Source organism: Rhinolophus sinicus, chromosome 3 (assembly GCF_057876585.1).
Source record: "Rhinolophus sinicus isolate RSI-liver-muscle chromosome 3, RSI-T2T, whole genome shotgun sequence".
Taxonomy (NCBI): Eukaryota; Metazoa; Chordata; class Mammalia; order Chiroptera; family Rhinolophidae; genus Rhinolophus; species Rhinolophus sinicus.
In genome coordinates this window covers 102,191,564-102,467,340 of record NC_142503.1, presented here as the reverse complement: position 1 = coordinate 102,467,340, position 275,777 = coordinate 102,191,564, and the positions used below count along the sequence as shown (strand labels likewise).

Below are 275,777 nucleotides of genomic sequence, written 5' to 3'. Positions count from 1 at the left end.
CTGGAAGGAGAGAGACGAGGAAGAGGATTGTGATGGGGAAAAACAGAAAGCTGCAAGAGTGGACTCAGGACCTGCACATCCTGGTAGAAAACTTCAGGCCAGCGGGGCTGCTGTCCCGAGCGGGACTAGCTCTGCTGTCTGCCTGCGGGACTGACTCAGACATCCAGGGCCAGGAAGGATCAGGCACCTGCTCAGGTCAGGAGTCACAGGACTCAGAGCAGGTGAAGGGACCGAAATGGAGACCAATGTTGGGCAGTTCAAATAATGGACCAAAAACGCTGCCTTCCGCCCAGAACTTGGACAAGTTGGCATGTCCCCCTACAGGAAGTTGAGGCCCAGGGAAGCCCAGAGAAGGGTCAGGTGAGGTAGAAGAAGCATACTGGCCTTTCGTCCCCAGGGTCAGTCACCTCACAACAGCCCCTCACCCACAGGCCTCAACCCTGGCCATGCTAAGACTCTGGCTGGACCTTGGCAGGAAGTCATGACCCCACTGGGAACTCCCACCCAGGGTTCAGCTAAGCAGAACCCTGCACGAGCCTCATTCCTGAGAGGGGGGCATGTGCCGGAAGCCATAATTGACCCACACCTCTCAGGCTGCCCTGTTCTCTCAGCAGAGCTCCACCAGGCTCTCTGCCCCTCTGTCTGCTGTCTCCAGCACAGCAGCAATAGTCCTCCATCAGCTCTACCTCACCCCCAACCCCAGGCAGCAGAGGGCTTTGATCCTGCTGGCTCCTGAGCTGCTGTAGGTGTATGGATCTCAGCAGAAATGGCTTCAGGCGTGGCTGCTTCAGGTCCCCCATTCATGCTCAGATCCAGCTGTTGACCCAGTCAGGGAGCATCTCCACAGGAGCGATGGATACCTTAGGGGCCAGGTGGAAATGAAACACTTCACATAGTTCAGCCCTTTATTGCCTTTATGGGGTAGGCGAAGAGGGGGAAGAGTTAGGTGAAAGAGGAGAGCTTCCGCTGAGCTGGGGCAGAAAGGACAGGAGTAGGGAACCAAGGGCTGAGGACGCAGGGACCTCCATGGGCCACACCCCTCAGGCCATCCTCCCACACCACCCTCTCTGATCACACTGGGGGCTGGTCCTGGGTGAAGGGCCGGAAGGTGAAGAAGATGGGCTTGTTGGGCATCAGAATGAGGTTGAATGCTGTGCCCACGTCACTGAGATGTTGGATTTCAACTCTGAAATTCTCCAGAATCTGCAAAAGAGGGGTGGTGGGCTTAGGGGAGAGGTGGGGAGGGTCCGTCTCCTCGGGCCAGGCTCATTCACCTATAGGCAGTGCCTGTTGAATGTGATTTGAGAAACTCCAAGTGTCCACGCCAGCTCCCAGTTAACCCCTCACAGTGGCTGGAAGCACCACTACCGCTGCCTCCTTGATTCAGGCTTTCACTTTACCTTCCACAAAACCTTATCCCACCCCACCCCCATCTCATCACCACTGTGGGGGAACAGATGGCGGGGCACCAATGGGTTACAAGTGGACTAGCCTAAAATGGGAAGCAGCAGGGAATTGTGGGAGAGGGCTCTGGACAGAGATGGGAGTAGGAGGACTGGTCCTTTATTAAGACCAGGGCCAGACTCACATGGATGAGGAAGAGGGTCATCTCGAGCTCAGCGATCCGGCGGCCCACGCACTGCCTAACACCCCAGCCAAAGCCCAGGTTCCGGAAGTGGATGAGGTCCTTGTTTTTACCCAGCCATCGGGTAGGGTCAAATTTACCCGGATTGAGGAAGAAGGTGGGGTCCTGGCCCATGGCGTAGACAGACACCTGCACCAATGTCTGGAGACAAGGTGAACAGAGAGTTGAGGAGGCCTCACCTCCTCAGAGCCGGGAACACAACCCAGCTTCTCCACTTCTGCTCCCCAGCCTGCCTGCCCAGCTGTCCAGCACGGACGCTGCCCACTGTGTGACTTTGAACAAGACCCCACCCCTCCCTGAGCATCCCCTTCCAACTGGCAGGACGGAAGCTACTAGGCCAAGGAGGGTCCAAGGGATTGTCCTACCCTTCCCTCAGCACCCGAGAGTCCCCGAGACCCAAGCAGCCTGGGGGATGTCCCTCCTAGCCCTGGGCTCGAGCAGCAGTCCAGAGATAATCACCCACTGTGCTACCACTCTGCCCTTCATTCAAACTTTGCGGCTGCCAGGGGCCCACCCACCAGCTCCAGGAAGAGGCAGGACGAAGCCCGTATTGCCACCGTCCGGAGGCCTCTGCGTGCAGTTGCAGGCCTGCCCACGCCTCTGTCTGACTGACAGGAACTGCAGCCCTCTTGCTGTACCTACCTTGGCGGGAATCATGTAATCTCGAAGAATCAAATTGTTTGCCACATATCTCTGCAGGGTCACGGAGATAGGGTGGAGTCTGCCAGAGGAAGGCATTCAGAATCTAATGCCCACAGAGTCGGGGACAAAGCCCCCACCCAGCATGGCATATCAGCCCCCCCCCCTGCAGCACAGGTGGGCGTGGGGGTGGGGGTGGGGGAGGTGGATGGGATAGGATGGGGATATCTGGAGGGAGGACCTGGGCTCTATTTCTTCCTCCCCACTCCCACCTGTCTCCCTCAGACTTCTCACTTCCTGCAGCTAGTCTCCTCCACCAGCCCAGGTACCACACGGGCCCTGCCCAGGATTTGGGGGGTGGGTGGGGGTGGGCTTGCCTCAGTGTCTCCTTGATGCTAGCTTTCAGTAGTGGTACCAGCTGCAGCATCGTGCCCATGTCTTCCCCAGCCTGGCGCCGGGCAGCCAGGACCTCCTCCCGCAGCATCTCCTGCACCCTCAGGCTGCGTGCCATCTCGTACAAGTGCCACTGCAGGGTCATGGATGTCTGGCAGGGAGTGTGGGGGTACAGAAGACCAGGAGGGCCTGTCACTCCTGGGGCACCCAGACCAATGCTAAATTTTCATTTCCAAGAACCTCTCCCCACCCTGTCCCAGTGTCCAGAGACCATCATCCGCAAAAGCAAAGCCCAGCTCAAAAGGCAAATGTCCACGAAGTCTTCCTCCCGCCCAGGCAGGAATGTTTGGGGCAGCGCTTTTCTCTGTACTTGGCCCTCCTGTCGCCAGATCCCACCATGGCCCCAGCCAGTAGAGGGCGCCCACACAGCCAATGCCTTCCTCCAGAGGACTACAGGGCCTGCACAGGCCAAAGCCCAGGTCTAACAGCTGTCCCGACTGACTGCCGTTCCTTTTGAAATACCAGTTGACCAGGCAGGCCTCGCCCCAACAGAACTTGCCCAAACCTTCACATTTACCTATTGCAGCAAAGCGGAAGGAAAGCTCACAGATACTGAAACCAGGACAACCAGACCTGGCTCCTGTCCCTGTAACACTTAGCTTGTGGTATAGACTGCGATGAACCGGTCAATCCCAGTGTTAGCTGGAGGTTGTGACCGTTAGCGCTTCCCTGGGGTATAAGTGACCCCATCAAGCCCACAGTCCCAGGTCCCCCCAGGGCGGGACCCCCAGCTGGCACAGCCCCCTCTCCCAGGGCTAGGACGCAGGTTGAGCGTTATCTTACCCGGGATCATATTTCTGTCCAAGAGGTTTGGACACCCTCCTTCCTCCTCCCAGAAGGAGCAATCATGGAAAAAGTGCCACCCAGTCATTTCCTAGTTTGAAATCCTTGCCTGTCTCCCTGGACCCCCCAGATCAAGTCCAGCGGCTCTGGCCTGACCAATTCCTGCTTGCCGCTCAGAGCCCCTCCCCCAGCCTCTCTCCATGCACCTAATACGTTAGGTGCACTGAGCTACCAGCTCCTGAAGCCCGGAAATCTTTCTCATGCTGTTTCTTCTTCCTAGAACTCCCTTCCCAACCTAAGAAGCCAGTCTATACTACTTCTCCAAGCCCCACAGAGTGGCTACTCAGGAAATACTTGTGTGCAAAGGTAGTCAACGAAGTTTCTAGCTGTGTGACCTTAACTAAGTTATGTAACCACTATGTGCCCCAGTTTTCTCGTCTGAAAAAGGGGGATCATAGCAACATGCCTCAGAGTTTTGTTTGTGAATACTAAATGAGTTAATACATGTCCAAAGCTTAGGACTCTGCCTGCCGTATGAGTAATACAGGCTGAATAAATATTACCTAACAATAATAGCTGTTTTGGTGTGGGTGAGGGTTTTCTTTTGCTTTTGTTCTTTTTTTTTGAGATCTCGTCTTAAAATACTCTCAAAGGCTCCACCTGCCGCCTGTCACAGGGACTGAAAGTCCTCCATTACAGCACCCCAACACTAAGGTACCTAGGAAATAGTTGTCCGCCCCAGGTACTGACGCAGGCTTCTCCCTAGTCCTGAAATGCTCTTCCTCCTCTCGCCTCCTGGTCACAGCCTTCAAGACATGAGCTGAATTTGAGCTCTTCCATGGAGCACTTTCCCTGACCTCCCAGGCCATGGGGGTCGCGCCCCTCTTGCCAGCATTATCAGTACCCGCTACATGGGTTATAGGCCTGCCCATCCAGCCCATCACGTGGTGTGGTGTCGTCTGTGCACTACTGTCTCCTTGTCAGGGCTGGCCTGTGTCCCCACCCCCAAATTCATATGTGGAAGTCCTAACAATGTGACTTTATTTGGAGACAGCGTGTTTAAAGAGGTAAGAAGGTAAAATGAGGTGGCCCTAATCTAATAGGACTGGTGTCCTTATAAGAAGAGGAAACTAGGACGCACACATACTTGGAGGAAGGACCACGTGAAGACACAGGGAGAAGATGGCATCTACATGCCAAGGAGAGGGGCCTCAGAAGAAACCAACCCTGCTGACACCTTGATCTTGGACTTCTAGCTCCAGAACAGTGAGAAAATAAATGCCTGTTGTTTAAGCCTCCTCATGTGCGGTGCTTTGTTCTGGCAGCCTCAGCAAACTAATATACTCCACCTCCCCGAGCCATTGGAAACATTTGGAGTCTATTGTGTTCATCTTTATGGTCTCAGTGCCTGAATCATAACTAATCATCAATAAACACTAAATAATTAATGCTCCCTACCACATTAGCCGAGAAAGTTTAAGATATTGGAGAAGGGGATGGTACACAGGAAGACAGGTTTTGATGTTCAAGGAAAGAATTCTCTGTGGTATCGTGCTGCCTGTGGAGAGGCAGAAAAGACCGTGCAAGGCAGAGCCCAGGGCGATTCCACCGGCTCCCAGCTTTTCTGAGGTTTTGCCTGCCCTCCTGAATCCAGTGAGCTGTGTCCCCCACCTGTGACTGGAGAACTTGTCCTCTACAGACTGCATGGGCTTGCCACCTATGCCTCATCACTCCCTTCTTGTAGGCAAAGAAAAAATGATGGGTCAACCGCAAGCATGCTCCACGGGCGACTGACTTGACCCTACCTGCCTAGGAGATGAGTATTTAGGAAATGGGGTCAAGAAAGGGAGCTCTACCCCACATGGGCAGGGCTTCCAATGAGCCTGGCTGGTGCGGCAGGGGCCCGGGCCACGGGAAGGGACGGGGTGCCACCTCACCCTGAGGCCACCTCACCGTGTCCACGCCCCCTGCCAACATCTCTGTAACATTGGCCTTGACGTCCTCGAAGAGCAGCTTGTTATTTCCCAGGAGGCGGTAGAGGATGCCCGGGTATGTGTCGAAGTCTCTTTTCTGCCTCAGGTCCAAGTAGAAGTTCTGGGTATATTTTTCAGCTGTGGGGCAGGCAGGAGGAAAGAAAAAAATTAGTGAAGGACCGGAGACTTGGTAAGAGGTAGTACCAAGAGCTTGGGGATTCTGAAGCCCTACACTTTCTAGGCTGCCATTTTACTGAGCATGTATTACCTGCTAAGCCTTTCCTATCTGTTTCTTCATTTAATTCTTGACCACGACTCTGTGGGGTGAGCGATAGCATCTCCATTTTACAGGTAAGGAAACAAAAGCCCACAGAGGGTAGTGACCTGCCTAAGGCCAGGGGGCGTCAGGGGCAGAGGCAGGATCTGACCCCGGGGCTGGCATCACTGCCACACTGCAGTCAGTCTTCTCTCCCTCACTTGCTTAATGTCTCTCACCCAAATCCCAACCTGTCACCAGAGCCGGATCTGAAACACTAGTCCTTAACCCATGATGGGGTCATGGGCTCCTTGGAAGAAAATGGTGACATCTTCAATCTTCTTCTCCATAAAAATCTAATCATCCCCAACAGCTGGCCTCAAGCCACCATTTCCAGGGCTTCCAGGGCCTTCCTGATGCCCATCCTTGCCCACCATAGGGTGGGTTTCTTATAAGACAACTCACTGCCCATTGACATAATGTGGAGACAAAGGCAGGCCGAGGCCTGGGGCTTCCAGCTCTCTGTCTCTCCCCCTTCGCCCCCCGCCTGGGTTTCCCACCCCCTGAGGTAGACAGGGCTTTCCCGGCCCCCAGACTGGGCTGCCCAAGGAACAGCCAGAGGAATCCTCACCTTTATTGAAAATCACATCCCATGCAGCCGCATGTTCCCGCCATATCTTGGTCCTGAACAGACGGAACAGGTCTGGGGGCAGCATGAGCATGGGGACGCTCGTATGGAACATCTGGTAGACAGCGTCGATGAACCGCTGGGCCTCAGGGTCCACTACCTCCTCCAGCATCCCTAAGCGCTCCCCAAATATGACGTTCGTGATGGCTGCAGGGATAAGCAGTGTGAGGAGCCCTTTCCAAGCCTGCCGTCTGCAGCCGCAGGTCCCAGGAGCCCCAGCACCGCCCTTGCCAGGACGTGGGAGCTCCAGCACCCGGCCTCAGCCTCCTTCAGGGAAGAAACTGCGGCCTGAGGCCCATGGGGCTGCAACTACAGGGCAGAGAAAAAGTGCCTTTCTGATAACCACTCAGGTCCTTCAGAGGGGCAAGTGGAAGGCCCTGGAAAGGCATCACTTAGGTGGGAAGCAGTCTATAGCAGAGCTGGAAGAGGCCCAGGCTGGGATGAAATTTCCCCACCCACCCTTCCAACAACACCCCAAGCAGCCTCTGGGAAGAGAGATTTCTCATCTATAATTGAGCGAATTGGCCAAATACTCCCTGAAACAGGCCAGATGGGAGAATGGGAGACATAAAGCCCCGTCAATTGGCCATAAGGGACCCACTCTGGCGGACCTAAGAAGTTATAACAACCCCAAGTTATTTCTGCCTCTGGGCTCAGGAATTTGAACGTTGATTTCATACTGAGCTCTGAGCATCCCAAACCTCCTGCAGATGTCATGTGATCCCCACGCAGACATAGGTCCTTTGCATGTGCTGTTCCCTCTGCCTGGACCGCCCAACCTCCATATCCCATCGAATGACTCCTTTGCACCCTTGAACACCGAATTCAGATCAATGACCCAATCCTCCCTTCCCCTCCCAGACCTCCAAGGTCTATGTCCCAGGAGCAATTTGCAGAATGGAGGGCTGAGCCACGGTCTGGCTTTGGAAGGTAGTGGCAACGGGGACCTACACTGTGGAGACCCTTGCCCCCATAGCGTGAATGCCAGATAAGAGTGTGCAGCTCCCCTGCTTAGCTGTGACAGAGGGTGTGTTCAGCAGCGCATCCCAAAGCCAATCCCAACACATCCTCAGAGTCCATGCCGGGTCTCAAAGTGGACACTGTGTTTTCCCACCCCAAAGACTGCTGCCAGGGAGGTGCAAGCCCCTTACACTCGAAGGCAAAGCGAAACAGGTCATCACTGATGTCCCCTGAGAACTTTCCAGAGCCCTGCTGCTGGATGCGCCTGCGCAGGAGGCTGACAAAGTCCTGGGACACCACGTTCAGCAGGGGAATGAAGTTCTTCATGGCTTCTGGAGCCATCACCTCCTGGTTCAGGGCCAGTCGGTCTTTCTTCCAGGCTTCCGACTTCCTGAGGAAACACAGGCCCTTGGGCCCTCACGGTCACAAACCCCAGGCTTCACAAACACAGAGGGGGCTGATGGGCTTCTCCCAGAGGCTGAGCCACAGCTCAGAGTCCAGCACCCACATCCAGCACCTGCCCTCACCTCCTCCCAACACCCTCTGCCTCGCACCAGCGCCCTGCTTCTGCGGGGCCTGAGGGAGGAGACAGGAAGAAAGCGGGTGAAGGAGAACAAAACCTGGCCACCATCACCCCCCACCGCTGCGAGCCCAGAACTCAGTCTTAGAGACTTTAAGACTCTTTCAAGCCCTCTAGTCTTCACCTCAGCTGCAGGCATGCCGTCCCTGCCACTTCTCCTTCCTCCTGCAGGACACAAACCTTCTGCCATTCAAGGGCCCCAGTATGTCACTTCCTCTGACACAATTGACCAATCTCTCCATTGCACCCCTAGAATGTCCCATTATTCACAGTGGTGAGGAATCTCAGGTGCCCAGGATTGGAGTCATGATAAACTTCAGCGTATGGCCCACTCTGGAAACATCTGACAGCTAGATCCCTGCAAAACCCTCTGTGCTTTGGGGGCTTTGTTTGCTTATAAGAATGACATTATAAACTCACCGCCCAACAGGAAACCCAGGACCTTGACAGTCACTTACGTGTGCCCAAGTGGGCCTCCCCAGCTAGGGTTGCCAGGCGGGAATTTCCTGCCCATTCTCAGGAATTTTTTTTGCTTTCCTATACCCGAATCCTGAAAAAAGTTGTTCGAGAAATCAGGAAAATCGGCTCCTTGAACCCAGGTGGCTGGTAGTATCGGCCATCACTTTGTGGAAACAATTCATTGTGGAGAACAGAAAACAGTTTATATCTCGGGATTCGGGAACAAGAAAGTGAAAAACATTCCTGAGAACGGGCAGGAATTCCTGCCTGGAATCCCTATCCCCGGCTGAAAGGACCACCAGCCTGACTCTCTTGCTTGCTTTTGTGTACAGTTTCATCTGATTGACATATTATTTCTAAAATGCACTTTCTTAAAATGTGTGCTTATTTTCAACTTCATACAAAAAAGCTGTCATGACTTGGGGGGTTTGCTTTTTTCACTCAATTTTATCTACGTATCATCTGTATTGTTGGGGGTCACTGCATTTGTTCATTCTGAGTGACATATGCCACCACTCACGCATTCACGCCCCTGTTGGGCATTTAGGTGTTTTCCTGGGGTTTGCGCTTATGAATGGCACTGCTGCCAACATTCTAGTAACTTCCTCCTCAGGGGAATGTTCTCTGGAGTATATCCCTGAGAGCAGAACTGCTGTATCATAGGTATGTGAGTATCCAATTGCAGGAGGTCACATCCCACCATTTTACGAAGTGGTGGCCCCAGTTTTCACTCCCACTAACAACCTATGAGAGTTCTAGTTGCTCCACATCCTAACCAACATTTGATATGGTCACATTTTAAATTTGTGATGAGTAATTTGGTGGAAAACAATATCCACTACACTTAAATATACCGATTTGTCATGTGTTTCACTGCCCCTTCAGACTATGAGGGACTCAGAGTAGCGAGGCCCTACCCTACTTGTCACTGAACCCCCAGAGCCTGGCAGAAGGCCTGGCACATAGTAGGTGCTCAATAAGACGGGACTTAATGAATGAACCAATGAAAACTTTTCAAGGTCTTTAATTACTCATTGAGCTTTCAGCCTGATCATTTCCCTGATGGTTGCCATAATAGTTAACCATCACCATTCTCTCTTTTATAGAGGCAGGAAGATGACAGGGATTTGCCTAGAGCCCCAGCCAGAAAGGGCAGAGCAAGCATGCCCCAGCCGCTCACCCAGCCTCTGCCCTTGCCACAGCTGCCCATCATCTCCCTCCAGCCCCTGGGAAATGACCGAGGACTCACTTGAACAGGACCCCAATCGGTTTCTGGTAATGCTGGTGATAGGCGACCCAGGGTGGGATGCAATATCGTTCTGGTGTGGAACCCTCGAACTTAAAGAGAAGGGCCACATCTTCAGGGTCAATGATAAAAACTGATTCCATGTTGCCAAGCTTCTCCCTGGAGGGGAGGAGGAAAAGGGTTATGACATAAGGATTCAAGGAGAGCAGTACAGATCTTGTGCTATCAGGACAGGGGTCTCCGCTTCTTTGTAAATCACCTCAGGGCTGAGAATGCAGAGCCGACTGCCCTGGAAGTGGATCGTTTCCATAACCTTCTCGCTGGTTCTCACCCCTCTGAGTCTCAGTTTCCTCTTTTATAAAATGGAGAAAAATACAGTGCCTGTCTCACAGGGTTGCCAGAGGATAGGATGATATGGCGTCTATGTCTATGGCTCCTGTTAAGCATTCTATACATGACAGCTATATGCCCCTCATATTATCGTTGGCTGCCGCTGTCCCCCAGCACGTCCCCCAGGACCTGGCCTGCTCCCAGCCCGGCCTCGCTGGCCATCAAGGCCTCCATCCCATGCTCGTCCTATACACATTCTTCCTGTGCGTTCACACCCTCAGCACTCTCTCACCCACCGTATGGCTCAGAAACATGGCTCCTTCATGTTGTTGTTGGAGTGACCCTGGACTGCTTGCTCGGCAGGTCATACACCGGGCCAGTCAATCCCGTCCAGGCTCTAGAATTCAAATTCTGGGCACGGCCAACCTGCCTCCAAGAGTCATAGGCCTAACAAAGCACTTTGTCTCTATTAGAACAACATTGCCCCAGGTACAGATTGTCAATGTAAGAAACATCCAAACCTATAGAGAATTTTTTTCCCCTTCTTCCAACCCCCCTCCCCCCCCCGGTTCAAGCCGTTGTTCTCAGCCTAGTTGTGTAGGACACAGCTCCCCTAGCCCATGCTGGTATTATGAGCCTTGCGCTCCCCCTGCTGAGGTAGTCGGTCGGTTAGCAGCTCACGGCACCTCTCGCCGGCTGCCGGCCACTCACACTGGCTGCCGATCACTCACACTGGCCACTCACCACTCATGACAGCACAGGGTAGCCCATGGCAGCACACAGCATCCCGCACACGGTAGCCCACAGCAGCACACAGCAGCTCATGGCAGCTCATGCCAACTTCCAGCTGCTCACGGCAGACCAGCTCTAGGGAGAGCTGTTGTTCACAATCTTAGCTGTAGAAGGCGCAGCTCACCGGCCCATATGGGAATCGAACCGGCGACCTAGGCATAAGGAGCACGGTACTCCATCTGAGCCACCAGGCTGGCCCAAAGTTTTTTTCAATCTTTTTTTTCTTTCCTTTTTTGTTTTGTGGAAAATTTTTATAAGAGTTTATTTTAGCTAAAACTGAGGACAATCACCAGGAATCAAGATCTAAAATGATTCCAGAGGATGACAGTTTTGCAGTTTCTTTTATGCATCTGAAATTAAGGAGGGAATGAAAGAAAGATTACATGGTGAGGGTTGTATTAAAGATTGTTAAGATTGTGCTCCCTTGAGGGTGGTCACACATTAGAAGGTGGGCTCTGAAAGAGGCATTTCAAGGTATGCTGCCCTACACGCACAGAAACACTGGGCAGGGTTTGCCCAAAAACCTTTCACTCAGGGCAGCCGGTCAGCTCAGTTGGTTAGAGCGTGGTGCTAATAACACCAAGCTTGACGGTTTGATCCCCGCATGGGCCACTGTGAGCTGCGCCCTCCTTTAAAAAACAAAACAAAACGAAAACCTTTCATTCGAGAAGTTATATGCCTGCAGCAGGGCTATCCGCCATGACCTGCCCAGTTAGGAATTTATAATCAGATCACCCTGCGAGGTTACTTTCCATAGACTCTTTTTCAGTCCAAAGATAAACCTCACAAAACACTTTGCAAACAGCCTCTTTTAAAATACAAATGTTGGATAGCCATGGGGATGTAAAGTACAGCATAGGGAATATAGTCAATAATGTGGTAATAACTATGATACTAGACTAGTCAGGGGGATCACTTCTTGCATTATATAATGTCTAACCATATGCTGTACACCTAAAGTTAATATAAAATCATATTGAATGTTAACTGTAATTGAAAAATTAAAAAGGGGGGGAAGGTGAAGGGCAATAGTGGTCCAAATTTCCAGGTATAAAACAAATAAGTCATGGGGATGTAAAGTACAGCATAGAATATAGTCAATAATACTGTGATAGCTGGTACGGTGTCAGATGGTGGCTGGGCTTGTCTTGGTGATCACTTCTTTAGGTGTGTAAATGTTGAATAACTATGGTGCACATCTGACACTAATATAATATTGTATGTTTGCTATATTTTTAATAAAAATCTTAAAAAATAATAATAATAAAATACAATAATTGGGAAACCACAGAAATCCCACTTCTCACTTATGTATGTATGTCTTTTGCATAAGAAAGTTAATTCAATATACACTTTAAGGCAAAATATTAGAAATACATACAAGTACGAGCTGAGTTCTCTCTCCCTCCCTCCTTCCCTCCCTCTTCCTCCTCCTTCCCCCTTCCCCTTTCCTCCCTCCCCTGCTTCCCTCTCTGAGGAAAGAACTGGGAGGAGGGCGGGGAGACGGGGGAGACGGGGGAGAAAGAGAGCACCGCTTTAACCGCTGATCTATGAACCCTGAGCCTGCCTTCCCAAGTCTCAGAAAATCCCCTCAGTGTTTTTCCAGCTACCACATGTCCTCACAGCACTAGCTCCATACCCCCACCCTGGTTCAGCAAAGTCCTTGAACTGCTGTTATTATCAATTCCACTTCTGGGAATCGAGCCCAGACAATGGCCTGATGTGGGGCAATGATGCCTGATGGATGAGGAGGTTTATTTATCATGTCATCATGTCTAGTAGCAGAAAAACCCAGAGTGGGCTAAGTGCCCACTTTAAAAACTGGCTAATATGGCTTATTCATACGATGCCTATGATGCTGCCTTTTAAAATCATATTAAAGAGGAAAAGAGTCCTCGATATATTCTATGGGACAACACCAAACAGCATATATAATATTTCCTAATGGTACATAAAAATTATCAAAATTGAGATTCTGATTTCAATTATTTGTGTTTGTCAATATTTTCCAAATTCTTCAATAAATATGAACAGGAACAGCCTTTGTATTAAGAAAAACCTATGAAAGTTATAGTCTAAATTCCTCATGTTTATTCAGAAGTTTATCATTTCCAGGCTGTACGTTAAAATATAATGGCGCCTTGCTGAACTGGAAGTCAGACAATTGGAGTTCCAGTCCTGGCTTTGCCCCGATGAGCTGTGAGACCTTTGGCAAGACTGTTGTCCTCCCTGGGCCTCAGTTTTCTCATCTGTAAAATGGGGATTATAACACCAACTTCAAGGGCATGCTGCAAGGCTCAGGTGAAAGTGATTCAGAAACCAGAAAGGGGTTTGATAAAATAAAGAGCTCCTGCTGGAGGATAGGAAGTAGGGAACAGCGGGAGATCACCGTGAAGTGAGGATGGGGAGAGACACTGGCAGGCCTACGGGACAGAAGAGAGAAGAGAGTCTCAGGAGCTACCTTCTTCTAAGCCTGACACAGACTGGGGCCTCCCTGCCTCCAAACCAGCTGGGGAAAGGGCCCTTTAGACTTCCAAAGGAGTGGTGGGAGAGGGAGGACATGACCCTATTAAATGAGCAACTGGACCCCTGACCCTTACACAACCAAACCTGCCCTCCTGCCCGCCCCCAACCCAGCCAGCCAGCCCCAACATGTCCTATGATGCCCTTTCCCCATCTTACCATTTTACTCAAAGGAAAATGCACTGTCCATCCTGATGTGCAACTACCACCTCCACCACCTCCCATCACCCTCCGCTGACCTCTCAGAAAAGAACCCAGGTGTGGCCTGAAGGCGACCTTCCTTGGAAACTGCTAAACCAGAACACACAAAGCCTGCCACCAGGGGCAGCCCTCAGATACTTGTACCCGTGCCCCGCCACCAACACCCCCACCCCAGGAGTGGCAGAGCTCAGAGGCCTAAAGACCAAAGTCCCTTTCTCCTGGCAGGAACGCAAGGCAGATGCTTGGAGAAGAGGGGCTCCAGCCAGGCCAAGTGGAAGGGACAAACTCAGCTGCTCCAGAGCCGCACAAGGCTGAGGGACGAGGCCAGCATCCCAGCAGGACAAGGATCTAGCTGGGTGACCAGGGCAAGAATCCTAACCTCTCTGAGCTTCAGTCCCTTTTGACAATGGGGATGATAAAATTTACCTCCCGAGGGGTCCTAAGGGTAATGGATATAGGGAGACAGTTAACAGGGCTTGTTCTTTACCATCCCCCCGTTGCTCCCCCCCCCCCCCATAAAGTTTCAAAGGGTGTAGGACCTGGGAAGGGTTGAGGCCTTGGAGCTGGGGACTGAACCCGCTGTCTGGGAAGCCTCATCCTTCTCCTGCCACCATCCCCAGGCATGGAAGAAATAAAGTCAAAAGGCAGACAAGAGCCTGCGATGGGCAAGCAGACCATTTGGGGAGGGGAGAGCACAGCAAGGCTGCCTAGGCCCCTCAACCTCCCTATCCTACCAACCCCCACCCTCCGCCAGGCTTACCTGTAAATAGGGCCATATTTCTGGAAGTTCTGGACTTGGTGATAGTGGAAATTCTGTGAGCCCTTCTCCCTCCAGAAATGGTACAGATTTAGCCAGCCATTGTCACCAGGGGAGGGGATCTCACTGATAGGGCGAGGCACACGAGTGGAGATGCGGGCTCCCTTTCCAGTGGGCACCCTGGAATGCCCCGGGCTGTCCTGTGGGGCACTCAAGAGGGGTTGGCAGCCTTTGACCAGGACTGAGCGCAGAGGAAGTGGCCTGGCCAGCATGTTGTCCCCACAACTCCCACTGCAGCGGGACCTGCTGGGACTCTGGCCCTGGTCCCCTGGGGCCCAGCTTATAACCTCCAGCTCAAGGTTAAGGGAGAAGCTGACAACGCAGTCATCTGCCCTCCTCTTCCTGTTGGCTCCTGCTTGCACGCAGCCCCTCCCAGAAGGGGGTACCAAGGCTCAGTCTGCAACACAAGGCTCGCAGAAACACAAGGAGATCCCTCTGTCTCTGTCCTCAGGGCCAGCCCCAACAGGCCCTTGAAATGGTACAGAAATCATACAGGTTTGTGCCTTTCCTCGGCTGGGGGCCCCTGCTGACGTCTACCAGGGTGTTCCAACAGCCTGGAGTTGGGGGTAATAATGGGGGAGCCTGAGAGAAGGTTAGAGACAACTCAGCTTTGGGGCAGCAAACATCTTCATTGCAACTCCATTATATACGTATATATATCATATATATACAGATATATGCTTTCCCAGCATCCCTGGTGAGGAAGCAGGCACCATATTATATATATTTGTAATATAGGATATAATATATTATATATAAATGATTTCTGCTTGTCAAAAAAATACCATTTTCTGAAAATGTTGTAATTGGCAGGTATTGCTATTACTATTTTTAAAGATACTACTAATTATAAAAATAAACTAATTTTACTCATTGTAGAGCGCTGAGGAAAAGGACAAATAAGAAAAATTATAATCTCCTGAATCTTTAATGCCGAGTGAAAGAAGCCAGATACAAAATTGTGGCAGAAAAGGGGTTCTACAGACAGTCACCTGGAGGGTGATCTGATTGTACTTCCTAGCTGGGCAGGTCGTGCAGGTAGTCACGGCCCAGGCATATAACTTCTTTAGTAAAAGGTTTATCTTTGCCTTAAGCAAGCCCTGTGCATTGTTTCTGTGCATCTCATAGGTTAACATACCTTTGAAATGCCTCTTCAGAAGAGAGCACGTAATGTTGTTAATTATCCTGTAATCCAATCCCACCTTCCTTTCTCCCACCTCCATGTAATCCTGGGTTTCCCTGAAAATAGGACCAAGCCGGACCATCAGCTCTAATGCGTCTTTTGGAGCAAAAATTAATATAAGATCCAGTGTTATTTTACTATAATATAAGACCAGGTATAATATAATATAATATAATATAATATAATATAATATAATATAATATAATATAATATAATGTAATATATATATTACCGGGTATAATATAATATAATACCCGGTCTTTATAATATAATAATATAATATAATACAATACCGAGTCTTATATTAATTTTTGCTCCAAAAGATGCATTGAGCTGATTGTCCGGCTAGGTTTTATTTTCGGGAAAACACGGTCTTCCTTATTTCCTTCCTTAATTCCAAATGCATAAAAGAAGCTGCAAGATGCCACTCTAAGAAGCGTTTTTCTCAGTCTGTTGAGATCTTGCTTCTAGGTGTATTCTCTGGCTCAAATAAGTTATCCCAGTAACAATTCAAAAAAAAATTTTTTTAATCATCTTTTTCTAAAAGAGAATTTTCAAATGCTCTTTCCCAGTATCCCTGGTGAGGAAGCAGGCACCATGTGATGATGTGACGGAGAGACCTCCAGCCTGGGCCTGCTGCAGGATGGGAGCCCTGTGGGGCTCAGTGAGTGGCCCCCGAGGCAGCCCTGGGTTGTGATGTGGGTGATGTTCCTGACACCTTGGCAGGCATCCAAGCCTGATCATCCACCCGCCTGCAGATTTTGTGGGACTGATAAATCCCTTCCTTGCAAAATAGCTGGAGTGACTTCTGTTCTTGACAACTGAAAACTCTAAATAATATTACAGTCATGTGAATCTAAAACTAAAAGGCCTTTCAAAGTGAGAGGCAACCAGGACTTACTGGGGTCAATAAGAATAGCTGTTCTGAACCCACTGATTTAGGCAGAAGCCCACATAGGGTTGCGATTAGGAAACAAAGGCAGTGGGTATTTTTGAGAAAGGGAAGGGGAACAATGACATCAATAGAAGGAAGGCATTTCTATTGGTGCAGGTAATAAAACATAGTGATATTAAGTCTGAACAGTATTGTTCCTTTTCAGTCCAGTTGTCATCAGTCTGGTAGTCAACTGCTTTCTTATCTTTGCAAATAGTTCTTTGGGACACAGTGTCGACTTAGGTCCAGACCAAAGGTTGTTTTGCCCTGTTTTTAACATTCCAAGGTTCGAGGTGTAAGATGTGCAAGGCAGTGCCTCTGGGTTGGTAGCAACGGCTCCATTTTAAAGTGGCTCTGTTTCTAATATTGTTTACAGCAAACAACTAATTATATGGATAAAAGTCCACCATACTCCTACACTTCAAACATTGTTTGCATCTAAATTAATACAGCTAAGTCATTTTGTTTCATTCTATTTTTAATTTATGCCTCATAAGCTTTAACTCATTAAGGGGACATTCTAAGAATCAGAGAGAAAACCTCATGATAGGAGGTATTTGATGAAAAGGGCGGCAGAAAGGTTTGTTATGGGGACAGCCATTGTAATACCTGTGGTTCCACCACCCTGCTAAACAACATTTTGATATATTTCCTTCCAGTCCTTTTCTAATTAATTATTTTGTTTTCTTCTTCTGAGTGGTTGAATTTTTTTTTTTACTACAATGAATAGTTTTATCCAAATAATTTATGTAGATACTTTAAAAATCTGAAACGTGTCAGTCCAGTTTCAACCAGAGAAGTAGAACTAGTAGGAGATATGTATTAATAGTTTTGTTGCAAGGAATTAGTTTACACAATTGTGAGACTGGCTTTGCAAGTCTGAAATCCATAGGTCAGGGGCTCAGGAAGGGTAAGCTGGAACTTTCCAGCACAAACTGAAGCTGCAGTCCACAGGCGGAATTTCTTCTCCTTCAGGGAAATCTCAGTTCTGCTCTTAAGGCCTTTCAGCTGATTGGAATCAGACCCACCCAGGTTGTCTGAGATGTCTCCTTTACTTAAGGTCAGCTGATTACGGCCTTGAATCATATCTACAAACTGCCTGCACAGCAACACCTAGATTAGTGTTTGATGGAATAACTGGGGATGATAGCCTAGCCAAACTGACATGCAAAACCGACCATCACAGCACTACCAAACTTATAAGGAAAAACAGCAGTCTGTCTGCTCCAAACCTCCACACTCTTGATGCCCCTTGCCAGAGGGGAATGGAAATCTCTCTTCAACACAATCAAGCATATCAGGTTCATTGGAACTCTGTTTCTGGAACCTTCCATCCATTCAAGTTCCCCATTCCATGCTGCTAATTTCTGAGCTTATGAACAGCTGTCATCCGGGGACCTCCCTTCACTGTCACCTTGGAAATTTCCCTTTTCTCGATCCGGTTTCCTGGATCCCATGTCTCCTATTTTCAGTATTTTCCTTAGAAAGAGTACGTGACAGGTAAAATGTTGAGACCTTACTTATCTGGCAATATCTTTATTCTGCCCTCATGCTTGATTGAGAGGTTATAGAATTCTAGATTGGAAATAATTTTCCATTTTTTAAAATAATGTTTGAAAGCATAGTTCCATTGTCTTCCATTTCCTGGAACTGCTGTTGAGAAGTCCAAAGCCGTTCTGATTCCCGAACCCCTGCGTTGTCCCCTCTCGTCACTCAGGACCTCCTACTGATTTTGTCTGCTTCAGATTTCACAATGCATCTTGCCACATCTGTCCTTGGGCTGGGTACTTGGTAAACTCTTTCAGTCTAGAGACTCATGTCCTCAGAATCCTGGACATTTACTTGTACAATTTATTTAATAATTTCTCCTGTCCATTTATCTTTTCTCTGTTTCTGAAACTCCTATTATTCATTTGTGAATTTCCTGGCTTTCTCTTTTATTTACTTTTTCTTCTCTTTCCCATGTTACGTTTGTCTTCTCATTCCACCTAATGAGAGATTCCCTACTTCAGCTTGTAATCCCTCTGTTGTAATTTTTATTTCCACTATCTGTTTTTCAATTTCCTAGGAACTTTCCCTATAGCTGCATGTAGACATAATATGGACATGGTAGCTTCTCTGAAGATACAAGTCATAGAGTTGTTTTCTAGTTGTTGTTGGTTTATTTTATTTATTTGTTTATTATTATTATTATTATTATTATTATTATTACTATTATTGCTTTCTTTTGCTCTCTGTATTGTCCCTGTTTCCTCTGAGTTCCTTTTTCTTTTGTTTTCGTCCCTGCCTTTCATGTTAGAAGTTTCCTCAAATGTCTACTAATTTGGGGCAGTCCATTAGGAGTCGTTCCTGGACTCCAAATTTAAGTCAGGACCCAAACATCTGGCCAGTTTGGAGCATGTAAGTGGAGCTTGTCCAGCTGTGGATCTGGGCCAGGGCCATCAGGGAGGAGTCTGACAGGTCCCGAGTGTCAGTGGCTATATGACTTCCAGTTAGACCGATCGTCTTCCCTAAGGAAGCATCTTCTACATTTTCAGTACAGGACCGCTCACTGCCTCACTGTGGCTTACGTTCCTGGGTCCAGAGCCTTCTTGGTGCCATGAATCCAGAGAGGAAAACTCACCACATTGATCCAGAAGCCCTCTGCGGGTTCTGTGCACACAGCTATGGTCATTGCGTTCACACAGTTTTGTGTGCTGCTGTGTTTTCACCCAAATTGTTGTAAGCATTTCCCATTTATTATTAAAAGCTCCTGAACTATCTCTTGGAAAACCTGTATCACATTCTGTGAGTGAGGTTATCTGTGCCTTAGTATTTTAAGTTCAAAACTCTGAGGTTCAGAGGTCAGCTTGGGTGGGTAGGTAGGGCTAGACCATGTAGGGTAGCAACCCTGGGGGGCAGGTGCATGTGTTTATTCCCACACCTGCGGCCTTGCACACCTGTGTTCCAGGCACTGGGCCAGGTGAAGGCAGAGAGAAGAGGTCCAAGACACATAGGCCTTGCCCTCAGGAAGGGCACCATGTGGGGGCAGGTGGTGAAAAGCCATGAGTCAGCGAGGCTAGAAGGATTCCAGCCTCCATGGAGAGGGAGGAAGTGGGTTTCTGGGCTGAGGCTTGCTGCTCCCCATGGTGGGAGTGGGAGAAGATGAGAATCCCCCCCAGAGGACAAAGGAAAAGCAGTTGGAGAAGGCAGGAGAGAACCAGGAGAGAGCCCAGAGGCCCGAGTTTCAGGGGAGAGGGCATGAGTTTGTCAAACCTAACTGAGGCATGTGGACATTTTTCATTCCTGTGCGTTTGTGTCCTGAATACCAAGCTGCTATTTGAAGGGCTAGATCAGGGCAGGCTTTGCCTCAGTTAAAAATTACTATGCACAGCCTGCTGGTTTCCCCTCGCCAAGGCAACAGGTGAAGGATCAACTCCATAGAACAAGTGAGAAGGGAATGGGAGGCAGTGAAATGGAGGCGTTTAGTCATAACTTGTATTCAAACCAACCAGTTATGGCTATGGCTCTGCCTCTTACCAGGTGGTAACCTTGAAAAATGTTCCCATTCTTCCCTGAAAGTGAATGTCCACCTCCGTCAAATGAGTTACCGACAGGGCTACCGGGAGTCAGAGAACACTGTCCTCCAAACCACCCCCCCCACCCCCACCCCCACACGCATGCACACACGCACGCGCACGCACACACACGCACACACAGGCCTTGTACTTGAAGTCATGGTGTGGACCTTCCCTTGGAGGGGCGCATGATGGGGGAAGGAACCTGGAGTGCCTGGACGGGGCAGACAGGTTGAGTCAGATGCCTTTTCCTTTCATTCTTATGGGAAAAATAAGGGAAGCTACGCAGGTAGAGGGCAGCAGAGGGGAAAGGGAGAGGCCAGGTAGGAAGAAAGCCTGAGCCCAGGTGCAAGAGAACACAACGGGTGGGGGCAAAGCCAGTGGGGACAGAAAGACAATCAGCTCCAGAGAAAGTCACTTCTGGGTGACACCATGTCAGGTAGTGATGAGCAGGGCTCGGGATGAGGGGGGGGACAAACAGACTGCAAGACAGAAAGTGAACCCCTAGGGCCCTGCCCTCCCCTCACTGCACCCCTCCAAGAGTGAATAATTCAGCCCCCAGGGAGCAGGACATGGCCTTGTCCAGCTGCCGGAAGCTCACCCCACAGGCCACCCTTACCCGTGTATCACCCTGGACTCCTGGCCCAAGGCTCCAGAATCATCCACAGCCTCTTGACAGCAAAGCAGACCAGCGTTTGGTGGAAAGAGGGATGTGTGCTCCCAGGCTGAGGTGTGCTTGTGGGAGGCCCAGTTTGGGGAGCCTGGGCCCACCTCCCGAGCACCTGGATTTGGGAACATAAGGAGATCCTGCTTCTCCACTGCTACACCTGGAGGAAGGGGCACAGTAAGGGAGGAAGAGCATACTGTGACACACCCTACAAATTGTAAAGTGATGACTGGACTAAGTGTCACAGGCTGGGAGAACTGGAAAGGCCCTTAGATAGCATTTCTTTGGTCTTCCATTAAATAGATAGGAAGACTGAGGTCCAGAAAGGAGTAGCAGCTGGCTCTGTGTGAGGCCACTGCAGACTTGCACAGAGTAGATGCTTCGCTGATGACAGAGGGGAAGGCCAGAGGAGGAAGTGGGGGTAATGAGAAGGCCTTCAGCCCCTAGCCCTTGAAGAACTTGAAGAAACAAAAGAATTTCACCTTGAACCCCAATCTTCGTCATCCCTCCCCAGCTGGCTCTGATCTGGGGCCATGATTCAGTATGGCTGACTCAGAAGGAGCCCTGGGTCCCTTGAACTGAGGTCTGCAGTCGGACCACTCTGAACTCACTCCAAGATCTTGACAAAATGGGTTCCCACGCATCCCAGGATGTGAACTCTTCCTTGCCAACACACTGGCTGTCTGATCTGCCTGCACAACCCCCCCCCCACACCACACCCAGACCCAACCCAGCTGTGCTCACTGCCCATACCCAACCCTCCCTGCACCCAGCACCTTTCCAGAAAACAGAATCCATCATAATAGTTTCAACAAACTACAGCCCACTTGGTAAAAATGTGTATATCAGAAAGCACACACATGCCATGTAAAACATGTCATGACAACAATCTACACTATACCTTATGTTTTAAGGTATATGACTCCATTTTTTTTTCCAAAATCTTACCTGCTGGCAAATAAAAGATGTATTTAAAACACACAAAGGCAAAAAAAAAAGTAGAAAGTAGAGTGACAGTTGCTTTAGGCTGAAGGGATGATATTTAAAGGGTATGGAGTTTCTTTTTGGGGGGCGATGAACGTGAAAATGTTCAAAAATTGATTGTAGTGCTCATTATACAACTCTGGGAATATACTGAAAACCATTGAATTGTACACTGCAAATGGGTAAATAGTGTGGTATGTGAATTATATCTCAATAAAGCTGCCCCACACACACACACATGCATGCACAAGCTAATGTCCTGTCGACCCTTCTGTTGTTTTTCTCAGCCAGTAGGTTACTCATGACAATGAAAGTTGTCCCTACACAGCCACTTGACCCAGGATTCCAATACAAATGTAGAGCAGCAGATTTTTAGAAAAAACAAAATAAAATAAATACTTGCACTTATCAAGAGTGGTTGCTATTCTCCTTAGGACAGTGGCTGCTGCCCGCCCCCAGGCGTGGACTTTCTGATAAAGAGAGTTTGGAGGGAGGACGTTTTGCCTCACCGATGACCTCGAGCCCGGAATGACATCAGCCAGGGAAGGCCATGTCTCACAGGCAGCACTGAGTCAAGGAGCTTCTACAAGGAAAAGCAGTGAACTTGTTTTCCTTCACAGAATCTCAGAACCAAGGTGACATTTATAAATTCCCGATTTAAAGCCAATCCCGTCGTTTTAAGTGGTCCACATTCCTCCCTGGAAGGAGCTCTGATTGGTGTGGCCTGGAAGACCTGTGGTCCTCTTTTTGGCAGCACTCCAGCTTTAGTCAGGCCTCCACACCTCCCGATCAGCCCATGTGTCTGGGGCATGGACCACCAGCTGTGGCCCAGGCAGGCGGTTATCGGCCCCATCCTACCCACTGGCCAGTCATTGGTTGAAGGATAGGTCTATGATTAGTCTGGGCCAACGAGAAGTGAGGAAGGGTTTGCTGAAGACTTCTGGGAGAGAAGCTTCTTCACTTTTCTGAAAGAACTTCTAGAAGCACATAGTTCTCCTTGGATGAGGCTGAATACGTTAGTTATCTATTGCTGCTTCACAAATTACCCCAAAACTTAGTGGCTTAAAACAGCAAATGTTGTTGCCTCACAGTTTCTGCAGGCCAGGAATCTAGGAGCAGCTTTGCATGGTGGCTGTAGCTCAGGATTTCTCATGAGGGGCAGCTGTCACCTGAGGTTTGGCCAAGACTGAAGATCAGCTTCCCAAGTCACCAGATTAAACCAGCCCTACTCCCAAACCTGCAGCCGCTGTTGTCAGGGGCCTCAGTCCTCAGGGGCCTCAGTCCTCCCTGGCTGTCGACTGGAGGCCTCATTCTCCCATCTCATGGGCCTCTCCCAGAACCGCTTGAATGTCCTTACAACATGGCAGCTGGCTTTCCCCCACACCAGTGAGCTGAGCGAGAGCAAGCAGAAAGCTGCATTCTGTTCTGTGCCCCTGGTCTCTGAAGTTACACACCGCCACTTCTGCTTTTTTCTATTTGTTAGTAGCTAGGCACTAAGTCCAGCCCACACTCAAGGAGAAGAAAATTTGGCTTCACTTTGTAAAGGCTCAAGGAATTCATTCATGGACATTTTAATCTGCACTGATGAAGCCTGCAGCCCCAGAGATTTCTGGCAGCCATCTTGTAATTACAAAGGGAAACCAGTTTTTATTATAGAAAGATGTAAAGAAACTCGGCCACTGGAAAGATGCTGGATTAAACCAGCCCGAAATCAGTTCTTCTGTGAGACTTTCCAGTAACATGAGCCAACGAATCCTCTTTAGAATTTCAGCCAGTTTAAGTCGGGATTTCTACTGCTTGGAATCAAATGTCTTCGGATCCCCTTGTAGGAATGAAGAAAACAGCAGTCACGTGGTCCAACATCATGGCACGTTTCAAGGACAACCCCACCTGTTCTGTGCACAGGGGATGGTGGGCTCTTACCTAAGGGACAATCAGCTGAGAAGTACCCTCGTTCTGAGGAAGAAACTCAGTTTAGAAGAAAGTCCGGGACACTCACACATCTGGCATTTTCTCATTTTTTTTCCCAGACAGAATGCTCATATGCTACATTTTTCAGATCAAAACCAAACCCCAGGAGACCCATTAGTGGGGGTCCCAGTAGTGAGACCAGGTCTGTGCACTTGGTCTTGATGGGTCCTACACCCTCTAAACTCCATAAGGTCGTTCCGGAGATGCCTCTCTTTGCCTTTGACCTCCAACTCAGACAGTTAAACACCTGTGTGAGGTGGGAAAACTAGACAATTTTAAGAGTGTGGCAAATACGTGATTGAGTTTTATATCCACTCCTCACCAGGTGGGGCCCCTGGCAGAGGTTTGGTTTCCTCATCTGCTCACAGAGAATTAGTACCCACCTCACCAGACTATTGCAGGAAGTAATAAAATCATACATGCATTTCTTATAAATATATATACATGCACAAATATATATCATGTAATTTTTTTCTCCCTTTCCCTATGTTCCTGTCAATGCCCAAACTGGAACTTTCACCTTCTTAAAAGTGATCAGAAGTTAGGGTCTGCTGTCACAAAGCCCTTTGCAATGGGACAGTGAATTCTCTGATGGGTGTGGCTGGACAAGTGAGCAGGCATGCTGAGCCGCTGAGCCCTTCTTGGGTCTCTTGGGAAGGCTGGCCAGTGCTGCAAAGCCCGTGCGCGCTCTCCCTTGCCGGCCTCCTGTGCTCTGTAACTACCCTGCAGTTCTCAAGGTGAAGGTCATACATATCGGGATCTATCTAAAATGTGGCCTGTGATCGAGAAGGTGATACACTGACTGGGATCAGATTTGGATGGATAAACAAAAGATCCAAATCACCAGCCTACACATTCTCACTAAGGGAACCAGAACTGGGCAGGCCAGGGCTGGTGAGTCAGTTCCACAGAAAACCCAGGCTCCATCTTATATGTATTTCTTATTCATATTATACCGTGTTTCCCTGAAAATAAGACCGAGCCGGATAATCAGCTCTAATGCGTCTTTGGGAGCAAAAATTAATATAAGACCCGGTATTATATTATATTAGATTATATTTATTATATTATAAAGACCCAGTCTTATATTATAGTAAAATAAGACCGGGTCTTATACTGATTTTTGCTCCAAAAGACACATTACTGATGATTGTCTGGCTAGGTCTTATTTTCGGAGCAACACGGTATATACATATGTATATCAAGCATGCTAGCACTTGGCTTGCACACCCCCAACCATGTCCCCAAAATGCTGCTAAAGCCATAGCTGTGCTGCTGGCTGGAAGAAGGAAGAAGAGTTAAAGAAGATGAAAGGGGCCTCCCTGCTGACCCCGTTGAAGCAGCCTTACGCTAGGTCCCACACAACATAGAAGCATGATTGCACCTAGCTACATGGAGGCTGGGAAATGTAGTTTTTATTTGGTGGCAACATGCCCAACTAGCAGTCTTGGCCACAGTAAGTTAGGACAAGTAAGGAGAGAATGGGAAGGAAGCCTGGTTCTTCCATCGAAGAGTAAAGCTGAGAATCTCACGCTGTCCGACATCTGGGTCTATTGCTCAAATCACTGCAGAATTTGCAGCGGGTAGGGATTTGCCTGGAACCGAAGAAGCCCCCCAGCATCTGGCTCAGTGCCTGGCACAGAACAGATGACCACAGCTTCCATTTGGGGTCATTCTCTGTCTCAAATAAACCCCTCTTCTTTGAGAAAGACCCCAAAACACAGAGGTGGGTCCCGAGTAACTCTTCCCTCTGGCCACAGATGACACACAGTTCTATTTGAGTGTCAACTGACCCAGACTGGGACAAGTGCACTCCCGTCCAGAACTTTCTAAAGTTCACGTGAGGAAGAAGCAACAGTACTTCTCTGGTGGTCAGGCGGTGAGGGCAAGGCTGTGTCCTGTCTGCCCGGAAGGAGGAAGCCAATGGAGAGCCGGAAGCCGAAGGGGCTCAGAGACGAGCTCAGCACAGGTCACGGCTACGACCTTGTTTTTATTCCCAGAGCCCCAGAGGCCCAGCTACAACTCTGCTTTCTGGTAAACCCCGGTCTGCATCAGCCAATTCCAGCTGGGTTTCTGTCTCTTGCCATCAAGAACTGTGATTATTCCAGTTACCTGTCCCTCCCCAAAAGGGAAGAGCTTTCATTAGAGAATAGAATTCATCAGAATTCTTTCAGTAGCAAGTGGCAGAAATTCAGCTCAAATTAGCTTAAACAAAAATAAACACATAAATAAATAAAATTCATTGACATAAATTTGAAAAAAGTCAGGGCAGAAGCTGGTGAACTAATGGTGTTTCGAGGCCCGCGTGTTCTCTCTGCAACTCTTTCCCTGTCTCTTGATTCTTGTTTCTCCCACGTTGGCTGTGTCTTCCTGCAGCCACCTGCACATGGCAAGAAAGAAGCCAGGGCAGCTCCAGACTCAGTGGTGGCCTGCCACCACTCAGCCCTGCAGCCAAGGACTAGCAGCCCCTGTGATGGATGGGGCCTCCATCACAGGATGGGGGAAAGGCAGTCTCCAAATGCAGGGAGGTACTATGCAGACCACAGTCATAATAATACAGTCTTGCCTTGTGAAACAAGCAAAGGCTTTGGAGCCAGATGGACGTGGATTCAAGTTCTGGGTCATGCAATGCATCGTCATTGGCCTTGGGTGAGCTACTTGAGGCTTAATTTTTTCATCTTTAAAATGAGGGTATAATCATACCTGTTTTTCAGGATTGTGGCAAAGATTAAGTAAGATAATAAAGTACTTAGAAAATTCCTAACTTCACTTCATTTAATACCACTCTACCACCCTCTTGTGTATATACCACATATGAAAATTATGTGTTTCTTTTCCTGTTTCTTTTCATAGGCACAGCTAACTCCAGGCTGTGTTATACTGTCATTAAGTCTAACTGCAACGCCGTTCCTACCCTATTCCTTCCTCAGAGTGGGTTTCTTCTGTGTTCTCATCTCATCTGACTCTTAAGAGTTTAAAGAATCTGGGTTGGGGGTTGGGAAGGACCCAGGGATGTTTGGAGAGAAACCAGCTCTGGAGACAAGCCTCAAGGTTGTGACATTTCTAATCGTAAGTAACAGAGTGTGATTCTTAAAACATTTTTATTATTATTAAATTAACACTAAGTTCCTTTTGCTATTCATTGTTCTTTTCTTTTCTTTCTTTTGGGAGGCGGTGGGAGGGCTGAGAGGGGTCATGTGGCCATTTAAAGGTCGGGAGACTTTCCTCCCTACCTATATCCAAGGTTTATAAAGACTGAGTGTTTGTATCCTGGAGGAAAGGGGACCCCGCTTTGGAAACTGTTTCTTGTAATGGATCCTGGGCTATTCCTTCTGGCCAGAGAGTGAAATGAAGGGAAATATGGGACAGAGTTGACAGAACTTTTGGGGAGGAAGTAAAACAGGGTGGGGGAGGGGAAAAGGTGGGACCTGGAAGCCAAGGGCCCCAAGCCTTCAGCAGAGGAGCGTTCCCAGTTTGGTGGCCCCTGCAAAAGGCAGCTCTGAGCGCTGGCTCCAGGCCCCAGCCATGAAGCCCTCCTATGAGAACTTACTTCACTGGGGCCAGACTTTCCCATGGGGTAAGAACAAGCCCCAGACCTCATCTTCACTCAGTTACCACGTGGGCCCCTTCCACCTTTGTCGAAGTAAGAAACACAGAGAAATTTTATAAGAGTTTGAGCCAAACTGATGACATATGCCAGGGAACATCTCAAATGCTCCAGAGAATGAGTTTTGCTGTTTCTTTTATGCATTTGGAATTAAGGAGGGAATGTAAGGACGATTACACGGAGGTGGGGAAAAGCAAAGTGGGGATTGGATTACAGGATGGTTATGTGTCCTATTGAGGGTGGTTTGATTCCGAGGGGTCTAAAAAGAGGTATTTCAAAGGTGTGTTAACCTAAATGCACAGAAACAGTGGACAGGACTTGTTTAAGGCAAAGATAAGCCTTTCACTGAAGAAGTTATATGCTTGGGGCGTGTCTACCCACCATGACCTGCCGAGTGAGGAATTTATGATCAGACCACCCTGGAGGTTACTTTCCATAGCCCCCTTTTCTTTGTCCTCAGTTTCCACCTTTCGGTCATAAATCAGTCTGAAGGATGCATTGATGACCAACCTTTTGGTTGGACAGAGTGGTCTTATAAGGCTCATTTTCAGGAAGTCTCAGTATTGACATCGTCTTGCTGAAACAGAGGGCCACTGGGGACGTGGCAATACTGTAACCATGGGGTCTGAGTTCAGTCCGAATTTTCCCAGAAAGGGAAGGGCAGGTAAATGGAAAGCAGTCAGGTCTTATGGCCTTCATTGCAAAAAAAAAAAAACCACTCTGGATCATTTCTATCCTGTGAACTATCATGACCTAAGTTTTGTCGTCTGTCTCATTTTTCTGTATTTGGCATGTAGAACATTTACATAATCCACAGAAAGCGTATTAATAGCTATCTTATACATCTTTAGTAACCATAAACAGTTAGACTATATAGAAAAACCCAAAGAATAACTATTTTTATGACCAATGTCATTAGCAGAGAGGTAAAGACAATCACACAATTGGTTTCTGAGCTAAACATTAATTCACAGGTATACAGGCCATGATGAGGCCTTGGGACAGCAGCTTCTTGTCCTTGAGGAGTCTTTGATGTCCATTGTAGACAGAAGCGAGTGTCAGAAACAGGGGTAGATGTCCATTTGTGATTAGGCGCCTGATAAAGTCTCTTCCAATGAGGTTGGAAAGGCTTTTATTTGATGTCCTTTCCAGTAAACAAAACTGAAGTCTTTGTCTCCTGGGAGTTCGCTGTGAAAGCAGTTACTTATTTGACATTTTCTCGAAGTGACTTTATCCAACCTTGGCCATAGTCTAAGACGTCTCCTGTCAATTACGTCAGCTCATAATTTCCTTCATCTAAGTTCAACTTAAATGCGCTGTGATGATGCCACGGAGCCGGGAAAACCAAGCGGCCACCCTGGTTTTCCCATAACCCCAACTGCTCGTTTAATTTACAACCATTGTTTACACACACATATCCCCCAGAAGTTTTTCATCACTAATTTTACAACGCTTCCCACGCAATTTAACATAAAAGACAGTCTTTTGAGGTGTTCTAGAGGCCCTTCTAGAATACCACCAAGTTATTCCTACATATATTGAGATTTTTAACCCCTAAAACTGCAATTTCTAGTGAAAGCTAAGAAGTAAGCCATTAGCATTCTTCAGCGTGGCAAATTTATGAAGACATTTATAACCTCTGGAAACATACTTCATCTACATCAAGGTCAATTATTAACATGGACTTATTTTTGTAAAAGCTAGGTAACCTAGAAACATGTCTGTTTTATTTAAACCAACAAAGTTGAGCTAGCTTTTATTTACTAAGGATTAAGCTTAGATCACGTGAACTTGAAAAGCATTTGAGTTCGTTTTTATATCTCTGAGAATTTTAGAATGCCCAAGACTTACAAGTGCTTTCCTTTAAATTAATGTTAATAATACCATCAAGAGGTAGAAAATTATCTTGCAATTACAACATATAGACATACAGAGACAAATAGAGCACAGGTGGATCCAATTTTTGTTTAGAAGGAATTTACAATTTATATCTGTCCTTGACAAGTCAAGTTCCAAATGACCTTCCTCTTGTAATATAAGGACAGCCATTTTTAATACCTCAAAGAATTGGGTTGACACCTAAACTCGTAAGTTGATCCACTTATCTAAACACTTTATCTCTCTTTTTTTTCCTTGTAAATCCTTTTACGTAGTTTCATTTTAGCTTAGGAGAGATGGCCTTTTTAAGTTCTGAAACAGTCTCTAATAATTTTCTTTACATTCATTCTGCCTAATTTCATAGCCAGCTTTCTTAACTTTGAGGGCAAAAGATTAATTTAGAAGTATCAAAAGAACTTTATCTCAGCCATCTTCTTGCCTGAGTATTAATAGGAGGCTGTCACTACATGGGTCTTGTCAGCCTGGGAGACATGGTGTTCCATGATAATTTTGAGATCTGTGGAGTCTGAAAAAACTTCTAGAGAAAACCAGCCTTTACCTGCATGTCTGTAGATGAACCAAATGCCGTGGATGTCCCTATAGGACTGCTTCACGTCCTATAGGAAATTTTTCCTCAGTAATCCCACATTCTTAGTCACCTAAGAATATCTGAGCAAAGGCCAGCGAGAGCTTACCGGATACTGTTGGAACCTGGACACTTCTCAAGGCATGGGCCCCTCTCTCAAGCACCTTTCTCGGGGTAAACCCATTTCTGCCCTCCCTGGGGCTCCCACTGATTTCTCGGGGACTGGCTGCACTACCACTCTGGATGCCTCTCAATGCCCATCTCTGCTGCTGCACTTTGGGGGATCCGCCCAACTGTAGTCATCCCATTGATGATTCAGGTCGCGGAAGCAAGTGTCCTTTCTCTTTTGGAACTAAAGAGAGTTCAGTCTCTCATTTAACCAGCAAACATTTTGTTCAGACTCTCCGTAAACAATCCAATTAAAAGCAGCAATGCAACCCCTTTTTGTTTTCCTTTTCCTGGGTTATCTGAACCCTAATCCACTTCAAGAATTTTCTAAGAACAGCTCGAATGGCCTGCTACATAAAGTGAGGAGGCCCAGAATTCTGAAAGAAAACTAATCCAAGTTCACCGATGTGAAGCAGGAAGCCAGTGGTGCACAATGGGCCCTTGTGTGTACCTAGCACGGGGTCTGAATCCACAGTGTGGTCCTGGGTGGGCCTCTTCAGAATCCTGCCAACTACACCAAGTAAATGGCAACGTAAGAAACAGAATTTTTATGAGTTTATTTCAGCCAAACTGATGACATATGCCATCTCAAATGTTCCGGAGGATAACAGGTTTGCAGCTTCTTTTGCGCATTTGAAATTAAGGAGGGAGCATAAGGACGATCACATGGAGGTGGGAGGAAGCAGGGCAGCGACTGGATTACAGGGTGGTTAAGATGATGTGCTCTCTTGAGGGTGGTTTCTCTTCTGAGGGGTCTAAAAAGAGGCATTTCAAAGGTATGTTAACATGTGAGATGCACAGAAACAATGGGCAGGGCTTGCTTAAGGCAAAAGATAAACCTAAAGAAATTATATGCCTCAGGCATGACTACCCAACATGACCTGCCCAGTTAGGAATTTATGTTCAGATCACCCTGTGAGGTTACTTTCCGTAGACCCCTTTTATCTTCCATACCCAAGTCCAGAAAAGCCCCTGAACCCCAACTTGAGGGGTGACTGAGTAGCCCAGAGCACTCCCCATCACCACCACTGTCCCCACCTGTCCCTTGAGACCCATCTGTGTCCCATCTCCCACCCCATCCCAGCAGCCTCAGTGACTCCTGCTTCCTGCCTCACCCTGAGACAACGGGCTGCTTTAGGACCTCTGTAAGCCCTGGCAATTATATTTTTGACAGCTTTACCCCACATCAGTGCAAACATACTAAAATATTAAAAATCTGCTGTAAAATTTTTGAAAGGATATTTATAATTTTGCTCTTGAAACCATTGGGCTAGGGGTACTGATTTAACTTACAATGAGGAATTCTTGTAAAATGAGAAAAACCTAGCCCACACATTCTTTCAAATGTAATGAAATTTTTATGAATACTAAATTTAACAATTAATGAGGTTGATATAATGTTACAGTTGACATTTTATTAAGAATTTATTGATTCGGTTCTGCAGTATTCTTATTTTAGAGCCAGTAATTCTTTTTTCAGTTGTCAAATGTTGATATGGGTCCCTATGGAGGCCCTCCAGCCACGGGCTTCTCCAGTGGGCAGCACATAAGTAACCTGGGCCAACAGGTCTTCCCTACCCTCCTCACAAAACATACAAGTCTGACAATTAAGTTCATGAACTTGTAGCAACAATGTTGCTAACCTTTTTTTAATATCAGAGGGATTATTCATTATGAATTTGCACCAACTGGACACACAGTTAACCAAGTTTACTATTTGGAAGTGCTGAAAAGGCTGCGTGAAAAAGTTAGACGACCTGAACTTTTTGCCAACAATTCATGGCTCTTGCATCACGACAATGCACCAGCTCACACACCTCACTCTGTGAGGGAGTTTTTAGCCAGTAAACAAATAACTGTATTGGAACACCCTCCCTACTCACCTGATCTGGCCGCCAATGACTTCTTTCTTTACCTGAAGATAAAGGAAATATTGAAAGGAAGACATTTTGATGACATTCAGGACATCAAGGGTAATAAGATGACATCTCTGATGGCCATTCCAGAAAGAGTTCCAAAATTGCTTTGAAGGGTGGACTAGGCGCTGGCATCGGTGCATAGTTTCCCAAGGGGAGTACTTGGAAGGTGACCGTAGTGATATTCAGCAATGAGGTACATAGCACTTTTTCTAGGTTGAGTTCGCAAAGTTAATTGTCTGACCTTGTATACCTCTGTACAGACACAAACACAGCAAAAACATCACTGTGGCTGGACTGTGGAGGCAGAGTCTAACTCCAGATGAGGAAGACGGTGGGGCCACTTAAAAGCAGGGATGGAAGCAATGTCATATGTCATCTCATCTCATGTCGTGTCCGAAAGGGCTTCCTTACTACAAGCAGTGGCTGGAGCTGCTAGGGGCACAGAGGCTGATACAAGCCAGCTTCCGAGGTTGGCATGGGCACTTCTTTCCTCTTGGGCAAGGTGGGTACTGGGGGCAGTAGGGGAAAAGACCACTTGCCCTGCTTTTCACAGTCAGCCACAGAGCATCTTCCTGAACCTATGGGGGGGGGGGGGTACAACCTCTATCTTCCAGGCAGGTGGACCTCAGGGCTAGAGGGCTGTGAGAGGCTTCTCTGTGGCACCAGGGCATGAGGAGGAGAGGAGGACGTGGAATGGGTGACACAGAGACACAGACAGACATACCGTCAGACAGAAGAGTGGGGTGGTGGTGCTAAGAGAAGAGGAAGGGGGTAGGGAAAGCAAGTCGCTGAAAAGCAGCTGGAGTGAGGGCAGGAGAAAGGCGGGGAGAGAGCCAGTTTGTGTTCCAGTACATAGGGGAAGGGAAACTAGATTTCCCAGGGTTGTGGTGGCCCTTGGACAGCAGCAGCAGCTGGGTGTCAGGCCAGCCTGGGGTGGGGGTGGCGGGGACTAGCAGGGGCACTAGTTCCTCTGAGAGTCCTTGTGGTGGCACTTCAGCCTTCTGGAGGCAGCGGCAGGGGGTCTGGAGGGGCATCTGTGCTTGGCAGCAACCCCCACTCCCACCCGCATTACCCCAGCCTCCCTTGGAATCAGAGGGAGCGAGCGGGCTAGGCAGAGAACCGCCACTTCGTCCTTGCTCCGATCTGTCTGAGGTACCAGGTATCCACTGCATCCAGCTGTCTGCCTAGCCCAGAGCCTCAGCCAGAGCATGTGCCACTAGATGGAGCCAAAGCCCACGGCAACAGCGTCAGGCTGGGTCTCCCCCGCTGCCTGGGGTTTAAGAGAATGGGAGGCAGCGTACGGGGTGAAGAGGGGCCCAGTCTGGCCCTACCGAGACGCCCGGGAAGGGGATGGGACAGTCAGCCTCAGCCCAGTGTGGACTTACTTGGCCTACAAGGTCTATTCTGTCTGCCCTAGCGGAAAGGCTAAATGGCCCCAGAGCGGACCCCAGCAGCCGAAAACCCCCATTTATCAGATGAGGAGCCTGAGGCCCTGCGAGGGGGTGAAGGGGAGCCAGGACAGGGCTGAGGCCAGAGCCCGCACCACGGCTCCTTCTCCTCACCACTCAAGGAACCCAGGCCTTGCCCAAGAGGGCACATGTGAAGAAGAAGGTGCCGCCTCTAGAAAGGGTGATCCCCGGAGCGGACACTGCCGGGGTACACGCTTGGCCCCCGGTCCTACGACCCGCACAGCGACGGGGCTGACGTCCCCTCCTGCACCAGCAGAAGGGGCGCAGGGCGGGGTGGAGGTCGGAACTTGGGCAGAACAGCGCAGATGACCGCAATCCTAAAGCGTCCTCACGCCGCGGCTGCAGGTGGAGGTGGGCCCAGAAGCTCGGCATTGGACGTGAGGGTTGCTGGGGTTCTCGGATTGGCTAAGGCAGAGAGGGCGGGACCAAGAGCGGGGCTGAGAGCCGTGAAAACCTGGAAAAAGGAAGTATGGGGAGGAGGCGCAGACTTCGCGCGTCCCTTGGAAGCCAGGGCCTGAGCTAGAGGACCGGACATCTGGGGTAAGTATCAGCCCTTTTGTCCTAGGCACAGGTGAGCGGCGACAGATGAAGCCCCAAGCTCCCTCAGGTAGCCTTATCACTGCCAGAACTCAGTTTCCCCAGTCCGAGGGCCCGGTACAATGTGAATCCAGGACCCTGGCCTGCCCCGCCCGCTGTTCTCTTTGACCTCCCAGCAGAGGAACCAGGTAGGCGTCCAGACTTTCTCCAGTCCTGCCCACCCCTTCTCACCAATAGCCATACCCCTCTCTACCTTGATCTTTCCCTTGTCAAAACTCTCTTGCAGAGTCCACGTTGCATCACACTTAGCTTTGCACAGCCAGTGTTCAGCACAAAGCCCCCACCCAGTACTGCCTCAGTAGACCCCCCCTCACCCTTCTGTGTGGTTGTCCTTTCACTTCTCATTGTCTGTAAAGGGGAAGGCAGGGCCACATGGCCACCTGGATGCTACCAGTGCAGCACTCATTCCACAGCCATGTATGGAGCACCTAACCTACTAGGTGCCTGTCATTCAGGGTGTCAGGTGGGGTCTCTGGTCCCGCCCCCCACATAAGAACGCAAGACACAGTGAGGCCAAAAAGGAACACCCATGGAGCCATAGGTAGGGGAATCACACCACTATAGTCTCACTGGCGGCTGGGGTGGAGACACAGGAAGCAGGAGCCACACTGTCCGCAACCCTCCGTCCTAACTGCAATCTGCGCTTGCCAGCCACCATCTTCTTGCTAGAGTAGCCACAGCAGTTATACTAATGGCCAATGTCTCACTGGTTACAGCTGACAGGCAACTAGCCACAGCTGATGGCCATCCAATCACAGTTGATGGCCATTTACTACCTGAGCCAGCACCTTTCCACGTGAGGCCGAGAGCCTGGAAACTGCTCTCCTGGCTCTGTCCCCACACTCCACCCTTACTGGGTCTCGCCTCACAATCTACGCGACAAGCGCCTTCTGCGAGGAGCCGTGTTCGAGGAGCCTGGAAGTGAATGCAGTATCCTGGACACAGCCAGTCTCTCTGAGCACAGCCAGGGTTTCTCTGGGTACAGCCAGACTTCTTGGGCTTCTTAGGGTACCACCGGTTTCCCCGGGCACAGCCAGGGCCTCTCAGGGCACTGCCACTCTCTCTGGGCACAGCCACTCTCTCTGGGCACAGCCACTCTCTCTGGGCACAGCCAGACTTCCTGGACTCAGCCAGGGCTCTCAGGGCACTGCCACTCTCTCTGGGCACAGCCAGACTTCCTGGGTACAACCAGGGCTCTCAGGGCACTGCCCCTCTCTCTGGGCCTCTCAGGGTACCGTGCTGGAACAACAGCAGCTCACAGTCGAGGTGTTTACATATTCTCGATGGCGGCCGGTCAAGGCACAAAAGTAAACGTCCCCCAGTTCCACTACATGGTGGTATGTTCCCAAGCAAACAGTCAAGCGGTCCATTAAATTAGGGGTGGAAGGCAATGCCCCATAGTCCATAGTCGTTCGCCAGGGCTCTCCTGGGGGTGAGGGACAACTTTGACCTCACCCTCATCTCCCATGGAGGACTCAGCAAGCCGTTCCTCCTGGGACTACAAGTCCTGCATCCGGGCTGCCTCAGCAAGCACTTCCCAGCCCACAGGGCCGTAAGGACCTTCGCTTTCTCTGGCCTCTGCTGGTTGGGGAACTGTCCACGTCTTCCCACCCCTCCACAGGGTCCAGCTCTCCGGCAGCTGCTCCTCCTGGTCTTCCTGAGACTGTGTTCATACACACAAACTACTCTACTGCCCTTCGGAGAGCTTTGGCCGGCACCGTACCCTGCTCGCTGCGCCATGTGTCAGGCAGGGTGTCAGGCAGGGTCTCAGCTCCCGCTCCCCACATAAGAACATAGGACATGGTGAGGCCAAAAAGGAACACCCACGGAGCCATAGATAGGGGAGTCATACCACTATAGTCTCGCTGGCGGCTGGGTTGGAGACACAGGAGGCAGGAACCTCATGATCCGCAATCCACACTCCACCGCTTGCAGGCTCAGCCACCATCTTCTTGCTAGCCCCCATTTTCTGTTAGCGTAGCCACTGCAGTTATATTTAGTGGCCAATGGCTCACTGGTTACAGCTGACGGCCAACTAGCCACAACTGATGGCCATCCAATCACAGTTGATGGCCCTTTACTACCTGAGCCAGCACCTTTCTATGTGAGGCCGAGAGCCTGGAAACTGCACTCCTGGCTCTGTCCCCACAGTGCCAGACCCAATAATGGGCATCAGCGACAGAGCTGGAAGCAAAACAGGCAACAGTCTCTGCTGTTACCAGTTTTAACACTAAATGGTAGGACAAAGGGAGAAAGACAGAAGTTGAGGAAACTGGCAAGTTATCCCCACGCTGGGAATGTGGATGGGCAATGTTTGGCTTAAACAGTAGGGTAAAGAGGTTTGCAGAAATTTGTTGGGGTTAAAGGTCATTACACCTGTAAAAACTGAAAATGGTCAATTATCATGAATGTCAAGAAAAATTGCCCCCTTGTTGCCTTTCCACTACAGCAGGGTGTTGCTTCAAGAAAACCAATATGCAAATGCCAACCCACAAGTGAGTTGTTTGGGCAGAAGGGAGCAAAATTAGTTGTTTGGCTCTATCCAAAAATCAACCCTAAGTTTTCCTTAAATGGCAAACTTCCTTTGAAACCTGAAGAAAGAAATTACCTTTGTGGACACAAGGTAACTGTGTGTCCTCAGGACACTGCAGCCAGGGTCCACTAGAGGGAAGCAGAGAGATGCTAGAAGAGCCTTGGTTAGTTCCCACTCGCCCCAGAGGGTGTGAGGAGCCCAGTAAAAACAATAGCAATAATAGTTCATATTTATTGAGTGATTACTCTAGGCCAGGAATCCTTCTAAGTGCTTTATTAAAAATTACCTAATTTGATCCTCCCACCAACCCTATGAGGTGGATACAATTGTGTATCCCCATTCCACAGGTGAGGAAACAGAGAGGTTGAGTAACTTGCCTAAGGTCACACAGCTAGTATAAAATAAATCCCGGATATGAATCCTGGAGTAGAGCTGTAGAGTCTGCATGGCTCACTGTATGCAATTCTGCTTCCTGTGAAGAAGGCAAGAAGGACAGAGAATGGAGGAGGCAGCTGAGGTCCCCACAGACATAACCCTGGTGGGCTCTCCAAGGCCAGTTCTGAAAGCAGGTAATCAAGGACCTTGGGTCATCTGTCAGGTAAGGTCAGAAAATCTGAGCTTCCTGCACATACACCCCACATACCTAGTAGGGATATGGCCATGGGCGAGTGGCACCCCATCACCACCTGCAACTGGACCCAGCCCTCTGGTGCCCCTGGGTGCCCACTGCCATGGTGTATCCTTCCAACCATTGTGGCCTTTCTGGCTTAAAAGTGTGGATTGGCTTCAACCACCCTCTCCCTTGACCACTAGGCAGCCCCCCAGCATCCGCCTCCTCACTGGGGCTAGTCAGGAGCAGCTACTGCTGCTGAGAGGTTGGGGTCCAATGAGGACCAAGAGGACATTGGTGGGGAATGTCCAGGGAAACTTTGAAAGGAGGTTCCGATCAGAGCCCAGTCTTGTCTTGGTTTTCTCTGGCACTCTGCAGGCACTCTGCCGATGGCACTGGGGACGAGGAGGACTTGCTGGGTGACTCTGAACAAGCGAGGGCCTCCCCTGCCCACAGTGCGTCTTCTGTAGATTAAGAGGTTGGAAACCAGGCGTTCTTAACTCGGCACTGAAATTGTGTGCATGTGTGTGTTTCACTGTATGCAGTGTATGTGCGTGTCACTGTATGCAGTGAGTGTGTGTCACTGTATGCAGTGCATGTGTCCCACTGTGTGCAGAGTATGTCTCACTGTATGCAGCGCGTCTCACTGTATGCAGTGCGTGTGTCTCACTGCGCACAGTGCGTGTATGTCTCACTGTATGCAGTGTGCCTCTCACTGTGTGCAGTGTGTCTCTGTGTGCAGTGTGTCTCACTGTATGCAGTGTGCCGCTCACTGCATGCAGTGAGTGTGTCCCACTGTGTGCATTGTGTCTGCATACAGTGAGACACACTGTATACAATGAGACACACTGTGTGCAGCGACAGGCACACTGCATACAGTGAGACACACACACATACACTGCATACCCACTAGCACCTCTCTTCTAGTTGTGACAATAAAAACCTGTCTCAGGACTTTGCCAGTTTTACCCCTGGTTGTGAACCATTGTAAACGAGCTGCAGGAACCCCCTGCACTAGGGGAACTGAAAGTTCACCAGTGTGCCCCTCTGTAGAATGAAGGGAGAGCAAGGTTGCCTTCTGCATGGTGACTGTCCTCCCTCTCCTTCCTTAGCCCTGAACTTCTGGGATTGTGTAGGATCTGCTACCCACGAGAGGGAAGAACTTGAAAGGGCCATTTTTCACCCAAAGATCTATGAGGGGGGCCTTTAGGCACCCTTTCTGAAGCCAGCCAAGGCCAATGGCCTTTCTTCCCACCCACCTACTGTGGCCAGGCTGTGGAAGGTGCATGAAGGTAGCACACTGCCATGGGAGAGGAAATGGCAGGGCCTCCTGGGCCCAGCTCCCTGTGCTCCCTGCCAAGGCCGCCTACATCTGCCGACTCTCTGGGGCCCCTCAGCTCTGGCCTAGGAAAGATGGCTCCCCTCCACCCCAGTGCCCGCAGACAGGCCCCAGCCATCGGCCTTACCTATGCCCCACTGAGAACTGGGAAGAGCGGGCAGGGACCTGACCAGCACTGAAGGCAGATAACCCCACTCCCCAAGGCAATGCCTACATTTAGTGGTATGCTGAAAAGTGTTTAGCAACCAGCTCTCCGGGATGCAGTAAGGAGCCCTGATTTGTGGCATTTGCCCATTTCTGTGGTGTCAGTATTCCTACCATGGCAAGTTTAAGCCACCAGTGTGATGTCCATGAACGCTGAGTTGGTTCACACCATTATACGAGGGCATGACAATTAAGATCGCGAACTCATTCTAGAAAAAGTGCTACATACCTCATTGCTGAATATCACTATGGTCACCTTTGAAGTACTCCCCTTGGGAAGCTGTGCACCCATGCCAGCACCTAGTCCACCCCTCAAAGCAATTTTGGAACTCTTTTTCTGGAATGGCCATCAGAGCTGTCGTATTACCCTTGATGTCCTGAATGTCATCAAAATATCTTCCTTTCAGTATTTCCTTTAGCTTTGGGTAAAGAAAGAAGCCATTGGGGGCCAGACCAGGTGAGTAGGGAGGGTGTTCCAATACAGTTATTTGTTTACTGGCTAAAAACTCCCTCACAGACGGTGCCCTGTGAGCTGGTGCATTGTCGTGATGCAAGAGCCATGAATTGTTGGCGAAAAGTTCAGCTCATCTAACTTTCTCACGCAGCCTTTTCAGCACTTCCAAATAGTAAACTTGGTTAACTTGTTTGTCCAGTTGGTACAAATTCATAATGAATAATCCCTCTGATATCAAAAGAGGTTAGCAACATTGTTGCAACAAGTTCTTGAACTTCATTGTCAGACCAGTTCCCATAAATATAAATAACCTTATGAACATAGGTAACAGTAAAATAATTAGGAAGTGATGAGTTTTTAGTGTGCATTTCCTTTTTTAACAAAATGTAGTTAATTGTAAATTTATGTAATTTAATTGTTAACGATGGCTGCACTTAACACGAAGTTCACAGAATTCCTGCACATTTAACCACCTGTCCTGCATGTCCGTACAAGCCAGCTCCGGCCCCCCCTGGGAATTTAATGTGGTCCAGGACCTCAGGACTACACTCTCTGAGGCCCATGCAGAGTGGGGTCATCTGTAGGGGACAGAAGGACAACACTGGGGCCATGGAGACCCTGAGGAGACCCTGACCTACCCAGAGGTTCCAGGAAGGCTTCCTGGAGGAGGTGGTATTACACAGACTGAGGGAAGAATAAAAGTATCCCAGAGAGCAGGTAGGGAGTGTGCAAGGCTGAAGGGAGTGCTGGGGAAAGACCATGAGAGGAGAAAGCACGTGGCGTGGACCAAAAACCAGACTGAGTCGCTCAGACTCTGTGGCTGAGGGGAAGGCTGGGTTCCAGTGCAGGTTACGCTGTCGATGCCTCTGTCTCTTGGGACAAGTGCTCTCCCTTCTGCAGGTATCTCCCTTCTGTCACATCGGGGCCTTGAACCAAACGGTCTCCAGGCCTGTTGGAGTTCCCGCCACCAGGTGTCTGTGGAGGGTCTTATGAGTCTAGTAGAGCCCACAGCAGACCTCCACATCTTCACCTCTCTTCCCCTCCGCCTTTCACCCAGTTCCCCCAGGTGATCCCTGAAACTCCTGGTTTGGCAGTAGAAAGTAGCTGTAATTACAGTCATTTATAGAACAGTGTGCTATCTCTCCTAATTACCAAGCCATGCAATTCCAATTACATGTCTAAGGAAACATCTTAGGAACCCCTCCCCAGAGCCAGCCTGTCAACTGCAGCCCCCAGGCCAAGCAGAATGTTGTGTGTTGGGGGAGGGGGAGCTGGCTGGGGCTGCTGGGCCTCCCAGCTCGCAGGAGAACAGCCAGGCAGGAGACCCTTGTTCTGAGACCTGCCCTGGAGTGGGCACAGGGTGAAGGGAGGCAGGGGAAGTGCCCCAAGAAGAGAGGCTTGCGCCCTGGGGAGGGGCTCTCTCTGGGGAGGCCGTGGGCCTCTATTTACATAGCAGGTGTGCTGGGCAGCCAAGGAAGGGGGCTGTTTAATGTTTAGGAAGTAATGCTGCCCCCCCCACCTGACCCACACTAGATGCAGGTTCTCTGGCCTATCACCACTCACTGCAAAAATCCCCTCAGCCACAGCGCCTCCCCCACAGAGGGGCCACCCAGCCTGTCTCACACCTCCTGGGACATGAGCTTAGGACCCCAAGAAAAAGCCTATATTACCTTTGGAGGCTCCATTTATGACAAAGTTCTTCTTCAACCCAAGAGAATCCTCCCTCTATGTAATCCCTACCCACAGGTCTCATCTCACCCTTCTGGGGCTACTGTTCCCTCTGTCCTGGGGGCGCCAGTGGGGGGACCCTGCTGCTCACTGCTTGTCATGCGGGAGACCCTGCTCGCTGCGCCATTTGTCGTGCGGGGCGTCCGGCGGGGTCTCTGCTCCTCCTGCTCCCCATTGTGGGGCAGCCTGTGGGGTCTCTGCTCCCGCTCCCCATACAAGAACGCAGGATATGGTGAGGCCAAAAAGGAACACCCACGGAGCCATAGGCAGGGGAGTCATACCACTATGGTCTCACTGGAGGCTGGGTTCACTGGACGTGCGACCTGCTGTCCCTTTTGTCTGCAACCCACCGACGACTCTCTGTCACTCTCCTCCCCTCTCCTCCGTAGCGGCAGCAGTTATATTAGCGGCTAATTGGCTAACTGGCTACAGCTGACGGCCAATCAGCCACAGCTGACGGCCATCTACTACCCGAGCCAGCACTCCTCCACGAGAGGCCGAGAGCCTGTAAACTACTTTCCGGGGCTCTGTCCCCACACTGCTCCTCTCCCGGGCAGGCGTCAGGCCCCCGTACCGTGTCTGTTTCCTCAGCCCCCACAGTGTCTGAGAGGCCCCTGAGTGGCAGCTCCCAAGGCCTCTCCCTGCACAGGGGAGCCTGGCTCCAGCCCCCACATCCATTCTAGTCCCAGTAGGTAAAGGAGCTGTCCTCTTATCTCACAAGACTGCAGGCCTGTCACCACAGGGGACCAGGACTGAGCAAGCAAGGTCCGACCTGAATTCCAGGTCAGATGGGCTTGGCCAGGCACTGGTTTGGCCCACGAGTGCCACTTGTGTTGGCATGGCCCTGCAGGCAGGGGTCTGGGTGGCCTCAGGGACCAGCAGCTGAGGCCTCCCCAAGTTCCCACCCCTCCTCTGACACAGACCCACCACCTGCAAAGCTCTTTCGCAAATATGTTATTAGCTTGTTTAATCCTCCTAACAGCTGTGAGAGTTGGGTATCATTATCTATTTCACTACGGGCAAACTGAATGTTATGGTCCCATTACATAGCCATCAGGAGCCTGCTCAGAAGGGTTAGTGCCTGGGTGGGAAGAAGGATGAGGGCTGCTCCTTAAACCAGCTGGGCCAACCAGGACCAGAGCAGAATGGGGACCAAGTGTGGAGCTCCTGAAAGTGGGAGGAAGGTCAAAGAGAGGAAGAGGGAGTGTGGGCGTGCTTTTAGTGAGGACTTCCAGAGCTGGGGCTGCCAAACACCCAGGAGAGAGAGGTTACGAGGGGCCAGGAGAACAGGGATGGGCCGAGAGTTAGACGGAGAGAGGACTGCAAAGCTGAAGTCTGGGGGCGCCTCCCTGAGTCACCCTGCTCACTGTGCAGACGGGGAAACAGACCCATGCAGGGATAGAAACTTTCCCAAAGTCACTCCGCCCACCAGAGGCCAAGCTGGAACATGTTCTAGGGCTCGATGTCCACTGTCAGTATGTCCTGATGGGCAAGGAGGCCAGGCTGAGGCTGGGTCCCAGGGCACACTGGACTGACCAGTGGAGACCAGATGAAACTTCTAGCCCCTCTGGGTGGCCATCAGGGAGCAGTGCTGCCAAGGAGGGTAAGTTCCCCACTTTACGACTCCCTGAGCGTGCATCCCAAGGTCCAGGGATAGGTGCCAGGTGCGTGTGTGTGTGTGTGGGGGGGGGGTTACTGAAGGTGTGGGGAAGGGAGGGAAGAGGGTTTCCAGGGGCGGAAGGAGCACACAGGACTCCTGGGCCCTGTCCTGATGCCAGTTCCCTCTTCCTTCAGGGTCCAGTTTCCCCACCTGAGCACTGGAGGAAATAAGCCCTTACCCCATCCTTACATGCCCACCAGCTTAGAGGACATTTTGGAAATGTCCATCCAACCTCTGCTGGCTAGAAAAGAGATTGCATCCTAGGCTACAGCCCTGCACAGAAACTCCCTGGATGTCTTCACACTGAGTGTCCCTGATGGATTGGGATGGTCCTTTTGCCTAAGAGGATGGTCAGGCTGCGTGGGTGAGAGGGGCTGGATGTCTCCTGTTACCTTGCACCTCCCTTAGGTGAGAGGGGAGAGAATTTTCCCCAGGACTGCCAAGGGAGGGGCGTGGGGACATGAGCCCCTCCAAGCCCCAGGAAACATCCCAGTACAAGGAAGCTGGCCTCCGGAGGTGGGGGCTCCATGTCACCCCCAGAGCCCTAAGAGCCTGCCCACTGGTGAGGTTTCCTGCAACCAGTCTTCTAGAATCTGGTCCCAGTGGGTGTCCTTGCTCTGACTGGGAACTCACTGTCTCCACAGGCCTCCCTTCAAAGTCCCAGAAGGCCAACTTCTAGAGGCAGAAGTCCCAGGGCAAGATGCAGTGCAAGATCTGGGGCATTGAGGATATTGGGGGCCCCAGGCCAGAAAGACCCCCCAGCCCTGTCTCTCCCAATATTGGAAATGCCCAGTAGAGCAGGGCCCTCATGCAGGTGTGCTGTGTTCTGCTGTGGTAAGTCCTATCCTCCCTAGTCCTTAGCACGCGGCCTGAATGTACCCCCTGGGGGCCGAACCAGATGGTCTCCCAGGGGCCCCTTTCTTCACGCTCCTTGGGTTCCCATCGATGTCAGCATAAACCAAAGTCCAGGCACCGTCTTTGGGACAGTCTCCTGTAAGGGCCAGTTGTCCCAATTAACCCTTCAGTTCTCACAACTGCCTGGCTCCTTGTGCCGGAGAGCAGATGGGGGCAGAGGGCTGGGGAGTCAGAGCAGGCCCCCTGGGGACAAAGGGACAAGGAGATGGAGACACACGGTAGAACGGTAGAACGGCATCCTGAAGGGTTTGGGGCTTGTGCTGATGACTCACAGGAACCAACAGAGGGGGCATTTCCTCCCAGAAGTGAAACTAGACAGGGAAGCGAGGGAGGGAGGAATATTCCATCCTGTGCGTCCGTCCTCCCAGGTGTGTTTCCAGGTCAGCATTTCTGAGTCAGCATGGCCCCTCTCACTGCCTCCCTCTGACGTCTGAGTGTGGCTGTGTTCCAGTGCTCTCGGTCTTACAGTCTGAGTCCCCACCCTGTCCCATCCCCAGCACCACGCTGGTAAGGCTTCTTCTAGTGGCGTGTCTCCTCCCCCTGCTGGGGCTTTCATCCTGTGAAGGTAAAGCAGGCCTCCTGGGGCCGTCTCTGCTCCAGCCACCCCAGCCCTTCCTCAGTGCTGCCTCAGCCCCTTCTACCCGCCTGCTCACCACCGTTGCTGCGCCTCTGTTCCCTCTGCCTGGAATTCCCCTCTCACCTCCTTCTTGGCCTAGGCCTACTCATCAAGGTTCCAACCCACATCACCTCCTCCAGGAGGCCTTCCCTGACCTCCCAATTAAGTCAAATCCCCCATTACATGTGCCCCTGGCACCATGCATGCCCTTGTCAGAGTTGTATGCATTTTGTGGGTTTATTTGCATGCTTAGTCAAGAGTGCCTGCCTCCCCCACTAGACTGGAACAGGATCTAATTTGCCCGCCATTGTCTCCAAAGCATATGGCATAGTACCTGGCACATAGTTAAGTGCACAATACACATGCACTGAAGGAAAGGATTCCCCAGCCAACTGGATGTCCCACTGTGAGTCTGCAGCCCCGCTCCTCCTGGCCCTGAACCCCGCCCCACCAGGCCCCGCTCCTCTCAGTGAGCCTCCTCCCTGTGAGTCGTCTTCTCTGCAGTCTCTGGAGCCTGCTAATGGCTGGGCTCTGCTGGGAAGTGCGCAGCCTGCCCCCACACTGCAAGGTCAAGGTCAGACTCAAGACGGCTATAAATGCCCTAGCAGGTGCCAGGGATTGCCTCAGTGGTACCAAGTGCTCTGACCTAGTGACTCAGAGGAAGCCAGGCCCCCAGAAACCAGTGCCAGACAGGAGGTGCCCTCCCTGAGTTGGTATCTGACTACTGTTTCACTCGGAGCTGGTGGTCCTCAGGGGCTGTCCAGGCTCCATCTGGAACCAGAGGCCCAGAGAGGATCAGGGCCCAGCCCACATTCACACAGCAAGATTGCCAGAGAGCCACCCCAAGAATCCAGGGAACGGGCTTCAGTTTAGGGTTCTCCCTGCGCTATAATAAGCGTGGCTATTTTTAGGAAGCTGATTAGCAAGTCAAATATGATTCCTGCTAATAATACCACCTTTATGCTTTTTAGTCTCTTCATCACCTTATTTGATCCTGCAACAGCCAGGTGGCCAAGCCGTGATGTAGGAGGTGCTGTCACTCAAGGGTGTGATCCAGAGAGAGGAAGTGACTCGTCTCCAGCACACCCCAGCTCAGCAACGCTCCAGAGGGACAATGTCCCAGAGGCTCCCCTCCCCGGGGCCTGGCTCCCAGCCCGTCACTCAGGTGGTGTGCTTTCCTCAAAGGCCCCCCACCCCACCAAGCTGAAGTCAGCCTCTGGCCCCTCATGCCCCCGACAGCCCCAAGCCTGCCGCTTGCAGCCCCTGAGCCCCAGGCGGCCTTGAGGCCTGGTATCTGCCGGTGTTTTCCCCTGCAAGTCTCCAGCACGTGCCAGGGCAGTTCTGGACACGGAGGCCTGGCCGCTTAGCTGTGTAGCCTGGGCGGCCCCTCCACTCGGGACCCAAGTTAGAATGGAAGGTAGCTTCATCCCAGGAGAGGCTTGGGCCAGGTCCAGCCTCCACCCTGCAGCCCCATCTCCTGCCCCCTGCCCCCTCCCTGGAGAAGCTTCTGGGATATCTGGTGGCACCAACAGAGCCAGACAGACACAAACATGAGGTCAGATCCTCGATTGCTTCCTGAGCTCTTCCCAGAGGAGGGAGTTACTTCCCATTAGGAAGCAGCTGGGCTGTTGTGTCAGGGACAGGGGCAGGGCGGGGCAGGGTATGACAGAGCTCCTGGTGCTCAGTGGGCGACTGAGGCACAGGCCTGAGTGCTGGGGCAGCATGAGCCCTTCACTTCTCAAAAGGACCTGCACCAAGCCCCACAGGCCCAGCGCCTGCCAAGGAGGGTGGTAGGGTAAGACCAGGGGGTACCTGGGCCACTTCCCAGGAGTCTGAACTCACAAAGACCTGTGCTGGGTCCTCCCCTCAGACCCTGGCTGGGGAGCTGGGAGGGCTTCTCAGAAAGGGGCCTGGGGGTGGTGCTCAAGGGCAGTGAGGAGGGAGAACAGCATTGCGTAGGCACAGCACGTGCAAGGGTGTTGGGGGAGGAGCTCCGCAGCTCCCTGCAGATCAGGGCCCTGGCCTGTCCCACCTCAGCTGGGTAGGCTGATCCACAGGGAGGAGCCGGGGCTGGTGGCCTGAATGGGCCTCCACATGTGCTAAGTGCCCTGGGCACTGCCTCCCATTCCAGCGCCTCTTCACTGACAGCCAGGTCAGGCGACTGCTCCCTGTTGGGCCATGGGGGGTGGGGGCAGCTTGCCAGGATGGAGGCAAGGGCTGTCCAATGAGGAAGGAGTAGGAGAGGCCACCCAGGGGGGTCCGCTTCCCAGAGGGTGACAGGTGCTCTGCCTCCTTTTACCTGGCAGGACGAGGTGGGCACCCCCTCACTGTGTCCCAGACCTGGTCCCCACCAACAGGGAGCCCCCACCCCAGACAAATCTGTGATGGCTGAAGGACAGTGGCCACACCTGGCAGAAGCAGCAGTGTTGCTGACACAGCAAGAAGGAGGCCATTGGTGAACAGAGAGGAGGTAGAAGCATCGCAGGAGCCGGTCCTGAGGGGGCGCCTGCACCACGGCTTGTGGCTGAGGGAGGAAGCCGGTCCTCTTGTCTTGGGTGTTCAGTCCGGCGCGTTCCTGATCACATAGTGGTACAGGCCCCATCAGCCTTCCCTGGAAACCCCTGTCAGCCCCCACCCCAGGGCCCAGGGCCCTCCTGTCTCGATGGAAACGGTCTCTGAATTTCCTCTCAAACCTGACAGCAGAGTCTGCTAACCATCCCCACCTCCCTTGGCCCTCCCCACCCCCAGGGTGGTAACAAGGGCACCCAGAAATGAGGAGGGCTTGTAGACGCCGATGGCCTTGCGGCAGATGTTCTGCCCCCACGAGGGAGGCACCCAGTAGCAGGGCAGGTGCAGGAACCGTGCCGTTGGCCTGTCACACAGCATCAGCACCCCGTGAGGGTTGGGAGCCTGAGGGTTAGGAAGCTGTAGCTTTTCAACCGAGTGAACGAGAAACATTGGCTAAACTAGAGTTGGTGCCCCACTTTCCTGGCACAAGCTCGGGCGGGCTGGCCACGGCCCATCCACAGAGTCAGACTAGGCAGTGTAATATCAGGGTCCCAGAGAGGGGTGGGCAGGTGGCAGCAGGCTCCCCTCCCCCATCCTGCATGAGGAAAGTGGGGTGCTGGGTAGGAAGGGAGGGGCTGGTGCTGTAGAGGAGGAGAGGGAGAGCTAACTAACTCCTCAGACTGTGAGCTCAGCAAGGCATGTCGCCTGTGTCACCAGCACCCAGTAGGGCTCAAGTGCCAGGATAGCAGGGTGGGGACATTCACCCTGGAACCAGGTCTTGGCAGTACCCCAAGGGCAGCATGGAACTTAGACCCAGGGAAGAAGGGCCCCTGCCCTGGGCCCCGCACTCTGGGGCAACCCTCTCTGGCCTCATCCCCTCCCACAGAGGGGCTAAAAGTTCATGAGCCAAGGCGACATGCCCACCCAGGCCCGTGCTTCTCCTCCAAATGCAGAACCCCAGAATTCCCTGCCCATAGGCCCAGAACCCAGTTCCTCAGTCGGCCTGGGCCTGTGGCTGGTGTGCACACCCCAGGCTACGGGGTGGCCAAGGGCAGCTGTTGCAAGGATGTGGATGAACCACGGACGATGGCCTAGGATGGCCACATACATTTCCCAAGGTTGGGGCTGGGGAAGGGGACACGTTCCAGCACCAGAATCCAGGAGGCCAAGAGTTCTAAATGCAACTGGCCTTCCAGGTTTTGTGAATGTGTATTTGTCAAAGTAAGAGGCTAGAACATATTCTATTTAGCAGTTTACTAGCTTGATCTATAACTTAAATATTTAGACATGTGCTACAAGGATCGGACAATTAAGATCGTGAACTCATCCTAGAGAAAGTGCTACATACCTCATTGGTGAATATCACTACGGTCACCTTCGAAGTACTCCCCTTGGGAAGCTATGCACCGACGCCAGCACCTCGTCCACCCTTCATAGCAATTTTGGAACCCTTTTTCTGGAATGGCCATCAGAGCTGTCATCATATTACCCTTGGTGTCCTGAATGTCATCAATGCCTTCCTTTCAATATTTCCTTGATCTTCGGGTAAAGAAAGTCATTGGGGGCCAGATCAGGTGAGTAGGGAGGGTGTTGCAATACAGTTATTTGTTTACTGGTTAAAAACTTCCTCACAGACAGTGTCCTGTGAGCTGGTACATTGCTGTGATGCAAGAGCCATGAATTGGCGAAACGTTCAGGTTGTTTATGTCTAACTTTTTCACGCAGCCTTTTCAGCACTTCCAAATAGTAAACTTGGTTAACTGTTTGTCCAGTTGGTACAAATTCATAATGAATAATCCCTCTGATATCAAGAAAGGTTAGCAACATCGTTGCAACAAGTTCGGGAACTGAATTGTCACACCTCGCATGTGGGCCTCCATTTGTACTTCTACTGAGCCTCACAAATGTTAGGGGTGAGCCTCTCAGAAGCACCTGATACAGGGCCCCAACCCACAAGTGCTTTCTCATCTTTGCTCTGAAGTTTGTGGCTTCCTCCATGAGGCCCTGGAAGGGACATGAACCCCAAAACACCCAGACTGGACCATCAACTCCCTGAATCAGGGGACAAGTCCTAAAACTTCAGTCCCAAATTCCTTTCGGAGCTGGCAGTCCTGACACCAAACAGCTGATAGTGGGGGTGGTCCCGAGAGGTTGGGGACCTGAGGGAAAAGAAGTAATATTTTCTGAGCACCTCCTGTGAGCCAGGCTCTAAAAGTCTCCCCTGGTCCTCAGGAACCCTCTGGGGACAGTGTTATTGCTAGCACCCCTGATTTGCAGGTGAATTTATAGGACCTGCCCGAGATCACACAGGTGGCTTTGAAGCCTCATCTCTGAGCCCAGAGCCTGTGCTCTTTGCACTTGAGCAGTCAGAAAGAAGTGTGGGGCATTTGCGGCGGGTTGGGGACGAGCAGGGAGCAGGACTCGGCGGGTCACAGCTGGGGTGCCAGGTCCAGCCACCATGCGTGGACCCCATGCTCCGGCTGCCAGCCTTCTCGGTGGGGTGCCCTAGGGGCTGGGAAGCGACTGCGGACGAGTGTCCCCTGGGAGCCTCTCAGGCCCTGAGTGCCTGTCCCCACAGATGGAGGAGCTGTCACATCTGTGAGCGCTGAGACGTGCAGGAGAGGAAGAGCGCAGCGAGCCCCGTGGGGCGTTGGCAGCCCTGTGCCCCAGCCGATGCTGTCACTGAGCCGCCCCACAGCCAACTCACATCAGAGGTCTCACCGGACTCGCCACACAGGCTCGTGCTGCGTGAGTCACTGCGCTCCCTACAGCCACCGCTTTCCTACTTGTTCAGTGGGGACAACAGTGTCCTCTCCGTGAGGCTTTGTGAGGGTCACACCAGGTGCGGAATGACCAGTCTGGGCCTGGCACTTGCTCACACCTTGTGTGGGGGTCAGGGGAGAGGGAGAGCTATCAACACAAGTTAGTTCCTGAATTTAACAAAGGCAGTTTCTATTCAGGAAAGAAGAAGTTAGGTGGATTCCTGAGAAACTAGACCAGAGGGGAAGGTCCACCCCCACGCGAGTATCTAGCTCGAATGATTCAGTAGGTGAGGTCCACATATACCCAGAAAGGGAAGGAGTGACCAGACTCGAGCTATCAAAGCCAGCACCTGTCCCCTGAATTCTGGTCCCCGCCCCGGCCCCACCTCTGCCTCCACTCCAGACATCCGTTCCCCCGTGGACCTTGGCCCAGGCCCTGGAGAGGGCACTGAGCAGCTGGAGGCCCCAAGCAGGGCCATCGTGGGTCGGCTCAGGCACAGCCAGCTGAGCAGCGCCGAGAGCTCCTGCGTGGTCAGCTGGTCCCAGATAACACAGGCTTCCTGCCGCCCTTCTGCCCTGCCCACCCTCCTCCCACCTCTGTGTCTGCAGGGCTGCCCCTCCTGGAAGCCATTCTGTTTGGGGGCTTTCCGAGGGCACTGGGGTTTAGGCCTGAAGTCAGGGCCAGGGTGGGAGAGGGGCCCGCACCCTCATGTTTGGGAAATTTTTTCAAAAGACACCCCTGCCCTCGTGGATTTTCTTTATGGTCTTACCACAGTGGAAACAACCGTTATGTTATCTGTAAAAGATAACTTCTGTCCACTTCTGCCTTCGCCCCTCCCTTCACTCTGGCCTTGTTCCCCTCCAGTAGCCCCCTTTCCCTCCTCAGGACTCGAGCCAGAGTGGGGCAGGCGGAGGTCACCTCAGCCTGGTCCCAGAGAGGTTCCGGGGAACTTGGTGACGTTCATCCTGTCTCACCTGCGTCCCAACCTCCTGCTGCTGCCTCATAGCGTCAGAGCCACTGCTGCTGTCACCCTTCCCATCCTAAAGGAAGCCTCCCAGCAGCCCCTCACCCCCACCTCCAGCCTCTGCCCAGCAGCTCTTGAAAGCATCGCCTCCACTCACTGCCTCCATCACCGCCCACCTCCCCCTAACTTCTGAGATCTGACTACCGCCCAACACTCCACCAAGCTCTCTGTTGTTACTTCTCCTTTGGGGCACATGTGACGCAGCTCCTCAGCATTGTGCCGTAGTGACCACTCACGCTCTCTTCCTAAAACGTGCCCTCTAGGCTCCCAATGCTCAGACCCAGGCTTCCACCCTCCTCCCTGACTGCCCCTCCCACTGGCCCTTCTTGGTTCTCGCTCCTCCTCCCGATGCCACCTTCAAATGAACCCCCACCCAGAGCTCTGTCCTGGGTCTTTTCCTCTGGCTGCCATCTTCCCAAGGAGACACACCTCTCCCACCGCCAGCTTTCCCTCGCCCTGCGTCCTCACGGCTCCAGCCCTCTGGTTCCTCTCCTGAGCTGCAGACCAGAGAGTCTTTGTGCCTTCTGGACACCACCTCCAAGGTGACCCTTGGGCACTTAGCTTGTCACCTTCCAAAAAACTGCCCTCCCTTTTCTTTCCCTCATCGTGGGCCCAGATGCTGAAACTAAGCACCACCTTTCACTCCCTCCCTCCTGATCTCACCAGTCTCAAGGAATTAAATGCCTTCTATGCTGTCAACACCCAAACATGCACCTTGCCACCCCTCTCTTCAGCTGGCTGCTCTTCCCTTAACATCTCACAAACACCTCAGATGCTCCAGCTCCTGCTCTTCGGCCTGAATGCCCTTCCCAAGTACCTGCAAGGGTCACCCCTCACCTTCCGGTCTTCACTCAGTCACCTTCCTGCTGAAGCTTACCCTGACCACCCCATTAGAAACTTCAGAGGCTCCATGACCAGGACCCCCAGTCATTCTTACCTTTAGTTTGTTTCTACAGTTCTAACAGGCTAGGTAATTTACATATCTATTGTGTTTATTATTTATTGTCTGTCTCCACCAGCTAGAATAGAAGCTCCTGAAGAGCAGAGATTTTTATCTGTCTTGGTGACTGAGGTGAGCCCAGTTCCTGGAACAGTGTGTGGCATCCAGCAGGCACTCAGTGATTTTGCTACCTGAGTGAATGAATGAATGAATGAATGAATGGATCTTGGGCTCCTCTCCTGTATAGCAGCCACTCCCCACTCCCCACCAGGGCTTGTTTCCACCTCCTTAAGAGCTGTCACTTCCACACCGGAGTCCTTCCTCAACCTTGGAAGCCACTGCTTTCCCTTCGGGCCCACATTACTTCTTGTCTGGGTTGTTGTAACAGCCCCCTGTTATCCCCTTGCCTCCAGCTGGCCTCTCTAGGATACCCGCCTCCAGCCACCACTCTGAGAGGCAGGAGAGCAAAAGTGATTGAGGTGTGGGTTCAGATGCATTTTCTCTGGCTCCTCCATTTACCAGCTGTGTGACTGTACTGGTTCCCTAACCTCTCTGTTTTCCATTCCCTCATTTGTAAATTCGGGATGATGAAAGCACCTCCCTCACGGGGTTTGGAGTTGTTGAGAGCTTTAATGAGACAACACACATAAAGCGTAGTATACATGTGGCTATGGCTTTACAGTTGCCAGATCCTGTGACGACACAAAGTGGATCAACGCCTGCTAAACACTGTCATTTGGTCCCAGTAGTTTTCAGTTTCTTCTTTGAGCCCAGGGCCCCTCCCGAGCTGGTCTCTATCTTACTCACCTGGCCTGTTCCTTCATTCCAGTCACTTAACTCCCCCGGGTACTGAGCACGGCACGCTGCTCTGACCTGGCCTGGGCATGAGCCACACTCTGCTTTTTGTGACTTGTTGTCAAGCTTTTTGACTTGACAAAAACCCCAGAGCTTTTTTGCACATTCATACATAGAAAGCTTCCACATTCTTTTTTACTGCTGTGGTGTAGCATTCCATACGGGGATATACCATAGACTAAGCCAGTCCCGTGTGGATGAGTACAGAGGGTGTTTCCAGTCTTGCTGTCACAGCAGTGTCACTGTAGGGCAGACACCCAGCAGTGGGGTGACCGGGTCAATGGTGTGTGCTGCTTCCCTCGGCCTAGCCAACCAGGTGTGCACCCCAGCAGTCAGGATCTGGACGCAGGGCTGGGTGACTCCAAATCCACGCCCCACCTGCCTCCCTCAGAAGTGGGGCCCGCGCCTGTGGAGGGGCCAGGGGAAGCCCTAAGGAGCCAGCCCAGGTTCCACCACTGCACAACGTCTCATGAGGGCTGCCTCCCACCAGCCCTTACAGAGGCAGAGCTGGGTCAGCTGCCATCAGCCACTGGCGGGGGTGGGGAGATGCCTATGCCAGCTTGTGCAGGAGGCACAGATGTTCGGGGCTCAGGGGAGTCCCAGCTCCCCACCCCACGGCAGGCTTCAGGGAAGTTCTTGCTCCTTGCCTGAGCCCTCAGAGTGCTTTGTGAGCCGCTCTGCCTTCCCTGCCCTCCTTTGCCCACACATCCTCTGCTCTCCAGTCAGGCATACGGAAACACTCACAGTTCCCCTACCTCTGTGCCTCTGACCATGCAGTTTCCCTTGCCACCTTCTTCGCTCAGCTAACTCCTACAAAGACAGAATGCAAGAACCACTTTGGCCAGCTAAGGCAGTACCTGCTGTACCAACAGTACCTCATTGGTTTTAATGCCACCCTCCCTGGCTTCATCCCAAAGGTATGAACGATGTCCTGATGTCTGTCCTCACAGTGGCACAGGCCTGGCTGGCTGGGACAGCACAGTGGCTTATACTTGGGCAACTAAGCTGTCCCGGGGAGTTTCAGCCATACTGAGCCCCTGGTGTTGCCAAAATCCCCCACCCTCCACTGCCACAACACCAGGGCAGCCCCAAGGAAAAGCCAGTCCCTCAGACGCCCTTTGCTAAAGATCTAAAACTTGCGCCCCAAAGCCCCACGGGAGCTCCGTGATGGGGAAGTGAGGACTGTGGGAGACCATGGTGGCAGGAGGCATTCTGAGGACTCCGTCCTGGGCTTCCCCCATGAAACACCCTCTGTACCTATCCACACTCCAGTTTGACTCGCATTTCTTCCCAGCAGCTGCTGGGACAGGCCTGGGGGCTGCGAGGGAACAAGATCAGAAATAACGTCAGCCTGAGTGAGCTGAGCCCTGAGATGAGGAGATGAGGAGATGGGATGGGAGACGTGGGAGACAGGAGGGCAGGGGTGGGCTTGAGAGATGTGTGGCTCCCAGGGCCATCGACCTGCCAGGGCCCCTAGAAGGAGCCTCCTGGGCAAGGGTGGGCAAGGGGAGAGACCAGGGCAGGCCTGAGGTCTCTCTGCCAGTGTCCAGAGCCCCTGAAGGATATACCCCAATCCTGGTGAGAACCAAAGACATGGAAGCAGCCCCAGACACCTCCCCCACAGGGCCACAAAAGCCCCTGAGGAGCCCAAAGGTGGTCCAAGGCCTTGAATTGGGACCATCTTTGGTAAATCTCTGGGCTCACGCCCCATGGTGAGATAAGTATCCCTCCAGGCTCAGCAGGGCCTGGGGCTGCCAGCCACGCCCCTGAGCACCCAGGTCAGTTTGCTCTGTCCTCTCTGCACCTCCACTGGTGCCAGCACCACTGTCTTTTCCAGTGCCCTGAGCACACTGGTCACAGGTAGACCAGGGCCCCTCTACTGTCCAGGAGGCCATGGCTGCATCGCATCCTGTCCCCACACACCAAAGCACCTGATATGGCCGGGGACTTACCCTGGGGCCCTGTGAATCACTGAGAGTGTGAGTAAGGGGGTGAGCACAAGTGGGATAAACTATGAGTACATTGAACAAACATTCCCCAAGCCTCCTTTTGTGGCCAGTCACCATTCGCTGGAAGCTCCAAGCTCTGAGAAATGAAAACAGGAAAGGCCATCGACATCGCTGGCCAGCCAGGCTCTTAGCTCACCCCCATCCACTGAGGATGGGCCCTGCCTCTTCCCTCGGACTGTGGGACCTGGCGGGAACAGCAGTGCAGGCTGAGGGAGTGGCTCATTGACTGGTATTGGGCTCATCTCCCCACACCCACCCCCTAAAGATCAAGATGGGTTTGACTATGAGTCGTCCCACCTTCACCAAACCGACTCCTAACCCCGGGTCTCAGGGGGCAAGTGAGGCAGAACTGAAACTGGAAGAAGAGAAATTGGTCAGCAGCCCCAGTTACCGCTACTGCTCACCCCTCCCCCACATATACCCTGCCCAGAGCCCCTTCCCCTCAGCATGGGAAGATCTTTGACGCTTGTCTTCCTGTTACCTGGACCCCCCTTTTAGCCTCCTGCTACCTCCCATTCATACTACCCCAGCCTCATGCGACCCCAGGCCTCACCCCATCACAATTAAAAGGACCCCAGGCTGGGGTCTGGAAATCAGGGCTCCAGCCTCCTAGAGTGACCTTTGGCAAAGCATTCCCCCTCTGAGCCTCAGTTTCCTCATCTGGCCTGGCTGCTGGCATGTGATCTGGAGATGAGGACGCAACACAAAGGAACAGGCTCTAATGGGTGGATTTCAGGCAAGGATGGGACTTTTCAGACGGCAACATTTAGCACCTTGACGCCCCCTCCCAGGGACATAGGTGCTGAGAAGGGGCAAGGGCAGGGACTGGGACCACAGCATAAATGGTGCCTCCTCTGAAAGCTGCCTTGCATTCCTGTCGGGTAGAACCCCCATCAGCCATCCTTCCCTCCACTCATCACCAGCTGCCACTGTTGCCTGTCTGCGTCCCCTGACCCTGCCAGAGCAGCCTGAGTTTTAGTCTTAGCCCCAAGCACAGGCCTTGAACCAAGTAGGTACTCAACACAATGTGTGGTGAAAGAATAAAGGCTCAGAAAATAACAAGTGTTGGTGAAGAGGTGGAGGAATTGGAACCACATGCTCACTGGTGGAAATGTCAAACAATATGACCACTGTGGAAAGCAGTGTGGTAGTTCCTCCAGAATTAAATGTAAAATTTATTTGATTCCACAATTCCACTCCCAGGTAGGTAGATACCCAAAAGAATTGAAAAAACATGTCCACACAAAAATATGTGCACCATGTTTATACAGCATTATTCACAGGAGCCAAAACGTGAAAATAGCCCCAGTGTCCATGAACAGTGAGTGGGGAAACAAAATATGGCGTGTCCACATAATGGAGTATTATTCTGCAATAAACCTGGAAGAACTGACAGGCTCCAACATGGATGAACCTTGGAAACATTACGGTAAGTGAAAGAAAAGCAGACACAAAAGCCACTCATATTCAACGTTCAGAATGGGCAAATCCGTGGAGAAGAAAGTAAATTTGTGGGGGCAGAGGGAAGACAGCGTGACCACGAACAGGTACGGAGTTTCTTCTGGGGATAGAATGTTCTGTAATTAGATAGCGGTGACTGTACATATACTGAATAGCACTGGACTGTATACTTTAAAATGGTGATTTTTATCTCAATAAAGAAAGAAAAACTACCTCCCTCCTGGGAAGAGTTGGAAGGCCAAACCCGTCTTGCTGGTTGGTTTGCTTATTTTTCTGTTTTTCTGAAAACACCACCCTACACGGGCCATACTTTGTCCTGGGGAGGCCCCAGCCCTGCCTCCAGAGTCAGCCTGTAAGGAATATGTGGGAGGGGAGGGGCCCCCAAGGAAACCCAGTGGGCCTTGGAGAGGGGTGAAGCCTCCCTTTATATCCCCAGCTTCAGGGCAGGTGCCCCCATGACCAGGGGACTATCCCCTCCTTCAGTTTCTCCATCAGCAGTGTGTCTCACAGAGCCTGGGAACTGGGGTGCTCTCCCAAGCATTCTAGCAGTATATGGACCAACAGTTGGGAAACTCTTCCTTTGTTCCGACTCCAGTATCTGGCCTGGAGACAGTAGTGGGCTGAAGTTTCCACTGAATCAGCCTGATTCAGCCTTACTCAGCTTCAGGCCCCCATGGGGGTCCTCACCCCTAGGTGCTCGCTTCGTGGTGATGGGGCAGGATGTGGGCTCCCTCCAGCCCACAAAGCAGCTGCTCCCTGAGACAGTTCTGCAGGCGGCCCTCCCCAGGCTGGGCCTCTTGGAATGGGTGATCCCATCATCTTCCTCTGAGGTCTGAGCATGAGGCCCAAGTGGATGGTGTGTGAGGAGCCCCAGGCCCAACCGTTTTCATTTTGCCAGAGTCACCCTGCCATCTGCTCACCTCTGCTATGTACATATATCCCCCCCGCTGTAAACCATGAACCCAGCAAAGAAGAGGAGCTAACAGAGAAGCGCAAAATGAGTGAGTGTGATCAGATGCAACAGCCCCACACGCCCGTTTCTTGAGGACAGAGATTAGATGTATTTTTTTTACTGCAACATTTTGGTAAACTGATTCGGCCCACTGGGCTTCAGTTTTTTTAACTATAAAAGGAAAAGTAACAACCCCATAGGGCTGGTGAGGAAATTAACCAAAATAATCCATGTCAAACGCCTAGAACAGTCCCGCCTGCAGGGGAAACACGCAGTACAGGCTCCCTGTCACTGCTCAGGGCCTGGTCCGCACGGTCCTGCCCACTGAAGCAGAGCCAGGCTGATCAATGCCCCCTCCTCTGGCAAAGAAGGTGGAGATAAGTGACACCTTCCAGACAGAGCTCGGCTCCTGCTGGGTCAGCCTCAGTCCCTGGAGGGGCTTTAGCTTCTGCCCCAGCCGTGAGAGGTGCCCCTTTCCCAGGTGCCCAGCCCTGGCTCCTTTTGCCCATCTCAAGCCTCCTCCATGCAGAACCTACACTTAATAGGTGCTCAGTGAACGGCCTGATCTGGACAGAGAGCTAAGGGTGGGCTCTGGGACCACCGAGCCCAGATGTCAGGGCAGGGCAGATCCTTGGTGACTTGACTCCAGGGCTTCCCGCCTGCACAACCCCACCCCCCTGCCCCAGTGGGAATTACTGACCCTGGGAAACCAGGAAGGTTGGGCATTCCAGGAAATCCAAGCACCTGATGGGGCCTCATCCGGCCCATTGTCCTGAAAGGACAGAAACAGGCCTCTGTCACCATGACCTCCCCCAGGGACATAGAGCCCCCAGCTCTCTGTGGGTGGGGTACATGTTCAGTCAGACTTCCTCCCTGCAGCCACCTCACCCTGGGGCTTCCTGTGGTCTAGTTGTCCTCTGTCCCAGCTCCCAGGTGAGTCATAGGGCATTTCAGCAGGACCACAGGGAAGGGGCAGCAGATGGGACAGGGCTGGAGACCCTCGGCCAGTGCGTTACTAACTCCACGTCCTTCCACATGCTCATTTCTCTGCTCACCTCCAGGGAGTTTTTTCTCTCTCTCTGTAGGTCATGTTGGCCCAGTGACCTCACTGGATTTCCCAGAGATCAGGGTGGGTCCCAGCTAGGTCTTCAAGTTCCCAGTGCCCGAGAGGCAGGGACAGCCTAGACATCAGCTGTGGGTTTGCCCTGAGTCTGTGCACGCAGGACAAGAGAGTTTCGTGGCCCCTCTTCTCTGAGTATGTGGACAGGACTCGAGGATGGGTGCACGTGTCTACAGATATGCATGTCTGCATGTGTGTACGTGTGAGAAGGTCATGTGTGTGGTCCCATGTGCCTGCATGCCATGTGTACACATGCTTATTCTATGGAAATGAACGCAAGAGAACAATTCACCAACAGAATCAAGAGGGACATGGACAGACAGGGAGACCAACAGAGAAGGAATGAGACTGCGACACAGAGAGAACCCCGCAATTCCATCTTCCCTGGTGCGGGCTGCCAGGGCGTAGGGCTGTCCCGTCATTCCACATGTTTCTACTCATGCTTGTGGTGAGTCTCTAGAGGAGGTGAGTAAGCAGCAGGTGCAGCTCAGAAGACGAAAGTGTGACTTCCGCTGCCCCCACTTCTGCAGCTGGGACCCTGCTCAGCTCAGAGTAGGAAAACCATCACGGAGCAACAGTGTCACCTGCACACTCACTCTTGCCACCAGGAAGGCCCTCCACAGCCTGGGCCCCTAAACCTCATTCTTTGCTCCGACCAGGATGTGCCCCCAACAGTGATCGCCCAACCTCTGGGTGAGGGGATGGGTCCCAGCTGGGCTGGGATTTAGAGGTTCTGGACCCACCTCTGCCAGAAGCTCTGTGTTGCCTTGAGGACTTTCTCTCTCTGGGCCTCAGTGGGGAGCCCTGCCTGCCTGCCTGCCCTGCCCCTCCACCCCCACACAACTCTGATGAGCAGACAGGAAGCCCCGAAGTTCAGATGTGCAAGCAGGGCTTCCCACAGGCCAGAGCTATGGGAGGCCAAACCGGGACCCCTGGCCCTGAGAGCTCCCCCTGGGCTCTACACATGGTGTGGATAGAATGGCCACAGCCTGACAGTTGGGGCAGATCTGAGTGGGGCAGCCCCTCCCTGTGAGGCAGCACAGGGACGTGTGGAGGGCCCCTGTGTGGGGTGGGAGCCAGCAGACCGGCTGCCTTCAGCCTGTGCCTGGCCCTACCACTCCATCTTGTTCAACCAGCCTTCCAAACTGCTCACCCTCTCCCACGTGCTGTGGTCTGTCACAACCCGTGGTTTGGCATGTGCTGGCTCCACTGCCTGGAACTCCTTCACCCTCCCTCCCTGTCTGGCTAGCATCACGCCAAGAATGGGGTAGTGGAAAGAAAATGGAGTTTGCGGGTCCAGGGGATCCGGGCCCAGTCTGCTTGGGAAAGCAGGGCAGTAAGCTGACCCTCAGCAGGCCTGACAGCAGGAGAGCTGAGCTCAGGGTCCCCAGGGACCAGGAGGGGACAGAGGGCTTGGAGTCGGCGGTCAGTGGCGGGGGCGGACCATGCAGACAGTCTGGGCTGCGGAGGAGCTGGCGGCACAGGGCCCGGCTTGGCGAGGGCAGCTGTGGAGGAGGCTGGCGCTGCAGACTATTTTAGGCTCCTGCTGGATGGGAGAGACAGGAATGCTGTGGGCTACAGCCCTTGCGCACTGAGGAAAAACGAAGGTGGCCTTGGTTCCCTCTGGAGCTCAAGGTGTCCAGAGCCTCCTCGTTTGTCACTAGGCACCAGGGGCTGGGGCGAGGATGTGAACGGGAAGCAGCCCCAGTTCCGTCAGTTATGCAAAGGCCCATGAGGGCATTTCCATCTCATTTGCACACTGCCCTGCTTCCTCAACAGGAGGAACAGAAAGTTCCCTTTCAGAGGACCCTCAGGGAAGCAGTGCGTTCACCTGAGTCCACCTGCAGCTGCCCTTCCTGGGTATCGGGAGAGCCCCAAGAGGGTGACACCACCTCGAAAACCAGCAAGCACCGTGGGGGAATCTTAGCACCGTGCAGGGGCTACCGCTTAGGCTCAGGGTAGCAAATACGGTCCAGTTGACCCGTTGGTGGGGACTCCCTGGAGAGCAGTGTTGATGAGGATTTATCCATTCATTCCACAAATAATTACTGAGTCCCGACTCTGTGCCAGGCACTATTTAGGTTCATTTTGCTCAGCCTGAAAAAGCTGTCTGTCTGACTTCTGAGACTTTAACCAGGTAAGGTCCAGTGTTCCGGCCTTGGCCCCCCTTCCAGAAAGTCTCCTCACCAACAGGGCGAGTGCCTCCTGGGTGTGGTCCTGTGTTCTTTCCTTCCCCCCCTGGGAATGTGGGCTTTGTTTTTGTTTTTCTCCCAAGGCCTCTTCCTCCCAAAGTTAACCAATAACAACATGAAAGTGTTTCCTGAGCCTCAAGTTAGCCTTCCCAGCCCCATTCCACCAGACCACATCCGCAGACCTCCTGGCTGGGATGACCCAGCCCAGATTCTCCACTTGTTTTTCCAGACAATGAGGCTGAAAGCGGGTTCTGCAGGCAGCCGGAAGTGTCTGGGGATGGCGGGAGGGGTGAGTTTGGAGTGAGGCCGGCAGGGATGGGGTGTGAGATGAACTGGATTTCAGACGCCATCATTCTTATTGTCATCATCGCTGCCATCACCCACCTGCTGCTCAAAACTCTTCAATGGCTCCCTAGAACCTACAGGATAAAAAGATGTAGGGCCTCAGTTCCCAGGAGCTGGCACAGACAGACGTGTTCAAATTGCACTTCCAGATACTCTCCCCTCTTTCATCGTATTCATTCATTCAACGAGAATGTGTTGCAGGCACTGTTCTCTGTGCTGGACCTGCAGCTGTGACCAAACTGAAGAGCATCTCTGCCGTTCTCCAGCTCACACTGCCCCAGCCGGCCGAGCCCCAGCACCCCTCCCGGCCTTGGCACTGCTGTTCCCTCTGCTATGCTCAGTGAATTCCCCACCTGGGGATTTCTACCCACCCTGCAAAGCCCACCAAAGCTTTCCCTGACTTACCCTGAGGTACCCTCGCACCTAGGATCCCCACACAGATGGTCGCCATCCAGCCCCACACCTGCCCCCCACCAGGCTGTGAGGGTCTTGAGGGCAAGGGCCATGCTTGCCCTTGCCGGAACCCCAGGGCCTGAATCCAAGTGCCTCAGCCCTAAAGCTCCATCTGCCTCCAGCTCAGGACTGAGCCAGAGAGACATAGGGGGTGGGTGGCAGCGTCCAGGACCCCTTTGAAGACTCGAGGTCATCTGGAACCTTCCGTGGGATCATCCTACTCCTGGCATTCCAGGGGAAAGACTCACAGGAGCAATGGCGCAGTGTTTCCAGCAAAGGTGGGTGGAGGAGTGAGGGGGACAAGACAGAGAAGTTGGGGTGTGCAGCGCTGTCATTGCTGGGTCAGGACATCAGGTCTACATGTGGAGGGAGCTGTTGGAAGGTTTCACACAGTAGGGGAGAGAGAGAAGGCAGTGGCTTTCCCCAGGGAAGCTAGGATGGCAGGACATGGGCCTAGCCGAGGTAAACCTCACCGGCCGTTTCGATTTGTGAGGGGCAGGGAGACCTAAAGGAGGCCCCCAGTCCCTGACGACTTGCCCAGGAGAGCTGAGCTTTAGTTTTTCACAGTCTTGCTCCTTTTCCACACTCACTCCTCCCTGGGGAGGATGCATAAGCCAGAGGGCAGAAGGCTGGGCCTGGCCCCTGGCCCCAGCCTGGCCTCCAAGAAACCGGTGTTGGTGCCGTATTGTCTAGATCTCCATGTCCCCAGGGCCCAGCCTAAAGGTCCTGCACCCAACACTGCCCAAAGCCTGCTGTGCTGCTTGTCCATCAGGGGAAAGCCAGAGGGAGAGACGCTTGTGCCTGGCCTGCTCTCCTCACCAGCTCATGTACATGGATTTACATGGGCTCATTTCATGCCTCCACGCACACGGCTTCTTGCCCATCTGCCCCTCTCGTGCCTCCATAGAGACAAAGGAGTGTGTACCATCCCTCAAGTCCTCTGCTGTAGGGCCATGGGGCACCAAGAGCATCCTCTCAGGAAAGAGGGGGCCTGCTGGGGTCCAGAGAAGGCAGGGACCTCATAGGAGGTAGCCCAGCAATCTATGTGGGCCAAGGGCTTGAGCCCACATTTTCTCCACTAACTGCTCTTAGAACTCACTTCTTCTGCCCCTTCTCTTTTGAGGGGCTGGCTGCAGAGGGTGGGGGGAGCCCGGGAAGCCCTGTGCTGCTGCTCTGCTACTTGGCTATGAGCTGGGAAAACAGACAAGTGTGGCCAAGACATGGACTCTGAGCTCCTTCCAAGACAAAGCCAGTTGGTCTTAGAACCCAGAACAGTGTGCAAGTGGGGCCCACCCAGAAGCCCTGGTCTAGCGCCTTCCTCTTTCACATACATGAGGAGAACAAGGCTTAGCAAAGGTGAGGTCTGCCCAGGATGATGAAAGGTGGTGGTGGCCCAGAGGCTCTGCCCCCAGCCCAGAGCTCTGTCCCCAAAACTCCCAGAGTCCTGGCCTGGCACCTGCTGCCACCGTAGTCACCCTAGGAAGGCTGGATGTGGGAAAGAACCAGGCAGAATCTTCAGCATGGGGCTGGCCCAGGGGAATGCAGTGGGTGGGGGCTGCTCCCGCATTCTGGGATCTGCCAGAGCTGCTCAGGAGCTGGGCTCAGACTCAGAGAGGGGGGCTGTCCCAAGTTCCACTCTCCAGCAGTCACTGCTGAGGAAAATCTCCCAGCAAACCTCAAAAGGCATGGGTCCCTGCTGCGAGAAGGGGAGAAGGGCAGGCAAGAAGGGAAGGGGAAGGGGAGAAGATGGGGGGAGGTTTCTGGGGACATCTGGGTTCCTCTCCACATCTCCCCACTGGCCCCACCCTTTATCTCTAGTCCTGCCCACCCATCTCCCCGGAACAGCCTCTAACTGCCCTCCCCACCTCCCACCCCAGCTTCAGGGGTCCCTTTTCACACATCCTTCTGGGTTCTAAAATCTATTTGCTTTATATTTGAGAGAATGCAAGAGTTTCTAAGGCACACATCCCACCCCAGACCTGTCACAGCCTTGGGGTTGAAAGGCCAAGCTCCAGGCTAGCACACAAACCCTGCCGCTGTCCTCTGTCCTGCCTGCTGGGACCCGCCTGGGGTACGGCACCCCCTCCCACGGCCCTCTAGACTCCTGTACACACTTCTATCACCACAGGTCTATCCCATGGGGTCTTATTTGATTAGCTCTCCCCACAGAATGGGCCCCTTGAAGGCAGGGAGGCATAAGGCTGTTCCTAGCATGGCCACACCAGGCCAAGCCTCCAGGGAAGTATGGGAGGTGGAGGCTGGGAAGGGGAAGGCCAGCCGGAGGTGAGGAGAGGAGGTGAGGAGAGGAGGTGGAGTGCAAGAGCTGTCTGGGCTCCCGGGTCAATGTCTGGGCAGGCAGCTATGGGTTCAGACCCCACTCCTGCCTCACGAGCAGGGAGCCCAGCTGAGCATGTCTTCCTCTCTAAGGCTCTAAGGACAGGGCCAGTGAGAGGATGTGTGATACTCACACGGGCAGGAAGTAGAATCATAAAGAGGAGCCCGCACCCTCATCCCCTGATCAGAATGGCTTTGAAGGGAAGGAACAGGCACAGGTAAATAAATAGCTTGTTTATTAGTAATATATTACATCATTAAAGTGCATTGAGAAGAGATGCAGGGGCCAAAGCTGGAAGGCCGTTGGCTCCAGGCCCTGCCCTGGGCTGGCCAGACATGCCAGAGAAGGCCCAGCTTTCTGCTGAAATCCATGGACAGGGTTGGGGCAGAGCCACCCACCTGGAGAGCTTGGCCCAGGCAGTCCCCACTGGAATTCACAGTTTAGCATAAGTTATAACATGTCCTGAGCTGAAGGTGGGAGGCTAGGAGCATGGAAGCACAGCCCCTGGGGAAGGGGGCTGGAGGAGGGGAGAGCACCCCCATCCCCCAACCCTCAATGCCAAGGGCAGAGTCCTGGAACCTCCCCCTGAGGACCCAACTCCTTCTAAATGAATGTGTGAAACTAGGGCTCAGTTTTCTCCTTCATTTTCCCCTGTCTCCCTCACCCCACCCCCTCCCATTACCACCCCCCCACACACACAGGGGGCTTGGACAATGTCCCCCTCAGCCTGAGCTCCCGGGGCAGAGCCAGCTCATGCCATCTCCTTGAACTCATGCCACCATGTCCCTGGACTCTTATCCCATCCCCGGGAGCCTCAGACTGGGACCCCCTACAACCCATGTCTTCCCAGCGCCTCCCACCCCACCCCACCCCACCCCACCCCCAGCATGTAGTTTTGGTATTTTCATACAGATGCAGTCGGAAATAGCTATACATGAAATAAGCCTAACATAAAAATAGAGCTTTTTCCGTCCTCCCGTCCGGAAAGCAAACATCCTTCAATAAACATGCAAGGGGGCTGCCTTAGTGGGTCCCAGGGCTGGTGAGGGGCCCGCAGACGGCAGCCCTGGGCCTCCAGGAACACCAGCCAGCCCCAGCCATGGCAGGAGGGAGGGTGAGGGGCAATCTGGATACAGAGAACCCAGAAAAGACTCAGACCTGAGCCTGAAGGTCCGGAAACGGTGCCAGCTCTCCTTTCCCACCCCACTTGGGCCCACAGGCTCTTGGCCTGCATTTAGTCAAGTTTGAGGAGGCATTTTTTAAAAATAAGTCTACAGACGATAGTCTTGGGTCATTGATGCCCGTTTCACAGTCGATGCCTTCATTCTCCAGCCTCCGCTGCCCTCGCCCCACCCGGGCCCAACAGCTGCCTGCTCCTGGCCACCTCCGGGCCTCGTGTCCCCCATGGGGCTGTGCAGTCCCGCTGGGGGCAGCAGCGGGCACAGAACTCCCGGGCCGGCGGCTCTGAGGGGGACTTTCCCAGTGGCCTGGGGCTGCAGAGCCCGCAGCATGCCCAGCCCCAGGGGCCCTAATGGACCAGCAGGCCCAGAGTGAGTGTGGGCAGGACCCCCAGCCAGAGGGAGGCCGCGTGGGCGTGGCCGTGGCTGTGGCCCAGCAGGTGCTCGGCCTTGGCCTCGTCCTCGGACAGCAGCTGCCAGTGCTGAGCCTTGCGGAGGTAGGAGCCCTCCTGGGCCTCGCAGTAGTAGTGGCCGTAGTGGCCGTCTGTGAGGTTCTCGATGAACAGGATGCAGTTGGGGCTCTGGTGGCCGGGCTCACACCTCTGCTCCACCTTCTGCCCGTGGCGCCACCAGTAGGTGGCGTGGCGGGACTCCATGGGGCAGCTCAGGTAGTAGCGAGAGTTCCGGGCCAGGGAGACCTTCTGCACAGGGGCCTCCTCTGGTGGGGATGGAAAGGCAACCGTGAGGGGGGCCTCGGGCTCCCAGGCAGGCTGTGTCCGCCCCCACTCACCAGGCCTCCAAGGCCAGGGCTTCCAGTGAACATGGGGAAATGAGAGCCCAGCCTCCTTACTCTCTCCTGCCTCCCCCACCCTACCCCCCTCACAACCACCCGCACACCAAGGGGCTCCCTCCACAGGACCGTCCTGCCCCATCGGCCTGGGGCCCTAGGACCAGACCATATTTCCCCCAGATAGGGCGATGGGGGCATGGCTGTACAACCCTCATCGAACTAGGGCCTCGGGCAGGGCCAGACCCCGTACCTGGCTTTGGGCTGGGACACTGTTTGTGTGGATCGGTTAGGTTAATGGACTGCAGCACTTGCCTAGAGTTGGGAGGACAGAAGCTAAGTACACCAGATGAAAGACCCAGCCCTTCCCTGCCCTCATCCCCCTCCCAGCATCCACCAGAGCGGCCCAGCACCCAGCACCCAGCACCGATGCCTCCTGCAGCCCGTCCACACCACCCCAATTCCTGTGTCCACCTTCTCCCAGGGACAAGGGACCCTGGCAACAACATACCTTGGGGAGCTGTAGATGGAAACACAGTGGCCCTGGTCCCAGCCACAGTAGGGATCTCGGGCCATAAGGCAGCCGTGGCAGCCCCCAACATAGACGTCACACAGATCCAGGGGCACCTGGCTCAACTCCCACTGGGAGCTCACATACAGTTTCCGCTGGACGGAGAGAAGAACTAGGTCAGGCAGGGCCCCCACCCCCAACACTACGTTCTAGCCCCCAGGCCCTGGCCACTGCCTAGAGGCTCTAAAAAGGACAGGCAAATCACATGCAAAGGAGGCCTGTCCTCAGCTGGCCATCACTGGGTAGCGCCATAGGGCAGGGGTGGGGTGGGGAGGCTCACCCGCTCAGTGTCCAGTGACAGGGCTTGGATGGTGGCCGCACGGCGGAAGGGTTGGATCTCTATGATGTTGAAAATGAGGCTGCGTTCCACGTCCCTTGACTCTACCACCTTGTGGATGGTGCCCCTGTCTGTGGATGGTAGGCAGAGGGTTAGCGGGCAGGATCCCACCTTGGAGCCAGGCAGCCTCCCTTGAGGCTGGACCAACCAGGGAGGACATGGGTCGGGGAGGGCTGGGAAGTCCTGGTTCAGGCGAGGGACACAGGACTGGGAGAGGTGGGGCAAGGAGAGGGTGCCTGGGAGGGACGTGGGCACCGGAGGGCAGCCAGGAAGTTTCCAGACTGGCCCAGGGATCCACGCGGCTCCGCGGAAGCTGGATTGTGAAGCACGGAAGGAGCAGGGCCCAAATGCTGCACCAAACCCACTCCTCCTTCAGTCCTCCACAGCCCCGCTTGTGGGTGGGGTCTCCCCCACTTCGTAGATAAGGAAATGAGGCTCAGAAAGGCTAAGCAACCTGCCCAAGGTCACACAGTTGGTGATTGCCACCCAGAGCTATCAGAAGCCCACCCCTCCCTCAGCTTCTTCCATAACCCCCCTGGCTCCAGGACTCTGCAGGAATATGCTTTCTTTAAATAAACTTATTTTGTAGTAATTTCAGATTTACAGAAAAATGCAAAGACAGCACAGAGAGTTCCCGTACATCCTTCACCCAGTTTCCCCTAATGGTACCATCTTATGTAACTGGCACATTTGTCACAACTGAGCAGACTTTATTGGGATTGCATGGGTTTTTCCACTAGTGTCCGTTGTCTGATCCAAGATCCAACCCAGGACTCCACATTGCAATTAGTCTCTGGGGATTTTTAATTTTTTATAAAATGTTAGATCTGAAAAGAACCTTAGATTCCACACAGGGATTCCCAAAGTCACACATGAGGTTGCCTGCTTCCAAGGTCAATGCTCCCTCCATTCACACCTACTGGGAACTGACGGGCACCCTGGCCCTGTCTTCCAACCCCACCTCACCCACTGTCCCAGTTTCTATAATAGCTTACCTCCCTTTCCCTTCTCCCCAGTTCCCCAGAGTACCACTTGCCCCAAAAACCCAGTCAGATGATGGTCTGGTCGCCTGCCTAGGACGTTGCCTTTGATTCCATGACAGCCCCCCAGGCTCTGGGACGGGCTGCTGCTTCTCTGGCCTGACAAGCTGCCTGCCCATCACTGCCCTTCACCTCCTTCCATACAGTCTGCTGACGGCCTCCCACAGCTTATCTCAGCTGTGAGAGCCTCCATTCTCTGCAGGGGCTCAGAAAGCTCTGTTTCTTATCTGGCCCCAATTCTTCCTGCTGCAGGCTCCCAAATGGTATCTCTCCAAAGGCCCCCAGGGAGAAGAGACAACTGCCCTCATTCAAATGTGCTCGCCTCCAAGGTCTGCAGGAAGGGGGCCCACGGTGCCCTGTCCTAACTCCTGCTCCCAGTTCCCCTTCATGTGGGCCCCCTCTCCTGCATCCCAGTGCCCTGCTGTCCCCTGGCTGACTGCAACAGCTAGGCCAGCCACTGCTGGGGCAGAGCAAGGACAGGGGCCCATGGGTGTGGCCAGGATGAATAGAGGATGAAGGGGTACGGCTTTGGGATCCAGAAACCAGGCCCTGCTCTGTGGGAACCGATGAGGCCGCAGTGGCCCTGAGATAACCTCAAGGTGCAGCAATAGCAGGAAGCCCCATGGCGGAAGGGTGGGTACCTGAGGCCCAGGCTGCGTGACCCCAGGGGTGCTAGGCATCTAAGGGAGACACTGCCCTTTCCGATGGCACCACTGCCCGATGTCAAGAAAAACCTATGTCTCGCCCACACTGGCCTCCACACCTGCTCCCAGGAACCCCATTTTGCCCATAGCTGGCACCACAAAACTGCCACAAACCCAGTTCAGGGCTGGCTCCTCCATGGCCAGTGGCTTCCTGGAATGCAGGGGAATCTCCCAGGGCATTCCGCCAGCTTCTGGGGCCAGCAAGAACCTGCTCCCCCAGAGGAGTCCCCTCCAGGGAAGAGGAGGTGCCCTTAGTCCTCTGCAAGACTGCAAAATCTCTGTTGTCTGGAAGTCAGCAATTTAGTCATCGGACTAAATTCTTTGCATCCCATGTCAAACGTTCCCTCTCACCGGCATAATCCCGCAGGCAGGGAGAGGGTCCGGTTCCTCATCCACAGGCTCCCCAGTGCCAGATCCTCCTGACTCACACATCTCTTCCTACCCCTTCATCAGTCAGACGCCTGGACCAAAGCTGCACCTGGCTTTGCTCAGACTTACCACATTTCTGCCTCAGTCCTGGGACCTGCTCCTCTCCATCCTAGGATGCCTTCCCCTCCTCCCTCTGCCCCCACCTCCTCCAGAAAGCCCTCCCTGCCTGACTCTTCTACAACTACACAAACTAACCTCAGACAGCTCTTAGTCACTCAATTCTTCCTTCCAGGGATAATATCCAACCAGATGTTAATTACATTCTTCTTCTTCATACATTTCATATCCGTTTTTACAAAGCAGGCCAAGGGGGTCACGGGGTAGCGCCTCACCTGTGGTTAGGTAAAGCACGTGGAAAGTCTCCCCGTGGCTGGAGTTCATGCGATGGACAACTACTTTCTGGTAGTGGGACTTCGAGTGAAACAGGGGTGTCTTCTGAGGTCCCGTGGGCTCCACCCTCTGCGCCACCTCAGGGTGACTGTCGGCCACCTGGAAGGTCTCCGTGGGTATCGGCTGCCGGTCTGGGAGGCACTGGCAAGGAGAGCAGGCCCAGATCAGTGGGTAGCTAGGAAGTAGGGTGAGGGGAAGGCTAGGGCGTGGGCTCACCTTGCCAGGCCGAGGGTTGGGAAGGCCTGTGTGGTAGCCCTTGAGTGAAGAAGTACGGAAGACCTTGTCAATGTCGCCGAGGGAATACACACAGACAGCTGAGTAGTTCCTGGGGGTCACAGAAACCACTTCAGTGGGGGGCCCAGGACCCACCCACCTCCACTCCCCCAGGCCAGCCCAGCACCACACACGGCACAACCACCGCCTTCCAACAAGCTCCCCGGCCTGTGAGCTCCATGAAGGCAGGGGCTATCCTGGGGGCCAAGCCCAGTGCCTAAAATAAGAGTTGTCAGATACCACTGAGGGCAAGGAAGTTTGACCTCATTTCTTCCTGCTGCAATCTGCAGCCTGCGCTCTGTCACGGGATCACTGAGTTCGGAGGCCAGCCCCGGGCAGGAGGACCACCCACGTGCATCCCTGTGGCAATTCTCCCGCTCCTCTGGGCACAGCTGCAGGATGCTGGTGCCCCAGGAGGCCAGACCCGTCCCCTCTCCAGCCCAGCTGGACTCACCCACACAGGACCACAGAGCAGGGTCTTGGCTTCCTCACCCTGTCCCCCTCCTCTCCGCACACACCCCCAGTACTTTCACCTGCCTTGTTTTCAATCAGTGAGAGTGATTAGAGGTGTGAATTATCAGGCGCAGGCAGTGCCTGAGCCAGTGTGACAACACTCCACACCCAGTGTCCCAGAGGCCTCGGGGGCACTTTTCCCAAGCCCAGCACCCACTCTGGGCACAAAGCTGGTGGACACACAGGCATGGGCACTGCTATGAGCGCGCACGTAGTACATGCACGCACAGCTGTGTGCACAGACTCCCAGACACACCAGCATACACATCCCCCCCAAGCACGACTGTCCCCCGCCCAGGCCCAGCCACAGCCCTGACCCTTGAGCCTGGAGCCCCTGCTCATGCCACATCAGCCATCCCCTCAGCAGGACACAAGCCGCCAATCCCTACTGGATACGTAAGTAATGGCAGCCCCAGCCCAGGACGAGGGTCGCTCACCAGGGGTTGGAGAAAACGCCATAGACCCTCGTGTCCCTCCACCGGCCATTGGGGTCGGGGAGCAGGAAGACGTCCTGCAGCCTGTTGAAGTTCCTGTTGGTGGTGGGGTCACTGCACACCAGCATGGCCTTCAGGAAGGTGTTCCACTTGGAGACGGACAGCGAACTCTCACCACCCTGGTCCCCCTGGAAGGGTGGGGAGCAGAGGAGGCCCCTCAGCACCCACAGGCACCTGCTGCCAGGAATGCCATCACCCAGGCTTCAGAAGAGGAAAGGAAGCTCTGAAAGGAGCGGGTCCTGTGAGGGGCCCAGGCAGGGGCATCCTGTGACTGAGGCCGGGCTCCCTCCAGAAGGCCTGGGGCGAAGGGTCGGGACCCGCAGGCGGTCCTCACAGAGCACGTGGGCCGACACACATGTGCCCGCTCATGCTCACACATGCATACTCAACACGCACACACCCTGGCACCGCCACGGCGGTGAAACGCACAGGCCAACACTTTCATACTCACAAACACCCAGACACACTCTCCCATGATAACACACACACGTGCACGCACCCAAACACCATCCCATTCGCAGATGCACGCTCACTCCTGTGCACACACTGACTCCCACAGTCCTACACCCAGTTCACGCGCACGTCTCACACACGTGGCACACAGGCCTGCACGCCTCACCCTGCACAGCTGGGCCACGCAGGGCCGCACACACAGGCCCGCACGCCTCACCCTGCACAGCTGGGCCACACGGGACACGTTGAGAGGCGCCTCGGGATTCTTGTCGGGGTTGTCCTCCCGGAAGAAGTAGTAGATCTTGTCATCGTAGCCCTGGTCCTGGTGCACAATGGTGGCCTTAATGAACTGCGGGTCTGGCAGGGGCACATTGAAATTGGGATGAGGCTGGGGAGCCTACTCAGGGTGAACCCCCAAGTCTGCACAAACAAACCCAGGGCAAATCAAACCTGTAATAAACTCAGAAGGTCAGGCCTAACACCCCAAGGGACCTGTGACTGCACCCCCACCCACACCTGTGCTGCTCTCCCCCTACAAAGATGTCATGGCCCCAGGAGCAATGACTTCATGCCTGGGACTGGTGGAAGGTCTCTGGGGACCTTTATGTCCCTGTTGCCTAATTGGCAGAGCCCTAATGAGGAGGGAGGCGGTGTAGCGCCCATGGCTCCAGGGGACCCCACTCTGGGTCTGGGGCTTCCTCGGTTTGGTTCCCAGAGTGTGTTGGGCCCATCCTGCCTCTGCTGTTCCCCTGCTCCCTGCCAGGCCAACCTTCTCAGCTCTGGCTGCTCAGGCCTGTCCCCGTCTCCCACTTTCCTGACTGGCCGATGCCCCCAGCAGCCCTTGGAGCCTCTCAGGGACCATGAGGCTGCCGCTGCTGCCCTGGGCACCCACAGCCTCCGGCCCGACCCCACCCAGCTGGAGCCTGACTCACTCTGCATGACGGTGTCACTGGTGTACAGCTCGATCTCACCCTGGATGCGGCGGAAACGAGGGATCTTCCCGTTGTATTCCTGCTTCCGGATTGTGGAGTACACCTCTTCCCCTGGGCACAGTGGGAGGGGCCTGGGTAAGGCAGATAGCTCCTGGAAGCCCCTCCCTGGGCCTGGGCTGCTGGCCATGGAGCTGAACCCCCTCCGCCAGCCCAGGGCAGCAGCCCCCGGCGGCCCTTCCTGCCCCAGCTATAGCCCTACCATCAAACAGAACCAGGGAGTTCTCATCCGGGCTGAAGGGGGCATAGCCTCTCCTCTCACCAAGCGACTCCACAGTGCCATTCACCTGTGGGACAGCAAGAGGGTCAGATAGCCTCCCATGGGTGCCAACTTCCCAGCCAGGGGCCACATCCCCCAGCCTTTGAGATCCCCCCACCTCCATCCCACCTGGGGGTGCAGAAGCCCACCCAGACCGGGCACACGGGAGGGGCCTTCTCACCAGGGTCCAGCAGCTGGGGCGCCGGGCATTGGTGCCGCAGATCAGCAGGCCCTGGCCCTGCTTCTCCAGGAGCGTGATGTAGTTCTCACAGTCCTGCCCAGAAGGGGAAGAAGGCCTCAGGAGGCTGAGCATGGAGGCAGCCTCCAAGGAGAGCCCAGAAGGGGTGCTGCTGATCCAACCCCCCAGGAACAGAAGGACTGTGTCTCCCCTCAGACTGGGAACCCCAAGGCAGGGCCACGCCTCCTTCCTCAGACTCTCAGGTACTCCCATCCCTTTTCCAAGGAGCCCAGCCTCCCCTCTGCAATCCCTCTCCCCACTCACCCGCTTGTCCACACAGGACCCCTTTGTGGAGCCAATATTCACCTGGGGGGAAGGAGGGAAGGGGAAGCATTAGTCCACTCTGCTGGCGGCCAGATGCCCCATACGTGCTTTCTATGCAACCTCAGGACAACCTCATTTTATATTATACGTGAGTGACTAGGGCTCTGAGAGGGTGAGTGATTCACCCAAGATCACACAGGCTGCTCTGCTACCCAGACCAAGCGCAGAGCTCAGGGCCCAGCCTGGAGATCTCAGAAGACCGGGGCCATGGGGCTCTAGAGCCCAGCTTCCTGAGCGGACCGCCCCCGTCAGCACTACCCACCTGGCCATCTGGATGATCTTTAGGGAGCCCCCCCCAGGGACCATTTACGGGATACAATGAGGGGTGGATCAGTTTAGGAAAGATGCCAGCACCCTCCCCCAGGTTCCCTGAGTTCCCTCACCACGGCCAGAGGGGAGACAAGGAGAGATATAGAGGGAAGGGGGGTGCACCCCAGGCTCACCGTCTGCACAGAGGTGTTCTGGCCCTCGCGGAAGCTGAACAGATAGACCTTGCCACGTCCACCCACCCAGACAAAATCGCTGCCTGGCTCATGGAAAAGCACAGTGTGAGGCTCTGCCAAGCCAAAGTCCACCTGGTCCTTTCCTGTGCGACCTGAGGAGGCAATTGGCAGAAACTTGAAGCTGGGTCCTGGGCACGAAGATTGTGCCCCCACTCTCAGGCACACCCGTACCTGCCTGGCAACCAGAGCTGGGGCCTGGGCTGGGGCCAGCGCCAGGACTCAGAGCTGTGGACAGAAGTGAAGGGTCCCCTGGTAGAGTACAGCAAACAGCTGTCCGCGCCTCAAAGCCATGTCCCCTGCCCTACAGTATGTGTCACCTCAGGGTGGGGGCATGATTTAGGGACCCCAGAGGAGAACAGCACCCCCCCAGCACACACACACACACACACACACACACACACGGCTGTTCTAAAGGGCTGGGCTCACGCAGGAGGGACCAGGGTCTACGGCCCTGCTCTGTCAGGCTCTTTGCTGCCCAGGACAGAGCAAGCGGCCACCTCCATCCCCTGCAGGTAGCAAGCCCTCTAAGCACCCCACTTAGAGTCCAGGTTCTTAGGAACTACTTTGCTCAGGACCCCATCGTCTCCTTCAGGAAGCCCCCTCCCGCCCCTCCTGGCCCACCCCAGCTCCTCAGTGAGCAGGTCAGCTTAAATCAGAGCTGGAAAGTAATCTACAGGGCCACTCTCTCCCATTTCACAGATGGGAGAACAAAGGTCCAGAGAGGGGGCAGTACAAGGTCACACAGTCAGCAGCAGGCCCTGAACCAGAGCCCAAGCTCCTGCCCGCAACTGGACTCCTGCCTGGCCCACTCTGGTCAGTTCCATGGAGGTGCCAGCTTGCACCCCCCACCAGCAACTCCAGGACACAGGCTCTTCACAGAGCACAGTCTGGGCCTTGAAACAGAAAGGCTGACCTGGACAATTTTGCCCAAAAAGGAAACTGTCTGCAGCCACCGCCTCCAGAGAGAAGATACCTCATCTCCGGTGACATTGCTGAGCTTGTCCTGGTGGCAGAACTCAATTACAGGCACGGCCAGTCTGTGGCTGTGCCCCCAGCAATCACCCACAGCAGCTCCATCTTCCTCCCTCTGACCAGCCTGGGCCGCACCCAGGAACTCAGCCTGACCTCTGTTTACTCAGCTGCAGCAAACTCAGGGCCAACCAGCTTAGCAGTGACACCCAGGCAGGACACACTCCAGCCCAGACAGAAAAGAACTGCCATTTCCTCAGTCTGCCCCAAATCCCTCTTGCTGCCATTTGAGCCATTCCTACTGATTCTGCATTTAGCAGGGCAAGGAGCACGACACACTGTGCAACCCGCACCTTCTTTCCCTTTCCTTAAGATAATCCCTGAATGGCCAAGTCACCCCGGAAGTGGGGTATCACAGTCTTCACCTCAGCTGTGGCCTTCTTCACTGCAGAGGAAGAAACTGAGGGCCCCTGGGGGACATGCCAGCCCAAGGTCACACTAAGAGGCAGGACAGACTGCCTCGTCCAGAGTGAGTACTGGTTCTCAGGAGCGTTCAGGGAGCCGCCAGCACGGTGAGCCCCAGAATAAGTGCTGAGCTCATTGCCCGGTTTACCTGGCTCTCCTCGGGTACTCCACGAGCAGCCCAAGTACTCTCCCTGCACCCCGAGGCTCACCGCCCTTCACCCCCAGCTGTGCAGGGCAGGGGCCCAGCTCTGTGCTGGGTGCTGGCGGTAGGGGTGATGGTCAAGGCTGCGGCCCCAGTTCCCCCTCCTTTCCAGCTGGGGTAAAATTAGAGTGCTGGGGTCAGCAGGCTGAAGACACAGGCCTTCTTGACTCAGCTCCCACAGCTCCCCTTTCACCTACAGCCCGGGCTCCAGGCAGCAGTACCAGCCCCCTCCCACTCCGTCAGGCAGCCGGGGGCCAGGAAAAGCTGTGCACCTGGAGATGCTGGCTGGGCAAGGGATCTGAACCCTCCCCCGAGGCCAAAGGGCAGGAGCCCCAGCCCTCAGGCATACTGGCCACCTCCACTGGTCACCTCACCAGCACGCCAGCAAGAGGCCACCACCAGTGCAGAGTCCCTGGGAAGGAGCCCAGAGGGGGCTGACGGAGCCCCTGTCTAGGAGTCGCAGTCCTGCCTGGGGAGTCAAGCCTACGGGAGAGGCAGTGGCCTGGCCTGAGAACAAGGTGTGAGGGGGACACCATCCTACCCCCGAATCCAGTCAGCAGGGTGCGACAGCCACATGGAAGGAAGCCTCCACAACGCTCAGTACAACTGCATCGGGGCAGCCCCAGGGCTGCTCACAAGTAATTTCTGAGGGGGCAGGGAGGGTGGGGCTGCTACACCAAGGCCAGGACAGTCCTACACAGAACTGCAAGCCTGAGGCCCACGCCCCTCAAATCCTGGCTGCAGGTGCCTGGGTGCGGGGGAGGCAGGGATGCTGGCCCCATTTTGCAGAAGAACAAATAGGAGCCAGCATTGCCTCCCCTGACCCCCAGGTCCTGCTCCTCGGGGCTGTGCGCCTGGTGGTGTGGATGAGGGGTAGCAGCAGCCCAGCCCCAGGACCTGGCCTTGGCCCATTCCCCACCCCAGCCCCAGCCCTGCTCCCACAGCCTCAAAGAGCCTGATTGTGCAGGGAAGTGTCTGAGCGGCAGCTCGATGAATACATGAAAGGAAGCTTTGTTCAGGTCAGCAGGAGTGGGGGGCTGGGGGCTCTGGGGCAGGACGGCTGCCTGGGGCATCACCAAGCCTCAGGGCCAGAATCTGTGGCCCCAAAACAGAAAGAGCCAGGCCAGGAGGGGGTGACCGTCACGGCTCTGCCCATGCAGGGGCTGAGCAAGGCCAGAGGCTGCCCCTAAAAAGGCCCTGCCAAGGGAGCAAGTGCGACATCCCTAAATGCGTGTTTTTGCTTCCTTATGAGTCCAAAGAGATGGGGGAGACAGATCAAAGCTAGATAGGTCAGGAACAGGCAGCCAGAGAATTCCAGGTAGGGCAAAGAGCCCCAGCAAAGGTGGGAAAGCTAACTGTGTGCTGGGACAGAGCCCTAACTACAGGTCGGGAAGGTAGGCTGAGGCCCTGTATGAGGGGGAGGGGAGGTGCTGCCACCCAAGGATCCACTGTCCTGCTGCCCATCCTCTGCAGTGCTGCCCCTCCTCCCTAGGAGCAGGGCCAGCACCCGCACCTCCCTGCTCCCTGCCTGCCCAGCCCCCTCTGCTCCCATCCTGGATTTCTAAAAGGAGCACCGTCTGGCACCGTGTCTCCCCCTCACTCCCCAGCCTGACGCATTAGTGGCTGACTAAGTGGTAGCTAAAAGCTCCCAGAATAACCAGGGGTTCAGGCAGCGGAGGGGGCTAGGGGCACACGGGCAGGCATGGCCCCAGAGGCGGCCTGGCACGAGACCGCTCCCCCCAGCCCCATGGAATTCTGAGCCAATCCTCGCTCCTTCTGGACCAAGGAAGAGCACACTCAGGCTGCCCAGAACCCCGCAGGCCTCCATGGCCCTCTGAGGCGCCGCCCTCCTCACAGCATCAGGCCCAGCTCTGCTGGGATGAGGGTCAGGAACATGGCGGTGTGGGAGGGTCACCCTCAGGCACAGCCCCCCAGTTGGGCTCCACGGGACTCGGATCCTGTTGGAACCAACCAAAGCTGATTCCTTTCGTGCCCCTCACCCTCCCACCACTGTCCAGAGGACAAGTGCCCAAGGCCAGTCTGGACTTCCACAGGGAGGTTCTCCAAAGCAGGCCGCCTGGTAGGACTCCGGTCCTCCTCATAGTCTCTGGATGCTGTCTCTGTCGGGTCACTGCTGTCCCCACATTCTCATTGCTTATGAAAGAGGGCAGCCCAAGGGGAGGGTGGAGTGGGCTGGAATTGGTGGGTGGGTTGTTGTTGTCCCCGAAGGGAGCAACAAAGGACTGGCCCCCGTGGCCTGGTCAGGGCAGGGACAGGCTTCCAACCTGACCCACTGACCCAACAGGCCTTGAATGCTAACCCCTAGGAGTCCTTTGACAGTGGGCATTGAGGCGGGCTCTGAGAATGGCAGGCATCTGGATAGCCAGCATTCCCAGCAGGGAACGCCTGAGTCAGGCGGTCAGAGAGGCCGGGCACAGGCAGGCGCCTTCTCCCACAGCAGCACCCCACCCTGAACCACCAGGCCCACCTCACACGCTCGCCTACCACACAGCTGGCAGACTGAAGAGGGAAGGCCCATGTGGGGTCCAGGAATCAGTAGCCTCTCTACCCTTTGGAACCCACACCCACGGGTCAAGGTGGAAGGGAGGGGATCTGAACAGTCATTGAACTACGGGGGCATGGCGGCCAAAGAGGCTGTGCCCCTAGCCCAAGGCACACAGCAAAGGAGACGGGGGCAGGGCCAGGCCACAGCTCAAGGTTTCTGGTACCCAAGCACCCAGCTCCAGCCCTCTGGGACCACAGCCTACACTTCTTTGAGGGCCTCTAGGTTTGTAAAATGTTGTATATCACCTCTCCACTTCCCTGTGTCACCTGCTCTCTACCCTCCCGCTCCCTACTAGGTGATAAGTCACTAACCTGATAACTGATGGGAATCACCTACCCACCTACCTTCCGGGTGGGGCCCTCATCTGCAAGGGTCTCACATCCAAAGGACTGACTAATGGTACAACTCAACGCTGTGTCAAAGGGAAACCTTTCCACTGGGGTGGAGGCAAAGGAACAAATGCATCAATACAGGCTCAACGATGTGAGAAGCCACGACTCATACCCAGAAGCCCAGTTTCCAGGTGGCACCGGCCTGTACTAAGGAGGGGCTGCTGGGGTGCCAATGACATGCGGCAGGACAGGGTTCCAGGTAGCTGCCTGGCAGGGGCAGAGCCACGCGCTGGGCACATGGTGGGCCCTTGATACAGTACTTAGCTCAAGGGGAGTGAGAGGTCTGCCTCTCTTTATCACTCAGGGAACAGGCAGCTGTGTGCTGGGCTGAGGGGCGTTTGCTCCCGCCCACCAAGGTCAGCTGTGGGTGGGGAGCATAGCTCACGAGTAGCCTCAGCCCTGACTCCAAGAAGCCTTGTGCTTCGTTTGGCAGCTGGGCAGCTGGCTGGTTAGCTGTGACCGTGACCACGGGCTGCGCCTTCCGGAGCTGTTTCCTACTCTGTGGATTGGAGGGGCTGGTACTTGCTAAGGTGTAGGTTTTATGACCCACCGGTACTTGCTAAGGTGTAGGTTTTATGACCCACCATCGTTCTAGGAACAAATCACAAAACCATCAGGGTTAAGGTCATGAGTCATTGTTAGAAAGGGATTGGGAGTGCCAGCCAAGTCAGGGATGGCTTTTTGGAGGTGGAAGCAGCAGAAGAAGCCACATCCTCATCTGCCTCCATGAACTCACCCAACAAATCTCCTAACCACCCTGTAAAGAAGGCAGGACAAGGGTCTGCACCCCCATTATATAGACAGGAAAACTAAGGCCCTTCCAAGCCAACAAGGGTTGTGTGCTCTCTGCACTGAGCCACTGTGCTCAAAGGCCCAGAAGGCTTGGCTGGTGGGGAGACCAGCAAAGGCTCGGGGGAAAGGGGCAGCTGGAGAGCAAGCTGTGGGGAACTGAACCACGCCAGGGCTCAGGGAGGGAAGGCTGGCACAGAGGCCCAGCTGGCGCAGACAGGAGGCTCTAGGCCCAGGGAAGGCAGGAAACCCAGGATGAACACCATGGCAGGTCCACCTTCCACCCATTCCTCAACCCAGCAGGTTCTAAAACCCCCAGAGTGAGGCCAAGGTCGGCTGGTGGTTCCTTGAAAGGACAGGATGGACAGAGATGGCAGGCCTGCCTTGGGCCCAGAGCCAGGGTAGAGGTGGGGGAGAGGACAGAAGACGCCAGACCACCCCAGGTGCAGGGAGAGAGGCAGGATGGGAAGACTGGTGAGGAACAGAAGGTTCCGCAGCTCAGCCTTAGCCTGGGCTGCGGGGGCGGGGGGAGGGCAGTACAAGGGCAGCACGGGAGCTGGCAGGGGCCGGGCTGCCAGGGCTGCATCTCAGCAGAAGTCAGAGCTGCCGAGGGCGAGGAGGACAACGCCGACACTGGCACCCTACCCCCTACTGGTTCCATGGCACTTGCCGTATGCCGGGCACGATTCTCAGTGATTTGTGGGTATATTAACTCACTTAATCATCACTGCGCTCTTGTGAGGTGGGGTCTCTCATTGTCCTCACTTTACAGATGAGGGCAGCGAGATGCAGAGAAGGGGAGTTACTTGCCCAGGACCACACAGCTTTGAAGGGGTGGAGTGAAGGCTGACAGGCAGGTTAGGTTCTCTGGAATCTGCTTGTAATGCTCCATAGATGGACCCTTAGAAGCTTCCAGGCCGCCCCTCCCACACAATTACAGCCTGAGCCCTGACCTCTATCCATGATGCCCTAAGGAGTGTGTGTGAGGAAGCGTGGGTGTGCAGGCCCCACGCGGGGCGCGGCGCAGCCCTGAGTACCAAGCAGCATGACTAACCAGGAAGAGAAGTCTTACGAGGTCTGCCCAGAAATAGAACCGCTCTGTGGTCTGGGGCAGGCCGCAGTGACGGACGGGCAGGAGATGCTGAAAGCCCTTCTTTAACATCCACCCCACAAGGTTCCTACCCAGCCAGCACTGGACCAAAACATTCAGACATTGACCTCCTGGATGTGGGGGAAAGGGAACCCTCGCGCACTGTTGGTGGGATTGCAAACTGGTGCAGCCACTATGGAAAACATTATGGAGGTTCCTCAAAACATTAAAAATAGAACTACCATGTGACCGAGCAATCCCACTTCTAGGTATTTATCCGAAAAAACCCAAATCACTAATTCAAAAAGATACATGCACCCCTATGTTTATTGCAGCACTATTTACAACAATGAAGCTATGGAAGCAACCTAAGCATTCACTGATAGCCAAATGGATAAAGAAGAGGTGGTACATATATACAATGGATTACTCTGCCATAAAAAAAAAAGAAATCTTACCATTTGCAAAAACATGGATGGACCTAGAGGGTATTATCCTAAGTGAAATAAGTCAGACAGAGAAAGATAAATACCATACAATTTCATTTTTATGTGGAATCTAAAAAACAAAAGAAATGAACAAATACAACAGAAAGAAACTCCAACGAACAAACTAATGGTTGTCAGATGGTAGGGAGGTTGGGGGGATGGGAAGGGTGAAAAAGGTGAAGGGATTAAGAAGTACAAACTGGCAGTTACAAAACAGTCGCGGGGATGTGAAGTACAGCACAGGAAGTACAGTCAGTAATATGGTGCTAACAATGTGCGGTGTAGGTGGGCACTACACTTCTCGGGGGGATCGCTTCGTACATTATATAAATGTCTACGCTGTACACCTGAAACTAATATAATATTGAATGTCAACTATAATTGAAAACATTTTAAAATTTAAAAAATTAAAAAAACACACACAACACTTGCCTCCATCCCTGGCTTGTCAGCTCAAGACCCCACTGTGGCTCCCAACTGCCCGTGCCGGCAGAGCCCCGCTCCTCTAGCTGGCAGTCGAGGCCCACGCACATCTGCTCACCCCTGCCGCGCTCCTTCCAGTCTCCACACCTGTGCTCGTGTCCTTCCTTCCCCTCATTGCCCTCTCCGCTTCTGTCTGTGCTTGTGGTCTTACCTGTCCAGCTCTAGTCTCAGTCCTCCTGGCTCCAGGAAGTTCTAGACCACTCTACCCCTCACTGCTCCATGCCCCCTCTGACCTTGTGCTTGCTACACCACCTGGCATACACTATCTTCTTTCAGTTCACAATGTCTTGTGTGGAGACCTGAAGGTGAGGTCGGGTCTCTTCTCATGCCATGGTCCCAGGCCAAGCCGAGGACAGGGCTGGGCAAGCGACGGCCGATGAGATAGCAGGGAGGGGCAAGCCAAACCCCCCTGTCCAATGAGGAGTCACCTTAGGACAGGGTGCTGAGCTCATCATGTGACCTCCTTTCCTCACCCAGGCCCAACAGACAAACAAGAGCAGCTGTCTGTGCCACCTGCCCCCACCCTACGCTCGGGCGCCCGGCCCCAGCCTGGCTCTTCACCCTCTCCCTGGAGATCTCCCCAGTTGGATGACCCCACACTGACCTTTCCTCCTCTTATCCCATCACAGTGCTTGGCTGTACCTACTGGTCCTTCCTCACCTCCCCAGGTGCCTCTCTAGTCCTAGGCGGCAGGTCCACCTCTCTGGACACCTGCGTGCTCCTCGGGGGCGGTGCCGGCACAGAGGCGGGGCTAGCTGCCTCCTGTGAGGGCTGCCCTGGGGGTGCTAGAAGCAGGTGGCACAGGAGGCACACGGGATCAGCCTAATCCCAGACTGCCACGAGGGTTAAACCCAGATTAGCCCAAGCCATGGACAGATCAACCTGCCCCCGAGACCCCGAGGCCCAGCTGCCCTGAGGAAAAAGCTAGAAGAGAAGTGTGGAGCTGGCCCAAATCTAAGGTCCTAAAGGGAGGAAGGTCATGGCCAGCGAGGCTCCTGGGAATAGACAGGTCGAGGCAGGAAGAGTCTGGGCTCAGCTGAGCTGTCCAAGGAGGATAGGGGCAGAGCATGACGACAGACACTGGAGGGAGGGCAGGCACTGAGGCCAGGAGCAGGCTCGGGCAGACACAGCTCCGGCCCCGCTGTGCCTGTCTTACTGGGAGACCGGGGGCCAGTTCTTGTTTCCCCATCTGTGGCACTTGTGGTTGGACCAGCTGATCTCTGACATTTTTTTTCTGATGTCCTAAACTCTGTCCCATCAGGCTATGTGGGTTGAAGTTATCCAAGAAGTTTCCTGGAGGAAGTGCGACCGCACTGGCAGAAAAGAGGCTGAATGGGAAGCAGGGAGGAATGGCGAGCAGAGTAGGACAACGGCCCTGAAAAGGGGAACATGGGGAGCTGGCGAGTGGTGAGGGAAGCAGTGTGGGTGACAAGGTGGAAGGGGGAGCCAGCCCACCTTATCTGGGGAAAGCAGTCCACCTCATGTCTCTGTCGCAGCATGTCCTAGGAGGAACGCTCAACATGGTGACGCAGAGGGATAGGGGTGTCACAGAGACCAGGGCACAGTCCTGGAGACAAAGCAGGGCCAGAGCCAAGGGTGGGGGAGTAAAGGGCTTGGAGGCTGACGGTTGGGGGTGCGGGTGGTGGGAAGGTCGGATCTCCTGGTCCCTCAGGGCCTGGGCTGGCTAGGAAAGGGGGCCACTCAGATTCTCTGAGCGGGGCACCAACAAGGGGACACAGTCCTCTATGCTCTAGGAAGACCCCTTCCTCCTCCACCCTGAAAGAGAGGAGGCTTCCGAGGCAGCCAGGCCATGCCCAAAAAAGGAAACTAAGAGGGGAAGTTTTCTAGCCCCAGAGCTGCCAACCAGAGCAGGGAAGTGGGTCAGTCGCCTGTGACATAGCCAGAGGCCCTGCAGTGGCTAAAATGAGTGACATGAGGTTAGGGGGAAACAGGAAGTCAGCTGGGGATCCAGCTATCTACCTGAGGGCCCGCACTCCCACCACTGCTCCCTGCAGGCGGCTGGACCCAGGGAAAGTGGGCGGAGCCTCTGCTTCCATCTGCCCATTAAGGGCAGGGGCCTCCTCCTAGGAAGCCCAGCTCTCCCTCCTCCTCCCAGTCTGGAGAGTGATCTGCCCCCACGAAGGAGGTGAAGGTTCCTGGAAGGGGAACCTGGTCAGAGGAAGGCTTCTGCCCGCCTCCCTCCAGCAGGGCCCGCTGGAGCTGTGGGAGCTCCACTCTCGCATAGAATCTCTGAGGAACAGGCTTCCTCACCTGGAGAACCCCCACGGTCAGGAGTCAGGCGCTGCTGCAAGCCCTGGTCTCCCAGACCCAGCTCTAGCTTCCCATCAGGGAGCTGGGACACTGGCCTTCTCTGACAGCCATGATCCTTCCTCCCAATGCTGGGTTGGTTGTGGAAGGTCAGGTAGGTGGCTGAGTTCAAATGTCTCCTCCTACAAGAAACCTTCCTGGAACCTGGAGGCTAAGGCTGACTCAATGCCTCCCTCTTGGGGTTCCCCACTCACTGCCGCCGCCTCCTCTCCCTGGTCCTAATTGCACGTTTTTGGGTCTGAAATCCTGTCAAATCAGGTGCTTCTTCCTGTTCCCTCCTCTCCCTCCTGCTGCTCTTGCCATCCTGGCTTACCACCTCTTCCAGGAAGCCCTTCCTGACTGGGTTAAGAATCTGCTCAATGCCCCCAGCTGCCCTCTCTTATAGGATCTGCCACATCTCACTGTAACAGCAGGTTGACCTGCTGGTATCCCCATCTACACTGAAAAGTCTACGGACTTGTCTAGTGTCTCATCCCTGGACCCCCAAGCACAGCCCCAGGACCAGTACAAGGTTGGCCCCAGCAAATGTCAAAAATGCTGAATTACTATGTCCACTCATAAGGCCACAAACTAATAAGCCACTTCCTCCTGCTGATTCTCAGCCTTCGGCTCATGAAAGACCAAGATAGAAAAGAACACGAAACTCAAAGATTTCCCCTAACTTCCCAGGTCTCCAGTTTCTCCTCACAGCTAAGATTTGAATGGTCCCCCACACCCGCTGCCAATGCCAGAGAGGTAGCAATCCCAGTGGATTCGTACTGTGATAAGTATAAACGCCTCCCTCCAGCCCATTTAGACATTTGAGGAAACTAAGGCTCAAAAAAAGGAAGCCCTTGTCCAGATCACACAGAAACTCAGGCCAGCGCTGGGACCAGAAACAGGCTCCCAGCCTGCCATCTTTCCGCCAGACCATGGCCATCCTGGGTCCGTGCCAGCACCCACCCAGCCCAGCCAGCTCTCAGAACCTTCACTGTCCAGGACAGAGGGGCCAGGAGCTTGGCAAGAAGCTGCCGGTGACGTCACCGAGCATCTCTCTCATCCCTCCCAGCTGAGGACACCCCCCTCTCCTCCTGGGAATTGCCGCCCCTGTTCTGCGAGGGGGTTCACCTTGAAGGTGAGGAGCACATCCAAGTCCCCATGGGGCAAGGATTCCACTGGAAATGCTGATGCTGAGGGAGCCCCAGCAGTGACCTCATCCCCTGGAGGAGGTGACAACACCCCGGCCTTGGGGAGCAGCTCCATAAGGGCTCCCCCAGCAGCCTCCAAGTCAACAATAACATCCGGGTATCTAATTGGACCAGGGAGAAGAGGAACAGGCTGGGCAGGTGGAGACTAAAGACAGGGCTGTTTCTCATGGGGACAGGCTGACTCACCTCTGACCTTGGGGGTCAGGACGTCCCTGAGCTTCTCTATCTCCTCCAACCAAGGATGGAATGGGAACTGTGCACAGCTTCCAGGCGTGCCAACCTCCTGCTTCACCAGTAACCCACTCCTCTCCCACCCCTGCTTGCGGGGGGTCAGGCCGTTACATCCTTGACTGGCCCATGTGTCAGTGACAGCCCTCAGAGGACAATCTCCAGAGCCCTTCAAGCTCTGGCAAGCTCTGATAGCCAGAGACAGGTGCGGACCTCAAGGGCACCCAGCAGGTCAGTGCTGGCACATCCTTCTACGCTCACAGCTGCTCTGGGCCAGGACTCAACAGGCTGGAGAAGCCTCAACCTCCCCAGACAAGCGCAGGCTGGGATCTTCCCAGGACTCCCTGATCTAATGTTTCCCTAGGGCGTAGGGATCCCAGAAGCAGAAAACAAGTGACGAAGAAGAACCTTCCATACCTATTTCAGTGCCCACACCTGTCTTAGCTTAAAACTAAAAGCCCGACCTGGGCCTCATTAGAGAAGTGATTCCAGAAGTACCCCTATCCTTGATCTAGTTGTTCCTGAAGGCTACCTGCACTGCCCCCACCCACTGGTGACAGGGACCTAGGCCTATACTAACTACAGCAAGGCCAGGAGGGTGGTCCCCTCACCCCACTCTTGGGTTTGCCCTGCCAAGCCCATTCCTACCCGATTGCCATGTGTCACCCCACAGGAAATACAAGGCAGCTGTCAGCCAGGCATACCATCACCAGCTGGTGGTCCTGGGGGACAGGCGGATGGCAGGGGCTGTCTAGCCCAGGGAGTGTCTGGCACTAGTGAAGAAGACTACAGACTGCCCTTGGACAAGACAGGCGAGCGGCTGGTGGACCCCAGCAGGAGTCATTAGTCTTCCAAGCAGAGGGCACAGCCAGCATGGAGGCAGGAGTAAACTGCATGCAGATGAAAGAGAGGTGGAGCTGGGCCACGAGCTTTGAAAAGTGGGTACAAGAACGGCAAGCAGCTTTAAACAGCCTCAGCGTGGAGACTAAGTGCCAGGGAGGTACACATTAAGTGCTAGAAATGGGTGTGCACTGAGCAGGTCGGGGAGGGGTCTTGGGAAGACTTGTGGGGCGGGGGCAAGCAGAACCAAATGCAAGGGGTCTGGTGCAGGGGGAGACTCTAGAACACTCAGATATGGCCATTTGTCCTCTTCAGAGGTCCCAATGCTGTGCTGTCCAGGACAGCCAAGGGAGGGGTGGAGGCAAGGCAAACACGCTGTGAAGGTGGAAGCCTGGGCCGGAGGCATGCACCAGTAGGCCCTCCACTCCCACCAGGAACGCCAGGGGCTGGGGAACAGAGTCGGCTCCCAAGTCCTCCTTCAAGGCCAAGAAACTGCCGAAATCCTTCTCCCCTCCCTCACCCAGTACCAGCACTGGTCCTCTGCCAGAACTGAGTCCTGTCTGCACTGTGAGCTCACATACTGCCCAGTGACCTTGGGAGAGTCACATTCCATCCAGTGCAGCTGCAGTTCGGGGGCCACTGGTTTTGTGTGGGTTCTCTCTCTCTCTCCCTCTCCCTCTCTGCTAAGAATACCTGCCCCAGATATGCTCAGGCTCTGACAATCCCTGCAAACCGCCTCAGGCATCAAAGGGCTCCTGCAGGGACAGACAAGTCCCCCCAACCCCCACTGCGAGTCCACCACCACCACCACCACAGGGGGCTGCAGCACCGCCAAATTTTGGGAAAGAAACCAGTCGTCCTGGGGGCGGCAAGCATTTGTGTGCAATGTAGGGGAGGAGAGCTGAGTCCCTCGCCGAAGAAAGCCTCAAACCCCACCTTGCCGGCTTTCTGACCCATTGTACAGGGATTTAAACTGAGGTGACCCTGGGGGAGACTTCGGTCCTTCACAGATGCACATCGGCCTAAAAGCTGCACCCCCGCCCCAGATCCCCCGGCCACAGAGGGGGGGGCGTCCCAACCGCCGCGCCCCACCCAACGGGCACTGCCCCCCACGCTGGCGCCGATTCCTGGTGAAAACTGCCACGTGCGGACGGGGGGAGGGGGCAGCGGCCGGTACCGGCATTGCAGAGGCAGCGCCCAGGTGCCCCAAGCCTCCGCACCGTACCAAGTCCCAGCTCGCCACAGGGTGCCCACCCCCTTACCCGGCCCGTGCTCTGGGCTGGGGCGGGGGCGGGGGCAGGCAGCGGGGTCTTTGTTCCCGCAGCCCGAGCGCAGCAGCGGCGGCAAGAGGTCCGCGCCCCCCTCTCCGGCCCAGGCTGCGCCCCGAGCTACAACGGAGCCCACAGCTCAGGAAGGGGGTTGTGGGTAGGGGTCCCGGCCGGAGACAGGGTCCTGTACGGAGGAACCTGGCGCCGGAGGACCGAGAGCGCCTCTGGGTGGAGAGAGGGGCCCGCTCCTTTCCCTGCACCCCGGCTCTGCGGATCCCGGCTGCGGGCGGACTTGAAGCGACTTAGCCGGGGCTCCGGCCGCGCCGCTCGCTCCCCGCAGCGTTCCAGCCGCTCCGGCGTGCCAGGGTGCACGCTCACACTCACCCAGACCCGCACGCGTCTTGCAAGGACATCCCGGGACCCCCAGAGCCGCTCGCACGCACTCCCTCCGGTGCCTCACACTCCGCACCCGCTCCGCGCGGCGTCAGATCCCGCGCCCCGCCAGCTGCGCGGCGCCACCTACCTTTCCAGACAGTGGAGATGCGAGGTCCGTTCCTCGGGTGGCCTTGGGTGGTGGCGGCCACCCCGAGCAGCAGCAGTAGCAGCCGCAGCAGGAGCCCAGAACGAGCCAGCGGGCTGGGGACGCGGGCGCGCGGGATGCCGAGGGCGGCGCATCCAGGCGGAGGCGGTGTCATCCCGCAGCCCCGGAGCGACAGCAGCGAGCAGCAGAGACTGAGCCAGCACCGACCGCGGGGTTGATACCAGCACGAAGAGGCGGAGTCAAACGCCTGACCCCACCCCGCCCCTCCCCCGCCCCTCGCAGCCTCTCGCCTCCTGGCTGCCCAAGGGGGGCGCAGTGCCCGCCGCAAGGGGAACCTTCGCCATCCCCTCCCGGGCAATTCCACGGGGGAACCCGGGCGGACAGGCACAAGGCCGCCTGGTGGTCTTCTGTCATCCGCGGCGGTCCCGGTCCCCTCTCAGAGCCTCAGACCCACTCCACCCAGCCCATGAGGGTTGGCCTAGGAGTCCGGGAGGACCCCTCAGAGGGTGCCTACAAGTCTACCGTTAAGCAACCTCACTAATGGCCAGCTCAGTGGTTTGGACCATGGAGGCTGTGGTTCTCCGAGGACAGGCTGGCCTGAGTGGTGACCACTCCCAGCTTATAAGCAAGAGCAAGATGTTTTCTCTCAAGGGAGAGGTGGGGCAGAGGGTAGGCTGTGGGGCGCACTGGGAGCCCCGTCATTGCTCTGCTGTGGGAACACTGATAATTTTTCATCTTGGCCTGGCTCCCTCCCCTCCCTTCTCTCTTCTCCCCCTTCCCCAGCCTTCTGGGCTGCCTCCCCCCAGCCAGCTGGTGTGTGCTCAGAAAATCCAAACTCATTTCCACGTGAGTGGAGGGGGATATAATTAAGAAGGCCCCTTCCCCAAGCAGAAAGAGGGATGCCTCCTGCGTGCCCAGGACTCACTGTGCCGAGGCCGGGTCAGACCAGCTTTAGGAGGTCTCTGCCCACCAGGTGCACAGGGCTGAGCTCCTGCAGGCAACCTGGTGACCCTGTGTGACCCCGTGTGGGATCTAGGTCCAGTCCCTCTGGTCACCTGAGCAGCCAGGCAGCTCTCCCATCAGCTCTGCCCGAGGGCCAGCCCCTCCGCCGTGGCTTGTGCCTAAGGGAGCTGTGGATGGGAAATCCACTTATCTGGTGCTTATGGGATGCCTCCCCCGAGGTGGACTGCACTGAGACGGGGGAGGAGGTGGCAGAGATGCACGTGGGCATCCAGAACCCACACACCTCGGTGGACTTGATTCACACACTGCAGACACCAGCTAAGATAGGGGGCCGTCTGCCTGGCCCTCCACCCTGATCCACAGCCAGAAAGATATTGTTACCAGGAAGTTTTGCTTTATCATTCCAAGTTTTGTTTCCAGCTACCCTCTCCTTCTTGCCTATGAGTCCCAAGATACCCCAACAGGCCCAAAGGTGAAATCAAGATGCCTCCAGAGACAGTGCAGGACTAGGCTCCTGGCAGACACTGTGGGGCTGGAGCTCCATGGTGTCCAGAGGTACACTGCCCCAAAACAGGAGGCTACGGACAGCCCAAGAGCCCCTCCCAGGCCTGCACCCACACCGTGGCCCTGAAACCAGCAGCATGTCCTGACCCAGGCTAGCCTCCAAGATTGACAGTTTCCAGCGCAGGGCCTCCTCTGCTGAACTGTAGTGTCTGCCCTCTGCAAAGGTAAGCACATTAAGAAATCGCCTGCCCTGGCCTTTAAGAATTGAGAATTCAGAATTAATGATAATACTGTCTGTGTGTACAGCAACTCATAGCACAGAACCCACTTCTGCCTCCATTCCCTCCCTCAGTGAGAGCATAACCCCATATTAGAGACGGACACTGAGGCCCAGGGAGGAAGCGGGATCTGCTCTTGGTCAGCTGGTGGAGCCAAGCTGGGAGCGTGTGTTTTCTGACTCCGATGGTAACAGCTAACGCTGAGGTTACTATGTGCTGTGCACGTTTCATAGCTTCATTTTCACTTAGTTCACCCGCACAATCTTAAGAGGGAGGTGCTACTATTTGGCTCCTTTTGCAAACAAGAAAACCAAGGTACAGAGAGGGAATGTGATGTCCCCAAGGTCACAGCTCATTAGAGAAGGGCTGGGATTAAAGCTCAGGCAGTGTCTCTGGGGCCTACACTTTACCTTCTACATCACAATGCTCTCAATGCAATGCACCCTTTTGCTGTTGCCTCCTGTAGGCTGGTGTCTGGATCAGAATGATCCCCGGAAAGACTCCGACAGGGCCCAGGTTACCAGGTGTTGGGCAGGAGGACAGGCCAGGGGCTAGGCTCAGCAACAGGGTAGCATGTGGAAACCGGGGCAGATGCCAGGGGTGAGGGGCTAGTGCTAAAGACCATCGCACCTCATGTCCCAGGGTGGGCCTCTGGCTGGACTCCTCCAGGCCCAGCTCAGCACCTGCTTCACCACCAACAGGCACCCCCGAGCCAGCCAATCTAGGGGCAAAGGGCCAGGGCCAGATGGCAGCCCACACTCCTAGCTTGCTACAGGCAGCCAGGAGAGGTAAGGACCAGGCGCACGATTTGGGCAGTTGCTTCACAGAGAGAGAGACAGCTAGACTATGAGCACAGGGGGAGTGGTACCCCTCTATGGAGTGGGCAGAGCACAGGACCAGTGTTTGGGTGTGGACTCCCTGGCTGAGGCGGCACAGGGAGATCAAATAAGAACGGTGTCGGTGGTGACAGGACACTGCCTCATTGGAGGACAGGGCACAATCCCCACTCACAGACAATGACAGGAAGTGGACCAGTAGAGGAAGCAACAGATGTAGACGCTCACAGGTCTGAGGGGAACACACAATCCTGTCCGCCCCTTCCCCACAACTCCACATATGGGGGAGTGCAGCAAGGAGATGAGAGAAATGATGTGGGGGCTCCTATGGAGAAAAATACCTTGAGAGGCTCTTCCCTGTAGGGCAGCTAAGGCACAGCCAAATGCAAGGCGCCTTGGAGAATCTGAGAAATGGACACACACAGCCCCGAGGCAGCAGCAGAGGCCCTGGGAGCCCTCCCCAGCCTTCCAAGCAAAGGCTTCCAGGGCCCTCTTCAGAGACTTCCTCCACTCCCCAAGCCCCTCTGACTCCTGCTCAGCCCTGATTCCATGGCTGCACTTGGTCTTCAAAGGAGTGACCCACCCCTAACAAGAGGCCTGTGGGAGGGGGAAGGATGGAGGTAAGGAGCCCAAGCCCACACAGCCCTTCCTGCTACATCCATCCCTGCTGTGAGGCCCCAGAGCTTAGTGGCCACCAAGGCCTTCTGGCTACTGCCAACAGCAACTAACACTGCCCCCCCGCCACTGCAGTGGCAGAGACCGGGAGTTCCGGAGACTAGTGAAGCGGGTGGGTGTGGCTGCAGAGCTCTGGGAGGGCACAGCCCTGTCTAAGGGCAGCTGCTACTCAGCTCCAGCCCACGAGGGCCATGAAAAGTATACCCAGTGTGACAGGCAGTTGACTTTTCAAGAGAAGCTGAAAATTGAGCTTTTGTTGAAATTCCCAGTTTTAAAATACAGGCAAATAACCAAAAGTAAGCTGCCTGTGGGTGTACGGGCCACATCTGGGAGTCCCACCTCACCACGTGCTCACTGGACTGTCTCACAGGCACACGCATGGCCACTGCGCCCTTCGCTACCACTGCACTTGGATGTCACGTCAGGGCACAGGCACACAGAGGAAACCCTGTGGACAAAGAAGGGGCCACAGACTGAAGCTGACGAGCTCAGGGAAGCCAGCATGACAGGCCCTACAAACTCAGAGACCGAACGTAACCACACAGGATGGTCTGAACATAAAATTCCTAAAAGTGAGTCATGGCCGGTAGTCACATCCTTGGCCGGCAGCTTCCTTGACAAAGGTCAATCTTCACCTTATATGAGCCTGTCTGTTGTCTTTTCACATCTAAGATAATATACCTTTGAAATGTCAGTTGTCCCCTTTTCCCAGACCCGTCAGAGTACAACCTCCCACTACACCGGAGCCCCAGACTGCAGAACCCCTCATTGTTATCTTGTTCCCCAATACCACCTCTATGTGCTGTAAATGTTATTAACTATCCTGTACCCACCAATGTAAAAGAAGTATGTGTCTCCATTTGACTTTTTATCCAATCCCAGAGATTTCTCCGCTTTGCTTTCTCCCACCTCCTTAATCTACCACCCATGGATTTCATGTAACCTTCCTCCTTTGATTTTAATGTATAAAATAAACTGCAAAACTGCCATTCCCCAGAGCGTTTTCTTAAATCAGTTGATTTTGCTTCCCAGCAATTGTCGTCAGTTTGGCTCAAATGCATAAAAACTCTCGACAGGTTTGGACGTTTCTTACGTTGACACCTCCTTGGCCTGCACAGCCCTGGTACTGCACTTCACCCTTCATGCAGTGCACTGCCCACCCCTAAACCTCTGAGGAGGTTCCCCTCAAGTGCCTGCCCTCGCCATCTATCCACACCTGCCTCTTCCTTCTAGGCCAGCTCCGAGTCACCACCAACCCTAAACAGAAAACTTCTCAGAATTTCTACCCCCCTCTTAGCCCTGAGGTCAACACTTCCCAGCAGCACCCCATTCCTGCATCTCTCTGCTGTCTGCCCTGGTCATTCTAGATGTATTATTTCATTGGCCCTACCCTAAAATTGCTAAGATTGGAGCTTGGCCAGCCAAGGTGGGAGACAAAAAGTAAAAATCCACAGGAGGATATTCAGTGATAGACAGAAGATTGGCAGAGAAGAGACAGCCCTTTTCACCTTCCATCAGGGCACTTAGCTCACCTAAAAACAAGACAGGTCCACCCATGGCTTCCAGGGGCAGTCCAGCATCCTCAGCCCCAAAACTCGGCCCACCTGGCACTGAGCTCGTGGCAGAAGCGCCACCTGGTGGCCACTCCATGCAGCGCAGCGTCTTAGCAGAGTGTAGCTGTACCATATAGGCATATATACTCCCAAGCCGTTCTGTAGACACTTCTCCCTCTGCACCCCCACCCCACCCCCAAATCCATCTCTGAGCCTTCATTCTCAGTGCCCAAGGCCTGAGGCAGAACAGGATCTTGTGGGACTCACGTGGAACCCATCTAGACTAACCAAGTCTCCTGACTAGTTATGGCTGGGAGGCCAGAAATGCAGTCCCAGCTTGGCGGCTGACCCAAGTGAAGCAAGGCCCTGCCCCAGCCGGGGCCTCCACTTTGTGTTTACAAATTGAGAAAGAGGAGCTAAAACAGTCCTTCCGATCTATCTCCTCTACCTAGACCAGAAACAGACAAAGCTTTCTCCTTCTATCTCCTGCATTTCCTTGTTTGGAGGTTGAAATAAATATGCTTTTAAAACTATCTCCGCAAAACAGAAGGTGTCCCAGGGCTCTCCAGCGCTGATGTAATCCTTGGGCCTGCTGGGGCCGGAGTGAGAAATGCATGCAGTCTCTCACAAATATCTTTCTTTCATGGATAGTGATACAAGAAGCCCAATTCTTGATATTAGAAGTCTCAGAGGTCATTCAGTCCAACCTGGGAGCCCATTACAACAGCTTTATGGTGGTCATGCAGCCTCTGCTTACATACTCCCACTGACAATGAGCTCTCCCCATGGGAGCCTTACCCATCTTGTTTAGCACTGACACAAAGCCTCCCCCCACCAGAGGAAGACCTCACCCCCACCCCCCCACACACACCCCACTGTCCCGGTGGTCCTCCAAGGCCACAGACCATATCTAATCCCGCTTCCTGGAATGGAGCCCTTCATGGATTTCATGCCCTTCTAAATGTACTTTTTCAGGGTAAATAACCCGTTTCAACTAGGGCCCTCATGGGGCTTTGCTTGGTCTCACTACTCCTGGTTGATTCCTAGGACCTCAGTCAGTCACTTAACAAACTTCTACTGAGGCCCTCCAAGGTGCCAGGCATTCGGCTTTGCAGCCACCTCCTTCCAGGCCTGGTGCCAGCTCAGAATGTAACACCCAGAGGAGAGGCTGAGCAGTAAAGGGCTGGAATGACAGGCCTTGCTCCTAATGACAACCCCTCAGATGCACTGCCTCACTGAGCTGAGATGCCAGGCTGTTAAATCCTGATCTCTTAGCCCAGGGTCATCCTTGGGCCAACTGCCACCCATCAGTAGTGGCTTTCTGGGATGCTGGTTGAGAAAGATGGTGAGTTTGAATCTGAGCCCAGGAGAAGAAATGAGACCCCATCCGGCATGAGAGCAACTGGTTTTCTGATCCCACCACAGGACCTTTGATTGTCCGTTCCTGGCCCTCGTTAGGGCGGCCTCATTGTCAGGATCCTGTTGGTCTTCTAGAACATTCACCAGTCCAACTCTGACTGCCCTGGCATCTTTGGTGTAAAAATGATCAATATCCACTTATGTAAGTTGAGGGAAATTTCAAACAGGACCCAACTGAGGCTCCAAGAGGTCAGGCTGTGTATGGAAGTGATCTAAACTTCAGTCACATGTAGCAGCCTGATTCCCCACCAAGACCCAAGCTGCCACTTCCAAGCAGGATGAGTGGAGAGCAGACCCTCCAGGCCCTGAATGGCTCCCAGGCCTGCCTGCCAGCCCCAGGCCCCAGGTGGGGGCCCCGATGGGACTGTGCTGATACAATCCCCACCCCCACCCCCCAAGTCCTGGAAAGGTCAGTTTCCCGGCAGTCACATCCTGTTAACGGGCAGCACTCACTGTAAATGGAAATAATAGTATCTACTTCTCAGGATCCACGGAGATGGCGTATGTGAGCACCTGGCTTGAGTGGCACAGAGAGGGTGCCTGATAAATGAGCACTGCATACCGACCGCACTGCTGCTAGCCACTTTGCCAAGGTAGAGCAGGGCAGTGCCTGGGACTCTGCAAAAGGCATTTCAAGCACAGAGAAGCTCAATCCTGTTACGAGGAACAGCAGAGCCACAGGAGCCAGATAAGGCTGGGCCCTGGGAAGCAAGGGGCACAGTCAAGCTGACCTAACCCCAGCCCAGGGCTAGAAGGGGCTTGGAGAGGCTGGATAAGCAGAGGGAGGCCTAAATAACACCCCCCACGCCCCAACACCCTCACCAAACATTTACTGCCAAGGCCTGTGGCAGGGGCACGAAGAGGCCACCTCAGAGCAGAGCTCTGAGAGCTTGGTGTGGGGCCCAGGCCAGACGAGGCTGAGGCAAGCAGCAGAACCCGGGCCCATGTGCCTAACAAGCTGTGCCAGCCCAGCCAAATTTGAGTTATATCAAGAGAAGGGATCTGTTCAGAAAACTCACCAGTCTCTACATATTTGCATATTCTATTTCGGGGTCTCTTCCTTTTTCCCCCTTAGCTTCCTAGGCAAGTTCTCGTGATCAATTTCAACCTCACCTCTGCTTAACCACGAAAGCTCCCTCAGTCCCCTCTCTTCCAGCTACCATCTCCCTCCAACCGCCCTCTCACCAGCGAGCTTCTCCAGTTCTCAGCACTCCCTGCCCCCACCTATTCAGGCCTCAACCCCTACAGTTGGGCTCTGGTTCCACAGTAGCATCTCTCCAAGGTCACCATGGCTCAAGTCAGCAAGTCCAAGGTCAAACCTTCTATTACTAGGTTTCTCTGTGGCATCTCACACCACTGACCATGTCCTCTGTCCAGTTCCTTCCGCTCCGTCAGCTTAGATGACTCCTGCTCTTGCCTTCCCGGAGGCAGCAGATCCCACCCCCTTTCGTTTTCCATGTCCATCACTCACCATTTCCTATAAAGCCTAACTCCTTAGTGGGCGTCCCTTTTCCTTTCCCTTTCCCTGAAAAGTTGAACTCCCTTCCCATATGACATGGGCCCAGTCTTCAATATAAAACTTCCTGATTGTTATCTCCAGCCTAGAAACATCCAACTGTCTACAAGGCATCCCCGCATGGCTGTCCATAGCACTTCAAGCTGAATGTGTCCAAAACTGGTGCTGCATTCCAAATTCCAAGCCGTCCCTTGCTCTTGCTGCACCATCTACCCACTCACATCTTGCCTGCCTCCTCCCTTTCCCTCTCCCCCCATATCTAGTCTGTATTTCACATCTCACATCCCACCCTCCTCCCGGCTCCCCTGCTGCAGCTCCAGCCCAGGGTCCAACCATGTCCCATCTGGAGGCAGCGAGCATCCTAGCTGGCCTCCCTGCCTCACCTCCCACAGATCCAGCCTCCACACAGCTGTCAGATTGTCTCACACATGCGTCTGGGCCCCCACTGCCAAGCCTAAAGCCATCACGGGGTGCTCTTTGCCCTCAAAGCCCAAGCTCCTCAGCCTGATCAGACCCTGTACCCCTCACCCCCATGCACACTCAGAAGCCATGGGCAGCAATGGGAAGGGGACCGGCTTTGGCCTAAGACGGACCTGAGTTTCTAAGGCCTACTTGTTCATGCCTAACCATGAGACTGCGGACAGATGATTTCATCTCTCCACCTCAGCATCCCCATCTGATAAATGGAGCTAATAGTACACAGCTTTCCCCAGATGTGACATCGCTGATCCCCGGTCTCTCTCCTCCCACACGGCCAGGTCAGCCCACCATCAGTCCCAGGGGATCATAGCTTCTTCACTGGTCCCCGTCCCTCAGGCTTGGCCCACTCATCTATTCACACAGCAGCCAGTGACCTTTCTGAAGTGAAACCCTGACTCTCTCCCTCACTTAAATTCTCCTGTGGCTCCCCATTGTCCTCAGGATAAGTCCAAACTCTCCATGGCTTCTAATGATCCAGCCTCTGTCTACCTGGCGCCCAGCCTGACCCCAGGGCTGTCTGCACACCCAGCCCAGCCAGCACATACACCTTCCTGCCCAATCCCTGCTGACGCTTTAGGCCTCAGCTTAGACACCACTTTCTCCAAGCTCTCCCTCACACACACACACACACACACACACCCCAACCCGTTAGCCCCGCTCCGTCTGAGCCCCACGCCCACTGGGTGTGCCTGGCCGGTCTCAGCAGGGAGCATACACATCGGTTTGTCTGCCTGAACAATGACATGGTTCTGTGAGAGCAGGGACCCGACATGTTTACCTGGCACAGAGCATAGGCTCAATGTTTGTTGAGAGAGTGAAGGAGACAATGGTGAGGAAGGAGTCCTTGGCCCCTGGAAAGCCCCAGGCTCAGTGGGGCACGTAGCAGACTCAACATATATTATTTACAACCTGGTCACAGGAAGCAAAGTCAACTTGCTAAGACCCTGGAGGAAAGAGCTGACAAAGAAGGGAAAGGGAAATCGTAGGAACGGCTCAATTCTGGGAAGCAGTGTAACTGTTATTTGGGGGTCAGTTCCAGGGACAGGGCAGGGTTACCCAAATGTTCCAAGTGCAATGGGGTGGGAGAGCTCAGGAGCCCGTCTTTGAAGGCAGTCCCTGGGGCCGGGTGGGAGTTGCCCCGGAATGGAAACCGGCTCTAGGCCGGCGGTACCATGGGCACAAGATCTGTGTCAGCCCACTGACCAAGGCAGCTCCGGGAAGATGGAACCGGCCTGTTCCCACCACCACCGAGCCAGGGACTCAGGCTTCAAAGACAGGGCTTCCGGTCCTTGCCCCAACCATACGGAGGCAGCTGGGCTGCAGGGAGCTGCCGAGGCCTGGCCCCGAGAAGCCTGGTGGGTTCAGTCTGAGTCTTCTCAGCCAGTGCAAACACCTCTCGACGTTAATTCTGGGATTGACAGGGAAATGTGGAGACTTCTCATTTTCTGGAGGAAGGAAAGAACACTGTGCCGTTCAGGCCATTTCTGGAATAGTGGTTCCTCCTGAGCATCTCCCTTTAGGAGTATCACTGATACGCTGGAGGTCATCCAGAGAGAAGCCCAGGGTGTGCTGGGGACCAAAACCAGACAATAGGTCCAGGGGCAAGCACCTCACACTCACCTCCTTAACTGAAGCTGTGCTAGTGGGACAAAGGGAGCCGGCTTGCTCTGTGTGCTCCCTCGGCCAGCAAGGGGCTGGCCAACAAAGGGCAGAGTGGCAGTCCTCAGAAGTGGCCAACCTTTGGTCCCAGTTGACAAGCAGAGGCCAAATGACCATGACTGCAGATGCTGGAATGGAACATCTGCCCAAAACACAGCACAGGGCAGACCTCTGAGCACCTCTCTACTGAAACCATCTGAAGGGAAGGATTTTTCTCCTGACAGAATATTCAAGGCACAGGAAACCCACTTGCTCAACTTGGACACGTCTGCACCGCGGCAGCGAGCGCCGTGCCAAGGCGAACGAGAGCTCGGGCAGATGGAGGAGCAGCTTGGGGTTGCTGCCCTCTCTTCAATATGAAAGCTGAGCCCTGTTCCTGTTGGTGTTGTTTAGGATTGTTATTTAACTGCTCTTGTATTTTACGCCTTCAGGACAGAGACGAGGGCCGTGCCTCCTGGCACAGCTCTGAGGCTTCAGTTCTGGTATCTAAATGACGGAATAAGCTTCCAAGAACGCAGGTGAGACTGGGCTGGGGGAGGGACGAGGAGCCTTTTGGAAGCCTTCGGGGAGGGAACATGTGGAAGGGAAGTACCCCTACCTGCTCCTCTGAAAGTCCATCTGAAGCCGCTTCTGGCCATAATTGGGACCCAGCAGTCTTGCTCCAGCTTTGGGCATGTCCTGAGGATGCCACACCCCAAAGCACCAAGGGCTCTGGGGACTATCACTGGAAACTTCTCCCGCAAGAGAACGTGTGTCTAAAATTCTCCCCCCAGGCCCAGAAGCACACCCAGCTGTGCTCTGAGGTCACAGCACCAAGCAAGACCCACCCACCATGCTCGCCCCCATTGCCTCCACCACGCGGGTCAGCCAGAAAAGCCAAGCACTGAACCAAGCGACGTTGACCAATCAGGTGTATTGGGAGAGGAGATGGGGCGCCTTCGGGAGCCTCCTGGGGCAGCCGCCTTGGCAGTCTGCTGGGCTTTCGGGAGCAGCAGGGAGTTCATGGGGCTCCCCCGGCAAAGATGAGCTCCAGGGCCGCTTGGATGTCCCCCCCAGTGGCCTGCAGGGCCCGCAGGCTCAGCTCATCGTCCTGAATGCCCATGTCACGCAGCTGCTGCAGCTGGGGCTGCCACTGGCTCTGCAGAAAGACAGGACCAGGCAGAAGCTGTTAGTTGAGATCCTACCAAGACTCGCTTAGCTCTGTCCTTTCCGGGGAGAAAAAAAGGCGGGTTCCTACAGCAAAGCCACAGATGTGAAGCTCCACAGAACACAGGGCTTCCAGGAAGACTACAAGAAGGCGGGAGATTTAGAGACCACATTAAAAGTTTATCCAATAAAAACAGGAAATTTTTAACATAAGGATAAAAAAGAAAGCACATATTACTCAACGTCTAAAGTTCAAAACATTAAGTTACTTTCTTTCTCCTGCTATATGTACAGACATACAGACACAAAAGGGGCGAGAGGGATAAATTTTCATGTTAGTTTTGTTTTTTAGCATAAGAAATAGTGGAAAGTCTTCCCTTCATCCACTCTCATCTTCACCCCAGATAACCGACTTCATTCCGAGGAGACACACACGTACTCCTATCTTTACCTTTTCCTTATTCCCGTCTATAGCCACCCCTCTCTTCTTTTTTCAGCATGCTCAGTGCATCCTGGAGATCTAGCTATGCCAGGACATAAAGACATTTTTAATAACCACGTAATATTCCAACAAGGGGAAGTCCTCAAATGTACCATAACTGGGCTATTTTCAATCTTTAGCTGTTGGAACAACGCTGCAGGAACTGACTGTACAAATGTCACTTTCTTCACACATATACATCTCCAGGATAAATTCCGAGAAGTGGGACTGAGGAATTACATGGCTTAGGGGCCATCTGTACTTCCTTTCCATGAATAGTCTGTTCATGGCCTGTGATCATATTTCTATGGCGTTGTTGGTCCTAAGTTACTAGAACCTCTACATCAGGGAAGTTTTTCCCGTGGTCTGATATGTTACAGATTTTTTCCCAGTTTGTTGTTAGCATGCAGACTTTGCCTGATTTTTTCTGTTTGGTTTAGTTTGGTTTGGTAAGCATAAATTTTCACTTTTATGAACTCAAAATGCATTGCTCGTTATATAATGGCTCCTGGATTTTGACTTTCAGTTATAAAAGGCTTTCTCAACTGGCAGGGTTTAAAGAACTTAACCCACATTTTCTCTTAGAACATTCAAAGCTTCATTAATACCTCTACCTCAGGAAGGAGGTAAGTGCACAACTTAGGGAGTCATGTGTTCACACTGTGGGAGGGGAAGGCGGTGGGAAGGAGGCAAATGCACAGAGACAAGCGGAAAGGGTGAGGCTGGGGAGGGCTGGAAAAACCACACGAACCAATTGGGACTCAGTTTGCAGGCCAGGTGGAGCGAGGGAAAGCTCCTGAGCGGCACAGCAGGGGTAACAGGCAGGCTCCTAGCTAGGGACATAGAGGAGCGGAAAAGACAAGCCGCCCACGGGTCCTGCTCCCGTCCCCTCACTGTCCACCTGGGCCACATACGGTACACAGAGCCACACGGCCTGACCCCCATCTTTCCCACGCACTGGCTTACTGACCCTGAACAAGCTCCAGAAACAACTGCCCCTCAGGCTCCCTGTGAGGAGCAAAGGACACAGGGAAACATAAAGCTGTGCGCAGAGACGCTCTGAAACCTGATCCCTGGGCCTTCCACTTAGCTGCTAAGGTGACCAGATGTGCCACTCTCCCTGCTTATAACCTCCCGTAGCTCCCTACTGATTGCTGGATCAAGTCTAATCTCCTCACCCAGGCACGCCAGGCCCTCACTCTCAGGCACCTGCCCCCCTTTTCTCTGGCTCCATCTCGGGAACTCGGTGACGGTCAGCGTAAACACCCCGTCCTCAGAAGGGGTTTTGCCTGACCTAGACCCTCCCCTCAAGCCTGGACAGGGCTTTTTGCTCTGCCGCTCCCCCAGTTCAGTGACTGCCGGACGCCCCTCTGTGGCAGGAATGAGGTGGCTTGTCTCTACCTCAGGCCCCAGACCCAGGCCCGGTATATACATACTCAGTCAGCGCTCACGGGATGAATGAACTGACCCAAGCTGCCACAGGTACCCAAGCCAGGCAGTCAGTGGAGTCAGGCCATGGTCACGGCGTGCAGGAGTGGAAGCCACAGGGACAGCTGCCCTTGGGGGGGGGGGGGGGGGACATCCTGCTGTACCAGGATTGAACATGCCAAGTGGGAAGGCTCTCAGAGAGCAGAAAAAGGCTCCGTATCCCGAGTAACCAGGGAAGCCGCACGGATACCAGAAGTGGGCATGACTGACCTGCAGGCTGGGCTGTCCAGAGGCCTGCAGGGCATGCTGCAGGGCTTGGCTGAAGAGATCATTGGTGATGGGCGTCCCTGACTGGATGCCGGAGGACATCGGTGAGGTCCCTGAGGAATGGCCCTGGAGACAAGCCAGTGGTCAGGGCCACCGCAGAGCCGCCTCAGTCTCCCAGCACATACCCACTGCTGTCACATCACCCCACGGTGCTCCCGGGGGCCCCACTACTGCCTCCCACAGGGGCCTGCGTGAGTCAACCACACAGAGGTACCTAAACGCTCGCTATGTGGGCAGGAAAGGCCCCATTCTCTTCTGCACCAGGGAAGTGGAATCGAGCCCCCCACCTAGACGAGGACCCCAGCACTGGGGGCCACCGCCTCGGAAGCTAGTGACCATCACGAGGAATACTTAAGCTGGTGAGGGCTGGGCCCTGGCGATGAGGACGCGCACGTTATGTGATGGGGGGTTCTCCTGAACTACTAGGGCCAGGAATCAATCAGGACAGTGCTGCACCCCGCACTTCTGAGCCCTGGAGGCAAGTAAGAGGCGGGCACCCCAGCCCTGCCACAGTGAGAGACCCACCAGGGCCCAGGCAGAGTTCAGCTCAAACCAGATCTAGCACTGTGGTCGGCAAGGGCAAACCCAGTCCACTGCTGGGGAGCTTCTCCCATGGGGGCCCAGAACCACCTTCCCACCCTGTCTCCATACCTGGGTGCCAGGGGTGGGGGTGTGAGAGCTGCTCTCAGGAGTGCTGGCCAGGGCCAGGGCGGTGGCCAGTTCGCTCTGGGTGATGGGCCTGGGTCCAGCAGCTCCACTGTACCCCAGGGAGGCTGGGCGGGAGCTGGGTGTGCTGCTAGAGGGCGTGGACCTGGTGCTCTGGAGAAGGGAGGCCCCAGAATCAGGGAAGCGGCCTTTGATGGACCCAGATGACCTCACCCCCACCCAGGTACAGTTCTTGCCAGGTCCAGATAGCGATAGTGTGACACGGCCTGTGACCGCCTCCCAGCTTGGGCACGCCAGGGCCCCGGGTGGGGCTCATCCCTGGCACCGTGTCCCCAAAGGGCAGGCAGCCAGGCCGCTTACTGGGTGAAAGTCATCCTCCTCATCAGAGAGCCCCTCAAACAGGAAGCCACCTGGAGGAGGGAGAACAGATTTCAGGAGGAAGAACGGAAAGGCACAGGCGGAGCTCCAGAATCTCAGCTCACTCTCCAAATTCATATTTTCATCTCTCCCCTTGGAAAATTACAGGACAGATGCACTCACTCCCTGACTCAAACTGAGTTTCAGAGGAACACACTCTGCCAGCGCTATACATAGCTGCTGAGCAAAGCATTTCCTGGGCCATGCTGGGTCCTGAGGGCCCTGCATTACGCTCTCTTGGGACTCACCTGGCATGTCCCGGTACGAGCTGGAGGGCATGCTTCGGGAAGAGGAGTCAGCCCCCGGCAGTGGAGTGCTGCCTGCCACCGAGTGCAGAACCAGGACAATGGCATTGACTAGGGCTGGGTGAGCAGGTACCAACCTGGGACAGGGGCAGGAAGAAACCCAAGGGTGAACAAGAAGGAAAGGGCACCCTCACCATGACAGGAGTCTGGGTGCCCTCGCAACTATCAAGCCACCACGACTGCCCTAAAAATCCCTCAGTGCTCAACACCTCCCTCCAGTGGGCTTTGTCTTCTTGCTGTTCGGCCCCCAGCAACATTGGCCAGGCCATCAGTTCTTGGATCTACTGCTGATGCCTGACCTTCCCCTCTGGGATCTATTGAGGATGCCTCACCTTCCCCTTGGCATGATGGGAGGCTCAGAGGTCAGTCTGGTCTGGCCTCCGTCACTATTTGGGGACCACCTCTGACAGGTCCCTTCTTGGGGGGCAAACTGTTTTCTTCACACGCAAAATAAGAGCTATAACCTCGTATTAGAGCTGTCCCTTCCAGCTCTAATCCCCAGGGATCTATGCACCTGCTTCCTTCCCCAGCTTCACATCTTTCCAAGGCTCCTTCATAGCTACTGAACGAGAGCTGAGCTGAGCAGGGCATGCAAAGCCACCTCCCTCAGGCCCTGCTTCACCGCCACAGCGCCGCGTGCCCCTGCCCTTGGGCTTGTCGTTCCCCTAGAGCACTCTGCTTTCTCACCTCCTGACATATTTAGAAGGTAGACTTGGGGAAGGCAGGACTTGGGCTCCAAGAGCAGAATCCAGGGCAATAGTTCGGCTTCTGGCCCGACCACAGGAGGAGAGATAGGGGACCCTTTAATAAGATGGGCACACTTACGTATCAAGCATGTTGGGATCAGCGAAGACAGAGAAGAGGTCCTTGTCCTGGAGAACCCCTACGGAGAACAGAGCTCACCTTAGACTAGAAATCTAGCCACATCCAGAAGAGAGAAGAGCTACGCTTTAGACCTCAGAGCAACCGGCTCAACAGGGACACAGGACCACAAAGCAGCCCTTGTGAAAAGCAGAGGAAACAAAGCACCAAGCAGCGCAACCACGTGCTCTCCATTTTGTCCCCTGCTCACCATTTCCCCATGCAAGGCAGTCACATACTGTGTACCAGCATGCCAGCCTTTCCCTCTAGCTCTGGGTTCTTCCCTTCTCCCTCAAAGTGTGCAGGAAATCTTCCCTGCCTGTTGTGGTTTGGGCTAAGCGCGGCCCGCACTGGACACCCTCCGTCTCATTAATGATGCTAGTTAGGCCATGAGTTTTCAGCTCTTGGAGGGCTGGGTGCGTGGGACACATCTTGGTTCTCCCCTCCCCTACAATTCTTCGAAAGGTGGTCAGTTTCTTCAGGATCGCCTTCTTCTGGATTCTCCTTCTCCAATGATTACTATTTCCTCCAGGTCAGTCCTGCACTTACCGAGAGCAATGGGGTCACTGCTGAGGCCTGGGGTGGCCACAATGATCTGATCCAAAGATTCCTTATTGCTGAGCATCTTAAAGACCTGCAGGAGAAATGAGGAGGGCTGAACATCCAAGCAGCTCAATCCACTCAGAAAGTACCCACATTCTGCTCAAGTACGTCCCCCCTCTAAGTGCCTGCACATACAGCTCCACAGTGGGACAACAGCCCCAGGAAACAGATGAACCTCTTTCTTCACTGAGGTCAGGGCTTACTGGAGGGGAAACAAACAATTAAAAAAAAAAAAAGCAATATCACAGTAAACCTTCAATCTCTGGTCCTTTCCCCGTTTACAGTTCTAATGCGTCCAAAATAAAAGCTCTCATTACAAGCCAATAACAAAGGTTTCTCTAGGTCCCAAAAGTCCTTTTCAATCCCCATACAATTACCATTTCGTATTCATATACCAGGGGTGCCAAACAAAAGTATACACATTTTAAGAGATGGTCAACGTTGCTCAAGCAGTAGTTCACCGTAATCAGAAGTGTCTGGACGCTGACGGTAACCACTTTGAGCACCTCTTGTAATTGCAGAAGTCAAACGTATCTGGTATTCATCTTCTGTCATTGATATATATCGAGTATTACAATTTTAATAGTTTCTTCCTTTCTTAAAATGTGTATACATTTTGTTGGCACCCTCTGTATACTGGGAAGTTCACAGATGTGTTAATTTTGCTTATCAACTCTCCTATAGAAAGACATCAGTGCATTTCCCAGTGAGGAAATCCAGGTAAGGAGCAGTGGGCAGGCAGGCAGTTCTCAGCCAAATTTAAAGAATGAAGCCCAGCAGAAACACTATATGGACCCTTTGGCTGTAATAATATTCACTCTGTGAGGTCAATATCAGGAGAGGTTGTATCATTATCGTTAGAGGAAAATCAACAATACCTAGCTGATACAGCCTCTTTGGGGGGAGACAAGGCTCTACGGAGATCCACAGGCATGACAAAAGCTCCCTGAGGAACTCTTGGTAGCCATGGCAACGGGCTCCCAGCTCCTACTCTACACCACCCTGCCGCGTTCACACTCACTCTTGCAGGCCTGGCCAGAATCTTGGGCAGGGGCCACAGCACACACTCACCGCCTCCCTGTAGGAGGAGCTGCTGTGCAGGGCAGTGTGCAGGACCCGGAACTCCCTCAGGGCAGCCACTTTGTCCACAGGTTCTGCAGACAAGACACTCAGTTACCTCGGAGCCCTGCCCCTTGTACAGACGCAGAATATCATTTCCGCATGTGTCCAGGGGCAGCTTGGTCTGCAGGGTCCCCTCCCTCATCACCCTAAGAAAGTGAGCGCCCATTCAGAAAAATCCCTTCATGATACAGATGTGAAAACTGCACTCTTAAGCATCCTCAGTAGATAATCAAAGTCAAGTTCCAGCAGAGGGGAATCTTACCACATGCAAGAGACTGCTCGGATCAATCTCCCATTGCAGGAATTCTTGACTTCTTACATTTGAAAAGAAGGAATACACAACCAACTCAGTAGATTTTTATGCAGTAATTTAAAATACTAAGTGCTGCAAGCCGTCTGAAAAATATGGAGCTACATTGCCAAAGTATGTTAAGAGAAGCAGAACACAATGTTGTATGCGCGTTCTCTAGTGAAACTACACAAAACGTGTCAGCGTGCATGTGGCCCAGGGCTGGACAGGACAAGGGAAAGAACAGCACTTGGTAGGGCGACAGGATCTGGGGTAACTGCTTGTCTTTGATATTTTCTTTCAGGCTTCCTTAATATTATTTTGAATTATTTAAAAAAAAAATACAAGGGACCAATAAAAACACACACTGTACTTTTAGGGTTCTTAACAAACTTTCGTCACATGCTTGGTAGCAAGTATTTTAATGAGACTCAAAGTTTCTTTTTCATCTTTGGACACTGATTCATACATATGGGAGAGTTTAGCAGTTGTCTTAGTTTGACTTGGTTGCTTTACTACTTAGGACATCAGCCCATTTCATAGGTGAAGAAATGTGGGTAAAAGAAGGGGGAGGGCTGGCCCGGTGGCTCAGGCGGTTAGAGCTCTGTGCTCCTAACTCCGAAGGCTGCCGGTTCGATTCCCACATGGGCCAGTGGGCTCTCAACCACAAGGTTGCCAGTTCAATTCCTCGAATCCCGCAAGGGATGGTGGGCAGCGCCCCCTGCAACTAAGCAACTAAAATTGAGCATGGGCACCTTGAGCTGAGCTGCCGCTGGGCTCCCAGATGGCTCAGTTGGTTGGAGTGCGTCCTCTCAACCACAAGGTTGCCGGTTTGACTCCCGCAAGGAATGGTGGGCTGTGCCCCCTGCAACTAGCAACGGCAACGGGACCTGGAGCTGAGCTGCGCCCTCCACAACTAAGACTGAAATGACAACAACTTGACTTGGAAAAAAGTCCTGGAAGTACACATTGTTCCCCCAATAAAGTCCTGTTCTCCTTCCTCAATAAAATCTTTTTAAAAAAAAAAGAAAGAAAAGGGGGAGTAAGCAGGAAGTTCCCCTGGGTCACCCCCACCGCAGACAGCTACTTGTGATTATGCCGATGTCGTACTGCCACCTCCAGGAGCACCATTCCCAAAGCACAGTGAACGGCACCCCTGTAGTTCCATATGGAACCACATCCTTACCTGCAGTTCTCACTGTGAGGGTGGTCTCTTGAAAAATATTTATGTTAAGCAAGTTACCAAATTTATTCAGTCAACAAACATGTACTAAGCATTTACTCCGTGCCTGGTTTGGGGCAAGGTACAGGAACGTACAAAATGATTCCCTGGGGGCCGGCCCGGTGGCTCAGGCGGTTAGAGCTCCGTGCTCCTAACTCCAAAGGCTGCGGTTCGATTCCCACATGGGCCAGTGCGCTCTCAACCACAAGGTTGCCAGTTCAACTCCTCTGAATCCCACAAGGGATGGTGGGCAGCGCCCCCTGCAACTAAGATTGAACACGGCACCTTGAGCTGAGCTGCCTCCCAGATGGCTCAGTTGGTTGGAGCGCATCCTCTCAACCACAAGGTTGCCAGTTCGATTCCTCGAGTCCCGCAAGGGATGGTGGGCAGCGCCCCGTGCAACTAAGATTGAACATGGCACCTTGAGCTGAGCTGCCACTGAGCTCCCGGATGGCTCAGTTGGTTGGAGCGCGTCCTCTCAACCACAAGGTTGCCGGTTTGACTCCCGCAAGGGATGGTGGGCTGTGCCCCCTGCAACTAGCAACGGCAACTGGTCCTGGAGCTGAGCTGTGCCCTCCACAACTAAGACTGAAAGGACAACAACTTGAAGCTAAACAGCACCCTCCACAATTAAGATTGAAAGGACAACAACTTGACTTGGGAAAAAGAAAAGTCCTGGAAGTACACACTGTACCCCAATAAAGTCCTGTTCTCCTTCCCCAATAAAATCTTTAAAAAAATAAATGATTCCCTGACATCAAGGAACTCTTAGGACAGCAGGAGAAACAAGACTAGATCAAATACAAACCATAGGATTTCAAAATACCCTCCTGAGGACCTCAGCAGAGGCGTGGACCCCAGCTAGAGCGACAGGAACAGGAGGCAGATAGCCATTACTGAAAGGGACGGTTAGGACACAGAGCTGTCTCCCGGGGAGACCATTTGAGACGGTATTTAAGGGAGAATAGACGTTTACTAGGGAGAGAAGCTTATGAGAGAACATATGTATAAGCATAGAATAAAATGAGGTGCTTGAAAGGAACAGCAAGTGTTTTCTGTGGCTGGAGCTTGGGGTACACACCCCTGCTCAAATTGCAGGCTTTGGGAAACCTGAAGGGATTTGTAATGCTCCACGGAGAACCACCAAGGGATCCAGGTGGGAAGGGAAATCGACAGATTCTCCTCTTACAGGCGCTAATCTAGTGTGGTCAAGAAATATGCCTCCTGGGCGACCAGTTGGCTCAATTGGTTAGAGCTCAGTGCTCATAACACCAAAGTCGCCAGTTCGATTCCCACATGGGCCACTGAGCTGCACCCTCCACAACTAGATTGAAAACAATGACTTGACTTGGAGCTGATAGGTCCTGGAAAAACACACTATTCCTCAATATTCTCCAATAAAAAAATTTAAAAGAAATGTGCTTCCTTTGGAAGGGCACTCAAGGACAAAATATCTCAAAGTTTATTTTTACCTCCCAATAAAACATACATTTGTTTCAAAAATAAATGTCCAGGAAGAAAAGGGGAAGAAAAGGATTCTTAGCCGATCATCAGCTAAGAGTTATTGTTGTGTCTATAACGTCTCTGAGCTCATCTCACCCTTTGGAAGTGGGAGGCAGCCAGCCCAGGGAAAAAAACATGGGCTCTTGAGCCAGGAAAACCTGGATTCATATCCCAGCCCTTGCGTTCATTTTCTAAGTAGGTGGTAGGTGACCTTGAATAAATACCTTTCTAAACCCTCTTTTCCTTCATCTATAAAATGCTAATGTTGTTACCTATCCTGCAGGGCCACTCTCATGACTAAATGAGATATCAAGGAGAAACAATCTGGCTGCAAGAAGCCACAAATGTTACTTTCCTTCTGTCAGTGCCCTCCAGCCAAAGACCAGAGGGGCTCACTTGCAGTTGCATAAGTTGGCTTTCCTGCTCCTTAGAGGAGAATGCACACCACAGATTTAGCAGGACAGCTCAATAAGAGGATGTTAGAAAGGATTTATTATAGGATTTGGGCTTTGGCTGGGTGATTTGGGGGGAAGTTTAAGGAAGTGGGGTTTTGCTTTGGATTGGATGCTGTCAGGAAGTGGAGGTGATTTTATGATTGGGTATCTTAATAATTCTATCTAGAAGGAAGGAAAACTAGAGCAAGGCAAAGGTGTAATTGGAAAGAAGCAGCACTCATAATAGCCAGGAGAGAGGAATACTTGGTCTTTCTTGTGGTTTGGACAATGTTCAGGGTTTTTTTTCTGTTTGGAAATGAGCGGGCTCTGGTTTTTGTCTTGATTCATTATGGTCTCTGAGTGGCCTTGTAGATGGTGATGTGTGAAACTGTGTAAGTTCCAAGGCCGAGCTGAGAGCCAAGCCAACCCCTGGATATCGGGGTTTCTCTTTCTCACTTCTCATCAGAGTACAAAAGATCTTTTTGTCCTTTATGTTTAGAATTGAAAAGAGGATAAATTGCAAGCTGATAATCAGTCATAGCAATCATGAACATTATAAAAATGTCAAACTGCCAGTTCGACAAAGCTAATCTTTTTTATGTAGCCTAGCTTTATCCTTGGGGAGGCTTTTAAAACACAGATGCAAAATTTACATTATGAATTCCAAACAGCACCTTTTACCAATAAATCCAAAAGGCATTAGAGGCTTTGTATGTTTTCTCCAAGAGCTACTTTAATCCTGTTCGAATACTTTCAAGCTCCAGGAGAATAAATCACCAGTAGAGCAGGAGGAATGAGTTGACTGAACAAGTCACCACCTGAGGCAGTTCGCCGGAAGATTTGTAAACAAGAACTACAGCATTAGAGGACTGCAAGGAGTTTGCAGCTTTTTTTTCCTAATTAGAATAACAAAAAGATACAAAGTTCACTGAGAAATAAACTGTTAACCTAAAGGAGTTTAAGTGGATACACACGTCCCACCCCATTAAAACAGTGGATAATGAACTTAAAAAGTAGAGGGGGAAAAATCCCCATCCCTTAGTGGTGTTGGCAGTGAGAAGATCAAAATTTCATTCTGTTTATCAATGTGGTCTAACCCAGCGAGTAATAAAGATATCCTCTATTACCATTTCAGTAAATCACCCCCTAGTCCCATCCACCCACGCCTGTGCCTCACACACCCACAGACCCGTCCCTTACAGCTACTACAGAAGCTCTGCCTGTCTGACTCCGGGCCAAGCCTCACTCACCTGGTTTCTGGTCGGGCTCAGGCCAGGACTTGCGTAGAACATAGACTGTGGATCCAGGCTGAATGCCATAGAAGTCCAGGGTCTGGTCATCTTTTAGCTTCCGGCCACAGTAGATCAGATCTAAAAAGAAAGAACTGTCCATTTATATTTTGCTCCTCAAAACAATTTAGATGGTTTCTGTCCCCTAGGAACCTTATTTTGATTGGACAGCTGGAGAATAATACACGTAAGGGTGAAATTCAGGGAATCAATAATGCGGTTATACTTAGCTAGTTTGCAGTTTGACTCACTGCACAGCTCACTATCTAGCCACTTGTAATTAGACTTAAGTTTGTTTGCAGTTTGATCCACCCTGATATTCAGTTTTCTCTTTGTTTCTCCCCTCACTGACTAACTGAAGAACTCTGATCCCTTTCTCAAGGCTACCCATACCTCGGTAATTAACAACATCCTAACCTGAAAAGAGCAATTTCTTAATCCTCAGACGCCCAGACACCGGAATCCAATTTACAACTAACTCCCTTGCAGTTTTTTACTGGTGACACATACTGTGTTTCCCTGAAAATAAGCCCCAGTTAAGATCGTCAGCCAGATGGACGCATCTAGTATGTTCGTAATGACGATGTTCCAGAAGAAGATGACATGACTGTATTTGAATAAATGTAGATTGTTGTACAAGACATCCCCTAAAAATACGTCCTAATGCATCTTTTGGAGCAATAATTAATATAAGACCCAGTCTTATTTTCGGGGAAATACGGTCGTCCCAGGCCGTGGTGGCCAAGTCCAAGTCTAGAGATGACATCGTCTTCAACAGACCAGACCCCAGGAAGGATGTCAGCCCCCAGACCTGCCTAACCAAGAAAAAGCTAACCTGTAGTTAGGGGCAGCTGTCCACTCTGAGACTCTGGACTCTGCCCCCGCAACCCCACCACCACCACATACACCGGTATTTCTCTCCTTACAACCCACAGCTGCTGTCATCTTTGGACATTGCCATGGGCATTTTTTCTCTGCCCTAACTTTAATAAAAATGTCCTTTGCCCTCCTACTTTGTAGCGTCTGTGAATGCTTTCACCTTTGCGAACGACCAGGGGTTAATTCCACGCCAGAACAATACATGCTTTAAAAAGCACTCTTATTTAATAAATACATTTTAATAACAACTGTTAGCAAGTACTAACTCATACAATACAGAATCTATGTACAAGAAAGCTCTAGACCTTAGTATTGTGAAGACTGATCAATTTAAAGGAAAGGGAAAATACAACAAGAAAGGATGAACTCAGTGTTTTTATGACTGAAAACGCACTTTTTGCCAGTTGGATACCTTAGCTATCGTAAATTACCTTTATAATATAATTTGTTATATTTAATTCTTTCTTCCTCCACCTAGAATGCCCTTGCCACCTTCCTTTCCTTTTCTCCTGCCTTCCCTCTAACCAACCAACCAAAAATCCGTTTAATCATCCCTAAGGCCCACCTCAAAATGCGATATACTTGGGGCGCTTTCCTAGACCAGCTCCTCCTTCCCTATCCCACCCCAAATTCTTGCTCTTTCAGAAAAAGAAATCAACAACATCACAATTAAGAAACTTTGTGATAAAGCAGTTCAATGTAATGCACAACTGAAATGGCAACCAATAGTTTTATACGATTTGTGATTCTTTTCACCAACAACACTCACTTCCCTGGAGTGTTAACATTAGGGCAACAAATCCCAAATTCTTAAGTTACCCTTGTAATTCCAGATGTATCCTCCCCCAAAAGAGATCAGAGCAGCAGCCCATCTCCAGGGCACACAGACTCACCAATCAGCTCCGGGTCCGGAACTGATTCCTGGAGTTTGCCAGCAATGAGCTGCTTCAGAAATGAAATACTATAGCCCCCCAGTGAGGATTCTCCCAGCTCTGTCTCTGGCAAATGAAGAATAGACTTTGGGGCAAGTGGCTGGTCCGCCAGTTTCACCGCCAGGTGCCAATCTGAGAGAGACATCCTCTCTCTTTCGCGCTCTCTCTTTCTCCCTGTAAAGCAACAGAGCCTTAGTGGTTAAAAGATAGATCACCACCCTACTCCACCCCCACCCCACCAAGGGGCTGAATGATTTCAGTGTGACTCTTCAGGAAAAGCACAGGATGCAGCATCAGGCCAGAACTACAATCTGGGGTCCTCTCTTTACTCATCCAATGATGGACAGGAAGGAACTTCAGCTCTTTAGGCCTCAGTTTCCCCATCTTTAAAGTAGACATAAATATGGTGATAACTGTTAGTGCCAGGTAGGTACTGTTGAATGACTATGATGTACACCTGAAACTAATATAATATGTATGTTAGCTACATTTTAATAAAAATCAGAAAAAAAATAGACATAAAAATACCATCCCAGCTAATAGGAATGTTGTGAGGTTCAAATGAGATTATCCACCCCTCTCCCTTCTGTACACTCTCCATTTCTGATTTTCTTCTTCAACTCTTGCCTGAACTATTACAAAAGCTTTATAACAAGTTTCCTGACTCTTGCCTTTCCCTATCAAACAGCTATGCTGCCACCCAACTCACCATTTTAAAACACAGATTGATCAAGTCACTTCTCTGCTTAGAACTCCTCCAATAACTCGAAGCCACCTCTATGAAAAAGTCTAAACTCCACAACCTGGCTCACAAATACATTCACGCCTGTTCCCTCTGCCAGCCTTCCTGCCAAAGAACTCTGTCCCACCCTCCCCAATACTTAAACCTGCCCCACTAAGCCTCCATTCAAAACAAAGCTCCCCCAGTTTACACTTCTGCTCATCTAACTCTGCTTGTAATTCCTCTTTACTCATTGGCCTCCTGGCAAAATTTAGCAAACTCCTACCAAAACCAACCCAAATACCACTTCCTCTGGTCCCTCCCTTTGTTGTTCCCACATTCCTTCAGGGCAAAGGATTACAAATAACTATTGACTTTCCAATCTCACCCCATCCCATTCTTGGAAGCTCTTGAAAGCACAGACTAGAATTTTTTGCCTTTATTCCCAGTGGGTGCCCAAAAAATGAATCAGAAATTCTGAGGGTGGAAGAATCTTGTAAGACAAGACAAGCCCTTGTTATAATCACGCCCTTGCTTCCAAAGAGGCTTCTCGTAGGGAAGAAGATAGACAAGGTTGTGAGGTTGAGAGGCTGCCCAATGGACCCTCGCCATCCTCAAGGTAACGCCCACGCCCAGGTTCATGACAGGGGGAAGGAATACGTCTTTTAATACACCACATCTCATTTAATCCTCACAATCGTTCCCTAAGGCCGGCGCGAGCGTGCACACATTACAGCCTGGGAACCGAGACTCTGAAAAGTGAAGTCACTGGCCCAGGGTCACACACAGCTCGTAGTGGGGAGGGACACTACCTCTTTGGCGACGACCCCACCACTCCCATGGGACCAGCTAAGTAGTGGACACGAGTCGAGCCCGCAAAGCCCGGGGCCCAGCGCCCTCACCCGTCCCGCGGAAGGAACCCGGCCGCAGAGCCGCCGGTGTAAACACTCACTCCGGTCCTCTTGCCGGAAACCGGAAGCTCCGCTCTGCATTCTGGGAGTTGCAGTTCCCGCAGTCCCCCGCCCCTGATAAGTAGTCGGCCAGCAAGTGGCGCTAGCCGCAAGCTTCCGGTTCCTGGGAGGGCGTGGTTTGTGGGCTATTTGAAATTCCGCGCGCTCCGGGCTCCTGGTGCCTTCGCGGTGGAGTCCTGTTTCCTGTAGGTGTTGCATGGCTCGAGTCGCGAGGAGGAGGCCTGTTTGGCCGTGTACAGCCCTGTGACTTCCGCGCCGTCCTGGGGAGCGTGGAGAGTCGGTCGGTCACGCCGGGTGGGAACGCGGGCTGCCGGCCTTTGGCAGATCGCGGACCCTGTCCCTCCCGGCTCCTACCCTTCTGTCCTGGAGGGCCCTTTCCCTAGCGGCTTCTTCAGACATGCCCCAATGTTCCCTGCAGTCCTCACCATAAAAGCGGGTGCCTTCGGGTGAAGTCAGCGTCTTGTCGCCTCGCCCCAGACTTCTCGCGGAGAACCAACCTATGGGCAGATCAGGAACCAAAGGATGGCTCCCTCCGAAAGTGGCTTCATTGAGGGGAGTTGTAAGTCGGGTGGTTTATGTAACAGTCGTTCAGAGAATCAGTTTGGGGAGGGGGGTTTCCGCTGAAACTGCATATCTATTTTAGCTGCCTGGTTAGAACTGGATATGTTTGCAAAGAAGTTAGGATTCGCTAAAATGTTGACAGGGGCTACTTCTGATTGAACTCGACTCACAGAATTAATTCAAGGAAAGAAAGACAAAACAGGTGAATATGAGAAAATAATGAGGTAGATCGCTGCAGCTAAAGGCTGATCCTGTGTGTGCAAAATTAAAAGTGTAATTCGGGAACATCTCAATGTCCGACCTGGGACTGAGCAGCACCTAAGCAGGATAGCTTGACTGAGGAGAGCAAGTAAACTGCAGGTCTCAGAGGGCCTAACACTGGATGTCAGTCACCCCTCTGCTGTTATACTATGTGGAGAGTTTCACAACTGCTGGCACTCCTTCAGGCTCAAGTCCAGGTAACTCATGGCTGTCCTCAAAGTGTACCCTCCCTTTCAGAAATCCTTCCTAACTATCCAGCCCTCTTTAAGTTCCCGGCTTTCCTATCTACTAAGGTATTTGCAACCTGAACCACATCGTTTAGTGTTTTGTTCAACTGTTCAATATTGTGTCTTAACTGCCTCCAGGAAAAAGCAGGGACCCTGTCTTCATTTCGTTTTCCTCGAAGTGGATCTGAAATACTAGGTGCTCATGATTTCTTGTTTTGGTTGATTTTATTATATTCTCTGTAGGAGAACGGGCAATGACTATCTTGTACTCCACTTCATCTTCAGCAGTTCACCAAGACCAGGCACATAGTGGTAGGTGAGCAATAAATGTGTTGAATGACTAATTCAGGTCAAAGCTCTCTACCAAGTGTGGCTGTCTTACTGTATAGCTTGTTGCTCCCAGGAGAGTAGGTAAGCCTAACTTCTGAATCATTACAATGTTCAGAAACATTGTAATGATAAATTACTAAATGAGCGCATGAAGGAAGGAATAACTCAGTATCAAATAGGTTCTTTGAGCACCAAGTTACCAAGTAGGTGCTGTGCTCAGAGCAAGGGTCAGATTCTATAGAAAACTAGACACCTGGACACAAGACAAAGATGGATGACCAGAGAGGTGGTAAGAAGAAAAGTGTCCAGGCCCTGTTCTTTAGCCAGTCCACATTTGGACACATTGATATGAGACAGTGGTGGACAGCTATGCACGAAACCTTCAAGAGATTATTCAGGCCAATAAGTAACCACTGGAAAACAAATTATAAGAATGCACATTTGCATTTTTTAAATAACTTTTTTCTGTTTATAAAATATGTGGATATCTGGGTCTAACAAGATAGAAATGAAAATCACCTGTAAATACTCCTGCTACAAACAAATGTATAAAATAATACATGTATTAAAAATCACATAGCAGTGGTCACAGGAAAAATGAGAACCCCTCAGATGCCAGAAATGAAGGGATAATTGGAAAAAAGCAGTGATCTTGAAAGCTGATGAAAACCTCTCCAGAGAGATTAGTGGTCCTGGAAACCTTGCGTGGAGATTTTTGTCTTAACACCAAAAGCATTGGGCCCCTCAGAAATTGAAACTGACTATTCAAAACGAATCAATTGAAAATGTTTACCTTTCATGGTCATTTTGAAGAGTCAGAAGTTGCACGGGGCCAGATCTGGTGAATAAAGTGGATCAGGACACACTGTAATGTTTTTATTTGACAGAAATTGCTGTACCAGAAGCGATGTGTGACATGCAGCCTTTCAGTTGTGATCAAAAACTACGGTGACTGCTGCTGCCGAGGGCCATCCAACGGAAAGGCAGGGAGCTTTGATATGGGAAGCGGCACGTGGAACCTAAGTAACCTCGTGTGACAAGTTTCAACTTCTTTGGTGCGGTCAGTAGGGTCTGAGCTACAGTTGAGAGAAGGTGTGTTTTAAAGTGTACCATACATCATCCTCCATCATGACAACACTCCGTGTCACACATTGCTTCTGGTACACGGCAATTTCTGTCAAATAAAAATATACTGTGTGTCCTCATCCACCTTATTCACCGGATCTGGCACCATACGACTTCTGGCTCTTCCCCAAAGTCAAAATGATTCCGGGCATTGAGGCAGCCACAGCAGCACAGGTAAGGACACTCACGAAAGAGGACTTCCAGAACTGCTTCAGAAAGTGGCAAGAACAATGGGATAAGTGTGTTCCAAGCGAGGGGTCGTATTTTGAGGGGGATTAATGGCAATGTGTCTTTTACTGTAATAAATTTTTTTTCACACCTCGTATAACCCTATACATTTCCTTACTATCTGGCATGACAAGTGTTTCAGGATCATCTTTTTACATTTCCCACCTCAGACACAAGAATGAGCCATTTCTTCAAGAAGCTCACATGGTTTTTAGTGGGAAATTGTATTTCACGACCACAGTCTGGGCACTAAAGATGCTTGCTGATGAATGTTACTGGACTGATCATTAATTCTAAGGTGCTTTAGTGGACAAACTAGGGAGAGATCTAGATCTATATCAAGACATATTTTTATCTAGATCTATATCCATAGAGACAGAAATAGAGATAATTTATACTGCTACTTCAAATTCAAGACTACAGGGGTTTATGTAAACTTTGATATTTACATGTTTATTTCCTTTCTTCCACACTGAGAATCTTAGTTCTCAAGAACATAGGCAATGACGGAATTTGAAAATTCCACAAGTACTCATTTACTTTATTCCACGTTAACTACTCAACATTCTCCAGAATCACAATACTAATACTACTATCACCAGTATAACAATTGAGAAGAATTTAAATTTTTTTCATATATTCTTCTCATTCTACCCCCTCTACTTTCCATTTTTAACAGATATATTACACATTTTCTGAATCTATACCCTTTACTTTCTTCTTTTTAACCCTTTGAATTCTCCAAAGAATCCTGTGTTAATGCTCACCACTAGTTTTTTTATAATCGAAACCAATTCTCTACTAGATTTCTCAGAAAGGGCTAGAATATTTCCTAAAAATATTCCATATTAATAGCAGTTTGTGGTCTTTACACTTGAAAATCAGTTTTCTAAATATAAAATCCTTCGCTCAGATTTTCTTTCCTTGAGATTTTTTCATTTTCTTCTGATGATCAAAACCTATTTTACCCCTTACAAGTTACTTGTTTTTTTTTTTGCCTAGTTACCAAAAAAAAAATTTTTTAAAATGAGGTCCAGTAATTTTACCAGATTTTTCCTTGGTGTTGTTTGTTCTAATTCAGTAGTCTCAGGCATGTAGTGTGCTCTTTCAAAATACAGGTTCAGGGGCCGGCCCAGTGGCTCAGGCGGTTAGAGCTCCATGCTCCTAACTCCAAAGGCTGTCAGTTCGATTCCCACATGGGCCAGTGGGCTCTCAACCACAAGGCTGCCAGTTCAACTCCTCGAGTCCCGCAAGGGATGGTGGGCTGTGCCCCCTGCAACTAGCAACGGCAACTGGACCTGGAGCTGAGCTGTGCCCTCCACAACTAAGACTGAAAGGACAACAACTTGAAGCTAAACAGCACCCTCCACAATTAAGATTGAAAGGACAACAACTTGACTTGGAAAAAAAGGCCTGGAAGTACACACTGTTCCCCAATAAAGTCCTGTTCCCCTTCCCCAATAAAATCTTTTTTTAAAAAAAAAAATACAGGTTCAATTGTTTTTTATTTCAGGAAAGCTTGTGTTCTCTTGCTTTGGTTTGCTTCTTAAGGGTACTCTTGTTAGCCATATGTTGGATCTCAATTGTCTCTTTTTAATGTTTGTCACTTTTTCTCAAATCTCTTCTCTCTTCATTTCTTTTTTATCTTTTAGATGTTCCTCCTGTACAACAACATGTGTGGACCTAAAGGTTTTATGCTAAGTTAAATAAGTCAGACCGAGAAAGACAAATACCGTATGATCTCACGTATATGTAGAATCTAAAGAACAAAATAAACAAAACAGAAACAGACTAACAGATACAGAGAAACTGATGGTTACTAGAGGGAAGGGATTAAGAAATACAATTGGTAGTCACAAAATAGTCCCGCGGTGTACAGTACAGTATGGAGAATATAGTCAACAATATTCCAAAAACTATCGTATCAGATTGTCACGTCCCACGCGATGAGAGTTCTGGGGAGCGAGGAGGGCGGCGCAGGGTTAAGAAAAGACAGTAGCCATGAATAGAGTTTAAGCCGGGCCAAGGGACCAGCAGCCTCAAGGTCTGGGCTGTGGCACCTAATCAGGCCTGCACAATAGCTTTTATTGGTTCGGTGGGGAAGTAAAGGAGATAAAGCTTGTTAATCTCAAGATCTGTGAATCCTATACATCATAATAGGAAACCGATTAGAGTCAATCACCCTTGCCTGCAGGCAGCTGGTCTCAACTTCCTCCCAAGGGACAAAACCTATATGCATATGAATAGATGGGAGAGCACCTCATTGAATCACTTCCCTTGCAGGTTTTGGGAAGGAATGCAGCCACAGAGGCTGAGGCTTTCCTTAGCCTGAGGAAGGTGGGGGGCTGTGCCCACCCCCGTGAATCCCAGGGGTTCTCCTGTTGGTCCCCACGTGACTGCATCTGGCTTCAGTTGTTCCTTCCGTGAGGAATCTTACTCATCATTGACTGTCCAGTCATCTTTCTGGGACCAAACAGGGAGGCATAAGGTGCAAACACAAAGTCCCTGAAAGGGTCCATCTTACAGACTCTCCTTTCTTTGGTGGCAGGTAGAAGGAAACAAAACGGTTAAGCTGTTGCGTGGCGACATCAGATGAGTACTAGACTCACCGGGGGGGGGGGTCACTTAATAAATTATATAAATGTCTAATTAATAGGCTGTACTGAAATATATAAAATAATACTGAATGTCAACTATTAAAAAAATAATCATGGGGATATAAACTACAACATAGGGAATATTCATAGTCAAAACTATGTATGTTGTCAGATGGATAATAGACTTAGTGGGGTTATCACTATGTGAGGTATATAAATGTCTAATCACTATGTTGTTTTGTACACCTGAAACTAATTTTTAAAAAGTTTTTAAAGAAAAAAATGTTCTTCCTTTTCACCTTATATTTCTCTTCTACCATTATCTGTTGTATTGATTCCTTTTTTTGGTTTAGACTTCATTTTGTATATTATTCTTTTTGTAATTTTCTATCCTGAGTTCTGTCACCTCATTTCTGAGTTTTCCTAGTTCTAATTGATGTTGTGCTTTCAAGTCTTACACCATTTTCTTAAAATCTTTTCATTCATTTGAAATAAATGCTTATAGTTTTATCTGTTTCTTGCTCATGTCTTATTCTTATGCTTTTATTGTCTATAGGAATGTAATTCTCCTTATTCTCTTTTTTCTCATAATAACCTTATATGAGGTTTGACTTTGGTTTTTTTTCTATTGTTCATTTTTGCATGGAATTACTTTTCCTGAACTTTTAAAAGGAGGTGTGGAGGATTTCAAGAAGATGGTAAAGTAGGAAGAGCCAGGAATTTGTCTCTACCTACACAATTGCACTGGCCAAATTTGTCTGACATAACTGTTATAAACTCTGAAGTGTATTAAAGGCTAGCAAGTTCAACAAGGAGGGTTGGGTGGCAAATTTCAGTTTATATGAGTAAAGTTCAGCTTAGCACAGTAGAACTTACCCACCCCCCACCCATGGCCCCTTGGCAGGCAGCTGTGCATGTATTCCAGGAGCAGCTTGCTGGAGCCAGGGTGGGCTAAAAGGACACTGTGCTACAAGTATTGGGGATCTGTGTTCTGATCACTGATTATTTCTTCTGATCACACAAGTACAGACAAGGAGGACAGCCACTGTTTTTGTACCACTCCCATTGTTGCCAGTCCTTCAGCTTCTGGCTGAAGTGACTGACTTTCAGAGGATTTTAAAAGCCAGCACCCTGGGGCTGGCCCAGTGGCTCAGGCAGTTGGAGCTCCGTGCTCCTAACGCCAAAGGCTGCCGGTTCGATTCCCACATGCGCCAGTTGGCTCTCAACCACAAGGTTGCCGGTTCGACTCCTTGACTCTTGCAAGGGATGGTGGGCTGCGCCCCCTGCAACTAAGATTGAGAGGACAACAACTTGACTTGGAAAAAATCCTGGAAGTACACACTGTTCCCCAATCAATTCCTGTTCCCCTTCCCCCATTAAATAAATAAATAAATGCCAGCACCCTTTCCCTCCCTCCTCTATTTTTTCTTTTTTTCCCCTCTTGGGAGCCAGACATTAAAGACTATGATATTCAAAAGCAACTGCATATATAAGGAAAATAGAAAGTGATCATGTATGCCCAGGAAAAGGCACAAGATTGGAAAACAACTGAAAAGATCTTAATCTTGCACTTCAGGTTAAGCATTGGCAAAGAAACAACCTACGAGAATAAAATATAACAATAACAATAAAACAGCAAATAGTAGGGAAGGGGGAGAATCTGATTTGAAGAGATACCACATTATTAGATTCAAACTTCCAATTTTCAACAAAGAAAATCATGAGGCATATAAAAACAGGAATGTATGGCCCATTCAAAGGAAAAAAATAAATCAACAGAAACTCCCTGAAAAAAGACCAGGTGGCCAATCTACTAGACAAAGACTTTAAAAACAACTGTCAAAGATGTTCAAAGAACAGAGGAATATGTAAAGAAAATCAAGAAAACAATATATGATGAAAATAGAAGTACCAATAAAGATATAGAAAACCTGAAAAAGAAACCCAAGAGAAATTCTGGAGCTCAAAAGTACAATAACTGAAAAAAAAAAAAAAAAAAAAGTCACTACAGGGATTCAAAAGCAGATTTGAAGGTGCAAAAGATCAACAAACTTGAAAATAGGAAAATGAAAGATCTTAATCCTACACTTCAGGTTAAACATTGTCAAAGGACAACCTATCACATCCAAGGAACAAAAAGAAAAAAGATTGAAGCAAACAGAGCCTAAGGGACCTGTGGGACACCATTAAGAGAAACAATATACACATTGTGGGAGACCCAGAGGAGAAGAGAGAAAGGGGCCGAGAGAATACTTGAAGAAACAACAGCTGAAAACGGCCCAAATTTGATGAAATACATGAATATAAACATCCAAGAAGCTCAGCTAAGTCCAAATGAGATTATTTCAAAGAGACCCACAAGATGATGTGTTATAATCAAATTTTCAAAACTGAAAGATAAAGGAATTTTCAAAACAGTAAGAGAGAAACAAATCATCACAAACTAGAGATACTCAATATGATTATCAGCAGATTTCTCATCAGAAACTTTGGAGGCCAGAAGACAGTAGGCCAATATATTCAAAGTGCTAAAAGAAAAAAAGCTGTCAACCAAGAATCCCATATTCAGTAAAACTGTCCTTCAAAAGTGAGGAAGAAATTAAGACATTCCAAGAGAGTTTGTTACCCCTAGACCCACCCTTCAGGAAATGCTAAGATCTCAGTAAAGCTTAATACATGGGCAATTATAAAAGCTAGTATTATAGTAACAGTAGTTGTAACTCCACTTTTTGTTTTCCACATAATTTAAGAGACTTAATTTTTATAAATCATTAGGTTAAAAACTAGTAGTATTATAACTTTGGTTTGTAACTTACCTGTTGTTATCTACATGATTTAAGAGACTAATGCATTTTAAAGATTTATATTTTGGAGCACAGAAGATATAAAAATGTAAACTTATGACGTCAACAAAGGAGTGGGGGAGGGCTATAAAGGAGCAGAGTTTTTGTATGTTATTGAAGTTAAGCTGCTATAAATTCAAGTTAACCACAAAGAAAATAGCTACAGAATATTTTTAAAGGAAATTAGAAAGAACTTAAATGTTTCACTACAAAAAATCAACTAAACAGAAAACAATAAAGCAGTAACTGAGGGGGGGAAAAAAGTTATAAGGGATATAAAAACATAAAATGACAGGCCCCTCATATCAGTAATTACTTTAAATGTACGTGGATTAAACTCTCCAATCAAAAGACAGAAATTGGTAGAATCCAACCATATACTATGTACAAGAGATCCATTTTAGGTCCAAAGACACAAATAGATTTAAAGTGAAAGGATAGAAAAACAATGCATGCAAATAGAAACCAAAAGGGAACAGGTATGGCTATACTAATATCAGACAAAATAGACTTTAAATTTAAAAAGTTTACAAGAGACAAAAGAAGAACATTATAAATTAATAAAAGGGCCAACCAACAAGAATATATGATTATTGTTGTAAACATTTACGTATCTAATGACAGACTATCAAAATATAAGAAAAGTTGACAAAATCAAAGGGAGAAATAGACAGCTCTAGTTGGAGACTTCAATATCTGACTCTCACATCCATACAAAATATGAGTAAGGAAATAGAGGACTTAACATAATAAACCAACAAATTTGGTTAATAAATACAAAAACACAATAAACCAACTAATAGGTATACACAGAACACTCTACCCAATAACAACAATATAGATATTTTTCTCAAATGCATATGGGATATTTTCCCAGGATAAACTATGTTAGGCCACAAATTCTCAGATTTTTAAAAATTAGTATCATACAAAGTATCTTCTCTGACCACAATGGGATGAAGTTAGAAATCAATTAACAAGCAAAACTGGAAAATGCACAAAATTGTGGAAATTAAACAACTTTCAAACGAGTGGATGAAAGAAAAAAATCACAAGAGAAATTAGGAAATACTTAGAGACAAATGAAACAAAAACACAACATACCAGAACTTATGGGCTGCAGCAAAAGTGATGCTAAAGGGAAATTTTAGAGCTACAAATTTTTACATTAAAAAAAAAAATCTCTTTGGGCAAGGGCAACAGAAGCAAAAATAAACAAATGGGAATACATCAAACCAAAAAGCTTTTGCACAGTGAAGGAAACCATCAACAAAATGAAAAGGCAACCTACTGAATGGGAGAAGATATTTGCCAATGATATATTTGATAAAAATACGCAAAATATATACAGAATTCATACAAGAGAACATCAGAAAAATCCAATTAAAAAATGGGCAGAGGACCTGAACGGACACTTCTCCAAAGAAGACATACAGATGGCCAACAGACCATGAAAAGATGCTCAACATCACTAATCATCAGGGAAATGCAATCAAAACCACAATGAGATATCACCTCACACCTGTCCGATGGCTATTATTGAAAGACAACAAATAAGTGATGACAAGGACATGGAGAAAAGGAGACCCTCATGCATTGTAGGTGGGATTATAAAATGGTGCAGACATTATAAAAAGCAGTATGGAGGTTCCTCAAAAAATTAACAATAGAACTACCATACAACCCAGTAATTCCACTTCTGGGTATCTGGGGGAAAAAAATTAAACTACTAATGCAAAAAGATATATTCACTCCTCCATTCACTGCAGCTTTAGTTACAATACCCAAGATATGGAAGCAACCCAACTGTCCATCGACAGATGGATAAAGATGATGTGGTACATATATACAATGGGATATTGCTCAGCCATTAAAAAAACAATGAAATTTTGCCACTTGTGACAACATAGATGGACCTAGAGGGTATTGTGCTAAGTGAAATAAGACAAAGAAAAATCCTGTATTATTTCACTTATATGTGGAATCTGAAAAACAAACGAACAAACAAAACCGAAACAGACTCAGAACAAACTGATGGTTGCCAGAGGGGAGGAAAGTGGGGGATGGGTGAAAAAGGTAAAGGGAATTAAGAGGTACAAAGTTCCATTTATAAAATAAATAAGTCACAGAGTTGTAATGCACAGCATAGGGAATATAGTCAATAATATCACTTTGTTATTATGTGATAGATGGTGACTAGACTTATCACAATGATCATTTTGTTATATAATGTCAAATCACTATGTTGCACACCTGAAACTAATATAATATTGTATGTCAACTATAATTTAAAAAATATAAAATCAAAAACCTAACTAAAGTTAACTAAGAAACTAGAAAAAAAAATTAAACCCAAAGCTAGCAGAAGGGAGATAAATAAAATAGAGTAGAGAAAAACAATAGAAAAAACTCAATAAATCCAAAAGTTGGTTCCTTGAAAAGATCAAGAAAATTGACAAACCTTTAGCTAGATGAGCTAAGAAAAGAGAGAGAAGACTGAAATTACTAATATCAAATGAAAGTGGGGATATTACTACCAGTTCTACAGAAATAAAATGGATTCTAAGTGACTATTTTGAACAATTGTATTCCAAATTGGATAACCTAGATGAAATGGACAAATTCCTAGAAATACAAAACCTACCAAGACTAGAGCACAGAAATAGAATATCTGAATAGACCTATAACTAGTAAGGTGATTTCGTTAGTAATCAAAAATCTACCAACAAAGAAAAGTCCTACACCTGATGGTTTCACTGGTGAATTCTATCAAATATTTAAAAACTAGTACCAATCCTTTTCAAACTTTTCCAAAAAATCGAAGAGGAGGGAACACTTCCTAACTCATTTTACAAGGGCAGGATTACCCTAATACCAAAGCCAGACAAAGACACCACAAGAAAAGAAAACTACAAACCAACATCCCTTATGAACATTGATGAAAAAACCCTGAACAAAATACTAACAGAATCAGCAACTTATTAAAAGGATTATACACTAGATCAAGTGGGATTTGTTCCTGGAAAGCAAGGATGGTACAACATGAAAATCAGTCAATATAATACACCTTATGAACAAAATGGAGGGGAAAAACACTGGAGTGTCTCAATGTACAAAATAAATTGACAATATTCAACACTCTTTCAAGATAAAAAACAAATTAGCAATAGAAGGAAACGACCTCAACATAATAAAGGGGGCCTTCTTAATTATATCCCCCTCTACTGTAGACTTGGAAATGAGTTTGGATTTTCTGAGCACACACCAGCTGGCTGGGGGGAGGCAGCCCAGAAGGCTGGGGAAGGGGGAGAAGAGAGAAGGGAGGGGAGGGAGCCAGGCCAAGATGAAAAATTATCAGTGTTCCCACAGCAGAGCAATGACGGGATTCCCAGTGCGCCCCACAGTTCACCCACCCTCTGCCCCACCTTTCCAAAGCATCTTGTTCCTGCTTAGAGGCTGGCAGTGTGGTCCATTAAGAGCCTGTCCTCGGAGAACCACAGCCTCCATGGTCCAAACCACTGAGCTGGCCATTAGTGAGGTTGCTTAACGGTAGACTTGTAGGCACCCTCTGAGGGGTCCTCCCGGACTCCTAGGCCAACCCTCATGGGCTGGGTGGAGTGGGTCTGAGGCTCTGAGAGGGGACCGGGACCGCCGCGGATGACAGAAGACCACCAGGCGGCCTTGTGCCTGTGCCTCACCACCCCCTCTCCGGGTTCTGCCGTGGAATTGCCCGGCAGAAGTTTTCTTCCAGCGGGCACAGCGCCTGCGGTGCACGAGGCGTGAGCAGACAGGATGCCAGGGGTGGGGTCAGGCGTTTGACTCCGCCTCTTCGTGCTGGTATCAACCCCGCGGTCGGTGCTGGCTCAGTCTCTGCCGCTCGCCGCTGTCGCTCCGGGGCTGCGGGATGACACCGCCTCCGCCTGGATGCGCCGCCCTCGGCATCCCGCGCGCCCGCGTCCCCAGCCCGCTGGCTCGTTCTGGGCTCCTGCTGCGGCTGCTACTGCTGCTGCTCGGGGTGGCCGCCACCACCCAAGGCCACCCGAGGAACGGACCTCGCATCTCCACTGTCTGGAAAGGTAGGTGGCGCCGCGCAGCTGGCGGGGCGCGGGATCCGACGCCGCGCCGAGCGGGTGCGGAGTGTGAGGCACCGGAGGGCGTGCGTGCGAGCGGCTCTGGGGGTCCCCGGCTGTCCTTGCAAGACGCGTGCGGGTCTGGGTGAGTGTGAGCGTGCACCCTGGCACGCCGGAGCGGCTGGAACGCTGCGGGGAGCGAGCGGCGCGGCCGGAGCCCCGGCTAAGTCTCTCCTCGCAGGGGCCAGCTTGTATGGGGACATGCCAGGTGAGTCCCAAGAGAGCGTAATGCAGGTCCCTCAGGACCCAGCATGGCCCAGGAAATGCTTTGCTCAGCAGCTATGTATAGCGCTGGCAGAGTGTGTTCCTCTGAAACTCAGTTTGAGTCAGGGAGTGAGTGCATCTGTCCTGTAATTTTCCAAGGGGAGAGATGAAAATATGAATTTGGAGAGTGAGCTGGGATTCTAGAGCTCCGCCTGTGCCTTTCCGTTCTTCCTCCTGAAATCTGTTCTCCCTCCTCCAGGTGGCTTCCTGTTTGAGGGGCTCTCTGATGAGGAGGATGACTTTCACCCAGTAAGCGGCCTGGCTGCCTGCCCTTTGGGGACACGGTGCCAGGGATGAGCCCCTCCTGGTGAAAAGCAGCTGCCAGTTATGATGATGACGGGTGATGGATCCCACTGGCCCACTGTGTTAACGTTTTTCCGTTAAAGAGAATCACCTATGGGGTCACACCATCCAAACCGCAGTCCAGCAGAGCAACCGTGCCATCTGGATTCAGGTTTTCACCAATAAAGAACCGGTGGATTTTGAAATGAGCAAGGATGTGCTTAATTTGTTCGGTGGTCCCTGTCATAAAAGGTGCGACTCTTTCTGGTCTCTGTTCTTCAAGTTTCCTTTTGATTGATTTCATGTCATCTTTGATGTACTTCTTGTAGGCTTCTTTTGTGAACCTGGTTTCCTGCAAATGATGGTTCATGACCACGTCAACACCAGTGACTACTGTGCTTTCGGGACCTTCGCCCTCCGGGCCTTCAGCGAAGGCATTGCCACCAATGAGCGAGTCACCAATGTCACCAACCTCTGTCCTACTGACCCTCTTCCCCTCCACTTCCAGACACAGCCCGTCCACAATCTCCTGGATTTTGCAAATATGGGAGAACATCTCATGGCTGATGAGCTCCCTGTAGAGCAGGGGTGTCCAAACTTTTTTCAATGTTTTTCACCGAGGGCCATATGCGGTAAAATACACAAACAGCCGGGCCACTCTCTCGAGGTAAAGTACATATTGCCTCACCTGGTTTATTTAAGTAAACTAAATGTATTTTTGGAATTTGCTGTGGGCCAATTAAAAATGGATTGTGGGCCGCAGTTGGCCCGCGGGCTGCAGTTTAGACACCCCTGCTGTAGAGGATCATGACGGCTGAAAGGAGACAAGGAGGGCGGTGCTGGCTGAGCAGGAGCCGGAGCTGGGAGCAAGCGCCATCCAGCTTGAGTGGAACTAAGGGGGCGGGGGGGAGCAGGCAGAAAAACCATAGTTTTTGAGTTTGTTAAGAAAAGCAAACTGCCACATGCAATGCCTCATTTGGATGTGTCTTGAATCTTGGGAGCTTGACTACCCTATGTCTCCTACAAATGGACCTTGAGATTCTAGCAGGGGGAGTGCAGCTACTCCTATACCCTCGACAGAAGAATGGTTCTCTCCTCTGTCAGGGAAGTTCGTCCTTCTGTAGGGATGCACATGGAGTGGTGAGGGAGGAAGGGGGTGCCTCTCCTAACCAGCCAAATCAACCCTGGGATCAATGGCGTGACAGATGTGGCAGCAAAATCACCCTCACACCCCACAGCACCAAGTTTTGTTATAAACATTGTCCTTGGGTTTTTGGTTTTGATCCCCAGTTGTTCTATCTGTTTTTGAATGGGGATCCAGAGAGACTAAAAACCCTGTTACCCATTATGCTAAGTGACATAAGCCAGTCACACCCAAAAATATAAGAATCCATTTATGTGAAGTACCTAGAGTATTTAAAATAATAGAGACAGAAAGTATAATGGCAGTTGCCAGAGGTTGCCCAGATCGAAACCTAGACCATTAATAGCAGTCATTCCCCACCACCTCCTCCAAAGGTAACCATTGTGTTGACTTCCAACACCATAGGTTGGTTTTTGCCTGATTTTGAACTTCGAAATGCAATCAGACCATACATAGTCTTCTGTGTCTCGCTTCTTTCTCTCAACATTATATTAATAAGATTCTTCCAGATTATTTTAAACAGCAATAGTGCCTTCATTTTAATTGCTCTATATTATAGCATGGTATGGATATAACACAATGTATTTATTCTATATTCATGTGCATTTGGGTTTCCCAGTTCAAACTATCAGGAATAATGCTGCAATGAATATTCTTATATTTCATGAGCATATATATACTTTCTGTTGTATACATAGCTAGGAGTAAAACTGCCAGGATATAAAATAAGTGTATATTCAGCTTAGTACATATTGCCAAACTGACTTCCCCAGTAGCTGTAGCAATTTATACTCCAGCAGAAATGCATGAGTCCTACTTTCTCTACATCCTTGTCAATACTTGGTACTGTCAATCCCTTTGATTTTGTTTTTCTGATAGGTATGGAGTAGTATCTCATTTTAGTTTTAATTTACATATTCCTTATGACTAATGAGCATGAGTATCTTTTCATATCAACATTTGAATATTCTCTTTTATGAAGTATCTTCTCATGTAAGACTCAAGTTTGTGCCTCATAGACTCTTCTACTGTAGGATTGGAAGAGCAGCGAGGCTCACAGCAAGGGATCCTGAAGATAAAAAAAGAATTTTGCATCAGCTTAAACCCAGCTTTATCAACATCAAGGAATGATACAGTGGGATGCCAGCATAAGACACCGAACTCTGTGAAGCCTCAAACCAATACCCCAGAAGTAGGTGATGGGTTGGCTACAAGGCAACATGGGGTCTTCAAAGGAAACCCATTGGCTGGTTGCTCATAGACTTATAAGTTGTCCGATATCTTGGAAACACCAGGACTTCAAGGTCTAGTTCTCAGCCACACAGACTCAGAAAAGAGCTTTTGCAAACACGAGTCAGCAATTAATGTAAAAATCAGAATGCTGATATATTAGTTCATACTATGAACCAGAATTGCCAAGCATTCCAGTCTCCGATGAGAACAATCTCCCTATAAGAAAACAACTTGGGGGCCCGCCGAGTGGCTCAGGTGGTTGGAGCGCTGTGCTCCTAATGCCACCAGTTTGATTCCCACATGGGCCAGTGAGCTGCGCCCTTTATAGCTAAGATTGTGAACAACAGCTCTCCCTGGAGCTGAGCTGCCCTGAGCAGCTAGAGGTTGGCATGAGCTGCCACGGCTGCTGTGTGTGCTGCCGACCAACGACTAGTGACCGACTGCCTCAGCTGGGGGGAGCGCAAGGCTCATAATACCACATGGGCCAGGGAGCTGTGTCTTACACAGATAGACTGAGAAACAGTGGCTTGAACTGGAGTCGGGGGTGGGGGGGAAGAAAGGGGGGGAAAAGGCAATGATCCCATAAGAAATAATGTCAAAGAATGGACTCCCTTCATAGTCACAGTCAGCAAACCTGTTTTCCCAGACCTACCTTAATTCACTACTTGATACATGCACGCATGTCGGAGGAAGGGTTGATGGGGAGATTGGAGTGTCCCGGAAGGAAAGGAAGTTTATGACATTAGATGATAGCCATCATGGGGTTGGAGATGGTGCTTATACCATCATGAGTCATCCTTTGAGGCTGGGAACACCACAGTCCCGAATAAAACCTAAGTTCTAGTAGCAAAGGGGGAGGGGTGGCTGTTACGTATGTAGATTTCACAACCTGTCTTTATGGGAGGATGAAGAAAGGACCGGCTTTCACACCGCTCAGCCTCACCGAGACATGTGTGTAGTGCCCTCTAGTGGACTATGGTGGCACTTCAGTCAGGCCGATCTGAATCCTCTACCACTCTGATCCAAACCACCATCGTTTCAGGCAAGAATTATCCCAATTGGTCTCCCTCCTTCCACCCCTGTCCACCAGAATGATCTTTTAAAACCTTCATCAGATTGTGTCACTTCTCTGCTCAAAACTCAGGAGGCGGAGGCCGGATGGCTCAGTTGGCTGGAGGCCGAGCTCTGAACAATAGGGTTGCTGGTTCGATTCCCACATGAGATCGTGGGCTATGCTCCCTGCAACTAAAGGTTGAAAATGGTCACTGCACTTGGAGCTGAGCTGCGCCACAACTACATAGATTGACTTGGAGCTGATGGGCACTGGAGAAACACACCGTTCCCCAGTATTCCCCAGGAAAATTTATTTTAAAAACAACAACTCAGGAGTAACTTTCCTTCTCACTCAGAGTTAAAGCCAAAGTCCTCATTCCCCCCACTCCCCCACCGGTCTACCCTTCCCTCACTCCGGTGTAGCCGCACCAGGCTGCTTGCTCTTCCTCTGCAAGTAGGACACAGCAAGCACGCCCCGCCTTGCATTTGCTATCTCTTCTACCTTGAACAAATGGCTTACTCCTTCACAACTATACTCAAATGTCACCTAATGTCACCTCATCACCTGGTCACCCAAAAAAAAGAAGAAAACAGCCTTCCTCCTACAATTCAACTGGATTTTTTTTTTTTTTTTTTTTGCGAAAAAATTTTGTATTTAGAATTAGCCCGCTGGACTCAGTTTAGATGATCCCATTTTGTTGGCAACATCCAAAGCATCATAGTCAGGAGCCAACCGAACATATGCCTGCGTCTCTCCATCGGGCCTGATCAGGGTGTTGACCTTGGACGCGTCAATGTCACAGAGCTTCTTTCCAGCCTGTCTGATCCAGTGCTTGTTGGCCTTGACATCCACAATGAACACAAGTAGATTGTTGGCTTCTATCTTCCTCATGCTGACTCGGGCATTAGGGGGAATTTGATGATGACAGTAATCAAGCTCGTTTCTCCTGGGGGCGCTCTTCCCAGGATATTTAGGCTGCCTTCGGAGCCGCAGTGTCTTGGGCCTCGGGAAGGTGGGTGACGTCCGGATCTTCTTTTTTGTGCGGCTGTCCTTTCAGCACAGCTTGCTTTGCCTTCAGAGCCTTTGCTTTGGCTTAGGCTTTGGGAGGGGCAGGGGCTTCCTTCTTCGCTTTCGGCGCCCCTTCATGAAAAGCTGGGTTCATTTTTTTGCCATAGCATTTAACACCATCTGACATGTTGCTTATTTACTTGTTATATACCCTCGTATGTTATGTGTGTATTACCTGTGTCCTCCTACTAGAATATATATTTCAAAATGGCAAGAAACTTGTCTGTTTTGTTCAGTTGTATTCCCAGCTAGAGCAGTGCTTAGCATGTAGTAGGCGCTCAGAATTTTTCTGAATAAATAAACGTAGCAAGATCTGAGCAACGAGTAGGCATTATATGGCCTTTGTTGTTTCATTCTTCGATATCAAAATTTGATGTCACAAAACGATCAACTCCACAAATGTACATAAAAATAATAAAATTCCAATTATAATCCCCACAGATTTTTTTTTTTTAAGATTTTATTGGGGAAAGGGGAACAGGACTTTATTGGGGAACAGTGTATACTTCCAGGACTTCTTTTTTCCAAGTTAAGTTGTTGTCCTTTCAGTCTTAGTTGTGGAGGGCGCAGCTCAGCTCCAGGGCCAGTTGCTGTTACTAGTTGCAGGGGCACAGCCCACCATCCCTTGCGGGAGTCGAACCGGCAACCTTGTGGTTGAGAGGATGCACTCCAACCAACTGAGCCATCTGGAAGCTCAGTGGCAGCTCAGCTCAAGGTGCCTTGTTCAATCTTAGTTGCAGGGGGCGCAGCCCACCATCCCTTGTGGGACTCAAGGAATTGAACCGGCAACCTTGTGGTTGAGAGCCCACTGGCCCATGTGGGAATCGAACCAGCAGCCCTCAGAGTTAGGAGCACGGAGCTCCAACCGCCTGAGCCACCAGGCCGGCCCCCACAGATTTCTTTTTAATTGGATTAAATTATCTTAAAATTCATTTGGAAAAAATAAAGTACCTGTGAATAGCCAATAAATGTAGGAAGAATACATTAAGGGCTTCCAGATATCAGAAGACACTATAAAACTACCATAATGAAATCCATATGATATTGGCATAGGCATAGACAGATGAACCAGTGTAACAGACTAGAAAATCCAGGAAGAGGTATCTCTTTGCAAGAATATAACACATAAAAGGTGAAATTTTAATTCTGTGGGAAAGGGATGATTATATAATAAATGGTGCTGGTATTATTTACCAGGAAAAATTGGACCCCCATTTGATACTATTTACAAAATGAGTGCCAAGTAGATTCAATGCTGAAATGTAGTTGATACTTTCAGAACCCTAACATAAGTTCAAATACTGTTAATTTTGCCCTCATGCCTCAGTGAAGATGTATGACTGATTCCATCCCAGTCAGAATTGATAGTGCACGTTCTTAGTCCCTTTCCTTTAAAAAATCCCGTTTCCTGGCTGGGCCCAAGCCGAGCAAGGAGGAGTCCATGTGGGGAGATGGGGATCCGTGGTGGTTGAGTGAGGTGTGGGAGCCCAAGCACAGCTGGGTTTCCCCAGGGGTATGGGGGTGGGGCAGCAGCCGCCCAGCTGACAATATCAGAGTTCAAGTCAGGTGAGGAGGGAGTTGATGACAGGGCAGCACAGTGGTGACACAGAGGACACCAGGGGACTGATCGAAGAAGTAAATACAGTATTTTGATGATAATAGGATAATGGAAGTCAAGTTTCTCAGTATCAAAAATGTAAGGACAAATAGAGTAATGGAGAAACTGGAAAATCCCTATGGTGTTGGACTGGAATAGGAATGGTTTTCACTTGATATAAATAGGTAAGGATATATGTGTAAGTGTATGTGTGTATAAAACATGTGTTCCCTAGACCTGTCCTCTGAGAGCAGCTAGAAGCAGCGACATCCTAAAGCAGGGAGCCCACTTAGCACCCAGATCTTAGATTCTGAGAGCTTAGAAGCCTGGCGGAGACCGTCGTAATCAAATTAATCAAGTAACCAAAGTTAACATCACAATTCATGCAACAAATTGAATTATGCCCCACCTGGTAGGATGCAAGGGAAAGAACACAGAACCACTTCCGTGATATTCCTGCTAAAGTTCGTAACTTGAATCTAGAGGTGAGGACACATCAGACAAACCCAGATAAAGGGACATTCGACAAAATAAGTGGCCTGTTATCAAAAGTGGTCATGAAGCTCAAGGCAAGACTGAGGAAATGTTCCAGACTAAAAGAAACTAAAGAGGGATGAAAACCAAAGCAAGGTGTACTCCTGGGTTAGATTCTTTTGCAAGGACGTTGTTGAGACAATTGGTAAAACTCAAATGGGTTCTGTGGGTTAGATTGTAGAGAAGTGTCATTGTCAGCATCCTGGTTTTGATGCTTGTGTTGTACTCATCATGGAAGAGAAAGTTGTATTTGTAGGAAATACACACAGTAAAGTATTTGTGTGATTGACAGGGCATATGATGTGTGACAATTAAGTTTGCAAACTTGTTGCAACAATGTTGCTAACTTTTTTTATATCAGAGGGATTATTCATTATGAATTTGTACCAGCTGGACAAACAGTTAACTAACTTCACTATTTGGAAGTGCTGAAAAGGCTGCATGAAAGTTAGACAACCTGAACTTTTCACCAATTCATGGATCTTGCATCACGACAACGCACCAGCTCACATGGCACTGTCTGTGAGGGAGTTTTTAGCCAGTAAACAAATAACTGTATTGGAACACCCTCCCTACTCACCTGATCTGGCCCCCAATGACTTCTTTCTTCACCCGAAAATAAAGGAAATATTGAAAGGAAGACATTTTGATGACATTCAGGACGTCAGGGATAATATGATGACAGCTCTGATGGCAATCCCAGAAAAGAGTTCCAAAATTGCTTTCAAGGGTGGACTAGGCACTGGCGTCGGTGCAGAGCTTCTCAAGGGGAGGACTTCAAGGGTGACCGTAGTGATACTCAGCAATGAGGAATGTAGCACCTTTTCTAGGATGAGTTCGTGAACTTAATTGCCCGACCTTCATATGCTGGCAACATACTCTTAAATGGCTCAGGACAAAAAAGTTCTTTGCACTAGTCTTGTGATTCTTCTGTAAGTTTGGAATTATTTCAAAATAAAAAGAAAGGAAAAATATCTTGTTTTGACTACTGATCCAGTGGGGGAGGAAGAAACATGAAACAAAATTGCACAGGTACAATTTAAATTTACATTTTTGTGTACACATATACATACCTCAATACAAAATAATTGTCAACTTATAGAAAGAACGAAAGCGTGTATTTCTAGAAAGAAAGGAGTAGTGGGCATGGAAAGCCCATTTCTGATCACCCATCCCACTGATCCATGCTATCCATTCCGGCATAATTCCACACACTTGTGGCATAGCACTCCTGTCACAGTGATTCAGTGCATGTCCTAAGGAGTACTGCCTCTGCGCAGCTGTGCTTTGGTAGCCTGTCCCAGTGCTGTCCCAGGCCAGCGTCTGCTTGCATCGGGTACAGTACAGGATATGACCAGTAATGCCGTGGTCATGGGCCTACTCCCACAACTCCTTTGCTGTAAAGTGGCCCCTGGTCTGCTACAGTTCTGTGGGACCCAGGATAGTGGATCAAATAGTCCATAAGCCCGCAGTGAGTGGTGCTGGCTGACCCCTCGGGCAGGAAAGGCAACCCATCCCTGGGATATGTGTCAGTTCCTGAAAGGGAACTGCTGGCCCTTCTGGGATGGAAGGGATCCCCTGTGCTCGGGGCCAGCCTCAGTCAAAGCTGTCAGCCTTGGAGCAGTCTCCCTCGGTGTCTCCTACACGGCCTGGAGAACCTGAACAGGCCAGGTGGTGTGCTTGCCTTAGCGCATCAACTTTTTCCATGGTTCTAGGATGTATCCTAGTCATGAGTTCCCACCAACTCTCCTGACTCTTGCCAGGATATTGAATTCTGTAACTCAAGAGAGGGATCTCAGGTCAATAGACTCTTCCCTTTCTAATTTTATGTTCCTTCCCCCTTCATCGAGTACCCCTAGAATTCCGTACCATGTGTACCCTCAGTACATGCTGGCTGGGCCTTGCCACTCCTATGGGGTACAGTCCCTTTCCTCCTTCAGCAAGCCCAGCACTTCCCTGGCTGGGTTATGCTGCAGCTAACCTAGTATAGGCCGAGCAGCTAGGAGGGGAGCTTGGCACATCCTGAGGGGTCACCTGTTCTTTGTGAGGGAGACGGGTTTGCATTTTCTCCCAGAAGAGACGGAGTGCTGGCTCTTCCCACGGAGGAGTGGGCCACTTCTGAAGGCCCAGAAAGGTCAGAGGAATTAGTGGCATCAAAATCTTCAGGGGTATCCACGCTGAAATCTGTTCCACGTGTCAGGGTCCCAGGTGTTTCCAACCAGGATCCTAACTTTAGCATAAGACATCTGCCTCACTTGGGCATTTAACTGTCTTTGAAGTCAGTCACTCAGACTAGAAAACCCTTGACTTCTCCACCCCCTCCCACTGTAGGAGACGTGGGCTCCTTGTATGAACCACAGAGGCCCTCTAATTTTCATGTCTGGCTTTCAGTTGCTTGTTACTGACCCTAAGTTGTTCATTATCCTGTAGCACATCCATGGAGCTTAGCAAGGAGCTCCAGTTCCATCATCCTTATAGCTACGATTCCCTCCATGTACCTCAAGCATCTGACACATTGTCCATCTGTCTAGAACATTCTATTCTATTGGTCCACTCTCCCAATTCACTACTGGTTGTCTGTGTTCTGACCTACCTCTAGTATTGGAGCCCTTGCTGTCAAATGGGTGGTGATCCTGTCCCCAAAACCCCATCTTATCAGCTGTTTTCTCGTTCACTTCTGGTACCAACTGTCAAAGGTCAAGTTCTCAAGAAAAAGAGTTTAGGATGCACAGTGCTTAGTAGAGACCCACACCTGTGAAAGGAAGGGAGCAAAAGCAGGGTGGGGCAGAGGGAAAGTCCACCTGTGCCAAGAGCACCAGCAAGTCTCAGCCAGTTGTCAGGTCACTGGGGTGAGAAGTCCCATCGCAGTTGTCCAGCATCGAGGCTATGTGGCTGGACCTCACATCCCTACTTTGGTCAGTCACCAGATGCAGGCTGTTCCAGCAAGGATATGACCTCAGGCAAGATGGCTCTGAAGGCTCTGAAGCAGCTGACAGCTGGGGACTAACTGCTGACCAGTCTCCCTGCAGCTGGGCAGCTGGGCCTTCCTTGAAGGGGAGTCTGGGCAACACATCCCCATTATGTCCCCCAGCAACATGAAAGTCTGTAAGTCCTGAGTGTACAGCTGGTGAACTCACCCAGGCAGCCACCTCCAGCTCAAGAAATAGACATATCAGCAGCGCCCCTTTTAGCCACCTTCTCAGTCAGTGTCTCTCCCCCAAGGTGACTATCCTTTTATCACCATAGACTCATTTACCTGCTTTTTTTTTTTTAGTTCTAACTGTAGTCAAATACACATAACGTAACATTTAACTGTAGTTAAATTCACATAACGTAACATTTACCATCCTAACCACTTCAGTGCATCTTTCCGCAGTGTGCAGAACATCACGCTATTGTGCAATCCAGCTCCAGAACTCAGCTCGTCTTGCAAAACTGACCCTCCACACCCATTAAAGAACATTTCTCCATTGCCCTTCCCCAGCCCTTGGCAACCACACTGTGAATTTGACTGCTCTAGGTACCTCATATAAATGGACTCATGGTACTTGTCTTTTTGTGACTGGCTTGTTTCACTCAGCATAACATCCTCAAGGTTCCATGTTGTAGCATATGTCACAGTTTCCTCCCATTGTATGTGTATACCTTACTTTGTTTATCTATTCATCTGTCAGTAGATACTTGGGTTGCTTCCATCTTTTGGCTGTTGTGGATATGAGTGTACTTGTTTACCTGCTCTTGAACTTTATACAAATGGAATAAATTATACCATGTGTATTCTTTTCTGGCTAGTTTCTTTCCTTCAATTATGTTTGTGAAATTCATCCATCTTATTGCATATAGCAATAGTTTATTCTTTCTCATTGATACATAGCCTTCCATTGTATGATCACACTCCAATTTGCTTATTTATTCTATCATTGATGGACACTTAAAGTTGTTTACTGGTTTTACCTATTATGAAGAGTGCTACTATGAATATCTTGTTTGTGCCTTCTAGTATTCACATGTACGCATTTCTGAGGGTATATACCCATGACTTAAAGAGCGGAGTTACATATATTTAGTTTTACTAGGTACTGCCACATAGTTTTCCAATTGGCTATACCAATTTATCCTCTTCGGAGCACTGAATGAGTGTTCCAGTTGTTTCAACATTCTCAACAACACTTGATATCATCAGCCATTTTAATTTTAGCCATTCTGTTTGGTATCTCATTGTGGTTTTACTTTGTATTTCCCTGATGACTAATGAGGTTGAAAACTTTTCATGTTTATCAGTCAATTGCATATCCTCTTTTGTGAAGTGCTTGTTCATATCTCTTGCCCTTTTCTTAATTGAATTGTCTGTTTCTCTTTTTTTCTTGTTGAATTTTAGCATTATAGTATGTGTACATGTTTTCCAAAGAGTTTAATTCTGTACTGCAGATCACATGGGCTTGCTCTAGAACCCAAAAGACCCTTCTATGGCTTGCCACAAATTACACATCCCGACCTCTCCCATCTCCCACCCCAACACACACAAGCGTGTTCTTGGTAAGTGTCCACTGTTGAATATATGTATCACAAATATAAATTATATTTATATAATGTATAATATAATATAAATATATAATTATTTCCTGAACCATTTGAGAGTTAATTGCAAATATGATGTCCTTTGACCCCTAAATATTTGAATATGTTTCCTAAAACAAGGACATTCTCTTACATAACAATAGCACAATTATAAAATCCAAAAAAAATAGCACTTATACAATAATACTATCTAGCCTACGGATCTCATTCAGGTATTATCAACTGTCTCAATAATGTTCTTTATAACAAAGAAAAAATGTTTTTTTTCCAGTTCCACATATTGCATTTAGTTGACAAGTCTCAAGTTTCCTTAAATCTGGAATCATTCCTGTCTTTCTTTGCTTCCTTTACCTTGTCACTTGAAGAGTACAGGCCAGATGTTTTATACAAAGTCCTTCAATTTAGGTGTATCTGTTTTTTCCTCCTGATTAAATTTAGACTATGCAATTTTGGCAGGAATAGCACAAAAATGATGCTTTGTTCTTCCCAGTTCATTAAATCAGGAGGCACAAGACATCTATTTGTTCCATTACTGGTGATGTTAACTAATTTTGATTCCTCAGTTAAGGTGGTGTCTGCCAGGTTTTCCATTGTAAAGTTATTCTTTGTTCATTTGTAATTAATAAGTATCATGTGGGGAGATATTTTATACTATATCCTATTTCTCATAAAACTTTCACCCACTAGTTTTAGTATCCATTGATGCTAAAGTTATTCTTTTCATGATCCAATGATTTTTAAAAATCCAAATATAGAGACTAGAGTGAACACAAGTCTTTTGAGAAGTCAAATCCTCAGATTCCCTCCTCCTGTTACCTGTTTTTTGTGTGTCTTTGCGGCATAGCCTTGGGGCAAAGGATACTGAAACCCATTTCTCTTTCTTCTTCTTGGGCCTGAAGGATGACAATATTTGCTACCCTGCCTTGCAGTGAATCTGGGCCTGTGAGACTAGTTCTAGCTCAAGAGCTATGAACAAAAGGGATATGTGCCCTTCTGGGCCAAAGCATTTATTGTTAGTGTATGACTCTCCAGCTCTCTCTTCCCTTGCTGCAGCAATTGGAGGAAATGGAGGCCATGGCTTTAGATGGTGAAGCCACGAGATGGAAACAGCCTGGATCCCTGCGTCACCACATGGAGAACAGCTGCCCTGAAGGGTAGCCCATCTTGTACTGGACAGGTGTATGCACAAGAAATATAAGCCTTTGCTGTCCTAAGCGACAGATACTTCAAGTTTAACATGATTTAGCTTATCCTGATGAAATTTTTCTGGAAATATTCTTCACATATTAAAAATATGCATTTTATGCATAATTTTATGTGTGTATATAGATATATTATGCAATATTCTGTATCTTCCTTTTCTTACCTAACAACATCTTTGAGATTTTTTCTACATCAGAATATGTAACTCATTCTTCTTAAGATTTGAAAAGTGCTCTATTGTATAGTGTACTTTAATACATTTAGAAGGTACATTTCTTTAATTTAAATTTCTTTCTCTTTTTTGTTTTTTTATTGGGGAAGGGAAGAACAGGACTTTATTGGGGGACAGTGTGTACTCCCAGGAGTTTTTCCAAGTCAAGTTGTTCTTTCAATCTTAGTTGTGGAGGGCACAGCTCAGCTTCAGGTCTAGTTGCCGTTATCAGCTGCAGGGGGCGCAGCCCACCATCCCTTGTGGGAGTCGAACCAGCAGCCTTCAGCATTAGGAGCACGGAGCTGCAACCGCCTGAGCCACCGGGGTTGGCCCCTAATTTAAATTTCTTGAATAGGTACTACATACATATAGTCCAAAATTAAAATAGTTCAGAAAAGTGTATGTGAAAAATTCTCCCTTCCATGGTTTCCCTGAGCCAGCATACTTTCCACCAAAGGTAATCAATATTTCCTGTTCTACACGTATATTTCTAGAGATATGTTATAAATAGGATGTTTAAATGAACCTTGCTTAGTCTCAGCTTTGGCTGAGACCTCAAAACAGTAAAGTCATATTCTAAGTTAGACGCAAATCCACCAACACAAGATTTGCAGCAAGAGATTGTAGAAAAACAGTTTTTCTCTTAGTTCACCACCCATCTTCAGCCTATGAACGGTGCTGGAGAGTTTGTAAAAGATAGGAGATTCAAGGTTTTTAGAGAGAGTTATTGGTGTCCTGAGTCATTGCCGCCATCCCTGACTTCACCATACAGCGTGTATGCCCTCACCTCACACTGATGCAAGCAGCTTTACTGGGATCGTGCAGCAGTACATAATATCTGTTCCTTGCAGCTGGAGAGCCGCTGTGCTGATGTCTGAATGTTGAAAATCTCTCTGAGAGAGCTTTAGAAACATAACTGCAATACTTTCCCTTAGTGCAGCACAATGTCCTTGTTGTGCAATGAGGAGGTTGTGTAAGGCCTCCGTGTTTTGGCTTACTCCCTGTCTTGTAGTGACTCCTTGCAATAACAAGCCTAACGCATGGGTGGTCTTTGTTAAGCTTGCAGTCATTTCTCCAACCCATAAACTAGAAGAACTCTGCAACCTTCTGTGTCCCTTGCAAGACACGTGTGAAGTTGCCTGAAGGCAAAATTTACTTTTCGAATTCTCTTTCAGTGTTCTGTGTTCGCAAATTAAATTCACACCTACGACCACAGCCATTATGGCAAGGTTTGCTCACATATATGTGAGGAATAAAAGGATTTCGGGTTTGTAATGTTACCATAAAAGGATCTTTGAGTAAAGTCCTGAATTATTCTAAACACAGACATTAGCTTCAGCCTCAGTTGGGAACACGTGTACTGGCTGACTCAGATTTTTCACTACTCTGAGCATACATGCACTTACTTGTCTGCGAATGACCTTGAAAGCATCCCAAACACTGATTTTGGGGTTACAAATAAATTTTAGCGAGTAGATGAATTAGCAAATATGGAATCCATGAATAATTAGGATCAACTGTATCACTCTTTTGTTGAAGGATATTTGTTTTATGTCAGTTGCTATAATGAATTAAGCTGCTGTGAACGTTCTAAATAAAAAAATGGATGAATGAACGAATGAATGAACGTGGCAACAGTTGCCATGAGTAGAAACTTACCGCCAATCTGCAGGGAGTAGCCAGCAGGCCTTTATTCCACAAATCAAGTACCACTCATTAGCAGTTCCGCAGAACAGGGTTCAGGCCTGGGTAGTCCAGGATTCTCATTATGGATCCTGGTAGTTAGTGGATCTGAGACTACTTCCGTTAGAAACTAATATGAAATGTCTAAAAGAATGCTTTGGTGTACCTTTGTGGCCATTGCTGCATAGATTAAGCATTTTTTCAGATGAACCATACCGATGATTCTTCCACTGGGCTGTCAATTCTGTAAAAGTTTGATCACACAAACTGGTCCCTGCCTTACACCCTTCAGTTGGATTTTTGTGTAAGCAAAAGTGTCCTACTGTAGGCATGACAATAAACGGTATTGGCGGCTCAGCATTATTCGGTGTGTGACAGTAGTTAACAGTCATGAAGAGTTTATTGCTTATTGAAGTCACTGGTGTTATTTAAGGGAATTATATGACCTGAAGGGAAGTGAGGACAACCCAGCAAGTTGATCTGGCTGGATGTTAGCTAATCATGGAGAGGTATTTGTTGTATACAGAGTTCACTAAAAGCAAGAGAAGAGTGTCAACAACAGAAACAGAACAGGCCCATAATGAAAAGAGCCTTGGCATGTTAAAAGTATTTGATCTTGGGCTGGGCCGGTGGCTCAGGCGGTTAGAGCTCCGTGCTCCTAACTCCGAAGGCTGCCGGTTCAATTCCCACATGGGCCAGTGGGCTCTCAACCACAAGGTTGCCAGTTCAACTCCTCGAGTCCCGCAAGGGACGGTGGGCAGCGCCCCCTGCAACTAAAATTGAACATGGCACCTTTAGCTGAGCTGCCGCTGAACTCCCGGATGGCTCAGTTGGTTGGAGCGTGTCCTCTCAACCACAAGGTTGCCAGTTCGACTCCCACAAGGGATGGTGAGCTGTGCCCCCTGCAACTAGCAATGGCAACTGGACCTGGAGCTGAGCTGCGCCCTCCACAACTAAGACTGAAAGGACAACAACTTGATTTGGAAAAAAGTCCTGGAAGCACACACTGTTCCCCAATAAAGTCCTGTTCCCCTTCCCCAATAAAATCTTTAAAAAATAAAAAATAAACTCAAATGGTTACAAATCAAATATTTACGTTGATGGGAGAAATATAACATGGTAGTTAGGAGCATGAATTGCAGACAGCCCTGGATTCAAATCTCAGCTCTGCTACCTGTAACATATAACTCAATCTTGGGCAAGTGACTTAACTCCTACAAGTATTAGTTTTCTCACCTGTAAAATGGGGGTTATTGTGAAGATTAAATGATAATGTAAGTGAAGTGCTTAGTGCATAACTATCAGTTAATAAGTACTGTGGATTTTCCCTTAATGTATAATTTTTTCTAATTATCAAAGAAACCAAAAATCAAACTTGAGTTTAACGTTAGGACATGTATCATAACTATCTTTATTGTTAAGATGGGAAATTGTTTTTCAAAAGATTAAATCATCATTCAATGTTTTTCAAACTGATTTTATTTTACATACTTTTCTGTAACTTGTTAGTTTCTCTTTAAATCTTACCATTGACATCTTCCTATGTCAGTAGAAATGTATTGACTTCATTCTTTTTAATGGCTATAACCATTTTTCTTTGGGTAACTATTCATTTTTAATAAGGAGAGAGCCCTCAAATCTTGTGACTAATTCATTTTAATTTTGTATCAAATGACTAGTGTTAGATTGTACTGGGTCAGGGCTGATGTGTATTGTAGGTGCAGGAAATGCAGCCATTGCACATGCCGTAATTAATGTTAAAGCAAACCACACGGAGGCTTCATGCCTTTTGGGAGTGAGAAGGAAAGGAGTGGTAGAAAACATACACTAATGTAAATACCATTCTCCTAGCACTTGAATTCCAGAAGTGAAACTGGAGGGCTGAACTGTCCATATTAGGAAATGGCTGGTTGCTTGATGACCACAGTGTTAAGCTAAGTATTTTGTCCTTTTATTTGGCGGGGGTGTGGGGTGGGAAGGGAGGGAATTGGTCAGGAGGGTATTATTATTAGATCCGTTAACTTTATAACCACTCTATTTTCTTCCAACATAATTTCAGGGAAGTTACAAGCATTACAAAAATCAAACTTTCACTTAACTGGAAAAACTGAAAACCTAGCTCAGTGTTTAACGATGAAGTTTCTGAATCAGATTGCCAAATGAGGTTATGTGTTATTCCCTGAAATTGCAGCAGGGTTAAAAACCTGTGTTAAGATTGGTTTGAATCGAAGGATTCAACATGTGCTCTTGCAATAAAGTGGTAAATGAAGGCCTGGGGTATAGACAACCTTTCAACCTCTCTGGCACTGAACATATTATTTCACCTTAATAAAATACCAGGAATTATACCATACTTCGTTTCCTTTAGTTAAGAATCAGGGCTAAAATAGCATTAAGCTTGCAAGAGGAACACAGTCGTGTGGCACGTGCTAGTACATGGGGGCATAAAGAAACGATGAGCCAGGAGCCCCAAAACCCACATCTAACAAAAGAAAGTGTGCCCCACCCTGTATTTGGGAAACTTCTTTTCCACTTAAGTTCCCTCACGATACCTTGCATTCCCTGAGCTCAAGTTTCCAAAATACTCGCCTAGTGTCCTCCATCACTTCTCTATACTTTGCTCCTGAAATTGACAGGTTTTTTTTTTGTTGCTTTTTTCCTTAACTCAGAGAGGACAACCTTAACAATAGAAAATGCATATTACCACCATTGATAACATTCAGTGCTGGAGCTAGGAAATAAAGATTTCTGATGGGTGTAAGCCCCGGGGCATGTGTGGGTGTCTACAGACAAAAAGCAATGGGTTGGCCCTGGGATTCTTCCAGACAACAAGCTCACTGCCAAGCAGACTTCAGCTCAGGCACCCTCTCCTGAGTCTCGCCAGCACTTGTTATAAGTCTGGCTCATAACAGCTCTGGCGGATGGGGGGCCACATGGCCCCCAAAGAGTGCCAACCAGAGGTAAGGACCTGTGACCAGATGTCTTGTTCTAGGACAGAGGGCTCGCACTGCCTCCTGCTCCCTTTGCTCTGCAGTCTGTGGGACAGCTGAGTGCTGGGACCACCACGCAAATCTGGATGAAGCTTTGCAAAGACAGCTTTCAATTAAGTATCAAGGAGAGTGAAACGACCCAATGTTTTCAAAGATGAGTCACTTTGGGATTGGCCTTTGGACTTGCCTTAGAGGTCTGATCTCTCTTCTAGTACCTGGTGAAGGAAAGAATATACTCAGAATGTGGGCAAATCCCTGAGTCACAGGATTTGAAAGAACTTTTGCAGTGAGAGCAGAGACCTGCAGGGGAATGCTGGCTGCCCACTGCCAGGCGGCTTCATTACTTAGAAGACCTCTCCCAGTTCAGCTTTGGGCCTCGGTAACTAGGTGCTGGCACTTCCCCAGGATGGACTGGCTTGTGGAGGCTGATACACCATGTAACTTAAGACATCAGACACCAAATACCAATTGTCTGATTCAAAATATGACGAGTTTCATTTAAGAAAGGATTCAGGAGTCAGTCTGATGGGCATGTCTCTGCCTTTTCCCAGGAAAACACCTGGACACTAGACGCCCAGTCAGGCTGCAGGTAACACTAACCGCCTCCACCTCCGTGATAAAGAGGTCCCCTCAGGAATGTGGGGACTTGACACACCTTTTTTCAGGTCCCCCTTGGCACTGTCACATTCTTTCTTTACACATGTTAATACCATTTACTCAGCAGAGGCTTTACACATGCTAACAGGCTCCTGGAGGCTATACTTAGATCTCAGAACAAGAAGAAACCTTAATCATCAGGTTACATTTTAATTTTCCATGACAGTAAAAGGTACAGTAACCCTGGAACAGTCCTCTCCTGCCTTACTAGAGCTAGCAATCATGAAAAACTTCTTGTGGGGCCAATGCAAGTTGAAAATGTCATCATTCATTTCAGTAGGAAAAAATTTTACACGTTCCCTGACTCCCAAAATTGATACCCACTCATGCTAAAACACCAAATCTCATTAAAATGGACACAATCACATCAATAATTGACATTGGCCATCATAAACACACACCTCAGGCATTTTCCCTTCACTAGTTATGACTAATTATATTATTATTCTATAATATGGTAATTTACCTGTTGTTTCTTAGCTTTCATGCCCTGTACATATAAAATTAAATTTATAACATACATACAAATGATACCCAATATTTATACAATTTAACCTTTGTTTATGAAAAGAAAATCAATGAAAACCACGTAAACGATATTACTTTTACTGAACAAGCTGAAATACAACAGACACATGTATAGGATTATCCCTGCTATAAATAAGCACAACTATGAGAAATCTGATGGGAGATCTTCAGGTAACATAGGCCAGCTACATTAGGATGACACGCGGTGGCTCTCTTCTTCATGTGCTCAGCGGCTCCAAGAAGCACACCCAACCAAATTCAGCCTGGCAGATGCAGAGAACTCCTTGGGTATCAGTTATCTTTGATTGCAAAACAAACCACCTCAAAACTTACTGAGTTAACTCTAAGACAATAAACATTATTTTTCGCTGGTCTATGGGTTCACTGGGGGTTGCTACTGGTCTGGGCCAGCACAGCTGGGCCTAGAAGGCCTATAACAGCCTGGCTCACGTACTTGGCAGGTGAGCTGGTCTAAGGGGCCACACTCCAGTCTGGCAGTTGGTTAGAAGTCAGACGGGATGATAACCACGTCTCTCATCGTCCTTCAGGTTAGCAGGAATTTTTCACAGCTGGTGGAAGCGTTCCCAGCAGCAGGAGAGAAGAGTTATAATTGTAAGCACTTTTTAAGATTCTCCTTGTATCAAATTTGCTAATGTCCCACAGAACAAGCACCGGTAAGGCAAGTCACATGGCCAAGCCTACATTCAGAGAATGGAGGAATACACTCCACCTCTTGATGGGAGAAACTGAAAAATACAGTAAGCACACACTTAATGTTCTGTGACTTTAAGCAAAACAATGTATAGCAAAACCAATTTTACCACAGGCTAATAAACAACAGTTAAGTTCTTACAGCATCTCATCAACGTTGTAATGAAACCTTATTCAAGGACCTGTTGTACTGTGGTTACTATGTTCAGTCTACCATACGTTGGAAGCCAAGATGGAGAGATTAAATGCTTTCCTTGTGACCAGAATGGGTGTATACCTTGAGGTTTAAACATATTTCTATGAAGGGGGTGGGGGCTCTTCTGATTTAACTACTGAGGTCATCCAGTAAGGCTGCCCTCTTGAGTCCTCTACTACACCTGCAGCAAAGAGATAAAACCAAAGAGGTAGGCAGAGGCTAGGGCTCTAAAGACCACGTGAAGGAATTTAGGTCTTGATCTCAAGAGCAGTGGGAAGCCACAGAGTGTTTTAAGGAGAGAGATAAGATCACTTGGGCTGCAGTGAGGACAGTAATTCTAGAAGCTTTGCTAGGAAGGGAAACAGTGAGATAAGGCTTTAAGTACAGAATATAGGGTCAAAGGACAGGCTTTTTTGTGGGGTTTTTGTTTTCTTTTTCAAAGCAAAATATGGTTGAAACTAGAGCCTGTTTGAATACTGATGGAAGGATCCAGTATTGCAACAGCCCTTAGAATTGGGAAGGGAAACTTCAGCACACATGGAAGTTTGGCTTAAAAAAATAACTATAAAATAAAACTGACTGCATTTTTGTTTTACAGTCCTATTAATTTGCCTACATGTATAAATTCATGTAACTGACACCACAGCCAGGATACAGAGGAGTAATCAACCCTGAAAAACCTCTTGTGGCCCAAACCCTCTGCTTTGCTATCCCCTTGTCACTTCACCCCTCACTCCTAGCAACCACTGCCTTATTCTCCATCGCTATAGTTTTAACCTTTTCAAGAGTGTCACTTTTCTTTCACTCAGCATAATGCCTTTATTGTTATGTTGTTGAGCATAATGTCTTTATTGTTATTTTCTTGTAATCCCAAATTGCTGGGTATATCAATGCTTTATTTCTTTTCATTGCTAAAGGATCAGATTCTGATCCGGGTCAATAAATGGTATCTTGATTCTACCAGTTACCTGGGTCAAACCTGTACATCCAATCTATTAGCAAATTCTGGTGGCTTTACTTTCAAATAACACCTGGAATCTGATCACTTCTTACCACGCCCACGGCTGTCATCTAGTTTAGGCCACCATCATCTTCTGCCAGGACTAGTGCTTCCACTCTTACCCCTCCACCCTCATTCTCCACACAAGACCCCTCTAGGGTCAGACTTAAGAGACTTAAGTCTGATCAAGTCACTCTTCTGCTCAAAACTCTCCAGTGGTAACAATCCAAAAATGTCATCACGGCCTACAAGGCCCTGCATGGCTGGGCCCCTGCCTACCTCCCTGATCTCCTCTCCTACCTCTCCCCTTCACTTACTCCCTATCAGCTACAGTGGTCTCCTTGCTATTCGTATAGCGTGTCAAGCATGCTCTTGCCTCAGATCATCTGCGTTTGCTGTCACCTCTGTCTGGAACACTCCTTAAATATTCACATATATTGCTCCCATCAAGTCAGTTCTAGTTTCTGCTTAAATATCTCATCAACGAGTCCTTCTTTAACATCTAAAATAGCAGCTTCCTGACACCACTCTCTCACCCTTACCCTGCTTTGTTCTTCTTCATAGCACATACAGATATTTGTTTCTGTCTCCCTACACTAGAAAGAGCCTTTAGGACAAAACATTTTTTTGTTCAACACTCAGCAAGCACCTACATGAATGCTTCACCTGGCTTAGAGTGGGAGTTTAATGAATACTTTTGATTGAATAAATTATAGGAAAAAAGGACAGGATGGGAATACATGTAGCTATTTAGACTTTAGGGCATTCAACATTTTCTGTCACTTATACGTACAGTAAGATAACCCGGGGAATGGGTACTAGAAGGGTCAGGTTAGAGATTTGCAGAGATAGAGGAGAGCGAGTTTTCTATAAAAATATAATGAAATTTCCAGACACTGTTCACAGCCCATTTAAGGTTGAAATCATTAACTTAGTGACGTCAATCAGTTCAGCAGGACAATTTTCTATGACAAGGTACATACAGGCACGGAGAAACATGTTGGTCCATCCAGGGTGGGAGACTTAGCTGAGAAAAAAGGAGTGTTGGGTAGGCTTAAGAATAAGTAAGAGCAGGATTGTAATGATCTAGCGTTGAATCTAAGATGAAATAAGGAGGGAAGAGAGAGGATTAAGAGTGAGGCTTTCAATAGGTTGGAGGTCCTGATAAAGTGCACAAGACAGCCGTGGTGAAGTTCCTGAGCAGTCAAGCTAAAAGGATACGGGGCTGTAGTTGGACAGAGGGCTGTTTCTATTATTGATTTGTGACGTGATAGCGGGCCCTGCTTCGAAAGCGTTTCTGGTGATATGATCCAGGTTTTTAACTGGGCTTGGGAGGCTGCCGTGAGGGTCGCTGGAGGTGAGGCCCAGATGTTAAATGGGTTGTCCACATTGACTATGAAATTAAGAAGACAGGAGACGGTTAGAGAGAAAGTAAGGCAAAGAGCTGGATGCACAAAGAAGCAGGTGCTCTCTACAGAGGCCGTTAAATGGCGGGCAGTCTTGAGAGTAAGCGTCGGAGAAGCAAGGGGTTTTACGAGGTGACACTATTCGGCAAAGAGTCCCCCACCTTTGGAACCTGGGAAGTGAGAATACTAAACCATGTGAGTGTGTTCCAGGGGATGCCTCAGCGTACAGCCAGCTCTGTCCATGGCTGATGTGGAAGGGGGAATCTCAAAAAGGCCGGTTTAAAGGTTGTTGGTTGGGGAGGCGACCGAAACCCTGACACTCCTTGTCCTTTATTTATCTTCCTCCCACTCTACCGCCCGCGCCACACCAACCTCCGCAACCAGAAAACGCGCAGAGAAAACTACGAGACCGGTTCTCTTCAACTCCCCGCGAAAAGCGCTCACACCGGAACTCCTCCGTGTCTCCACCTTCCCATTGGTAGAAGCCTCCGCCAGCTTCGACCCGCTTCCGCTCACGACTTAGGTGGGCGGGACCGTCCTAGGAGTCACTTCCGCCTGACCCCGCCCCTCGATCCCTTTTTGGCCGCTTCCGGCGTCAGGCCGCGCCCCACCTCGTGCGGCACCGCCCCCTCCCCGCCCAGGGCCGACTGACCGGCCCGCGGCGCCGCTTCCGGTGCGGGCCCCGCCCCGGCTGTGGCCCCCGGCTGCGGAGAAGTCCGAGACGCAGCTGCGGCGCGGGGGCCAGAGTGGCAGCCTCCACATCAGCCGGCGGACCCGGCGCGCCCCGCACAGGTAAGCCTCGCGGGCCCGGCTCCGGCAGCCGCGGCGGGAGCGGGGGCTGTGGCAGGTGGAGGGGACGGGGGTTGGGAGGGACGGAGGCAGGTGTGCTTGGGCAGACGTGAAGGCGCTGGCCGGCGGAGCGCGGGGGCCGCGGAGGAACAAGTGAGCGCTGGGAGGAGACCGGAGACGCCCTGTGCCCTTTAGGGTGGTTGGAGATAAAGGGATGCGCTGAGTAAAGACCCCCCGCCCCCGGGAACTGAGCGGGTAAGGATAGGCGGGGATGGGGGTTCAGAGAAGAGCCGGCGGGCGGGCTGGGAGAGTTTGGTAGAGGTGAAAGTGATAGGGCGGGATTGGGGGTGGTATAAAGAATGGGGGGTGGAATAACCAGATCTGGAGGTGTGGGGCTGGAAGGGGGCCGAGGCTGAAGAGATCCCGCAGCAAAGGTAGAGGGAATGTGGGCGAGGCCGTTGCTCCGAGCTCGGCGGTCGGGAACTTTAGGAGAAATGGGGGAGGGGGCCTTGTGAAGGGATGAAGTGGCTTAGATTTCTGAGACAAGTTTTCTAAACGTAGGCAGGTGGCATTGTTCGCATCGACCGGCTGCTTAGGGACGGGGAAGACGGGCTTTTGGAGGGCGGGTGAGTGTATGGAGTCGTAGAACTTAGTCATCTCAGTCGTGCTGAAGTGGTTGTGCGACACCTCGTCCTCTGCGGGGACAGCAGACGGAGAAGATGGTGCCAGGAGACAAGAGGCAGTTGTTCAATGACTGGCAGGACGTGGCTGAACATTTTCCTGCTTATGATTGATTGACTGTAATGATTATAAGGACAATGAAAATAACCACCGAATCATTTGTTTTATTCTTTTGTTTAATTTTCTCTGACGCAGATTGTTTTTATTTTAAATGAACACTTCAGCCAACTAACTGCGGGTGTAAATCTTTTCATGCTTTGTTGCTCTATAAAGAGGGCCAAAGCAGAATGAAGGTATTGCTGTGGGCATTACTCAGTTTCTGAGTGTTAAGAGAGGAAGTAAAGGCAGTAAGAGGCAAATTGGAATTTGAATCCCTCACAGAATGCAAAAAGGCAAAAGCAGTGCTTCTAAGATAAACAGAAAGTTAGAATTTTTTTTCTCTCTACTGTTTTGCCTACCATTTTTCTCTAACCCATTAAAATATTTATAAATCCAAGCAGTTTTTCTTGCTAGGGATGTGATTACTTCCCCCATGAATTTTTGAAGACTTTAAAGACATTTAGTTTTTTTAAATCTTTCTACCCAATGCTAAAACAATGGAACAATGCAAATATCAAGTCCCAACCTGTGCGTGCAGCTTCTCCTTTCCTGGGATAACATTGTGCGCCATATTGCAAGTGCTGTTCACCTAGAATTTGCCCAGGCATAGAGGTAATCCATTCAGTTATGGAGACTCGCGGAGGAAACGTAACTCAAGTGAGGGCGTTGGGGGTGGGGACTCGGAGAGGAGAAAGGGAAGGGGGGTTGTGAGAGGAGGAGAGCCTGTGAAAGGGGTGTGTGTTTGGAGACTGATTGGTAAGAATGCTGATAAACCAGCCCCCAGAATACTTTTGGCCTGAAAGCCTTTTCTTTTTTGTATTCATCATAGAATATAGTAGAAGTGAATCAGAAAGAAAGGGGATGTGAAGAGATTTACTTGGCTGTTTATAAAAAAGAAGCAGTAACTTGCTATAGAGACAATATTGATATCTGTTTCAAATTAATTAACTTGAAAATCTCCAGAGGAATTCCCCCTGTTTGTTTTTGAGTGACGATTGCAATTTGAAACTTGCCTCCTTGCTGGATTGGGGGGTATACATTCTTTCATGTTGTTGAAATTGGATTCTTTTTGAGGCTATAATGTCCAGTTGGCATGGCCCAGCCCACTTGAAAAGCAGGTTGGCAATTGGATCTGGAAAGTTTGAAAAGTTTAAAACCAAGAGCAGTTTGATAGGTTCTGCTTTTCTGTGAGAGAAATCAGTGTCTGCCTGATTGATAGCTGTGTCTAGCTTGGAGGATAATTTTTTTCTCTGGTGGGCCTGAGAACATAAGCGATGTGTTCTCTTTCATAGGCAAGACCTTTTCATTTATTATTGTGGTTTTCATACTCACAGCCTTTGTACAGTGCAAACCCAGTTGCTTTTTCAGTAATAAACACATTAATGTTTGGTGATGTTAATGGAGGAAGACAAAAATACAGAGGTTTGTAAGCAATATATCGTCTGGATTGACTTCTTTTAAACCCAAGTAGCCCGTCACTGCTGAGATTCATGCCATGTTTCCCCTCATAAATTCTCTTCTTCAACCCCTTTCCTACCCATCCACCCCCGAAAGTCTCAGCACTCCCTCATCCTAAAACTCAGGTTTAGGAGCATATGTTTAGAATTCATGCTTTTTACTGGAGAAAAGAAAGCCTTTTTATACCTGTTTTACATAGTCCCCCCTCCCCCTTTCTCCTTCTTTGTGGTTTCTGTTAATCACTTAAGGTTTAGACCAGTGTGCCTGCTGGGCTGTGCCCAGGTTCAGAGCCATGCCAATCAGTGGGTGAAGCTTGAGGCAGTGATGGAGCCGCTGCAGCAGAAGCCACAGCAGCAGCAGCAGCCACAGCAGCAGCCACCACACCAGGGTCCTCTGCAGATGGATGCCAGAGAGAAGCAGGGACAGCAGATGAGAGAAACCCAGTTCTTGTACGCCCAGAAGCTGGTCACACAGACTCTTCTTTCTGCCACACCTGGGAGGCCTTCTGGCAGCCCTGCCCTGGGTCCCTTAGCCAGGGTGGCCCCGGCCACAGCAGTGACCCGAGTGTTTGAACGGAGCAGCGTGAACTCAGAGCCTGAGGAAGAGGAAGGAGGTTTGGAAGATGAGGATGGGGACGATGACGTTACAGAGGTGGCTGGGAAAGAGGCCCAGGCTGCTTCGAAATATTTTCATGTGCAGAAAGGGGCTCTCCGAGACCCTAGAGCGGCACCCATCTCTGGTCTCCTTCCAGCAGCAGGCCTCCCACCACACGGACAGCAGGCTCAAGAAGACCCTACCAAAGACGCTGCCAAGGCCCCTGCTCCAGCCTCCGCCGCTGGGCAGCCAGGCTGGACCCTGGATGAGCAGCTCAAGCAGGTCAGTCTTTCCGGTGTGGGGCTCATTTGTTCTTCCTTAAAGGCCAGCCAGAGAGGGCTGCCGCACTGCCAGGCTGACACGCAGCCCAGACGTGAATAGACTTATGAAGCTTTTTGCCATCCTTGTTTCCTTGATTAAAGCACTGAAATGTGTAAGTTACTCCTCATATAGATTGTTCCGAGTTTGAAGTGAAAGAATGTCAGTACAATCTCTTTTTTTTTTTTTTAAAGGAAGGATGAGGTTGCAGTAGTGTTATGAGGGACATCTAAAAATGAGACATGGGACTCTAATTCCAGTAGTCACGTAAAAGAACAGTCTGCCTAAGACAGTTTCCTGGCTCCAGGCTAACCCAGGATTTTGCTCTTTTAGGACAGTTTTGTTGTTTTGCAGCTAAACGGAACTGATGAGAAGCGCTTGCATTCTGTGTATTTTCTAACAAAGAGCCTAGTAGACATGATTTCATCTTACAGGAAAGGGTAGACCTCAGATTTCCCATTTTAGCCAAGACAACCTTAAGTGATTTTCAAACACAGCTAAGCATTGGTTATGTATGAAGCTTTTTAAAAAATACTAATGCCTGGGTCCTAATGAATTATCTCACAGGGTGGGGCCTACAGACTGTTCTCAGCCAAGCCTCTGACTTCTAGTTCCTCTTCTCTTTATGACCTGCACTGCCGGTTTTCCTCACCCATGAACAGGAGCGATGCTAAGTTGTTCCCGGCTCAGTGGCTTACTGGTGCTTAGGCAGGGCGCTCATGATAAAGCTGGTAATATCTGGGCACTCCCCATAAGCACATGCTCTTCGTGTGGTCCAGTAGTGCTGTTTAGAAATCCGTTGTGAAGAGCTGTGGGTTTTCGCAGGGCAACTAGAAGTCACATAAGAAAACATTTTGGAACCTGACAAATCAGTGTCTTGGTATAAAGGAACCTGTGCAGTTCATCTGAGTTTAAAATAGTCATGTTTGCAGTCGATTCCAGAGCCAACAAAGTGGGGTTCAGATCCCATCTCTTCCATTTATTACCCTTGTGATCTTTCGATGGGCTCTTCATCTCTGAGCCTGTGTCTTCTCGTCTGAGATAAAAATAATGAAGCCTGTCTCCCAGGGGTGTCGTAGGGATTAACAGCGAGCGCAGGGTGGGCAGTAGTGCACTGAGCTCTTTAATATAAACAGTGCCACCTCTGCTGCATCCACATACATGTGCTCTGAGGCAGGGAGGATGCTGAGCTGCAGAGGTTTTCCCTAGATCACCAGAGAGCTCGCTAGTGGTGGAGCTAGGACGAGGATCAGAGAAACCCGCTTCCACGACAGCAGCAGCCTGGCCGCCCGCCCAGACCAGCCTCCAGGCTGATTGCTGTGCTTTAGCAAAACATCTGTGGTTGCCGGCAGCCCCCGCACTGCTGGGCGGTTGGCAGGGTTCCATGCCGGCCGCTGAGTCAGCGCCTAAGCTCCCGCCCCAACAGCACTGGGAAAGTTCAGGCCTGGCGGCTGGGCTGCCCCTGCCTTGGCAGCTCGCCAGCCTCTGCGTGTGTGCGGTTGTTCCTAGAAAGTGCAGCCGCGTGCGAGGAACAAGTGGAGCTCCAGAGCCTGTCTGTCTTCAGGAAGTGCAGCAGGTGTTGAGGTCAAGCCATTAGAGCTTTGAAAAAAGACTCTTCAGAACTGGCGTGTGCGTGCACATGTGCGCCCGGTGGCAGGCGCCCAGCGCCCTGCTCCACAGATCCGTGCTCAGGGGACTTCTGTTGGCTTCTGAAACCCTCTGAGTTCGTTTTAGTCTCTGAGGCGTACTCTCTAATTATAGCCTGCGTGGCAGAGCACTGCCAAAATGTGTTATAAACGCCTGCAAGCCGAGGCCTAATCTCACCCCTACATGTACCTTCTTCCTGGATTTGGAGATCAAGAACTGGGTTGGGGGCCATTAGGCAACAGTGACTTAAAACCTTAGATTTGTACCTCCTTTTCCTCCTGAATTTAATTTTGCAGAATCAGTTTGGTGTGTGCCCTCCTCCTTTGATCCTGCTTTTAAAGGAGTGAACAATATGCTTAGGGATTAAAAAACTGGTTTTTTCTTAAGTTGTGCTTTAGAAGAGGGGCTAAAAATTTAATACTGTTTGGAGAGCCTCTACAAACCATTAGGAACCATGAAACTAGCTTCTTTTTATTGTTCAAAGTCTTTTGTTTCCTATGTAGCTAATTTCTAGAGAGCAGAAGAGCAGAAATAGAGTAACCTCCAGGAACAATTACAAAGATTTTTTACAGTTGACACAAAATGACCTTACTGTTGGTGTGTTGCAGTGTCCATTTTGTTCTTTTACACAACGAACTTTTACAGAGGCCTCTCGGGGCCAGGCCTGTGCTCCGTGGGTGAAGATGTGCGTCTCTGGGGGCCTCACCCTCTAGCAGAGGCAGTGTGGGAACCCCACGGGAGATTGGGTCTTGGGTTGCAACAATTTCACTCTGTCCTAAGTCATCTGAAGCCCAACTGCTCAGTCTGAGCTATGCTGCAGATATTTATAAAAGGTTTTGTTTTAAAACATTAACACACCAAGGTAAAAAGTTAATTTTGTGTATAGCATAGCTGGCATAACTTAGTAAACTGACAGGAATACTCAAAAGTATTTTGCAAAATTTGGATGGGGAAGCGCCACGCATCTGCCAACTGAAAAGCAAAATTTGAAAAGCTTAAGGGTTCCACAGATTATCTTTTGTTTCTGAAATCCCTTTGTTAGAACACGTGAAGTCAAAATAATTTCATGGATTCTCTTTGAAGAAACTCTGAGAAAATAATTGCTTCTCAAGCCTGGATCCTCAGAAAGACTGTAGGATTTTCTGATACCAGAGCGATGGGAAGATGGATAACTGAGCCCAGTGTTCTAAAGCCCATCAGATTTCAATGAGCAGAGTAAATAATTGTAAAACAATACAGCAGACAAAGAGCTGAGTGTCCCTTCTCTCAGGAGATCAGCAGAGCTCTGCCAGCGTACAGCCAGCTGGTGGGGAATGTTGCTGGCCTTTTAGGAGTGGTCTTCTGTCCTCCTGAAAAGAGGCAGCATAGGCTTTGTCTGTCTTGAACCCATTCATGGAGCCATGTTTCCACAAGGGCATAAACTCCCATAGAATAGGAAGATGAGCAGTGGCTTGGTAGGCATGTGGGAGGAGAGTGTGCGCCTGATGTTCTGCATACTTTGACAGTCTCTTGGGTTACTGAGTGTGGGAAGGGAGAAGGGTGACTGCTTGGGCTCCAGAATCTATACCGAGAGTACCTCTAAGTAGTAAGGTGTGGTCTCTTGGGCTAAGCTTACTGTTCTTGATACAAACTGCATGTTTGGAACATTAGATGCTTTTTGTAAATACTATGCAAGCTATTGCCTGGAAAAAAATAAGGTCATACGCTTTCCCCACTTTCTTAGTAGGTTTATTTTGCATGCCCATAGTAGTTTCTATAATCAGTGGAATCCATGTAGGTAAGTGGTTCTCAATTAGAGGGATTACCCCCCCTTCCTGCCTCCAGGGAATGTTTGGTTATTACGACAGGAGGCGGGGCGGATATGCTACTGGCAGATAGTGGGTAGATACCAGGGTAGTGCTGAACAGCCTGCAGTGCTGGGGCAGTCCTCCACCACAAAGAATTACCTGGCTCTAAATGTCAGTAGTAGTGCCACGGTGGAGAACCCCTGCTTTAGATTTGTGTAATCAGAAAGGGACTATATGCTGTGCTTTCATCAGACGCTGCCTGAGGCTCTGTTGTTCCTTTGGGTTTCGGTCTCGGAAATGTAGAATCTGGCAGCCTTGAGTTTTTCACTTCTATTTTCAATGTTTGTGTTGAGTTCATGTCTTCACCTGTAGTCATCTGGGTGAACAGACTGTCAATTGGGAGACGATTGGAACCTAGAATTTGCACTTTCTATACGGCCCTGCCAGTGGTTCTCCAGCCCGTGTTCAGTGCTGTCTAAGATGTGAAACGGCTAATTTGTGAGAGGACTTGGTTGCTCTTTTAGGCTCTACTCAAAAAGTTAAGGCATAAATACTGAGCAAACTTGTTACTTAGTAACAGATTTCATTATTAAATCGGCCAAAAGACACAGGTTTAGATTCTAGGTCCATTCCACAGCTTGCTTGCTGTAGTGCTTGGAGCGGGTATCCTAACCTGCTCTTCTCAGCCCCTGCAGAAATCTGCCCCCCGCCATCCTCAGGGAGTGATTTTAAAGATATTGCAAAGGAGTGGGTTTTTCCTTTTGATTTATGATCTCCTTTCCTCCCAAGTTATAGCAAGCAACTAAAAGCCATCTTCCCATAAACACAAATTGTGTAACTTCTGTTTAGATTTGCTAGTACCAAAGCTTGTTGGCCATTTATCTGTACCCTCCCAGAGTTGTTCCTTCTGCATTGGATTCATTTATTTCACTTTCTCTCCCAAAGCTCAAAATTATCTGAAGACTTTGATGTATTTTTCATTTAGCTCTAGACCTTATATTTTAAAAATAAAGATATTACAAAGGTGGAAGAAGAATATGAGTGTGAAAGACCTTCGTAAAATTTATACCATCGTACAAAGTTTAGGTTGAATTGTCGTTAGCATCTAAATACTTTTTTTTTTTTTTTTTTAAAGATTTTATTGGGGAAGGGGAACAGGACTTTATTGGAAAACAGTGTGTACGTCCAGGCCTTTTTTCCAAGTCAAGTTGTTGTCCTTTCAGTCTTAGTTGTGGAGGGCGCAGCTCAGCTCCAGGTCCAGTTGCCGTTGCTAGTTGCAGGGGGCACAGCCAACCATCCCTTGCGGGAGTCAAACCGGCAACCTTGTGGTTGAGAAGACGCTCCAACCAACTGAGCCATCTGGAAGCTCAGCGGCAGCTCAGCTTTGCAGGGGGCGCTGCCCACCATCCCTTGCGGGACTCGAGGAATTGAACTGGCAACCTTGTGGTTGAGAGCCCACTGGCCCATGTGGGAATCGAACCGACAGCCTTTGGAATTAGGAATTAGGAGCACGGAGCTCTAACTGCCTGCGCCACCAGGCCAACCCATAGCATCTAAATACTTCTTGAAGCTATAACTTTTCAGTGTTTACTACCTTTGTAGGTAAGGTGCTCCATAAATACTAGACACTGAAACTCCTTTTTTCTAGAGCTGTGACCAAACTCTAGTGTTCTCTCTGAAACATTTCAGGATTATGTAAGTTGAAAACATTGCCCTTTTGAGGCTGCTGCTTTCCATATTAAAATAGAGATATGTGCATATTTCTTCTTTAGGTAGAGGTAAGGTATTTGTTTTTAATATTCTTTTTAAAAAAGATTTTATTGGGGAAGGGGGACAGGACTTTATTGGGGAACAGTGTGTACTTCCAGGCCTTTTTTTTTCCATGTCAAGTTGTTGTCCTTTCAATCTTAGTTGTGGAGGGTGCCATTCAGCTTCAAGTTGTTGTCCTTTCAGTCTTAGTTGTGGAGGGCGCAGCTCAGCTCCAGGTCCAGTTGCCGTTGCGAGTTGCAGGGGGCACAGCCCACCATCCCTTGCGGGACTCTAGGAATTGAACCGGCAACCTTGTGGTTGAGAGCCTACTGGCCCATGTGGGAATCAAACCGGCAGCCTTCAGAGTTAGGAGCATGGAGGTCTAACCGCCTGAGCCACTGAGCCGGCCCTGTTCTTGTTTTTTGAAATTGAAATTTTCATTGGAGGTCATTGTATATTCAGGTGCTATTGTAAGAAATAATTCAGAGAGACCCCTGTACACCTGGTGCAATTTCCCTCAGTGGTAACATTTTATAAAACTATAGTATACTGGGGCCGGCCTGGTGGCTCAGGCGGTTAGAGCTCCGTGCTCCTAACTCCGAAGGCTGCCGGTTCGATTCCCACATGGGCCAGTGGGCTCTCAACCACAAGGTTGCCAGTTCAATTCCTCAAAGCCCGCAAGGGATGGTGGGCAGCGCCCCCTGCAACTAAAATTGAACACGGCACCTTGAGCTGAGCTGCCGCTGAGCTGCCGCTGAGCTGCCGCTGAGCTGCCGCTGAGCTGCCGCTGAGCTGCCGCTGAGCTCCCGCTGAGCTCCCGCTGAGCTCCCGATGGCTCAGTTGGTTGGAGCCTGTCCTCTCAACCACAAGGTTGCTGGTTTGACTCCCGCAAGGGATGGTGGGCTGTGCCCCCTGCAACTAGCAACGGCAACTGGACCTGGAGCTAAGCTGCACCCTCCACAACTAAGACTGAAAGAACAACAACTTGAAGCTGAACAGAACCCTCCACAACTAAGACTGAAAACAACAACTTGAAGCTGAACAGAACCCTCCACAACTAAGATTGAAAGGACAACAATTTGACCATTGTTCCCCAATAAAGTCCTGTTCCCCTTCCCCAATAAAATCTTAAAAAACAAACAAAAAAAACCTGCTTTAAAAAAAAAAGACAGATATCTTTAGAAATATGAAATCACTTTAAAAAAAAACAAAAAAAAAAACTATAGTATACTATCACAACTCAGACTTGACATTGGTAAGATCCAATTATTATGTTTCATAATTTGTGCTAGTACGTATGTGTGTATTCTATTTTTAAGCCTATTTAGTTGTATGTTTAACACATCTCCTGAAATTCTTGTTACTTGATAAATGCATTTGAAGTTGTAGGTTTTTGTCAAGGTCGAACTTTTGCTGTATCTCATGAGTTTTGATATGTAATGCTTTTCATTGGTTAGTACTAAACATTTCTTAATTTCAGTTGTGATTGCTTCTTTAACTCATGGGTGGTTCAAGAGTGTTTTTTAGTTTCCAGGTATGTGGGGTTTATCTTTGTTTAAAACATTAATTTATAGTTTATAATTAAGCTCTAATCATTGTGGTTAGAGAACTAGTATGATGTCAATTTTCTGGAATCTGTTACAGTATTCTTTGTGTTGGCCTTGTATATGATCAACTTCGGTAAAATCTGCTTAGAAAGAATGTATACTCTTTATTTGATAATTGTGGGGTTATATATCTGTCTATTGGATCAAGCTTATTGTTGGTCAAATCTTCTTCATCCTTACTAAGTTTTGTTTGTGTGATCAATTTCAGAGAGAGGTGAATCCAAAATATTTTGGTGTAAGACTGGCTTTCTTTTGATTAGTATTAGTATGTTAATACTTTTTTTTAAATTACACCTTCCATTCTTTATGTTTTGAGACCACATTTAAAAAACCTGTAATCTGTCTTTTTTTATTAGGTTAATGTAATCCAGGTAGTTATTAGGATTGGTGATATATTTGGACTTATTTGTGCCCTCTAAATTTTGATTTTTGGTTTAACCATCCTTATTCTTTGCTTGTTTTCTCCTTTCCTGTCTTTTGTTCATTTAATTGAATTTTCTTTTTTCATTCTTTATCTCCTCCACCAATTTAGTAGTTATACTTTCTGTTTCTGTTCTTGGTTACTTTTAGATTTTAATTTGTATTCTTGACTTTTTATTATACATTACTTTCAAACAATGCTAGGACCTTAGAAATTCTAGTTTTAACTTCTGCCTTCCCATTCCTATCTTCCAGTTTATTTGGCCAGTATTTTAGTTCCATTTGTTTTCACTCCTCCCCCAAATTAGTTTTTCCCCCCCTAACAATCAATATTTATTTAGACTTCCCAAGAAGGTTATACATTTCTTTTCTCACCATTACCTCTTATATCCCACTCTTTCCCTTTGAGTTCGGTCTTCTTTTCCCTTTTTTAATAACTTTTTTTAGCAGAGATTTGCATGTAGTAAACTCAATCTTGGTATGTCTGGAAAAAGCTTTTTAAATTTATATGTTTATTTTGACCTTACTCTTTTTTTTTAAATTTTATTGGGGACTATTGGGGAACAGTGTGTTTCTCCAGGACCCATCAACTCCAGGTCATTGTCCTTCAATCCAGTCTTGGAGGGCGCAGCTCAGCTCCAAGTCGAGTCGCCGTTTTCAGTCTTGTTTCAGGGGGCACAGCTCACCATCCCATGCGGGAATTGAACCAGCAACCTTGTTGAGAGCTCACACTCTAACCAACTGAGCCATCCGGCTGCCCCTCCGGAAGCTCAGTGGCAGCTCATTGTCTTCAGTCTAGTTGTGGAGGGCGCAGCTCACTGGCCCATGTGGGAATCGAACCAGCGAACCCTGTTGTTAATAGCTCGTGCTCTAACCAACTGAGCCATCCAGCCGCCCTTGACCTTACTCTTGTATAATTGTTCATGGCTATAGATTCTAGATCGACCATTATTTTTCTTAACACTTTGATGATAAGATTCCGTTGTCTCCAGCAACTATTTTTGCTGTTGAGAAATCTGTTAGTCTAATTGTCACCTTTGTGAATCTTTCTCTCGGAGCTTTAAAACTTTCTTTTTTGGCACTGCTGTTGTGCCCTTGTACTGCAGTTTTCTAGGTTTGGACTTAATTTTATTTATCCCACTTGGGCCTTGGTCTGCTCCTTCAACCTTATATGTGTTTTGGGAGGGGGTGGGATTCTTGGCTGCTGTTTTTTTTCTCGACCGGCACTCTGATGTAAGTATTTGAACCTTCTCATTTAACCTCCTGTGTATCTTTTCTTTTATAACCTTATTTGTCATTCTCCTGCATTCTGGAATATTTTCACATTCTGTTTTTCTAATTTCTAATTCTCTCTCTTCAGTTCTGTCTATTCTACTTTATAAGACTTTTAAAAATTGTTTTATCTTAATATTGTGTTTAATTTTTATACATTTTTTGGCTTTCAAAATTTGCCTGTTCTTACCTCCTGGTTCTTCTATCCCTTTCTTTAGCTCTTTGAACATCTTTAACTTTCCAAAAAAATGTTTTTGTGGAATTGTTGAAATTTTTTATTATGGAAATCTCAAACACACAAAAGAGAGAATGATAATGAACCATCTGTGTTCTTTACCCAGCTTTCAGCAATTACCAACACACTGCCGTTCTTTAAACGTGCTGATTATAAAGATGCTTTTAGGTTATTCTGTTATTATCTCTAATTCTTAGGGTGCACGTTCTCCTTATGTCATGTTACTCTCCCTTATGATGGTTTATTTCCTCTTGTGGTTTGTTTTTGTTTTTTCCCCCCATGTAAGCTCATTTTGAGTTGGGATTTGTTTCCATGGGAGTCCCATGTGCTTTGTCTTACTGAAGCATTCCTACGGGAGGTTTGTTTTCTCCTCGGCTAGGGCCCTACAAGTTTAGCTGGTTGTCATTGGTCCGGAATAATGTGAACTTGGGGTCTACATCTGTGCCTGGTGAGAGCCTGGGTTTCCATTTCTTATGGGCCCTCTTTTTCTGTGAGGACTCTCACCGATGGCATGGTTCCTGGCTGCTGCTGCAGGCTGGTGGGCAGTTTTTCTAGGCCCCAGTTCATAGGGGATGGGAGTGTAGTCCTTTAGGACCTCTGGCTTTCTGCATTTATGTCAGTTCTCGTTCCTGGGGTGCAAACCTGCAGCCCAGACTCCTCTCTCCCTGGTGGGTGAATCCCCAGCCCTCAGCCCTTAAGCCCTCAATCCAGGTCCTGTTTTCCCTGGAGCTCTTCATCTTCAGTGCCTCTCACTGCTCGCTGATCCCCTCCTTTTTGTTTCTGGCACTTTGGACTCTGCTATTTTTTCTTGGTTTCAAGCTTAAGAGGTGTGGAGTGTTAAATTTTATCTAGCATTTCTAAGTGAGGTTTTCTTTGGAGAGGGACAGAGGGCAGTGGTAGAGGACCTCCACATCAGATTATCCTCATTCGTGGGTTTTTTTTGCTTCTTTGTCTTTGATTTTTAGTAGCTTAGACTCTTTTGACCTCTTGTGTGCCAGATACTTACCATGTTTCCCAAAAATAAGACCTAGCCGGACAATCAGCTCTAATGTGTCTTTTGGAGCAAAAATTAATATAAGACCTGGTCTTATGTAATATAATATAATGTAATATAATATGACATAATATAATATTGGGTCTTATATTAGTTTTTGCTCCAACAGATGCATTAGAGCTGATGGTCCGGCTCGGTCTTATTTTGGGGGAAACAGGTACCTGCCTGATTTCACTAAGTTGTGTGAGGCAGGCCCTGATATTTATCCCCCTTTCCGTGTTTATGTTCTTTTACAGATGAGGAAAGGAGGGTTCAGTGCGCTGCTTGCACTCACAGAAAGCTGGGCTATGAACGCAGGCCGTTTGGTTTCAGCCTCCGTGCATCCCAGGCTCCCTCTCGCTCCATTCTGGTGAGAGCAGGGCAAGGGTGATCTTTTTCTCAATGGTTTCATTGCTCTAAAAGTACTGATACATTTTTTCTCATTGTCAAAATAATTTCAGGCCTTTTAGAAAATATGGAAAATAAAGAAATTTGTAAAGAAGATATATAATTGTAACTTAGATTTAACTGTAAACGTTTTCTTGTATTCCCTTTGTGTTTTTTGAAAAATGCCTATTACAGGCATATTTTTTATTTTTGTGTCCAACTTTTATCATTTAACAGACCATAAGCAATTTTTATCATTAAAATTTATTTTAAAGTAGTTTAACTTTTAAAAAACATATTATAGAAGTTAATATTGAGTCAAATAATTTTAGAAATATAGAAATGTATAAAGTAAAAGCCTCTCCTTCCATCAGTCATTTTTAACAATTTGGTCTAAACCTTTTCAGAGCTCTTTCTCTTCAAAAATATGTATTGTTTGTTTTCAACAAAAATAGGAACGCTACATATTATTCTACAACTAGTCTTTTTACTCAGTGTTACAGCTACCCATCCATTTTCCATGTTCATAAAGATCTGTTTATTAATGTTTTTATAATCACTTATCTCAAAATCACATAAGTAATGTGAATTAGATGCTCATGAAAAATGGAAACAGTACAGGAAAGTACAGCGTCACAATGTATAGTTCTGAAAATACACCCTGCTGTCCTCTCGCCTGCTCCCTCCCTCCTACCCCCTTGCCCAGACGAAGCCAGTTAGGCATGAATCAGCTTCTAGGGTTGTTTGTGTGTGTTTACCTATTTAAATGTGCAGTCACGGAATATGTGAGAGTGTGTGTGCGTGTGTGTGGCATAAATACAGACTCTCTTTGTAGATGCTGTGCAACCCTGTGCCTTTCTGTCTCTATTTCTCTGGTAGGATAGATTATTCGAAAGGTTGAAATTTGCTGTATCATCATATTACTATCTTTTCATATGTTAACTTGCCTTTTTTGTTCTGTGCCTTAGCTGCTTGTAGCTTTTGTCTGTTTTCCCTTCTTTTTTATTGTAAAAAACACATGGGGTATATATACTCTCTTAACAGATTTTTAAGTGTACAGTACATGCTGCTAACTGTAAGCACAGTGTCGTATAGAAGCTCTCTAGAACTTTTTACCTATGACTGGTTATTTCACTTTATTTATGTTTATTTACATTTTTGTTTAAATATTTAAATCATTTGGCATAATGTCCTGCAGGTTCATCTGTGTTATCACATATTTCAGGATCTCCTTTTTAATGACTGAATAATATTCCGCTGTATGTATATACATTGTCTGCTTTATCCATTCCTTCATCGGGGGCACTTCGGGTGCTTCCATGTCTTGCTCATTGAGAGCAACGCTCCAGTGAACATGGGGTGTAGATATCTCTTCAAGATCCTAAGTTCAGTTCTTGTGGATAAATATCTAGAAGTGGGATTGCCGGATCATATGATAGTTCTGTTTTGTATTTTTTCAGAAACCTCCATACTGTTTGCCATATCTGCTCTACCACTTTACATTCCCACCAACAGTGCACAAGGATTCCAGTTTCTCTACAACCTCTCCCACACTTATTTTCTGTTTTTTGTTGTTTTTATAATAGCCATCCTAACACATGTGAGGTGATATCTCATGTGGTTTTCGTTTGAGTTTCCCTGATGACTAGTGATATTAAGCATTTTATATTAAGTTGCTATTAAGTTGTAGGAGTTCCTTATGTCTTTTGGATATTAATCCCTATTCAGATACTTGGTTTGCAAATATTTTCTCCCATTCTGTAGGTTGCCTTTTCATTCTGTTGATTGATTCCTTTACTGTGCAGAAACTTTTTAGTTATCCCATTTGTCTGTTTTTTGCTTTTGTTGTCTGTGTTTTTTGATGTCATATCCAAGAAATCATTGCCAAGACTAATATCATGAAGCTTTTACCATATGCTTTCTTCTAGGAGCTTTACAGTTTCAGGTATTATATTTACATTTTTAATCCATTTTGAGTTGATTTTTATGTATGGTGTAAGGTAAGGATCCAATTTCATTCTTTTGCACATGGATATCCAGTTTTACCAACATCATTTGTTGAAGAGACTGTCCTTTCTCCATTGTATATTATTGTTGGCTCTCTACTAAAGATCAGTTGACTATGTGTGTGGGTTTATTTCTGGGCTCTGTATTCTGTTCCATTGGTCTGTATGTCTGTCTTTATATCAGTACCATATTTTTGGTTACTGTAGCTTTGTATTATGTTTTTAAATCAGGAACTGTGAGGCTTCAGCTTTGTTCATCTTTCTTCAAGATTGTTTTGGCTATTCGGGGTCCCTTGTGTTCTATGTGAATTTTACAATTAATTGGATTTTTCTATTTCTGTTTAAAAAAATGCCATTGGGATTTTTTATAGGGATTGTATTGAATCTGTAGATAGCTTGGGGTAGTGTGGACATTCTAACAATATTAACTCTTCCAATCCATAAACACAGATGTCTTTCCTTTTATCCGTGTCTTTAATTTCTTTCAGCAATGTTTTGTAGTTTTCAGTGTTACAAGTCTTTCGTCTCCTTGGTTAGGTTTATTCCTATGTATTTTATTCTGTTTCATGCTATTATAAGTGGGATTGTTTTTCTTAGTTTCCTTCTCTGATTGTTTCTTGTTAGTGTACACAAACATAGGTGATTTTCGTATGTTGATTTTGTGTCCTGCAGGTTTCCGGAATCATTTATTAGTTCTAACAAAGTTTTTTGTGGAATCTTTAGAGTTTGCTACATATAAGATCATATCATTTGCAAATAGAGATAATTTTACTTTTTCCTTTCCAATTTGGATGCCTTGTATTTCTATTCTTACCTAATTGCTCTGGTTAGAACGTCTATATGTGTTAGATAGGAGTGGTAAGAGGAGGCATCTTTGCCTTGGCCCTGATCTTAGAGCAAGAGCATTAGTTTTTCACCATTGAGTATGATGTTAGCTGTGGGCTTTTCATATGTTGCCTTTGTAATGTTGAGGTTTTTTTCCTTATATTCCTACTTTGGTATTTTTTGTCATGAAAGAATATTACATTATGTCAAATATTTTTTTCTGTATCAGGATAATCATACGATTTTTATTCTTCATTTTGTTGATGTGGTGTATAATGTATGTTGAATCATTCTTGCATCCCAGGGATAAGTCCCACTTGATCATGGTGTACGAGCCTTTTAATGTGCTACTATGTGGTTTGCTAGTACTTTATTAAGAATTTTGCATCTGTATTCATCAGGTCGTTTTCTTGTAGTGTCTTTTTCTGGCTTTTATATCAGGGTAATGCTGGCTTCAGAAAAACGAGTTTGGGAAGGATTGGTATTAATTCTTCTTCAGATAGTTCGTAGAATTCACCTGTGCAGCCATCTGTCCCTGGGTTTGTTTGGGTTTTTTGTTTGTTTGTTTTAGATTTTATTGGGGAAGGGGAATAAGACTTTATTGGAGAACAGTGTGTACTTCCGGGATTTTTTCCAAGTCAAATTGTTGTCCTTTCAGTCTTAGTTGTGGAGAGCGCAGCTCAGCTCCAGGTCCAGTTGCCGTTGCTAGTTGCAGGGGGCGCTGCCCACCATCCCTTGCGGTAGTCGAACTGGCAACCTTGTGGTTGAGAGGACGCGCTCCAACCAACTGAGCCATCTGGGAGCTCAGCGGCAGCTCAGCTCAAGGTACTGTGTTCAGTCTTAATTGCAGGGTGCGCTGCCCACCATCCCTTGGAGGGAGTTGAGGAGTCGAACTGGCAACCTTGTGGTTGAGAGCCTGCGCTTCAACCAACCGAGCCATCTGGCCACCTGGGAGCTGAGCGGCAGCTCATTGACTTCATTCTAGTTGCGGAGGGCGCAGCTCGCTGGCGCATTATGGGACTCGAACCGGCAGCCCCGTTGCCCAGAGCTCGCGCTCTAACCAGCTGAGCCACCCATCCGAGCCACCCATCCGCTCCCCTGAGTTTTTATTTTATTGGGAGATCTTTGATTACTGATTCAATCTCCTTACCAATTATAGGTCTGCTCAGATTGCCATTTTTTCATGACTCAGTCTTGGTAGGTTGTCATGTTCTAGGAATTTATCCATTTCTTCTAGGTTATCCAATTTGTTGGTATCTAATTGTTCGTGTGGTCTCTTATGGTCTTTTTGATTTCTGTGGCAATTGTAGTGTATCCTCTTTCGTTTTTGACTTTATATTTGAGACTTCTCTTTTTTTCTTAGTTTAGCAAAATGTCAATTTTGTTGATCTTTTCCAAAAAACCAACTGTAGTTTTGTTGATGTTTTTCTATTCTGTTTTGTTCATTTCTGCTCTAATCTTTATTTCCTTCCTTCTGCTAACTTTGGGCTTAGTTTGTTGTTCTTTTTCTAGTTCCTTGAGGTGTAGTGTTAGGGAGTTTACTTGAGATCTTTTAATGTAGGTGTTTATCGCTGTACACTTCCCTTTTAGCGCTCCTTTTGCTGCATCCCATGAGTTTTGGTGTGCTGTGTTCCTGTTGCCTTTCCTCATTTTTCAATGCTGTTACCTTTTTCCTACTGATCTGTAGTAACTCCTGTGCATAGGCCCTTGTCTTTATGTTTTTACCGTGTTTCCCCGAAAATAAGACCTAGCTGGACAATGAACTCTAATGTGTCTTTTGGAGCAACAATTAATATAATATAATATAATATAATATAATATAATATAATATAATATATTAATTATATTTATTATTTATATTATATTATATTTACTACATTATATTATATTATACCTGGTCTTATAGTAAAATAAGACCAGGTCTTATATTAATTTTTGCTCCGAAAGACACATTAGAGCTGATTGTCCGGCTAGGTCTTATTTTCGGGAAAACACGGTAGTATTTTTCACAGTTATTGGTCTTTCAACTTGATTTGTAGTTCTTTGTCAGGTAGGAGTTTAAATTTTGATGTAGCTGAATCTATTGCTCTTTCCCTTTGTGGTTGCTGTCATACTTAAAAACACCCTCCTCTCTCCAGCATTTTTTTCAATTCTTATTATTTTGTAGTTGTATTTTTTATGTAGACCTTTACACCCTCTTGAAGTAATGGAAAGCAGGGATTGAACATTTTAAAAAAGCCGTATTATTTTAATTCTAGCAAACGGATAGCATCTTAATGTGTTGCCGATTCCTTCAATGTCAGAACTTTAGGCTATTTCTAAATTTTTACTGTTATAAATAAAATTGTGCCGTATTTCTAGTAATTTCCTTAGGGTAGATTCATAGAGCAGAATTACAATATCAGGAGGAGACTAAGGACGGGAGGCAGCTCCAAACAGACTTGAAGCTGTATTGCCTGGTCTCAGCTCCACTGTTCGGTCGCTTTGCATCCTTCTGCTGGCAAGTCGCTGTTTGCGAGGCACCTTGTGCCTTGGTTTTCTCATCTGAAAAATGGGGGTAATAATAATATCTACCTCAGAGCACTGTGCTGAGGTTTAAATGTTTAATACACATAAAATGCTGGAACAGGGCCCAGTACATAATGAGTACTCAATCATCATTAGTTGTTGCTGCTGCTGCTGTTTCTATTGTGGTGTTCTTCTGGAAAGGTCATGACATTTTTATATTTCCATTATGGGAATATAGGAGATCCCATCGCCCCAACACTTGTTATCATTGAATATTATCATTTTTTAAAGCTTTGCTAATTTTACATCTGAAGAATGAACTTTTTTTAACACATTCCTTTTACCCTCTTGAATCTTAAAATAAACTGCTATCTTTAGGAAATGCTTTATATTTTGTTCTAGATCCCTTTTATGGATTTGTACTTTAGAACTTGAAGCTCACCTTCTTTTAATTATGTACTTTTCCCCCAAATTTATCACTTAGCCTGCGGTGATTCTCCTGGGTTTGATCTTCGGTTACTGACATTCATTTGAGCCCGTCCACCGTGTAGCAGGCCCTGTGCCGGCCACACAAGCTCACAGAGGTGTAAGTCACTGCCCCTGTAGGAGAAGCTCATAGCCTGGGAGACATAGTGGCAGGCGGCACAGGGGCAGCTGGCGTCAGCTGAACTATGTGGACCGTGGTCCCACCCCCAGACCGGGGACGTGGGCTTGTGAGAAGCCCTAGGAGAAGCTCTGCACGTCGTAAGTTGTCTGAGTTAAACACAAAGTGCAACTGTGTTCTTGTTCTGCCAGAGGAAACCTCTGTGGAATCCCAAACTTGAAAATGAAAGAGGGATGGTTTTTAACTTTAAGAAATAACTCATCATAGCATTAAAAAAAAAAAGTATTCTTCCTGTACATTTAAAATACGTAGTAGTTTGAAAAAAAGGAGTTCTGTGAAACTTTTCTGAAGCATTGACGTGAGGTGGGTTTCCTGGCCTCTTCAGGTGTCAGTTTGCCCCTCTGTCAGGTGAGGTGTTGCCCTGCCCAGCCTCCACCTCTGCCTTCCTGAGCCTGTGGTGTGACTATGTGTCAGCAGCCATTGTGGAAGCTCAGCTGCTAGGCCGCTCCCAGGATGGAGTAGGCAGTGCTGCCAACTCAAATTCTTCAGCGAAAGGGAGCTGGGACTTTCCTCTGGCTCTCGGACTTGGGCTTGGCTGGGCCAGTCACTCTTTGGCATAGAGGTCTCCTCATCGCCAACACTGCATTTTAGTTCTTCTTCTTTTGTAGGAACAGCCCATTTCTGGGCAGTCTTCTTGGGCATTGCACGCAGTGATTGTGTGCCGAGGTAGGACTGCGCCCTCTCCCCTCCCCCACCCTCCTCCGTTCTGCTTAATCAGAAAAGTGTCCCTTAGCTCTTTTTCCAAGCCACCGGGTTTGAATTGATCTTTGTTGCTAGTAAGAGGTGGGAAGGCGCTTTCCGGTTCCTACTAAAGTTACCTGACAGCGGAAGGTGTGCATCTGATAATTATAACTCTGGTGTTTCCAAGGCCTGAGTGATTTAGTTAAGAGCAATAATCCTGATCTTATCAGGAGGGTTTTGTAGTCCAACAGTGTTGCTTATACCAGGATCTGTTTTACTTCCTGGGGCTCCCCTCTCCTAGGATTCTCCTAGAATCCTGCCCGTTACCCCCTTGTGCACGTCTCATTAGCTCCTGGAATCACTTACAACGGGGGGTGGGGAGGGTAAAGGTGTTTTTCTTTGCTTCCTGCCGAGATCTGGAAATTGGATTTTAACATTACAACATCATCAACCAGACAGCAGTGGGGCAGCCCCAAGTGTGGTTCACACAGTACCTGCACAACCACTGGTCTAGCCAAAGAGAAGGTGGTTAGGCATTGCTTATTTAAAACCAGCAGTACCAAGGACAGCAGTGTTTAGCCCAAACACTTTAGTTCCAGTTTGTATTTCAAAGTAAGTAATTGGTATCCATGAGCTTGGGAGCCCCTGCGAAGTCCCGTGGTTTCACTCAACACGACTTTGAGGTTCACTCCTAGGAACTTGCCCGGGTCCTTGACCGCGGTGTCCAGAATCTGTTAGATAGGGAGTCAACAGAACACATTACTGTTCTGTGCCCTCAGAGAACACTCAGGAATCTCTGTAAAAGTTGTCCAGGGCCAGGACAGGCTCCTCGAGGTTTCAGAATACTGGGCGTCCACTGGAGAGTTGGTAGCTGAGCCTCCGCACTTTAATCCTGAGGAAAGGGTTAACTCTGGTCTGGCCCTGGGGAGGAGTGAGCAATGGGGACTGAAATTGCTTTGGACATCTGAGCTTTGCTTTAATAAGATATTCCAGGTGGCCAAGAGTAATCCTAAAATAGCCTAGATACTTAATTGCTTTTAAAGTCAGGGCTCCTGTCTCTGGGGAGGTACAGCTCTAAGGAATGTGCTTCTGGCTCCTAAGATCTTAGAGGCGTGGTCTGGTTGGCCTTTTTTTTTTTTTCCAAATCCCAGTAAAAAAGAAAGGCTGAAGGCAGCCTTCGTGGGTCAGGAGACACTGGTTAAATTTCTCCTTTTCTCCTCACTGGAAGGTTGGCAATAAGACTTTGGCTCCTGCTGTTGCCAGATGCCATAACCTGGCTTCCTCCAGAGCTCTGGGGTTGGTCTTGTCACCTCCCCTCACCCCCTTGCACACCCCCAGAGACCGTGGTCTATTTTCGTTAGTGCTCAGAGGCTTCCTTCCTGCTCTGTCCCCTGCCCAGTGTCTGTCCGTTCCCATCAGAACATAACCTTTATCGTAAGATTCAGATCCCTCTTTCTTTTTTTCTGTCATGCCCTCAGACTTAGCTGCGTCTTAAGACAGTCGTTTCTCCCTGGTTTGCTACCCCTGCCCTCCACCCAGACTCAGTGTAGGCTGGCTTTCCCTCTCAAATCTTCAGTACTGTTTACAAAAGTAATATATTGACATTGTAAGTCATTACTGAGGAGCATTAAAGATAGTTTTTAAATGAAGAGTCACACTGCTGTGTTACTTGAAAGACTCAATGTTGTGAAGATGTCAGTTCGCTAAAGACAATTTCAGTGCAATCCCGGCTTTCCTTGTTGGGGAGAGCAAGTGATGGGTCTTGACAAATGATTCAAAAGTGAATCTAGAAAAAATAAACTATTGTTTTTTAATTCTCTCCATTAAACTGTAAGCTCCATGAGGCCAGATACTCTTATCTGCCTTGTTCCTTTTCCCTCAGAACCTTTCACAGTATCTGGTATATCCTAGGTAATCAAATGTTGGTATATGAATGAATATAATGAAAAAATCGAAAAGTGAAAATCCCCCATAATCCAATCCAGTTAGGTGTCTTCATTTGTATGTGTATATATATTTTTCCAACAAAAAGGTGTCATTGAAATAATCTGAAATGCTGGTTTAATCATTTGTTTTGCTGTTGAGAAAACATCCACTGCCTCCTCGCTGTTCACAGTTCAGAGTTTCAATTTCCTCCTGGTATTCAAGGCATTTCACAGCCTGTTGCCACCTTAGCTGCTCACACTTGATCCTCCCTGCCAAAACATACCTTGTTTATCCTCCACTCGGCACTCATTTAAACTGCACATTCCCCTCAACCTGTTCTTCCAGGCCAGCTTCGGCTCCCTCGCATCCCTCCACCCCGTCCTGGGCACTTTGTTTTGGTACTTGTTGCCTTGCTCTGTTAAATGCTGTGTGTGCTCAGCTTGTTTTTCCGACTCCACGGGCAGGGCAGCTTGCTCAGTGCTCCACTGGATGCATCCTCGGGAAAGCAGTTCCGAGTGGCTTTGTCCTACCGGACGCCCTCTTGTCCAGCACTGTCTCAGGGTGGATCCCACACAGGCCACTGCAGACAGATGGTCATCTGGGGACAGGAAGCTGCCCACCCCCAGAGAAGGCCCACTCCACTATCGGGCAGTTCTGATGATTAGAAAAGTCCTTCTGTCGGCCTGACATCTTCTTGGTAACTTCTGCCCAGGGACTCGAGTTCTGCCCTTCAGGGCTTTAGAGAAAAACAAAAACAAAAACCAGAACAAAAGAAACCTCTGCTTTCTCTTCCACGGGGCAGCCTTTTAGATTTTCAAAGATAGTGGATCCATCTCCCTTCTTTTCCATCTTCCAGGCTGAGGTGTTGAGCAAGCACTGTTGTAACTGAGTAGCAGTCAGCTTAGACTTAGCTTTTTGGATTTTGAAGGCCTTTTATGTGCATGTCACAGTGCTAGGTGCCATATTCTCTGGTCCCCCCAGAGGTGTAACCCGCGTGTCTCTCCCCTTTCCCCTGGGGAAGGCGGGGGCCCACCCTACCCAGGTTGTCCTGTTTTGGAGTTAGTGGTACAGGTTAGGAGTTTATACTCCAGTACCCTGAGGAATTTCCTGAGCGTGTGTGTGGGCTGATTTTCTGGTTGGCTCCACTTCCCCAAGGAAGCCAATGAGATGACTTAGGACTAGAGAGTCTCGCGCTGACAGGAGCCACCCAGGCCCGTGACTCGGCATTGTAGGCGCTCTGTGGACAGAGGATTTTCTTCTTTCTTCTTTCCTCCCTCTCTCCCTTCCTGGTGTCCCCACCCAGAACGCTCTCTGCTGTTCTTTCTACCCATGAGGCAGCATGGTGTAACACAGAGTCAGGCAGGCCTGGCTGGAAATGCTGAAGCGGCTGCTTAGACGCTCTGAGAACCTGGGCAACTCACTGGAGCTTTTTGAGCCATTGTTTTCCCATTTCTAAAATCACCACCTCCACATTGTAGAATTAAGTAAGAAAATACTCTGTTCAGTTCCTGGCACAGTCTTTGCTGCACAGAAAATGCACAAACACTAACTTCCTGCTTCCCTTTTCTCCTTTCACCACCATTTTTGAGGGATTTAAAGGCACAGTACTCTGCGGCTTCCCTGGGGAAAATGAGCCCAATGTGGGTATAATAAATAGCCAAAGCTAGACGTGGTTGGGTATTTGGGAACAAACTGTCAGTTTCCTGTGAACTCCTGGTGAGATCAAAGCTGTTAAGAGAAGAGCGTTCTCAAGTGGGAGAGGCTGAGAAGGTTGTAAATGGCAGTAAGCACCGCTCTGGCTACTGTTGACTCGCGCACACATTCTGGGCAGTTGGACACTGCCTGCTGCCTGTTCCCCTGGCCATTAGACTTGAATGCAGTGACCTTTCAACTGGAACGCCTTTCTCAGGGACCCCTCTTGATCCCTAAACTGTTGAGCTGGCTCTTGTGGCTGTTGGGCGCACTCGTTTCTACTGCTCCCTGCTCTCCTCCACTCCAGGGTCTCAGCCAGCCAGCTCAGCATCCAAGAAAAAATCATTTCTGGGCTGATGACTTTCCAGCAGTCACATCCACACCCTGTTGACAGGCCAGGAAACCCCCTGCCCGCAAACTTGACTTGCGTAAGTGAGCCGTGTTTTGCGGCAGTTGATCAGAGTTAAGAACCAAGAAAATAAAACTGCTGGAACCTGTAACCCTCCCAGTGAAAGGAGGAGGGGAGAACAGAATTGTGGGGTTGGAGGCCCCGTGGGGGAGCCCATCCCTGCCTTTCAGCAGATGTGCCAGTGCTTTCCATGGGCTAGAGGTTGGGGAACCCTTGACAGGATGCTTACAGACTGAGGACATCAGCATGGGCAGAAGTCACCAGATCCCGAGTGACAGCCCAGCGGAGAAAGGTGTTAATTCTGCTTGGTGGGCAGAGGTGGAGGCTTCATGGAGGAAACAGCATTTCAGCTGGGCTGTGAAGGGCAGGCAGGGTACAAGAATTACTCTTACCTGAGCCAGAAAATCCTGTGAAGCAGGGTCAAAAGCTTAACTGCCCCAAAACAAAGAATAACGCGAAGAAAGTGGACATTTCCCTGTCGGCCCCAACTGAATATTTTAATTTAAGTAAGGGACCCTCCTTGCCTGGAACTGGACAGCAGGAAGCATCTCCACTCACAGGCAACTGTTTACCCGTGTTGTTTTTAAATAGTAACTGACCTTCCTATCTGGAATGGGTCAAACAGTGGGATTGCTCAAAGAATTTAGTGTCCCATTTCTGTCCTGTTTTGGCAGGTCTCCCTGTCCTTTCTGGTCATTGAACTAAAGGCGTTGCAAGCTAAACTATCACTAAGCAGATCTGTAAGCTAAGTGGTTCACACTTGGTGGCCATAGTTAGTGCAAGTTCTGACCATCCTACTGCTTGGTTCCGTTCCGGTTCCCTGGTGGGTTGGTTCCGTGGTGGGTTGGCACAGCTGGAGAAAGCATGGGGTCCATGCTGATCCCCAGCCCCCATCCTACAAGGCATTCTCTGTTCCCAGAGCTGAGCTCTCAGCTCTCGCACTTGGGTGTTTATTTTCACACGTAGTCACACAATAGTTGCACTGGTGTGCTTGTTTACACTTCTCTCCTGCTGTGGAGAACCCTGTCAGAGATTCTAGGTTGTGGATTCTGTCCTCTCCACCTAGCTGAGTGTTAAACAGTTTCTGAGTGAGCATTGAGAGAGCTGGAAGTTACTGTAATTAGCAAAAAAAACTGTGTTTTCATGTCTCTGGGGAACTGACAGAGAAAGAATCCTCCAGTGAACAGAACCAGCTTCAGATCTCCAGCTAGAGAGAGTTGGGAATTGAGCCACCACAGTAAACAGCTGACATAACAGAAGCGGCAGTGATCCCCCATTAAATGTCTTTCAGCCGATAGGGGCTCCTGGGATAATTGACTTTCCAGCAGGAATTAGTGGCTCAAACGAAATCACTGGGCATTAGGGCGGCCTACTGCATCTTTGAAAGGGGGACTGGAGCTGTCTGGTTTTGCTGACCTGACAGGCATAATTCATCTTGATTATTCATTGTCCTAGCTGCCACCAGATGACACCCGATTTCTGTTGACTGTAATTACAATGTGGGGTGAGTTTTAGCTGTTTTTTTTTTTAAAAATAGTGTTCCACCCCCTTGGTTGTTGGCCTCCCTGAGCTGAAGGTGCTCGCTGTAGGGTGATTTGTGCAGCATCTGCCTCGGGGGATGATGAGCACACAGTTAGAGAGCATTTGCTGAGCTCTTCCTTATACACGTCTTTTACTAGATAAGCAGGGAAACTATTTAGTGTAGCCTGTTTCATTTCAGCTGACAGGGTGTCACTTCTTGGTTATGCTTACCTCCCTGTGTGCTAGATGGCTGCTGTCAGAAAGTGGTTCTGCATCTCAGAGCCCACTTTGAGTAAGCGAATCAAAGGATGGCCCCCAAATAAATGTAACTGATACGACCTGCTTTCAGGCAAGCTTTATTAAAGGGAGAAGGGGAAGAGAATGGAACTAGGCTTTCACTTTATTGGCCTGGTTTCACGATGAGATCCCTGTGCGGACCAAAGAATGTCCTCTCAAGAAACCTCTGCTCCCCGTCCCCAGATGCCCTCCAACCTCTTACACACCCAGCCAGCTGGGTGGCTTGTGCTTGCGTGCGTGTGTGTGCGTGCGCGTGCACGCACCTGTGGTCCTGGGGGAGAAATGAGAGAATGATGGGCTCAGTGCGTCCAATTCCATCCACTGGGTCTTCCACTGACCAGTGGGACGGGTGGGCAGCAGACTTTTTATGACATTGTATATACCCCAGTAACCGAGGGCCTTTTTTACTCTCCTGTATGGTATGTGTGTTGGTATGTGTTTTTTTTTTTTTTGAGGAGGTGCTCCTTTGGTTCAAATAGCCAGTTAATGTCTTGTAACAGTAATTGTAGTTCATCAAGCATTGCACTGGGGCCTAATAAGTGCCAGGCAGTGTGCTCTATGCTGGAGATACAAAGATGAATAAGACCCATTTGTTCTCAAGTTGCTTATAGCTCAGATAATTCCAAAATAATACGTTAAATTCTAAGTTCCATATGTGCCGAGATTGCTTCCAGAGTACTTAGCACGGGCCAGGGTGATGAGGAGGCCGCCCGTACAAGACGATGCCTGATTGGAGGAATAAGTTGCCCAACTGAATAAAGGTAGGAAGCACATTTCAAGGTGTATTTATAGTTACCATTTCCTCCCTTCATTTGAGTGGTGTTGGTTTAACCTAATCAATCAAATTGGGATTAGGTTTTCATTATTGCTCTAATGAAAATGAACTTCAACTTGGTGGCAGAGTCTCTGTACCTTGGGAAGAATCTCGGGCCCCGGGGGCCCTCGTAGCACTAGGGAGTTCTGAGCACTAGACCTGGGGCTTCTTGTGGTGAGTCTGGGGTGAGAGACCACAGCTTCCGGATCTGTGTTCTACACCCTCTGCACCCTTATCCCCCACGGAGAGTGTTGTCTGGAAAGCCAGGCGAGCTGTCTTCACAACAGACCGCATGATACACAAACACACGCATCATGCAGAACATGCTAGTGCGTCCCAGAGTGGTGGCTCCCGGACGGGCAGCTGGGGATGAGCAGGTTCCCGTTGTGTCGTCCTCCTCTTCCAGGGGTATCAGGTGTAAGGAACGCCCACCCTCCTTCAAAAATGGAGCTGATTCTTCCACCTGTCCCCCTCACTTTGGAACCATAAGCAGAAAAGAGCCAGCTCTCTCTGGAGGGTGGCGGAGATAGCAACCTGAGCAGCCACTTGCAGTCCGTCGGCAGCACAGTTGCTAAGGGTCTTCCCCTCCCCCTGAATGATTCCCTTGCCTCTCAAGTTTGCCCCCCACTCCCTCTGAACTCTGTGCTTTGTTCCCCTTTAGAATGGTGGTTTGGCCTGGAGTGATGAAGCGGATGGTGGCCGGGGAAGAGAGATCTCGCGAGATTTTGCCAAGGTCTGTAATGTTTCCTTTGTGATGGCGAAAGGGCGCTTCTACGGTGGGTCATTTTGTCTGATCCCCAAGGAATAGAGCAGCAGTGGCCTATGAGTCACATCTGGAGTCATTGAAATGGTTGTATAGCTCTGGTGTGAGACTTACTGCATAAGGCGGAATTTTTCATTGTGTTTTTTTCTGGGGGGATTGGGATTGCAGCTGTATGAACTGGACAGTGATCCGGAAAGGAAGGAGTTCCTGGACGACCTCTTCGTCTTCATGCAGAAGAGGGGTGAGTGCCCACTGATGAGTCCGCTCATCATTTCGAGTCTGTGAATATTTATTGAGGGCCTACTGTGTGCAAGTCACACTTTGGTGTAACACCTCCTGGCAAAGTGCCAGCATCTTAGCCCCAGAAGGTAAGAGGCGCTGACTCTGATTGGTTCCGAACTCAGCTGAACCACTGACGAGCAGATTGAAGAGGGCAGAGAGGGCCTTGGCGGAAAATGAGTGGAATGACCATTCAAATTAGGTCCTGCCTTATTTGTGTCCCTCTTCTGATTAACTGGTCTCTGGAGTCATTTCAAATTCAAATGTACTTTTTTCTTAGCCTTACAGCTTCCCCTGGACATCACTTATGTGGGGCTTCCTATTGCTGCGTCTAGCCTTATCGAGACCAAGGAAGGCCAAGGAAAGGATAGAGACTTCTCAGGGTTTGTTGGGAGGATCTGAAATGACCCATAAAAGGAAAGGCTAACTCTTTTATTCTTACCCATTGCCTCTTTGATTTTTGCATCCACTGGCTTGGTTGGGGACATTCCTGCGTTTAACTGTAGGGTACATGGGTGTCTGCTTTATAATGCACCCTCCCCCTTCCTCTCCCTCTCAGTCCCCCCACCCACCCCTAACCATCTCCACTTTGGCCTATGGCATGACTGGGCTTTGAGCCAGTGACTCAGCTTCCCGGCTTTATAGCCTGTCTTAGCAGCGGGTCTCCCAGCTGGGTTAGCCCTCTGAAAGCACAGCCAGAACCCCGCCTCCCTAGGAGAAGGTCCTCAGCAACCACCACCTCTATCATCGTCAGGACAGAGCCACGGGAGAGAGCTGCTTCCCGCAGCCTCCTCCCAGGACCCTGCTTCCATCTGCTCATGCATGCCTTGGTTTCTGTGTCAGCTTCTTCATGGAGGGCTGGCAGTGTGGCACCCCTCTTCTCCTAGGCTGACCTGTCCTGTAATGGCAGCCCTACTTGCTGAATATTCTGAGTGAACTCCTCTTCTCCCTCCCTCCCTCTCTGCCTCTCTCCCCCCCACCCTCATCCCTCCATCTCTCCCCCTTCTTCCCCTTCCTTTCCCTTCCAAAAGGTATTGCTTTCCTAGTAGTATGCTTATTACTGCCTGTTTGCTCACCAAGGCAATCGAAAGTGTTGAGGCTCTGTGTCCCCCCATCTCCAAACATATGAAAGCAGTCTAGGCAGAGCCCTAATTAGTTTGCTCCTCCTATTGTTATCTGGAGCTGCATGTGTCAGTGAAAAACAAGAATATAATCCCAGAAGATAATGTGACTAGCAGCAATGAAACGCCCTGGTTGCTGAGAGAGAGAAATCCACTTAATACTTTGGTCTCCCTTTCCAATTACCTTTTAATTATTTACAAGCTCCACAGGCCCAGCTGGTGCAAGCCCAGGAGCTGGGCTCGCCTCAGAGGGGCTGCCATAGCAATATAGATTTTAATCAGTAGTACAGCTCCACTGCTTTATTTTCTGCTTTATCACTTTTCTCCCTTCCCAGAAGGCTTTTTAAAGGAAAGTGGAAGTTGTATCAGCCTAGCCAAGAGTGAAGATCCATAATTGTTTGTTTAGGACTCTGTGTCCCCTCTAGACTAGGAGCTCCTTGAGGACAGCCACTTTGTTGTTTCTTTGCATCCCCAGTGCTAGGGCCAGACGGGGGTGCCCAGGCCGTGTTTGCTGCGTGAGGAGGGAGGCCGAGCTGCCCTTGTCAGGCAGTAGTCGGAGGTCAGCGGTGTGTCCAGTCTCCTGCTGCTCCACAGCAGCTAGGGGTGGCCAGACTGCCCTCTGGTTATTTCTGGGTGAACCCAAAGCAGGAGCAAGTGACTCCCTTTTAGGGTGTCAGCTGATGGCGTATTCAGGCCTGAGTCACCCTCTCTGTCTTCAGCACCTAGGTTAGGGATTTCACTGTTGGTTAGCATCACCATCGGAAGGGAAACATAGCTGAGGCAGTTTGGCTCGTTACTCTAATACGAGGTTTCTCAGCCTTTAGCCTATTGACTCTGGGGACTGGATAATCCCCAGTGCCCCCGCCATCGTGATAATGAAAAATGTCTCCAGGTATTGTAAATGTCCCTAGGGGACACAATTGCCCCCGCTTGCCGCCTCCCCCCATTGAGACGGCGGTAGAAGGACAGAAAAGAGTGGAGATCTAAAATTTCCTTGCCAGAGAAACTCTTTATGGAAACCGTCTTCCCTCCACTCAGGTAGCAGTGCCTGAGGGCAGTGAGGCCTGTGTCAGACCACATTGCCAGTGCCCCCATCCTGGGCTAGGGTGCGGGGCAGGCCTCAGAGAAGAGCGGCAGCCCCCGCGTGTCAGGGTCACAGAACTGGTGGGGGGGGGGGCGCTCAGGGCTGTGAGTGGCGCGGGTTCAGCTAGGAGAAGCCTTGTCTGTGTCCTGCATGACTCAGCTACCACCAGGCTGGGAAGAGTTTGGGCCAAGAAGTTAGCACTCCTGCCTGTGGCCAGAGCGGAGTTACTGAAGTTACGGGGAGTGTCACCAGAGCTGGGCCTGCAGGATACTTGCTGTGGCAAACCGTGTGTAGTTGGGCAGGAGAGGGGAGACAGAGGCAGCTGGACAGAGTGGAAGTTGTTCCCTTAAATTCACAGTGCTGTCCCTGGCAGAACTGAGTTAGGGTGGGTGGTTCAGGAGGGCGGGGGCAGGGTGTCCCCTTAATCCCAGGAAGATTGCTGTCTGCTTTTCACAGCACGGTGAGACCAAGGGCCCCTAGACATTTGTGACTATTTATCACCCCAAGTTGGGGTGTCTGAGGCACTCAGGAGCCAGATCTCGTTAGCTCGGTCCAAGGAGAAGCCTCACCGACCTCAGCAGTCGCTCATCCGGCTGTTTCCCAGGAGCCACTGAAAACAGCCGAGTTTGAAAGGCCTGGGGGCACCCACCTGGACCATGAGTGGGGCCCTGAGTGGGGCCCGGTGGCATTGACACAGCAGGCTGCCCCGCAGAGGAAGTGGACAGGGCTCCCAGGAGGTGGCACCCAGCAGGCTGCCCCAGGTGACTGCAGCTGCAGGTGATGAAGTGGCACCCAGTGGGAGTGGGGCCAGGCTGTCGCTGCTTCCTGCTGCCTCTTGCTCTTGTTCACACATTTGGGTGAATTGACTCCTACAGACGCGCCTTTCAGCTCCCGACACCTTGGTTCGGCGTGTGTAGGCCAGACTGCGGTGACTTGTACCCTGGTGACCCATCCCCCACCAGAGCAACCTGCCCCAGAGGAGCCTGAGAAGAGGCCGCGTGGTGCCCGGTCAGGCTCACTGCCTGCCTCCTGCCCCAGGAAACAGCGCTGTTGAGAGGCATGTGGCGGGGAAAGAGCTCCACATGGATAAGTGTAAAGCCAGGGCTACCATCCCCCGCTTCTCCCTGATCTTGAACAAATCCTTCCCTTTCTGGGGGCCACAGTTTGTGTATCTCTAAAATGAGAGGGTTCCAGAGGCAATCTGGAAGTTTCTTCCAAGTTCTATGTTCTGTGTGCAAGATTGAGAGACTAATAGATAAGAGCCACATTCAATGACCAAAAGAAGAAAAGCTCTTTTTTTTTTTTTTTTTAGCAATTTTCTATCAAAATAGTGGTGTAAAAACCAAACCAAAGACCACAAAACCAAGTGTGTCTCCACTTTCCTTGCTGAATAAGGTGCTTCTACTTTTGCTGGCTGAAGCCAAATTGAATTAAACAAGTTGCCTTGATTCTTTTCCCCCAAATGTTTCCCTAGAATGATTGTTTAGATTTCAGAACTCTGGTGCTCCTTTTTGCTCGCCTTTTCTGCATATACATGCGTGTATATGTAAAATACACGTTTTCTTTGCCAAAAATAAAGCCGAATAGTTTTTTAACTCACTGTGGGTGGCTTCTGAAATATCCCCTGGTTGGTAGGTTTTCCAGGAGGAAATGGGGGGAGGGGCTAATTTGGAAGTCTGGTAAACTAAGGCTTATAAACAATTCCATTCTTCCTTCATCAGTGAGGAAGAAAAACTTGTTCTCTTGTTCCCTAGGCTGGTGAAACAGAAGGAAGTGTGGTCTCATCAAAGAGGAGGATCATGGTTTGCTGTGGCTTTATTACTATTATCCCACGCACTTTACAGAACTCTTTCAACCCATTATCTGACCTGCTGCTCCCCACAGCTCCAGTTCTGTGGGGTAGAGAGAGCAGAGGTGGTCAGTTAACCATGAAGAATCAGTCCCCAAGTTAAGTGACTTACCTGAGGCCACAGAGCAGACTTAGCACTTGGTTTCCTAACCCCCAGACCAGTGCTCTTTCCCTGTCCTGCACCGTCTTTGTGAAATGTGGCCTCCAGCACCAGCAGCTCCATCATTTCCCACTGGGCAGTGGACAAGCCTTGTCTCTCCTTCAGCCTTCTAAGCCTGTCTCCACAGGCGGCTGTCCGGTAGGGCCTGACAGCATCTCGCTGATTAACATGGGGTAAAACTCTTTGTGCAAGGCCCATTTCTCAGGGAAGGGCAGATGTGACAGTTCGCAGTGGCACAGAGACTGCCATCTGTCAAGGCAGGATGGGGAGGGGGTGGGGGCACAGGAGCCAGAAGCCCTCACAGCAGCATGTTGCGCACGAGTAGGGCTGTCCTCTCCTGCCCCTGCCCCAGCCGGGCGCACCAGGCTAAGGAATCGCTTGGTCATGTGGAGAAGTTTTGCCAAGACTTCACCCAGAGAGCTGCCCTCCCCCACACACACACTAGTTCTGTTCAAGGCTGCAAACTGACCTTGGTTTTCCCAAATGGATTGTTGGATCTGTTTTTGATGTGTATATACAAAGAATTTACTGTGGGAAAAGGGCTTGGTCTGCCTCCAAGTGCAATTTGAGTGTTTTTCCTTCTGTTGTGTGCTTATCTATCCATCTCAGGCAAGGAAATGTTCATGACATACATTGCTTTGCCTTTTGGTGGAGGCAGTTTCTGTATATATTCTTTGTATCTTGCAGTAAAGGTCTGTGCTGTGGACACTCTTCCTGATAGACTAAAATGTATTGTCTTTGTCAGATGAAATAGGCTTTGGGGATTCATTTTCTAACCTTATCCCCAAATGAAAGTCTAAAATGCAAATTTTTGTCTCAGGATTAGCCCTTTGTCTGAAGCCTGGTCTTTTTCTCTCCCCAGGTGATCCAACTACTGTTGATAATACTGTTTTTCTTTTTCCACATTTAGTAGTCATTTAACACCCTATAAGTATGCAGTTATCCATGATAGTGGGAAGGGATCCTAGTTTTTGAAAGGCATGATTCATTTGAATAACCCACTTTTATAATTAAATCCAGCTTCCTCCCCTTCAAAATCTTTTATTGGTAAACGTGGGTTATTAGTTTTGCCTCCTTTGTCCAAGATGAGCTAATATTCAGTAAATTGTCCAAGAATTGGTATAATGGGAACGTTTGAAGGGAGGGTTTGTTCCATTTACACTGAGGGAATATCTGCTGGGTTTGAGAGGCAAGTGGCATGGGTTGGCAGTGGAAGCTCAGACAGCCGTGCACTACCCAGGCCGGAGGCGCTGGAGTTAGGCCTCTACCCTGCCAGCCTTTCCCACTGCCTGGCATGGACACACCAGCCAGGTCTGTTGATCAGCAGCGGACAAAGCAGAGAAGACCTGCCAGTCCGCCTCTTCCTAAGTCCTGCACCAATTTCTCTGAAGTTTTAAGGGAGGAGATAGCACAGCCATGCCATAATTTTAAGCCGTCATGTGTGGCATTGCACGTACTGTTGGACTTCACCTGAAGCAGTTCATCTGAGCTGGAGTATCAAATGGGGATGAATTTAAAATTAGCCTCTTGGGTTGTGGTACCTCCAGAACTTCAGTGTATTGCTGGACATTTTGGAAATCTGTTCTGTAGTATTTACTAAAGCTAAACATATGCCATCCCTGTTACCCAGCAATTCCGCTCTTAAGTGTATGCCCAATAGAAATGAGTGCTTCTGTTCACGGAAAGACGCATGCAAGAATATTCATAGCAGTGCCATTCAGTGAAGCCAAACCCTGGAGAGAACTCCAACATGTACATCAGCAGTAGACTGGATAAATAAATGGTGAATTATCCTGTGATGGAATACCACACAGCAGTGAAAAAGAATGGGCTGCTGTACACAGCTGGGGTGGCTGTCACACACCTGTGAGCAAAGAAGCCAGACACAAAGGAATATATGCTACGTGATTCTGTTTATTTAAAGATCTAGAAAATCAGCTGTGGTGATACATGTCAGGATGTGATTACCTTCTGGGAGCGCTGGAGTTGGGGGTGGGTATTGATTGGGAACAAGGAAGTTTTCTGGGGTGCTGGGAATGTGCTGTATTTTCATCTGAGCAGTGGTTACAGGGCTGTACACAGAAGAGAAAATCCCGTGAGCTGTGTACTTGAGATTAGTGCGCTGTGCTGTGTCGGTCATACCCACGTGGTGGGAGAGTCGGAGACGGAGGGCTTGGGGCCACTCCCAGGAGGTTCATACACCCTTGCCCCGCGCTGTCTGTCGAGCGGAGCAGTCGGCCGCACCCTGCACTGCTACTCTGTCTCCCAGAGGCCCCGGTGCCTTTCTCCACAAACAAGTGGGAGAAATCACCAGTCATTTCTCTGCTTATTCCTGGGAACAGGACTGGAGCGGGGAAAGAATTAATATGCAGAGGAATGGGCAGGAAGCCTGCCTGCTTAACATGGCTCTTAACTCTTCCAGCCTCCCTGATCAGCCGCCCAGCTCTCTTGATAGGCTATGCAAGTGATTAATGATCTTTTTCAAAGCCAGGAAAAAGCAGCAAGGGTCCCTGGCAGAGCCACACCCTGGGTCCTGAGCCCTCACCCCTGACCAGTAGGCAGGAAGGCAGCCATGTGACTCTGTCTGGGGTCCCTGCCCCCTGCACCCCCCGTTACTTCTGGTCTTCAGTGGAAAGTACCCATTCTCTCGTGGGGAGGAAGCGGCCCTCCCTCCAGCACTCCTGCCATCTCCATCTTTGTTTCTAGTGCTAAAGGAGGTCATCTCCTCCCTCTGCCCTCACCCCTACCCCCTAGCTCTGTTTCCTCAGGAGAGCAGAGTGCCAGGGAACAGCTTTTGTTTAGCTCCATCTGCTCTGGAAGCTCTTGATCACAGCTTAGGCGTGCCAATGCCGGTGCCCAGCAGCATTCCCACCACCAAGGGTTAAAGCCCAGGAGCCCCGCAGCCTCACAGGGTCCAGGCCCTCATAAAAGCCTTTTCCACACAGCCCCTGGGCTGCCCCTGGCTCCCTGCCTGAAATCTGATAAGGGGCCTCTTTGTTGGGACTGTCAGTCTCCTTTATTGAGGAGGGAACTGGAGACCAGCGGCATTTCTTGGGGTACCGATAAGGCCCTGGATTCCTGTCAGAGGGAGCATGATTAATTACCCTCAATCCTGGCTCCTGCTTTGATAGCAGTGACTGACAGTCCACAGGCTTCCCTGTTAGGTGCTCACAGTCCAGCAAGGCCAGCACCAGTGACCACAAGGAGCTCTCTTCAGTGGCTGGCCGCCTCCGTCTGGGTCCTAGGCAGGTTGCTCTTGCATTTGTTGTGGGCAGAGGCCTGTTCCCTCTCAGGTAAAAAGCCTCCTTAGAGGAAGATGTAATCCCACCCAGAGAGCAGGCCACAGACACCCCTTCCCCCCAAGACTGGGGAAAGAACTGGTGTCTGTGCCCTTGAACTTCACATCCAGTCCTAAACCACCTAGGGCAATGCAGAGAAGATTGCAAACCTTCCGTCTCAAGGTCACTTGGCAACATTATTCTATAATTCAGGCAAGCTTCTAAAACCAGCTCACACCCTCCCTTTGGTAATAATCATGACTATTAATTTTTTTTAAAGTTTTTATTCATAGACTCTTAGGACTTTAGAACTGAAAGTCATCTAGTCCAAAATCCTCATTTCACAGATGGGGAAACTGAGGCATGAATCTGTCGTTCTCCCACCCCTACCCCCAGTATGATGTATTGTTCTCTTTTATATACAGGCCTCTCCCCTCTCTCATCATAGAGTCTCCTTGGGACAAAGGAGGTGGCTACCAGGTCCCTTAGGGACAGACGGCAGAGACAGACCAGCTTGAGGGTCTGACTTCTCTCTTGGTTGTCAGAACGTGAAGCCAGGGCAGGCTTTGTGTCTGGATTGTCTGGATAATGTGAGAAAAGCAGGCAGTCACCCAGAGCTAGCACTCAAATATCCTCAGCTTTGTTTCTGACCCCTCCAGGGGCCGCCTGCACTGGGAACTACTTTTAGCTGCTTTGCAGAGGGCCAGCCATGATGAGCACACGCATCCCCTTATCCACTGATGTGGAAGCACATGGGGACTTGTGTGAGGGGACCCAAGGGTAGGACTGCAGGGGCCACCACCAGGGCTCCAGGATGGACCTGGCCGGTGGTTTCTCTGCTGAGGTGCTGGGAACAGGTCGCTTTCTGGTTCGATTTACAGCCTTGACTTCAAATGACACTTTGCCTCTTGCCTTCCCAGGTCCAGTGTCTGCCTGTTTCCTCTGCCTGGAGCAGTTCTTAGCCTAAGGCAGTCACACTCTACGGGACTATAAGGGGGACTTTTTAATGGAATTTCTACATCTGTACTATCTCAAATGGCTAGGCATTTAGTCCAGTGAGTACTCAGGGTGAATTCACGTATAATTCCTCCAGGGAATTGACCTTGAGAGGAGGCAGTTTGAGCCACACTAGAAATCTGGCTTGGCTTTTGGCCACACCTCTTCAAACAAAATCTATAAACAGCCTAGTCACTTCATCCTATTCTGCTGGCCTGCCTCCATGAATGACCTTTTCTAAAAGTAAAATACACCCTTTAGGTTTGAAGATTTACCATCACTGGAGAGATTCAAATGAAAATAGTGCAAACTCTGAAGGCTCTTTGCAGATGAAGTTACAAAACTCGTGGTAACTGGCCCTCCAGGGGGGTGACTGTCCTGAAGGCCGGCACTCCCTCGGCTGGGCAGGCCCTGCTTGGCGCTTGGCTGCTCTGCGTGCGTCCCAGGTCCAGCCCCTCCCCGGGTTAGCAGGGGTTCCTCTTCTCTGGGGCCCCACTGTGTAAAGTTATGTGTTCTTTGCTCTCTCAGAATCTCCACCTTTCTGTCCATTCTTCTGCTCTGCTGCTCATCCTTTTATTGTGGGACTTTTATGCAGAAACCTTGACCACTCTGGACCTCAGTTTCCCGCTCTGTTTAATGAAAGTCATGACCCTGGTGAGCCTGCTAGGGCCTGAGAGGAGAAGAGGACGTCTTTCAGGGCTACCAGCTCTAAACACTTAGCACTAGTGACGGGTCCTGGCGGGCACACCACTCAGGAGGAAAATGCAGTTAAGATTCCCGGTGCGGTTACCATGGAGCTGGCTGCTTTGACTTTGAAGAGCTTTCTTTTTTTTTTTTTTTTAATCTGCACGGTAGTTTAGTTTATTAAACACTGTCATTAATATTGAAGACATGTGAAGGAAAAATAGTCTCTGCCTTCGTGGAGCTACAGCCTCCCTGGGATACCAGATGAACATACATGAAACAGTTAGAAAATAAGTCTTTGCTGAGCTTGGAGGGGTTATGATAGAAATTCTGAAAGAGAAGGCATCCACGTGAACTGGAGCAGTTAGGAAATTGTTCCTGGAGGGAGTGAACATCCAAGGCCATTGAAGAGGGTTTGAACAGAGGCGGGTCATTTTGGCTTGGGGAGGAGGGAGAGCACAAAGCAAAAGAAACGAGCTTGGTTTGGGCAGTAAAAGTGAGGAGACCCAGCTCATTGGAGAGCGAGTTGTTGGGGTGTGCTAGAAATACTTCACGCTCTGAAGGCGCGTTGGGGAACTGGGTCATGACATTGAACATGTGCGGTGGGGTGGGTGGGCAGGAAGAGTCTTGGGAGGTTTCTGTAGCCTCCGTAGGAGGTGAATAATATGGTGAGAGTAGTGTTTTAACAAGACTGTCTGGCAGTCGTGTGCAAGGTGAGTGCATGGGTAAGAGGCTGCTGCACGCGTCTGATGGTGAGCCAGCCAGGGCCTGGTCCAGGCTGGTGGCTGCAGGCTGCAGAGGGAGAACTGGAGACGTACCTCAAAGGGAGAATCAGTGGGGTTTCCTAACAGCATAAAGGCTGGTGAGGCAGGAGAGGAGAGGAGCCAGTGCTGCCCCTGAGGCTCCTGCCTAAAACCTCGAAGAATGATGTACTGTTGGAAGGAGGAAGTGATGGGAATGAGGCTGGCTTAGGGGACAACGGCTCAGTGCGGACAGTGATGTGGCGTGAATAGGCCACACATGTGAAGATGTTCTGGAAGCGTCTGGAAATCAAGCTTAGCGGGCTTATGTGAGGGGGCCTTGGGAGTGGTCCCCGTGGAGGCCGTTTGTGTGCTCAAGCAGACAGGTCTCAAGAAGGTATGGCCCTTCGTCTGTCCTGCCAGGAGACTGGTTCTGCCGCCTCAGGCAGGAGTGAGGGTGACCGTCCAGAGCAGCACGGGTAGTGACAGCTAAGCAGCGTACGAGCTGTATTGCCAGCGTGTCTGAGGAGCAAACCAGCAGTCCTCTGATAGTTTACCCATGAATCTGAAGCTAACTCCATGAGCCCTTTGTCCTTGACCCTTCAAAGACCAGCTGGTCAAGACAGAGGCCTTGGAGACCTTTTGCTCCCTCCGCACCCTGAGGCCTCCTGCCATAGCACTCCCACGTGTTCACAGGCACGCTGCTTCCTCTTCAGAAACTGGGGAGCCTTCACTCCATTCTCCGGCTTGAATTACCCTATAAAAAGAGTTGGTGGGGCTGACATTCCAAGGCTGAGAACAGAATGCCTTTCCTTGAGGGGAAAGAAGCGGGAGGAGCCGAAACAAACAGCCCTTCTCTAGTCAGGCTGGCCTAACACGTCCACCAGGCAGGCGGTCAGTGAGATTGGGGCATTGGGAGGGGGCCAGGGAGAGGAACAGCCTGTGTACAGTACAAGGAGTTTGCCATCAAAAGGCAACAAGTCTCATACCCTGCCCTGCACGCTGACCCTTCCCTTTGGAATTCTCCCCTCTGACCTCCGGATCATTAATCCCGAGGCTGCCAAATGACAATCATCCATCACGCCTCCTGATGAGCATCCCAGCCGCCTGTGAAAGGAGCCCAGCCCCACCCACCCTGTGTCCCCTGGTGCTCATTAGTGGGCCTTCCTGCTCGGTGCCAGGTTTCCTAATCAAGGCCCTGGCTCCGCTCACTTCCCTTCGGGGGCCAGTGGGCGGAAGCTCCTCTGACCCTCCCTCTTTCAAAGGCCAGGGAGGGAGTGAAGTGATTAGAGGAGAGAGAATTGTTGAGTGGCTTTTCATCCCCCTAGAGACCTGTGTTTCCAGCAGCTCCTTTGACATAAGAGAGAAAAACCCATTTCTCTCTCCTGTAGCCAGAGAGAAGGAAGCAGGCAGTTACCCAGGCAGGAGCTCCCCTGTCAAGGGAGTCTGAGAAAGCTTCCCTCAAGAGGCAGGTGAATGGCTTCTGAAGGCTGCAGAGGAGTGAGTTGCCATCTCACCAGGAAAGAATCTGGACTCAGTACTGCTAGCAAAAAAAAAAAAAATATTTGAAGTCATCTGGTCCAACCCCCTTGTTTTTATAGATGGGAAGATGGACCCAGAGAGCCTGCATGTTTTACCCAAGGCCACTTAGCCAGTTAGTTGGACCTGTCTTTCTATTTGTCCCAAGAAAACTGGCAACTTGTATGATAGCTCCCAGGCTTTGGGAGTTTGAGTCAAATTGCACTTCTAAGCAGATTTGTGGACAGCCTTCGAACTCAGCAAAAGGTGGGTATACACAGGGGTCTTGTTTTCTCTGCTTGAGGATAACGCAACCCTGTTTCTGTCTTGGACAATCACAGGGACCCCCATCAACCGGATCCCCATCATGGCCAAGCAGATCCTCGACCTGTACATGCTGTACAAGCTGGTGACGGAGAAGGGTGGCCTGGTGGAGATCATCAACAAGAAGATCTGGAGGGAGGTCACCAAGGGCCTCAACCTGCCCACGTCCATCACCAGTGCCGCCTTCACCCTGCGGACCCAGTGAGTGGGCAGGGGGCGGGGCTGGAGCATGGGGCGCTTTAACCCAGAGCAAAGGAAGTAGGAAATTCTGTTGTCCAGTGAGCACGATGAGTGTGGCTCCTGAGACAACCAGGAGCTTTCTAGATGAATCTCTCCCTACACTAGAGTAATCACGAGAGCCGCTGTTCCCCAGGGGTCCTGTGTGCTGCTCCTTCACCGTTCTGGTGCATTCGCCTCACCATCAGCTGTCACCCCCCTTTTCCAGATTACCAAAACTATGTCTCAGGGTAGTTTGGTGAAGGCCATGCAAGCTAGAGAGAGGTAGCGCTGAGATTCACACCTGGGCCTGTCTCTGAAATCTACACTCTCCAAGACATTGTCTGCCACACAGCACCTTCACCCAAAGCAGGCCCTTCCTACCTGACACACAGGGCCTGGGAGAAGGCAGGCAGGCAAACCTCCTGCGGTCGGTGACTGATTTTTGTCATTCAGTTAACTGGGCGGTAGAAGCAGTGAGAGCAAGAACAGCATTGGAAAATGAAGGCCAGAGGGGATTCTCTTCTTTGGGAACACTCTGGAGATGATGGAATGAGCACCTGACACATCAGTTAGGTAGCATGCCGTGTGCTTACTGAAACACGAGGGTTTTATCTATTGGAGCCGCTCCAGTAGGAGCAGGGGATGGAGCTGTAACCAGTGTCACAGCCCTTCTCTCAAGCTGCTTGGGTGGAGAGTTGCTTCCTGGGACATGGGACACGAAAGGAACAGCATTTCCGGCTCCACCTACAAGGAGAGGGATGGTCCCTGTCTGGCCAGCCTGACTCGGGTGGTTAGGAGATCAAGGAGCCAGGCAGACATGTCACAGCACAGCCTGATTTGCCGCCAGAGCACTAAAAAGGCACCAAACAGCCGTGAACAATAGCGGGGATGTCTCTTACCTCCCTTAGTGAGCGATGCTTGCACTTTGAGCGGTGCTCAGAATTAAGTAGCAGTTAGAGGGGCCTGGGCCGGGACGGGCAGCGGTGCAATCCTGGACTTTTCTCTTCCGTCAGGCGCGCCAGGTTGTGGCCTCTGTCCTAGAGGCCTGTCCACAGAGGCTGCTTCCACAGACACAGCAACTTAAAATGGGAGGCCTCTGATGCCATGTTCTAGATGCCTCTCCTTGCTTGCTTCCTTCCAGGTACATGAAGTACCTCTATGCCTACGAGTGTGAGAGGAAAGCCTTGAGCTCCCCGGCCGAGCTCCAGGCAGCCATCGATGGCAACCGGCGCGAGGGCCGGCGGCCCAGCTACAGCTCTTCCCTCTTCGGCTACTCGCCTGCTGCTGCCACTGCTGCTGCCGGAGCCCCTGCCCTTCTCTCTCCACCCAAGATCCGCTTCCCCATCCTCGGGCTGGGCTCCAGCAGTGGCACCAGTGCCAGCAGCCCTCGGATGCCCCCAGCAGCCACACTCAGGAAAGGTCTGCAGGGTCCTGTGGGAGGAAGGGAGCCACGTTCCTGCGTCCAGGACACTGGTGGGAGGGTGGGTTGTGCGTCGGTCCAGCTCTGGTACCTTTGCCAGGTGATGGAGTCCCGGTGACAACGGTGCCTGTGCCAAATCGCCTGGCTGTGCCCGTGACCTTGGCAGGCCAGCAGGCCGGCACCCGGACTGCCACCCTGGAGCAGCTGCGGGAGCGGCTGGAGTCGGGGGAGCCCCCTGAGAAGAAGGCATCCAGGCTGTCAGAGGAGGAGCAGCGCCTGGTACAGCAGGCTTTCCAGCGCAGCTTTCTCGGCATGGCGCGGCCGCTGCCCATGAAGATCCGCGTCAATGGCAGGGGTGAGTGCCTGGCCCAGGAGCGCCCGGCCACGCTCCGCTTAAGGGTCTAGAGGCCAGAAAGCCCCTTGGGGCTTCTGTGGCCACTGAGATCTCAGTTCACCAAGCTGAGGTCATTTTCTAGGGGACCAGAAATTGCTTTGGGCAGTGCCCTGTTCTGTAACAAAGAGGAGAAGCAGTTCTTCGAGGGGTGGGGAGAGCCAGAGACCTTCAGGGACAGCTGCTGTGTCTCCCCCACCGGCCTTTTGATCTGTCTAAATTAAAGGGCTCAGCCTTCCCCTCAGGACCTGACCGGATGCAGGGATGTAGGCAAGCGTAGGGCAGGTCTGGGAGGAGGACAGCACCTCATTCCTGAGGCTCAGTGAGGGGCCGAGCTGCCTCAGGCCAGGCTGCCAGTGACCCTCCCCACAAGTGGGAAGTAGGAAATACAAGTTTGGCCGCATAACTGGCGTCCTTTGCCTTCCTCTCACAGTTTTTCAGGTGCCCCACTTTCTTGTCCCCTGACACACACTCCAGTCTCCTGTCCCTGTCCCTCCACATACACGTTTTCTTTGCCATTCTTGCCTGTTGTTCGCTGTCTCAGAACAAACATGAAATAAGCGTGTATGGGGAGGAGATCAGGTGTGGAGGGAGCTGTGCATATTCCCAGCGGCCTCTCCCTGTCCCACTTGCCCCTGAGTGAGGAGCAGAAGGAGGCTGGAAGTAACAGCCCAGACTTCAGGGTTCTGCTCTGGTACCCACTCAGGGCCAGGTCCCGCAGTCCTGCGCAAGCCAGAGGCTAACAGCAAAGGCACTTCCACTTGGAAGAATCTGTGGCCCTGCGTATGAACGGGCAGTCTGGAGTTGCTGGTCAGAGGCCCTGTGTGCCAGGGCCCACAGCCTGCCACGAGCCCCAGGTGCTCAGGCTGGGTTGGAGGGCCAGGTGCTGGACAGGTAGACCCTCTCCTTGAGGACCTGCGAGCGCAGGGAAGGGGAGGAAAAGACAGGGAAGTGCTCAGAGGCAGACACGGGTTCCTCGTCGGCCCCCCAGCCTGATGAGTGGGAATGCTCAGTTAGGGTTGCCTGATGGCGTTGACAGCGCCAGTGCACAGCTGGGAGCCGAGGCCGCCTCCTCACTGACAGATCCCTTTTCTGTGTGGGCAGAGGGAGTTGGGGGGAAGGCAAGCAGTGGACACAGGCAAGCCTGGCTGCTTCTGCCAGACCTGACGCTCAGGAGAAGGTCAGATAGGTGCTTTGTGACCGTGGGCCTCAGCCTGCCGTAGCCAGACGGGGGCATGGAGAGCCTCAGAACGGACGAGAGTGCCGGAAGGAAAGCTGAGCAGGCCCGCTGTCTCCCTGTCCGCAGCAGAAGACAGATCGGAGGCGTCGGCCACAGCGCTGAACCTCAGCACAGGTGGCTTCGGGAGCATCAGCATGTCTGTGGACATCGATGGCACCACCTATGCAGGTGAGGCCCTGGGGCGCCAGGAGGCCGTTGCAGTGCGGCAGCCCGCCTCCCTGTAGCCCCCGGCCAGTCCCGCTTGTCGCCCTCCTGTCGCACACTTTCCTGAGGAGGGCTTCCTTTTTGGTAGTCTCAAGCTTCCACAGGTACAGTGGTTCTTCTAGAGCATTGCTAACAGGATGACACAGCCCCCTCCACCTTCGACAGAATGATAAGACGCCCTCTTCAGACCCTTTTGGACCAGTGGTTGACCCGTTAACTAAAAACGTCATTTAATGCGAAGAATCATAATTCTATATCCATTCCTGAAACACTGTATTATAAGTTAAATTGGTGTCCGCTGTTACGGTCTTCCAGTGCACAGTGGCTGCTTTCTTTGTGCTTCGACTGTTCTCTCAGACATCTGCCATCCCTTTTCTCCTCAGTGGATCAAGGACAAAGACAGGAATCTGAGTTGTAGCAGAATCAGCCTATATTTTGATGATTTTCCCCCCAATCATTTACAATTATTTCTCCCTAAATCTAATTTGACAGTAGTATTTTTGTTGGTTGGCTGAGCCCCTCTACCAAGTCCTTCCCAGGCAGTCAACTTACTTTCATAGCGGCATTCTCTTCCCACTCCAGTTTTGATGGTTTAGGGATGAGCTTGGGAACACACTCAGCCGACTCTTACCAAGCACAGGTTGGTGAGTGGAGGCAAGAGCCCAGGCACACTAGCCAGGGGCCCCCTGCCAGGAGCCTGGGCGTCGGCCACCTGTCTTACAGAGGGCGTGGGACATGCACCTGCCATCAAAATGGGGCATTCCCCAGGGAGTGCTTCTAGCCCTTTAAATGCTCCTGTGCTGTGGGCTCAGGGCACTGCCCACAGGCCTCATACTCTGGATCTCTGCTGGGCCACCTGCTGCAGGGACAGGGACCATTCCTGGAAGCGGCCTGAGAGAGAGGCAGCAGTGCCTGGTTGCCTCGCCTGTCACGCATAGCCAGTGCTTCAGAGGCCACAGGCACGGTGCCTGCCATGGGAGGCCCTCAGGAGACCAGGCGAGACGGTGGGAGGGGCTGGACGCGCTCTTCCTTCTGCAGTGCTCTGGTGGTCTGGGAGGTTTGGGGGTTGGGAGAGGATGCGTGGGGAAAGCAGGGAAGGAGATTGGGGCCTGGTCTCAACCTCTTCTTATTCTCTCGCGAGAAAGGAGGAACTAACACCTCCTCTCTCCCCGTAGGGAGCAGTCAGCAGAGAGGTGAAGACTCCCCAAACCTCACGTGCCTCAGTCCCTGCCCCACCTGTGCCCTTTCTCAGTGGGTGTGCAGTCACCCAGGCCAGGGACCTGGACGTCGCCCTGACAGCCCCTTAAGCCTATCCTCGCCCCCACAGTTAGACCCCACGATGCTGTCTCCTCTTCCTGCCGTCCGTGCCACTGCTGCCCTGGGTCAGGCCTCTTCCCTGTCAGAGTAGCTTCCTTGCAGGTCCCCACCCATATTCCTCCCAATTCCACAGGACATTCCAAAACGTACATCTCAGGATGTCTCTCCCTTCTTAAAACTTTCAGGGGCCTCACGACCTCTACAGGGCGGGACCCGGGCTTCCTTAGAGGCCTACGGACCTGTTACCTTGCCAGCCTGGCTCTGCAGCCTCATCTGCCTCCCCACCTTGCCCTCGGCAGCCCCTAGTCAGACCACATGACTGGCGGCCTCCAGCATGGCTGCCACCTCTCTCTGCTCTTCGTTCCCCCAGATTCCTCTGCCTGGCACACCATCCCCTCCCTCTTCTTCCTTTGGCCACTTTTTCTAACAGTCCAGACGTGGCCTCCCCCTGGAGCCTTTCCTGACCAATTTTCCCCTGCCCTCCCATAACCTTTTTGTTCCCACAACACCCTGGGTACACTTCCCTCAGCATTTGTGATATTGTTGCAAAATTACTCTGCCCACTTGTCTGTCCCCTCACTGGCCTGGAAGCAGCTGGAAGCAGGACAGTGTTTGGGACTTGTGTCAACACCTAGCACAGCGTCTGGAGCGGAGCCTTGTGCGGTTAGGCAGCATTAAATTGGTGCAAATGCATGGAACTGCCCCTTCCCCTGCCCTGCTCACACCTGCTTCTCCTCCCCACCCCAGGGGTGCTGTTTGCCCAGAAGCCTGTGGTCCATCTCATCGCAGGATCTGCTTCCCAGAGCATTGGCAGCAGCGCCAGCAGCAGCAGCAGCAGTTCTCACTGCTCGCCAAGTCCTACCTCATCCCGGGGCACCCCCAGTGCAGAGCCCTCCACCAGCTGGTCCCTCTGAGGGGCAGGACCCAGCTTCCCACCCCACTCCTGTCGAGAGGGAAGGAAGTTGATGCACAGAATTTACCTCATCTCACAGAGCCCACGTCAAACACCATTTGGCCAGATGCTGAGAGTTTGGATGTGTCCGCCTGTCCGGGCTCAATTCAGGTCCTGCTGTACTCTGGGGACAGGGAGAGGCTGGAGGGGCAGGACAGGGCAGCGTTGTCCAATCAGGGATTCTCCTGGAGGGCTGGGTGGGGTTTGTGGGCAGCCAGCTTCCTTGGGGGTTCCCAGGCCACCTCCCATCCTGGGCACAGTGTATCGACAATCTGTAAGCCGACACAGGGCTGGAGCCCTCCATATCCCTTCCCCTTTAATTTATTTTCCCTGTCCTGCCTTCCACCATGACCCCAGGGTCACTGGTCTCTGCTCAGTCCCCCGATCTGACTCATGGGGCTGCTAGGAGCCAAGAGCATGCCTTTGTGGCCCTTCTCTGCTGAGCGTGAGATGGGGCCCTCCCAGCCCACCTTCCCTACCGTGTTTGGTTCCTGGGGTGTGGGTCCCGAAAATTCAAGTCCTGAAGCCTGAAGTCCTCAGGGTCCCTTACCCCTTATAATGATCCCAAGAAAGGGTGCCTGAGGGCAGCCCTCCGGTGCCAGGGCCTGCTGCGCATCTGCCGAGGGAGAGGCAGCGCCTGGGGCTGCCCCCGCAAGCCCTGGCACCCACCTCACGCTGACCCTTCTCTCACCCCCCCAGACCTTGTGCTGCCCACTCGCCCTCTTGGCCAGCTCTCGCAAGAATAGCCCACTTGTCCCTTGGGCCCCCCCCCCTTTGTAATGGGGCCATCGCAGCCCCAACATCCCCAAGCCTGCCGATGTCAGGTTCATTGAAATACCTCAGATTTGTAATTGTTGATGTTTGACTCTTCAGGAAGTATTTGCATCTCTGAAATCTTTTTTATATGTGTTTTGCTGACTTGTTTTTTATTTTTAAATTTTTATTGTTGTAGCACCAAAGAAATGAGCAGATCACCCCAAAGCCAAGCAAATGATTTGGTACCCCAGCCCCTCTGGCCCTTCCCTGAGACCCCAGTGAGGAGGCGAGGAGGCAGGCAGGGGACGTGACTCAGGGATCACGGCAGCGGGAGGCAGAAGGGAGAGGCCCGCTCTCGCGCAGGCTGGGTCCTGAAACCACACCGGCCCATTTCCTGCCAGAGCACGGCTAGTCCCAGCCTCTACCCCCCACTCAGCAGTGGGGGCAGGACGTCTCCCCTTCACTCAACACTCCCACCTCAGGAAGGGCAAGCCGTGGACCTTTCGAGGTGGAGCTGCCCCAGAACTGAGATGTGAGAGAGCTCCGTCTGTCCTCCTGGCCCCCGGGGTGGAGCAGGCTGGTCCGTGCTGTAAAGGACTGATCTCGCCGGGCTCACTGTGCAGTCCAGTAAGCCCTGTACTGTGCAGTGGGAGACCACGCGGCACGGGCCCACGTCAGTCCTGTCTAGGGAAGGAAGGGAAATCAAGAGCTTGAGCACAAAAGGTACCTCAGCCCGGTGAGCTGCAGCTCGCGGGCCTGCATCCTCTCTCCCCTCCCCCAGCCCTCCGCACCCACTCAGCCCCATCCACTGGGGCTGACCCTCTGCTGGCCTCAGAAGCCTTCCCACCTGGCCCACCCGGCAAGCGCAGGGTGTGGGCACGGGGTGCATCTGGGGCCTGGTGCCAGGGAGGAATGAGCCCAGTTGGCTGGCGCTGGGCCTGCTTGAAGGTGTCACAGACATTTTGCCAGTGTGTTTTTCTCAGGGGTTTGGTCACGAAGGATGGACTCTTCCCACCCAGAGGACGCAGGGCCAGTGCACTGTGTCTTTCTGGTCACTGGACCCTCTCCCATTCCCCAGGCAGCTTGCCCACCTCCCCTCCCTCAGCAAACTCTCCGTGCCCTCAGGACAACAGCAGCCCTGGGCCAGGAGGAGCTTTCCCTGAAAGCGCAGTCCCGAAGGCCACATGGCAGGCCGGGCCGGCCAGGGCAGCTCTGTCCCCTCGCCCTCTCCACTTTGTGTGTGTTCTAACCAGGAAAAACACGATAGCACATGGGTAGCCCAGGCAGTGGAGAAGTACCTCAGACGTCCTCTTGCAGCAAGTGTCTGTATATGTTGTGGTTATTTTCTATCTTACATATTCTCGAATGTTTATATTTCAATAAACCTCTACCTCTTCACAAGCAGCCAGGTGTTCCCAGTGACTTTTCCATTGGATGATACGGGAGAGGCAGGAGCCTTCAGAGTGAAAAGGAAGTGAGTGAGCTGCTCTGATCCTGGTTTTTCCTCACCCTTCTCCCCTTCACTCCTTTCCCCAAAGTACTGGCTCTCAGCCTGTCTTCTTAGCAGAGTACCTGTGGTGTCGCCTGGTCACCAGAACTGACCAGTGGGTCACCTCAGTGTCCCGCAGGCACAGGGCTGGGGGGTGGCCTGCATTTACCAAGCCTGTTCTGAGCTGCTGCTCATTAAGTATGGTCCCCGTGCACATGGCCCTCACAGGCTTGTCTGGGAGGCACACGTGATTTTACGAGGTCTGACAATTACGTTCGCAAACTCGCCACTGTGCGCTTACACTGGCAGTCCTGTACAAACAGCTGGTAAGGTGTCATAACCTTGGTACATCAGTGTCTCACAGCTGTGTTCCTGTCGACGTGTGGCGGTGTCCTGCTCAGCGGTGTTCATTTTTGTTGCGTGTTGTGTGCCGTCGCGAGAATGTCTGAGCCTTAACTAGAGCAACAAACAAACATTACATTTGTTGTCAAACTTGGCAAGAGTGGAAATGAAGTCAGGGACATTAGTCCAAGTTTATGGGGCTAATGCCATGAAGAAAACGGCAGTGTGCAAATGGATTAAATGTTTTTCTGAGGGGAGAGAACGCGTCACTGATGAAGAGAGGTCAGGGAGGCCAGTAATGAGCAGGACTGAGGAAAACATCAAGTTGTGCATCAAAATCGTTGGCTGCCTGTGAGAAGCCGAGCAGAGCAAGTAAACATCGATAGAGAAACAGGGAAATCGGAACTGAAAATCTTGGCATGAGAGGTGTGTGCAAAAATGGTTCTGAAGGAGCTCACCGACAGATAAAAGCAAAGGAGAGCCAAGGTTTGCCAAGACCTTTTGGAGAGGCAAGATGAAGTTTTGGGCCATGCTATCAGTGGTGACGAAAAAATGGGTGTACCAATAGGACCCTGAAACAAAGCATCAAAGTGCACAATGGAAGTCAGCCAGTACTCCATGACCAAAAAAGTTCTGTCGGTCCAAATCAAGACTCAAAAAAATGTTGCTAACCTTTTTTGATATCAGAGGGATTGTTCATTATGAATTTGTACCAACTGGACAGTTAACCAAGTTTACTCTTTGGAAGTGCTGAAAAGGCTGCTTGAAAAAGTTAGATGAAAACGACCTGAACTTTTCGCCAACAGTTCATGGCTCTTGCATCATGACAACGCACCAGCTCACACGGCACTGTCTGTGAGGGAGTTTTTAACCAGTAAACAAATAAGTGTATAGGAACACCCTCCCTACTCACCTGATCTGGCCCCCAATGACTTTGTTTCTTTACTCGAAGATAAAGGAAATATTGAAAGGAAGACATTTTGATGACATTCAGGACATCAAGGGTAACACGACGACAGCACTGATGGCCATTGCAGAAAAAGAGTTCCAAAATTGCTTTGAAGGGTGGACTAGGTGCTGGTGTCGGTGCATAGCTTCCCAAGGGGAGGACTTCTAAGGTGACCATAGTCATATTCAGCAATGAGGTATATAGCACCTTTTCTATGATGAGTTCATGTACTTAATTGTCGGAGCTCATATAGACAAGCTGATTATTTAGAAACAGCATGACTGGGACAGTAGACTACAGAAGGGCTAATAGATGCTGGAGCAGCTCACTAGACAATCTCTGGAAGGCTTCCCAGAGGTGGTGGCATTTAAGCTAGAAGAATGAGATTGCCAACTGGAGACGTGAGGAAGAGCATTCTCAGCAGAGGAGCTGATACATAATGGAAACCTGGTGGCATCAAAAGACCTGACATTTGGGAACTGGCCATTGCCTAGGGTTGGTAGGGTGGAGCAGAGGGGAAGTGGGAAAAAGTGCAGCTGGGCCAGGATGGATGATGCAAAGCTAAGGAATTTGGGCTCCATCCTCTGAGCGTCAGGGCACTGCCCATGTGCTTGTCTAGAAGGGTGATCGGGAGCTGGGAAATATTGTGGGTGTGGACGCCCTGGAGCTCAGGCCTAGCACCGAGAGTGCTTGTTCTTTTTCTCTGCCATGGTGCACATCTGATGGGCCCAGCCTTGTTTTGGCGAAACCAAAAGAAATGGGCAGAGATAAAGCACTGGATGGGTTTGTAACTGCCCTCCTCCATCCCACACCGTACACTTCACCTGTCTGCATCTCTCTGTTGCAAAGCGGGACCCCTTTCTCTGCCATTTTGAAATGCTAGAAAATGAGGGTGACACTGGGACAGTCTTGAGCCTCTCACTGATTTTTTTAAAATCTTTTGAAATGATTAACCCTTTAGTACTCTAATTACTGGTGACCAATAGTCGGCCTCACATCTCAACTTCCTGTGACTCTAGGACCTGTTCTGTGGAGATTCGTGGGCCTCATCTAGGAGAGTGCTGAAAGGTGAGAGAAGCAGAGTCCGGAGACATCTGAGATGGAAACAGGACAGAGTGCAGGGAGGCAATGCAGAGAGGTGGCAGATGAGTAAGGCTCCCGATGGAGACAGAGAACCTGGGGAGAATAAGACACCAGACCACTGCAATTCAATCCCATTTTAATTCCCAGACAGAAATACGGGAGCATATTTCAAAGACAGAAAAGGAAGAATTTCTCACACTAGAACCTCCAAAAAAGTTCATCAAAAGATAACGTAGAGATAAACTGGGAGGAGATACTGGCGATACACAACAAAGTAGTAGCCAGAATTAAGTTTTTTTTTTTTTTAATGCTATTGTTAAAAGCAAAAAGAAGGGTTGGGGAGAGGGGCCAAGTCATAAACAGGTGTTTGGCAGAAGAGGAAATAACAAATGGCTGGTCCTAATTAGGGAAATACACAGAAAACCATTCCACACCATCAGACTGATACAAACTTGAGTCTTACGATACCAGGACTTGGCAAGGATGGGGAGCAATGGCAACTCCGACCGCTGGGAGTAGGGAAGTTAGTCAAACCAGTTTGGAAAACACATTACCTAGGGAATGTGCATCTCCCCTAGGGCCCAGCGATTCTGCTAATTGTCTTCAGGAGACAGAGCAGCACTGATGGTGATAACTTTGCTGTGAAACTACCAATTACCGAACACTAGTGTGTGTCAGGGCCTGCTGTAGTACTTTGCATGAATTAACTTCTTAGATGCTCTACACATTAGCGAGATGGGACCACCCTGTTTCCCCGAAAATAAGAACCGGAAAATAAGCCCTAATGCATCTTTTTGAGCAAAAGTTATATTAAGACCTGCTCTTATTTTCCGGAAATAGGCACAGAGAGGTTGAGTAACTAGCCTGAGGTCCCATAGTGGGGAGAAGAGCAGCAGGGGTTCTAATTCTGTGGCTGCAGAGCCCAGTCTGCCCTAACCACAGCGTTAAGCACTCTAACATAGTATCTTACTGAACACCACCCACGGCCAGTGAGGCAGTGACTGTTCCTTTTACAGATGAAGAAACTAGCAGAAACATGCTCGAGGTCATATCCAGTGAACTGCAGGGCTGGGAAGGGACTCTTACGCAGCTATTACCACCTCTCCCGCCTGTGTCTGCCTTTCGTGAGGTGCAGGGGCGACCCAGCGCGGTGAGGAGAGGGAAGCCGAGGTTACAGGGGTGTTTGTTCCCGGTCCCTGCTCGGCCTGGAGGTACACTGCGGGAGTCACCTGCCAGCCCAGAGCAGCTCTCCGGGCTGCGCCGCAGTCTGCCCTCTGATTGGCCAAGGTTGACCACGTGTCGCCGCACAGCCGAGGGGGCGGGGCGAGGACCGCTAACTGCGCCTCCGCCTGCCGAGCGGGGCACGCGGGTCGGGTGGAGACGCCAGTGCAGGCCTCCGCACAGAAGGAATGGGGAGTTGGTGGCTTGGAGCTTCTGACAGAAGGTTCAGAGTCACCATTGGAAGGGAGGGGAGAAGGGAGCGACCAAGATAGGAGGACTTGGAAGAAGTGGGGGCCCTCCCCGTGGCACTTGGAGAGTGGGAGATAGAAATCCCTTGGGACACAGAGACAGCTCAGTTGCCAGGGAACAGGCAGGAGCCAGGTCTGAGGCAGCCGGGGCGAGAGGCCGGCCTCATGGGAGGGTGGAGCCTGTTGAGGGTGTTTCCCTGGCGGGACCCAACCATTCAGGCCCTTCACGAGAAAGGAGAGGGACTTATTCTAGGACTCCAGGGTGTGTGGGGAGCCCAAGGGCAGCGGGACCTGGGGCTGGCTTCTAGAAGGGTCTGGAACCCGGAAGCTTTACCTATGGAAGGTGTTCCTCCCCTTCTGAAGACCCGCTCACCCTGCTGCCCAGGCCACAGAGCGAGGTGAGATGACCACCCCAAAGGTCAGGTTTATGTCTCCTCCATGCAGGAGTCTCCCTGGGCCAAACCAAAGTCTTCATCCCAATTCTGCTTTCTGTAAGTTGTTGGCTCCATCTGCTTTTACTAGAATCCAGCTTTTTCCACAGTGAAAAACAGGCGAGTTGACAGTTCCCAAGATTTATGTGCCCAGTCTTCAGTCCTGGAGAGACTACTCTCTTGTCTGAAGCCCAGGAAGGAGCCCACTGGTTCAGCTGGATCAGTACCCAGTCCTGGCTTAGTCAGTAGAGAATTCGGAGGCCCCCACAGCAACCACGTGGATGGCAGGGAGGAGAGAACACGTTTTGCAGAAGACGTTGGTGGGAAAGAATCCCAGAGATGTCCCTGCCACAGAGTATCCCCTGCAAGACTCTCCTTCAGTTGAGGCAGTAGATGGAGGGAGTGCTCAGTGACACAGCTGAGGGTTCTGGAGGCATGCAGCCCAGCTGGCAGAGCTCAGTAGGGGAAGGAAGCACACAGCAGGGTGGTAGGGGTGGCGGGAAACATTCAGAAAAAGGAAATTACCAGATGACTTTCAGGGGGACGTCAACCCCAAGAGGGCCTTGCCCGTGGCCATTGAAGATGGTCGTGCTACCAAGCTCAGAACAGGCCGTGTGAAATGAGAAGCCACCTTTCTGGGACAAGTTAGGGGACCAGAGGCCTTAGCTGCTATTTTGCTGTGTGACCTAGGGCAGTTCCTGACCTTCTCTGGGCAGTTTCCCTGTCTGAAAGGGGAACTATAGAGTGATCTGAGGCACTAGTGAATGAGAACTCACTTTGGAAAGGCTAAAGCCAAGTGCCCAAGGCCTTCACCAGTATGACAGAGGGTCCCTGGTCATCATCCTGCTGGCACTGTGGCAGTGAATGGGCCAACCAAACCCCAAAGGACCCCAGCACCCCTACTATCCACTCCCTACCCAGCTCTACTCCTAGTCACAGGGTTTCACCTGAGAAAGGGCCAGGCGGCTTCATGCACTGAGAGTCAGGCAACTTGTGCTGACATGGGCATTTCAAGCCCCAAAGCAGGCAGAGGACAAGGAGGCTTGTGGCTGCAGCCACCTCCAAGCTCCGCGCCTCAGGCCTGACAGAGACCCCGGCCTCGGGGGATAAAGGCACAGCCATGGGCCTCCCGTCTCCCCAAGAAGTTTGGCCGACCCTTGGCTCCTGTACCTCTGTGCCAGCAGCAGCCAGCTCACCGGGGTTGGGCAACGGGCTGACTTCAGTCTCTATGAGCACTGCGGCTGTTCCCGGGGGCCCCGACCTCAGTCTCCACACCACCTCTCTTCCTCGGCACTGCCCCGGCTGCCGACTTTTCTTAGCATAGACCAGTGGCAGCTCCAGGCTATAGAACTTGTTATATTGTCTGTCACTGGTGGCGGCACTTGCATCAGGTTCCCTGAATTTCATACAAAGTGCAAATAATACCTTGTTGGAACACTGGATAAACAGACTTCGTGATCAAAGTCCTACCTGCAGTTGGTCTTGGGCACACCTAGTGGCATTATGACTTTAGTACTGACTCATGCTAAGGGGACCCCAGGTAGAGGGGCCCTCAGGATGACGGGAAGCAGGCAGCGTGCCAGGCACACCGTCTCATGTCATCCTCGCATTGCCCTTTGAGGTGGGTGCTGTTAGTATCCCCATCTTACAGATGAGGAAACTGAGGCTTAGGAAGGCAGATTTGCTCACACTCACTGAGCTGCTCGGATAGAGCTGACTTGAGCCCAGGACTTCTCGGCTCTGAGGCCGCTCTTCTTCCATCTGTGACCCCAGGCCCCGGAACGCAATGTCCTGACTCCCTGTGCCCCCAGAGCCCACCCAGCATGCCCCCTGCTGCTGCATCCCCTGTGTTCTCTTCAGAGAAGAGGAGGCAAACCAGGAGATCTATGAGGCTCCAGGGCTGGCAGTGTCCCCCCAGGATGAGAGGGTCCCACAATGTGACCCCAAATGCCTGCTCCCACCTGCCCCAGATCCTCAGGGGAAGAGCTGTGGGGCCCAATGAGCATCTCTGTGAGGGAAGGGGGTTCTATTCCCCCAGAGCCCCTTCTCCCCATAGTCCTCACTTTTCCATCAGCTCCTGCTCCAGTATCCTCCAGCCTCAGCTTCTCAGCAAGGCTCCTGCCACCTTGGGCAGAGGGCAGAGGGGCAATGAGCACAGTCCAGGGCCTGAGGCCTCCCTGGGGGCAGTGAGGGTTTGGGAGGGACTTGACTAAGGGAAGGGGAGGTCAGTGGCCATGGCGGGAGGCTATGAGCATCGCCCTGGCCTGGCATAGGCACGGTGATGGGGGCAGGGAGGGGGAAGGCACAGCCCAGGGCCCACTGAGTCCCGAGCTTTCAGCATGTCCCAGCCTTTCTGGAGCTCAGCTGCCATCTGGGCCAGCTCTGAGCCCTCTTCCAGCAGGGAAGTCTGGGAAGGGTGAGGGCCTTCGGCTCCTATCTTGAGCTGGTGCTTCCTCTAGGACATTACCCCTCCCTGGTCTCAGAGCTCCATTCCCACAGCGCCCTGCCTGGGACTACGTCTTGACCCAAAGATGGGGCACAGTGGCTGCGAGGTGCTGGGAGAGGCTGATGGAACAGCACTGGTGGTGGAGAGCAAGATGCCTTTCTTCCCTTCCGGACTGTGTAGGTAATTAAACATTTTCTGGATCCCCAAATATTGCTGAGGGCAGACCTGGGTCTGCAGCCCCCTCCATCTCCAGCCCCTCCTCTCTGGCTATCTGCATAGGGGCCCCGTGCCTTGGTCCCACCCACCTGCTTTACATTAATTGGTGACCCGCCATCAAGGAGTCAGTGCCTGGTCCGTCCCAGGGCCACCTAGAGACAGTGCAAGGGCAAGGCAGCCTGGGGTCCAGCCTGGGGCGGGTCTAGGCTCTGCTCTCCATCCTTGGTGGAGACACCCTGGTCCCAACAAGCTAGGTAACCTCCCTCCTCACCTCCCAGGTTCAGCCCCACCTTCCGCTCTCCAGGTGGCCTCGGTCTCACCTGTTCCTGGTCACAAGGGCCCAGTATGGTCTTTGGGGGCCTGGTCCACACAGCAAAGGGAGACCCCTGCTCCAGCCCTACCCCCAGCTTGATCTGAGGGGTGCAGCTGGGACCACCCAGGCCTGCCCCTGAGTTCTCCCCTCTGCCTCTGGTGGGGCCCACCCTGGACAGTCCTCTGGCTCCTCTTTGGGTCTCAGCTCTGGCCACTTCTGGGCATAGCAGGACCCTGTCCCCTCGGCCCCACCCCATTCTGAGCATCATCAGCCCAACCAAGGTCAGTGGGCTGCTCACCTGGGACATAGGTGCAGGTCTAAGGGGCTGTAGGGAGTGTGACCCAGGGACAGTGACCCCATGGGTAAACTGACCAGGGTCACAGGATCACTGAGGGTCAGAAGGCCTGAGTCCAGCCAACACCACTTTCAGGGTACAGACAAGACCTGAGAGCGGAGACAAGGGGCTTGGCCGGGGCCACAGGCCACAACCCATCTCTGTGATCTTGGGAACCCCGCTGCCTACGAGGCCCAGGCAGGGCTCCACAGAGGCCCCCCACATACACTCTTCTTGGGTCTGGGGAGGGCCTGTCCTGCCTCCCTCACCCGATGTGGGGGAGGAGCCTGGGGCTCCACAAGCAGCACCCACCCCGACTCAACAAGGCCCCCCAACCAACCCACACTCTAGCCTCTGCAGCTGGGTCAGGATTAAATGAGGGGAAAAACAGGGCAGAAAACAGCTGGGTTTCAAGATCCCAAATCACACCTAACCAACCCAGCAGGAAACTAGCAGGAAGAAAACTGGGGGCTGTTATGGGGTGAATTGTGTCCTTTCCCCGTAATCCTGCAAAAAAAACCAAAAAACGTTTGTGTTCTAACCCCCAGGACCTCAGAATGTGACCTTATTTGGAGACTGGGTCTTTACAGAGGTGATCACATTAAAACGAGGTCATCAGAGTGGGCCCTAATCCAATATAATGGGTGTCCTTATAAAAAGGGGACATTTGGACACAAAACCATTCACACAGGGGAAGCGCCTAGTGAGCCTGGAGGCAGAAACGGGGTGATGCAGCTACAAGCAAAGGACGCGGCACAGACTGGCAGCAGCCACCAGGAGGTGGGCCAGGCAGGAACCAACCTCCTGGAAGCCCTCAGGAGGAGCCAGCCCGGCCTACAGCTCACTCTCAGACTCCAGCCTCCAGAACTAGGAGACAGGTGCTGTTGTTGCAGCCCCCCACTTTGTGGTACGTGGTTATGGCAGCCCCAGCAAACTAATACAAAGGGTGAGTAGGATGAAACCCCACGTGGCAGCTCGCTGGCCCCAAAGGGACCCTGATTTAGAAGGGGACTTTCGCCTCAGAGCAGCCATGCCTGCAGCAGCACAAAGCATGCAATAATAGTAACTGACATTTCATGACCACGTGCTATGCACCCACACAGCACTGAGCCTCTTAAAGGCCTTGTCCAATTTAACCCTCACAGCCAGCTGTTGGGGGAGAACTGTTACTGTTCTCATTTGTTTCCAGATGAGACCCAGAAAGGTTGAGTAACTTGCCCAAGGTCACACAGCTAGTATAATGTGGAGACAGGATTTAAGCCCAGTACCAATTACAGTTGATATATATTAGTTTCAGGTATACAACATAGTGATTAGATATCTATTAACGCTTACCTTACAAGATGCTCACCTCAGTAAGTCTAGTACCCATCTTACACCATATATAGTTATTACCATATCATTGACTATATGCCCCATGCTGTACTTTCACATCCCCGTCACTGTTTTTTATAACTGACAATTTGTACTTCATTTTTCCCCTTCTTCCGCCTCCCTCGTGGACAGGCCCAGGGCCTGGGGGTGCCCACTTGCTCACAGAAGGTGAATCCTGGGCAGGCTTCCCCAGGAACTGGAGAAAGAGGAGAAATTGCCTGGGCAGTCCCTAAGGGGCAAAGGGTGGAAGGCCCTAGAGTTGGGGCACAAGTTTGCACTGGTTTTGGGTGTTTGCATAGGGTTCACCTGGTGCCACCTCCTTCCAGGGACCTGAGGGCCCAGCCCTAGGTCAGGGTGGGCCCTGCCTTCTCGCTGACATTGTCCCCGTGAGGTTGGGGTCTACTTGACTAGAGTGCACAACCCATAAGGGCAGAGCCCCCTCCAGACCCGGTGGAGACAACGTCCGATCCTCAAAGGGATGGGCTGAGAAGCAGACAAAAACGGAGACTGTTTTCCGTACACGTGTGCATTGGAACTCCGCTTTCTTGAGGAGCTAACAGCCTTCTTAGAGCACAGCTCTGGAGCCATTTGAGAGACACCGATTGAGACCAACTCCATCTTTTATGAAGCCAGCTAAGCAGGGCTGCCGAGACCGTGCCTACCCTTTCCAGCCAGAGCAACAGGCTAGCTCCCGTGGGGACCTCTGCGGCAGAGCATGATGCCATCCTGGGTCCTTCCAAGTCTACATCCCCCTGGCTCCAAGCTGTCTCCTTGGTGTCTGTATCTCTGTGTCTCTGGGTGTCTGATGTGCATCTTGTGCGTGTGTGTGTCCATCTGTCTTGTCTGCCTGTGCACATACATTTGTCCAGGACACTGGCCAGGAGAGGCAGTCACCAAGCTCGAGTTGAAGTAAGGTGGGCAGTGCCTAGGACGTTGAGCCCTTGCTCTGGCCCGTGTCCCACGTTTCACAGTGACCCCCTCACCCACTCCACTTCTCATTTCGTTCAGGGACTGTGTACAAAAGCCCCCTCCATGCTCTTCCCTCTTGCAAAAATGCCCTTTGTTCCTTCACTCCTGGAAGATGCCTGTTCACCCTTCAGTAAGGTTCAGAGGCTCAGAAACCCCTCTGTGGGGCAGGAAACCTTCCTATCTGCTCCTATATGGCTCTCTTCTCATCAGGCATGTTAAATTGTAATTGCCAGTTCGATGATTGGTGGCCCCAAACCATAAGCTTTGGGGATGAGGAGTGGTCTGATCCAAATTTGGTTCTCTTGTGCAAGGAAGAGGGTCAGACATACAGTAGATACACCGGGAATGCATGCTGAATGAATGCATGGATGATGGGGCATTATGAGGAAGAGGCAGAAGAAGGGGAGGAAGTGGGGAGTAAAGCATCCTTAGAAGGGTGAGAGACTAACTGGCTTGCAGTAGGAAAGACAGGGCAGTGGGGGGAGAGTGGGGAGAGCACGGAGCTAGGCCTCAGCCTGTCTCTGCAGCTCCTCCTCTTTAAATTTCAAGGCAATGCCACCTGGTGCCAGCGTGCCTTCCAGTACTCAGCCACCTTCTCACAAAGCCTGGGATGTGATTCTTCCTCTAGCTCTTCCTGGGGGGCACTCGTGCCTCCTGGACCTGGAGTGTGCTAGTAGAGATGGGGCAGTGTGAACACAGCATGGGCGCTAGATGGCCCTACCCCACTATCAAAGATCTTTCCAAGGTGCATGGATATCCTTACTGAGTCTTGTTGGCTGGGACAGGGACTAGGGCAGGCGACCTCTTCCACGGCTCCCTGCACACAGCCCTCTGTCCTAGGCAGCTCCACTCCTCGGCATTCTGACGAGCTCAGCAGCTAAGGTGATCTCACCTCTCCCAATCCTAGCCCTGGGCCAGCAGGACGGGCTCAGCCAAGCATAGGGGAGACAGGGCTTGCTGAAGCTGAAGGGATTCCCACATGCTCCCATAGAAGAGCCAGAATGGGACAACCAGGACTGTTGACACCTGGGGAAGGGCATCTGGCTTTGGCCATGTGATTCAGGGTTTGGTGACAGAGGCTGGCCTGCCCACAGGACCATCTCAGGGATACCCACCCAAGCCTAGTTTCGGCACTTTGAGGGGTGGGCCCAAGCAGCCATTTACCTGGCTTCCTGGCCAGGGGCCACCCCCAGCACTACTAGCAGCACCGACTTCTCTCTAAGTGGCTGGTGTGCTCTGCCTCCAGGGCCTGTATGTGGCCTTGCAACACGTCAGACCTCTAGTCGCTGGTGGTTCTGGCTCAGCTCTCCTGAGAGGCTCTTGTTCACCTGTGAAGACCCCCACTCCACTCAGAGTCATGGCTTCCCTCCACCAAGGCTGCAGGGAGCACCTGGCTGGGATCTGTCTGCTCAAGCTAGCCCCCAGGCCTCCTCCCAGAGCTCCTGATCTCATCCTCTGGGACTCCATTCTTTCAGAAGGCCCCTGTAAGCCCCGCCCCCACCTTCCAGGGCACACACAGGTTTCTCCACGCCCCAGGTTTTAAGGCGGGACAGCACCTGGCTGCGCACCAGCAGAGGGCGCTGTTTCAGGGCTTCCAAAGTGAACGGTGCCTGCTGGAGCTGTGCTGTGTGGCCCTGCTCCAGTCTGTCGCTCCTGGTCATTCTCTTTGCCATGGTGTCCCAAGAGCCCCACACCCAACTTCAGAATCTCCCAAGGACAGGGCCCAGGCTCCCGCATTCTCCACCCCCGGCACAGGTGGGCACAGCCCGGCTCACTCAGTTGGTGCCTTGGGTTACCTGTGGGGCCCACCCTGCCAGCTGTCTGGACCCACTTGGGTGAGCATCAGCCGCTCCTGCAGGGAGGTCGTGTCCTGAGCCTGGCAGGGGTCTCAGAGGCTCGCACAGAGACTCCTCAGTTCCCATCCCAGCTCTGCTCCTGGCTCTGCAGGCCTGGCACCAGCATCTCCTACAGAAACACTCAGTCCAGGACCTGGGTCGCCTCCAGGCCTCCAGACTGTACTGTTATGACCCTGAACAAGCTTTTCCTTACCCTGTGGGCTCTGTTTTCCCATCTGAACCAGGAGGGAAGTCAGCTGGATGACTGCAGTCTCCCCAGATGGGTCCCCTCTGGGCCGAACAGAAGCCCCTGCGCTGCCCTCCTTCCCCGGGGACTGCTCCAGGAATGAGGACCAGAAAATGAAGTATACGGCAGGGCCAGTATTCAGGGCTCTGCCATGCAACCACTTGGAGAGGGGCTACCCCAGGGGGGCTCTGGACCAAGGGGCTGTCAGCTCATCTGGTCCACACACTTCTGGGCCTTTTCCATTTCTGCCTTTAGTGGCAAGATCCTGGGGGCATAAGAGATTGTCTGCACATCACCCCCCACGCCACCCCTCCCCCATTGGCCGGCAGCCTCACTTGTCTTCTACGTCCTGTTCTGGCCTCCTCCACTCCTTCTGTCCCTGGGGTCCCTACAGCTGGTGCCTCTCCTGCTCCAGGGGGGCCACGGAGCATTCCACCTGCTGGGAGAAGGGCTGAAGACAGCATCGGGCCCCTGCAGAGGGCAGCTTTTATCATGAGGTCCTGTCTGCTCCACCAGCTGTGATAAGCCCAGCCAGAGGCTCCGCTGACAGCCCCTTGGCCCAGAGCCCCCCTGGGGTAGCCCCTCTCCAAGTGGCTGCATGTGAGAGTCCTGCATGAACATGTGCCCTGGCTTGTACATAAGAGATGGCACCACACAGCTCTGAGGGGCTGCCCAGTTGTTATCACTACAGGCTCCAGATGTGCATCCCTCTTCCTTCAGCTGGACCTGAGACACTTCACTTCTCCACCCCAACTGCTGATGGCTTTGGAGCTCCAGGAAGATCAGAGATGCTGTCATGGAATGCTAGAGCGCGGGCAAGCATGAGGAGACAGCTTGTCAATCACCCCAGGGATCAGGGGCTCGAGGAGGGTCAGCTGTGGGTGGAGACCCCCAGGTCAGCATAGGCTTGGGTATCTAGGGTATCACACGGTGGCGCTGTCCACACTGACGTGGGGCAGAGATTCTGGTTACCTTCCCTAGAAGCCTCAGCTTGCATAGCCCTCTCTCTCCCTGGGGATTGCAGCTTTCACCAGGGGCAACTGGGCTTCTAGGGAAATTCTTCTGTGCATTGAGCTAAAACCATCTCCCTCCCTCCCTCTGCCTCTCTCTGGGAGCCACAGAGACCCTGACCTTTCCTTTGTCTCTATCCAGTGCCCCTAGATACACCAGGCAACATACTACACACCTCCAGGGGGCACCATTCACAGAGATGACAGTGTTCAGCACTGCATATGGCAGCCTGTTGGAGACTCAATTCCTGTCTCCTGTGGATGCTCCAGACTGACAAGCCTCCTTCCTGAGAACATGACATGTGATGTGGGTGCCAGCTCTGAGCGTTTGGGAGCTTTCAGCCTGGTAAGGCGACTTTGCTAGCTCAGGGAACCTCCCTAGGGCTGTGGACAAACAAGGAAGGTCAGGGGGAGAAGACGGGCCCCGCCGAGTGTCTGTGCTGGCTCCAACAGGGCCTGCGTGCTACCCACAGGCGGCGGCCAGCTCAGCCTGCAGCGGCCAGCTCAGCCCGCGGCGAGCCACACCCACAGGTCCTTCTCTGACGCCTTCCAGTTCCCGGCTCTCTCTGAGCTCCTGCCAGGCTATGGCCTGGGTCCCAGGGGCTGCTGTGCCTCCCTTCCCCATGCTCACCTGTACCCTTCAGTGCAGCTGCGTGGGCAGGCACAGTCTAGTGACCAGAAGTGACAAGAGTGCCAGGGACAGAGGAAGGGCCTGCACCAGGTCCATGGGGCTCTGCCTCGGTGGGTCCTGAGAGCAGGACGGACAGGAAAGCCTGGAGCTGAGGCTGGCCTGCCCTTCCAGAGCACCAGCCTGAGGCCCCTCTGATCTGGAAGCTGAGGCCCTGGGCTGAGCAGGCACTTAAACCCTTCAATCCTCAGCCTCTTGGCCCAGATTTCTCTAGTAATTCAGATTTCAAATAAACACCAGCCTCAACTCCGCTACACAATTCTCAGGCCCAAGTTTCCATGAGCTGTGGTGCTGACTGTGGCCCAGCCACTCGCTGACCAGCAAGCTCATTCGGGCCTTCCAGTCTGGGGCAGTGGGGCTGAAGCTCAGAAGAGGGCACCAGTTGCCCCAGGCCATGTGGGGAGTCAGCCCATTTTGAAGTGGGCTCCACGCCTTCTTCTCCCCTCCCCAGTGTGGGAGTCTGCAAATGTCAGGGTCAGGGGAACATTTAGGGGACATGGTAGTTTTGCTCTGTGGGGAGTCAGAAGCCCTTGAATTATGTCACTGCTCTGACACCTCTGGCTTCTACAGCTCCAGCGGTGAGATGGGGACCCTGACCTTCATGCCCTACCAGCTTGGTGAGGGAACTCATGGGGTAGACAGGGGCTGCCTCCCACCCTATTCCTCCTTATTCCCACCCACTTTGGGCCTCAAGATCCTACCACTGTCTCCCTACCCACACCCCAGGCACCAGGTACCTTCCCCCTGCTCTGTGTGGGCACGAGAAGAGGGTATCCATTGAGGAGAGGGTTCACTGGGCTGAGCCCACCCATGCCAACTGACCTGTGCACTCCTCACATTCCCAGAGCTGCTCCCTACTCAGGATGGCACCATAACCACCAGGCCTTCTCCTCTAGACACCTTGACTCTCTCCTCTCCCGACTCCAGGCCCTGGTTCTTGCAGCCCCCTCCAAGCTCTCTCCCCGGGATTCACCACCACACAAGGTCTCTCCAAAAGGAACCAAGAGGACCCCACTCTGGCTGGGTGCTCTGTTTTCCCACTTAGAAATAGGAACTCGCCGTGGGCAGCCCCAGCCCTTACAGGGACCCCAAGCGCTGCTTGGCTTGGTTTTGGAGGGGCTCATGGTCTGCCAGGTTGTTGAGCTTGTGGAGCTGGCACAGAAGACAGCACAGGTACCAGGTGCCATGGGAACACAGGGAAGGGAGCCAGATTGTCCAGAGAGGTGACCCTGGGGTTGAGGCTTGAAGGTGAATTACCTGCCCTCAGAGAAGGTAAAGATGGACGTGGCAGACAGAAGAGAGAGCGAGAGCAGCAGGACGAGGAAGGAAGGGATCAGTGAAGCTGGGGGCTGGAGGGGGTGGTGAGCTAAGCCAGCAAGCGGGGGGGGGGGGGGGGGGGGCAAATGGGACGTAAAGAGGTGTGTGAGAGTTGCTGCGGGCACAAGTGGCCGAAGGCAGGATGCACGGCATCGCCCTGGTGCCACTGAATCATGCTGCCATCCTCCGCCCTGGTACCCTCAGGGGTGAGCCCTGGAAAAAGAGCTTGGGCCTGAGGGGCAGAGAATGTGCAGCCAGCCTTCTCTGAAGGTGGCCCCCACGGAGCTCCCGGGTCTCGGTCCAGCCTTGGAGAAAGGAGGTGGAAGAGTCGGGTCATGGTGGATGGATTTACCCAGATTATCTCAGGGCAGGATTTTTCCACGTGCTGGATACTCTGCCTCTTTCTACTAGGTGAGTTCTTTTAGGAATTAAGAGACAAAAGAATGAAGTTCTGATAGAATCTCAGGGACAACAGCTGCTGGACCGCAGATTTTGGCGAGGGAGCTGGGACATGGCTCCCATTCCACTTTAGAAAATGGGACAGCAGCTTCGTTACCGGGAGGCAGGGACTCCTGGGTTCTCTGTGGTGTGAGGGCTGGTGGGAAGCCCTCAGAACCCGGCGCCCGAGGCAGGGCTGAGGACAGGAGCATCTCTGAGCTCCTCTGCTCTCGCGGCCCTGGCTTCCAGGAGCCATGGAAACCGCAGCCACACAGTGGTGGGAGGAGGAGGCACCCCAGAGTCCTCCCACCTCGACTGAGCGGATGACACCGAGATGAAACTCGGCGGGTGTGGCCGCGGCCACAGGCCAAGCACTGGGCCCGGGCAAGAACAGCAACTCACACCTGGCACCAGGCAGCGTGCTAAAGAGGTGGAGCCTAGGGGCGGGCAGGCGGGACTGCCGCAGCTCCGGAATCTCTGTGATGGGGGCGGGTGTTCTTGGTTGGCAGGGGACCGGGAACAGGTCTTGAGTGCCCCGTTTTTACTGCGGGTGGAGGTGGTGAAGCTAACAGATTTGGGGTACCAAGCAGTCCCTCAAGCGATGCCGTGAGACCCGTTTAAGGGGGAGCCAGACACGTAGGACTTGAGGGACCGCCGCAACCCCGCAGCGGAAGCAACGGCTCAGACTGCGCCTGCAAGGGCGGGGACACTGCGTCTCGCATCGGGGGCGTGCCCAGTTCTCACTGGGGAGGCGCGGCATGGGCGGGGCCGGGGAAACCCTGGCTGCCCCCGCGGCGTGGCTAGGGGAGGGGCGGGGCCTGGAGGGACGCCTCTCCCCGCGCGTTCCAGCCCTGGCGTGGCGAGGGAGCCATTAGGGGGCCCTCCCGCGGGCTTCGCTGAACAACGCCAGCGGAAGCTGGGGGCCGTGCACGCTCACAAACCATGAGGTCTCCTAAAGGGCCCAACCTCGGTTTTATCTGTAAAATGGGGCGTCGTTATCCCGCTCCAAGCACGGGACAGTAGGTGGGAGGGATTTGTTGATCCAGTGGTCGTCGAGTAACTCCGAGGAGAAATGGTCAGGGGGGCCCAACCGCAGCAGGGCGTGGGGTCTAGTAACTGAGAAACAAGTTTGTGCGCTCCCGGCGGTGCTCACGGAAAAGGAGACCCCGCCCACGGGGCTCTCGGGCGTCCCCCACAAGCCGCTCCGCGTGCCCCCGGCGCTGGGCGTGCCGCCACAGCTTTACCGCCCCCCCCACACAAAGAGAATGTGGTCTTGTTTGCTTCTTTCACGTAAGCGAGAGTCGCGACCGCCTTCACGAGCCTCGGTGCACAGACCTCGGCCGTCTCTGGCGCCCTCCGCCCGGGGCCGGACAGGAGCTCGAGCCCCGCCGGCTCGCCACCGAGGCGACCGCGCAACAATGCCCTCCTCCCTGCGCGCAGGCGGGGGCTGGCGGGCGGGCGCGGGCGGAGTCGTGGTGGCAGAGCGGGCGGAGCGCTCCGACCAGGTCGCGACTTCACCCTTCGGCTCCCAGTGCCCGCCGGCCGGGGACGGCGCCCCAGTCGCGTCTTCGGGCCTACGTGCGTCGCGACGCGGCGGGGGGCGGGCCTGAGGCGTCGCCTCGGCCCTCGCGGAACCAGTCTCCACCGAGGCCGCACCGACCGGGCGGAGAAGGCGGGTCGCCCAGAGCCTTCGAGTCGGGAGCTAGAGCGGCCAGGCCACCAAGCAGGGCTGGCGACCGCTGCGTCACGCGCGGGGCGGGGTCGCCGCGGGCGGAGGCTGGAGCCGGAAGCGGAAGAGGCGCTCCGAGCGGGGAGTGGGGCCTAGCCGCAGCCTGAGCCTGGGAGACGGTGAGTGTAGTCCCGGGCCCCCGGGGGCTGCGGCGGGGGTGAGTCGGCGGGGTGGGGGCGCTGGCTGCTGGTCCCCAGGCTCCGGCGTCGGTCTCGGCGTACTCTCTTTCTTTCTCCTCCTCGGCCACCTCAGGCCGCGGCCCCGACCTCTCACCCCTGACCCGCCGCTTCTCCCCGGGAGGGCGGTCACCGCAGACCCCAACCTCTCGACCCCTTGGTGCCGGGAATCCGAGCCTGAGCAGCCTCTGAGCCCCCTGCAGGGACCCGGTTTTGGCCCCGCACCTGCCCGCGGAGTGGGGTCTGGTACTCCCTCGGCTCTCCTGGAGGGGCCTTCAGACCCCTCCCCACCCTCGGCTCGCGGCTCGCTCCGCAGGCTCCTCCTCCCCGCGCGCCTTGGAGTTTGATTCTGGCCCTGCCTGGCGTTCCCGCTGCCCCCCGGGTCTTCCCCTCGCCGCCATTGGCGGCGGTTACGGGGAACGGGGCTCAGATCTTTGGGACCCCGGGCGTCAGGAAGGGGCGCGAGCGAGGGCCACAGGGCCCCGCATGTTTTGTTGTGATGATGGAGCCGCTCCGGCCCGGGGGAGGGGCCAGGCCGAGCTGACAGTACAAATGCCCGGGCTGCTCCCGGTCCGGGAGTCTCTGTGCTTTAGTTCCGGGTGTGGGTGCCCCGGTGTGGAGCTGGGGTGGAAACTGCCTGAGCCAGGCCCCCGTCGAGGCGGAGTTGGCAGCCTTCCAGCTTCCCTCCTCCATGCCCTTGAAAAGGAGGAGCGTTTCACCCGGCGGTGGCGGCTTGCAAGGTGGCAGGTTTGAGATTGCAGTGGTGGAGCAGCGTCAGCCAAAAATAACCATGGGGCGCTCGGGTGGCTGGGATCCGGGAGAGCAGCCGCTGACCTGGCTGGCTGCTCTTCTTGTCGGTCCAGTTCTCTGGCCAGGAACAGCAGATGAGAAGCCGACGAGGCCTGAGCTCAGAGCAAAGCTGGCATCCCCTGCCCGGTTTCCTTCACATTACCTTTTTCTTAGTTGTGCAGAGTAGAGCCTTTTGGAGCATAATTGTGGCCGTCAGCTTCTTGCTTCTTCTTTAAACAACCCATTTGCTGGGGTGTCAGAATCAGAGATAGTTGATGAGAAATGGGCCCTAGAGCCCTGGCAGGGAAGATAATGAGGGGCATCAGATAGCCCCACTACTGCACCTGCCTAGACTGTGTTCAAGGAGAGGTGATTTTCTCTGCGATTGCCTTGTGTATGGTACTTTATAGTTTGTCATCTCCTTTGCCAACTTGGTGGGGAGGTGTCGTTGTCTCCATTTTCCAGGTGTGGTAACCAAGGCCTAGAGTGACTTGGTCACCAGACCAGTAAGTGGCAGCACTGGGATTTAGTTCAGGGTTTTCTACCCAGAGCACTCTCCTGCATGGTCCCTTGGAAGGGACTCAGTAAATGTCCTTCATGCCATGAAGGCATTTAACACAGACCCAGAGGTGTTGCCTGGAACCTTTATAATGTTGTTAAGGAAAAGCTGCCCTCAGTGTCTCTCGTGGGCCCAGACGGGGCGAGGCGTGTGACGTGAAGGCATGTGCTAGGCATGTCATTTAAGGAGTGACGGAATCCAGTCCTCACACAACATTTAAGATTACCATTCCCCTGTTGCAAGAGGAAGCTGAAGACAAGAGTACTTTACTAATGTGCCTAAAGGCACACAGCTAGGAGTGACAGTGCCAGAACTCAGACTGACATCTATCTGACTGAAGCTGTTCTCTAATGTGAACGTAAGAATCTTCTAGTCTTTGACCATGTCCTCCAGCTCTGTTGCTTTGTCTGCCGGGTTAGGTTGGGCAGGGCCTGTGTTTGTGTCACTTAATGAAATGTGAGATACTGCCTTCATTCCATAGCTTGGGCACCTGACACAGGGTAATTGTAGGAAAACAGTGAAACATTAGTCAGCTGACGATCAACACAACACTAGTCTAAGTACTTGAGGTGCAGTGGCAGTGACCTTCCATAGTATTTATCTCCCAGGATTGCTGGGCCTGGACTTCCAGGTAGACAAGGGGAGACACCTGTTTGTGGGGCAATTGAGGGCAGTGACTTTCTCAGGATCATGGAGAAATTCCCAGGGGTTTGGTCAGATATGCCTCACTGCCCTGCTCCTCCAAGGGGAACTGTTCTGTTCTGCTCTTCTGACAGACCCTTCTGATGAGATGGGGCAGCCTCAGTGGGTTTGTCCAAAATGTGCTTGGTCAGGCAAGCCCAGGACTGACCACTGTTGGAGGTTTGCTGTGGCTTGGTGAAGGGTTGGGAGTAAGGCTGGCCACCGTCTCTCGCCCAGCCTTCCCATGGAGGCAGTGGGTGGGACGGGGAGCTGGCCTCACACAGCTCTCTTTCTCAGCTGGGGGCTGATCCAGCCTGGCAATTTCCTGTAGTGGATGTAAGTCCCCATCGAGCAGGGATAGTGAGGTGGGCTCTTGTGGCCTGTCTCCCCGAACATACCAGCCTGAGATGGGCACAGCAGAAGGGTCCTGGAGCAGGGGATCGGACAGGGGAGAGTAGTGGTACTGTTGGGTAGAGGTGAGGCACGGCCTGTCAAGGCTCTACAGATGGTCTGACGGTGCTAAATGGGCATCAGGCAAGGTATTTGGCTGCTCTGAGGAGCCTGGCGTCTCTATGGTGCTGAGCCCAGTATGGACCAGTAGGGGCTGGCCAGAACCCCATGTGTGCTCAATGTCTGTGAGATCCCGTTCACCTCTTTCTCCAAGAGCTGGTCTTCTCATCTCTGCCTGTCGCTCCTCACCCCAGCTTGTGGTCCTTGCTCCCTGAAGTGGAGTCCAATTCAGGGCCTCCTCACGCAACTGGGCTTCTCAGCTTGAGCGCGTTCAGCCCTTGGTCCTGTGTGTTGGCACCCTGCCTGCAGTTGTCTGACTCTGGCCTCTGACTTGACAGAGCAGGCACTTCATAGGCCCCCACAGACCAGCAGGAGGGAATTGAGCACACGGGGCCCCCCTGTGTCCTGTGATGGTGCCCCCCCAGCCCCCCTGCGTTCAGCCTCAGCACCTGGTACTGGCTTGCCTGGCTCCCCCAGTGCTCAGGCCACCAGGCCCTGGATGCTGGGCTGGGGAGGCAGCTGTTTGTTTGTTCTCTGGCAGAGAAGGGTGTTACCCATTGTCTGCTCTTTGACCAGTGTGACCTCAGAGTTCTTCACTTCATAAACCTCTGGGAGGGGCTGCCCCCAAACAGAACAAAGGGCCCCTTCTTCAGGAGTGCCTCGGCTGCCCAGTGGTTGGAGGTGGCTGGCTGCATGTTTAGCAGGACTTTCCATTTCTTGTGGCCTAGATGCATCACTGTAAGCGATATCGCTCCCCTGAGCCAGACCCGTACCTGAGCTACCGATGGAAAAGGAGGAGGTCTTACAGTCGGGAGCATGAAGGGAGACTTCGGTACCCGTCTCGAAGGGAGCCTCCGCCCCGGAGATCTCGGTCCAGAAGGTGAGAGGGCACGAGGTCGGGCTGGGGAGACAATGTGCAGCGTGGGGACAGCCCCCGGCTCCTTCAGGGGACGACGGCCTCTGCTGGCTGCACTGAGGTCGCTGCCCTGTCCTCTTTGGGCTCTTCCCCATCTCGCCTGTATTCCCCAGCCCCTGTGTTCGCTGCCGTCCTTGCTGCCCCTTCTTTCTGTCTTCCCTACACATTCCCCCATTTTCTTGGCCAGCACCTCCCCTGTAACCTTCCTCAGTAGGGATTCAAAATATAACCTCAGCCCTTTCCAGAGGTAGGTTCCCTGGTGCTGTCTCAGCCCCCAGACCATAGGGAGCTCTGGGGCACTGGAATCCTCGGAGACGCTCCACCTGCGCACCTTCCCCAGGGCTCTGCCTCCTTTGGCACTGGCTGGGTGCTGTCAGTGCTGAGGTTCTGGAGGTGGGGCTTCACCCCCCCCAACTTCCCTCTTCGGGGTCCCTCTGCTCTAGCAGGCTGTCCTTGTGAGTTCTTTGCGGGAAGCCCACCACGTGCTTCTTGCCTGGTAGCAGGAACGTGGCTGGTGGGAGGAAGAGCCCCATCTGACCAGTGTCCCCATCGCCCTCTTGGCAGCCATGACCGCCTGCCCTACCAGCGGCGATACCGGGAGCGCCGTGACAGCGACACATACCGGTGTGAAGAGCGGAGCCCATCCTTTGGCGAGGACTGCTACGGATCGTCACGTTCCCACCATCGCCGGCGGTCACGGGAGAGGGAGCCGTACCGGGCCCGCAAGCATGCGCACCACTGCCACAAACGCCGCACCAGGTCTTGTAGCAGCGCCTCCTCGGTGAGTAGTGCCAGAGTGTGCTGGCTGGGGCTCCGCGGCCTCTCTCTTTCTAGCCCTCTCTCAGGCTGGCTGGTCTGGGTGAGTACAGCCAGCCCTGAGCACGTGCATCTGCTGTGCGTGCGTGCGTGTGTGTGTGTGTCTACGTGTCGTCTGGTCCAGGCCCAGGCCCGAGCAGAAGGCCCGGCTCCTCTTTCTTCTGACCCATTGGCAGTGGCGGCTGTAGGGGCTCTGGTTGCGGCGCTGGCTGGCCCCCGGCCGGCTTGTGTCTCCACAGTGCTCCGGGCACAGGCTGCATGGGTGCACGTGGCCGGGGACACTTCGTAGGGATCCTGATAGGGGTGCTGGTGTGTGGTCTGGAGCTCTGTGACCTGGTCCTGCCCCCGAGAGCTGGCCTTCGCACGTAGCTGAGTGCTCTGACTGGTGTGGAATCACCTACGTCTGCAGTCTCACCTCCACAGCCCTCCCCGAAGGCCCGGAGGGTCGGGGAGGGGCTGCCTGTCAGTCAGCTCAGACTGGGAGCTCCCTGCGGACCTCCAGCCAGGTCCTCTTCACAGGAGGGGCAGTCAAGGCGAGAGGACAAGCTGCCTATGTGATGGGACATGTAAAGCAATGACAGAAAGACCTGCAGCCCCAAGCCTTGTGCAGGGGCAGGCCACATGCCCAGAGCAGGGCCTGGCGGTGTTCCTAGCAGCAGGGTTGTATAGCTGCATCTCTGCCGAGACCGGGAGCCCACACCGCACTCTACAGATGGTCTGACGGTGCTAAATGGGCCTCCGGGAAGGAAGGCCCAGTGTGTGTCTCTGAGGTTATGTGTTGTCTTCTCCTCCCCATTCCTCTTCCCATCCTCACTCCCTCCTGCCAGCCATGAGGCCCCTGAGGAGTGGCGGACCCGTGGAGGGGCCAGGCCTCTTCTCTGCCTAGTTCTCCGGTGACATGTTTGAGTGGCTTGGGCTGTGGGTTGACCGCAAGCGCCCAGCATGACCCGGTGGCCTCTGCCCACTGCCGCAGGAGGGCAGCGCAGGTCTGTGGCTCTGCTTCTCTTTTTGGTGCTTTCTGTCATCGTGAGGCTCAGGATGGGCCTGGCCTGTGAGTAGCACGGGTGCCACGGCCAGGGCAGGAGCTGGTTGGGGCCTGTGTGGGCCATCGTGGTAGGAGGCCTGGAGGTCGACCAGCCCAGAGGATCCTGGGCTCCGTGCCCGCTTGAGGCTGGTGGCATCAGGGTTGCTGACGGAAGGCCGTTTCCGGTGGTGATGTTCAGTCTGCCACATCTAGGGTAGCAGCTCGGCTCTGAGTGGCAGTTGTCGGGTACCTGCAGGGCTGTGTGGGCAAACAGGCTGGCAAGGACAGGCTGGGCATTCTGCAGCTGAAGCCGGAGTGGCCTCCACCATTCTGGGTGATCAGACCCAGGCTGGACCAGCTACCATCTTGCGCCGTTTGCACTGCGTCTTCACCCTGGCTGAAGCGTCGCGGGAGGGCCGGGAGGGGGACACTCGCTGGAGGAGGGAGTCAGGGCTGTGGCTCCCCGCTCGGCCGGCCCGGCCCCCGGCAGCAGAGGCTGGTCATCTTTCTGAGCATTTGCGGCGTCTTTCTCTTAGATAATGTCCGAGTTTTCTTACATACCTGTAGCTGTTTTTACTTTTCTGTTTTTGAAGTCAGTTTGTGTCTTGACGTGTCCCTTGCAATATCCCTATCGTTATATATGCTGTGTGCCTTATGAAATGCTGGGATCTGGAAAATCCAACCAACCAACCAACCCACCGGCTCCTCACCGTCTCCACCTCTGCCTTTGACTGACACCTCAATCTGTCAATCGGAACCGCCTACCATGCGATTGGTCGGATGGCGTTTCGGGGGGCGGTGCATGCAGAGAAGCCAACAGAGCAGTAAGCGCAGCAGCCGGAGTGTGGAAGATGACAAGGAGGGCCACCTGGTGTGCCGGATCGGCGATTGGCTCCAAGAGCGATGTACAGCCACCTTTCGTAAAACTTTACCTCTCTACTTTCTCCCCCCTGTTAGAGCAGCCCTCTCCTGCCCGGAGGGGCCTCTAGTGCGCGTGGTGCCTTAGCGGGGCCACCAGTAATTGCCTGAATGACACAAACGCTAGCAACTTCTGTTTTTAAGAGTGTAGCAGTGAGAGAGAAACCTTGTTTTTGAGAATTTGAATGCTGTGAACTTGCAGGAGCTGCCAACCCTCTGTCTTCCAGACCCTCACGCCCCGCTTCTTTTCTCTCCTAGATGAGATTGTGGGGAACCTGGGCGAAGGCACCTTTGGCAAAGTGGTGGAGTGCCTGGACCATGCCAGGTGAGCGAGCTTCCTGGGAAGAGCTGGCCTGCGGTGCTTCAAGCTGTGGCAGTCAGAGCTTAACCTCTTTCTTTCTGAAGCGTGGCACCGGAGCAGGCTTCTGACCTGCATGTGTTAGGGTTTTGCTGATCCCCTGAATAGGGAGAAACCCTGGGCTCCCAGAGGCATGTGGATGCCTGCCCACGCACTGCTGCCCGTTTCCCCACTTCCCCAGAGTGGTGTGGCTACCAGAACGGCCACGGCCACCTCCAGGGGCTGGCCCTGCTTCCTGGGCTCACAGTGAGGGCCTGGCCTGAGCGGGCATGAGTCCCCACCCCCTAGAGGTCTGCCTGCGAGGCTGTGTGGGGCCGACACGCCACCCTGGGCTTTCTCATCAGGCAGGCCGCTGCCGCCTCCAGTGTGGCTGGGGTGGGTGTAGTCAGGTAGAGCGGGGGTCCTTCTGTATGCTGGGGTGCTGCTGGGCACCTGCTCCTCCCCGGCTGAGCAGTGTCCCCCTGGCCCTCCTCTCAGGCTGGCGCCACCCCTGGGAGCCACGCTCCCTGCCTTAACGGCGCGCTCATTGCTTTGGCGCTTTCGCTGCAAAGTGCTTGTCTCTGTGGAGCCACATGCTGCCCGTACGTGTCTCTTCCGCTCGTTTAGAGATGAAACATCTCAGGGTTTGCCCCTAGCCCATGGCTGTTGAATGAAGCTGTGGGGCTCCCACATTCGGAGGTGCTTGGAGAGGACAGTTAGACCCAGCAGTCCAGTGGTCATGGGACCCCAAGATACAGTAGTGATGGTGACTGAGGGGAAGCCCCCCCGGCTCTCGGTTCCCATTTAAACACCCTTGGACCCAAGAGGTTAGAGTTGGGACCAGTGGGCACAGGGATAGGTAGACTTCACTGTGACACACAGGACAGCTAAGCCCTCTGAGTACCTCGAGGGAACATCAGCCTGTGAACTCATGAAGGGGCGGGCACAGGGCTCGGGACCTTCAGGGGTTGCAGAGGGAGTCAGCTAAGAGGCGAGATTCATCGCAGCCAGAGGAAGGGCCTTCTCCTCAGAGCCGTCCCGCCCTGACGCGAGCGGGCTGCCTGTGGAGGCGATGGACTCCTCCCTGCTGAGGCCGGGAATGCCAGTGAGAGAGCCTGTTCTAGGAGGAGGCTGGTGGCCTTTCCTCTGCGTTCCTTTCTGCCCTGAAAATCTGGAAAAATGGGACTGGGAGAGAAAAGCAGGGTATTCTCTAGAAGATGCCTCTGCCCTCTGGCCTGTGGCCTTTCCTCAGGCACCAAGGCCAGCCTCCCAGTGGCCTCCGAGGCTGCTCCCTGTGGCCCAGAGCTGCTCGCTGCAGTCCCCTCCCAGCATCTGAACTCGGGCTGTCCCTTCCAGCACTCCGTAGGTTACCTTCTCTGCTGGCATATTTCAAGTGACCTCTGGGGTGGGGCCGGGGGTACGCGTAGAGCAGGAATTATTAAAATCCTCACTGGACACTGAACAAGGGTTCCTGGCACTTCATGGTGTCTGATAAATGCCGTGGCTGGTGGGCGGGCAGGTGGGGCGGAGGGGGTGTGGTCAGGGAGCTATCCTTGGTCCATGTGGGCGGCCCCCAGCCCTGGCACCCTTATCCTCTTGCCAGGCCTTCACTCCGTCCTGGAACCCCCACCCCAGGGAGGCCGTTTGCCCAGACTTGGCAGATGTGCTCAGGAAGGCTAGGTGGTGCTGAAAGGGGTGTGTGGGGGGGACGCCTGGCAGGGCAGGGCCGACTGGCCTACAGGGTGGGTCACCGAGGGAGCTCGGGCCGGTGTTGGTCAGCAGGACAGGCCCTGCTACTCTGCCCAGTCTGCCCAGGAGCTGGCAGTGACTGAGAGCATAACAGCCTGTGGCTGGCGCAGGGGCCAAGGCAGCTTGCCGTCAGAAGGGTGGAGCCTGGGGTCACGCGGGACAAGCTGGGTGTTACATATCTGCGCCCCTCCAGGCAGGCCCTGTTCCTGAGTCCTGAGGGATGGCTGCCAGGAGTTGCTGGGTTGGGGTGGGGGGGGTGGGGGACGAGCTGAGCAGCTTCTCATGAGACTCTCTGCTTCTTCCCCGGTGCCAGAGGGAAGTCTCAGGTCGCCCTGAAGATCATCCGCAACGTGGGCAAGTACCGGGAGGCCGCCCGGCTAGAAATCAACGTCCTCAAAAAGATCAAGGAGAAGGACAAGGAGAACAAGTTGTGAGTGTCGGCTGGGGGGGGGGCCGCTTTCACTGGGACCCGCGCCCTGCAGCCTGGCTGCCTCGGCCCCTGGGGCTGAGCAGTGGCCTCACCTGGGGGCACCGTGCCTGCGCCCTGCACCCAGAGCCGGGGAGTTGGGCGAGTGTGTCCTGAGGAAGGAGCCTCTGGATTTCAGTCCAGGCTCCAGCACGACCAGCTCTGAGTCCTGAGGCAGGCCTCCCAGCCCTGCATGTGTGCAGTGGGCCCTGGGTGTGGTGGGCATCAGGAGAATATAAACCGGAAGCTGCTTGGGGCTCTTGCACAGCCAGACACCCAAAGGAGAGCCACCTTTGGTACATAGATAGATGCCAAGCACGGCCTCGCCTCCAAGCACCACACAGACTCAGAAAGCTGCGCGGAGGGAGTTGGGAAAGGCACTGCTAGTCCTGTGGAGTACCCCGCTGTTCTTCCATCTTTCTTGAAGACGCAGGGGAGGGGTCATGCCCGTATTACAAGTAGGTGAGGCAGAATGCCCCCTACGTCACAACCGGAAGCTCAGTCCTTGTTCTGAGTCGATTTGGGTGATGGCTGGTGGAGGATGTGCTCTTGCTGCTACCTGATTCTTCGTGTGTTTCTGCATCCTGGAGTGTGACCGAGTGGCCTGGGAGGGAGTAGGCACTGGCTTTCTCGGAGGCAGGGGCTGGGGCAGCCAGCCCCCAGCACAGAGCCTGAGGCCCCATTCTTCTCCCCCAGCCTGTGTGTCTTGATGTCCGACTGGTTCAACTTCCACGGTCACATGTGCATCGCCTTTGAGTTGCTGGGCAAGAACACCTTCGAGTTCCTGAAGGAGAATAACTTCCAGCCTTACCCCCTGCCACACGTCCGGCACATGGCCTACCAGCTCTGCCACGCCCTTCGATGTGAGTGTAGCCCTGGGATGCAGCGTGGGGCGGGGCGGCCACATACCAGCAGGAAAGTCACCTGGTAGGCGCGTCTCCCTGTTCCTGCTCGCGCTGTTAAGTGTTCTGAGCCTCGTGTACCAGGCCTCCCGGTACGAATCTGTGGATGGAGAGGCTGCAGCTCCTCCAGGGGCCTGCGGAGCCCGCCTCTGCCCCAGGCCCTCAGGAAGCGAGAAAACAGCTGCTCTAGAATTCTCCTGGCCACCAATCCTGCTAGCACTTTCCTGCAAAGGATGAAAAGGTCCAAGGGACCTGGGAGATCCCACCGCCAGTTCCTGCCCCCACACAGAGCCCTGTCCAGCTACCACTTTCCATCTGTCTGCCACGTACTTGGTGGTAGCCGTGCCCAACACTGCAGGATTTGTGGTGGCTGGAGCAAGACCGCCGGCCCCTGGGGACGAGTGGGGACCTAGAGCAGGTGTGCGTAGATGCAGGGGACAGTGAGACGAGCAGCTCATTGACGGGCCAGAGTGTGCCGCGTGCTGATTCCTGGTGGAGGACGGCCTGTGCTGGGGACAGGTGGCCCACACTGCTCTGAGGGCCTACAGTGCCAGATGGGTGCCTAGAGACTGGAAGAAAGGCGTGGCAGGGTGCCATCACTGGTGGGCCAGAGCTCGGAGGAAACAGACAGGACCCCTGCTCAGGGCGAGAAGTGAGAGGCAGGGCTGGTTTCATGGGTGGCCCTGTGCTGGCTTTAAAGCTTTGTTGCCACCTGCTTAACGTTCTTAATTTCTGAGGAAGGGGACCTGCGTTTCATTTTTGCTCCTGGCGCTGCAACTACTGTAGCCAGTGTGAGGGAGAGGGCTGCACCCCAAGGCTAACGTTGCAGCTTTGGTGACAGACAGGCTGAGGAGGAGAATATTTTGAATGGAAAGCTGCCCTGTCCCCCTTTTAAAGCCTGTCCGGGGCCCTGGCAGGAGCCAGGGAGGGAGCCGGGCTCAGTCTGCTCCCTTCCTCCCCCGCAGTTCTCCATGAGAACCAACTGACCCACACGGACTTGAAGCCAGAGAACATCCTGTTTGTGAATTCCGAGTTTGAAACTCTCTACAACGAGCACAAGGTACTGGTGGGAGGGAGGCCCCGTCCGGCCAGGCTGGCCCCGGGCGGCCCTGACCGCCGCCTTCCCTTGGCAGAGCTGCGAGGAGAAGTCGGTGAAGAACACCAGCATCCGCGTGGCGGACTTCGGCAGCGCCACGTTTGACCACGAGCACCACACGACCATCGTGGCCACGCGGCACTACCGGCCCCCGGAGGTGATCCTCGGTGAGCGCTGGCCGGCCCGCCACTGGGGTCGGCGTCGGGGGTTTGGGCGTGAGTCCTGCCAGCCCGTGTGGCAGCTGCCCGCGCCCTGGGCTGGAGCCAGGGCTGACGCAGCCCCCCCATGTCGCTTCAGAGCTGGGCTGGGCACAACCCTGCGACGTCTGGAGCATCGGCTGTATTCTCTTCGAGTACTACCGGGGCTTCACACTCTTCCAGGTACGGCGCCCCCCACTGCTCCACCCCCCCCAACACGATCCTCTGGCTGGCAGCCCACGGGGGGAGGGGGGTGGCTGTGGGAGCCCCTGCAGGGCCTGCCAACCAGCATGTTGTGAGACTCAGACTCCTGAAGGTTGTAGGTGCTCGGGGAGGAAGAGGGCAGGGGAGCTGGGGCAGTCAGCCAGCGAAGACGGAGGGCTGGGGCCGGAGAGGGAGCATTCGAGACGGGGGCACAGCACGTGTAGGGGTGACGTGGGCTAGGGTTGGTTATGTTCTGGGAATAGGTTAGCAGGCCGCCACCACATCAGAGGCTGGGAAGGCACTTGCCCACCTTTTTGTCCCACTCTTGAAGGGTCTCAGCTGGTACTAACCTCCGCTTGTCCTATTCCTGACATTCCAGACCCACGAAAACCGAGAGCATTTGGTGATGATGGAGAAAATCCTGGGGCCCATCCCATCACACATGATCCACCGAACCAGGTACAGAGTCCTGGCCCAGGGGCCTTTCCCATCTCGGCTGTGGGTGAACAAGCTACTAGACAGTCTTTGCGGAATGCTCTCTGGCTCCTGCGGGCTCCCAGCAGCCTTCCCTGGACGCCCGAGCAGCCTGGCAGACCTGCTGCCCAGACTGTCTTGCCTTGCTGGGTCAGCCCAGGATCCTGTCTGGCTAGGCTGCCACTGTCTTCCCTACCCCCCCCACTCAAGACTCGACTCCCTCCCTTCCTTTCCAGGAAGCAGAAATATTTCTACAAAGGGGGCCTGGTTTGGGATGAGAACAGCTCTGATGGCCGGTATGTGAAGGAGAACTGCAAACCTCTGAAGGTCAGTTTCTGGCTTCTCCCAGCCCAGCTTATGCCAAGGAGACCCCAAGGCGCTGGCACACACAGCAGACAGGCCAGGCAGCTAACAGCTGCCTCTCCTCCAGCTCTATGGGAGGCCGCACCCGGGGCTGCTGGGTGCTGGCAGACTGCCCCTGACGGGCCCTTAACCCCTCCCCTTCCCCATAGGGTGGCTATGAATGTAATTGGGGAACACCAGATGAGCCAGCCATCAGAGACCTTGCTGCTTCCTGCCCCCCATTCCCCCAAGTTTGGGAACAACTAGGCAGGACTGAGGTTGGGTGGGCGGAGACCTAGACGTGGCCAGGAAGCCTCTGCCAACTGCGTTTGAGGCTCGGACAGTGAATTTCGCAGAGGTGATTTCTACCCATGCGTCAGGACTTTGCATGTGGGGGCAGAGGCACCAGGGCAGCACGCCACCCAGTGGCCTGAGCAGGTCAGAGCAAAAGGCGTGGTCCAGGAGGCGCCCCGCAGCACGGCTCCCCGTGGCCCCCATCACTGACTGAGGCGCCTGTGTCCTCCCCGAGCAGAGTTACATGCTCCAGGACTCCGTGGAGCACGTGCAGCTGTTTGACCTCATGCGCAGGATGCTAGAATTTGACCCTGCCCAGCGCATCACACTGGCGGAGGCCCTGCTGCACCCCTTCTTCGCTGGCCTGACCCCTGAGGAACGGTCCTTCCACAGCAGCCGCAACCCCAGCAGATGACAGGCACAGCCACCGCGCGAGGGGGCGGGCCTGGGCTGGCCGGCCCCTGGCTCCAGCTGCTCACCCCTGGGCCCCCGGCCCCCAGCACCAGTGAACAGTGCAATGTGAAGGGAGGGAGGGAGGGAGGACCTGGGGGGGGGGGGGAAGACCTGACGCCCAGCTGCCAGGAAGCACAGATTTGACCCCAGCTATTTATATGTTGTAAAGTTATAATAAAGTGTTTCTTACTGTTTGTAACCCCTGGTACCAGTGTGTCCGTCTCCAGGCTCCTTGCCTTCTCCCTTCCCTACTTTCCTAATAAAGTCTTTCTTAGCGGTTCAGCCTGTAGAGAGCTAAGTGTGACCTGGGCCAGGCCCAGAAGGGCTACCAGTGACAAGATGGGCTGGGCAGCCCAGGCCCCGAGGCTCTACCCATCAGCTCCTGCTCTCGTCTATCCGCCCGCTGTAGTCACTGGCTGGGACCTGAGGCTGGACGTGCCCCAACGATGGCTTCCTGAAGGCTGTTGGCATGGGGCCGGCTGGGCGCCTAGCGCTGGGCCCTAGTCCTCGCTCACTGCAGCCCATAGAGCAGAACTGACACAGCACAGGACTCCATCATTCAACTTTATTTCAGTGCTGGTTTGGGTTCCCCAAGAGCTGCATAAGTGAGTCTTGAGGGGCCCTTTGGGGACTGGGCACTGGGCAGGACACCCCTGAAAAGACCAAAGGTAGAGGAATCATACTTGAATACCACTGGGGAAGGCCCAGGCTGAGGGCAGGAAGAGGCTCCAGTGCCACCAGGGGAGAAAAAGGCTTGGGCACAAACTCCCAGTGGCCCCTCAACAAGGCCATCACCCCAGGGCCACTGAGGCTTCAGGAGCAAGCAGTCGGGCCAGGGTTCTTCGCGCTTTGTTTCCCACTGCACCCAGTCGGAGCCAGGACGTCCTGAAGGGCTGCTTACGGAAATGCCTGGCACCCAGCACTGCTCCTCGTTACGGTAAGCGGAGGCTCAGGGAGCGCAGCGCGGCTTGGTCTCAGGCCTCCCACTGCTGGACACAACTGAACATCTGAGGGCGGCTGGGCAGGAAGGAGGGACCAGCCCTCCACCCGCTGCACGTGTCCTGGCTGCTCCTTAAGGAAAGGGCCAGGCGGCCTGAGGCCGTGACATGAGGCCTACCCACCTCGTGCCCACGATCCTTGGTGAGCCTTCCCACTCACCCCCTTAACCAGAACTGGGGAGCCCGAAGCCCTGGGAAAGGCTTGAAAGCACTAGCCCTCTGCAAGAGCCACTCCAGGGACCCCAGGGCACGGCTCCCACTCCCAGACTCCAGGCCCCCGGCCAGCGACGGTCCGGGGCATGGTGCCGGGACGGGAGCAGCAGTGTGTTCTGTGGCTGAGCCGCGCCCGCCAGCTCATCCAGAACCAGCCCGATTCTGGCGTCAGATCGGGTGCTGGCCCCCAGCCTACTCATCTAGAGTGGACGATCAACAAGGTTCAGTCCGGACACCGAGCCGGGGTGGAGCCCAGGCAGGGGAGGGACATGCGCCTGCTCTGGGAGGACAGCTACAGAGGACACTGCAGGGCAAGGGCAGAGCGGACCAAACAGTGGGGGCATGTGCAGGCGAGGGGGGGGGCCTAGGACAAGCACCAGGAGCCTCCTCTGACTCAGCACCAGGCTCCCCCAGGGGCCTCCCCAATACTGAACGTGAAAGCTGCACCCTGAGGGCTCTGGCCCCAGCTGCTGAGGGGATGGGCTTGGGGGCACTGCTGGCAAGATGGGCACTGTGTGGTTCTACAGTAACACCTTACACCACCTGTGCTGAAGACAACAGGAAAACAGTATAAAATCCCAGGACAGCAAAACCGTCCTGATGCCACCCCCTTCCCTGCCCCTCAGACTGATGGAGTGAAAAGGAGGAAGGTCTTTTGGAAAAAAATCCCAGCATAAAACTTGGATCAGCTCAGGAGAAAGGGTCAAAAGCCCCCAAATGAACTCGGGGGGCTCAGGGGAGGCCTTGGCTCTCAGGAATGGGGAGTGCGAGCTGCCCTCTAGTGGGCAGCTGCAGCGCGGCCGGCTGTGCACGATAGAGGAAGGGCTGCCAGCTGGCGACCGGGAGGCAGGAGCGAGGGAGACAAAGCCATAGGCTCTGAAACAGAGCAAGTACAGGCCCCCAAACAGGACCGCCCCTGCCCGCAAGGTGCTCGCCCAGGCCGTGGCTGTAACCCTGAAACAGTCTGTGAGCTGCCTGTGTCTGTAAACAAAGCCCCAGCTGGCCACGCAGGAGCCACTGCGCACTCAGCCTGCCACCCGCCCTGCACACCCAGGGAAAGCCTCTCCTGGTTAAGGGCGGGTGACAGGTCGGCTTTAAATATGATCTGTTCTCTCACGGAAGAAACAAACCCAAAATAAAAAATTTAACAAGGTTCATGAAGCTTCACAATCTTAAGGCGTTTGCTGTCAAGTTCAGTGTCAAGAGCAGCAGGGGACTAAGTGTCCAGCCTGCCCAGAGCCCCTCTAGGCAGAGTGCAGTGGGATGACAAACTTGCAGCCAAAGGGTGAGTGGTAGCTGATGCCCACCTCCTGGAACACCTGCTGGGGAATGCCGACGTCACACAGGTAGACGCGGCCCGCGTGCTCGCCCAGCGGCAGAGGCAGGCCCAGAGCCAGTGACCACTTGGCATCGATGCCCTGTTCAACTTCACGCACAGGAGGGTCTATGCTGAGCACTGGTGCCCGGTTCTGGTTGGCCCAGGCCACGGCCGCCTTGTACCAGGGCTGGTCCCGCAGAAAGGCGTTCTCAGGGCAATCCAGGCAGTTGATCACCAGGTCCACAGGGCTAGTGGGCAGATCTGCAGGTGGAGACAGTGCCGTCTGAAAATCCCTAGAAGCAGAGAGCAGCCCAGGCTGGGCCCAGTACCCAGGCACCATCCCGCTGCCTCTCCAAGGGCCAGGACTCAGGCCCCGGGAGTTCCAAGGCTTGGTTGGGCTGGGTGCTGGCGAGACCAAGGGCATGTCAGCCCGATGGACCCGTCCCCCTGGCGCACCCCGGCTGAAGCATGGCCCTGCTGGGTGTGCAGGGCTGCGCAAGCCACAAAGCCCTCACCACCTTTGCAATCTGACCAACTCCCTGGGTCCACTGGGAGGCGGGGTCAGCCCTCACTGGCCTCTCCCACTGTTCTCAGGGAAATGGGTCCTCCTTGCAGCCCAACCTTAAGAATGGGGAGGGAACCCATCACTTCCCCCAGATATTTGAAAAGGCTTCTTTGCTCTAACCAGGCCTCTGGGTCAGTATAAGAACAGGTATCTCAACAAGTATGTAAGTCGTGACCAGCCTAAGAGGTTAAAATGCGAATCACAGAAATCAGAGCAAACTCAAGGGCCGCATCCTCAGGTCTGCCTCAGGCAGCTGGCATGGGAAGCCTCTGGGGCAGCCAGAGAGCGGCCTGGAGCCGGCATCAGGTAGATGTCAAGAGGGGAACCCACACCAGGCACCCTCCCCAGCCCAGCCTCAAGTAAGGCGATTTCTCAGTGAGGCTCACAGCTTCCTTACTCAGCACAGGCCACCCGGCCTGAGAGTTAGGAGACTGGTGCTGGCCCAGGCTCCGGCCCCAGCTCACCCTCTGACCCCCAGCAAGGCCCTTTGTTTGGGCCGTATTTGTTCTTTCCACGTCTCCCCTGTTCTCTCAAACCCGCCCGATCAGACTTGGCCCCCAGCACTCCACCTGCAACTGCTCTTGTCAAGAGCTTGGGGGGCTTCCACACCGCTACCTCCAGCGGTCGCTTCTCAGTCTCCATTGGAACCTAAGCTAGAGTGGCTGCTGACACAACTCATCACAGCCTCCGCTCCTCACCTGCCTTTCAGGTACCAGACTCTCCTGTTTTCCTTCTCCTTCCCTGTCTCCTTCGCGGATCTCTCAACTCTGACTTCTAAACAAAGAACTCAGTCTGACAACTTCTCTACCTCCTACTCTCTCTCCCTAGGACATGTCTTCTCCAGGCTCATTATGGCTTCAAACACCACCTACACACGTGTGACTCCAGAGTGGGTCCCTTCACTTAACTCCAGACTCATCTGCATCTCAGCCAGCACTTCCGCCTGCATATCCAGTAGCACCTCTAGCTGAGCTGTTCTTCCTCCCCAAACCTCGTCCCCGAGTCTTCCCATCTCAGTGACGGCACCTCCATCCTTCCAGTCACTCAGGCCAGAGGACTTGGAGCCACTCAACCTTCTCTTTCTCTCATTCCCTACATCCAATCTGTAGGCTCCACCTTCAGAATCGATTCAGAAACTAACCACCTTCCGCCACTTCCATCATCTCAAGCACCATGACCTCTAATTTATCACAGCCTCTTAACACCTCTGTCAGCCTCTAGGCTACTTTTAAGCAGCAGCCAGAATGATCACGTGGAACCTGAGTTGATTATATCTTCCTTCTACTTATGGTCGCAGGGCCTCTCCATCTCACCCCCGTGAAAGTTCAAACCGACAGTGACCTGCAGGCCCTTACAACCTGAGCCTGAAATGTCTGTCTGCTACTCCTCACCCAACCATCCAATATTTCCTACCTCCCTTCCCTGCTTTATTTGTCTCCGTAACACTCACTACCATCTGACCTAACAGAAATGTTACTTGTCTCCTCGCCTGTCATAACCAGAGTGTTAAGCTCCAGGGAAGCACATATTTAAGAAAAAAAAAAAGAAATCTACTGCCCTGTCCCGTGTCAGGAACAGTGCCTGCTCCGTAGTGGGAGAGGGAGGGTGAAGGGATGGGAGGCAGGCGCGCAGACACCAGAGGCATTTCCGTTGCGTACTGAGTCCGGGGAGAGCACTCTTTACGCCCATGGTGCTTTTCCACATGTCGCCGCTGGGCGGCACCATCACACCACCAAACTACGGAGGGGGAGGAGGCCTCAGCCCAGGCCTAGGAGCTCACCTTTGAGGCTAGACACTTGTTGGCCTTGGGTCTTGCTGAAGAGAGACAGCTCGTTGGTGATGGACTCCAGCATCTTGACAAAGTTGGGCAGGAAGAGGATGACCTGGACGTCATGGTTGGCGAGGTGCCTTCCACAGCTGATGCCCTGAGCCCCCTTCACATGGGGCCCACATAGCAGGGCCACTGTAGGCCTCTGGTGGACATTTTTGGGATTCAACCTGGAAGACAGGTCAAGAAGCCTCATCAGCCACAGACATGGCAACCCCTTGCACCCTAAACCAAACAAGTGCCTCGGCGCCTGTTGCTCAGAGGTCTTGATAGTCCCAGGTTCCAGAGGGGGGCAGGTTGCTCTACAGGACGGCACTCCTACTGTCCCACACACCGTGCCACTTCATCTGCTGGGTCCTCTCACTCGGTTCACCCAGATCTTGTTCCATGTCACACCACTGCCAGAACACTGCTTTCTGACCAAGAGCACGTACTATGCTCGCGGTGTGAACTCACTAGGTCCAAACTCCACCTAAAAGGCTTTTCCACTTCCGCAGCCTTCTTTGCTCTCCTTCCCCAACATACCTGCTCCAGAAGCAAAGCTGGGCTCATCATCCTCTCCTGTACTTAGAAAGCTCGTTCTTCCTCCTGCCCCAACTGTGTCCCCTGCCCAGAAAGCCCTTCACCTGTCAAACTCTGACCCATCTTTTCTTTGAGATGCAGCTGAAGGCTCACTGCTTCTAGCGTTACTCTGGCTCACTAAGAAACCCACAGCAAGTACCAAACAGGATTGTTCTAAATCGTCCTCAGTTTCCAGCCCAAGTTCTGTTTACTGAGCTGCCAGCAAGGGCAATGCTGTACACACTAACAGTACCCATTTCATCGGTTGCCGTGTGGATTACTGGATGCACAGCACTGAGAGCAGGCCCAACACAATGTGCTCGGTCGGTGTTGGTACCAATATGTCACTGGTCACAGAAAAGGCAGCAGGGTAGGGGCGTCCCAGCCTCCTAGGCTGGAAGCTGCCTTGGACACCCACCACTTGACGAAGTCACTTTCAGTTTCCTGCCATTCAAAGCTGAGACCCCTCTGGTCTCAGAGAAACCACAAGGAAGGAGGTTTGGACGATCAGCCGTGGAGCTGTGCCTAACTCACAGGCTACGTGGTCTGCCCTCAGGGCTAGAGGTAGGGGAAGACAACCCGCCAGAAAGAGGCGGAGGTCCTTGCTGGGGGTGGAGCACTGACAATCACTTACTGGTCTCCCAAAGGGAGAAAGATGACAGCGGCTGTCAAGCCAAAGAGCCAAATAAATTTGGGGAATTTAGCAATGTACTCTACATATACACCAAACCATCCATTTCCCCATTATGTTTGCACATTAAGGAAATATGATGAGTACTTCTCCCTTGAGACAGACACTGCAGAGTTCTGGCACCTGACTCAGCCGTGTCTGTTTTCTAAACAGACTCCCTCTCACAGAGGCACCCCCAGCAGGACTCAGAGCAGACACACCTACATACCCACGGGGGGGGGGGGGGGGGGCGGCGCACAGACTATAGGCCCTGGAAACAGACCTATGAGGATCGGAGACCTGGTTCGTACAGGCCAGGCCACATGGGCAAGTCTTTCAGCACGCTGAGGCTTAGCTTGCTCAGCTTAAAACACCAGGTGGGGGGGGCGGCCCGGTGGCTCAGGTGGTTGGAGCGCCATGCTCCTAACACCGAGGTCGCCAAAGACTGCCTCAGCCGGGGGGAGCGCAATGCTCATAATACCAGCATGGGCCAGGGAGCTGTGTCCTACACAACTAGGCTGAGAACAACGGCTTGAACTGGAGTGTGTGGGGTGGGGGGAAGCGGGTGCGGGAGAAGGGGGAAGAAAAAACAAAACACCAGGTGGCTATTTACCTTCGAACTGGTTATGGGATCAAATTCAAGTCTGTTGTGAAAGGCTGCACGGTACCTGCCCTACATGAAAATGATTACTAACCGATGACCCTTCTCAAAGGAAAACCAGCAACTGCTGCAAGGACAGGGGACGGGCCTTCTGTGAGTTCAGACAGGCACAGGATAGCCTACTGGAGAGGAATGTGACTTTGTGGGGACATTCAGATCCTGCCTCCAAACTACTGTTTCTCGGAAGCCACTTAATGGCCTCCAGCACTCCCGGGAAGAGCCAATTCCAGGAGCTGTCCCAACCACCACCCTGGGAGGTGTGGCAGCCACCAGAACCAAGGGCCTGATGCCCCCCAGAGGGCAGCCTGCACTCCTCACTCCTTTGAGGGTCTCCATGGGCTCTTCCCTGGCACAGGAGAGGCCAGGGATCTAGCAGCTGAGAAGCAGGCCTAAATCAAGGGGCAAGGAAGGACAGACACTCCCACAACTGTACAGGGTGAGAGGAGCAGGGGAGCGAGAAGGGGAACTGTCATACCCGGCTGGAGCACTCAGACTCCGCCCTCCCCAGGCTGCCCTGACCAATCAGCAGACAGCCGTCAAGTGGAACTTGCTTCATCTCCAGCAGTCCACTGCTGACCATTCCTTTCTTCTTCAAACACTGTCTCTTTGGCTCTAAAGCACTGTCTTCTGGCTTGCTTCCCTGTCTGGCCTCCTTTCTCAGCCACTCTGGAAGGTTCCTCATCTCCTAACTATGCCTTCCTGCTGATGTTCCCCAGAAGTCTACCCTCTCCTCAGAGGAGCACATCTAGTCTTCTACCACCTGCGAGCTGATGGAAGGCAGCTCTCTACCTTCTGCTCAGACCTTTTCAGGAACCTAAGGTCCAGACTGCTAGTGGTCACACAGGCCTCCCAGACTCAACATGATCCGTCTCCCCCAAACCTGCCCCTCCCCCCTCCCTACCACAGTGAATGTTATCACTATCCAGCCAGGGGTCCATGCTGGAAAGCTTCAGCTCAGTGGTCTCGGACACGCCAACTTTCCATCACCTCACATCCATGCCATGACCCTGCCCTGCTGAGTTTATCTTCAGACACATACCCGCCGTCTGCACTTGTCTGATCCCTACTTCCCATTGGGGCCGCCAACATTTGGCCCCTGGCTCAGCTTTCTGACTGGTCTCACTGCCTGCAGCCCCGCCTCCGCTCTGTCTACTCAGCCCAAATCATGTCTGTGTGACAAGCCAAATCATGTCACAGCCCGATGACGCCCCTCAGTGGCTGCCTCCGGCTCAGCTGCACTGGCGCCCTGCTTTCCGGCCACAGACAGTGGCTTGCAGCTCCCTCGCACGTCACGCTTGCTGAGCGCTTTCTGCTCGTGGCACACACCACTCCCAGGGCTCTGCTGCTTCCCGCTTCACGCCTGCCCATCAACCCCCTTGCTCTGCAGGACTCAGCTTCAATGCCGGCTAAGAAGGGTGATGGGTTTCTCCAGCCACGAGCAGAAACGGGCTTGCCGGGGAATCTTCTTGTCCTCTAGCACGGGACTCCCTGGAGACCGCACTCCGCTCCCAGAGGGCAGGGGCTCCTCTGTCCCCTTAGTCCTAGCACACGGCCTGGTACATGGTGTCAGTAAATGTCCACAACGAACAGGAAGCATTGCTTCCTGAACCCAAAGGGCAGGTGGGAAGGTACCAAACCCCAGCTCTCCCACTCAGCTGTCAGGGTGGTTCTAGAAGTTCCCAGGTGTGGAACTCAGGGCCGATTTGCACCCAGCCCCTCTGAGTGAATGAAAGTGCTAACGGCCGGGTCTCTGAAGTTCCTCAGAAGGCAGGCTCTGAGAGTCAGTCAGCCGCAGCCGCCAAGCCAACTGCTAGCAGGAAAGAAAGGGGCAGAGGGTGAGTTGCTGGGAGAAGAACGAGGAGCTCCAGGAGATGGTGAGAGGGGCACACAAATACCTCCAGCCTCCAGGAAAGCGACTTTACAGAGGAGCTCCCATTAGCCGGGCATCAGCTGTGATGGGCTCCTGTGTGAGGAAGTGTGGGGGGCCCACATGCCGCGCATCACCCCACACAGCCCCCACCAGGCCAAGGGCATTTACCTGTTGGGTCCTCCAAGCAGGGTCAGTGCCATCTGACTGGCACACACGCCCGTCATCTCCAGTCTCCGCTCCAGAGTCAACCCATGCCTTTCAGCCACCGACAACAGCTTCTTATGTAGCTCATAGGAAACACTTGGGACCACCAGGCCAGAGTCTGCAGTTCAAAAGGAGGTGAGGCGAGAAAGAGCACTGATCACAGGGAAGCAGGTCATAAACGGTGTCCCAGTGCAGGATTCTGGGAAAGCCGACACTTTAAAGCCAACCCCCCGCACCTTCCTCATCGGGACTGAAGCGTGCTGTATAGCCCCCCAAGGCTCAAGCAGTGGACGCAGGGCTGAGTGAACTGCAGCTGTCTGAGCACCTTAGCTTTGACCACGAAGGCCAAAGCCACTGGGATACGTTTGGTACTACCAAGAAAAGGCTGGCATAGAGCATGCAACAGAACCTATCAACACTTTAGGAGGGAGCACGCCTGCCCTGTGGAGGAGACGTGCTGTCCTGGTACTTCCTGGAGGGGTTTCCTCACAAGCAAACCCCTTGCCCTTCCCCAGAAGCGGAGCAGACACCACCTAAGCCTCCTGACCCTCCAGGCCACTATTCAATGTCAAGGCAGGATGATGTGCTCGCCCCCTCTGCTCCCCACCCCCCACCTCCTCTCTTCTACTTAGCCCTGCCACTTTGCTCAAGAAATTTCACCAGCAACTTATTTGCTCAAATAATTTGTCATTTCCTCCACATTTGAGATAAAGGTGACCCAATAGTCATTCACAGGGGAACATTACATGGAAAGTAACCTATGGCTTACTTTAAGCAACTCAGAACAATCAAGTATTTTATTCGCCATAAATAAAGACAACTCTAAAAGGCTTAGGCAGAATCACAGTCATTCAAAGTATATCATGGGAAGAACTTGGCTTTACAAGGCCAAGTCTGCACCAGCTGGCACACTTGAAGGGGTCTACAGTGCAAGGTCTGACAATTAGGTTCGCTAACATCCTAGAAAAAGTGCTACATATGTCATTGCTGAATATCACTATGGTCACCCGAAGTCCTCCCCGTGGGAACCTATGCACTGACACCAGCGCCTAGTCCACCCTTCAAAGCAATTTTGGAACTCTTTTTCTGGAATGGCCATCAGAGCTGTCATCGTATTACCCCTGATGTCCTGAATGTCATCAATGTCTTCCTTTCAATATTTCCTTTATCTTCAGGTAAAGAAAGAAGTCACTAGGGGCCAGATCAGATGAGTAGGGAGAGTGTTCCAGTACAGTTATTTGTTTACTGGCTGAAAATTCCCTCCCAGACAGTGCCCTGTGAGCTGGTGCATTGTCGTGATGCAAGAGTCATGAATTGTTGGTGAAAAGCTCAGGTCGTCTAACTTTCTCATGCAGCCTTTTCAGCACTTCCAAATAGTAAACTTGGTTAACTGTTTGTCTAGCTGGTACAAATTCATAATGAATAATCCCTCTGATATCAGAAAAGGTCAGCGACAGGGCTGCAACAAGTTGGCGAACCTAATGGCCAGCCCTCGTGTGTGTCAGTAGCAATATACCAGCTGCTGCTCCTGGAAGCCCCGACAGGAGAGAAACAGTAAGGTGAGGCCCTGTGAGCCGCACTGCGCAGCTTGTGCTGTGACTACCAGGGCCACCTTACAAATGCTAGAAGCCACTGGGTGCACACGCTCTGCAGAAGCGCCCGTGTGGCGTTAAATTCGACCCCTGTCAGCACGCCCTGTGGGCCGCGTGTGACGAGCTGTGTCTGGCTCCAACAGACGCCTTCTTCGGGGCTGTGTCCTCATCCATTCTGGACCATAAACTGCTCAGGGTAGGAAAACAACCTTCTCCTTCTGGGCCCTCGCCTCACTTGTCTTATCGACAGGGTGAGTTCTCACCAGAGACTCAAACATGCAAGCGATGCGAACTAGTGCTACTTCTGGTCTGGCCGAACTCAAAGGCGGACGTTCATCATCACCCTCCTGGATCCAGAGCCTCGTGGAGAAAAATTCGTTTTTCTCATGGGTCATTTCAGGAGAAATTTCTTCGGGTTCTATCAGGCGTCTAGTCCTGCTGACACGGATTCTTAACACCATACAGAATGAGGCTACGGCTGTACAGTTCGACAGGACTCGAAGCACAAAGGCTGAACATAAAGTACTCAGGTCGATACCCTCTTGTGGGAAGGGGAAAGAAGAACAATTTGATGGGATGGTGATGAGACATCACAGAGAACACTATGCTGTGGGCAGCGGAGCGTCTCTGCCTGCTGGGTCCTATTCCTGCAGAGACAACAGAGAGCCATCGGAGCCTGGCTCTCCTCTGCCCTCTTCACAACTGTCTGTCAGTCACTGAGGTACCATGTGCCTATGCTGGAGGCCGCAGCCTGACCTTGCATGTCAACAGCTGATTAAAACCGCCAATTTTATGGCCTGCTCCAGACACGCACAGATTATCAGAACTCATTAGGAACTACTGATAGCAGCGTAAAAAAGCTGAACGAATTCTCAGGAGGCCTAAGCCACTTACAGCCCTGAACCTGTCAGACAAGTCACGCACCTGCCTACTTCAAACACCTGCCTTACCTGCAGTCACGCAAGGGAGAGCTTTCCCTCAAGTCTGCATTTCTTCCCCTACTTGTTCTCTTTCTGTTGAACCGGAAGTGGGTCAGGGCAGTGAGCCTTGGGCCTGCCACTGTACAATTGAGCTTCTTTCTGGGTCTAGGTCTTGTGCTATGTGTGCAGGCACACACACCCCACCCCCCCTGCTGAGGGCACCCTGGGGGAAGACCAAACCCTTTCTGCTGCCTCTCTCCTCGGTCCTTAGAGGTACAAAGCTCAGAGTCAGGGAGACGAGAGCTCACCATCCTGGCGGCTGGGTGCTGCTGAGGAGCTGGCAGACTTGGGAGCTTAGGAAAGACAAGGCCAGGACCCTTGAGCTCAGTCTGCTGTTGTGCGTTCTGGGACTCGCTGTACTCTACTGGCTGACAGCAGCATGCAAGCACCACAAAATGTTTCTTCTCAACATTCACACACAAAGTCCGACCGGGCTGGCTGGCTTATCAGAAATAGGCAGGGGGAATAAAACAAACTCCAAAGGAAGGGGACCGAGAATGCAGTGTCTAAATTGCAAACTGTAATACTGCCAAAGCCTGAACACCGGCCAAGCCTAATTCTGCTTGTGTTGGAAGGTGGATCTTTACTGTTCAGGAACCAAGGCAGTAAAATCAGTTGGTAGGGTTTCTCTCAATATTAATATGTGTTTTACAGCTGTTGGTGAAACAAGAAAGGGAAATATAATTATAGCCAGTTCTTGACAAGCAGAGAACTTCTTAGGATCTGATTAACCTCAGGGTATCTAGGAAAATGGCCCAAGCCCACTTGGTAGAGGCCAGGAGACGTCTCCTCGGACACCACTGACTCCACAGCACGAGGCCAGGGCCATGGGACTGAGCGGCCCGGCCCCTTCTTCACATCCTTGTCACTTATGCACTGCTTGTCCCTACACATATTGCTTCAGGCCTCTCCCGCCCTATGGATACACATGCACGTGTCCCCCCACCCTCCCAGCACCGTGTCCAAGACCCCCCGTGGCCTCTGAATGTACACCCTTCCCCGTGCGTCCACCTCCCAGCCTGCTGTGGTGTCACAAGGCTCCCGCAAGTGTCATTTCAGACCTGCACTCACGCTCACACTGACACAGCCCTTAGCTGGACAGGCTCCGTCTGTTCCACCTCTCCAGCGAGCAGCATGGCTCACTAATGGGCCTGGGGGTTACGCAAGACCAGGAGTTCTGATCCATTCTGCGGGGCTCACACAACTGGGTAGTGGTATCACACTGGCTCTTTTCTGGAGAATCAAACCACTGCTAAGTTCATCCCCTCACACCCTTGTTGCACAGACAGCCCCTGCAGATTTACATCAAGCTACCACTAAGTGCGATCGGTGCCAAGTATTATCTCTGAAAGGAGGAGTCATTCCAAGAAGCCTAAATACTCCCAATACTCTTTTTTTTTTTTTTCACTTCTCCAACAGATTTTTGTTTTAGAATCGATTTTAAGAAAAAACATGGGGCAGAGAGGTATGGAACAGAAAATAAATACAAATGTCAGCTGTTTTGCTAATTGTTTTCTAAGCACAACAAATGAGGACCGAGAAAGCCCTGCACAAAACACAAAGGTCCCAGATCAAGGTGTTCGTGCAGGCCAGGCTGAGACAGCATCTCCGGGACTTGCGTTTCGGCTGGAGTCCTTGTTTGTGGACGGCTCACTGCGTGTGGAGCTCAGTCCACGCTTCTAACCAGGTCCGAACAGAAGAACGGCCTCTTGGCCCAGGTAGAAGGTAGAGCGTTTGGTTTCACGCGTCGCGTAACCACTGAAGTCCCTCCCCATGATGCAGTGCCAGCTGGGCTTGCACTTCTTGTCCAACTCCTTCCTCATACGGCCGCAATGTCCTTCTCTATGTCGTATTTGTCCAGCGCCCGAGGAGCACACTCCACCGAGGTCCGCTGCACCTCCTCAGACATACCGGCATTTTTGGTCACCACACTTCTGTCGCACATGGTTACACTGGAGCAGGACTGGCCGACTGCAGCGGTCTCCTGGCGGAGGGGCTGGGAGGCTCGGACGCGGCAGGAGATGCCACTGCTACCGACAGCATAGCGTCTCCCCAATACTCTTTATGGGGTCTGCAAGGCCTCCCAGGATCTGGCCCCTGTAGATGTCACCCCTTTACCTTCGACCCCAACCCCACCGTGCCCCAGGCACCTTGGGGGCTTCCTGGTTCCTGAGTACTTCAAGATCCTTCTGGCCTGTGGAAACACGTCCTTCTCCTGGCACTCTCTCCTCTCTTCCAATGCTACCCCCAAACACATGGCTGGTTCCTACTCTGCAGGTCTCAGCGTAAACATCCCTTGGTCTCGGCATGCTGCTTCTTTCTTTCATTGTACTTAATACAGTTTGTAGATGGTTTTCTTTTTGGACTATCTACTTTCCTGGACTGTAAGCTCCGTGAGAGCAGTGACTCTGTATATGTCATTCAGGGCTGCACCCCTTCTTCTCCACTGGGCCTCAGTGCAAGCACAGGGCCTGATGGAGCGGCTACATAATGAATGAACGAATGGAAAGGAAACCTTCTAACAGCCTCAGGACATTCCATTCTGTGGCTGGGTAAGAGCACAGTTATCACCAGAGGCAAGAGAGGGAAAGATGTTTCTGACTCTTTCCCCACCTCTTCCTTTTCCATTTACAACTATACCAACCCTCCTGTCCACACTGGACCTCGTTCCTTCAGATTAAAGCTCTACTGGAACGAGCTATGGCCTCAGGAAGTAAAGGACTTCCCGACAAGATTACTTACTAATTACAAAGAGGAAAGGCATCTTTACAGAGAAATCTGGTGGACGCCTTACCAAGTGATTAAACTTAGCCCCAGTGATGGGACAAACGTGTATTCCATGATGTGATGCCTGAGAGAGAGCGAGCCCCACCAAAACCCTGGGGAAATGTCTAACATGGATCATATCAAAAGGAAAACAATCGATAAATCAAAACTAACGGGCATTCTGCAGATCAACTGGCCAAGGCTCTTCACAAATGTCAGGATCACAAAAGACAACAAAAGTCATGGGAACTGTCCTGGTTAAAGGAAACAAAAGAGATGTGACAACTAAATGTAATGTGCAATGACTGATTGAAAATATAGCTATGAAGGACAAAACTGCAAAAGCTGAACAGTTTTGCATATGGAGTATATATTAGATAAAACGTTCGTATTAATTTTAATTTCCTGATATAACCTGGTAGTGTGGTTGCTTACGGGTGACACATAATGAGTGCAACTAAATCTCAAATAGTTCAGATGTGTGTGTGGCTATGTATTTATTTATATAAAGTAAATGTGGCAAAATGTTAATTGGTGAATCTAAATGATGTATGGTTGTTAATTATACTAGTCTAGCAACTTTTTGATTTTTTTTTCAATATAAGAAGAAAAATATATAAGGAGAAAAAAAGAGAGAGTTAAGTGCCTCCAAATACGATCAACAAATGTTTACAGAGCAATAGTACATCAAGTCAGTGGCAGGACATAGAGAAAATGAAAAGAGAGGAAAACAGATCCTGTTCCCACAGTCTTACAATCTAGCTGTAAACGAAAAACATGTACCGGTACGTGCAAACATCTGAGAATACACAAACTAAACTTATCCTGAGCACAAGTGCAAAGTATGGATTTGAAACTGGGAGCTGCAGGCAGTAGGTGTCAAATCCTCATTCTACAATATGCCTTGAAAGACAGAAAGGACTGTCGTCACAAAGATAAGAAAGAGACAGAGAGAAAGAGAGAGAGAGAACTCAGGGTGGGGTGGGACAGAACCCTGAACAAAGTTCCAGAGGCTGGAATGGGTGTGACATGTGCAGAAGAGAGCTTCCCTGGCTGGAGCCCAGAGGGTGATGGCAATGCCAGCTGAGAGCAGGGGCAGGGCCAGACGTTAGAAGAAGGCTTAAAAGTCAAGTTGTTTTATGTAGGATGAAGTTGACGGAGGTAGAAAATGAGGGCAGAATGGTCTTATAGAACTGATTTCAAGGGACACAGGGAACGTGTGGCATGGCACAAGAAACTAAAAGGTCGTGACAATTTCAAGGCTGATTCTGAAGGCAGAAGAGAACCTGCAGTCAGAATGAATACTGAGGGTAAAGGAAAACCCCTTGCCAGGGCTGCTACAGAAAGAATCGCCATGCTGGCTATTACTGAGAACAAATGGCCTCCAGGGTCCTTTCTTGACATCAGCGTTTAACGAGCAGGCAAAGGTGGCGCAAAGCCCCCTGCCGGCCACCTAAAGAACAATGATCCCACTGACAGAGACGGGGCGCCAAGGAGTCAGGGATGGACGGGGTGAGAGGCTGACTTAGCTGTGGTATGTTGAATTTAAGGAGGACACACTGAAATCAAACTCCTTCCTCACCCTGGCTAGACACCTTCGGCTCTCAAATGGCAAGAGAGCACATAATGGCAAAGTGGTCGCATCTGCAGAGACCAACTCAGGTCCTAGAATGGCCCGTCGGCGGCCTCATCAAACACTCGGTTCGGGCTGTCAGGTGCTAGGCTCCAGAGGACCCAGCTCCAGGTTGGCGCTTAGACTCGGACGATGAAGCACAAGGTTCGTCACTGGGGGAAGGGTCCGGCCGAGACACCATCTCAGCATTACTGCTCTAACCCTCTGAGCCCGGCCGCGGAACTCCACTCTCTGACTGCACAGAGCCTCCTCCTCGAAGCCTGTAATAATCAGGGACACCCTCCCCTCTCTGTCCCTCAGTGTGGCGACTCCAGCACCTGCTGTCTCTGAGCTCAGCCACAAAGCACTGCCAGAGGACATCACAGAACCGCGTGGGCCTGGCCCACTATAAATCCATGCCATCTAACCGAAACTAGACTCTCACTGCCACCTTCCTGCCCCACAGGTGTAATGCCTTTGAACCCTCTTGATCACTCAGTCCTTTTCCATTGTTTTTAATTAGCAAATCCTATCAAATTCCTCTGTCACTTCTCTCTCATCTTTGTCTTCCTTTCCATTCAGAGGTCCAAATCCCTGAGACATTTGCTATGTCACGAGCCCAGCTGGTTTTCCTACTCTGGTCTCTCCTCTCGTTCTACCCTGAATTCTATCATGAGACCACTCTTCCTAAAAACGCAGTCTTCCTAAAGGAGATTTTGGATCACTTCATTTTCAGAATCCGTGAGTTATTCCCCGTGGCCACAGGACAAGGGTAACACTGGCATGCAGGCTGTCTGAGCCCTTGTCCAAAGCCACCGTATTTTGCCGTGTGTAATGCACACTTTTTTGGCCCAAATTTGTGAGGGAAAAATAAGGATGCACATTATACATGGGCAGTACCAATTCCGTGTCTATGTAAATGTTTTAATCCTTTTATGTTTATGAGTTAAAAGTGTAATTCTAGAAATCAATAACGACATCCGCATGCGAAATGACACCCTGGAATACAATCATCGGTTTTGATGAACTTACGACGAACTTGCAACTACAGAGAGTTCTTGGCCTTCCAGGATGCATAAATACCGCAAATTTGTTACCGGGACATAAAATTTCTTGTACCTTGTATCTGTTCTTGTGTTTTGTAATTATTTGTTACATAAAATTTCTTTTACCATAATATGTTAAAAAATATATACTAAAATTCCTTTATAATATAAAAAAAATAAGTACCTAAATGTAAGCAAACAAAAATTTGAATTAAAAAATTAAAGCTAAAGGTTTTTTTCCCCTGAAAGTTTGGCAAAAAACGTGGGTGCACATTATACATGGGAGCGTATTGTACATGGCAAAAATACGGTACTTTTAATTCCTGCCACTCCCCCGCTAAAACTCTGCCCTAGCCAAACAAGCCAATGGCCCATCTTCCATTTCCCAGTGCATTTTAGTAACTTGAACACAAGGACTGTTTTCGAATGACTTACAAATAATAAGACCCAAAGCATCTTAAATATTTCCTTAGAATATTATGAATGTTGAGCAAAGATTCTTCTTTGAAGCCTTACCGCTCTCCTAACCAGTGTTTTCTGGGGACCTCTCACCACTGAACACAGAGTGCTCATTTGCATCTAGCATTTTATAGCCAAACTTAGCACGTGTGTATGTGGCACCGATCCCACTATCTAGCGGGGTAGGTCCAAGCTGGAGGACCGTGTGACTACTGGAGACAGCAACACCGTCAAAGGACCCAAAAGGGCTTTTCAGAGAAAAAAGACTTGGGTTGAACAGAGCTATGTTTCGTTGCTTCCTGAATGTGTTTTCCCAGTAAACAGACCTTTAGTCCACTGCCCCCACCCCCACACAGCTGGCAGAGCACTGCCAAGCGGGTTGTGAGCGCTTAGACAGTAATGGTCCAGAAACTGCGGCTGCCACTCAGCGTGCAGTCAGTGTGGGGATACACAGCAAGCTGTCAGGGTCCTAAAGCCCAAGCCACCACTGAACGGTGGCAAACATGCTGTTCTATGGCTGCTCTGGGGCTCAGCAGAAAATGGGGTGTCTGAGGCTCTAGGACATGTCTGCACAGGCCAGCTAGACTGAGGAGCTCTCCAAGCCACTTTCCACAATTGCTGAGCTTACGGGCCCACTTCTGAGCACACTGAAAGGACTAGTTTATTCTGCCAGTAAGCCGCCCTTCTCATTTTTCTCCTTCCTCTTTCATTTACCTGCATTCAGAAGAGGACAGGAAATGTGACGGGTTTTTGCGAGCCTTTACCTCTCCGGGCCTTGCCCTCATCAGTAAAATGAGAACATGACACGAGGTGACCAAATAACCCACCGTGACACTTTATGAACTGCTTGTCCACAGGGTCTAGGTAGTTTGCCTCATTCTGACCCTAACGTCTGCATAGATCTAACTGGAGAAGCGTCCTCAGCCACGCACTCTCAGAACAACACTCAGTGAAACCTGCTCTGAGGCTTAATGCCTCGGAACTGGAGCCGAGATAAAAATCGTGCAGAAGCTGCTCAGCAAGCTACCTGCTGCCTGTTAGATTTCCGGCACGGACCCTGCTTGGCCAAAGGGCCTCATTTCCACTCGGTCACTGCTGAGAACAAAGAGAAAAACCAGATGGCACGAGGCTGCAGGGCCAGCGAAGTGCAACTGGTCGCGACACACAAGCTGCCGACCCGAGTTCTTGGCCAAGGACCCGCACATGTGGTTAAAAGTATGTTTATTAATGGCAATTCTGGAAAGGCAGTTTCATAGGATAGGTAGGAATCTTTTTACCTCTGTCATTAAATCAATGAAATGTGTAAAGAGGAGTGTGTTGTATGAAGAAATTCCCACCTCTGCCTGAGTCTACTTCAGCAAATGTCTGCTACAGCTCTTTGAGACCTGTGGCTCTTTCCAGGTTCTCACTGTGATTCTCTCCTGTTAGCCACTTCACTCCAAGGCCAGCTATACTCTTCCCAAGTTCAGGAATTTCAGGGAAACCACACCCCACCACCGCTGCCCAGCGACCTACCAGTAGGCGAAGCTTATTTTGCAACTAAAAGGGCAGTGAAAGGGGAACAGTCAGAGGTGGAGAAACGGCAGGATCCCAGTGTACTACAGACCTGTGGAAGACAGCTACCTTTGAAAAGCTTAAAACCTGGCAACTTAAATTAAGCCCGATTCTGAGCGATGCTGTTTGCCTTCACGCGGTGGTAAAAAGTCAAAGGAGTTCAGCAAGATTCACTCAGTGCCACTCAAGGAAACTGCCAGTGAAAGATGGAAACAATTTAGCAGTCTTTCTTAGCTGGACAGTTGGCTTATTTTTTTCACATGGCAAGTACATGCAAGCTTCCATACTCGGCAAACTCAAATACAACAGACCCCTACTGCTGGCCACAAAAAAGCCATGCCATACCTCTGCTTTTCCGCCAAATGTAAGTAAGCTGTCTCCATACTTCTCCCTGTAACTGCTACTAACAGTCAGATTTATATTCTTTATATTCAAAACTTCAAACCAAAATGAACATTATACTCAGTTCCTTCTCTACTTATTAAAATGATTATGATTCCCCTTTTAGCTCTTAAGAACATTCAGTAACAATGGTTTCAAATCGTATTCCAACAAGCCCAGTTACTACTGTGGTTTGGGAGGAAGGGGCTGGGTGGGGCAGACCACCTCTCACACAGCTGCTTTTCCCCGCCTCCGATGCCGTATATTTGAAGAAAAGATTCTAACATTAAAAAAAAGAAACTTAAAAGTCACTGTGGTAACAGACTAGAGGACCATCCACACACTTACATAACTCCCAGGGCTCTATTTTGTTATACGAGGAGTATGATTGGTAGGCCTCAATGAGCAGGGCTAGCAGACGAGAACAGTGTAGTAAACAAATGTCATTTACTGAAACCCTAATTGTAGCCCGTGGTTTCAACCATCCATCTCCAACTGGTTTTTACCCCTGCAAACCACTAGTAAAACAGAGTTGAACTTCTAGCAAAATGTACACGCAGTAATAGGAAAGCCAAAGTGAAAACTGGTTTGACTATGTGAATCTAGATAATCTGCCCCTACCGTGTTTCCCCAAAAATAAGACCTAGCCAGACCATCAGCTCTAATGTGTCTTTTGGAGCAAAAATTAATATAAGACCCGGTCTTATTTTACTATATTACTGAGGCTAATATAATATGATATGATACCGGGTCTTATATTAATTTTTTGCTCCAAAAGATGCAGTAGAGCTGACTGTCCGGCTCGGCCTTACCTCTGGGGAAACACGGTATAACCTTTAGCTGTGAATCATAACATACTAAAGAAACTGCAGACCAGAACTGCCAGATACGGGATAGACATGGACATGTCGAGAAATCGGCTCCCCCACAGGAGCAGGTAGTGCTACACTGGCCATAACCCCCGAGACAATAATAATCGGGCAACCAGCAGCCACTTTAGTTCATTCCTCTGACAAGACTGAGTCACAGTCTGGGTGGTTCTGTTTCAAGCACAAGAAACAGAAAAGGCAAAGCAGCCAGGGACGCAACCTGGCGCAGCTCACCTGTGCAGCCAGGGACGCCACCCGGCGCAGCTCACCTGTGCAGCCAGGGACGCCACCCGGCGCAGCTCACCTGTGCAGCCAGGGACGCCACCCGGCGCAGCTCACCTGTGCAGCCAGGGACGCCACCCGGCGCAGCTCACCTGTGCAGCCAGGGACGCCACCCGGCGCAGCTCACCTGTGCAGCCAGGGACGCCACCCGGCGCAGCTCACCTGTGCAGCCAGGGACGCCACCCGGCGCAGCTCACCTGTGCAGCCAGGGACACGGCCCGGCACAGCTCACCTGTGCAGCCATTGGGACATGGCCCGGTGCAGCTCACCTGTGCAGAACTCCTTGCTCACGCTGTGAGGCACTGTGATCCGTCGGTACACGATGGGCTCTGACTCCAGGATGTTCTCATCATGGCGGTACCGAGCAGGCCTTTCACTTGGGAGGCCCCGGGAACGGGTACCGCTTCTCCTCTCATATGTATCAATCTCCTCAAACACAGCTGCCTTGTCAAAAAGGGCCAGGTTCCCTTCAAAATCAAAATCCGTGTCTGGGATCTCCTCAATATCGTCCCCGAAGCACTCGTCATCTTTATTCTTCATCTGGCCATTTTTTAAACCACTTTTCTTTGGAGTTGCCTGATTTGGGTGCCTGCTACTAGATGACCCTGGAGGAAAAATCGGGACTCAAGTCAGTGTGGCCACAGAAAGCGCTCAGCGGAAGCAGAACACATTCGTCTCTTAAGGAGGAGTGTTACAGGAATCAAAGTGAAGGTGGTTAAGTTATTCCTCAGTCACATTAAGTAGCATAAACTACCACAAATCTCCTGGAATAATAGAGTTTACATATTACCCAAATAACAGAGAATATGAAATAAGCAGCATTCTTGGAAATCGTAACCAGTTCTGCCCTTCATAAGGAAACTGATAAGACAGAGGCTTTTGACAATTGAATATCAAAAAACTAAAGGGCAAAAATATAGCAGTCTCAATGTGTCCTCTCAATCACAAGGTTGCCGGTTCGATTCCTGCAAGGGATGGTGGGCTGTGCCCCCTGCAACTAGCAACGGCAACTGGACCTGGAGCTGAGCTGCGCCCTCCACAACTAAGACTGAAAGGACAACAACTTGAAACTGAATGGCACCCTCCACAACTAAGATTGAAAGGACAACAACTTGACTTGGAAAAAAGGCCTGGAAGTACACACTGTTCCCCAATAAAGTCCTGTTCCCCTTCCCCAATAAAATCTTAAAAAATATATATATATAGCAGTCTCTTCCCACCAGTCTGGGTGGTCTGATTCTGAATGTCTGGCAGTGGTTTGAGAGAAATACTACAGAGCAAAAGAAAGCCAAGTCCTCATAACCTGAAGCTCACAGGAAGATACTATTCAACTGGCTCTTAATTCTATGCTCACCAAGCAAGCAACCTTCTGCTTTTTAATTTGGTGCCAGGCGAGACCCCAGCGGGAGGGAATCTCTGGTAGAGACAGATTCCAGATTCTGAGCCAGATACACATCTCCCACTTACTATAAGTTGGCATTTTGACTTATACACCTGTTTTTGGATCTTTTGGTTAATGTGATCTCTTTTCTCAGAATTTTATCACTTTCGGGTAAGCAATCTCTGAAGCATCAAATAATGACCAAGACCACATTGCCCTGATCCTGTGGAGGCCACACCAAGACCCATCCACTTCAGCATCAGAGCAGCCAGCCTCTCTGCCCAGGAGAGACCATGTGGCCACGCCCATCAGCCACCCACTCCTCCAGCAGCCGAGGCTCAGACGCCACAGCATCCTCCCTACAGTCCATTCCCAGAAAGTCCTGAGTTGGGTTGTACTCTGACCCCCATCTGACCACCGGAAAGGGTGGATCAGGTGACTGGTGTACCACACTGACCCTGCACCACGGTCTAAACAAATGTAATGTACTTCCTTTGAGAGACTGGGTGCCTCAATTACTGAAAATACTCAAGTAGAGGTTAGAACGGTCATGAGCAACCCCTTCCCTCACACATACCAGCCCAACTATCCTGCTCTACCTAACTCTTCTCACAGCAATTCCCTTCTACCCAACAGACCCTGACTCAGGAGACCTAGGATCTAATTGTTCTGTCAATAACATGATATATAATCTTATACCTGTCATCCAGCTTCTCAGTTTCCCTGCATGGAAAATGCTCACTGTGGCATCTCCAGAAGGGTTTCTAGCACATAGCATGCAGTCAATAAATATTTAATGAATTACTCAACATCAGCAAGATTAATTACAAGAATTATTCTGAAAGATGTGTACTATGCAAATGTCACTTGTGTCCTAGTCTTCCTAAGGCCACACACTGGTATGGAAAAGGGATGTGGCTGGCAGGAAAGATTCAGGCCCCTGAAAAAAAACTAAGGCCAACCAAAATAAAGAAGAGGAGGAAGAACTGGCTGAGCCACCAGAAACAGCTCAGTCTATGAACCATGGAGAAGCTCGTCAATGTCTGGTTTAAGTTCTAATTCCAATAATTTGATAAAAGCATTCCGTGAGAGCGTGCTGTGTGTCACAGCTAGGTGCTGGATTATCGTATGTAACCAAGACATGCTACTTGAAATGGAAGGAGAGATATTTAAGCTAATAATGAAAATAAAATGTGATGAGAGTTTTAAGTTTACATAAAGTGCCACAGAAATATGGATGAAACAGCGGAGCTGGATTAGGAATGGGAGAGCAGGAATGAAAATATTAATACAAGGTCAGGATAACACCATTAGCAATATATGTTAGCAGGGGAAGAACTAGAGAAAAAGTCAAGTTTACCAAATTATCAATGTGCTGCCTCAGCATCAAATCAAACCATTCTATGAGGAAACAGGTCCCTGGCCAGTGGTCTCTCCCCAGTGGGGGTGTGCTCACCAGCAATGCCCAGGATAATCCCCTGGGAGTGGGAAAAAGATACTAAATATTCTACTTACTTTTCCTTTTAACTGAAACCAGTAAGAAATCAAGCCTCATGAATTTAGTGTATGGATGGAAGTTGGCACCCTGAGGAGTGCCAGCCAATCACTCCCAGTATGTGAGAGACCCGAGGAAAGAGCGAGGTTCCATAACAGGAAGTGTGTATATACGCAAGTAGAGTTACATCTTTCTTGTGTGTGTGGTAAAATACATGTAACCTAAAATTTACCACTTTAACCATTTAGGTGTACAGTTCAGAGGCATTAAGTACATTCACACTGTTCAATTACACAAATTTTTAACTAAAGCATGCAAAAAGTCAGTGGCTTAAAAACATTCCTATGGGGCGGCTGGATGGCTCAGTGGGTTAGAGCACAAGCTCTGAACAACAGGGTTGCTGGGTTCAATTCCCGCATGGGATGGTGGGCTGCGCCCCCTGCAACTAAGATTGAAAACAGCCACTGGACTCGGAGCTGAGCTGCGTCCTCCACAACTAGACTGAAGGACAACAACTTGGAGCGGATGGGCCCTGGAGAAACACACTGTTCCCCAATATTGCCCAATAAAATTTATTTTTAGAAAAACCAAAAACATTTCTATAAAGAAACTACGTGTAAAGATAATACTAATCTTGTCCACAGTCATAAGCAGACAAGAGAATGGCAGAGCTAACACTTTCCCTGGTATTCTCACAGGCCTTTAGCCAGAAGAGGTTTTTAAAATTAATCTAATCAGATGTAAAAACAGAGACAGACCCCACATCAAAAAGCATCAAGGTTATTCCAAACATGAATTCATATGGACGATCGCTGCCACTGACGAACTTCAGCCTAAGTATAAATACACTGTATCAGGAGTCTGCAAAATACAGCCCAGGGGCCAAATCCTGTCCACGGCCTGTTTCTGTACATAAAGTTTTATTTGTTTATTTGTTTGCATATTGTCTAAGGCAAGTTAAGTAGTACTGGAGACAGAGGCCGTATGGCCTGTAAAGCCTCAAGTATTTAACATCTGACCCTTTACAGAAAGCTTGCTCACCCCACTCTACACGTCATGCCTCTTAGAATTGTTCTTTTCAGCTATGACTGCCATTAAAAAATAATAATAATAATTACTGAACCTGGGGCCAATTCTTGAATATGTTTCATTCAAAGTGTTCAGTGTGTCATTGAACTACTATGGTACTGTATTTGAACTCCACACTAGCCCTTTGTGATGCGAGCCTAAAACCCTACTAACTACATTCTTCCTTCATTCGCTGGGTTCCTGTTAGGTTCCACCACCAGAGGTTGGCGCTTGGAGAGACAGGAAGGAAGAAGAAAGAAGGAAGAGACTTTCTTGTTTGCTGGCCAGTCGCGCTAGCACCGCCCTGGCAGCTGGTCATCTCCAGGGTTTCTTTCCGGTGTGGAATCAGCTCTGTGGAGCCCCTTCTCCCAACTTTCAGGTTCTGATAACCCCAAGTGCCTCCCTTTGTTTTCCCTCCCTCAGTGTCTCCTTTTGCTTTTTTAAATCTTCCAACACTTCCTTAGCCAATTCCCTCTATTAATTCTTTTCTGAAAGCTAGTGTGGTTACTACTTTCCTTAGTGGTATATCAAGATTTTTTAAATTAATGACACAGTTAATCACTCTGTTCTAACGAAGTATTAATGTTTAATAAGAAAATTTTAAAAAATATTTGAATACAATATTACTATAAAAATAGTTCACTTCATGTTTGTCTAATCCTTTTGAATTTGTAAAGGTAAAGACCTTTCTGAGTTACAGACACAGACACACAGAGAAATAGAGCTTATAGCTTCGATTCCAAAATCCCAGACATGGGTCGAGAGTAAACACAGAAATACACTCACCAGCCCAGATATCAAAGAGCTGCTCTTCTCCCAGTGTGTATAAAAATCTTAACTGATCTGAGCTCAAAGTAGACAATCAGAAAAGACTTTAAAAAGACCAACAAAGCAGATCCTCTGTTGTCTCCCACCTAACAGAGATCAGATATCTCGAAACAGCAATCCCTTTATAGAGATACACAAGTGTTCAAACCATAAAACCAAGTTCCCCATCATTGCTGCTACCACTGGGGAAGAGCTTAGTTCTAAACCAACGGAAAACAAAGCAAAACCCCAAAATCAGTAGAAAGGGAAAATACCAAAGAAACAGAAAATCCGCCAAGTTCCAGTGCTGCTTTGGATTCACCTCTGGGAGCCAAGAAAAGATGCACCTGGGTTTCACCTGCTCATGAGGCACATCACTGATAGTTTTCAAACGGCGTTACTGAGGTATAACTGGCATACAAAACCCTGCACATACGTAATGTATACGATTTGATGAGTTTGGACGTATGCAGAAACCTGTGACACCATCACCACAATCAAGGTAATAAACACATCCACCACCCTCTAAAAACAGTCAATGACGCACAGATAATCACTCTGTTCTAACCAAATATTAATTTTTAAGCAAAAATACTAACATTTTGAACCACTGAGCCATATTTTGAACTAGTAAAATATTACTGTAATACAGTTCACTTCATGTTTATCTAATTTCTAGTTCATGTTTACCTTTTTTAATTTGTACTTTTATGTCTCATATCTAATGTATATAATATGTAGGGACAGAAAACAATAAATTGATGAGCCAATCAACAGTTCTTATGAATGTCATATAAATGGTTAGTTCTGAAGGAGGAAGTACAAGAAACCTAATGACATAATACCAATATTATGAGTCAAATACTTACTGCTTATTTAAGGCACTATTTAGGCCAAAGCATCATTCCTTTGAAGCTGAATACAGTTTACTTGGAAGAAAGGAATGGGGTTGGTCTACATGAGTCCTTTCCTTCCAGCTAAATGCATCTGTCATCACACTGCTGAGTCCCAAACACCATCTGAGCCATGAGAGTACTCTGATTGGCCTTTTTCTTTACTCATTCATTCAAAAAAGTTTTCCTTAAGCATCTGCTGTCTCCCAAGATCTGTGCTAGGTGCTGGAGAGTCAACAGTGAACAACAGCAACACAACCCAGCCCCCACCTCCTGTGACGCTCACCCCGTGACTGCCACTGCCGTCACTCCTGCAGCCCCAACAGCCAGACTGCCCCATTTTCCAACACAGCACCTGCAACAGGCCCCGGCCACAAGTAGGCGATTTTACAGTGAATGTGCTCCTCTCCCTGTTAGCAGACTGCCTATCGCCTAGTCAACAGCCAGACCCCTCTACCCTCAAAACAAAACCCACTTCTGTTCAGATTCCTCCTGTCAGGTGAGGAGGCGAATTCCTACATCACCATGGTGGCACTCCTGCCAATAACCGATTTAAGCCTGGGTGGCGGGAGCCACGGCAGTGGTTTCCGGTGCAGGGGTCCTGCTTCCTGCAGAGCTCCTGGCTCTCAGTCAGTGCAATTCTGCCTTCCGAGGAACACCTGATAACGTCCGGAGACAGTTTCGGTTGTTACAACCGGCGGCGGTCGGGGAGCTACTGGCACCTCGTGGGGGGGTCCAGGGGCGCTGCTAAACATCACACCACGCACAGGACAGCCGCACACACATCACCCGGCCGGAAACACCCAGAGTACTGGGCTGGGAAACATGCTAACAAGGACACAGCGGACATGGTGTCTTTGCTCCTTTCAAAGAATGTTAAATGTGGATGAGACATGGAACTGCTGGAGCCGCTCGTATCAACGTGGGGACGAAGGCAACACAGAGGACGGGGTCAGAGGAATGGGACTGAAGCCCTGACTGTGCCACCAGGAAGGGGCCGTCCTCTGCACGTACTGGGACATTTCCTGAGTACTAGAGCCACTGAGTAGGGTTCACTATTACAACCAGGGCACCCTAACTGATATCATCTGTCTAGTACTTTAACATCTACTGGGAGCCTTTTCACAAAGATTACTTCATTAATTCTTATAATACTCTAAGGTATTAGAGAAACGTGAAAATGCTTTCAGATGATTATTACTGCCTACAATTACTGGGGAGATTAAACAAAGGAAGACACTAAGGAACTCCCCACGTGTTATCTTGTAGAACCTGTGCCTGGCTGCACCTTAGGCTCCCATATACACGTTAGCTCCCAAACAACCTAACTGAACCTACCATTCTACAGATGATGCAATGAAAGGTGCTCCAAACTCACAGAGCTAAGAAACGTCTGAGTTAGGATTTGAACTTTGATCTGTCAGATTCCCAATTCTACACTATTTCCACATATAAAAAAGTGGAAACAAGAGTAGGAAACCATGAAACTCTGACAGACGTCAGCAAAATTAAGAGCTACTAGCAGAGAGGATCGTGTCTGGAAATTGAGCACGTGAGGCAAAAGCAAAGCACCTGTTCAACACAGCACAACAGTTTAAAAAAAACACAACAGAACTCAAAAGCAACAGGGAACAAGTATTCCTTCTTTAAAAATAACTTTTTGTTAAATGTTCAGAGTGGATAATGCATAAAATATATAGAAAATTACAGATATTCACTTAACATTTTGACATTTCCTTTTAGTCAAAAATATGCATCCATCTTATGAAAGTTTGTATCCTGCTTTCTTCCTTAGGAGCATCTTCCTGTCTCATGAAACATTTCTCCAAATATTTTTTATGGCTGCATAAATTATAGATACCATATTGATATAAACACCATACCTACCGATGAACTTTTAAGCTATTTCTCATGTTCACTGTTGCAGACTCAGCCCAAACATGCCGTCTTTGATTACTCCAGCTGAAAAATCGCTCCCATCTGACCACCTGTAGCAGTGTGGGCACCCCCTCGTCTAGCATTTACCTTACACCACCGACCTCTCCTGCAGTGCTTATGCTAACTTTCCAAAGAGCGTGTAAGCCAACAGTGGGCACAACCGTATCATTCAGACCTGTCACCCAATACTATAGCTGGTCCAACCTAAGTACACAAGTTTGTGGTGAATTAAGAAATAAAAAGAGCCATATCAAAATAAAATAAAATAAACCCAAACAAACAACAAAAGTTCAGAGTCTAAAAGGTTATAGAGCAAAGGCAACTTGAGATAAACTATGAGAAAGAAAACGACGCCAAGTGCGTTGCGTGACTGAAAAGGACAGGAAGATGCACTTGGCAACGATAACACGTGAGTATAAGGCGAGGACTTCAGAGGAAAGGAATGTGGTCGTGTCTACTACGGACTGATAACGGGCTGCTCTAGACCTATCACAACCACAGATGAACACAAGCAATTAATCAGTGCGAGAGAAGACAGGGTAAAAATGCAAAATGGGAAACCATTTTTGGCTCGGCCATAGGACTCCATAAACATAACTTGCAACCACACCCAGACTGTGTCTTTAGAAGATTATCAGGTATTTTCTCGCGCTCCCTCTGAATACAGATGTTCCATTCTTTCATTTGACATACACTAAGGACCAGCTATGTTCCAAATACTGTCAGGAAAGCAGAGAGTGAAAACAAAATTTCCAGGTGAAAATACTGACATCAAAGGTCAGCAAGAGGAAGATAAAATAAAACAAACAAAGGCAGGCTAACGTGCCCAGTTGTCTCTTATTCTTCCCTTTCCTCATACTTTAATACAAATATTGGGAAATCCTAGATGAATGAGCTGTCTCAATACGTGGTTCCTCAGCCCAAAGAGCCTTGCTCTGTATTAAGCTGGCCTTTGGCCACTGGGAGAGAAAAGCACTTCCTTCGGAAAACATAAACAGCGCTTCCCAGATTTCTTTACTTTTCAAGTACAAGGGCCAAGTATGCGTTAAGACTTGAGGCTGGCCGTCTTCCTGTGCCATTTTGCTGCCAGCCTTTGGCACAGAGGCCCCTTGGCCAGGATAACTTATAACAAACCTATTGTTGTATAACCCTCCATGCCACTTATTTATTGGTTTTTGTCACACACACATGTTGCAAAGGAAAACTCTGTCCTGCCCTTAGCACGCTAAAGGGCACCTGAAGGTCAAATTGCAAATGTTTTCGTGTCAGACTCAATGGGCTTCGTGAGGAGGTAACAGAAAGTGTCTGGGACCTTCTTTTCAACTCCTAAATTCTAGGCCCTGGTCATCAGTCCACTTCTTGGGCTCAGGCAGCAGTCTGCTGGGAAAATGAAGCACATCCAAGGGGGTTAAGGAGTCACAGAGGACCTCCGAAAACTTGGTGAAAAATCACTTTCTGACCTCAGGTGCTGGGCTCACCGCCACCCTGCACGATACACAAATGTGTGTCCTTAGTGGACCACAAGTCGTTGGCCTCTGCTCCCTGGGATTGACGTTCCATTCAAATATTCTGAATGGTCAGTTCAATGACCAAGGTCATCCAGACTATCCTTTATAACTGCTCCCCTCACACACCAAAAGGAAGAGATTAAAATCTGTGCTAAATCCTCCTCCGTGTTGGATTAGGTACCTAGAGCCAACAAATCGCTCAACAATTCGTTACTAACCTTGAAAGAACACTTAAAAGTCAGAACTGAAGAGGGATTATATTCCTATAGCTTTTTCAATCTATTTAGTCTTAACACCAATGTATATATACACCGGATGAAATTCTATGTACACATTCCTAAGGAGAAAAATACTTACTCTCCATGTCTTCATTCATTAATGAGAAAAAAACTGATAACCTGCATTACAACTGTGGTGGGAAGAAACCAATCTATTTCCTTGGAATCCTGAAAATGCTACGTGTGTCTATCTCTGGCAGACCGTTCTACTCATTTTCCAGGGCTCACTGAACAGATAAATAGATGCACCTATATCTTCTATCACAAACCAATTCTCAGTCGCACTTCATATTCAAACTCCCAGGCCACAGACATTCCCACACTGACCTGGATTCCAAAGAAGTTCCCTGAAGGACAGTAACGTTTTCCTGCCAATGATCTCTTTATCTTATTTACACTCAGTTAACAATCTAGGAAAAGGGAACGGATCAAACAGCAAAAGCAGAAGCAGCATCACCCAGGGGGGTACTTCTGAGAGTGACTGACTGCACTTTTTAATCTACCAGAATGACTTGTTATAGTCAGTTACATTACTTATTTTGAAGTTAGCTGCACTCTTTCAAGAGCGTTGCTGTAACTGTTAGTAACAGAAAAATGAATGGAAAAAAACTGATAGTCTTACATACACCCAGCAATCCTGCTCCTAGGTATTTACACAACTGATCTGAAAACTTATGTCCACAGAAAACCTGCACGCCAATAGCGGCTTTATTCATAACCACCAAAAGCTGGTGAGCGCTCTTACAATGTCCTTCGATGGATAAACGAACATCTATTCAATGAAATATTATTCAGCAATAAAATTAAATAAGCTATCAAGCCACAAAAAGACATGGATGAATCTCAAATGCACATTATTAAGTGAAAGGAGACAGTCTGACAAGGCTACATACTGTGTGATTTTAATTATGTGACATTCTGGAAAAGGCAAAACTACAGAGATAGTAAAAGGTCAGTGGTTGCTGGGGCAGGAAGGAGAGGTCGTGGAAAAGGGGAAGGCCTAGACAGGTGACACGGAGGATTCTGTATGATACTGTGATGATGGGTACCAGACACTACGTATTTATTAAAACCCCCCAGACTTTAGAAGCACAAAGAGTGAGCTTTAATGTATGCAAAGTAAAAAAAAATCACTGAGGAGGTTGGAGGATAGAATGCAGAATGTGACAGAATTTGTTATAAATGCATGAAACAAGCCGATGTAGACGAACGGTGGCGGTATGGGTTAGTAATTCTGATCCAGTTATACGTGTATCCTAGAATTGAATAATTTAAGCCAATGGATGGCAGATGGTGGGAGACGGGCTTCTCACTGTTGGAGTGAGATGTTACAGATAAGAAAAGTAGGCTAGAATGATCACGTGGTCATGGATTAAATTGGACACATTAGTATAAACTCCTATTTAGCTGCAGGGAGTACAGATTATATACAGAAGTATTTATGGGTATGTGTATATATACAGTTAAGTACACACGCATTTCCCTGCTCTGCCAGCTGAAAGGCAAGACGCAGCAGCAGTGAGCACACCTAGCGCCCAGATCATTCTCCAGTCAAAGAAAACAGCTCTTTAAAGACACGGCTGATTCTAGGACTGGCGCAGGAAATACAGACGTTAAGCCTGGAGCATCTTGTAGTGCCAGAAAGTAAAGAAGTACTGGGGGGAAAAAACCCAACCACGAGTACACGTCAAAATGCAGGCAATGGGGCATGTCAAAGGGACACAACAGCCAACTGAAAGAGTTCCCAGTGGCCAAAGCTAAAATAATGGCCTCTAAAATAAAGCAGTACTGAATTTAACACGAAGTATAAAGTACTTAGGAGTCCATACTGATAAAAGTAAATGATTGAATAAATAACTACATGGGGGAGAATCTCTGGTGCAGAAGAATTCCAAATCATTTATATAGATGTTCTCTCTGTTTAACTCCCCACTACTCCCAAGGTGTGGGCTGCACAGAGTGACTTTCTTCCAAACAGCACAGTATGAAAAAGGAGTAACTTTATAGAATCTGACACATACATCTAAGCCGGGCAATCAAGGTCAACATCAAAAGTCATAAACCATGCTGACAGTAGACACCCTTGATATGGTGACGACAATGATACTTTACATCTTCCTCCCCAAAATATATAACGCCAATCTAATCATGAGGAAAACATCAAATACCAATTGAGGGGTATTCTACAAAATACATGGCCAGTACTCATCAAAACTGTCATCAAAAACAACGGAAGTCTGAGAAACCATCAGAGCCAAGAGGAGACAGGACCAGTAAATGTAAAGTGGTATGCCAGAAGGGAGCCTGTGACAGGACATTAGATAAAAGCCACGGCAAACTGAATAAAATATAGACGTTAGTTAATAATAACGTATCAACACTGGTTCATTAATTGTAACAAATGTACCATTTTAATGTAAGATGTTAATAACAGAGAAAATATGTAGAAAAATAATATATAAATTGTTAACAAAGATTATCTCCAAGTACGTAAGATTATAAACCGCTTGAATATCTGAACTTTTAACAAACCAGTCAATTTTTTTTTTTTTAAAAGGGAGAAAAAAGAAAGTAGAGAAAGTTAAAGTCTAAATGGAAAGAATCATTTTCTATGCAAGCATTCTATACATTTTCAAAGGATACAGAAATAACAATTCAATTTAAGTCTCAGGTTTTCATTGTCAATTCAGGTAGTTACTTAAGAGGCATGGAAGGAAAGTGCCTTGAAATACATTTTTTTAATTTTCAAAATTCCAAGTTTATTCACGGAATCGGGTATTTTCAAAACTTAAACATACTGACCCTGACACAGGGGCCACACAGATTCTTGTGAATCTGTTGTAATTCATGATCATAGCTTTACTTTAGTGAACACGTTAAAGAGTCTACCAGATTCTAGTGAATTCACTATGGTTCTATCATGAGCAAACGGCATTCAACAACTCGCTAGCACCACAGAAAAGTGGACATCAACACACACGCCAAGGCTTGCGCTCCTGGACGTGCCAGTGGGGGCAGTGAGTACAGTACAGCTACACCGGTGAGTCTGTCAGAAACTGTAAGGTCACAGACACGTCCACATCTCTCCTCTAACTGAGGGTAGGAGCCAAATCACGAGAAAAGTGATTAAAAATCTCCTGGAACAACCCAAGCACAGGTCCCACTCAGGCATCACTACGACCATCAGTCACCAGATTAAAACCAACACCACTTCTGTCTCTATGAACTCTAGGCTGATCACTGACTTTTCTTGAAGAAAGGAAACTGGTGTGAGTCTCTAGCAGCTTCTTTCCTTTCCCTTAACAGCTTGAGGAAGTAGCCCTGGAATACGAGAACCATGCTGTATTTTTGTGAAGCTCTACCAGCATCTTTTGTATTTGGGTAACAAAGGACTTGTTTATAGAACAGCAGTGGATAACAACTTACAGCCCTGCAACATCAGGTTAAGGAGGAAGAGAACTTGCTCCAACTTACAGGAGTTGTGCCGACGACGGAAACTTTTGGACTGGCTCACGGGCTCCACGTGCCTGTCCACGTAGCTCTTGGAGCACTGCTGCTGCTGGGGGGAGATGGCCGCCTCCTGGCTCCTCCCCTCTATCCTCCTAGGGATGCTCTGAGGGGCAGTGCTGGAGGAGGCTGGCTTCCTCACCAACCTGCCCGTGCCATTCTGATTGATGCCCACCTGGTACCCAACACCAGAGGGGCCAAATTCTGTCTGATGAAGATCGCCAAAATGGTTTTCTCCAGGACCTGGGATCTCTAGAATTTTTAATTCCGTAATGTCACCTGCCCTGAAATACACAAAAGAAGCCAAGTGTCAAAACTGTAACAGTAGTAAAAGTGATGAAACTGGAATCAATAGTAACCTGGAATCAGCTATACTTTTGCAGGGCTGCGTTTCAATGAGTTATCAAAGGCAAAAAGTAGGAAAGGTGGTACCACGTTTCCCCGAAAATAAGACCGAGCCGGACAATCAGCTCGGGTCTTATATTAATTTTTGCCCCAAAAGACGCATTTGATCTGATTGTCTGGCTCGGTCTTATTTTCGGGGAAACACGGTAGAGCGCTTAAGGAGAGGCTCAGCCACCAACGTTCAACGGACATAGCACCAGCCCTCAAGGAGCCCTGCTGGCAATGGCACACTATTATTAGCACGTGAGACTCCCAGAATGCAGAATGGCTTTGTCACTCATTCCCTCACTCCTCACTGGTAGGCACAGAGAGAATACTTACTCTGTGATTAAGCCCTGCACGAGGAACGAAAAGCAACACATGCCCACAAAGAACTCATAGTGTGGTCAGCAGAAAAGACCAGGAGACAACGGAAAGTGGTGAACACAGTGACAGAGGTGTGCAGAGGAGACTAGAGAAGCCAGAGGAAACACAGAGGTCATTTGGCAGAGACGGATGAAAACGTGCTTCAAGTCTGGTGGGAGGGACAACAAGAGCTAGCCAAGCAGGAGAGCATCTGCGCCCGGGCTCAGAGATTGCGGAAACATGGCCCATGTGAAGAACTGCAATGCTACGGTGTGACGAACGGGAAGGATGTGTGTGGAAGTCCATCAGGCGGGAGGAAATCAGGGCCCAGTTCATAACCACATGGGATTTTCCTGGTGGCTGCAGGGAAGGTGGAGAAAGCAGAGGCAGGAGCACCAGTTAAGAGACCAGGCAAGAAGAGGGGATGAACAGGGCAAATGCTGACGCAGAGGGAGAAGTGGGGATGGAACCAAGAGACATTTGGAATCCACAGGATCTGGTAACTAACTGAACTAGGGAATCAAAGAAGAATTTCTTCTTATTCTTAAGTTTCCAACTTGGGTGAAAGGTGTCATTGGTCACCTATTAATGGAAGCTCTTGGGAAGAAGAAATCTGCAGGTAACATCGTGAGGCCAGCTTTCAAAATCTTAAATTTAAAATATCTTGTCAGATACCCACCTGGAAATGACCAGTAGACAATTCAAATAAAGTGTCTAGAGTTCAGAAAACGGGTCTAAATTAAAGATTTGGTACATGGCCAGTTTATAAATATTCTCATGGGGATAAATGACATGATATATGCAAATCATTAAGTCTAGTATTTGGCAAGAATTCAATACATGTTTATTATTACTACTAAAAAAAGATTTGGGGTCTCATTAATGTATAAGAAGGTACATGTGAGATTGTCTAGAGAGTACATACTGAGAAAGGAATCAAAGATAGAAAGTTGAGAACACCCATCTTAAGAAGTGAGTAGAAGAAAAGGAACCTGGAAAAAAAAGATACAGAAGTGGAGGAATACTGGAAAGAAAACCCAAAGGGGTGACAGGGAAACTAAAAGAGAGCATTCCAACAGTTTGGGGGCATCTGAATAAGATTATAATTGAGACACTGCCATTGAATTTGGCAATTAGGTCACCTGTAACCTTGGCAAGAGCTGGTTCAGCAAGATGGTAGTTAGAAAAAAGATAACGGCGGAGTAAGGAGGGACTAGAGAAGGAGACCACAAAGGGAACAAAGGCAGACAATTTTGCTCTGAAAAGAACTGTGGGAGTAAAGAGGAGGGAATGACAGTTGCAAATGAACACTGTGTGGGGGGGCATCTGTACTATGGGAGACCTGGGAGGTGAGAATGCGGAGAGGAAAGAGGCGGCATAAATGCTGAAACCAAAGACACAAAATACATGTAGGGTCTCAAGGAAGACAGACCAGAACAGCATACAAAGCATACGTGATAAGGTGAGCCCTCAACACGAAGGGTGTTTCTTCTACTGAGACTTCAGAGGAGGTAAGAAATAAGAACGGCTACACCTACAGAAAGGTTATGTGTGGGTGCTGTTCAGAAAGTCAAGGAAGCTGCGGCCCGAGAGTCTTTTTTTTCTTCTTTTTTTAAACATAAGTCTGTCAAACTAGTGAAAAGAGGGATGTAAAGACAACAACTGAACTTGAGACGTGTTGGCAAACACTAAGAAAAACACATTCCTATAATTAAGGACTTTAGCTACTGGCTACAGTGTGCTTCTGGAGATAAATTATAATACAAATCTACAAAGAGAGATACATTTATGCAGGGGGAAAATCAAGAAGACCTTAGATTAAGAAAGCACAAATAATACAAAACTGAGAAAGAAAATGTGAAACCATAAAAGAAAACAGAAAAGTTATTCTAAATTTGACCCTTTTAAATAACATAATGATGCGTACTTCATAGAGCAAAGTGTTTCACAAACTCTGAATCATTAGCTGAAAGCTAGTTACCACCCAAAGCCTCTGCTCAAACAGCAGCTGGACTATAGATCTAAGGTTGCAGCATCTCCCCTGTGACAAGACTTGACTCAGAAGCAGCCCCATGCGAGAGGACACCGGCAATCGAGTGCAGGTCCCAGCCCCGCAGAGCACCAGAGCGGATGGAAGCATCAGCCAGGACTCACCTGAAGGTTACTTCTGGCACGAGGCACTTCACCCCGTTGTGGAAAGGCCGGGTGAGAGAAATGGTCTGGCTGACCTGGTCCACTGCGGACACTCTGCCCTGATAGACACCCAAGCTGTCCCCACAATTGATGGACACGATACTGCCCAGCCAATCCGCAGCCATGTTTCCGATGCGAGCCCGCCGTGCAGAGAGGAAACCAGGCGGTGTACCTGGAGAAACAGACAAACCTTTAATTCAATTCAGGGAAGAATTACGCCAGGCTCTGTACCAGGTGTTGCTTCATAATACGCATTCTGTCGCATCCTTACTTAATGTAATAAAACAAAAAATAAAACGTTTTCAGTAGGCGTATGCTTATTAATGAAAAGCAATATTATTCAATATAATATATACAAAGATCTTACAATTGCTTTAAAGCACATGTATTGGATAATTATTTACTCAGACATCAAATCACACAAACTGTAACCTGCTTATAACCTACTTTAATATATTTGCCATCAGAATGTTTTCAAAAAGATTATATATATTTATATTATATATGATATATAAAAAACAATATTGGTAACGTCAGAGTAGCTCCTATCAGACTAACCCTCTTGACGATCATGATAAATTCTGGACAAAATTTTTTTTAAAAAGCTGAGTGAAGGCATTGGAGAACACTACACCTAACAACTACAGAATATACTCATATATTCTTTTCAAATCCACGTGGAATACTCACCAACATATGCTGGGCCCTAAACTACTATCAATTCGTTTCAAAGGACGGAAATCAGGCAGAGTATATCCTTTATCCACAACAAAATTCAATTTGAAATTGATAATATTTCAAATATTCCCAAATATTTGGAATTAAACAAGACATTTCTAAAAAAAACCTATGGGTCAAGGAAGAAATCAAAAGGGAAGTTAGAAAATGTTCAAACTCAGTGATAATGAAAATACATCTGATATATGGTGATGGAAAGAGAACTGACGCTGGGTGGTGAACACACAATGTGAGATATAGATGCTGTATTACAGAATTGTACACCTGAAATCTATGTAGCTTTACTAACAATTGTCACCCCAATAAACTTTAATTTAAAGGAAAAAAAAAAAGGAAAAGAAAATACAACATTTGTGGGATGCACTTAAAATAATGCTTAAAGGGAAAATTGTAGCTTTAAATGATTATACAAGTATCTGATTAAGACAAAGGGCTAGCATCTAGAATACCGGGGGTGCCAAAAACATGTATATACATGACTTCTTTCATCTTTTGTTATCGGTATATATTAAGCATTACGATTTTAAAAGTGTTTTCCTGTCTTAAAATGTGCATACATTTCTTTGGCACCCTCTGTATATAAAGAAATCTCAAAACCCAACAACAAATCCCATAAAAAATGGGCTAAAGACATGAAAAGACATTTCAACAAAGACGTACATATGGCACATGAAAGGATGTCCAACATCATTAACTATCAGGGAAATGCAAATTACAACCACAATGAGCTCTCCCTACACACCCACCAGAATGGCTAAAATGAAAAATAGTGACGCCACCAAGTGCTGACAAGAACGTGAGAAAACTGGATTCTCAGACATTGCTGATCGGAATATTAAGTAGTGCAGCCATGCTGGAAAACAATTCGTCAACTTACAAAAAACCTAAACGTGCCATTACTACATGATCTAGCAAATGCACTACTGGTCATTTATCCCAAAGGAAGGATGAAGGGTGACTTAAGTTTACACAAAAACGTGCACATGAATGTTTATTTATATGAAGGTTTACTCCTAATATCCCCAACCCGAAACAACCCAGACCTTCAATGGGTAAATGGTTATTGGGGTACATCCATACCACACAGAAAAAGTGAAAAAAGCCAACCTCAAAAGGTTACCTTCTATATGATTCCACCTGTGTAACACTCTTGAAATGACAAACGATAGAAATGGAGACGAGATTAGTGGTTCCCAGGGGTGGCGGCAGGAGGGAAACAGTACGGCTATAAAAGGGGAACATAAGGGATCCCCGTGGTAATGAAAATGTTCTGTACCTTGACCATACAATGTCAGTATCCTGGCAGTAATACTGCTATAGTTTTGCAAGATGTTACCCCTGGGGAAAACCGGGGAGGGTATATGGAATTTCTTATAAGTGTATATAAATCTACAATTATCTCAAATAAAAAGTTTAATTAAAGAAACCAATGTCTTCTACTGTGTTAACAAAATAAATGAGGAAATCATGTATGATCACACACCAATAAATGCAGAAAGATAATTTGAAAAAATTCAACATCTATTCATAATTTAAAAAAAAAAGAGGGGGTAGCTTCTACAAAACGATGACAGCTAACATCATATTAATGGTGAAATAATGAATCCTTTCCCCCTAAGACTGGGACCAGGCGAGGATGTCCCCTGTCACCACCTCTATCCAACACTATGCTATAGGTCCCAGCCAGTGCAACAAAACGAGAACTGAGAAGCATGAATATTGGAAAGGAAGAAGTCAAACTGTATTTGTAAATGATGCTATTGACTGTGTGTGCAGAAAACCCTAAGGAATGTCCAAAAAATAATCCTACTAGAACTAATAAGTGAACTTAGCAAAGTCACAGGATACATGCTCAACTTAAAATAGACAACTGTATTTTATACAACAGCAACAACTAAAAATGAAAATTTAAAATACTATTTATAATTACTAAAAAACAAAATACTTAAGAATAAATCCAATAAAAAATGTGCAGGATCTGTACAATGAAAACTAGAAAACTATATCTAAATGGATTAAAGAGCTTACTGTTATCAATTCTCCCCAAATTGAACTGTGGATCAAATAACGATAGCAATAAAATTCCCAGCTGGCCTTTTTGGAGACACTGAAAAACTGGTTCTAAAATGTATACGGAAATGCAAAATAGAAAAGCCAAAACAATTATGAAAAAGAAAAGCGAAGTTGCATGTTTTCCACTACCTTATGTCAAGACTTATCACAAAGCATAGAAATCAGTGTGGCATTGGTGCACGGACATTAGATCAAAGGGACAGAGTCAAATCCAGAAACAGACCCCACACACAGTCAACCGACTGCTGTTTCATACGCCAAGGTCAATGGATGGAGAAGTCAAAAGTGCTCTTCAAGAAATGATACGAGCACAACTGGATGTGCGTGAGCAAACATAACCTTCTATTCCTAGCCCATACCAGATACAAAAACATTAATTTGAAATAAACTATCTATACATAAAAGCTAAAACTAAAGCTACCAGGAAAACAAAACAGAGTATCTCAGTGACCTTGGGGTAAAGATTTCTTAGACAAAACACAAATAAGTACTAACCATAAAACAAAAAAATCTGGTAAATTAGAGGTCATCAAAATTACAAAGTTGTGCTCAACAGAAGTCACCATTACAGAACACAAACTGGAAAAGGAGCAAAACAGATGCGGTGAGACCAGCCAAGACAATGGAATGCTGGAATAGGCACAATCAATGGAGACTGAAAAAAGGTAATGGATTCAAAGCCTATATACCGTGTTTCCCCGAAAATAAGACCAGGTCTTACATTAATTTTTGCTCCAAAAGACGCATTAGGGCTTATGTTCAGGGGATGTCATCCTGAAAAATCATGGTAGGGCTTATTTTCCGGTTAGGACTTATTTTCGGGGAAACACAGTCGGTGGTGGTTTGAATTTGGTGATGGTTACAGAAGGGGGGGGCAAATCACCATTAATAAAAGGTAAATGGAACACACATAATCCCACAGTTGTTACACACATGCCATCATGTTGTGTAACAAGAGAAGCCGCTAGCATTTATTACACAGTGTGTTTGGGACACGAGCAAAAACTGTTGGGCACCCTTTCCTTCCATCTCATAACAACACTCTCCCATTTTACAGATGGGGAATTCGCAATCCAGAGATTATATTGGATATTTTACACACTTGTAACCAGAGCATAACGTCAGCTTATTACAAAGGCATATTTTCCATGCACATACTATTCCATATGCATCCCATTGTATCACCGTTTCCTTCTCATTAGACATTTAGATAACTACATTTTTCACAATTGTAGTTAACACAGCAATGATCAACTTCATTTAGTTCTTGTTTTAAATTATTTTCTTAGGATAGAGCCTCCATCAGTCAAAAGGTACAATCACTTTTTTACCAGATTACAATGTGCCACAGCAGAAAACTATTTTTTTTTCGAAACAAATCATTCTCTGGATGGGTTTAAAATAATGATACCATACTAAAATATTTAGGAAGCTATTCCATATAATCTTGCCCCATCCCCAAATCACTCCCCTGGAGGCTACCTCCCAGGCAGCAAAGTACTTCGAGAAGACTTTCAGATTTATGATGGCAGAAAGATGGTCCTTGCCTTCCTCTATTATAATCACCCCAAAACAATGAGAGAGAGAGAGAGAGAGAGAGAGAGAGAGAGAGAGAGAGATAAGCCATAGTCAAGAAAGTATTCTCAATAGAAATAATCTGGTAAAGGACTTATATCCAGAATATGTAAAGTAAGCTTACAAATCAGGAATAAGAAGGAAACAATACATTTTTTAAAGTGGGCAAAAAAAGTTATCTAAATGGCCAATAAACATATGAAAAGATGTCCAACATCATTAATTATCAAGTAAATGCAAACTAAAACATGAGACAACCCAAGTGTCCATGCTGGATGTGGTAAATAAAATGTGATATATATATACACACACACACAACGGAGTATCATTCAATGTTAAAAAGGAAGAAAGTTCTGATATGTTACAACATAGATACACCTTGAAGACATTATGCTAAGTGAAATAAGCCAGACACAAAAGGACAAATTTAGTATAATTCTGCTTACATGAGGTTCCTAGTCAAATTCCCAGAGACAGAAAGTAGAATGGTGGCTGCCAGAGGCTGGGGGAGCAGGCAATGGGGGGTTACTGTTTAGTGGGCAGAGTGTCAGTTTGGTACAATGAAAAAAGTGCTCAAGACGGGTGGTGGTGACGGCTGCACAATGTGTTCTCAATGCCCTGAACTGTACAGCTAAAAATGCTTAAAATGGGGGGTGGGGAGTTTGGCCGTTTAACTCAGTTGGTTGGAGTGCATTAGAGCTGATGGTCCAGCCAGGTCTTATTTTCGGGGACACACGGTAGTAGCCTTACTCACAATAGCCACAAACTGGAGACAAGGAGAAATTATGGTATTAGTTAGATAACAGAACACTACTCAACAATTAAAAGTAATAAATTTATGCTACAACACAGAGGATTCTCAAAAACTGAGTGAAAGAGGTCACACAGATGAGTACACCTTATACGAGTCTATTCATACCATTTCTCCAAGGGGCAAAACTACTTTGTAGTGAGAAAATCAGAAGTGATTGCCTCTAGGGTGGAGAACTGCTTGGGAAGGGGAACAGGGGCTTCTGGTACAATGGAAATGCCCTATGTTTTTACTGACACAATGGTTACACGGATATACACTTTGTCCTAACTCACTGAATTGGGCACTTATCAGCTGTGCATTTTATGGTGCATAAACTATATCTCAAGAAAAAAGGAGGAAAAGAATATGCAGCCAATGTAACATCAGAGAATAGTTAACCATTCCTCCAACATAAGATTAAAAGCCTAGCGAGGTTTTCCACGAAGGATGAAAACTCACACCTAGAATAGTCCCTACCAAAATGTCTGTTAGGCATTTCATAACTGTCCAAAAGAGAATTCTTTATTTCACCAGCCCCACATTCAACACCTTCCAATTTGTTCCTTCCCAAGCCTTTCCCATCTCAGTAAACGGCACCAACATCCACCAAACGTGCTCACGCCCAAAAAAGGCATCCTTGATTCTTTCATTCCATACATTCAATTCATCGGCAAATCCTATTGTCACCAGCTCAAAAATGTGTCCATTTCTCTCCACCTCCACTACCAGCCTCCTAATCCAGACCACCCTTATCTCCTGATTGCAGGAGTCCCCTATCTGGTCTCTCTGCTTCCACTCCTGCCCCCTCCTTCAATTCTTTCTCTACACGGCAACCAGAGCAAAGTGTAAAATGTAAGTCAGTTGTCAGGACCCTGTTGAACAACTGTCCTTAGAGTCACGTCCAGCGTCCGTGACGTGGACTAGAGGCCCTACATGATCCAATTCCCGCTGTCCTCACAGAATTGGATCAGCTTCCTCTCTCACCAGGCCCTTCCCACTGTTCTCCAGACACAATGGCCTCCAGACACAGTAAGAAACTGTTCCTCCAATATATCAAGTTTGTTCTCTCCCCGCAGAACTTCGCACCGGCTAGTCTCAGGACACTCTTTTTCCCCAGCTCGTGAATGGCTAGTTCTAGCTCGTCTCCAGTATCAGCTAAGATGTCCACCATCCAGCCCCGAGGCCTTCCCTGGCTACCCAACCTAAAGTCGCGACTCCCCATCACTCTCCAGCATCCTCACCTTCTCTTATGACCTCAAAATAAATCCACTTATGAATGACCTCGTCTGCGCATGTGTCACCCCTAGGACACGAGCTCCGTGGGGGCAAGGAGTCTTACTGTGTGTCTTGCTCAGTCAGTAAGAGTACCTAGAATGTAAGAGGGACACAATAAATATTTATTCAATCAACGAATGAATTAGACGTAATAAATCTGACAGGAATCAATCACTCAAAATCTAGAGTATCTAAATATTTCTATCTAAACGCCTTGGCTCTTCTTGGAAATGGTTCTAAAAATACAATATCCTTCATGGATACTCAATGCAAAATCCCATGTAAGATAAGAAATCTAACATTGCCCTACACACAGACGGAAGTCAGGAAATAGCAGATGAATATATACATAACATACAATATTAAGTACAAAATGAAACACGGGCTTAGTGTTTTCCATGAAAAACAGAAACAGAACAGCATTTCAAGCTGTTTACAATATTCATTTCAGAAACATATCTACACAAAATATAGAGTCTTAAAAAGCAAAGCTAACAAAAAAGCTTATCAAGGAGCAAAAAAGCACTCCTGTGGTAAAAAGAGTACCTCCCATCAGAAACACAAAAACCTAAAGACAAACTCAGGTGGTTCTCTAGGGATCTAACTGAGCAAGTATCATAAAACTCTCCTGACAGAACAGGAAATAAAAGAAACGATGCATTAGCAGGCTCATTCTTTTATTTTTTTTACATTATAGAAAATTTCAAACATACACAAATGTAGATAGAACAGCATAAGGAACTCTCACACACCCATCATTGAGTTACAATAATTATCAATATAGCTATAAGAATTTAAGAGATCATGTAAATTTCTAATACAACACAATTTCCAAAGACACTGGTGATAGTAAAAGGAACAAGGCTTATTGTCCCTTCCTGATCAGCCGTTGTCTACTTAATGTCACAAAAGTATGAACTTCTTTTCCTGTCATTTCTACCCATCATAATCCTTCTGATGCTTTTATACAGATGCAGAACGAAAAGCTGTACTAAGAATTTTTAAAATACCAGAAATAAATCAGATGTGGAAAGACTTCTACTTCTTTATTCAACATGTATCTTTAAGACACTGATGATTATATTCAAGTTGATATTATGTTAATAACTGAGTAGAATTTTTAATACTTTTAAATGCAGATTGCTAGTTGACAAGTATATATTTTTCTATTTAGTTCTGGCCACTGGTTAGCTCAGTTAGTTAGAGCGAGGTGCTCTTAACAACAAGGTTGCTGGTTCGATCCCCACATGGGCCCCTGTGAGCTGCGCCCTCCACAACTAGATGGAAACAACTACTTGACTTGAAGCTGAGGGGTCCTGGAAAAACTCACTTAAATTAAAAAAAAAAGAAAAAGAAAGAAGTTTTAAAAGTAACCACTCAATATGGAACAAACTTCTCTCTATGTAAAACACATTAATTCATTACTCAAAATACGTCAAATAGGTTTACAGGTATGTTATTTTACTGAGCTTTACTTTATTGTGCTTCACAGATGTTGCATTTTTCACAAATAAGACCCTCCATCAGCAAAAAGATTACAACGTGCTTTATTGCAATAGTCACTTTATTGCAATATTCACTTTATTTCAGTCATCTGGAACCCAACCCACAGTATCTCCAAGGCCTGCCTATGTTCTATAAAGAAAACTCCTTTATTAACTGAAAACAATAAATCTAACACACGTGGAGTGCCACCATTTGGGTTCCTAATCAGACGAACACACTAAGGAAGGGGAGTCACTGATTGCAGGACTAACCCTTCAAGTCAAAGGAAGAGCCACAGCTGAAGTGCGAGCTACAGGGGACCAATCTTCGATGCCTTTTATTTTCTGCTTTTCTATCAAGGTATAACATAGATAATAAGTCTACATGTTTTAAATGTACAGCTCAATAAATTTTTATATATTAATTCACCCACATAACCACCACCCAAATCAGTATTTCAAACATTCCAGAAGGTTCAATTGTGTGTCCACAAAAGTAGCCATTATTCTGACATGTATCGTGAAAGATTAGCACAGCCTGTTTTTGGACTTTATACAAACGAAATCATAAAAGTTCTCCTTTAGTGTTTGGCTTCTTTTGCTCAGTGTTCCATCTGTGAGATTCATCCTTGTAGTGATAGTTCATTCTTTTTCCTAGCTATGCAGTATTCTATTATGTAACTGTATCTCAATGGATTTATCCATTCTACTGCCAATAGACAGCTGGGTTATTTCCAGTTTAGAGGCTATTATGAATAAAGAATTAAACGCTTTCATAACACCTTTGTAGTGGACAAATGTACCCATTTATGCTGGGCAGAGTATTTAGAAGATCACACAGTAGACATGGAACTACTGTTTCCCCGAAAGTAAGACCTAACCAGAAAATAAGCCCTAGCATGACTTTTCAGGATGACATCCCCTGAACATAAGCCCTAATGAGTCTTTTGGAGCAAAAGTTAATATAAGACCTGGTCTTGTTTTCGGGGAAGCACAGTATTTTGCTCAAATGCTGATCTATCAGGATTTCCAGCTACCAAATGTCACAAAGTGTGAGACTTGATTATATCATTTCCCTTGTAAGAACTCTTTAAATAACAAAATCAGGTAGCCCTAAACTGTGTTCCACACGTTATATACAACCGTGGCAGTTGCCAAAATTATCTGTGAATAAACAACTTGCAATTACAGACCTACTGACGTCCCCCTCAACTGCCACAACAGACAACTCAATAGCATTCAGATCCAAGGAGTAAATCCTTGGTCTAAGGACAATTCTAATCAATAGCTGTGGATGAGTGATTGGTTACGAATTTCTGTAAAAAAAACTAGCTATTTTTCTACGCTTTTACCTGAAAAGGTGTTTGTAGAATCAAAATCTTGGGAATGGCAGAGATCTTAAATGAAAACATCTAGTACAATCCTACTGCTAAGTCTGTAATTCCATAAAAGGCAGCATCGTGAAGAGCATGGACTTCTGAAGCCAGACATCCCAGGCTCAGGTTCACTTCCGGACTTCACTGAGCAGCACTACGACCTGGGCAGATGACCCAAATCTGTCTCAACTGTCTCAACTACAAAATGGGATTATACCAATTAGACCACCACCTCACAGAACCGCTGTGAAGATTAAACGACATAATCTATGGTCTCTACCATATAGCAAATTTTATTTCAAACGTCACCTTTTAGCAGAAAGAATACTGGCCACATTGGGGACTTGAGTTATTGCCCTAGAAAATCATACTGTGAGAGCCACCTCCCTTCTCACCCAAATACAACTACAAAAATGCCCGAGTTACCTCTTACAACATCTTGGAAATGAAGTACCAATCTTCAAACTAGGATACACATATCCCCAGGGGTGCACAAGATATGCAAGCAAGCAAATCAATTTCTATATTACTCTTTCATAATAAACCTGATTTGCCTAAATAATTGGATTATCAATAAAATATTTTCAACCATAAAATTTATTACTTCGGGACAGGGGTCAGAAAACTACAGCCCATGAGCCAAATCTGGCTCATTTCCGATAAAGTTTTATGGGAACACAACCACGCTCAGCTGTTTGCTTGTTGTCTGTGGTTGTTTTCACACTACAACGAAAGAGCTGAGTGAGTAGTTATGACAGATTACGTGCCCCACAAAGCCTACCATCTGGCCCCAAACAGAAAAAGTTTGCTGACTCCTGCTTTAGGATAAAATTCTGTGGGAAAAATAAAATGGATATAAGTTCAAAAAGAAAAAGGAAAAATATGAACTGGACAATTCCCAGAATGATACAAATTACCAAAATTACCAAGAAGTAATAGAAAATGTGGATAGACCTGTATCAAGTAAAGAAATTGAATTAGTAATTAAAGAAAAGCCACAAAGAAAAGCCCAGGTCCAGCGGAGTTCATTGGTAAATTCTCTCAAACATATAGAAAGGAATAATTAACAATCCTACACAAACTCTTTCAGAAAATATAAAAGGAAGGAACATTTCCCAACTCATGAGGGTAGTACAGTTGACCCTTGAACAATGCAGAAGTTTGGGGCACCAACTCCTATGCAGTCAAAAATCCGAGTGTAACTTTTCACTCCCAAAAAGCTTAACACTGTCCCTTGGTATCCACAGGGAATTGATCCAAGACATGGCCACACCCACGCAGATACCAAAATCCACAGATGCTCAAGTCCCTTATATAAAATGGCATGAAACAATGCACACAGCAGACCCTCCACATCTGTGAATTCCCAACTGTGAATTAAAAATACTGTTTTTGATCTACTGTTGATGGAATCCATGGATGCGAATCCCAGAGGTACAGAGAGCTGACTGTATATTGAAAAAAATCTGCATATACGTAGACCCAAACAGCTCAAATCCATAGTGTTCAAGGGCCAACTGCATTACTCTGATACTAAGGCCAGACATTCTAAGAAAACTTCAAATCACTATCCCTCATGAACATAGACATAAAAATTCTTAACAAAATATTAGCAAATTGAATTCAGCAACATATAGAAAGTATTATACATCATGACTAAATGGTGGGGTTCATTACAGAAGCAAAAGATTGGCTTAATATGTGAAAATCAAGTAATGTTAATACACATTTATACATAGCTTAAAGGGGTTATTTTTATATAAGAAAGGCTATTTGTATATTTTTAAAACATAAAATTACTATATTTAGATAACTTTGTATTTATTTTTAAAAAGTCAATATTTACAATGTCAGAAATTACACCCTAAACTTTTAAAAATTAAATGTTTAAACTATTTAAATTTATGATGAAAAATTTCAGATGCCAACTTAAAAGTGTGTAAGAGAGACATAAATTTCCCAGTATTTTGGACACTCTCAAGCAAAAATGTGTTAAGACTACACTGACCCCAAATATGCCTGAAATGACAAGGGGAAAAGAATTACTCATGCCAAAGGAATGTCACCATATCTTCAGACAGCCAATAATAAATTCTTTTTAAAACTGACAAATTCCAACTCCTTTTAACTACTACCTCCAAATTATTTACTCTTACAGAGTACCCAGACCTAAACCTAATATTCCAGGTGTGAGCCAACCAGTTCCGGGGTCAAGTGATGTACCCCCCTCATTCTAGACCTTCCATTCTCCTAATGCAACCAGCGACTGCAGGCCCCACCAGTTCTCCCAGTCTAACCACACCCCTGAATCAGATGACTGAGACTCCACTTCTTTTTATTACATGAGCCCCTCCTAAGTCCCATCTCTACATTAACTGGTATAACTGAATTTTTTGGATCCAAGTGAAATTCCTCACGTTTATATAACCTTTCCATTTCATTAAATTGCACTGGGAAAATCTTGAGATTAACCAGATGATACTTTCTCTCTTCTCTTCATTAAGACAACACATTTGATAAGCACATCTTCCAGCTAAAACTTCAAAAACATACTGTGTATAAACAAAGTGACAGTGTCTCAATTCAGATCAAGAGAATCCCAGCTGTAAGTGGGATCAAACTGCTCCAGACACAGATACTCAAAGTTATGACTCCATCTAATTTTACCACAATCTGGCAAATTCCTCCATCTCATTCACAGGGCCATCATAAAAGACTTAACAAATGCCTTGTTAAAACTAATATACTATCACTATGGATACTACATTCCTTTGGGCCACCATTTGCATGTCCTGCCCTGTTGTTCTGGCTGAATTTATAACTCGAGTAACTGCTACTCTGGCTGAGAACAGAAAAATGACACATTTTCCACTTTGCATTAATTGCAGAATCTTAGAAATGAATCACAAGGACTTAAACATTTTCTAGTCCAGTGTTTTTCAAATTACAGGTCTTTAGCCACTAGGCCCATTTCAGGCCCATTAGTAGTCAATGTAAGTGAGTTGCAATCAACTTTTTTTTCTTTTAATGAAATGACGTCAGAAGGCATCATATGTAGCAAGGCTAAATTTTTGTGGTGTGTGTGTGTATACACTGTGCATGCAGGGGGCATTCTGAGTCATGATGTAGTTAGTATGTACCTAACTGGGTCATAATTCAAAAAAGTTTCTAAAATTTTTTTTAACAGGCCTTTATTGGGGAACAGTGTGTATTTCCAGGACTTTATTGGGGAACAGCGTTTTTCCCAGGACCCATCAGCTCCAAGTCAAGTTTGTTGTCCTTTCAATCTTAGTTGTGGAGGACACAGCTCAGCTCCAAGTCTAGTCACCATTGTTCAATCTTAGTTACAGAGGGCACAGCCCACCATCCCTTGCAGGAATCCAACCGGCAACCCTGTGGTTGAGAGCACAAGCTCCAACAAACTGAGCCACCTGTCCACCCCTCAAGAAAGTTTGAGAGAAACTGTGCTAGTCCCACAGCCCTACTCCCACAAGGAAGCGCCATCAAAAAATTCTTAGTAATCAAAAAGTTACATTATTTATAACCATCTTCACTTCATACAAAGAAAGCAACAAACAGCAATTTTGTGCTCAGTACACCTAGTCTGTTATTCATTTAAAAAAAAAAAAAAAGACTAGACTCCATCTGAGGTTTCCAGTTGAAATAGGGACTTGCTCAGAGACAGTCACTTAGGCTTTGATGGGATGAAAACCAATATCGACAGACAGCAGAATGAAATTACCTTAGTCTGAGGCCAGGGAAGAAAACAAAAAACATTCTGGGTCTCCAGTTCCGCATGTTAACATGGAAGAGGATCCTAGCTCCAGAATTGGGAGATTTATTGAAAACCAACTGGCCAAGGAGGCAAGCACTATGCCTCCCACACACCAAAACCCGTTCCCCACGTCAACAAGTCAATTACTGACAAATGCAATCAATCTCACACAAAGCGCACTGATGAGCAGCTCAGACACCATCGCCAGGCAAGACTCAAGAGGCCGACCCCAGGATTCAGCAGAAGCTGGGCCCGGGCAGGTATCAGGAATTTCTCAGCCACCCTGCCCTTTCAGACCCCAGTTCACCTGGGTCCGCAAGCTTTCAGTCATGGATGTGGCGCTCGCACTCTTCCCTGCCACTCTACCCTACTGCGGAAAGGGAGACTGAGGCACGGACATCCACACGGCCAACCAAGAGCCTAGGCCGCCGCTGCCCCCACCTCACCCAACTCCCAGACTGTCTGGAACCCCGCGGTCCTCTGCTCCCCCCTCAAACCACACCCCCAGGCAGCCCCTAGTTCCTGGCCCCTGCGTGCCCCATGTGGCCCCACCTCGTGCCCGCCTCCATAAAGGTCTCCCAGGCCTGGAACCCCGAAACCTAAAAGCAAACTCGCCTGGCAACCCCGGAAGCCCCCTCTCAGGAGCGCCCACAAACCAGCCGCCGCCCCTCGCTCCCACCTCCACGCCGCGGGGCCCGCGCCTCCTCGGCACACCAAGCCGAGCCGACCAGCCGCGCCACGAAACCCGGAGACGGAGGGGGGACTCCACGCCCACCCCACAGCCGGGGCCGCCACTGCCGCCGGAAGCGCCCCGCGTCTGCACGCCACCGTCCTGAGGTCACTTCCGGCGCGACGCCTTGGAAACCTCCGGGTACGCCGTTGGGGGGCGGGGCGCCCGGGAAATTTGAGAGCTTGAGAGCGGGTCCGTGGCCTTCCAGACCCACGCCAGCCCTTTTCCCTGTGCTTTCTACTTATAGCGGCTGGACTCCTGGTTACAGTTGGTGTCCCGCCGCCCTCCCCGGTCCAGATGCCCCGGGGACTCCGCTCTTTCTTGCATTCTTTTTTTTTTTTTTAAGATTGTATTGGGGAAGGGGAACAGGACTTTATTGGGGAACAGTGTGTACTTCCAGGACTTTTTTCCAAGTCAACTTGTTGTCCTTTCAGTCTTAGTTGTGGAGGGCGCAGCTCAGCTCCAGGTACTGTTACCGTTTCTAGTTGCAGGGGGCACAGCCCACCATCCCTTGTGGGACTCGAGGACTTGAACCGGCAACCTTGTGGTTGAGAGGACGCGCTCCAACCAACTGAGCCATCCAGGAGCTCAGCGGCAGCTCACCTCAAGGTGCCATGTTCAATCTTAGATGCAGGGGGCAGAGCCCACCATCCCTTGCGGGACTCGAGGGATTGAACCAGCAACCTTGTGGTTGAGAGCCCACTGGCCCATGTGGGAATCGAACCGGCAGCCTTCAGAGTTAGGAGCATGGAGCTCCAACCGCGTCAGCCACGGGGCGGCCCCTCTTTCTTGCATTCTTGATGACAAGCTTCGGCTTTCACTCCCCGCTTTGCTCCGATCTCTGAGCAAGAGCAGAAGACTGGGGGGAGCGGGGCTGGTGACAGCGACCCAGTCCTTGATCAGTGGCAGCTGTGGGATGCTATAAGTAGGCTCTCCTGACGGATTATAGGAAACAAGAAATTCCCTTCGTGGCTGATCTTCAGTTTATCAGCTTATGTTCATTTGGGGGTTGTCAGCCAGTCTGTGCTTGACCACTCCCGTCACCCGCCCCCAAGTACTTTGTACACGCCAAAGTGCCACTTTTCCCGTGGCATTT

At 50.3% G+C, this 275,777-nt stretch overlaps 8 protein-coding genes, 2 long non-coding RNA genes and 1 pseudogene across 18 annotated transcripts; 4 read left to right on the top strand and 7 right to left on the bottom strand.

Moving 5' to 3' along the window:
• Positions 1 to 891: 891 nt before the first annotated feature.
• CYP11A1 (cytochrome P450 family 11 subfamily A member 1) lies at positions 892 to 14,612 on the bottom strand. The gene is made up of 9 exons (XM_019735917.3): positions 14,289 to 14,612; positions 9,686 to 9,841; positions 7,589 to 7,788; positions 6,381 to 6,584; positions 5,474 to 5,631; positions 2,662 to 2,828; positions 2,288 to 2,366; positions 1,589 to 1,786; positions 892 to 1,203 (listed from the first exon to the last, which is right to left on the bottom strand). The coding sequence occupies exons 1-9, from the start codon at positions 14,555 to 14,557 to the stop codon at positions 1,072 to 1,074; spliced, it is 1,563 nt and encodes a 520-aa protein (XP_019591476.2). The 5' UTR covers positions 14,558 to 14,612; the 3' UTR covers positions 892 to 1,071.
• A 48,487-nt stretch (positions 14,613 to 63,099) lies between these two features.
• On the bottom strand, positions 63,100 to 86,429 carry LOC109449603 (semaphorin-7A). Of its 2 annotated transcripts, none has more exons than XM_074328274.2 (14): positions 86,182 to 86,429; positions 72,304 to 72,455; positions 71,801 to 71,842; positions 71,480 to 71,572; positions 71,242 to 71,326; positions 70,983 to 71,093; positions 70,217 to 70,407; positions 69,541 to 69,725; positions 68,534 to 68,642; positions 68,260 to 68,458; positions 65,698 to 65,825; positions 65,358 to 65,512; positions 65,100 to 65,161; positions 63,100 to 64,777 (listed from the first exon to the last, which is right to left on the bottom strand). In XM_074328274.2, the coding sequence occupies exons 1-14, from the start codon at positions 86,351 to 86,353 to the stop codon at positions 64,410 to 64,412; spliced, it is 2,052 nt and encodes a 683-aa protein (XP_074184375.1). In that variant the 5' UTR covers positions 86,354 to 86,429; the 3' UTR covers positions 63,100 to 64,409. The 2 variants fall into 2 exon arrangements, with proteins under 2 accessions (XP_074184375.1, XP_074184377.1); XM_074328276.2 differs by having other exon boundaries at positions 70,268 to 70,407; positions 86,182 to 86,427.
• A 10,547-nt stretch (positions 86,430 to 96,976) lies between these two features.
• On the bottom strand, positions 96,977 to 111,720 carry LOC109449614 (ubiquitin-like protein 7). Of its 3 annotated transcripts, XM_074328280.2 has the most exons (12): positions 111,610 to 111,624; positions 110,316 to 110,370; positions 109,948 to 110,160; positions 108,137 to 108,256; positions 103,388 to 103,470; positions 102,263 to 102,347; positions 101,678 to 101,735; positions 100,796 to 100,929; positions 100,491 to 100,540; positions 100,116 to 100,283; positions 99,408 to 99,530; positions 96,977 to 97,220 (listed from the first exon to the last, which is right to left on the bottom strand). In XM_074328280.2, exons 2-12 carry the CDS (start codon positions 110,368 to 110,370, stop codon positions 97,083 to 97,085), a joined length of 1,227 nt encoding a protein of 408 aa, XP_074184381.1. In that variant the 5' UTR covers positions 111,610 to 111,624; the 3' UTR covers positions 96,977 to 97,082. The 3 variants fall into 3 exon arrangements, with proteins under 3 accessions (XP_074184381.1, XP_019591576.2, XP_074184382.1); XM_019736017.3 differs by lacking the exon at positions 110,316 to 110,370 and having other exon boundaries at positions 111,610 to 111,720; XM_074328281.2 differs by lacking the exons at positions 110,316 to 110,370; positions 111,610 to 111,624 and adding an exon at positions 111,520 to 111,538.
• Positions 111,721 to 111,753: 33 nt separating this feature from the next.
• LOC148758539 (uncharacterized) lies at positions 111,754 to 115,880 on the top strand. Its single transcript, XR_016020759.1, has 2 exons — positions 111,754 to 114,356; positions 115,529 to 115,880. It is a non-coding gene; the product is annotated as an uncharacterized LOC148758539 (long non-coding RNA).
• Positions 115,881 to 123,612: 7,732 nt separating this feature from the next.
• On the top strand, positions 123,613 to 124,735 carry LOC141570637 (semaphorin-7A-like). The gene is made up of 2 exons (XM_074328283.2): positions 123,613 to 123,926; positions 124,444 to 124,735. Exons 1-2 carry the CDS (start codon positions 123,755 to 123,757, stop codon positions 124,539 to 124,541), a joined length of 270 nt encoding a protein of 89 aa, XP_074184384.1. The 5' UTR covers positions 123,613 to 123,754; the 3' UTR covers positions 124,542 to 124,735.
• LOC109457796 (translationally-controlled tumor protein-like) lies at positions 124,639 to 125,106 on the bottom strand. The gene has a single exon (XM_088796831.1). It carries the CDS (start codon positions 125,080 to 125,082, stop codon positions 124,639 to 124,641), a length of 444 nt encoding a protein of 147 aa, XP_088652957.1. The 5' UTR covers positions 125,083 to 125,106.
• A 17,962-nt stretch (positions 125,107 to 143,068) lies between these two features.
• LOC109457801 (uncharacterized) lies at positions 143,069 to 146,950 on the bottom strand. Of its 2 annotated transcripts, none has more exons than XR_012494873.2 (2): positions 146,692 to 146,950; positions 143,069 to 146,306 (listed from the first exon to the last, which is right to left on the bottom strand). It is a non-coding gene; the product is annotated as an uncharacterized LOC109457801 (long non-coding RNA). The 2 variants fall into 2 exon arrangements; XR_002139101.3 differs by having other exon boundaries at positions 143,069 to 143,575.
• Positions 146,951 to 146,954: 4 nt separating this feature from the next.
• Positions 146,955 to 194,437, top strand: ARID3B (AT-rich interaction domain 3B). 4 transcript variants are annotated; one of them, XM_074328279.2, is made up of 9 exons: positions 146,955 to 147,111; positions 149,595 to 150,222; positions 174,400 to 174,471; positions 174,670 to 174,742; positions 186,552 to 186,735; positions 187,895 to 188,172; positions 188,274 to 188,528; positions 189,871 to 189,972; positions 192,073 to 194,437. In XM_074328279.2, the coding sequence occupies exons 2-9, from the start codon at positions 149,671 to 149,673 to the stop codon at positions 192,237 to 192,239; spliced, it is 1,683 nt and encodes a 560-aa protein (XP_074184380.1). In that variant the 5' UTR covers positions 146,955 to 147,111; positions 149,595 to 149,670; the 3' UTR covers positions 192,240 to 194,437. The 4 variants fall into 4 exon arrangements, with proteins under 4 accessions (XP_074184380.1, XP_074184378.1, XP_088652956.1 ...); XM_074328277.2 differs by having other exon boundaries at positions 146,980 to 147,111; positions 189,874 to 189,972; XM_088796830.1 differs by lacking the exon at positions 192,073 to 194,437 and adding an exon at positions 190,097 to 192,066 and having other exon boundaries at positions 146,980 to 147,111; positions 189,874 to 189,972.
• Positions 194,438 to 211,691: 17,254 nt separating this feature from the next.
• CLK3 (CDC like kinase 3) lies at positions 211,692 to 224,897 on the top strand. The gene is made up of 13 exons (XM_019750998.3): positions 211,692 to 211,831; positions 215,156 to 215,307; positions 215,908 to 216,124; positions 217,992 to 218,088; positions 218,360 to 218,426; positions 220,501 to 220,617; positions 221,350 to 221,516; positions 222,521 to 222,615; positions 222,689 to 222,818; positions 222,949 to 223,031; positions 223,432 to 223,511; positions 223,763 to 223,853; positions 224,401 to 224,897. Exons 2-13 carry the CDS (start codon positions 215,156 to 215,158, stop codon positions 224,575 to 224,577), a joined length of 1,473 nt encoding a protein of 490 aa, XP_019606557.3. The 5' UTR covers positions 211,692 to 211,831; the 3' UTR covers positions 224,578 to 224,897.
• Positions 224,898 to 225,166: 269 nt separating this feature from the next.
• Positions 225,167 to 274,778, bottom strand: EDC3 (enhancer of mRNA decapping 3). 2 transcript variants are annotated; one of them, XM_019751002.3, is made up of 8 exons: positions 274,631 to 274,770; positions 267,283 to 267,409; positions 260,824 to 261,034; positions 257,887 to 258,203; positions 245,314 to 245,649; positions 233,468 to 233,621; positions 229,490 to 229,707; positions 225,167 to 227,405 (listed from the first exon to the last, which is right to left on the bottom strand). In XM_019751002.3, the coding sequence occupies exons 3-8, from the start codon at positions 260,985 to 260,987 to the stop codon at positions 227,071 to 227,073; spliced, it is 1,524 nt and encodes a 507-aa protein (XP_019606561.2). In that variant the 5' UTR covers positions 260,988 to 261,034; positions 267,283 to 267,409; positions 274,631 to 274,770; the 3' UTR covers positions 225,167 to 227,070. The 2 variants fall into 2 exon arrangements, with proteins under 2 accessions (XP_019606561.2, XP_019606562.2); XM_019751003.3 differs by lacking the exon at positions 267,283 to 267,409 and having other exon boundaries at positions 274,631 to 274,778.
• Positions 237,622 to 238,157, bottom strand: LOC141570639 (dynein light chain 1, cytoplasmic pseudogene; annotated as a pseudogene).
• Positions 274,779 to 275,777: the final 999 nt, after the last annotated feature.

Coding starts and splice junctions, on each gene's coding strand:
- CYP11A1 (XM_019735917.3), bottom strand. CDS start 14,557: ATGCTGGCCAGGCCACTTCCTCTGCGCTCAGTCCTGGTCAAAGGCTGC. Junction 6,585..7,588: donor GTTTCGCTTTGCCTTCGAGT/GTAAGGGGCTTG, acceptor TTATCCCTGCAG/CCATCACGAACGTCATATTT. Junction 2,367..2,661: donor AGCATCAAGGAGACACTGAG/GCAAGCCCACCC, acceptor TTCCTCTGGCAG/ACTCCACCCTATCTCCGTGA.
- LOC109449603 (XM_074328274.2), bottom strand. CDS start 86,353: ATGACACCGCCTCCGCCTGGATGCGCCGCCCTCGGCATCCCGCGCGCC. Junction 72,456..86,181: donor CATCTCCACTGTCTGGAAAG/GTAGGTGGCGCC, acceptor TTGCCTCCTCAG/GTCGCACAGGAAAGGACCAG. Junction 64,778..65,099: donor GTGTCCCAGCCCAAAGCCAG/GTACGGGGTCTG, acceptor CATCCCCACCAG/AGGAGGCCCCTGTGCAGAAG.
- LOC109449614 (XM_074328280.2), bottom strand. CDS start 110,370: ATGGGGAAACTGAGGCCTAAAGAGCTGAAGTTCCTTCCTGTCCATCAT. Junction 102,348..103,387: donor GCTCCTCCTACAGGGAGGCG/GTGAGTGTGTGC, acceptor TTTCTCCTGCAG/GTCTTTAAGATGCTCAGCAA. Junction 101,736..102,262: donor CAGTGACCCCATTGCTCTCG/GTAAGTGCAGGA, acceptor TGTTCTCCGTAG/GGGTTCTCCAGGACAAGGAC.
- LOC141570637 (XM_074328283.2), top strand. CDS start 123,755: ATGACACCGCCTCCGCCTGGATGCGCCGCCCTCGGCATCCCGCGCGCC. Junction 123,927..124,443: donor CATCTCCACTGTCTGGAAAG/GTAGGTGGCGCC, acceptor TCCCTCCTCCAG/GTGGCTTCCTGTTTGAGGGG.
- LOC109457796 (XM_088796831.1), bottom strand. CDS start 125,082: ATGTTCTCCCATATTTGCAAAATCCAGGAGATTGTGGACGGGCTGTGT.
- ARID3B (XM_074328279.2), top strand. CDS start 149,671: ATGGAGCCGCTGCAGCAGAAGCCACAGCAGCAGCAGCAGCCACAGCAG. Junction 174,472..174,669: donor TCTCGCGAGATTTTGCCAAG/GTCTGTAATGTT, acceptor TTGGGATTGCAG/CTGTATGAACTGGACAGTGA. Junction 188,529..189,870: donor GATCCGCGTCAATGGCAGGG/GTGAGTGCCTGG, acceptor CCCTGTCCGCAG/CAGAAGACAGATCGGAGGCG.
- CLK3 (XM_019750998.3), top strand. CDS start 215,156: ATGCATCACTGTAAGCGATATCGCTCCCCTGAGCCAGACCCGTACCTG. Junction 215,308..215,907: donor CGGAGATCTCGGTCCAGAAG/GTGAGAGGGCAC, acceptor CCCTCTTGGCAG/CCATGACCGCCTGCCCTACC. Junction 216,125..217,991: donor CTTGTAGCAGCGCCTCCTCG/GTGAGTAGTGCC, acceptor CGGTGCATGCAG/AGAAGCCAACAGAGCAGTAA.
- EDC3 (XM_019751003.3), bottom strand. CDS start 260,987: ATGGCTGCGGATTGGCTGGGCAGTATCGTGTCCATCAATTGTGGGGAC. Junction 245,650..257,886: donor CCGTCGTCGGCACAACTCCT/GTAAGTTGGAGC, acceptor TTTTTCCTCCAG/GGTCATCTAGTAGCAGGCAC. Junction 229,708..233,467: donor CTGCTTGGAGGACCCAACAG/GTAAATGCCCTT, acceptor CCTGTCTTCCAG/GTTGAATCCCAAAAATGTCC.